At 41.4% G+C, this 226,070-nt stretch overlaps 1 protein-coding gene across 1 annotated transcript; it reads left to right on the top strand.

Annotated features, from left to right (window-relative positions):
• The first annotated feature begins 44,746 nt into the window (after positions 1–44,746).
• LOC136862864 (phenoloxidase-activating factor 3) lies at positions 44,747–189,002 on the top strand. The gene is made up of 6 exons (XM_067139129.2): positions 44,747–44,889; positions 105,415–105,768; positions 129,034–129,139; positions 137,098–137,300; positions 162,761–162,856; positions 188,340–189,002. The coding sequence occupies exons 1-6, from the start codon at positions 44,844–44,846 to the stop codon at positions 188,645–188,647; spliced, it is 1,113 nt and encodes a 370-aa protein (XP_066995230.2). The 5' UTR covers positions 44,747–44,843; the 3' UTR covers positions 188,648–189,002.
• Positions 189,003–226,070: the final 37,068 nt, after the last annotated feature.

Genomic DNA, 226,070 nt, shown 5'->3' with positions numbered 1-226,070 from the left:
CCATAAAGATTTTTTCGGTGGGCGGGGGGCGAACTGCTCCCCCCACATGGAGATCGCTACAATCTACATCGCCTCCGACAATCTGTTACTTCTTATTCTGTGCCTTGTCCTGCGGAGGACACATTGGTGTCTGCATCGTGAAGAAGGCGCTAGCAGGCTGGGCCTGAGAAGCACCCTCTGAGCCCCAGGAGGGGTCATTCTCCACTACCGTGCTGCCGTCTGCAATCCGGGACGCCTTCCTCGATTGCGCCCGGTTTATAGGCCCTTCCTGGTTAGCCCGTGCTTCTTTTGAAGTATCCTGGGTGGCGGCCTTGGTCTCCGTCCATTTGGTTGTACTAGCGCGCAGGACCTGAATCTGCGTTCACTTGGTGGAACAGGGCCGCTCAACCTGGGTTGCGCCGTCGCGATCCCAGGGAGCGTCCATATCCAACGCGGTGTTCGCGTCCTTCACCTCCAAGGGAACTAGGAAACACAAGTCTGTACTGACTGACTTGTTCCTCAGCCCCTTGTCTCTCTTGGTGGTCTGCGTGGTGGCGTTGGTGGCTTCTGTCCGGCGCCGGGTAGTCGTACAACCTGAAACAATCTATAGAGAGACTGGCATCGATCACATTAAGGCGCTCGGCTTACTTGTGCCTAATAATTAAGACTCCCGCAGAAAGTTCTCTAAGTACGTAGTCGGGGACTCTACTCCAGCCCTTCGGTGAGTAGCATAGGGTGTAGGTTTCTCCCCAACTCGCTCGGAAGCTCCGTCCTTTAGTACACAAGGAGAGGCGGCATCTGTAGGCCTACTGTTTGCTCTCTGAATATGAACTCATTGGGGCGCTTACATCCTTCCCTGTAGAATTAGCTCCCAACGTCGCTGGTCATATATCCACCTGAAATAAAACCTGGAAAAGAGGTATCACTAATAATATTAATAATAATAATAATAATAATAATAATAATAATAATAATAACAATAATAATAATTTCGTGTGGCTATTGCTAGCCGAGTGCAGTCCTTGTAAGGCAGACCCTCCGACGAGGGTGGGCGGCTTCTGCCATGTGTAGGTAACTGCGTGTTAATGTCGTGGAGGATAGTGTTATGTGTGGTGTGTGAGTTGCAGGAATGTTGGAGACAGCACAAACACCCAGCCCCCGGGCCATTGGAATTAACCAATGAAGATTAAAATCCCGACCCGGCCGGGAATCGAACCCGGGACCCTCTGAACCGAAGGCCAGTACGCTGACCATTCAGCCAGCGAGTCGGACAGAGGTATCACTGATATGCGCTGACAGAAAATGCTCTTAGTGCGTACTTAAAAATACACTACTAGTGACAAAGCTCTGTTGGAAAAGTGCTGCCCTGGCTGTATTTTGAAGTTCGGGAAGCCCTGATGAGGAGAGTGACTAAGCGGAGAGCCGTACGTCCTTCCGTAAATACGGCCAACTTGCTCCTCTTCCATGAGGTGTTCTTCTCCTTATTCCGGTCAATTTGTTAGGCTCTGCGCACAAACATATAGATTTAAATTGGCAATGAGCAGCAGGATTCTGAAGCCGGAAGCGTGCGGCCGACGCCATCTTACGTCACTACACTATCCGGAAGTATTAATGTAAAATAGTAGCCGAAACGGAAATATTGAACAGGAGATAATTAAAATAATTAAAAACACATCGAAATAAAAACAATAATGCTGACTAATTAAACCCATTAGGCCATTTATTTTACTGTTAAAAAAGAAACGTTGTTATATCAACTTACAAATTCTTAAGAATAACCAACCTCTTAAGACCGATCTACTGAGGTCGATAGCTGCAGTCACTTTTGTGCGGCCAGTATCCAGTATTCGGGAGATAGTGGGTTCGAACCCTACTGTCGGCAGCCCTGAAGATGGTTTCCCAATTTCACACCAGGAAAATACTTTAATTAAGGCCACGGCCGCTTCCTTCCCACTCCTAGCCTCTCCCTGCCCCACTGTCGCTATAAGACCTATCTATGTCGGTGCGTCATAAAACAACTTGTAAAAAAAAAGACCCCTTATCAAGTTGTAACAGGAAAAGTGTGCGTCAGGAGTCTTTGGAGAGATAAAATAGCGAGTTCATTGTTTTTTACCTAGCATGCACATATCAGCAAGACTGCACAGGCCAGTTGGAAGTATTTGCTTACACAGGGAATACAAGGTTCATTGTTTGTACAAGTTTGCAACTTGGGTGTATACATACAGGATCTTATCTCCATACTGAATACCTAATGTAGTGCCGGAATTTAGCCATGCAGGATTTTCGTGTATTGTCTACCTGCACTTCAAGTTCGATACCCCTGCAGGCCTAACGTTGCGCTGACCACGCATTAACCTCCTAGGACTTGCTCTGCAGGATTTCGCGCATTATCATAATTCCCAGAATACAGAATAAAATCCCTACGTACACTTTACGTTCGATACGCCTGCCGGCCTAACGTTGTGCTGACCACACATCAACCTCCCAGGACTTGGCATGGTACTAGGGAGATGGTGTGAGGCGTAAAGGGGTACAAGATGGCGGCTATACACAGGCTTATATGGAAAAAGATAGCTTAGAGGCTACTACGCAAGATGGCTGCTGCTCTTATGAGACGGCTTAAGAGCGCTTGCGCAAGATGGCGGCTATACATAGGCTCTTATGAGACGGCTTAAGGGCGCTTGCGCAAGATGGTGGCTATACATGGCATCATGTGGAAAATGATGACGGCTATGGACGCTTGAGCAAGATGGCGGCTATACGTAGGCTCTTATGAGAAGCCCAAGGGGCGCTTGTGCAAGATGGCGGCTATACACAGGCTCTTATGAGGCTAAATCCTAGAACGTAGTCAGAGCAAGTTCGCGGTTATACATAGGCTCTTATGGAGAAACCTGGCACAGGAGTGACATAGGAATTAAGGTGACGGCCTAAGGCTGATTCCGCAAGATGGCGGCCGCGTACAACTTCCTAGTGCTAGGGACCCCGAAGCAATATAGTCGCTATACATTGGTTATATGAGACTAAATTTAAGGAGATGGACTAGGAGCTAATGGCGATACATTGTTTTATAGACCTAACTCTCCAGAGCTGCCTCAGGGGCTCACAACTTGTAACTTATGACCTATTAGTTTGATCAGCTTAACTTCGAGAAGTGAGACAAGGGCTAGTACGCAAGCTGACTGCTATACTGTATTCGTATAGGCCTTAACTAGAGGGCTGCCTCAGGGACTCACAACTTGTAATTTATAACTTATTAGTTTGATCATGATTATCGAAAAAGTTACAAAAACTGCAAACGCGAGGATAGGTGTAAGTTTAAGGGAGAAGTGTACGAAACACACAAGTGGCTCTGTGGGTGTAGCTCTAGGAATGCGATTTTTTGTCTGCATTGTTAATTGTTCAACAAAGAAAAAAGTGGATGGAATTCAGCTGGATGCACAGACCTTGCTCATTTGAGTGCAAAAATAAATTAACATGAAAATTTTCATGCACACAAAAACGCGAGTATTGAATTCTCTATGCTAGTGTTGTCTATAATTTCCAAGACGAGAATAATTAACATGTGATACAGTAGAACCTTGATTAACCGAGATAATGTGGAGACTATTGGGGTCAATTTGGAAACAATTGTTTTTAAAAAATCGACCGGTAAATGCGGTACACATTATTTCTATGCTTCTCCGTGTACTCCGTGCTATTTAAAAACCAAGAATAGTGCTCGTATCCTTCAATGTTCGCAGTGCAGTAAAGTTATTATGAATTTTACTTTTGTTCTACACTAACACAGCCGGGCCCGTGGTGTGGGAGTAGCGCGCCTGCCTCTTACCCGGATGCCCCTGGTTCGATTCCCAGCCAGGTCAAGGACTTTTACCTGGATTTGAAGGCTGGCTCGAGGTCCACTCAGCCTAGGTGATTACAATTGAGGAGCTATCTGAAGGTGAGATAGCGGCCTCGGACTAGAAAGCCAAGAATAACGGCCGAGAGGATTCGTCGTGCTGAGCACACGACACCTCATAATCTGCAGGCCACCGGGCTGACCAGCGGTCACTTGGTAGGCCATGGGGTTTGGTTTTGTTCTACACTAACACCCAGGTGAACTTCGTGCCATTTAAAAACCAAGAATAGTACTCGCATCCTTCAATATTCGCAGTGTAGTAAAGTTATTATGAATTTTACTTTTGTTCTACACCAGCAGATTAGTCTAGTATAAAACTTATCGTCGGTTACAGGGGTTCTTACTCATAATTTGTGAAAAAGGAACCGTACAAGGAACTTTTGGTGAAGTGATTTATGTACTTATGTTACTTTTTGCTGATTTGAGACATCAACAAAAATGTTGTTGTGAACCCCCTAAACATTTTGTCACGAGCCGTCACTGCCTTTGTTCTTTTTCCCCAGCGCGCGTGGCAATATTTTAGTATTTATTTCATGAAATATTACTTAATTCGTAAATAATTTAGTCCTTAATCTAAATAATTGATGCTCGGATATCAGTAACAAGATACTGTGTCAACATATTTTTCATGAACTGACGAACAAATGTTCCTAATTTGGAGATGATTAACAATTATGCCACGAGTCAATACATTTCAGAATAATTATCGTATATCTCTACTACAGACCCACAGATCTACTATCGTGTTTCAACCTTTGTACCGATTCTGGAAGACCTTATCTCGGATCTCATAATTTCATCCTTGCAATTCATCATCCCTCGCTTCCTTGATATTCCCTTTGAAATTTTCAGATGCTGTGTGGGGAAGTGGTAGTGCTGCGCAGAACTCCCAGTAACACCCATGGATGGATTAGCAGCCTGTTTTCATCACAGTTCCCCAATATTTTTAATTTGCTCCGTATGCCAAATGCTTGTGAACACACCAAGAGTGGAGGGGAACTTCTCTACGTTGAGACTCCTCAGAACATACTTGATGAACTCCACTGGACAGGCTCAAGGGTCTTTCATCGACGTCTCTCAAGTGGACTACACAACTCGTCGCAGAAGACTCTCCTGCTACACTGACTGACAGAGCAAATGCAACACCAAGAAGGAGTGGTTCGAAAGGGATGAAAGTTGGGGAAAAAACAGAGACGGCACGGACGAATAATTGATGTTTATTTCAAACCGATATGCAGGTTACACAATGCGCACGGCATCGACTCAGTAGGATGTAGGACCACCGCGAGCGGCGATGCACGCAGAAACACGTCGAGGTACAGAGTCAATAAAAGTGCGGATGGTGTCCTGAGGGATGGTTCTCCATTCTCTGTCAACCATTTGCCACAGTTGGTCGTCCGTACGAGGCTGGGGCAGAGTTTGCAAACGGCGTCCAATGAGATCCCACACGTGTTCGATTGGTGAGAGATCCGGAGGGTACGCTGGCCACGGAAGCATCTGTACACCTCGTAGAGCCTGTTGGGAGATGCGAGCAGTGTGTGGGCGGGCATTATCCTGCTGAAACAGAGCATTGGGCAGCCCCTGAAGGTACGGGAGTGCCACCGGCCGCAGCACATGCTGCACGTAGCGGTGGGCATTTAACGTGCCTTGAATACGCACTAGAGGTGACGTGGAATCATACGCAATAGCGCCCCAAACCATGATGCCGCGTTGTCTAGCGGTAGGACGCTCCACAGTTACTGCCGGATTTGACCTTTCTCCACGCCGACGCCACACTCGTCTGCGGTGACTATCACTGACAGAACAGAAGCGTGACTCATCGGAGAACACGACGTTCCGCCATTCCCTCATCCAAGTCGCTCTAGCCCGGCACCATGCCAGGCGTGCACGTCTATGCTGTGGAGTCAATGGTAGTCTTCTGAGCGGTCGCCGGGAGTGCAGGCCTCCTTCAACCAATCGACGGGAAATTGTTCTGGTCGATATTGGAACAGCCAGGGTGTCTTGCACATGCTGAAGAATGGCGGTTGACGTGGCGTGCGGGGCTGCCACCGCTTGGCGGCGGATGCGCCGATCCTCGCGTGCTGACGTCACTCGGGCTGCGCCTGGACCCCTCGCACGTGCCACATGTCCCTGCGCTAACCATCTTCGCCACAGGCGCTGCACCGTGGACACATCCCTATGGGTATCGGCTGCGATTTGACGAAGCGACCAACCTGCCCTTCTCAGCCCGATCACCATACCCCTCGTAAAGTCGTCTGTCTGCTGGAAATGCCTCCGTTGACGGCGGCCTGGCATTCTTAGCTATACACGTGTCCTGTGACACACGACAACACGTTCTACAATGACTGTCGGCTGAGAAATCACGGTACGAAGTGGGCCATTCGCCAACGCCGTGTCCCATTTATCGTTCGCTACGTGCGCAGCACAGCGGCGCATTTCACATCATGAGCATACCTCAGTGCCGTCAGTCTACCCTGCAATTGGCATAAAGTTCTGACCACTCCTTCTTGGTGTTGCATTTGCTCTGTCAGTCAGTGTATTTTTGATCGGCCGGGTGGCTACACATCTTTACTATCCGCTCGCGCCGAGCCAACAAAGCATATAGGCCGACTCCTCGTTGGACGTTAGCCTGCCTAATACCTTCACACCATGCCTACAACCACAATCACCACCACCATAGCATTCTGTTATCACACCTACTCTTCCAATTCCCTCACCACTACTACATCGTCCCATCCATCGCTTGTTATGTCAACCTTCCTCCCCGACCCCCAGCGCATCTACCAACTGTCTACGCCAACTCCATCTTCAGTCGAACCAGCAGCAGCCAGTCAAACTTCGCTGCCGCCATCTACAGTGTCACCAGCAACAGCCCGTCAACCTCCGTTACCGCCATCAACAGTGTTACCGCCATCTTCAACCGCACCTAAAGCAGCCGCCAACCGTTCAACGCCATCGACATCAACTCCACCCGCACAGTTCAGTTGCGTCGTTCGCGGCGTCGACCCCCTCATCTCGTCAGCGGAAGTTCACCATCAACTCCGTCGTCAAGGCATACCCATCTGGAGGGCGTTTCGCATCTTTAACACCCACGGCCCCACCTATCTAATCCGTCTCCAGCTCACCAGCGCAGCAGCAGTTGACCACCTCATCTCACATGGTGTCAATCTCTACGGCCGTCGCCATAATGTTGAACCTGCTCGTTCCCTTCCCCACGCTCGAAATCCTCAATCCACATCTCGTCGTCACACCCGGCTCGATCATTCTCCTTTTCACCGTACACAACACGTCAGTCCACTTACCCCCTTTCTTCATATCTCACTCCCCCACCTACACTAGACCATCTAAGACAACTCACGACTGTCCTTTCCCACATAGCTTCTACACTACACCGCCTTATTTCCTATCGCAACTTCCATCTCGATACTCCTGTATAAATCCTCACTTCCTTTCATCTCCCCAGCCAAGCTAACTCCTACCATCTCCTCAACCAAGAGACCCTCATCACTTCTCCACCTAATATCGATTCGCATTACCCACCTTCTTCATTTCTCACACCTCCCAGATCTTCTCACTTGTCTCGGCCCGAGAGATCGCGTAACGATCTAAGGGGCCCGCCCCGCCCGACGGGCGGGGAATGAAAACTTCTCGACAGACAGACAGACAGGCTCAACGGACTCACACCCCTGTACATACGCCGGTATACTGTTCAGAAGAAACCAACTCCGTAATAATGACGTTTGTTGCAGAGTAACATGCCCGCACCTTGAGTTAAATTTATAGGTGAGTTGATTATTTTCTGTTAATTTTCACCATAATATTTCTATTTTGTGTTTCCATGAAGGACGACTATAGCGCTGATTGTCACATCCAATACCCTAACAGCATTTCGGGTGCCTCCAAACAAATATCGTGGGTACGGGCCTGGTATGGTGTTCTTTTCTTTCTTTCTTAATCTGCTTACCCTCCAGTGTTGGTATTTCCCTTAGATTCAGCGAGGGATCCCACCTCTACCACCTCAAGGGAAGTGTCCTGCAGCATGAGGCATTGGGTCGGGGGATACATCTGTGGAGAATGACCAGTACCACGCCCAGGCGGCGTCACCTACCATGCTGAACAGGGGCCTTGGCGGGGGGTGGGAAGATTGGAAAGGACAGGCAAGGAAGAGGGAAGGAAGCGGCCGTGCCTTAGGTACCATCCCGGCATTTGACTGGAGGAGAAGTGGGAAACTACGGAAAACCACTTCCAGGATGGCTGAGGTGGGAATCGAACCCACCTCTACTCAGCTCACCTCCCGAGGCTGATTGGACCCCGTTCCAGCCCTCATACCTCTTTTCAAATTTCGCGGCATAGCCGGGAATCGAACCCGGGCCTTCGGGGGTGGCAGCAAATCACACTAACCACTGCACCACACAGGCGGACGGTATGGTGTTAACGGGATGAAAATTCAAGTTGTAAGTTTCCTAAAGCCGGACCCGCGGTGTAGGGGTAACTTGCCTGCCTCTTACCCGGAGGCCATGAGTTCAATTCCCAACCAGGTCAGGGATTTATACCTGCATCTGAGGGCTGGTTCGCGGTCCGCTCAGCCTACTTGATTACAATTGAGGAGCTATCTAACGGTGTGATGGCGGCCCCGGTCTAGAAAGCCAACAGGATTCATCGTGCTCATTGGGTGAAAGTTCCTCACGAGGGCCACTGTTAGTACTTTAATAGAAGGAAAGATCTCTATTGGGGTAATCACATTAACGAGGTAGTAAATAAAGTTGACAAATATCATACGATTGTGGGATGAGCGAATATAGGAGTTGTAGTAATGATGTAGAAGAGAAAGCGTGTAAGTTTCTTATAAGGCACCAATTAGAGTTTGGTTCCACTGTCTGGGACCCACAACAGGATTACTTGGTACGAGAAATGGAAAAAGTCCACAGGAAAGCAGCATGATTTGTTCTGAGCTATATTTCCGACAAAAGATTTGTGTTACATGAAAATGGCTAACTTTGGGCTGGGAAGAGTTGGGAGTAAGGAGATGAACTGCATTACTAAGTGGTATATTCCGAGCTGTAAGTGGCCTGGAATGACATTAGGAGACGGATAAGGTTGAGTGGTACCTTAAAAGGTAAGGGAGATCATAAAAGGAAGGTAAAGTTGAAATTCAAGAGGGCAAATTGGGGCAAATATGAATTTGTCGGAAGCGGAATTAGGTAATGGAATACTTTATGAAGGAACCTCAGCTGCATATTCTTCTCATTTATATTGGGTATGTTGTACTTTTTCCTCCATTTAATGCTTAAATATCCCCCCCCCCCCGTAAACCTAGTTCAAAAAATTTCATGTAGTGACATTTTAACCCAATTTGTGACTTCATGATAGTGTGCAACACTAAATCTAGCAGCTGCCCAGGTTCAGTAAAGACCAACCAACATACACTTAAACTGAGCAAATAGGTCTATTCAATTTACAGAATTATTGGCTTTCTTGCATAAACAAATAAGAAAATAATACAAATATTAATATTTCTACTCTTTGTTAATGTGGAGAAAAAATTTCCATTCTACTGAACACAATTCATAGGCAAATCTAACAGAAAATTAGGGCATATAAGCTGGAATAAAAACGTTTATAACGCAGGTGTCATTTCATCAAATAAATAGGGCATTTATCATATTCCTTAAATCACGCCAAATAAAAATAAGATCTGTTTGAAAATATATGCAAGTACCGGGCTATATCACCGTTACATCTGAAAATATTGCTGACAATGTTGTGGAAGAAGTACTGATACGCGGCAGTTATATCATTAAGAACGATCATTCTTTGATAGAATTTCGCACAATATTGACGCTTAGATAAATGAACTTTACAGACCAGAGTTCTGGCCTGAAATATTTCACACGATTTTTTGGGCACCATACAGTGATTGTAAGAAATTTCATTTTCTTCTGGCAATTTCCCTATAGAGCAATTCAGTAAATTGATGGAAGTCTATGGAAAACATTTTGATACAGTACGACTTAAATCCGAATTGAGAACAATGATTACTTCTGAACACTTCAAAGATAAGATTGCGGCTTAAACCCGGAAGTTCCATTTGACCATAGTTCCACCGTGGTCTTCCTGAGCTTTATAAATTGTGCACATTGGCTACAGCTATTCCCGCTACATCATCTGTAGAACTCCCTTTCCCTGCCCTGAAGCGAATAAAATCCTTCGTCCACAATTCTCAAAATCAGAGTCATCTCTCTGCATTAGGAATGTGGTCTATAGAGAAGGATAATCTTGTTGACTTGAAAGCACGTGAGGAATTCTACAGTGACGTCAACAAGGAATTCTGAAAAAAAGAATCGCAGGGTCAACTTCTCGTACATGTAAATAGGGCGAGTAGAATTGTAATTTACTAAATAGTACATTGTGCTACTGCATGGTTACCAGTTGCATGCCTCCGTGAGGAATCCAGGATATGTCACTGGTTCAGATAGAGCAAATGGTATATACGTCCGTGATAAATATATATATTCATGAAAGTATTCTTAATTCCTTTCTAGGAGCCGATGACCTAGACGTTAGGCCACTTTAAACAACAAGCATCATCATCAATTCCTTTTTACAATGTTAGTCCGGCTCCCTGACAAAGTTTAACTTCTGTCTACGCTGAGCCGGTGGAGCTTAGGGAAGAAATATTCATCCAAATGCTTCTTCGGAGAATGAAAATAACCAAAGTGACTTTCCATTCAAATAATTCTATAAATACGAAAGGCAGATGGTGTAATATCTGGTCAGTACAGTGGAATTAAATGAACACATTGGGCCACCCTAAGTTCTTTTTCCCGTGGTTTCCCCATTTCAACTTGAAGAGTATTCTATAAAGATTACGGCCGGTATCTTTTGAACAATACCTCCAGTGAATTACTAACAAATGCACCAATACATACAGTTCATTGGCACAGTTAAAGATTCACGCTCACTAAGAACACCGGGCTGATGATCAACTTGCCTTAAGACGGTTATAATAACAATACTTACCGCCAGCAGTCAGAACTCTCAGGACTTCGTTCATAGACTATACTAAACTTAACTAAAGTTGGCGTTTGACAGGTAAGGTTGGAGGGAGGAGCATTGCACGTGCCATTTCACGATGTTGCCACATTCCAGCATTTCTTTCTACATTCTCTTACCCCTCGCTTCCGGCTCACTTGTTCCCTCCTTCATTCTGACCGCTGTGACACGAACTGGTCTTTCTTCACATTCCTGTTTTCCACTGTAATGGGAGTGATCGCAAATGGGACAAATTTTGCTATGACTGTGACTGACTTGGTCTCATGTTGCGTTATTTTTAACAGGGACCGGCCTGATAAGCTCAGTCAGTAGAGCGCTGGCCTTCTGATACCAACTTAACAGGTTCGATCCTGGCTCAGTCCGGTGGTATTTGAAAGTGCTACAGAACGTAAAATCAATAACATCATTATTCTTTGACAGGGGTGGTACCTATAGCCTGACAAATCCTTCAACATGCCCTTTGTCCTATACTTTGTCTCAGTACACCTTATTGGCATAAGTACAGCATGTAAAACAAATGTAAAAGTGAGGGGACAAACGTGCGCGGGACGGACGGGGAGTCATAAATCATGCGTACTCTTTTCCACACCACCCAGCGGTAGAGTACCTGGCGCGTTTCATCGCACTCGAAATATAAATTAAAATACAATGGTTGTACGTACGTAAATAGTATTTAAAATACAATTAGAAACTCACTATCGGCCACAAAACAGAAATAGAATACCACTCACACTGAACTGCTTGCGACAATATCTAACTCACAAGTGAAGTGAGAGGTTTGGCAACTCCCAGCAAGACGAGCTGCCCAGAAGTTTTATCTCCATGGCAACCGCAGTCGCTCCACCCTCGTTTCCATGGCAACCATACCGCCACTTCCTTTATTACGCCCCGGCAGGCAGTAAACGGACCTCCCTCTAAGAAATGCCAAACACCAACTTTCATTATTAGAGGTATAGTGTCATGAAACACATACTAATACAAGCTTCATGTATGAACAGTACAAACAGGAGGTAATGAAATGAAATTAAATGTCGTATGGCTTTTAGTGCCGGGATATCCCAGGAAGGGTTCGGCTCGCCAGGTGCAGGTCTTTCTATTTGACTCCCGCAGGCGACCTGCGCGTCGTGATGAGGATGAAATGATGATGAAGACAACACATACACCCAGCCCCCGTGCCATTGGAATCAACCAATTAAGGTTAAAATCCCCGACCCGGCCGGGAATCGAAATCAGTACGCTGACCGTTCAGCCAACGAGTCGGACTAAACAGGAGGTAATAATAATAATTAGAGTAACAATTTATTATTATTGTAATTATATCCGTACCACTAGCTAATTGTGTGTTCTTTGGAGAAGCCAAGGTGTCCCAATTTTATTTCGCAGTAGTTCTTCCACGTGCCTGTAAATTTACCGACAGGAGCACCTTCAAATTCCAAATGGCACAGACTTGAACAGGGACCCTACCCACCAACTTGTGCTCAGAAGGCCAGCGCTCTACTGGCTGAGGAACTCAGGATGGAGCACAACAAAACGATGGGACTAATTGCAAGAGACATCTGAGTGAAGAAAAAAAGGCTGTTAGAAATTAATTCGATGAATTAAGTCGTGCGTATGAGCCAGCTTCGGTGGAGGAGTCTGAGAGACGAATGTAGGAGTATATTGTGGATTGCAGTCCCTAGATGAAACACGAACTCGGTCATGGAAGATAAGAAATGCAGAGGGGACTTAAGGTACGATGAATAGACTCAGTTCTGTATGATTTCAAGACCAGACGTGCAGAATAGCATATATCACAAAAACAGTACCGTAGAGGCGCCTAGTTAATTGACAGAGGCTTGCAGACTGGAAACTCGATAGCTGTAGACGCTTAAGTGCGGCCAGTATCCAGTAATCGGGAGATAGTGGGTTCGAGCTCCACTGTCGGCAGCCCTGAAGATGGTTTTCCGTGGTTTCCCATTTTCACACCAGGCAAATTCCGGGGTTGTACCTTAACTAAGGCCACGGCCGATTCATTCCAATTCCTAGGCCTTTCCTATCCCATCATCGCCATAAGACATATCTGTGTCGGTGCGACGTAAAGCAAATAGTAGACTGGAAAAATGAGAGGAATGTCAGTTTCTAATGAATATACAGTATATACTGACAAATATGTTCAGATTGTAGTAAATAATGAAGTTATGATTTAGCTTAGTAAACAGACTCCTAAGGTGGAATTAAGAACAAGCAAGCTTGTAGTTGCATGTGATGTCGATATCGAGATCATAATCTAGGACCTCCACCTTTACTTAAAATCTGAACTAGTGGAACATTCTGGAATCCCCACGTCCATTGGCTGGTATTTGAACGACGACCACCGCGGTGACGAGCCTGTTTTGTTGACACACGGCTACCACGCCCCTGAAGAGGAGATAGTGAGGCTGAGTCATTATATACTTGTCAAAGACTCAATTTATATCCTCGTACATTTGTGCTGCCTGCTCTTCGACTCAACAGCACCAGGGAGTATTTCCAAAGGTGAACGGAAGGCAGAACTTTCCACCTAGCAAGCGGTACGCTTCCTCAAATTTACCTATTCTTGTTCTCGGACAGACCAGACAGCGGAAATGGTGAGAAGATGGGCTACAAGCGGGGACTTCCCCAACTAGTAGCTACGTTTCGTTTGTCCTGGGGCTATCAGAAGTTGGAAACAGGTTTAAGAACTGAATACGACCTCATATCTGGTTTCAGCTGTCATAATTTTCCCCGATAATATCACGGAAATCATTAGCAGTGTGTCATCGCTGGAAAATCTCCAAGTAATGTTCTCATGCTTCAGCAAATAGTTTATTCTGATTGACTGTATTTCCATACCAGGACTAAAATTCTGAAATCGAAAGACAGTTGTATAAACTGTGAGCTTGCATTCGGGAGATGGTGGGTTCGAACCTCACAATCGACAGCTCTGAAGATGGTTTTCCGAGGTTTCGTATTTTCACACCAGGCAAATGCTGGGACTGTACCGTAATTGTGGCCATTGTCGCTTCCTTCCCATTTCTATCCCACTCTTGCTGTGTCGGTGCGGCGTATAAACAATAAATAAAAATAAAATAAATAAAAACAGGGGTATAAATTATTTCTCCTTCATTTAATAACTAGAGAATATCCCACTCATCCGCCCAGTGCTTTTGTTGATGCGAGTTAAAACTCATAACTCATTTTATTGTAAGACGAGAAGAGGAGCTCATAGGGCAGAGCGCGGGCCGTCTAAGTTCAAGCTGGTGGGTTCGATCCCAGCTCAGTCCGGTTGTACTTGAAGGTGCTGAAATCTGGTCAGCCTCATGTCGGTAGATTTAGCGGCACATAAAATAACTCCTGCAGAACGCAACTGCGGCACCTAAGCGTCTCCTAAAACCTACAAACTATGCAAAATTAATAATATTATTTATTTATTTATTTATTTATTTATTTATTTATTTATTTATTTATTTATTTATTTATTTATTTATTTATTTCATTGTAGTATCGTCAGTTAAGAAAACTTAAAAGTATTCATGTCGGTTCCTTTCTGCCGTCGGTTCTACGTCACTCCACTCAGAGAGGTCTTATGTAGATAATGGTATAGCACAGTACTAGGATTGAGAAGAAAGTGGGCGTGGCCATAATTATGGTAAGTATTCGTTTGCTGTAAAAATCGGGAAACCACGGAAAATCATCTTCAGGCATATCGGCAGTGACGTTCACTACCATCATCTCGCGAATGCAAGCTTACAGCTACGTGACCTAAACGGTGAAGCCAACTCGATCGGTACATGTAGGTTTGTGATAGGGACAACTTCTGGTATGACAGTGGAAAAATTGTACCCAGGTGAGCTACTGCTCGTGCTGAAATTTGATGTTCATATTTTATTTTGTGGAGCTTAACTACGTGACAGAACGAAGTATGCTCTCCTGTGTTGCGGGAAGCAGGTAGAGGTGGGGATGTAATGTTTGTGCGAGAGAGTGACACATGAGCTGGCCGGCCGCTCCGCCTCTACCTGCTTCCTGCCGCTCACTCCCGTCTATGCGGTGTTTAAATGAGCAAACTTTGACGCCCCAAAACAGGTGCTAAGAGTGTACAATTGGGCATCTCATTTTAATATGGCTGAATAAAGCATTCTACTGAAGTCGTTCTACCAAATCTCAATCAGATCGGAGACTTACAGTTGGAAGGGTTTCCTTGTTAGATATCTGTACGTTGTGATGTGTATGTGATACGACGGGAATGTTTCGGGCTGTAATCTTTAGAAAGTTAACAGTGGTTTAGAGAAACAGAAACTATAAAAAACGACGGTGAAGATAGAACACGGGGTGACGTAATAGTTAATGTTATTTGCTTTACGTCCCACTAACTTCTTTTACGGTTTTCGGAGACGCCGAGGTACCACAACGTTGTCGCTCAGGAGTTACTTTACGTGCCAGTAAATCTACCGTCACGAGGCTGACGTATTTGAGCACCTTCAAATACCACCGGACAGAGCCAGGATCGAACTTGCCAAGTTGGTGATCGGGTGAGTTGGCCGTGTGGTGAGGGGCGCGCGGCTGTGAGCTTGCATACGGAAGATAGTGGGTTCGAATCCCACTGTCGGCAGCCCTGAAGATGGTTTTCCGTGGTTTCCGATTTTCACACCAGGCAAATGCTGGGGATGTACGTTATTCAAGGCCACGGCCGCTTCCTTCCAACTCCTAGGCCTTTCCTCTCCCATCGTTGCCATAAGAACTATCTGTACCAGTGCGACGTAAAAAAAATTCTTCACGGTAATGAAATGAAATGGCGTATGGCTTTCAGTGCCGGGAGTGTCCGAGGACAAGTTTGGCTCGCCAGATGCAGGTCTTATGATTTGACGCTCATAGGCGACCGACGCGTCGTGACGAGGAAGAAATGATGATGAAGACGACACATGCACTCAGCACCCGTGCCAGCGAAATTAAACAATTATGGTAAAAATTCCCAAGCCTGCTGGAAATCGAACCCGGGGCCCCTGTGACCAAAGGCCAGCACGCTAACCATTTAGCCATGGCGTCGGATTTCTTCTTCTTCTTCTTCTTCTTCTTCTTCTTCTTCTTCTTCTTCTTCTTCTTCACGGTGAAATTGCGCGAGGAACGTTAAAATTAAAAACATAATATATACGCATCCTTTTTCTTTTACTCATCGCTTCAGTTACGTGAACTACCATGGTTCCTGGACCAAGAATGATAAAAGATGGAAAAATGAACAAAAAACCCCCGATGTAAAGCCTCTTGACTGAACAAAATAACTATGAGCCAAGAATATCAGACTGGCAATGCGGAGAATGTCAATGCGAAAAGATAGAAATTGGCAGATAAGTAATTCAGCAGCCACGAGCGAGCAGTACAGGAAAAATGAAATGTCGTATGGCATTAAATGCTGGGATATCGCAGGACGGGTTCAGCTCGCCAGGTGCAGGTCTTTCTATTTGACACCTGTAGGCGACCTGCCAGCCCCGTGGTGTAGGGGTAGCGTGCCTGCCTCTTACCCGGAGGCCCCGGGTTCAATTCCCGGCCAGGTCACGGATTTTTACCTGGACCTGAGGGCTGGTTCGAGGTCCACTCAGCCTACGTGATTAGAATTGAGGAGCTATCTGACGGTGAGGTAGCGGCCGCGGTCTAGAAAGCCAAGAATAACGGCCGAGAGGATTCCTCGTGCTGACCACACGACACCTCGTAATCTACAGCCCTTCGGGCTGAGCAGCGGTCGCTTGGTAGGCCAAGGCCCTTCAAGGGCTGTAGTGCCATGGGGTTTGGTTTGGTTTGGTTTTGGTAGGCGACCTGCGCGTCGTGATGAGGATGAAATGATGATGAAGACAACACATACACCCAGCCCCCGTGCCATTGGAATTAACCAATTAAGGTTAAAATTCCCGACCCGGCCGGGAATCGAACCCGGGATCCTCTGACCCGAAGGCCAGTACGCTGACCGTTCAGCCAACTAGTAGGACAGTACAGGAAATCAAGTGTGACTTTCCGCAGTTCACAGTGAGGCGAGGTCGAGCTGACTGTGTTTCCTCTTGTTTCAAATATCAGTATCAGTTCGGAAATATCGTTTGTGTGGGTGTAATTTTGTGTACGTATCATGAACGACCCACCTGACACGGGTCAGGCAATTGGGTACTTTTGCCATACAAATATGCTACGGCAACACCCCGCCGAAGTCCGACTCGTTGGCTGAATAGTCAGCGCACTCGCCTTCGGTTCAGAGGATCCCGGGTTCGATTCCCGGCCAGGTCGGGGATTTTAACCTTCATTGGTTAAGTCCAATGGCCCGGGGGCTGGGTGTTTGTGCTGTCCCCAACATCCCTGCAACTCACACACCACACATAACACTATCCTCCACCACAATAACACGCAGTTACCTACACATGGCAGATGCCGCCCACCCTCGTCGGAGGGTCTGCCTTACAAGGGCTGCTATCGGCTAGAAATAGCCACGCGAAATTATTATATACCCCGCCGATGACTTCTGTCTTTCCTTTAAGTGTCAAAAGTGCTCATAATTAACAACTTATGTCCCCACAACAACATGTCAACATCCACTCCACAGAGATGCAGGGAATAACTGCCGCGATATTACAAAGAGGTCTCAAGTTTCAGCACAGACAGCCAACAAACCAGATAGTTCTGAGTCTGACATTTTCAGTGAATTCAACCCTAAGTGTTGAAGAATACTCCCCAGTGGAAATTAACCCCGTTCTACAGAGGAGTCCGACATGCTCGTTGATACCATAGAGAGATATCATCTAAGTGTCATGGCGGAAGTGTGTTCCCCGTAGTAGTTATTTTTGGATGGTTCTACGGCCGCCACCACCACCACCCGCCTCTGGGAGAAACCATCCACTTCAAGGAATGTGCTGACGTGATAAGTAGGCTGGGTGGCTAAGAGGGCTAACTTAACCTCACAGAATCTTACGCTGGCTACGTGTCTAGGCTTAACCTCACAGATCAGGGGTTCGAACTCCGATCTAAGTACGTTAACCGTACAGACCCCTGTTCGAAGTCTAAGACTAGAAGATTAACTTAAGAGACTCAACGTTCAACACCCAGGCTAACCGCATAAGAGTGTAAGCTTAGCCTAACAGACTTTAAGCTCTAAACCCGAGCTAATTGCAAAAACCTGCAGGTCTAACGTTACGCTGACTACGCATAAACATAACCTAATCTCCCAGACTAATCGAATACGAGTGTAAGCTTAACTCTTACGGACTTCAAGTTCGGTATCCGAGCTAACTGCAAGCCTAACGTTACGTTAACCACGCGTTAACCTAAAATAACCCAACCTCCCATATAAACCACATAACAATGTAAGCCTAACCTAACAGACTTCAAGTTCGATACCCGATATAACTGCAGGCCTAACGTTACGTTGACCACGCGTTAACCTACCCTAACTCCCCGACTAACCGCATAAGAATCTAAGCTTAACTTAACAGTATTTAACTTCGATACCAGGCTAACTGCATACAAGTGCTGGTCTAACGTTACGCTCACCATGCTTAACCAAACTCACACCCTGGCAAAAGTGCAGGTATAACCTTATGCTGACCAGGCGTTAACCTAACTGGTTGCACTTATCTACACCAGCTCGGACATAGCTCTACACCCTAGCTAAGTGTGCAGTCTTAACTTTACGTTGACCCGGTGTTAACCTAACAGGTTGCCCTTCCCTAGAGCTTGGAAAAAACTGCAGGCTTAACCTTACGCTGACCATTCGTTAACCTGACCGGTTGCAATTCCCTACACGAGCTTAGCGCCTACACGTTGTACTATTAGGACAGGGAAGTTGGTGTAAGGCTTAATACATATGATGTGTTTATAGGGGCGCAACTTTGGAAGGCAATCTCAGTGGCTTGGCGCTAAATTCGGGACAAGATGGTTGCTACACATTGGACTAGGGAGATGGTGAAAGGCTTTATTCATAGGGGCGTAACGTTGGATGCTGAACTCGGAACAAGATGGTGGCTACACATGGGACTAGAGCATGTGTTTTATTCATAGGGACTGTAACGCTGGAAGGTGAACACTGAACAAGATGGTGGCTACGCATGGGACTAGGGAGATGATTTGAGACTTCATATATGTGCTTTATTCATTGAGGCGTAACGCTGGAAGGCATCCTCAGGAGCTTGGAGCTGAACTAGGAACACGATGGCTGCTACACATTGCACTAGGGAAGTGGTGTAAGGCTTTATACATGTACTTTATTCATAGGGGGCGTAACATTTGGGAGGCAGCTTTGGGGCTTGAAGCTGAACCTAACCTCCCAGGTTAACCGTACAAGAGTGTAAGATTAACTTAACAGAATTTAAGTTCCTTACCCGGATAAACGCATAAAAGTGCAGGCTTAACCTTACGCTGACCAGGCGTTAACCTTTCCAACAGCCATTCCCCACACCCCGGCTAGAGATACGATCCTAGGCTTAACCTAACTAGAAAGATGAGACATGGTCCAGAGGCTTTTTTTTTTTTTTTTTGCTACATGTCGCACCAACACAGATAGGTTTTATGGCGACGATGGGATAGGAAAGGCCTATGAATGGGACGGAAATTGCCGTGGCCTTTATTAAGGTACACCCCAGCATTTTCCTGGTGTGAAAATGGGAAACCATACTCAGGGCTGCCAACAGTGGGGCTCGATCCCACTATCTCCCGGATGCAAGCTCACAGTTGCGCGCCCCTAACCGCATGGCCAGCTCTCCCGGTAGAGGCTTTTGGAGCTGAGCATGGAACAAGAAGGCGGTATGGGACTAGGGAGCTGGTGTTAGGCGTAATAAATATCGTTACGTGTCAGCACCGTGGTAGCTCCAGGAAGAGGCTGGTGACTCAGACGATCTGGAATCTCCCAGCCGGCCTTCCCGTGTATTGTTCTCGGCGGCCGGCTTACCTGTGAATTTCTTTGAGATTCAACGGGAATGTTCTGCCTTCAGTGACATCGTGAAATTTCTCGAACAAACTACGCGAGCTACAAAAAGGGAAACGAGCCCCGGAGAGTCAGTCAGAGTTGGACTCCATGTGGGAGTCAGTGTTAGAGTGAACGACAGTTGGGCTTCGAGGTGGAGCCAGTGTGACACTCAGTGAGCTGGGGTTCGGTGGCTGGGCTGAGGGCGACATAGTTATTGGCTTTCGTTTGTGTCCCACCGAGATCTGAACCAGGAGTCGTGGTTGTGGTGTCGGAGTGTCCAGGGAGTAGCTGCATAGTAGACGGCGTACGGGACAGAAGACTGTGTACTGCCTTAGAGTACTGTGTGTGTGTACTTCCGTGGAATGAGACCCGCCGTGAATCAGCGATTGAAGCAGTTATCGTAAATGTGAGGATAATTGGACGGGTGTTAATATTCGCTGCTGTGAGTATCGTTCTGCCGTTGGATACTGCTAAGCTGTTGCTGACTGTTGTTCACTTCATGTGACTGTGTGATGTACCGGACTATCATCAGAGTCGAACCGACGAACAGCAGTCGTGTGTTGTATAGCCAGGCGCTCTGTGCTCAAATCCAGCTCTCTACGCACAGCGGCTGTATGAGTTGATTGACTGGACTTGGGCAAGTGAAAGTGAGGCGTAGGTGTCCGCAGGTAGACTAGTGGGCTGGACCTCCTACGGTGTATAAAAAAAATAGATTTGTAAATAGACTGGTAATTAGTAGAGTGGCCATTCATAACTGGTTAGAATTGCTTGCGTTTAAATATATGTGTGCGCATTTATTAGGCCATCCTGAAATAAATTAGAGTAATGAACAGATGGGGTTTTATAATCGTAAAAATATGCTTCATTCAAAGAGGATGTAACATTGAGAAGCATCTTTAGGGCTCGAAGCTGAGTGACTGCAGCGTCATTCCTCCTCCTCCACCTCCTCATAAACTTATACTTCCCCCTCATCATCCTTCTCCTCATCGTGGACTTAGTATCGTATGATACCTCCTCCTGAGTGCAAGCTTAACCTAACAGGCACTGATTTGACTTTAAGCTTAACATCGAAATATTGGGAAGCATCTTTTTGGCTCGAAGCTGAGCGACTGCAGAGTTATTCCTCCTCCTCCTCCCTTTCCTCTGGAAGACAACCTCAAGGGTTTGGAGCTCAACTTCGAACAAAATGGCGGTTACACGCATTGTACTAATGGGACTAGGGAGCTGGTGTTAAGCGTAATCATATGGTTGATGCTGAGGTTGGTAGTAGCTGAATTTGAAACAAGAGAAGTGCCAAAATACTAAAGGGTGAACCAGCTAAAGGGAATAAGCTATGGTGTTTTGTTGAATTCCAAGGCCAGAGGAGTAGATGGAGGAACTTAAAGAATGGCCTCCACAAGGGAGTGTGCTAGCTCCTACACTCTTCAACATCTACACCAATGATCAGCCTCGCCCACAAGGGACATAGTGCTTTATTTATGCAGATGATGTCATTATGGCAGCCCAGGAGGAAACGTTTGAACTTGCTGAAGAGAAGGTCCCCACGCGCTACAAATTCTAAGTGGTTGTTACCAAGAGAACCGACTAAAGCCAAACCCATCAAAAACACAAGTCTGTGCCTTCCACCTGAAAAATCGACAGACAGCAAGAAAATTGCAAGTGATTTGCGAAGGTAAAATATTAGAACACAGCTTCACTCCCAAATATCTACGAGTAACTCTTGACTGAGCACTAACCTACAGAACACACAGTCTGAACACCAAAAGGAAAGTATTTGCAAGGAACAATATTATCCGGAAATTATCGGGTTCAACCTGGGGGGCGTCTTCCCTCCTTTTAAGAACTTCATCAAGAGCTATTTGCTATTCAGCAGCAGAATACGCCTGCCCTGTCTGGTGTAGATCTAGTCATGCTAATCAGGTGGATGTTACATTAAATGAAACCTGCAGACTCATTACAGGATGTTTGAGATCTACACCACTTGATAAAGTTTATTGTCTAGCAGGTATCCCAGATATTCGCCTTGAGCGTGCATCCAGACTGGAGAAATCTAAAGCACCGAACCTGATGACCTATACTTTATATGGTACCAACCAGCAACCCAACGGCTCGAGTCAAGGACAAGCTTTCTCCATACAACTGAAAGCCTAACTGAATCACCATCGAAATTCAGAGTGAATTCATGGCGTTCCAGGTCCCGCCACCTTGCAGAATGGATGACGCCTTCCGAAAGACTTCCTTCAGGCCACGAGCAGAGCTGGCCAACATGGAAGGCACTCAACAGGTTGCGTTCAGGAGTTGGAAGAACAAAGACCAACATGAGATACTGGGGTATTGTCTGTGACTCCACTCTATGTGAATGTGGTGAAGAACAGACAATGAGCCATCATCTTGTTTGTAACTTGTGTCCAACTACTTGCTCTCTGCAGAAAGTGATCGACGCTACCAAGGAAGCATTTGAATTAGCAATATATTGGTCACACCACATTTAATTAAATTCGTATTTATGTAGAGCTTAATCACATCGTTACCTGCCATCATCAGAAATAATTCATTGTTAAAGTACCAGATTTGTTATTGTCCTGATATTATTGTTAGATATAATGTGTTTCTGACACGGTTAAATAAATAAGTAAATAAATAAATAAATAAATAAATAAGGATCAGAGCTGAACTTAGAAGGGTAAAAGGGGTATAGAGCTAAAGGGCAAAAGGGCAAAAGTGCTAAATGGCAAAAGGTCGAAAATACTAAAGGGCAAAAGGGCTTTCTCTCAGAGTTGAACTTCAACAGCCAAAGGGCAAAAGGAAAAAAGGCCAGAGGACAAAAGGGCAAAAGAGCTAAATGGCTCAAGGGCAAAAGGATAAACGGCAATCGGGCTAAATGTCTAAGTGGCAACATGGCTGAAGGGAGAAGGGACAGAAGGGCAAAACAGCAAAAAGCCAAAAGGGCAAAATGGCAAAAGGGCTAAATGTTTAAAAGGCAAAAGGGCAAAATGGCTAAATGGCAAAAGGGCTAAAGGACTACATTCATAAAGGGAAGAAGAGCCAAAAGGGCAAAAGTACAAAAGGGCTAACTGGCTAAAGGACAAAAAGTAGAAAGTGTAACAGGGCCAAAGGGCTAAGTGGCAAAAGTGAAAAATGTCTAAAGGGCTAAAGGGCATTATGGCAAGAAACGAAAGGGCAAAAAGACAGAAAGACAAAAGGGCGAAATGCTAAAGGATAAAGGGGAAAAGAGCAAAAGGTAAATGGGCTATGATCTAGGGCTCAGAGCTGCACCTGGAACACGATGGCGGTACAGGACTAGAAAGATGGTGTAATGTTTAATACATGTGATTTATTCAAAGGGACATCTTTAGGAAGCTACTTCGAAATCTTGAAGCTGAGTGGCTGCAGGGTCAAAGATGCTAGCGTGTGAGCTATTGCGTAACGGCTATGTTTCGTGGTGTTTGGAACACTGATTTTTTATTGTAATATTTCGAGCTTATATATTTGAAATCTAGCGACTTTCAATTGCCTACTGTAATGTTCACATCACTTACAGATTCAAATTTTGTGTTCAGAACGGGAAAAGTTTGCGCTACACATGGCAGAGAATGGAACCCAAGGCTCTTCGCTTTGGACTGCTAAGTTAATGACTGCGGATTTAAAGCAAATAACGTTCAAGCTACAAGAAGTTTAAAAATCGCCGACCCGATTATGAATCGAATCCGTGATTCCTGTACTTGGGCAGTAAACAAGCATGACTACGTTAAAAGCTTGTGCGTTTGATTGAAACACCTGGCTTTAGCGCTACAAGAAATTAATAATCACGGACCGAAACGGAATTCCAACATGGAGCTCACTTGGACACAAAGCTGAAGTGCTATTGTTTAATTCAAAACACCTAATGTTTGAGCTGCGAGAAATGAAAAAACTCCCCGACTAGAATTCGAACCTGGAGCTCGTTTGGACTCAGAAATTAAGAACATAAGTGTATAAGAAGAAAAATCCTTAACCTGACCTTAAACCGACGGTGAGCTTTTCTTTCACGGGAAATAAACACCAGGTGTTTCAATTAAATGCACAAGCTTTTAACGTACAGTAATGGTTTATCTGCGCAAGTAGAGGAGCCACGGGTTCGAATCCTAGTCGGGACGCCGATTTTAAAATTTTGAAGCTCGAACGTTGTGGTTTTCAATTTAACGCACGCTTTAAATCCGCAGTCATTCCTTTAGCTGTCCAAAGGAAAGAGCCTTGGATTCCATTCCCTGTCATTTGTAGCATAATTTTTTTCGGTTCTGAACACAAAGTTTTAATCTCTAAGTGATGTTGAACCCATAATTCTACGATGAGAAAAATATTTTTTTATTTTTCTCAATATTTATTTCAAATCAACAAGCTACTTTTATTTTTGAGGGCAGCCACGTTGCGCTCCTAGAACATCGATGTCGCGTGGGAACGATCTCACCCGCGCCAAGCTCGTGAAACACCGTGACACCGCGGCGGACTTCGAGTGCCCGATAATTCTTTAAATTCACGTAATTCTGCGTGACGAGAGATTTTGGCAATACAGTAAATAAAGAAATAAATAATCTAAATTATTCTTAAACCCTACGTGAAGACAGAACCCCCAGGGTACAACATAAATGCAGTTAAACCTAAGTACAATTCAGCGTCAGATCAGTGGACTAGCTCCACGTGCCAAGGTCAATGGATGAAGAAAACCCGCGAAACGCCCGGGCAGAAATAATTTATTTCACCTGTTGCGAGTGTGATAAAATTATGAGATTAACATCTAAAATAATTACAAGTCTGTCCGGAATTCTGGGACAAGTCTCATAAAAAATCGGTCTATTGGACGCGAAATTAGCAGATTACGCAATCAAGCTTAGTAGTGTGTGTAGCGTCCCTCATAAGACTATAAAAGGAACCCCCCACTGCATATTTTTCAGTGTCGATCTGGTTTTTGAAGCGGCTGTAGCTTACGCCCGTCGTCAGCAGAAAATTGTACCAGATTGATCTACAAACAACTTAGTACATGTTCGTGGCTGAGGTCCACATATTCGTTAGAAAGGGAAGGTGACAGAAAATTTCTGAACTTTTGCCGGCAAAATGTGAAAGAATAGGCGTCTGTTAAAGTACACAGCAAATTTTATTGTATCACCTCATGTGCGTTTGAAAGTGGTAAGAGAGTTGGGAAGCTAGTCAGAGTAGTTCTGATTTCGTTATCTGTTGAACACCTGTTGTGTTGTGGGAGACAGAGAGAGACAACTCTGCGAAGAAAGCAGACAGTCGCAGTTGACTGCAGAACGAGGGAGGTTCGTGGTACAAATTATAACGAGGAAAGTGCGTGATTTGTGTTGTAATTTAATATCGTGTGAAAAAGGCAGTGTTTGTAAGATTGATATGTTGAAGAAGATGATGTTATTTGTACCAATGTACGGCTAAAGGCACGAGGTCATCTGGCGACGATGTAGCCAGAATACTGGGAATGACGCCATTTGCAGGTCTGTCTATATTTGTATCATGTAGTAGTTAGATTTAATTAACTCTCCCAACAAATTTTTCAAGATGATTGTCGGGTTGATATTTGCAATTATCAGGCGAAATGTGTTATAATTTTGGTCAGCGTGTGAAAATTTTAGTTTGTAAATTTCACGCAAAGAAACTGTAAAATGCGACGTTTAAATCTGGTGTTAATGTTCTATGAGGTATTGTCCAAAGTGAGGAAAATTAGGAAAGCTATAATGGTAAAATAGTCGTGGCGAATGCCTTAATTTCATACATCAGTTGAATTCAGAAATGTTTGTCGATAATAATAATAATAATAATAATAATAATAATAATAATAATAATGATAATAATAATAATAATGTCTACCGCGGGATAAATAAATTTTTCTATGTTAAAAGTGCATTTAACCAGGATATTTTACAAGGATCGCAGGCATTTAGAAAAGTCCAGTGAAATTCGATAGAGTTATTTATTTATTCATGGGAAGTAAAATTTTGTGACATTGTGTATATCGATAATACGGAAAATCGCGGTGTGTTCTTGTACTCTCGAGGTCCGAAACTAGTAGTAACAGTAAAATAAAGAGGTGCATTTTATAATGGTTGTTGTTTTCACAAGAGGATTGAAATATGAAAATGGTCTTGGAAATATAAGAAAAAGGGATTGAGAGCGAAGAATTTATACATGTGGAGATGAGAGGGATAGGAATATTGATGGAGAAAGGGAGCCTGGATTTTAAGTGATACCGCTGGGATAAGGCGAGGAGAATGATTTGTGAGACAGGCTGTAGAGTATTCCGCTACCAATCCGAAATTTGAGACCACTACTGTGTGAGGCACCGTAGATTTCTAGTAAGATCCCAAGTGAAAACGTCTAGTAAAAGGTTAAAAATCTTGGTAGTAAAATTCAAGTGACTAGTTACGTAAAGCCCGTATGAATATTAAGATAATGTGACCTCAAGGATAAAAGAGCATTTAGAATACATGGCTGGTGTTGTATTGAATTTCGTTTCACTGGATATGTCATTGATATAAATATTTGGAATTGACGGTAGGCGATTTGAGAGTTTGGAATGCGGTAGTGATGATTATCATTTTGAATACATCCACTAAATGGTAGACATGTGCTGGGAATTATCATTGCTTCCCTAAAAACTTCATTGCAAAGGCTGAGATTGTGTTTGAGTTGGAGAATTGTTCGTCACGTATATTTATTTTCGAGTTCACGTATTGTAACGAGATGGAGACTTACTGCATTCTCCGACTTGCATTCGTTTAATAGTAAGAGACGTGGTTCAATGTGTATTGAAATGAAGAGTTGGTTTGAAATTGTTAGTTTGCCTGATATGCTAGAGGATGCGTATTACGACCCATTTTACGCCCGACCATAAATTTAGGACGTCACATGTTATCCTTGGAGTTACTGATGATGAGACGTCCTAGTTCACGACCGACGATAGAATTTGGAAGGTATCGTGTATATAGAGATTAGTGTTAGGACGTACAGATTTTAAGTGAGCCCGACGATAGGTTTGGGACGTCAGCTGTACATACTCAAGTCTCAGATTAGATGTTTCTTTTGTTTTTGCGAAGGTACTACAGTAAAATATGAAATATGAAGAGGGTTAGATCGATAATAATGAGGCCAACTAGTGCGTAGCTCCAACAGCTGAAGGGTGTTCCTTAAGATAACGGGGCCGCTATCGGCGAATGAGGGTTGCCCAAATATTGGATATCGACCTGATGGAGATTAAATATTTTACTGTAATTCTCCATGCGTGTTGAGTTTTAATGATTTCGATATGTTATCTTATTTTACGGACTTAATTGTTTTGTCGTTCTGACGTCCGTTTCGTTTTGATAGTGTGCACATTGACACTCAGTGTATTAGTGTGAGAATGGAGTTGCGAATGCGGTTTCGATTCGTCAGCCAGTAATATTATTTTATTTTCAATCTTTGTCGTATTTTCATTTTATACGTAGTTGAATTCAATTAAGTGATCACTTTATAGGTAGTGTGTTGGGACAAACAATAAGTAGATGGATCTGTATGGTAGTCATTGTTTTTTTAAGGAAACAATACCTTTTGTTGTATTTTTCAATGTGGACTGGTAATTTTATTAAGCGCAACAAAACCATTCCTAACCTGAAAATCGGTTTGAGAATAATACTTTTCAAGTGATTTACCACTTTTTAATTAACTTCAGTGTTTGGCATTTCTCCTAAATGTGTGATGAATAAGTGTTTCCTGCATTTCGCAGTTTTGTTCCTTTAGAACGACGTAACGTAAGATCCTCGCGGATCATGTTGTTGTTGGTTCCTTCTGAACAGCTGTTTGGGTGATGCACATTTAGCATCGGGATTACCTTATCACTTAAGGGTGTCATGAATGACAAATACATGGTGGAATTTTATTTCAAATTGTGAATGATGCTGTTAACTCGTAGTGAACACCATGCTTTCCCATATTATTTCGCAACCTATCCAAAGCAATTGATAGTCAATTTGGTTCGATTAAGGGTCCATTCGGCGGGTGTTCCGTATCCGTAAAGGGTATTCGACTGGTGGATAACCTTAATTGAGAGGAAATCAGGCGTTCTACTGGTTGAAAGTCAGATTTTCCACGGATCGTGTGGATTAGTTCTCAGTTCTCGTTTGGAGTAATAGGTGCCCGGTTATCAGGTCTTTCCTTTTTCAGTTGTACAGTTTCGCTGTCCACTAATGTACTAATTTCTCCGAAGCAACTCTTCGATATTGTAAGAAATAAATCAACGCTATGCAATGTGACTGCGTTTGAAACATTCAATAATAAATAATTTTAATTTTTTATTTCAAGGATTTATATTAAAATAATAATGTTGCCGTGTCATTTCGATTTTAATAAAAGTTATTAAGCACATATTTGCTCCTCATTTCAAGTAGTTAGGCTCTCTTCTGAACCCCATCGTTTGGTTAAGATCGTGACCGAATTTATTCCCGCAACGACCCATGATTTAAGAGTTCTATATTGTTCTACTGTAGCAGCCTTGGACGACCAACGATGGAATGGTAAGTTCAAGCGTTCAATATCAACATTACAATAGGCAATTGGAAGTCTCTAGAGTTCAGATCTATAAGCTCGAAATGTTACAATAAAAATGCAGTATTCCAAGCACCAGCAACCAACATCCGTTACGCATCAGCACACACGCTAGTCTCTTTGACTCTGCAGCCACTCATCTTCAAGACCTTGAAGTAGCTTTCTAAAGTTATGTCCCTGTGAATGGAGCACGTGTATTAAGGCCTTACATCAACTACCTAGTCCCGTACCACCATCATGTTCCAAGTTCAGCTCTGAGAACTAGATCATAGCCCATTACATTTAGGTCTTTTGCCCATTTGCCCCTTTGCCCTTTGGCCATTTAGCCCTTTTATCATTCTGCCCTTTTGCTCTTTAGACATTTAACACTTTTCCCTTTTGCCCTTTTGCCATTTAGCCATTTAGCTCTTTCGGACTTTTGCCCTTTTGCCCTTCAGTCAGTTTGCAGTTTGCCTCTTTTGCATTTTGCCGTTTTTCCCTTCTTCCCTTTTGCCCTTTAGCTCTTTTCCACTTAGCCATTTAGCCTTTTTTCCTTTTTGCTCATTTTCCCTTTAGTCATTCAGCCCTTTCGCCATTTTACCATTTAGCCATTTGACCTTTAGCCATTAGGCCTTTAGTACCTCAGACCTTACGCCCTTTAGCCGGTCCAATAACACTCTGAGCAATAGCCATTTTGCCCTTTAGTCCTTTTAGCCTTAGGCCATTTAGCCCTTTTGTCCCTTTGTCCTTTAGCCATTTAGCCCTTTAATCCTTTGGCCCTACAGCGTTTTTGTCCTTCCAAGTTCTGCTCTGATATCTAGACCATAGCTTATTCCCCTTAGCCGTTTTGCCCTTTATTCCTTTTGCGCTTCTCTTGTTTCAAGTTCAGCTTCCTTCAAGCCCAGCATCGAAGCCCCTGAACCATGTCTCATCTTGCGTAGATAGATTAAACCTGGGGACGAATCTTAAACTTGAGCCTTTAACACCCTTGTAATGTTAAGCCTGACGTCAAAACTGTACGTGATAGGTTAAGCTTGGACTCAAATCTGTGCCTGTTAGGTTAAACTTGCGCTCAGGAGGAGGAAATGAGAGTCATGCGCTTCTAAGTATGAGGAAGAGGAGGAGTAATGACTCTGCAGTCGCTCACCATCGAGCCCCAAAAATGCCTCCCAATGCTATACGCCTCTGAATAAATAATACGTATTACGCCTAACACCAGCTCCTTAGTTCCGTTAGTACAATGCGTGTAGCCGCCATCTTGTGTCAACTTGAACTCCAAGCCACTGAGGTTGCCTTCCAGAGGAGAGGGAGGATGAGAAATAACTCTACAGTCGCCCAGCTTCGAGCCTCAAAGATGCTTCCCAGCGCTACGAGGTTCAGCTTGGAGTTGAATCCCTGCCTGTTAGGTTAAGCTTCCCTCAGCAGGAGGAGGTAGTCATACGCTACAAGTCTATGAAGAGGAGGGGGAGGATGAGAAGGAAGTCTATGTCTATGGGGAAGCGGAGGAGGAGGTATGACTCTGCAGCCACTCAGCTTCAAGCCCTATACTTCCCAGTGTTACACCCCTATAAATAAAGCATATATATTACTCCTAACACCAGCTCCCTAGTCCCGTGCCCCCATCATGTTCCAAGCTCAGTTCCAAAAGCCTCTGGACCATGTCTCATCTTGTCTGGTTAGGTTAAACCTGGGATCGAATCTCTAGTCGGAGTGTAAGGAATGACTGTCAGATAGGATAGCGCCTAGTCAGAGTAAGGTAAGGCCTGCACGTTTATGCGGTTAGTCCGGGTATCGAACTTAAATTATGTTAATGTACGGGCTGGTACACCTATACGCCGCGCATTTGAATTTTCCGCCTTTAAGTACTCCTCTACAGGAGAAACTCTGAACTTTAACAACTGTATCAACTTACAAGTTTTTTCAGATGACGTCACTACCGTAAATTTTGTGATTACGAAGTTGTCAGTACTGTGTGGAGTTCAACTTGTTTTGTTTTCTATTGATCACGAAGTGTGGACATTCTCTGATAGATGTCTCTACAAGAAAACCATGACCATGCACCCTGGTGCGAGGTGGAAGAATTTTATTTGAAGAAATTTTGTATTCATAAGTTTGTTCTTTACTAAATTTCGTTCTTTACTAAATTTCGTTCTTTCATTTGTGGGTTGGCAATATAAATCTTTTCTTGCCGCACGTTTTTCAACTTAGCCAATGCAGAATTTCTGTAATTAATTTTTGACCAATCGTGTCTTTATTCTTCAATTTTGACGTGTAACTTTTAGCCAGGCAATAAACGACTGTGGGTGTGTCTTAATTATTCATGAAAGGTCTCGAACCTTCCCCGAGCGTATAAAAACTGCTGATTGTCATGTCTCTCTGCCACTCGAACAACATCTAGCCTAGTGTATGGAAGTGTAGCAGGAGGCGGGAAGCGCCTCTTTCATCCGGCAGCAGCTCTTCAACAAGGTAATGGCCACTTAATATCTTTATTTCTCGCTAGCTCAGCAGTCTAAACCGCGGGGAAGGTCCGAAACCTTTACTATGTAACCTATCTTGAAGCATGTAATTTGCCGTCGCTTTTGTAAAACTTCACTTATCTTTAACTGTACAACGGGGATAGAGAGTGCTTTACCCTCTTGAGCCCCCCTTCTTGTTTGATTTGAGGTGACTACGTTTTGTAACTGTTTCTTCTCTTCTGTAATGTCTTAAAGATTTCTCATACAAGTCACCTCCATAGTTTGGGAATAGCCCCTGTCTCATCGGCCTAGTGCCCCTTAGGATTTTTAAGGTTTCATGTAGGAGTGCAAGCAACGCCTCTATTCATCTTGGTATTTTGGGCCATTTATTTAATCTGTTCTTTTCCACTGAGACCCAGTAGTTTGGGTACGAGATACCCCCGTTTCATTTGATGTAAGCGGTGCCTTGATGGCAATTTAGTGTAAAAGTATGGTATTGCCTTTAATAGGCTTGAAAAATTGAGAGCGGCCCTCAGCTCTTTCTTGTGTTTGAAAAGTGCCTCTGGGAGGCTTGAGGTTAAAAGTTGGGAGCAAGTGCTCTTGAATGAAGGGGTTTTCTGCCCTTTGAACAAATGTATGCCTGATTAAAGTTGGGCTAGTAGCTCAGGGATTGTAAATTGGGGCTCGAAGCTCAGAACTGGTTAAGATCCCTGAACTTGTGCTTTCGTTTGTAAAAAGTATATCTTGTACCTGATTTTTGTTATTTTTTTTTGCTAGTTGCTTTACGTCGCACCGACACAGATAGGTCTTATGGCGACGATGGGACAGGGAAGAGCTAGGAGTGGGAAGGAAGCGTCCGTGGCCTTAATTAAGGTACAGCCCCAGCATTTGCCTGGTGTGAAAATGGGAAACCACGGAAAACCATTTTCAGGGCTGCCGACAGTGGGATTCGAACCTACTATCTCCCGAATACTGGATACTGGCCGCACTTAAACGACTGCAGCTATCGAGCTCGGTTTTTGTTATTTCACCTAGTGAAAATTTGTTAAATCTTGTTGTCTATTGAAAATATGATCTTCGGTTAAATTTTAAGTTTTGGTTTCATATTGTGGATCGACCCTTTCCAGCCCGCACCTTCTTTCACCTCTGCATTCCACGGATAACCCCGTAACAGTTAAGTTGTATTACGTCTTTCACCACCTCCCTAGTCCTACTAGTACAGCGCGTAGCCACTAAGCTCATTTAAGGAAGGGCAACCGGTTAGGTTAACGTATGGTCGGCGTAAGGTCACGTCTGCCATTTTTCCAGGGTGTAGGGAAGGGCAACCGGTTAGGTTAACGCCTGGTCAGCGTAAAGTTAAGCATGTACGTTTAGCAAAGGCGTAGAGTTTTGTCCGAGCTGTTGTAGGAAAGGGTAACTGGTTAGTTTAACGCCTGGTCAACATAAGATTAATACATGCACTTTTTTCCAGGGTGTGAGTTAGGTTCGATTAAGCGTGGTGAGCGTAACGTTAGACCAGCACTTTTGTGCAGTTAGTCCGGGTATCGAACTTTCTGTTAAGTTAAGCTTACACTTTTATGCGGTTAGCCTAGGAGGTTAGGTTCAGCTTCGAGCCCCAAATATGCTTTCGAAATGTTACGGCCCCTATGAATAAAGTACATATATTGGGCCTTACACAATCTCCCTTTTCCCATGTGTAGCCGCCATCTTGTTGAGGATGCCATCTCCCTAGTCCCATGTATAGCCCCCATCTAGTTCCGAGTTCAGCTTCCAACGTTACGCCCCTATTAATAAAGCCTTACACAATCCCCTAGTTTCATGTGTAGCCGCCATATTTCAGGAAATTTAACACGTAATAAGTCAGTATCAGTACTTATAAAAATTTAACGTTCAATTCCTGTATATAGCTATATATTGTATATAGTGACATTCATTAAATTCACACTAGCATCCTCAGTTTCGATTACATCTTGGGTAGTAACATAAGTAACAATTATCAGTGTCTGGGGAACTGAATGCGAATATCTTGACAATACCTTCCCAGTTATGTAGAATGGTATCTGAATGTATTTAAGTTACTCTGACTTTTTGACTCATCAATTAACAGTCAACCCTTCAGTACGGATATAACTCTGGCAACATCGTCGAATATCCGCAGTGTGATCAATTTGCTGGAATTTGTACACCACACACAAAATAATCTTCTTACCAGACACTACAATTTCAACAAACATGAACTCAGGTTTTGCAGAGTAGGTGTTCTGCGTTCGGAAAACTATTTTAAACTTTAAATCGGTACTTATATACCTACATATCCCCCCCCCCCACGTTCTCCCTCTCTGTCACATCTTTCGAGTGGATCTAGAGGATGTTCTGGTGATTTAGCCCTCAGATATGAACATATTTTTATACCAGGAGACTTTAAGCACCTACATTCTAAAATGCACTAATGAGAACATGTATATGACCAACATTTTTAGATCTTGCAACAATACGACATTGCCATTTCGAGTGAGAATCCATTTAAATTTTTCTAAGGGCGTTATCCGAACAGACCCCTGTTTAGCACCCAGGCGAACCGCATAAAAGTGTAGGTTTAACCTTTCGCTGACCGAGCGTTAACCTATCCGACAGCCATTCCCTACACTCCGGCTAGAGATTCGATTCCAGGCTTAACCTAACCAGACACGATGACACATGGTGCAGAGGCTTTTGAAACTGAGCTTGGAACAAGATGGGGGCACGGGACTAGAGAGCTGGTGTTAGGAGTAATACATATGATTTATTCATAGTGGTGTAACTTTGGGAAGTATAGGGCTCGAAGCTGAGTGACTGCAGAGTCATACTTCGTCCTCCGCTTCCTCATAGATATAGACTTCCTCCTCATCATCATCCTCCTCCTCCTCATGGACTTAGTAGCGTATGACTACATAACAAACTTCAAGTTCGATACCCGAGCTAACTTCATAAATCAGCAGGCCAAACGTTACTCTGACCTCGCGTTAATCTAACCTCACCCCCAGACTAACCTGCTGAGTGCAAGCTTAACCTAACAGGCAGGGATTTGACTCCAAGCTGAACCTCGTAGCGCTGGGAAGCATCTTTGAGGCTCGAAGCTGAGCGACTGCAGAGTTATTCCCCACCCTCCCTCTCATCTGGAAAGCAACCTCAGGGGCTTGAAGTTCAACTTGAAACAAGATGGCGCCTACATTCCTTGTACTAGTGGAACTAGGGAGGTGGTGTTAGGCGTAATGCATATTATTTATTCAGAGGCGTGTAGTATTGGGAAGCATTCTTGGGGCTCGATGCTGAGCGACTGCAGACTCATTACTCCTCCTCTTCCTCATACTTGGTAGCGCATGACTCCCTTCTTCTCCTCCTGAGTGCAAGTTTAACCTAAAGGGCATGGTTCGACTCCAAGCTTAACTTAACAGGCACGGTTTTAACGTCAGACCTAACATTACAAGGGAGTTACAGACTCAAGTTTGAGATTAGTCCCCAGGCTTAACCTAACTACACAAAATGAGACATGGTTCAGGGGCTGTGATGCTGAGCTTGAAAGAAGCTGAACTTGAAACAAGAGAAGCGCAAAAGAACTAAAAGGCAAAACGGCTAGAAGGAATAAGCTACGGTCTAGGTCGCAGAGCTGAACGTGGAAATGCAAAAGGGCTAAAGAGCAAAAGGGTTAAAGGACTAAATGTGTAAAGGACAAAGGGACAAAAGGGCTAAATGGCTAAAAGCCAAAAGGACTAAAGGGCAAAAGGGCTGTGGTTCAGAGTGATCTTGGACGGGCTAAAGGGCATAGGGCCTAAGGGACAAAAGGTCCAAGTGGCTAAAGGGCAAAGGGCTAAATGGCCAAATGGCAAACGGGCTAAATGTCTAAACGGCAAACGAGCAAAAGGGAAAAAGGGCTAAATGGCTAAATGGCAAAAGGACTAAACGGAAAAAGGGCAGAAGGAAAAATGGAAAAAGGCAAAAGATCCAAAATGCATACAAAAGTTAATCCATCGCTAATTTATTTATTTATTTATTTATTTATTTATTTATTTATTTATTTATTTATTTATTTATTTATTTATTTATTTATTTATTTATTTATTTATTTATTTATTTATTTATTTATTTATTTATTTATTTATTTATTTATTTATTAATTATAGTATAACGTCACGCTAACAGATTTTTTCGGCGAAAATGGGTTGGAAAAGAATTAGAAATGCTGGACTCAGTGGCTCACACGGTTAAGGCGCTGGCCTTCTGGCCTCAACTTGGCAGGTGCGATCCTGCCAACCCACGCTCCCAAGTTGTGAGCCCTCTGGGCCTCATTCAGACGCCTCTTGCGACAAGCAGGGGATACCGTGGATATGTTCTTCGTCTGCATAACCCACCCACAGGGGCTCACAACCTCAAAACTCGAGTACATACAGTAATTTGGTTGACAGTAAATTACATGTTTTAAAATTACACTTTATCCAATCTTTGGACTGGCATAATGATTGTATTAAAATCATTTTGGCGTGTTTAAAATCATCTGTAACTAAGCTTCGTCAATTATTCTCGTCGGCTTTAGGTAAGCATCGTTATAATTTTGTTCCTTTGTACATACCTATTTACATTAGGAATACCTGAAGAAGCAAGAAGATTACGCTAGTTTTTCTGTATAAGAAATCTGATATCTCTGGTTTTTTCATATTTCTTTAAAGGTTCTTTCAATCCTGTCACCTTTCTTCACATATTTTGTCCTCCTCCTCTTACTTTCATGATTAAGCTCCTGTTTCAGGTACATGCAGTTTCTCACTTCTGCTTCCTTCTTTAAACAAACCACACAATCGTCGAATCGAGGAGTTGGATTTCCAACTAACTAGTTGAGCTTGTGATGCCATCCCTCTACAACATTTGTTGCTCGATGTCGCTTTTTGTAACAGCTCCACATAGTGATTGGTATCTTGCTGCTTTCAAGCCATACGTCTGCAAAATAGTCGAAAAGGCCAGTAAGTATTTCTGTAGAAGGAGCCTGAAAATGTATCACCAGCCATCCCTCACTGACGTCGTCTGACTTCAAAAATGCCAGAGCAGTGCACATTCGGATGTGGAGACGTATATCTTCGTTCTCCTTGTAGTCACTCGTCAGGCCAAGTTCCTTCATGTGAAGAAAAAACAGCCACTTAACTCTGCTGACGGAAATACTTTTCGTAGGACTGATATCGTAGCTGCTTCGAAGTCATTAGTGATTTTCTTAGGATTCCATTGGGGAACCGTTTCCAGGATAAGATGAAAGAAACGAATATAAGTTTCTTTTTGTTAGGCTTCCAAGGTCTGCGTGAATGGTGTATATCGGGGCGAATTGTTTGCTGCAACTCTTGAACGTGCCAGCCACAATTGCTAAGACTTTCTCTGCCTTTTTCGGCACTGAAATTTATAATTCTTTCTCCCATGCCGTCTTCAGCTAAAAGAAACGAGCTGCCATTATTCATCCTTAACGCCTCTTCATTAAGAATTATCTGAGCAATTGCTTTTTCTCTACTTGAAGTCCGCGTGCATGATTTCGTTGCAGACGCATTATTCTTTCTAAAGTTTCTTGAACTGGCATCTCAGTGACGAAGTCGTAGCCCCTGTTACGCATATCACCCAACTCCTGCACGTAAACCTGTGATAGTGGGGTCGCTTCTTTGCCTCTTGAACCTGCTTTTTCACTCTAAAGGCCGCTTCTTCATGTGGTCCACATTGGCTAAAGAGTGTATGAAGTATTTCTTCGCCTCTTGTCCTCAGCCGTTCTTTATACTTCTTCTGCTCCTTCAGACTCACGCAGGTGACTGGTACTAGGTTGACTTTTCCTATACTTTCTGTACATATAACCTTTGTAAAGCGCACAACGATTTCGCAGATTAGTAAATGTCAATTCCATAACAGCACACAATAGTAAATACAGTACTCACACCGGGAAGTTTCGGTATAGAACGGTATTTGTGGTTGAACGTATCAATCTCTAAATAATGCCCGCGAGAGAAGAATCTTGATCTGCAAGGTGCGAGCAGGTACTCAGGCAAGTTATCGGGGATACCCAGAGATTAAACTAATGAGGCCCACCCCCTGCTGCAATGACCGCAACTGTCCTGTGACAACTGGGGAATTTCTGTGAGTGGGTACAAATTTATCTCAGTGACCGCAAATGTCCGTGACCGCAATTTTCCGGCAACCGATTTTGAGCCCACGTTCACTACTGCAAATGGGTTATCCGCCAGAGTTCTGTAGTGGCAAACTTTATACAGTTTGTATTCTACACGGATGAGGCCTCATTTACCCGTGATGGTGTTTTCAGTAGCCGCAACAGTGATGTATGGAGTGAGGACAATCCCCACTCTACCCACACCGGTGGCCACCAGCAACGATTCTTTGTCAACGTATGGGCAGGCATTGCCCAAGATTACCTAATAGGGCCTTATTTGCTGCCTCCCCGTTTGACTCGTCGACATTACCTGGTGTTCCTTTGAGATTTGCTGCCACAGTTCCTGGAGACTGTATCACTTGTTGTCCGCGAAAAGAGGTGGTTATATCATGGCGGTACACCAGCCCACTTCGATGTTAATGTCCGTGAGCTCCTAAACAACACGTGCCCTCATCGTTGGGTTGGAAGGGGAGGTCCTGTCTCATGGCAAACGCGATCACCGGATCTCACACCTGTGGACGTTTTCCTCTGGGGATACGTCAAGTTGTTGGTGTATGAAACCCCTGTAGAAAGGGATGAAGACTTGCTTGCTAGGGTCCAAGCTGCCTGTCTCCTTTTACAACAGACACCAGGGATCTTTCAGAAAGTGCAGCAGAACTTCATGCGCTGTTGCCATGCATGCATTGAGACTGGTGGTCGTCACTTTGAACAATTACCCGAACTACGTTGTTGTTATGCGATGTACGCTGTGTATGTCTATAACACAGTAAATGTGCATTTCCGACCATTTGTTCCCGATCTCATTATAATCGGTTGTGGACCCACTATCACCTGTTTCATTTTGACCCAAAAGGTTGAGACACCCTGTATTTACTGAAAATCCGCAAATATAAACCGAAAGCTGTCACTTTCAGAAGTTTTAAAGACAATCAGATAGATGCCTTCATTAAGGATGCTCTTTCTACGCCGTGGGAAACTGCTCAGCATCTGAATGATGTTGATGATAAAGTTCATCACTTTAGTTACCTTTTTTTTTTTCACTGTAAGATAGACACGCCCCACTGGAAACAGTACGGCTCACCAGCCCAGCAGCTCTTTGGATAGACCAATACATTTGTGAACAGATGACTCAGACATAAGGCCTATAAAATCTACCGTAATGATAGTTCACCTGTAAGTTCTGAGTCTTATTAAAGACTAAGGAATGAAGTAACATAAATGAATCGTAACGCTAAAATTCGCTCCACTCTCAGCTAAATACCAACGACATAGTTAAGCTGTGGAGATCACTTAAGGCTCTAGTTTTATGTAAGGCTCCTGAAAGCAGCGCACTAATTAATAGCGTAACAACGACAATTAACACTGCCCCAACTCTACTCACACCAGCTGATCCACACACCGACTCCACATCGGTACATACACAGAGCTCAATACCCCAGGGCAGTACATACATAGAACTCAATACGCCGTATTCCTAGTCAGACACAGACGCTGGTTTAACACCCACTGCACCAACACTGACGACAGTTAGCACTAATGCCGTCCATATCCAACTACTCACTGACTGTTCGTGGCTAGCCTCATTTTTATATGCTAATGATGAAGTACTAGAAACTTTGGGGCTCGGCCGGAATGGGAACAGTCTCGATCCATGTATCAGACGGCGCGGCGCAGAGGAGAACCAGGCGAAAGCACAATAAAAGGAGATTCGGCGGCATGTCCTCGGGCCGGCTGGGAAGTCCCCCCCTAAATCACTAATCCCTTCCAAGAAATAACGACCGAGCAAGTGACTGTGCGGTTTGGGTCGCGCAGCTATCAACTTGCATTCGGGAGATAGTGGGTTCTAACCCCACTGTCGGCCGCTCTGAGGATGGTTTCCCATGGCTTCCCATTTTCACAGCAGGAAAATGCTGGGGCTGTACCTTAATTAAGACCACGGTCGCTTCCTTCCCACTTCTAGCACTTTCCTATCGCATCATCGCCATAAGACCTATCTGTGTCGGTGCGACGTAAAGCAAATTGTACACGAAAAAGGAAATACTGACCGGGGGGGGGGGGGGCTACGACAGGGCTGATGGTCGTTGAGCACGTAACAATGTAATAATATCATTCTTCGGATTATAGTAGGAAGTGTCTTGGCTTCAATCAAGTGGAAGTTTATTTTCAATAGGGTGACCAGCTTCTTGTCACTCATTCGTCTACCACGTGCCCAACGCAGGTGTCTCTCAGACCTATGGAGGTCCAGTTTTTAGATATAGAATCATTTTCTACTTTTTCTTTTTGCTAGTGGTTTTGTCACACTAACAAATCGAAGGTTTTCGTTGTCTTAAGGATGGGAAAGGGTTGGAATGTTGACGGACGTGGGTTAATTAAGGTAAGGCACCAGCGTTTGCTTGGTGTGAAAATGGAAAACCACGGAAATCCATCCTCAGGGCTGCCGACAATGGTATTTGAGTCCACCATCTCCCGAATGTTAGCTCGCAGCTACGTTACCCTAACCGCGTGGCCAACTCACTCGTTCTAATATTTGTAAACGAGTGTCCATTCATTATACCAGACTGTATTATTGATATTAAAAAAGGAATATGTAGCCGGGCTGAGTAGCTCGAACGGTAGCTCTGAGCTCAGGATGGCAGGTTCGATACTTGCTCAATCCGATGGTATGTGAAGGTGCTCAAATACACCAGTCCTGTGTCGGTAGATTTGCTGACACGTAAAAGTGAGTGGGACGTAACACCGATACCTATTATTATTATTATTATTATTATTATTATTATTATTATTATTATTATTATTATTATTATTATTATTATTATTATTATTATTATTATTATTATTGAAGAATATATAGGATTCATATATACCGAGCGGAGTGGCTGCACTTAACGCGCTACAGCTATGGAGCTCTGTATTCAGGAGGCGAGCGGATTCGAACCCTACCTTCGGCTGTCCTGAGAATTGTTTCTGTGTTTCCCCATTTGCACTTCCAGGCAAATGCCGGGACAGTGCCTATTCATAGGCCACAGCCGAATTTCATTCCGACGCACACGAACTGAGCGAATTCTACCTGCCTCAGTTAAACTCAAACATTCGAACTGAGTGAACTGTTATCATGTACCTTGAAAAAATATTACTACAGGTTGGTTTGTTACAAGCCTACAAGTTGAAAACAAGTTTGTATGAGACGCATTTAATAACATTCAATCTGTCAAGCTCAACATTTTCAAGTCGACGGATTTTGTTTATAATAAAGTCTTACTTATATTTGGCTTTCCTGTCTGCTCTTGAAGAAGCTCCATTTAAAATGCTGTTTAATTTTAAATAGGTGTCCGTTTGATTTCTGAGGTCCTTCAAAATGTTGAAATGCGAGGAATCATATAATGCATTGAATCATGCGTGAAAACTTTCACAAGCGTTGGTAGTTCTATACATACATACTGATTTTTCTGCCCAGATGGAAGGGAGAAATGGAGCTCCCAGACGATTGAATACTTATGAAGTCAGAAAAAGCTTCACCAATGTTTTCAGGGTCAAGATAGAATAGTCCAAAACAATGATGGAGCCACGTTCCTTCTTCTGAATTTTCTCCTTTGTACTTTGTTGACAAAAGCTTGTTGTTTAAAGCTTGTTGTTTAAAGGGGCCTAACATCGAAGGTAGCGTTACAAAAATGTTGCAAAGTTTGGGCTGGGAAGAATTGGGAGAAAGAAGACGAGCTGCTCGACTAAGTGGTATGTTCCGAGCTGTCAGCGGAGAGATGGCGTGGAATGATATTAGTAGATGAATAAGTTTGAGTGGCGTTTATAAAAGTAGGAAAGATCACAATATGAGGATAAAGTTGGAATTAAAGAGGACAAACTTGGGCAAATATTCATTTATAGGAAGGGGAGTTAGGGATTGGAAGAACCTACCAAGGGAAATGTTCAATAAATTTCCAATTTCTTTGAAATCATTTAGGAAAGGGCTAGGAAAACAACAGATGGGAATCTGCCACCTGGGCGACTGCCCTAAATGCAGATCAGTATTGATTGAATTGAAATTGAATTGACAGGCCTTACTGCTGTATTTTCCGCCACCTATAAAAATATAAAAGTATTTTTTTACAATATAGATAGCTAGAAAGTGAATCAAGCAAGGAGAGGTCGCCCCTGTGCTGCTTTATTTATTTATTTCATTAACAAAAATATAAAAGTATTTTTATAACTATATAGCTAGCTAGAAGGTGAATCAAGCAAGGAGTGTTTTCTCTTGTACTTTTAAAATATATTTATTTGACACAAAATATATTTACCAAGCCTGGGGAAGATGAAATCGGCAACTAATGAGTTTCACCCCCCTAATAATTATTGCTTAATGGATTGCTCGCTTGAAATCTACAACTGCTCTTGTTTCGAAACTCACTTCCCTCTTGTGACATTCTTATTTAACTACCTGAAGCATGTCAAAATACGATCGCTTCTTCTTGTCTCGCAGCAGGCAAAATACCATTGGAACATACGCTTCTATGCATTATCCATGGATCAATCAAGCACTACCGATCTGCATTAAGGGCAGTCGCCCAGGTGGCAGATTCTCTACCTGTTGTTTTCCTGCCCTTTTCTAAAGTAATTCGTAAATGTCGTAGGAAATGTTCGGATACGCACTCAAAAGTACCACCCACTCAAACGACAAGAATTTCATACTTGAATTGCAAGAAAATATCAATCACTGTACCCTTTTCTACATTCTTGATAGAAAATCTTCGCCCTTTTTATTTGTAGCCACAGTCACTGTATTAAGTGTTTCATAGACCTCTTGTGCTGATTTTGGAAGCTTAGCAAAACTTTGTAATCTTGCATGTGTTGTATTATTTCTAATAAACGCAACGTCCTCTTTTGGAAGAGAGTTAAGAACTTGAGGTTCTTATTCAATTTCCATGTGAATTACATGAATTACCTTTGATGGGCTTTCGTCTAGGTCTCCCTCGGCTTTTCCTGTTATAGCGTTCGAAATTGATTTTCGATAAAGAACCTCGTCAGTACATCTCTTCATGGATATGGACGAATTCAGCATTTCTTTTTACTATATATCCAACTCCGTTCTCCGGTAGTTTTCTGAACACGATAAGACATATTGAAATTTGTGTAAACGAGAATTTATTTACCTCTCTCACTGAACACAGTCTGGATAACACCACTTGCTTCCATCATAAGAAATGTTAAAAATACATTTCACAAGTTGTGTAATAATGTTATTTGCTTCACGTCCCACTAAATACTTTTACGGTTTTCGGAGACGCTGATGTGCCGGAATTTAGTACAGCACGAGTTATCTTACGTGCCAATAAATCTACTGACATAAGCACCTTCAAATACCACCGGACTGAGCCAGGATTGAACCTGCCATGTTGGGGTCAGAAGGCCAGCGCCTCAACCGTCCGAGCCACTCAGCCCGTCTCAAATATAAAATATAAAATCAATTAAACTGAAAGAGCTTATTTCGTAGTGTAACACCTAATGACAAGTGTGGCCTAACAGGTAAGGGAAGGGAGAGGGGAAAGTCCAGGCTAGTCAACGCAACAAGGCCAGTGCCGTGTTGTTTGTCTGGACAGCCAGTCGCTCAGTTCGAGTGTTTGGGCTTAGTTGATGCAGCTAGAATTCACTCGGTTCGTATGTGCCGTTAAAATATTTCGTTATTTATTTATTATTACAGTTTTTTTCACACCGACACAGATAGGTCTTATGGTGACGATGGGATGGGAAAGGCGTAGGAGTGGGAAGGAAAATATTTCGCTCAGTTCGAGTACCCCGATTCATTCACCATCATTCATTTCATATTCATTAGTTCCTTAACTGAGGTTAGCGTAAGGAAGGGCATCTGGCCCTAGAAAGATGACATAAAAATATTACTCACTTCATTCCCAACCCCATATCAGGAAACGAGAATAAGAGGGTAGATTTGCACATACAGGACTCAATATAACAAAAACTGCTTGAGAGTAGACACGATTTTGCTATTTAAATTAGGGTACTCTGGACTAATGCAGCTACATTTTGTTCTGGCCTATACCTAGAGACAGATGAAGGTATACTTTTCTCTTAAACAATTGAGCCTATACATATGGTGTTTGTTGTAGGTATCCACTGGATTTGTATATACATCGAAGGAAAATTATAATGTGATGGTAATTAAGTCTGACAGAATATTAAACGCAAGGAACACACAACACCATACGTTAATTCTTCCGTTTTTTCCTTTTACAGTAGAGTCTCGATTATCCGACGTAAACGGGACCTGGAGTACGTCGGATCACCGAAAATGTCGGATAATACAGAATAATTTTGAAAATGAACTGAAACAAACAGGAAGGCTTGCTTTACGGTGCTCTATTTTTACCAATTCAATTGTACAGTACATGCAGTATTAAATGAAAACAATCCAGATGTCTTACGAAAAAAAACTTTTCTCCACAGATATTAAGCTACCTAACACCGTACCGTTTTTGCCACCGATCGCGCCACCCAGCACTGGCAGAAAAATTAGGGTCCCCTTCATTAAACTCCTCCTGGAAATACACAGCCTTTTCCTGCAGAATGGTGCCAGATATTGGCAGGCCCTTTTCCCGGTGTTCAGATACCAAAGAAATAGTGCTTCACTTACTTTTTCGTACTGACATTTTTTCATTGTTTTTCTCTGCTCTTGTAGAGCACATCTTTTCAATTTCTTCCCTCTGTATTTTCCATTCTCCCACTGTAACACGTCCAACACCATAATCTGAAGCCACATTTTGAAGAATTTCCCTTTTGTCAAGTCTCTTTAATGCACTCAATTTGCATTCTATAGAAACCGTCACTTTCTTCCATTTACTCGCCATACAGAGGATATGAAAACTATAACATCCGCACTCAACCAATACTACAATGACTGAAGACTTACTGCACCTGTCCTTGAGAAAAACCCACTCCTACCGCCAGCGTTCAGGCCAGTGCTTGTCCCATGGTCGCATCCTCCACAGCGGGTGTGTCTGAATTTAGTCTCCACCAAAAGCTGAAATTAAGTCTAACAGTGTCGGATAACACGGAATGTCGGATAAGCGAAGGTCGGATGAGCGAGACTCTACTGTATTTTTGAGTGACCTTACATAGTGAAAGTGAAGTCTACGTGATTATCTATCTGTTAAGTCATTATTCCGGAAGCTGATTGGCTTCTTAAATAGCATCACCAAATGTTACATGGTTATAGGTAAACCGGCAAGCCCGATGACTGCACCAAAATGAGGACCCTAAGGTGTGTCCGGTGTCGCGGCGCAGCCTTCGTTTGTTGAAGATTCCTGGTTCGACTCACGATCGGGGCGGGAATTCTAGCCGCCTCTGACGCGGAGTTCGGGACTATGTGTTTGTCTCAATACATACGCTACTGACTACCACAGGGACATGTTGTAGTGAATACATTCCTCCGCATGGGTTTGGCGTCAGGAAGAGCATCCGGCCATGGAATAGGGACAATTCACAGCCATAGCCCCACCAGGGCGTGGGAAAAGAATCATCAGAGAAATAAAAGAAGAAGGGGAAGACCGGACTAAACTGGTTAAGACACGTGGCTGAAAGCCCAGCGCTCCACCCATTGTAGATTTCGAGGAAAGTATCCGGTATGCCACTTAAATTTTTGTCATTAACGAACTGAACATCCTGCATTTAGAACCTGCCTGTGATTAAAAGTTGCTCACAGCCAGCCAGCCAGCCAATGACAAGTGGAGTGACGCTATGCGAGGCTGCGAAACAGGCAAGGCTGTGTGGTCAGTCTCTCCTCGCTAGTCGGATGTCCTTGCGTACAGCATGTGGTCTCTTCTGCTCTGTATCGGCCTGCTAACCCTGCTGTCTGGTGAGTACCTTGATTTTCGCTGCACATACACGAACGGATCAACTGAGAAATCCTACTATTCTGTCCGTCTAATCAATCTGGGTTGATGCAAAAGATCTAAACTTGTGGCAACATTTTGATGAACTGTTGTACGCTGTGCTAGCTAATGTGATAGGACGTTTACAATTAGACTGTCGTAATTAAGATTAGCATATGGAGGAAGAGTGGAATAGACTATAAATGAAATAAACACATGCAATTAATTCATCCAGGTGAGGTTCCAAGGACTACCGAACGTTCTTGCTGTTTGAATAATGAGAGTTCGAACCCTGTTAACACTTCATGAGTCTGTGCAATGTTAAATAGGCCCATTGCGCGATATGATACTTACATTGAAGGAAGCTGGCAATTATCCATAAAGTGTTAATTCTCTACCAGCCTAGTGGACTTTCGTGGAGAATTATATGTCACTCTTTCATGACTTCCAATGCAGCATATCAGTTCATTGAGGGTACCCATTACCCCTCGACCGGCCTATACCCCATAGAGAATCTACCATAAAAGAATCCCACCGCTTCCCATTTGAAGAGCTGGCTGATTAACCGAGATACCTAGAAAGTAATGGGCGTTCCGTAATCTTTACTGGCCAACTTGGGCTCAGAAGGCTAGCGCTCTGCTGTCTGAGCCACTCAGTCGGCTGCTTACGAATATAGTGCCTTCGTCGTCCTACTAAGACAGGGCTCCTCGGCCTCTCCGAAAACCGTAGAAGTAGTTGGTTGGACGTAAAGCTAATAGCAGTAGAATTATTATTCTTGTTCCACTATTGTCTTCTTCTTCTTTATCTGTTTACCACCCAGGATCGGTTTTACCCTCGGACTCAGCGAGAGATCATACCTCTACCGCCTCAAGGGCAGTGTCTTGGAGCTTCAGACTCTGGGTCGGGGGATACAACTGGGGTGGATGACCAGTACCTCGCCCAGGCGGCCTCACCTGCTATGCTGAACAGGGGCTTTGCGAGGGGATGGGAAGATTGGAAGGGATAGACAAGGAAGAGGGAAGGAAGCGGCCGTGGCGTTAAGTTAGGTACCATCCTGGCATTTGCCTGGAGGAGAAGTGGGAAAGCACGGAAAATCACTTCCAGGATGGCTGAGGTTGGAAACGAACCCACCTCTACTCAGTTGACCTCTTGAGGCTGAGCGGACCCCGTTCCAGCCCTCGTACCACTTTCCAATTTCGTGGCAGAGCCGGGAGTCGAACCCGGGCCTCTGGGGGTGGCAGCTAATCACACTAACCACTACACCACAGGGGCGAGCTTCCACGGCTGTCACAGCTACAAATGACACTGGGACTTCAGTCGAAGCTACATTTTGTTCTGGCCTATACCTAGAGACAGATGAAGGTATACTTTTCTCTTAAACAATTGAACCTATACATATGGTGTTTGTTGTAGGTATCCACTGGGTTTGTATATACATCGAAGGAAAATTATAATGTGATGGTAATTAAGTCTGACAAAATATTAAACGCAAGGAACACACAACACCATACGTTCATTCTTCCGTTTTTTCCTTTTATTTTTGAGTGACCTTACATAGTGAAAGTGAAGTCTACGTGATTATCTATATGTTAAGTCATCATTCCGGAGGCTGATTGGCTTCTTAAATAGCATCACCAAATGTTACATGGTTATAGGTAAACCGGCAAAGCCGACGACTGCATCAACATGAGGTACACGAGGCATGATGAGGAGTGAGTGAGTTTGCCAATGCTTCCCTCACTGAGGCAGAAAGTTCTATTGCAGGAAGGCCAGCCCTATGAGCAACACATTCCATAACACTCAGACGCACTGGTCGTGCTCCGAATGTCATTACTCAGCATCAGCAGCTTCCATATTGTCACAGCCATGTATGAGACTGGAGATACATCTCTGACATGTGCCAAGAGAGGTGTAATAATACTGCTTCCATAAAGAAATAGCTACAGGCCTCTTGATAATCTACGTGGCTGTAATATCTGTACCAGTGTTTGTATTTGTACAAGTGGCAAACAAGCTCGCAATTTTGCGTTACTGTTGATATCGTATTCATAGCAACGAGCCCTTCAGTTTTAAATGGCAGCTGAATCACAGGGACGTGGGTTTCATTTCAAAAACCATTAATGTATTGGTCGGGATTTGAACCGCAGCGGCCTTGGTGAGAAGAGATTGATGATGTCACTCGACTTCCACGTTCAGTGTTGGTAATACAATAGTGGTGTGTGCCCCCCGAAGAGAAAATCTGCCCATCTGTGAGGATGGGATCCTGCCTTTGATGAATTCTAATGCTGAAGATGACACAAACACGCAGCCCCAAAGCCACCGGAATTAATCAGTGAAGATTAAAATCCCCGACTCGGTCGGCAATTGAACCCGGGACCCCATGGACCTAACGCCAGCGTGCTAACCGTTTAGTCATTGAGCAGAACTATTTGTAATGAACTGGTACAACGACTAAGAATGAAGTGGCCGTGGTCTATATTCTAGATAGAACTTGCCTCTTCCAAAATTTCAGGTGTACGTAAAGAAAAATATTTTTAAAGAAACTGCTGCATGTGTGTGTGTGTGTGTGTGTGTGTGTGTGTGTGTGTGTGTGTGTGTGTGTGTGTGTGTGTGTGTGTGTGTGTGTGTGTTTGGGGGGAAGGGGAGGTGAAAGGAATTTATTTGGCTTTTGGCCCATCGACCACACAGCCAGTAAAACATTAAAAATTTACAAGTCACGCAATGATATATATATATAAAGAAATGGCATAAATGGCAGACAGAAAATATCACCTGAAACAGCCTCTTTCACACCACAAACTCCCTGGATGTTCTGACATTCACAATTTATGATTTGCACTTTTTTAAAATATGACTACAATCAATACAAATGTCTGATTAAATAAGAGAATTAAAAAAGACGCAAATACTTAAAACACTTTTTTTGAGAAATTGGGATAAAATCGCATATACTCTCTGTATAACAGGAGAAAGAAGAACTGGCACGCTGGTTGGGGACAATTTCTGTGAAAAGAATTATATGAGCGAATGAGTGAATGACACTCTGGCACAATAAATGGAAGAGTGTTGAGCATCAGAATGAGTGAATGGAAGAATGGATGATTACCTGACTGTCGATATAACGAATAAGCAGTGAGACGTAATGCAGACTTTGCTCAGTATTTTTAAACCATTAATAACTTATATGTAGGAAAAGGGATTTTTTTTGCTTTACGTCGCACCGACACAGGTAGGTCTTATTGCGACGATGGGATAGGAAAGGCCTAGGAAGTGGAAGGAAGCGGCCGTGGCCTTAATTAAGATACAGCCCCGGCATTTGCCTGGTGTGAAAATGGGAAACCACGGAAAACCATCTTCAGGGCTGCCGACAGTGGGGCTCGAACCCTCCATCTCCCGATTACTGGATACTGGCCGCACTTAAGCAACTGCAGCTATCGAGCTCGATGAAAAGGAATTTTAGGCAATAATAGGTTCGATTGAAAACGTACTTAACCAAGGCGCAAGCAACGGTTCTGCAGTGAGATTTTCATAATTATTAGCGATCTTAACTAGCAGAACCCCTAACATTCATGCAGATATCTGTAGAGTGGATAGATGATGCTTGCGCTTTGGTGAAGTTCGTTTGCAATCTAACCTATTATTGCCTAAAATCCTTTCCAACTTAAAAGCTTCTGAGTCTGACGAAACACAAAATATAACACATAGAACAATATCACATACATTATGTGCAATAAAAAAAGAAAAGGAAAGAACAGTTATAAGTTGCAAAATGAAAATTCACAGCCTGTTTCTAGCCATTCGACTGGGTCAGGAATAGAATAAATGAAGCCCCCCATCTAGCAGCGAGGATGGGAATTGTGCCGGCTGCCGAAGCCTGTCGCACTTCTCTGGGGCAATGATTAATGAATGACAGATGGAATGACGTGATAATGGAGAGTGTTGCTGAAATGAAAGATGACAGAAGAAACCGGAGTACCCGGAGAAGAACCTGTCCCTCCTCCGCTTTGTCCAGCACAAATCTCACCTGGAGTGGCCGGGATTTGAAGCACGGAACCCAGCGGTGAGAGGCCGGTGCGCTGCCACCTGAGCTACGGAGGCTCCAAAAAGAAATTGAAAATCTCTTCTTCTTATCTTAATCTGTTTACCCTCCAGGGTTGGCTTGTCCCTCGGACTCGGCGAGGGATCCCACCTGTACCGCCTCAAGGGCAGTGTCCTGGAGTTTCAGACTTTTGGATCGGGGATGAAACTGGGGAGAATGACCAGTACCTCGCCCAGGCGGCCGCACCTGCTATGCTGAACAGGGGCCTTGTGGAGGGATGGGAAGATTGGAAGGGATAGACAAGGAAGAGGGAAGGAAGCGGCCGTGGCCTTAAGTGAGGTACCATCCCGACATTTGCCTGGAGGAGAAGTGGGAAACCACGGAAAACCACTTCCTGGATGGCTGAGGTGGGAATCGAACCCACCTCTACTCAGTTGACCTCCCGAGGCTGAGTGGACCCCGTTCCAGCCCTCGTGCCACTTTTCAAATTTCGTGGCAGAGCCGGGAATCGAACCCGGACCTCCGGGGGTGGCAGCTAATCACGCTAACCACTACACCACAGAGGCGGGAAATTGAAAATAAAAGGTGGAATTTCACTTATTTATAATTGCCCAGTTTTTTATAGGTAGTATAAGTTACAGTGTTCGAAGTGTTATATTTCGTGTTTCGAATGACTGAAAAGCTTCTAAGTTGTATTGATTGTGTCGAAACTGGAAAAAAAATCCTTCTTAACAAATCATAAATTATGTCTAATTTATGCATAGGTATAGGGAACATTTTATATGGCCATGAAGCTCGCTCGTTTTTCACTAGACCTTCCATACTTCTGTTCAGAATTGTGGTCACTAGAATATTTTTATTTTATTTTTTGCTGGTGGCTTAGCACATCAACACATCAAAGGTTTCCGGCGACACACGGATTGGAAAGGAAGCGGCCGTGACCTTAATTAAGGTACAGCCCCAGAATTTTCCTGGTGTGAAAATAAGAAACCATGGAATACCGTCTTCAGGGCTGCCGGCGATGGAATTCGAATCCGCCATCTCCCGAATCCAAGCTCACAGCTACGCGACTGTAACCATAAGGCCAATTCGCCCCGTAAATATAACAATACTAATACCATCCCAGTATTCGTCTGGAACTGAAGTCTGGAAACTCGGAAATACCCCTTCTCGGATGGCTGACAGTGAGTTATAAGCCTACTTCGTTATTTGCTTATGTCACCATAAAAACATGGTGCAACAGCTCCGAAGGGCCATAGCCTACCAAGCGACCGCTGCTCAGTACGAAGGCCTGCAGATTATGAGGTGTTGTGTGGTCAGCACGAAGAATCCCTTCGGCCGTTATTCTTGGCTTTCTAGACGGGGGCCGCCTTCTCACCGTCAGATAGCTCGTCAATATTGTAATCACGCAGGCTGAGTAGACCTCGAACCAACCCTCAGGTATACAGGTAAAAATCCCTGACCTGGCCGGTAATCGAACCCGCAGCCTTCGGGTAAGAGGAAGGGACGTTAACCCTACACCTCGGGGCCGGCCCGCTTACGTCAATAGCCTTATAATTTCGTGTCACAGATAAAAATCAAACCTAGACCACGCCGACAGGCAATTCTGGCATAATCCGGTATAAGGCTCCCCTGGCTCACGAGTCTAACAGTGACCATTAATGATGTCTGGAAGACAGTATAGATGACTCCAAGGATACATGTCTCCTTGAGCTGTAGTCAGAATATAAAGCCATTCTTGGCCATGACTCGTACATTGATTATGAATACTTCCCGCAATCCGGTTTGCCTGCCGTGAGCTGAGCGGTACATCACTAAGACCGCAGGCGAAACACATGATACGCCACTAAGGCCAACGCGAGTAAAAGCTTTTATCCTAGTTTAATGCTACTTAAACCGAGATAACAGTTAAGTTTGTATTCACCAACAACATTATCTCGGATAACGAGTATTATCCCGGTTTAAAATTTTACTGGAGATTGGTTGGCCGGTAAAATGGGAAATCTAAGATAATGGCCTCCCAAGATGACTGCTCGTAGATGGCTTGAATATCTAATTGCTAGAGAAAAGTACAGTGACATGTAATATGATCAAGAGTACGCAATTAACAAACGTCCTAGATGGATGAAATTACGTGCGACATATTTCGAGGACTACGACGACACTGATTTTCAGACACATTTTAGCTTCGACACTGTCAGAGTTATCCATCACCAAACATAACCTGGAATTCCCAACACATAAAGGGAGGCATTCTGCCCGAAAGCAGGTCCGAGGTTCCGCAGAGGTGTGCCTGAGCCGGAGTAGGGTGGCCAGTTCCTTTCCGCTCTTCCATTCCCTCACCCCCACCAACAGCCCGTGGCATCCCATCCAAATCTTGACCACGCCCAATGTTGCTTAACTGCGGAGATCTCACGGGATCCGGTGTTTCAACACGGCTACGGTCGTTGGCTCCCAACACATAGGTAGGCCTTAAATGAAGTATCGATTATATCTTGTACGGTACACGACTGGGTGACTTTTAAATAAAGAATGAAGGAATACTGCCTTATATTTTGAGTGAAATATACAATGCGTAGGCCATAATTTATTTTCTTATTCCCTTTGTTGTCCGCCTCTGTGGTGTAGTGGTTAGCGTAATTAGCTGCCACCCCCGGAGGCCCGGGTTCGATTCCCGGCTCTGCCACGAAATTTGAAAAAGGTACGAGGGCTGGAACGGGGTCCACTCAGCCGCGGGAGGTCAACTGAGTAGAGGTGGGTTCGATTCCCACCTCAGCCATCCTGGAGTGGTTTTCCGTGGTTTCCCCACTTCTCCTCCAGGCGAATGCCGGGATGGTACCTAACTTAAGGCCACGGCCGCTTCCTTCCCTCTTCCTTGCCTATCCCTTACAATCTTCCCATCCCTCCACAAGGCCCCTGTTCAGCATAGCAGGTGAGGCAGCCTGGGCGTGGTCCTGGTCATACTCCCCAGTTGTATCCCCCGACCACGAGTCTGAAGCTCCAGGACACTGCCCTTGAGGCGGTAGAGGTGGGATCCCTCGCTAAGTCCGAGGAAAAAACCGAACCTGGAGGGTAAACAGATGATGATGATGATGATGATGATTCTCTTTGTTAATGCTTTCTGCCACCAAATTTAATAACAATTCACTCTCTCGGAAAGTCATGTTAGGCTTCTTTCTTCGTTTCTGCTAAATAGCCGACATATTTTTTGCAAATTATTTTCAAACCCCGAATGGAATCAAAAACTTGTTTACATTTCGATAGCGGCGGCAGTACGTAGTCATTTGTTTTCCGTGCGTTAGTATGAAACATTTGTGGTTCAGACTCAGATTGAAACGAAAACTTATGTTTGGTAAACCGAGATAATAAATTCTATGGTTATACGGAAGCGAGCGTTAACCGAGATAATGACATTATCCGAGTTTTGGAAATCTAAGATAACAGCTAAAGTAACTGGAGTTGGTGAATGCGGTTAAGAGCCCACATACACTACGTGCGTGGAGATGAATTTGGGAAACATGTTTGCTCTTGTCAGAACAGTCTTGGGGTCTATCGTGGTACACTTCTGAGGAAGTGGAGCGAGGTCTTCGATCTGAACATAGGCAGAAAGCCCAGAGTACAGTATATCAAGTCTGTTTCCCCTCGACTTGTGTTTCCTCATAGGTGTGGCGGCGGACTGCAGAAGCTATTGGAAGTAAATGTCTGATTTACTGGCACGTTAGCCGAAATGAGTGGCTCGGAGTAAGAGCGCTCACATTTTGAGCCTAAGTTTGCGGGTTCGATCCCAGCTCAGTCTGTTGGTATTTCACGGTGCTCAAATACGCCCAACCCGTATCGATAGATTTACTGGCGCATTATGGAGCTCCTGTGGGACAATATTTCAGCGCTTCGGCGTCTCTTAAAACAATAGTAGTGAAAGGACGTTATTCTTATTACGCAAGCTTGGACTTGGAAGTTACTGTTAATATCGTGATCATAGCCACAGGATCTCCACCTTTTTGTGAAATTCGAACCCAGAGCGATGTGGCTTTTCTTTTCTTTAAGTCCACATTCAATGGCAAGGATCTGAACCACGGCCGCCAGTGATAATGCAACTTGGCTGTCACGCCCTCTACTGCAAGGATATTATTTCGGCACTCCGGGTAAATCAATAGACTCGTAAAACTACAATCTTAGGAGACCTTAAAAATGACCAATGCCTTGAAAATTGCAGTGTTACCAGGGATCTTAACCACAGGGATGTAACTTTTTATTTCTAAACTCGCATATTCACTGGCCGCGATTCGAACTGAGGCCAGTGGTGATGTCACTCAACTATCATGCCAATTAAAGGATACTCTCCCAGGAAATAATTACCAGCGGGCGAGTTGGCCGTGCGGTTAGGGCCGGTAGCTGTGAGCTTGCATCCGGGAGATAGTGGGTTCGACCCCCACTGTCGGCAGCCCTGAAGATGTTTTTTGTGGTTTCCCATTTTCACATCAGGCACATAATGGGTCTGTACCTTAATTAAGGCCACGGTCGCTTCATTCCCACTCCTAGCCCTTTCCTATCCCATTGTCGCCATAAGATATGTCAGTGTCGGTGCGACGTAAATCAAATTGTAATAAAAATTTAAAAAAAAATCCACCAACAGTCCCACGTGGTTCGTTAGTGAGAAGTCTGTCTAGTTCGGTATATTCTGATGTATAAATTTGTAATTTGGGAAAGGTGGTGGCCGTAACGCATGGAATTTGCTCGCCGCTGACGTGGTTTATCATCAGAGATTCAATTCAAGGGTGACAGTAAAATTCGAACTAATCGAGAGAGTTGGCCGTGCGGTTAGGGTCGCTCAGCTGTTAGCTTTCATTCGGGAGAGATTGGGTTCGAACGCACTGTCGGCATCCCTGAAGATGGTTTTCCGTTGTTTACCATTTTCACACCTGGCAAATGCTGAGACTGTACTTTAATTAAGGCCACGGCCGCTTCTTTCCCACTCCTTACCCTTTCTATCCTATCTGTGTTTGTGTGACGTAAAGACAATTGAAAAAAAAAATAATAATCAAACTCTTATTTAGTTCCAGCACATTTCCTAGGGCTGTAACGTGTCAGGGACGGCCAGTACAAATACAATGGTAACACGCTTTTTCAGCACCGACTGCGAAGTATAGTTGGATGAGGTCATCACTTTCATGGTTAAATCAAAAGAAATTAGGGGAAGTTAAACACATATTATTATTATTTTTCTTTTTGCTAGTTGCTTTACGTCGCACCGACACAGACAGGTCTTATGGCGACGATGGGACAGGGAAGGGCTAGGAGTGAGAAGGAAGCGGCCGTGGCCTTAATTAAGGTACAGCCCCAGCATTTGCCTGGTGTGAAAATTGGAAACCACATAAAACCATTTTCAGGGCTGCCGACGGTGGGATTCGAACCCACTATCTCCCGAATACTGGATACTGGCCGCACTTAAGTGACTGCAGCTATCGAGCTCGGTATTATTATTATTATTATTATTATTATTATTATTATTATTATTATTATTGTTGTTGTTGTTGTTGTCGTCGTCTGGAACCAACAAAATACATGCGTAACAACATATCATATGAACATATGAACTCCAAAGACGCTGTTCCAGAGTAAACTTCATATAGATTCCTGCCCACATCGGGGAACCACATAATGAATACATAGATGCCTTAGCGAAGAAAGCATGCGTTAGCGGACAGGTCATGAATACTACCAGCAACTTCATGGATTATACTGCTATTATATGCAAAAGAGCCAATACGCAGTGGACAAAGAAGTGGGAAGAAATAAGAGGCCATATTACTCAATGATCGAACAGAATCGCCTGCTATGTCCTTGTTTCGCAAAATGGAATTCTCAACGAGGATTCATCTCGACAATCACTCGAATGCGATTCAGTTTTAGAAGTCACCTTCATCGTGTCAATGTAGTGCATACACCGTACTTACATCATTTGGTTCTTAAATGTATTCATTACCACAAACAGCAAGATGTGTTGATTACATCTTTGATCCATACTAAGCAGCAGTTACCATCGTGCATCAGGAACCATGTAACAGAATCTCGCCTACAAATTTGAATGATTTTATATGGATATCTCTGTAATTATAGTGTGAAAATGTGCAATGTAGATGTATGATACAGATACAACGTCGACACAACAAAATGAACAAAGAAACCCAATTGCGGAACATTTCATTTATGATCTTCGCCTACCAAAACGACTGCTGCCCTGCTAGATGGCCTGCAGTTATCGGAATCCCACGTGGTTGACGTTACGACACCCTCAACCGTACTAATTGATTTTCGCAACAGGGTCTTTTGCCTTTCATATCAACAGTTCCTCAGCTGTACTCACGGAGCTGCGTGAACCCCATTCTAGCCTTCAGTGCGGAAGTAAAATCACTGTGTTGGTCGGGAATCGAACACAGATTATTATACATTTACGCCATGCTTTTCTAAAGAAATGACTATAAGAATAGTGTGCTGTACCTGTTCACTCTGGAAGCGGGAAACACAGAGAACCACTTCTAGTATTAAAGTATTCAAGTTCTTTAAGGTTTTTCATCGTCAAATTGTCCGGCTCCATAGCTAAATGGTTAGCGTGCTGGCCTTTGGTCACAGGGGTCCCGGGTTCGATTCCCGGCAGGGTCGGGAATTTTAACCTTAATTGGTTAATTTCGCCGGCACGGGGGCTGGGATGTGTCGTCTTCATCATCATTTCATCCTCATCATGACGCGCAGGTCGCCTACGGGTGTCAAATCAAAAGACCTGTACCTGGCGAGCCGAACTTGTCCTCGGACATTCCCGGCACTAAAAGCCATACGCCATTTCATTTTTTATCGTCAAATTGGCAGCGTTTCGCTCCAGTATGGCAGTGGGCTTTCCTTAATATTCACAATCGATTAAATTAAATTATAGCGAGCGAGTTGGCCGTGCGTTTAGGGGCACCACGCTGTGAGTTTGCATTCGGGAGACAATGGGTACGAATCCTGCTGTCGGCAGCCATGAAGATGGTTTTCCGTGGTTTCCCATTTTCACACCAGATAAATGCTCGGGCTGTACCGTAATTAGGCCACGGCCGCTTCCTTCCCGCTCCTAGCCCTTTCCTATCCCATCGTCGCCATAAGACCTACCTGGATATTGGCCGTACTTAAGCGACTGCAGCTATCGAGCCCGGTGAACTCTCTTACTCTCACCCCACTACAGCACAACACAAACTGTCAGCTTTAACAACTTCTACTAAAAGCATTTGAAAACGAACTAATGCATAGCGTTTCGTTAATTGTTGCGTTGACATAAACCAGATGCCTCTATATCTCGCTCCCGTGGCTCCCGCACTCGGGCTTGTTCGCTCTCCTACTACACTACATGCTACGATCATAGTGCAGAATCGCTGGATGAGGAATAATGCACTGAAATGCAGGATTGGTAAATGCTACTGTAAATAGATCATTTTAACCGTGGCAGAAGTAGGCCTAAGTTGTTTAATACATGGGAAGAAAAGAACGTCTCTTATGCTATTGAAACGGGACAGTACTTCCGACCTTCAAATACGGGAAATCCCGTATAAAATGGGACACCTGGCAAACCTAGTTGCATTCTCTTCCTTTCCTTCGACAGTCACTGGCGTATAACCTCTACTCTGTCTTTTCCTCTACCTGCCCTTCCTGACCTTTCAAGACTTCCAACTATCAATGACCTTGTTCATGAGAGGCCGAGATGTTTGTGGTATTCTCTTTTCTGGCCTTTTGCTTAGTATAGTCATTTGTATCCTCTTCACCAGGGGACAGTATCCAGAATGTTTCGCTTTTTAGAACAACGATAATCACCACCATCATCGATCTTCACTTCCTTTATCGGTTGTGCGTAAGTGTGTGACGTGCGTGTGATCAAGCAGTCGGTGACGCACGGATTGTGAGCCAGTTACTACAGATTCGCTACACGTTCCTTGGTCGGTACAATGAAGGATAATGAAATCAATGTTAAGTAAAATGGCAACCAGCTCAGAGATTACCACTACAATGTTCCTCCCGAGACTTCTAGTGATTTTCAGAAAACAATTCGAGTGTTTGAAACGACTTTGATGCATAGAACGAAATATTATTCATTTTTACTTCACGACTTAAAAACCTTACCCACACAGAACTTGACTGGTTTGGAGGCTAACGAGGCACCGAATTGTTATCTGACAACATGGGTATCATGACATAATTTTGCGTTCAAGAGATCAAAAGAAGAAATCGAATAGCACAAATTCGGATCATTATGATGGTTAAGGTAAAGTATTCCGATCAATAATATCGTGTAACCTACAGCGGATAATTGAATGCACGTGGCCTTCACGTTATCTTGTTGGGACAAAACATTCCCTTGTTGTCAGCTTTGGTTAATTTCTCCCGGTGATTTCAGTACTCATCCAAACTGATGGCCTTATTTCGAGAAAGCATATCATACTACAATACCCTTAAACACCCCTAGAATGTAAGCCATGAATATTCTAAAAACGCCTTCCAGACCAATGAATCACCAACGACGTTATCTTTACTTTCCAGTGTATAAACACGCCAGTGTAATATTCTTCCTCTTGTACAAGATTAATATCATGGACGGTACTGTAACTTCTTTTCCTTCAGATCCAAACTCAACAAAAGCGTACAACTTCTATTGATAAGCGAATTCTAATGAGCGTCGCAGTCAAACGGAACTTCGTACATATTTACATTACAGTATATAAAATAACCGAAAGACACATACAGTACTTGCAAAAATCCCATTTATTATCTCGTGATGTGAATCTGAAATTATTCCTGGACTTCAAAAAATGTATCTTCATTTAAGGCAGCTGATATAATAACTAATTGGGCTCTTCATTTGCTACGTCATAAGTGTAGGAAGGTGATGTGATCAATTTGCTTGTTGTTTAAAGGGGCCTAACATCTAGATCATGTGATCAATTTAAACAACGTAAGAAGCACACTCACTCCTAATATTTATGATCTCTATATAACTCATAAAGAAACGAAATGATGGGCATAAAAGCGAATGAAGTATGGCACAAAAATTGCAAGCGCCTAGAATAGGAGAACTACTGCATTCTATTCTTTTTTCGTTACACCGACACAGATAGGTCTTACGGTGACGATGGGATAGGAAAGGACTGAAGTGGGAAGGAAGTGGCCATGGCCTTACTCTTCTTCTGCCGCTTATCGCACTGTATTGCTCGTGCGAACCTGGCTCTGTCTTTTTACGGCTGGATTCCCTTGGTGTGCCTTGCATATATGAAGAAGCGTTTACTGGGATAAACGCTCATACCCAGAGCCAGAGTGGTTAACCAGACGCAGTTAAATCCCTAATCTAGCCGGGAATCGAACCCGGGACCCTCTGAAACGAAGGCCCCGTAATGACCATTAAGCCACGCAGTCGGACAAAACTCTGGAGAATATCAGATAATATTACTACCGGTCAAGTATCTGTCAGATTGCATTCGGGAAATAGTGGGTTTGAACCCCACTGTCCATGGCCCTGAATATTATTGTCCGTTGCTTCCCATTTTTCACAACAGGCTGTACCCTAATTAAGGCCACGGTCGCATCCTTCCCACTCCTAGTAGCCCTTTCCTATCCCATCGTTGCCGTAAAACCTGTCTGCGTCGGTGCAAAGCAAAACAAATAATATTAATATTAATAATATTAATAATAATAATAATAATTGTTCCGGGGTTTTCGTGGATCACAGAGGTGAAAGAAGGTGCGGGCTAGAATGGGTCTATCAAGGAAAGTCAAAGGTTCTCTTAAAACTTTAAAATAAAGGTTATATTTCCTTTCTGAAAATTAAATGTTAACAAACAATATTTCAGGTACGGGTAGTCAGATACAAAATACCAATTTAGATTCAAGAATAGAAAACCCAAGGATTGGTAATTTAAAAGTTTTGAGCTTCAAGCTCCAACTTGACAAGTTTACAACGTCGCTAATGTTGCGTTTAGTTAGATAAGGAGAGATATCTCCCAAATCAGAATTTCCAAGTGCACTTTGCTCCAACAGTTACAATTACGGCCTTCCAAAAGCACCACTCAATAGTACACAGAAATCTATTACAGAACCAGAAAAGAGCTTACAGGCTCTACAACTTCAAAAAGGAGACTGTGCTCCCAACCCTTACAGCATGATTCAGGCAACCTTTAAGTTACTTTAAAGATTAGAGTTTCTTTGTTCAATAAAATTACATTTCTAGGCCTCTCTAGGTAGAACCTATAAATTACAATGCCAGATTAATTACCTATTGTATTACACAGGGGTATCTAGTACCCATACTACCGGGCCTTCATGAAAAGGAACAGGTTATATTCCTGGCCCAAACACAAAATGTATGGAGGCGTACACTTGCGCTCCTCGAAATCAGAAATTAAAACCCTACTTGGCCTTGTGGCCCGACGATGCCGAGGCTAAGCCCACACTACTGAGGTGACTAGAAAGACACGTTAATTTATGATTTACAGGAGAAAAACAGTTACAAAATCATAGTCACCTCAAGATAAATTGCTGGGGAATTCGAGAGGGTAACGCACTCTCTATCCCCGATTTACAGGTCACGACTTTAGGAAATTTTACATGAGAAAGAAGAAAGTTTACATTTTAGAAAACAGACGGTTACATAGTTAAAGATTAGAACCTTCCCCTCGAGTTCAGCTTTCGGAGATAACTACAGAGATAGAAAACTGGTAGCCATTACCTGGGCTATGTTCTGCCTGCCGAAGAATGAGGATCCCCGTCCCCTCTCTTAACACACACACACACTCAGTAATTCGGCGATCAATAAGACAAGTTAGCTCGAAAAAGCTACAGCTTTTATACCCGAGGAGAAGCTTCGAGAAGGCTCTGGACTAAATACGGACACACCCTCTCATTTTTATTGGCAGATAAAATAGGTACAAAAAAGTTTGATTGACTGAAACACAAATTTATGACATTTCTGATTTGTCAAAACCCAAAGCTGGCGGGATGAGAAAGAAGTGTTGCAACCCTTGAAGTTTCAAAAATAATGAGTCAATTCAGTTGAGAAAACCAATAAATAAAAATTGTCTTCAAATCACTGATTACTCCACTTTGCACCAGAGTGCATGACCTCAGTTTTTTAGTAGAGCTCTCTATGGAGAAAATTGCGAACTTCGTGTGATACACCAAAACAAAACAAGGAAATCAGTCAGTTTAGGAAACTTAAAAATATCATATTCCTCTGTTATTTAGTAGTGACGTCTTCTGGTCAATGTCCCAGCTTCATGCACTAGCTGTTTCAAGTTTCGAATGCTAGATAGCGTTCCTTAAGGCTCTTCTTTTAAATGCACGGGGATGAAGTGTACCTCCCGGCACAATAATAATACTTCGTAGTCTTAAATTAAGGGAGTTGAAAGAAACCAAAGGTGTCCATTTTAAGTTTCATTTTTATCTGACCAGTGTTTCTATTTGCTTACATTTACCCAAACGTAATTTGGAAACTCCTCAAGTGTTGACATACTATTAATGTTATATCTTCAAATAGATAACATCTAAAATTACCGATTTTTAAATGTACAACTCTGGAACTATGTTTTATTTAAAACGATGTCCTGTAGGAAACAGATGTGTTAGCATTATATTCGTACAGGGAAACAAAACCAAACCAAACCAAATCAAACCGAAATCCATGGCGCAACAACTCCGAAGGTCCATGGTCTACCAAGGGACCGCTGCTCAGCCCGAAGGCCTGCAGATTACGGGGTGTCATGTGGTCGGCACGACGAATCCTCTCGACCGTTATTCTTGGATTTTAGACCAGGGCCACTACCTCACCGTCAAATAGCACATCAGTTGTAATCACACCGAGCGAGTTGGCCGTGCGATTAGAGCCACGCAGCTGTGATCTTGCATTCGGGAGATAGTGGGTTTAAATCCCTCCGTCGGCAGTTCTGACGATAGTTTTCCGTGGTTTCCCATTTTCACACCAGGTACCTACCTGCGTGTGTTCACGAGACGTTAAAACAAAGCACACCATGAAGGCCCTGGGTGGAGAGGAAGGTAAAGGTTTTCCATTAACCATAACCCCGTCACTATGCGGGATAATATTGTTAGCTCTACACCTAGTCGCCTTTGCTCTTATCAATTAACCATGTACTAATTTCTCTTAGAGGCTGAATGAACCTTAGCCCCTCCAGAAGTGCTAATCTCGTTCTAAATTTTTCGACTTCCTCGCAGAGGGTCGACCCAAAATTCTTCTGTTTGAACCGAGCATGCCTTTACACCTCAGTCAAGCAGCACCTAGTGCGAAAACCAATAACAAATTAAGTGTTCCAATCATTATTGTGGTCAACTAATTCTAAGTACTTCAGCAATAACGAGTTTTAATTACGAGTTCTCCTCGTTAGTGGTCAACACCATAGGTTATCCAGGAAGCACCCCGGACTATCAGATCGGTTATCTATCAATTGCGGGTTTCGTCGTTCCTGTCATTAAGGAAGAAGGACGTGGCTTTGGTTGTTTCATATCAAATGTTTGCACACTTGTTTCCTTTAGGCCCAAGGAAAGAGTAAAGTGAGAATATCAATACTACGGCACCATGTAGACTGGAAAGAATAGTTGACGAGGGAGTTATATAGAAGATTTACGATAAATCGTTCCTATATCAACGTGTCAAATATTATTATCTCGTAATTAAGTTGCGTTAAATGTTTTATACTTCGTGGCAGAAGTAAAATGAGATTTGTGAGTATGGAACAGAAACAGTATGAAAAATACAGAGAACCGAGCTCGATAGCTGCAGTCGCTTAAGTGCGGCCAGTATCCAGTATTCGGGAGATAGTAGGTTCGAACCCCACTATCGCCAGCCAGTACGCTGGCCCTTTCCTGTCCCATCGTTGCCACAAGACCTATCTGTGTCGGTGCGACGTAAAGCAACTAGCACAAAAAAAAAAAAAAAAATACAAAACTAGAATACTTGATCTCATATTCACTGCTATCCTCTATGTCTGAATGGTCAGCGTACTGGCCTTCGGGTCAGGGGGTCCCGGGTTCGATTCACGGCCGGGTCGGGGATTTTAACCTTAATTGGTTAATTCCAGTGGCTCGGGGGCTGGGTGTGTGTGGCGTACTCAACATTAGAAATCATCCTAGGTAGGGCCCTCATCTTCACAGACATGCAGGTCGCCTAATAGGCCGTCTACTAGAAAAAGACCTGCATCAGGCCCCTCCGGAGGCCATACGTCATTATTATGGCGTAACGACAAAATGTTCTGTTACTCATTGTCAGCTTATCGTTTCACATGCTTACTTCGCATCAACACAATGTGGATTTGCAAGATTTCTGTTCTCCACTAAGCAAATCTGTAGCATATTTTGATTTAGTTACTTTATTATTGCCGTCTCGTAAGACTGCAGAAGCAGGATGCAGTTTACTGAAGATAGGAAACACCCGTATATTTTACCAAAAATGGCCGCGCAGTCCTCTACGAGGAAAAAAATCAATATCCCCATTCTTCTGCTTCATTTTTGCATCCAATTTCAGAAGCCACTGCAGGAATATATTAACAGTCACTTGAACCTTCTTGTTTGCATTGTATTAAACAAAATTTTAAACACGAAATCACCAACATTCAAAAATTCCGAATGAAAATGACTACAGTAACTTTGCTGAAGTCTTACGTGGCCATTTTCTTAAGATTATTAAGCATCTAGAGCAGAGGTGCTCACGCTGGGCATTTCGTCCCGGGCGGGCAGGCAGTCGATGAGCGTATGCTATTCAACCACATGACGTTGCGGTTACGTCGCGAGGTTGGGAAAAGTTCTCCCAATCACTTTCGATCACTGCGGTGATACACGAGTTTGAAATGGAGGTAGTAAATAATGGAAGTAAGTTATGTATGTTAATTGCAGTTTACGTATTTTGACCACAATCTCAAATAGTTTTTATAATGTACGTAAAGAATTACAATTTTCACTATAAAATTTTAAGACGTGCTTTAGAAGCATTTCTAATATAATACAGAGTTAGGCTTCGGCCACAGTGCAGGCGGCGAGCGGAGCGTTGCGTTGTGTGGCGGCAAAGATAAGACTCAAACCTGCGTTAGCAAATGCATGTGGCCATAGTGCCAGCGGCGCGTCATTTTGGAGGGGAAGTTGGCTCAAGGACAACGCTGCCTGCCGCCAGCCGCTCAGTCCTGTTTGAGATTTCAGCTGCGCCGCTCGCAATGACTGTTCGTGAGTTAACAGGAGAGGAGATGAAAGTGTTAATTTCTGAAGTTCAAACCTGAACTTTCCTATGGAATGACAGAGAGAACAACTTCGAAAACCTAACAGCGACAAGGGAAGCCTGTAAAGAGATTGGAACGATCTTAAATGTACCAGATAAATTCAGTTAAAAATTAATCACGGTTATGGACATAAACAATATTGTCTTTAATGCATCATATTATTATTATTATTATTATTATTATTATTATTATTATTTTACGTCCTATTGTTATTGTTTAATTAATATTATTATCCATTGTAATATATTGCCGATATGAAAACTTGTGTTCGTCATTACATCTGACTTTTATGGGTCTCTGGAAGTTGGTGACTTGCTTCTGCAATCGCGCTTTACGTTTTACAAAGAAGTCAAAAGTTTGAATGGACATAGAAGTTATATATTTGAAAAATCTTAGCAGGAAATCAATTCAGTTCTCCATATAAATGATAAAATTCCCCATGCATTTCACGTTATTTATTTACCTACTGGATGATTACGAAATTCTCTCTTAGTCCTGCGTCGAATTCTTCAGTTTAGATAAAAAAAAATTCTAAAAGCAGAGACAAACGAGAAACCTTTGAAACTGCCATTATCTAATCACCTCGTGCAGGGGAGATACCGCGCCGCTTACTGACTCTCGCTAGATGTCCACACAGGCGCTCTCTCCTCCCCACTCTTCAACTTTTCGACAGCGGCAACGCTCCGCTCGCCCCCTGCACTGTGGCCGAAGCCTTAAGGTGGATAAGATGTGGCTTGTGCTTGCTGGGGTTTATCTTCTTCTTCTTAATCTGTTTACCCTCCAGGGTTGGTTTTTCCCTCGGACTCAGCGAGGGATCCCGCCTCAAGGGCAGTGTCCTGGATTGTGAGACATTGGGTCGGGGGATACAACTGGGGGAATGACCAGTACCTCGCCCAGGCGGCTTCACCTGCTATGCTGAACAGGGGCCTTGCAGTGGGATGGGAAGATTGGAAGGGATAGACAAGGAAGAGGAGAGAAAGTGGCCGTGGCATTAAGTTAGGTGCCATCCCGGCATTTGCCTGGAGGAGAAGTGGGAAACCACAGAAAATCACTACCGGGATGACAGAGGTGGGAATCGAACCCACCTCTACTCATTTAACCACCCGAGGCTCTAGCCCTCGTACTATATTTCAAATTTCGTGGCAGAGCCAGGAATCTAACCCGGGCCTCTGGGGGTGGCAGCTAATCACACTAACCACTACACCACAGAGGCGGACTGCTTGGGTTTATATGATCTGATAACCTCGCCAACAATCTTGCTTTACATCGCACCGACGATGGGATAGGAAAGGTCTAGGAGTGGGAAGAAATCGACCGTGGCATTAATTAAGGTACAGCCCCAGCATTTGCTTGGTGTGAAAATGGGAAACCACGAGAAACCCTATTCAGGGCTGCTGACAGTGGGGTTCGAACCCACTATCACTCGAATGCAAGCTGATAGCTACGCAGCCACTTGCTCGGCAATATGAAGTCATCAACACACACACACACACACACACACACACCCCAGCCATACAAGCAGATATTTCAGCACGAGTACAGCGGTTTAGTCGCTTTTTAAGATGTTCAGAACTCTTCTTCCTCGAACCGCTCTAACGTTGCAACATTAAAGTCTCAATAAGTCGCAGTTTTCATGGTGTTTGACTGTTGAATTTCACAATCTAAACGTTATTTAACAACGTTGCCATTGTTGATTGCAATCATTTGTGCTCTCTTGCTACGACATTTTGTTTCAATTCCACGTCTATGTCTTAAAGTATGTCCAGCTGTGCTCCAGATAAATGTATTTGCGAGAAAGTGAAACCATGCTGTAAATGAAAGAAGATCCTCTGGAAAATACACCTCCGACCACCTAACAAGGGTTGCCGGACAATTGCGGTCACGGACATTTGCGGTCGCCGGACATTTGCGGTCACTGAGATAAACTTGTGCCCACTCACAGAAATTCCCCAGTTGTCACAGGACATTTGCGGTCACTGCAGCAGGGGATGGCTCTCATTAGCTTAATCTCGGGGTATCCCCGCTAACCTGCCTGAACAGCTGCTCGCTCCTTGCAGCTCAACATTTTTAATTGAGTGCGAGTGAGAGTGTGTGTGTGTATTTCCTAAATTTCTCATTAAGCTTGAAAAGCGACTTAAGTATGATTATCTTGTACAAAGGAACTAAATTATAACGACGCTTACCTAAAAGCGACAAAAATAATTGACGAAGCTTTAGTTCAGCTGATTTTAAACACGCCAAAATTATTCAGTACAATAACTATGCCAGTCTAAAGCCTGGATAAAGTGTGATGGGAATCAGCATTTTAAAACATGTAATTTACTGTCGAACAAATTATTGTATGTACCGGTACTCGAATTTGGAGGTTGTTCCCCCCTGTGGGTCGGGGACGCAGACGAAGAATACATCCACGGTATACCCTGCCTATCGTAAGAGGCAACTAAATGGGGCCCAGGGCGCTCACAACTTGGGAGCGTGGGATGGCAGGATCGAACCTGCCAGTTGTGGCCAGAAGACCAGCGCCTCAACCGTGTGAGTCACTGAGTCTAATTCTTTCCCATCGCATTTTCTCCGAAAAATATGTTAGCGTGACGTTAGACTACCAGAAATAAATAAATACATAAATCAGTAAATAAATAAATGAAAATACACAACCTGATTCCAGTCATTTGACCAGGTCAGGGATGGAATGAATGAAGCTCCCATCTAGCGGCGAGGATAGTAATTGTGCCGGCTGCCGAAGCCTGTCGCACTCCTCTGGGTAATGATTAATGACTGACAGATGAAATGAAATTATATTGGAGAGTGTTGCTGGAATGAAACATGACAGGGAAATCCGGAGTGCCCGGAGAAAAACCTGTCCCGCCTCCACTTCGTCCAGCACAAATCTCACATGGAGTGACCGGGATTTGAACCACGGAAACCAACGGTGAGAGTCCGGTGCGCTGCCACCTAGCCACGGAGGCCAGCAAATAAATAAATAAATAAATAAATAAATAAATAAATAAATAAATAAATAAATAAATAAATAAATTTAATTAACGACGAATTAACTTTTGTTTTTCTAAAAATGAAGGACTGGTGCGGAATAAAACAGTGTTTTTTTACCTTGGCCTACCTTTAATTATTCCACGATAAATAAATAGGAAACTTATTTTTTGAATTAGCCTCTGATGTTTGTATATAAAAATTCACTTTGTAGAGTATTAGAGTTTAAATATCAAATATACAAGCTTGTGAAAAATTACAAAGCCTTGGAACAAAATCTTTAGGCCTACAAATAAAATTATTATTTTCTGTATGTACTTCAAATTTTTGACTCATATTTCGTTTTTATATTAGCTAAATGATTGGCGTCATGGTATTCAAATCAGAGGTTCTGATTCCAGGACGGGTCGGGGATTTTAATCGCATCTGGTTAACGCACTACACTAACAAATACCGCAGAAAATCGCCATAGTGAATGCATCCCTCCATACAGGGTTGAAATCAGGAAGGGTCTCCACACAGGGTTGAAATTAGGAAGGGTATCCGGGCAAAAAACAGGGCCAAGTCAACATGTGTACAACACCGTTCACACCGCCGGCGATAGGAAAACAACAGATAGGGAATCTGCCACCTGGGCGACTGCCCTAAATGCAGATCAGTAGTGATTGATTGATTGAATGATGATTTCGTTTTCGTGATGGTGGTGATTACTGTTTTTGTGAGAAATTAGAACGGTGCCACCATTCTCCTTTAAAAATAAACAGAAAAAATTCGAATAGGTCCGACTCCCTTTTAGGGAAAAAAGAAGGGAAAGGCCACGAAGGACGTGAAAATTTAAGACTCCCTGGGCTTGGCAAACATTGTGCCGTGGGGGTCGGAAGAGAACAAGAGTTGATCAAGAGAGGCCGGATATGAAATAGAATATATTTATTTATCATCTACAGAATTGTATGTTACCAAAAAGGATGACATGACTTGTTCTTCTCCTTCAGACACACCCAGGTGACGATTTCATGTTGACCTTCCCTATACTTTCTGTACATATAACCAGTTGCCTTATTAGTGAATGTCAAATCCTTTACAGCACACAGCAGTAAATACTTACACCAGGAAATTTCGATATAGAATTGTGTTTGTGTCTGAAGGTATCATTCTTTAAACAATGCCGGCGAGAGAAAAAATAATGTTAATCTGCAAGGAGGGAGCAGTACATAGCTCAGGCAGGTTAGAGGGGATTCCCGGAGATTAAGTTAATGAGGCCCATCCCCTGCTGCAGTGACCGCAAATGTCCTGTAACAACTGGGGAATTTCTGTGAGTTGGCACAAGTTTATCTCAGTGACCGCAAATGTCCGTGATTTTGTGATGACCGCAATTGTCCGTGACCGCAAATGTCCGGACACCCTAATAAGCAAATTGCTCACTATTTCCATGGCGTGACACTGTTTGTAATACACGAAGCAAGGAAACGGCTATTTCAGTTTCAAAACAGCAATTCTACTGTTGTTTCCATTCACATCCTTTCGCTCATCAGCCTGCATTTCCCTTTCATTAAATAGCTTCCCAAATTTCCGGGTGCGAAACAGGCATTTCTTACTGTTACTTTCTTTCTGTGAGTGCCCCTGAACTTTATTTTCCTCCATATGGTCCACTTTCACTTCCATATCTCCTCACAATTACTAGATTTATATCAAAAGACATGGCGCTTCATGCAGTTGCGGCGCGTGGATATAACATTTGGGGGGTTCACTGATTTGAAAAATAACGTGTTCGAAGTTTTTGTTACTTGATGTTTGCGTAGATGTAAAATAGTGACATTGCTTGATTAACAACGCGACTGCAGCTGCAAGAAGTTACGAAAACAATGAGAAATAAATTAGAGTGAATATGACTTGTTATTACCTTAAGCTGATCCAGTTTCGTCTGATGTTGAAGACGTTGCTGCCGTAGGAATAGCAGCGTGTTAGGCAGACAAGTGTTTATATTTCTTGACGTGTTTTGTTGCTTACTTTTCATAAAACACATATTACTAACATTAATTATATAAACATATGCAAATGCCATAAATATCGTAGCTACCAAAATATGCTGGTTCATTGCCGTTAATTACATCTTCTTCTTCTTCTGTTTACCTTCCAGGGTTGGTTTTCTCTCGGACTCAGTGTCCTGGAGCATGAAACTTTGGGTCGGGAGATACAATTAGGGAGTATGACCAGTACCTCGCACAGGCGGCCTCACCTGCTATGCTGAACAGGGGCCTTGGTGGTAGATGAAAAGATTTGAAGGGATAGACAAGGAAGAGGGAAGGAAGCAGCCGTGGCCTTAAGTTAGGTACAATCCCGGCATTTGCCTGGAGGAGAAGTGGGAAACCACGGAAAGCCACTTCCAGGATGGCTGAGGTGAAAAATCAAACCCACCTCTACTCAGCTGACCCCGTTCTAGCCCTCGTACCACCTTTCAAATTTCGTGGCAGAGCCGGAAATCGAACCTGGGTCTCCGGGGGTGGCAGCTAAACACACTAACCACTACACCACGGAGGTGGACACCATTATAACATACCTGTAAAAATACACACTATTAAACAAAGACATACTTCGTTCTACAAGAACATCCTCAGATTCTTACTAATCACTTAAAAACATGCTTATATATGCGCAATATTGTTTACATTGCTTAAACTAGTCGATGATTTTGAATTGGTAATGTTAGGAACAAATATGAAAATGAATGTGCACATTAGTCCTCTACTATCATTTTAGTAAATTATGAATTTTTTCAGTACTTATCTTAGCTGCTATCGTCCGTTACCTTCACCAACAGTGTTTGGATTAACGCCAGTTCTTCAGCTCCAGTTTTGGTCTTGGTAGCTAAGTACGGGAGTAGGCAAGAACTCTGTTTCGCGGAGAGGGGAGAGCAAGTATTAACTCTGTACATTGGAAATGAGAGAGAGATTGCTTCTTCATCTTATTATGTATTTTTATATATTACGGAGTAAATGATTTTCATGAAATAAAAGTAAGAATTTGAATTATAGTGTATGTTGAATGGCATTACTTTTATTGGTAAATAACAACCTCTCGATTGCGTAAATTCAGAAAATTATATTTTGAACTAGTGTGTTCGACAGACTGAAAACGTTGAAAAGTTTATTTCTACAGTATGTGTGTTGCTGGCGGTATGGTCGGTACAGACCGAATGCGAGACCTTGAATGAAACAAATAAAAATGATTTATTTATTTGTTTGTTTAGAGATTGATTGATTGATTGATTGATTGTTTGATTGATTGATTGATTGATTGATTGATTGATTGATTGATTGATTGATTGATTGATTGATTGCTTGATTGATTGATTGATTGATTGATTGATTGATTGATTGATTGATTGATTGATTGATTGATTGATTGATTGATTGATTGATTGATTGATTGATTGATTGATTGATCCTTCCTTAGTTTTACAATTTAAATGACCATGAGTGGACTCACAGTTACTTTACACACATTACTACGATACTGGCAAGAAGAGAGATGATCAAAATCAAACTTGTTTACGGAGCTGATGACCTAAGATATTTCAGTGGGTTGCCGGACAATTGCGGTCACTGAGATAAACTTGTGCCCACTCACAGAAATTCCCCAGTTGTCACAGGACATTTGCGGTCACTGCAGCAGGGGGTGGGCCTCATCAGCTTAATCTCGGGGTATCGCCGCTAACCTACCTGAGCACCTGCTCGCTCCTTGCAGATCAACATTTTTCTCGCGGGTATTATTTAGAGATTGATACCTTCAGCCAAAAACACCATTCTATAACCGAAACTTCCTGGTGTGAGTACTGTACTTACTATTGTGTGCTGTAATGGAGTTGAAAGTTACTAATCAGACAAATCGTTGTGTACTTTACAAACATTATATGTGTATAAAGTATAGGGAGAGTCAACCTTTTATCTTCACCTGGGTGTGTCTAAAGAAGAACAAGTGTAAAGGACGGCTGAGGACAAGAGGCGAAGAAATGTTTCATACCGCCGTTCATCAGCGTGGACCACCTGAAGAAGCGGCCTTCACAGTGAAACAGCAGGTTCAAGAGGGAAAGAAGAGAGCAAGAGAAGAAGCGACTCCAGTATCACAGATTTACGTGCAGGAGTTGGGTGATCTGCATAACAGGAGCTACGACTTTGTCACTGACATGCCACCTCAAGAAACTTGAAAAATAACAATGCGTTGGCAACGAAATCATGCACGCGGACTTCAAGTAGGGCCAAAAACAAGTGCTCAGATAATTCTTAATGAAGAGGCGTTAAGGATGAATAATGGCAGCCCGTTTCGTTTAGCTGACGACGGTATAGGAGAAAGAATTATAATTTTTAGTGCCGAAAAAGGTAGAGAAGTCTTAGGCATTATGTGTTGGTCTGACGAGCGACTACAAGGAGAACGAAGATATACGTCTCCACATCCGAATGTGCACTGTTCTGGCATTTTTGAAGCCAGATGACGTCAGTGAGGGATGGTTGGTGATGCATTCTCATGCTGCTCCTACAGAAAAAACTTACTGAGTTCTTCGACTATTTTGTACACGTATGGCTTGAAAACAGCGAGAAACCAATCACTATGTGGAGCTGTTACAAAAAGTGACATCGAACAACAGATGCTGTAGAGGGATGGCATCACAAGAGCAACTCTTTAGTTGGAAATCCACATCGTCGATTCGACGATTTGGTGGTTTGTTTAAAGAAGGAAGCAGAAGCGACGAACTGGATGTACCAGAAACTGGAGCTCAATCTTGAAGGTAAGAGGAGGAAGACGAAATATGTGAAGAAGGATGACAGGATTGAAAGAACCCTTAAGAAATATGAAGAAACTAGCGACATCAGGTCCTGCTTAAAAGCAATTTCTTACATAGAAAATCTTGCGTAATCTTCTTCCTGCTTCAGGTATTCCTAATGTAAATAGGTATGTACAAAGGAACAAAATTATAAAGACGCTTACCTAAAGCCGACAAAAATAATTGACGAAGCTTAATTACAGCTGATTTTAAACACGCCAAAATGATTTTAATACAATCATTATACCAGTCCAAAGCCTGGATAAAGTTGTCCTGTGACAACTGGGGAATTTCTGTGAGTGGGTACAAGTTTTCCTCATTGACCGCAAATGTCCATGACCGCAAATGTCCGGACACCTTTCAGTGTTCTGGCAGAAACAACAGCAACAGTGTTACGACCAGTTACAACTAAATATATCACAAAATTATTTCCACTCAGCGAGTTGGGCGTGCGGTTAGGGTCACGTACAGTAGCTGAGTTTGCATTCGGGAGATCCCCTCCCCGCCATGGCACTACAGACCTGAAGGGCCATGGCCTACCAAGCGACCGCTGCTCAGCGCTAAGGCCTACAGATTATGAGGTGTCGTGTGGTCAACACGACGAATTCTCTCTGCCGTTATTCCTGGCTTTCTAGACAGGGGCCGCCATCCCACCGTCAATTTTTATCACATAGGCTGAGTGGACCTCGAACCAGCCCTCACATCCAGGGGAAAATCCTTGTGCTGCCAGTATCCAGTACTCGGGAGATAGTGGGTTCGAACCACACTGTCGGCAGCCCTGAAGATGGTTTTCCGTGGTTTCCGATTTTCACACCAGGCAAAATGCTGGGGCTGTACCTTAATTAAGACCACGGGTGCTTCCTTCCCACTTCTAGCCCATTCCTATTCCATCGTCGCCATAAGACCTATCTGTGTCGGTGCGACGTAAAGCAACTTGCAAAAAAATGCCCGCGAGAGAAAAATGTTGATCTGCAAGGAGCAAACAGGAGACCGGGCAGGTTAGCGGGGATATTCCGAGATTAAACTAATGAGCTGCAGTGACCGCAAACGTCCTGTGACAACTGAGGAATTTCTGTGAGTGGGTACAAGTTTTCCTCATTGACCGCAAATGTCCATGACCGCAAATGTCCGGACACCTTTCAGTGTACTGGCAGAAACAACAGCAACAGTGTCACGACCAGTTACAACTAAATATATCACAAAATTATTTCCACTCAGCGAATTGGGCGTGCGGTTAGGGTCACGTACAGTAGCTGAGTTTGCATTCGGGAGATCCCCTCCCCGCCATGGCACTACAGACCTGAAGGGCCATGGCCTACCAAGCGACCGCTGCTCAGCGCTAAGGCCTATAGATTACAAGGTGTCGTGTGGTCAACACGACGAATTCTCTCTGCCGTTATTCTTGGCTTTCTAGACAGGGGCCGCCATCCCACCGTCAATTCTTATCACATAGGCTGAGTGGACCTCGAACCAGCCCTCACATCCAGGGAAAAATCCTTGACCTGGCCGGGAACCGAACCCGGGGCCTGCGGGTAAGAGGCAGGCACGCCACCACTACACCACGGTGCCGACTGCATTTTTTGCTAGTTGCTTTACGTCGCACCGACACAGACAGGTCTTATGGCGACGATAGGATAGGAAAGGGCTAGGAGTGGGAAGGAAGCGGCCGTGGCCTTATTTATGGTACAGCCCCAGCATTTGCCCGGTGTGAGAGTGGAAAACCACGCAAAACCATCTTCAGGGTTGCCGACAGTGGGGTTCGAACCCAGAATCTCCTGGATGCAAGCTCACTGCTGCGGGTTCCTAACCGCACGGCCAACTCGCCCGGTGCCGGCTGCATTCGGGAGATAGTGGATTCAAATCCCACCAGCGGCAGCCCTGAGGATGATTTACACCAGGAAAATGCTGGGAATGTACCTTAATTAAGGCCACGGTCACATCCTTCCCAATCCCAGCCCTTTTCCATCCTCTCATTGCCGAGACCCTTCGATGTGTTAGTGCGACGTTAAACAAATACGAAAAGAAGTCTTTCTTAAAATGTTGATGAAATGATCCAGTATTACACAAGAATATTGAAGCAAAACAGGTATAGAATTGAGAACTGAGACCACGTAGCCTCGAGCTGACCCTGTATAAATTCTTCTTCTCTTACCTAATCTTCTTGAAAGCTGACACGTAGTAAGTTATCCTGTCTCTCAGGGTGTTGCTATTTGTCGATAGAACTCCCTAAATCGTCAAGGAATCGGAACTCTTCCTCCTATTTCCTTAATTTAAGTACTATTTAATTATGTTACGTCAAAACGTCATTCACTATGCGGTAAAGTAGGTAATCCACTGAAATTTAAGACGAAACGTTATGGTGATTGTCTTAGAATGTATATGAACACGTACCACCTGAAGGGCATCTGATGTTTCAAGGCTTGTAGCAGTTAAGAAGTGTTTTAACTTTTGTCAGTTGTTATTTTCAATTGCCTGCACACTCGATTCTCTCATGGTCGTATTTATGTAAGATGCAGTCAGTCACGATGTACAGCCGTGTTCCCATCACATTTTTCCTCGTCACTGAGTGGTTGTCGTGACTAGACAAAGAATGTGCATTTGCGCCAGGCTTAGATTCACAGGACAGGACAGAATAGTGTCGCGTGAGGTACAATGTGTTAGAATGTTAACAGCACTCTGAGAGCTTTGCAAGTTACCTCGAATATAACTTAGATTACGTGCTGTTCTTATATCTTGTGCTATAGGTATCATTAAGTAAAGTATCGTATTCCGCATTATTATTATTATTCTTTCTTTCTTCGTTTGGCCTGCTGTGGACCACGTTATTTCAACCGTTTGCATCCTTGAGCTTTAATTCTTCCCCAGTACTCACGCATTCTCGTTCTGTGAGCCTCCTTTCTTTCATCAGTCCACTTCTTGCCTGTTTTCCACTTTGGCCTTTCTTGGAACCTCTTGTATCCCTGGAGTTTTTCTGGAGAGGAGCACGTTTCTGGATGTCTTCGAGTGTGATTCCTATTTCTTGAAGGTCTTTTTCAACTTTGATAAACCAGGGTCCCTTGGTTTTCTTCTTAAGAAAGTAGGAAAAGATCCTATTGGTCTGCCTCTGTGTGGTCATGCGTGCTATACGGCCATAAAAATTAATCCCCCTTTTCCGAATCGTGTCCGTTATCCTCTCTATATGCTGGTACAGATCGCTGTTGTGTCGTCTCCTGTACTCACCATTTTCTTTGATTGGTCCAAGAATCTTTCTCAGGATTTTTCTTTCTTTAGCTTCTAGCTTCTCCATCACACCTTTTCTGTTCATTGCAAGGCATTCTGCTGCGTACAGTGCTTCTGGGCGTAGAACCGAACAATAATGCCTAAGCTTGGCGTTGATGGACACTGATCTTTTGTTGTAGACATTCCTAGTCAGCTGATATGCCACCTCAATCTTGTTAATTCTGCACATGATTGCTTCTTTCTCAGAGCTGTTAGGTACTATCCACTCGCCTAAGTACTTAAACTTTTCCACCTGCTTGATTTTTCCCTGTTCCACAATGAGCTCTCTGGGAGCTGGCTTGATGTTGGTTATAAACTCTGTTTCTTGGAAAGAGATTTGGAGGCCAGCTTTTGCTGCTTGGATTCTCAGTTGGTTAATTTGTTTTTCAGCAGTATCTAGGGAATCAGAAAAGATCACTAGGTCATCTGCAAATGCTAGGCAGTCTATGATAAGATCATATTTCTTATATCCTATTCTAAGGCCATTCTCAACCTCTTCCTTGCACAGCTCCTTGCGCCATTCCCGAATGACTTTCTCCAGAACGCAGCTGAAGGGAAGCGGTGATAGTCCATCCCCTTGCCTAACACCAATCTTGATTTCGAAGACGTTCGAAATTTCTCCCCTGAATTTCACCCTGAACGTAGTGCTGGTTAAGGTCTGTTGAATGATAGCTCTCGTTTTGTTGTCTTATTATTATTATTATTATTATTATTATTATTATTATTATTATTATTATTATTATTATTATTATTATTTCTGGCCTTTTCCCCCACTTCAAGGGATCTGCACATCATTTAGATTTAGCCCAGTTTTACAGTCGGATAGCCTTCCTGACGTCAAACCTCTGTGAAAAGATGTATTCACTATTGCATGTTCTTGTGGTGATATGTAGCGTGATGAGTTGTATGTAAATGAAGACGTGCGTTTAAAATAACACAAGTACCCAATCCTCGAGCTAGAGGAATTAACCAGATGAAGTTAAAATCCACGACCCGGCCGGGTGTTGAACCCGGGTCTCTCTCAAGTGAAGGCTGACCATTCAGCCAAGGAGTCGGATATTTATTATTATTCTTATTATTTCATTATAAATCGATCGTAGCTATATAGGCTAATTACAGTTGCAGTGCTCCCGTTTACATACATACATACTGTAACATGCATCATGTTACATGCACGGTTTTCTAAGTTGCTGTATATTATTAATGCGTAATAGCCTATTATGTAAGGAAATATGGAGGTAATCATGTTATTATTATGCTAAAATTAATTGCTTATGTTTTAATGTACATATCTGTATTATCGTAATTAAGTTAGGCATTTCAAGTATCTATTTACCGAGCGGAGCGGCCATGCGTGTTAACGCGCTACGTCTATGGAGCGAAGCTCTGCATTGTAAGACGCGTGGGTTTGAGCCCCACCGTCGGCAGTCCTGAGAATGGTTTTCTGTGGTTTCCCATTTTCACCTCTAGGTAAATGCCGGGGCAGTTCCTATTCATAGGTCGCAGCCGACTTATTAAACCTCCTCACCTAGTTTCATTCACCATAATTCATTTCATCTTCATTATCTCCTCAAATGAGGTTGGCGTCAGGAAGGGCATCCGGATGTAAAACATGCCATGTAAATTCATCTCATCTCATCCCCTCCCCCGTATAAATAAATGGGACAAAGGGGTAGAATACATACATACAGTACATAATACATACATACATGCGCCTTATGCGTGCAATACATACATTTCAAGTATTTTATTTGTTAATATATATATTGTACCCATACTGGGTCATTTAGGGCAACTGTTACATCATTTGGTTTCACAAACAAATATATAGATGGAATAGTTGGATGAGAGCCTCCAGAAGTCACTTACCAGGTTTGAAGTCTCGTCCTCCCTACTTTCATTTCGTCACCGGCTGAACTCATAGCATACGGGCAATGGAATGTTCGAAAAAGAAAAATAGGCACTAGATAAAATATAATGAAAGTAGGATTCTATCACGTGAGAGGAATACACTAAAATTAATAAAATGAGAAGAGTCTTCGTTAAAATATTATTTGCTAAACATTTTATTTATACTGATAAATCACACGAGATGGTGCCATACCCGCAACCCTCCTAATAATGCATAATTAGAATTAGATGATCACCCCGAAATTATTACAGTATACACTCCTAAACTTGTGCATACTAAAAAAATCCCCAAGTTAAAAGTAAATAAAGTTGTTAAAAAAGGATAAATTATTCAAGTCATTAAAGCCAAAAATAATCTAAAAACAGGAGAAAAATAATATATTAAATAATTTGATGCTACAGGCTATGTTCCCTCTTTAGAAAATAACTTAATTGCATCAGAAAAAGGTTGTAGTAATCCAATAAACCCTACTTTATTAGGCCCTTTACGAATCTGAATATAACCTAAAAACTTTCGCTCCAATAAAGTAAGAAAAGCCACCCCAGTCAATACACAAATGATCAACATATGAACAAGAAAAAGTCAAGAATAATGCAACAATTATATATAGTATGCTTTCGTGTCCTTGTAGTTTATTCATAGTTGTAGTTAGTCCTCGGCGTACCTCAAATCATTCGATTATATTCTTGTCATGATTAAAAAAAATATATATAAGTACGTTTTATTTAAAACACGAGATTGCATCGCCGTATATCAAACACATGGTCCATTTGACCACAACAATTATATATTTACACTGAACACATACGTGTATCCTGGGTTTACCTAACAAATTAAATTCAAAGGAAAATCAGCCAACGCTGGAATCGAACCCATCACCATAGAACACTTTGGGAAATAATAAAACACATAAACACATTACATAAAACATATCAAACTTATATCACACAAAAAATCTCGAAGATTATGGCTTAACCAAGCCATGGTATCTGGTTAAATTCTTCGCTCCAACACGTGTCGAACACAGGTACTTCAGCTTCCAGGGTAAAAGAATTTTAAACTCCAATCACGAGTTAATTCAATGCATAACATGGGGAGGGATTTATCCTTCACAAAATCAGAAAATTATCCGCATTACTTAAAACGTATCATTAGAATGGAATTGAGACTGCTCTGGTGAATGAAAAGGTTCTCGCCAGTAAACATTAGCCTGCTGGAAAACGACAAGCATTCCTCCGACCCTAAGTCCACCCAAATAAACCTGTCAATCATGACAACAGCTGTGTGACCAGCTCTGTGGCTACGAACACTCTGAAATCGTAATTCTTTCTTTCTTTCTTTCTTTTTTCTTTATTTTATATATCATCTCGGTTTATTCTCAAGTACGTATTCATTTGAGAGCCATTACTTCTTATTATTCATTATTTGGCTATATATTCAGCCCAACTCAATAAATCACAACAGCCACAATTATTATTATCTTTTATCATTCCAACAACACAACATGTTACAGCTTCACCCTTCCATATCATACCACCACATCTCAAATCCGTTCTATTAATTCACAGAGAAGACTCCATTATTACAGGTTATTTAATTCTTCTCGCTTATCTCTATAATTCGCAAAATACCTCGGTCTGGGACATCTTCAGTGACCATCTATTATCATACGGGATTTATAATACCTGAATTACCTTGAAACAAACATATAGTTTATATTCAAACTACTATAAAAATCTCTTCCAGATAATAACATTACGAATAAATTATAAGTTTAGCTAAATCGCTATTCTTCCCAAATACGTGCTTCATATACACTACGAATTTAAGGGGATCTATATAATAATTCATGCAAATAAACTTGCTGAATATCAATGATTATTCTTGAATCATTTTAAAATCCTAACTGAAATAAATCTTTCCCAGTCACACACGTATGGTGTTCCCTACATTTTTAATGATTAATTATACATTTTTAATATGTACAAAATAAAAACTGCTACTGGCATGCATATCTCGTGGTTTATATATTCAAAATATGTACTTATCAAATGATGGGTATGGTTTGCCGTCATCTCGAGGTACATCTTGGGTTTTTACTCCTTCATGATGAGTAGTCTTTTCTCTGATAGTCCTTGGTTCCTTTCCATACTACCACGATCCAAGTCACGAAATGTGGTCTTCTTAATTGAGTCTCTGGACGTTCCCTGTAGAAATGACTGCAGACACTTAGGCGCGACTCTTGTATTCTCCAAATCTTGGGTTCGACAATCACTCACGAACATACAAGCAAAAATGGGAAATTAGTTATTAAACACTGTTTATGTACTTTCAGAAGGGATCTACTGCTAGCACGATACACCGATAATTTTAAATAGATCAATGCAAATAGTGGCAAGTTTGTAGAAATCACTGTTCATTTTCCCATTAATCATACAGTCTATCACCACGAGTGTCCATGGAGTATGCAAACGCTAAAATTTGTCAGGAACAGTTATTTAATTTTATTGAATGTCACTCACTCGTAAAATGCTTTGGATCGGTTATTACTGATGATTGCATATAATTAACTGTCTCACTACCTCTAAACAATCTGACGCGTTTGCCCTTTCATTGATGATTGTACCATGAGCTGCAACTGACTGTTGTTAACCATTAGAACGTTAAATATTAAAATAAGGCTTCTATTCACTAATACTGTATATTGTCTGGTACCACACGGCTTATTCCGCGATATCCTTCATCGCACTGTTGTGTTTTTCTTCTATGACACAACTCTTCATAAACTGATATCCAAGTTCACTCCTAACGTGTTAGTACCACAGCTATACAAATGACAATGAGATACTGTATCTAGGTCCTGGCTCTACTTATAGCCTCCGGACAAAATGATCAGGGGGAGGTGAATTATGCCCCTGCTGAATTTGAAGGTCCGGTAATCGGAATCTTTCAGCGACGTGAAAACACTCAAATTATAGCTTGTGACCTCTACTTTTTACTGGTCGCATATAAAACTAAAGCGATCAGTGGGTCATTCACAATCTCAAAAGCGTCCTTTTAGAAGATCACGCGTCATGGTACATCACGCAAGATCTCCCACTTTTTTTCCACACGTTGTCAGATTTCAGCAGTCGTCTTTACTCTGCGTACTGCTATATGACAAGCGTCATTACCGATCCACTATTCAAGTATTGCATTTATATGCTTCAACAATTAGCATTAAATACATCGGTTCGAATGAGACCTGACTCATAATTTTCCAAAAATTATTTCAGATGAAGGTGTTCTTATTCTTCCTCTTTTTAGTAAATTATAGTGAAGTGGCACCAGTGAATGCGGTGTTGAATTAGTAGAGGACATTTATTTCTCAGGGGTTAACACACCTTAAGTCAGCCCACTCTCCGACAACCTACATCTCCACGGGTAGCGTCATCTTCCCTTCTCGCTTCCTCGGAAAGGGAGCGCGATTTCAACGTTCAGCGATACTGCGCTATCCTTTTCTCGTTACAGCGCAGAAAACTGCTGCCTTCGGGCTGGGGTATTGCAAATCACATCCTGGTTCGGCATGTAGACTGCTAATTACTACATTATATGTCACAGAATGATGCGGAAAACGGCATATGTAATTGACTAGACCTCCTAACATGGTGATGAACGGTTACAATATATATATATTAGTGGTAAGAATCAGACAGCCTTTTCTGGGATATTTCAACTTAGTCTACGTGTGTAATCATAGGTAAAACCATCGACATAAATATCCAGGTAAACACAGGCACGTGTATATGGTTCATATAGAACGGAAAAGCTGGCAGGCTGGGCTGATCCAAGCACCTGATTATGAAAACGTGGAATGATGGAACGGAAAACTTTCCGTTTTGAGTGGAGTAGAAAAGGTATATAACAAGGATATAAATGCCTAGGAAGTATGAGTCTGGAGAGGATTGCTTATTGGTATTCAGAGGATGGAGGACTGATTGTTTGGATTCAGAAGACGCGTAACGTCACGCATATTGTCCTGTTGACACTTGTTCTGTGGTGAATATCAGTCTGTATTAATTGCTAGTGAACCGTGACTGTTGTCAGTAGATTATGCTGCCAGTCGGATATATATGAAGTTTGAGCTAGTGTATTTGTATGCCAGTGTTGAAAAGTGAGAGATGGACTGTGGACTGCCGCAATTCGGTCGCACACGTCAGTCTATCGGTCTATGTGGGAGTAGCTTCATGAATTTCACCAAGTGCATCCAGCCGGGTGGCACTTGATGTCAGTGGTGATTGCCGTCGTGGAAAAAAGTATAGACACCCGAGATTATACGTTACCGTAATAAAAAGTTTATCCTTTGTCCCACATAGAAACAAGCTACACCAAAATTTAGCTTATTTTATTCTACGTTTTGTGGAGTAGAAGTTTTTATCGCACGAAGTTAAAATTTTAACGCAGGTTGAACAAAAAAAGTGCCGGTATTTCCTTTTCCATTTCTAACGGAGCGCTCAATCTGAAAATTCATAACTTTAAAGAGTATTGATCTGATGGTTACCGAACTTAATACGCCTTAAAGCAAATTGTTTTCATCTCTTTACCAAGTTTTTATTTCACCTGATATTTGTAAAAGAAAGTTGTAAAAGTTTTGTGAAACAACATTTTCTCATTACTGGGTAATAATAATAATAATAGTAATAATAATAATAATAATAATAATAATAATAATAATAATAATAATAATAATGGAGTATGGACCTCCGGAGAGGCCTGGTGCAGGTCTTTTTCTAGTAGATGGCCTATTAGGCGACCTACATATCTGGGAAGATGAGAGCCCTACCTACGCCACACACACCCAGGCCCCGAGCCATTGGAATTAACCAGTTAAGGTTAAAATCTCCTACCCGGCCGGGAATCGAACCCGGGACCATCTGAACCGAAGGCCAGTACGCTGACCATTCAGCCAACAAGTCGGACATTACTGGGTGATCATAGCCGTAAAGAGTTTTTTTTGCTAGTTGCTTTAGGTCGCACCGACACAGATAGGTCTTATGGCGACGATGGGACAAGGAAGGGCTGGGAGTGGGAAGGAAGCGGCGTGGCCTTAATTAAAGTACAGCCCCAGCATTTGCCTGGTGTGAAAATGGGAAACCACGCAAAACTATCTTCAGGGCTGTCGACAGTGGTGATCGAACCTCCTATCTCCCGAATACTGGATACTGGCCGCACTTAAGCTACTGCAGCTATCGAGCTCGGTCGTAAATAGTTTGGCTTGTTGTGGAGCTCAGGAAAATGTCAGGCTAAAATTAAAACTGTTTTTTTTTTTTTTTTGCCTGCATGCAATTGTTGATTTTATATTAATTTATATTTAATTGGGTGGCTGTATGGGAATAAAGCAGCCTACCGGGCGGCGAGAAGAATGCACTTGGCCCTGGAATCCCTAGCGATATTGCCGGGTTAAACAGACTGAGCGTTCCCTGCTGTATAAGTGGATGTTTCCTGTTTCGTCGGTTTTTAAAACCTTTATTGGACTAGCGCTCGATATATCAACGATAAAATTACGTAGTATACCTTGTATTTCGCTGTAAGCTCCGGCTTATGAGGAGGACCTCTTCGATTCGTTAGTGATGCATCAGTGCACTTTCGAGAATAGGGATGTATAGAACTAGAACCGATAGAGCGCACTGCTGTTGTACTGGGTAAGCGCAATGCGCTCTTCATTTGTCTCCTGTGTACTCATGCCGCTAAATATCCACGAATTTAAGTTGTTTAAATTGTTATTTTCGTGACTATGCTGAGCTATTGCAGTATTCCTCTTTGCAAAAATCAGGGAAACCCATTTTCGTTTCACCAGTTTCCACAAAATAGAGAAATGGTTATTAGAAGGAAACATTTCGGTGAGAAGAATCTGACCGAAAATATTATAGTGTGTTCCCATTATTTTCAACCCGATGACTTCACGAAAATTTTGTTGGGTAAGTGCGACTTACGAAGGGAAATAATTCCTATGTTCTACCTGTAAACTGAGTAGGCATTTCGATAACAACCACCGAATTTATGCGTTTGTATTTAAAGGTGAGAGAGCAAGATTAAAACCGGACGCTGTTCCATCGCTTTTTCCGTGGACAATGAACACAACAAAAATAAGGAAGAGGCCATACACCAAAAAATTTCCGGATTACCACGATAAGCCTACAATATCGGAATCTGCAGAAATCACATTCTTTGAAGTACGGGAAGAAATAATTAATTATACCCGAAGAAGTGAATCTAACATTTGTGACTCCCATTTTCAAAGACATCAGCACTCAAACAAATACTACAGGTAATTTGGTTGTAGAGCAAACAATGCGTAATTCTAATGCCATATTGCTTTATACAGGGTTTGTAGACGTCTAAAATTGTAATTTGGTGTTTGCTGTTCTGGGAGAAAACATACAATTTACAGATATTCCCTCTTGAATCCAGACTGAGTTTCTTCTTGACAGTTATGAAGCTAATGACCGACAAATCTGGCAAGGAACTAGGCCTTAACTTCGGAATCCATAAAACTACTGTTGGGAGAATATTTAATGTTTGGTTTCATTTCATGTACTGCCAATTTAAAGAGTTGAAAATTTGGCCTGATAGAGAAAATGTCCTTGAAAACAGCCCCCTTGTTTTTAGACAAAAATACCCCTCGACTAGTGTTATAACTGGTGCAACTGAGATTATAATAGCAAAACTTGTTCCAAGGGCAAACATTCCACTTTCATAGGGCTAACTGGCCTCAACCGTTTGGTAGGGGGATGCTGAAAAGTTTATAAATTTTGGCTGCATGTTTCTGAACAATGAATAATAGTCTTGGAGAAATGCTCTAATGCATAGCTTACAGCTGCAATATGCTTACAACATGCCCTGGGGCCTGCTCCAGCAAAACATTCACATTCCCCTCCTATAATGTCACCAGGTACTCTTAAATAAGCTTCACATTATAGGTCTGATGTTTTCTGTACTCGGATTTCACAGCACTGCATTTTTGAATTTCACCCGATTGAAATTAACCTTTTATAAACAAAACAAACTTTTCACTGAAAAGTCTGTATCTAGCATAACACAATGATTTGTAGTTGGAAACAGCTTCTCCATCTATTTCCGATTTTCTAAATACGAAATAATCCATCAAATGCAAATTGTGATAATGATCTTCACCTTATGGCTGATGGTCAAATCTTCAAAGGAACCGGCACTGGGAAACTCAAGAAATTAACATGCCTTTGGTGGTGGACAAGGCTGTATTTGCAGTTTCATGAGAGCCTTCAACCTTATAAAATACATGAATCGAAGTCTATAAGCAAGGGGAGCAAGTGCGTATTTAAATCTCTATTTATGATTAAGTCTTGTGGAGGTATATTTATATATTTATCAATGTACAATACTGAAGTAATTGTAATCTTTAGGAAAAGACATGCTGACTCCTATTCATAATTTGGATAATAAAGCGTGTTGTAATTTTCTAATTTCCGCTGTACCGTAGTAATTCTTCCTTCCTCCCGCTAGTTTTAGCGTCTCTGGTCTGTAGCTCATTTTGCAGCTGTTAAACGCTTAAACGCTGAAAATCTTCCGTAATATGCTAGGGGATATACCTATACAACTAATTAATATAGTCTTGGAGTAAAAGTAGTGAAGAAGCAATCGGATTTAGCTCACATTCTATACATTACTCGCAGCTGACTGGGAGAAACATAAGACGATCGCCTTGCGCTTACCCAGTAGTACACGAGCGCTATCTGGCGCGAACTTTCTCTGCCTACATCCCTATTATATGGAAACGTAGTTTACTTAGAAGTAGGGAAGAAGTCATTGTTCCTCAAAATGTTTCATTCCTACGTGAACCTTAGTAAGAGGTTCCAGATTACGCTGTCGCAAACAACCTCGATCAGCTGATCGCGCGGAACACAGTAGCATTCGCTTCACAGCGATACCTCTTCGCGCCGTGAGTTCATTAGCGTAAAGCCATGTTTTCTCTAAATTTTCGGATACAACGGTGATGGGTTCGATGACTGGGCAGATCATTGAAATTTATCTTCACTCGGGGCTGGGTGATAAGGCTTATTCGAAGTGTATCCTCGCTTTAAGGCATCAGTAATAATGGTGGGATGCATTCAACTTTTGAAATATCTTGTATTTAAAGTTCCGGGTGATGGGGGAAATACCATTTTTCGTCATCTAGAATGTTATCCCCTTATTCCACTTTCTCACTCCCACAACACAAGCATTTTTGTCATCTATTTTTTTTGCTATGGGCTTTACGTCGCACCGACACAGATAGGTCTTATGGCGACGACGGGATAGGAAAGGCCTAGGAGTTGGAAGGAAGCGGCCGTGGCCTTAATTAAGGTACAGCCCCAGCATTTGCCTTGTGTGAAAATGGGAAACCACGGAAAACCATCTTCAGGGCTGCCGATAGTGGGATTCGAACCTACTATCTCCCGGATGCAAGCTCACAGCCGCGCGCCTCTACGCGCACGGTTTTGTCATCTAGTATGTTATGCCCTTATTCCACTTTCTCACCCCCGCAACACAAAACAACTTTTTGTCATTTAGTACGTTATCCCCTTATTCCACTTTCTCACCCCCCACAATACAACACAGTATTGCGATGTAGTTCTACATGACTCAAAGCTGGTACAGAGCAGTGACAAGTTCAGTTGGCGCGGCTAATACTGTAGGCCAGGGCCACTCAGGGTGCATGAGCTTGGTGCATGCACTGTGCACGGTGCAAAAGACGACTTCGCTTGGTTGACCAGAGTGCAGAACCCCCACTCCTCGATTTGGAGCAATAGCGCTTATTCTCTCTTTCCTCACGTCTGTCTTGCTCGCTCCCCCTGTCTCCCTCTTCCACACTTGCCCTGTAGCGCTCCAAATCCGAGCTGAGTTGCACCGAGTAGAGCCGAGCTTAGCCGAGTAGCCCAGAGACGAAGCGTTGGTCCGAGACAAGCCGAGCGCGACCGATGCACAGTGCACGGAGCTCTTGCGCATCGATTTGCACGCGTGAGATTTTGGGCGTTTGAGAGGCCCTGCTGTAGGCCAACTGGGCAACACCAGTCGGCCGATACACTGTTTTCTTCTCGTAAAACCACTGAATCAATATAAAATCAACAATTGCATGCAGGCAAAAAATCAGTCCTAATTTTACTCTGGCATTCTCATTGTCTTCATAACAAGCCGGATTATTTGCGGCTATGATCACCCAGTAATGAGAAAATGTCGTTTCACAAAATTTACAACTTTTTTCACAAATATCAGGTTAAAAATAACTTGGTATACAGATAAAAAATAATTGGCTATAGGAGGTATCAAAGTTTGGTAACGATCACATCAATACTTCTAAAGTTATAATTTTTAAAGTGAGCGCTCCGTTGGGAATGGAAAAAAATACCGGCACTTTTTTGTTCAATCTGCGTAAACTTTTTTTAACTGGGTACGATAAAGATTTCTACTACACATATTTAAACGTAGAATAAAATAAGCTAAATTTTGGTGTAGCTTTTTTATACGTGGGACAAAGGATACACTTTTTATTAACGTATAAACTCGGATGTCTATACTTTTTTCCACAATAGTAGACGTATCCTGCACGAGAGAGGATAATACGGTGCGAGTTTGGAGAAAATCTTCACAGGAAGGTCGAAATAAGAACGGGTCCGGAGTTCTTAAACACGAGGCTTCAAATCCAGGCACGGAAGCAGGAAGCTATGGGGGTGAATAACCATCTGTTCTAAAGGTGAAAAGCCGGCCCCGCGGTGTAGGGGTAGCGTGTCTTGCCCTTACCCAGAGGCCCCGGGTTCGATTCCCGGCCAGGTCAGGAACTTTTACCTGGATCTGAGGGCTGGTTTGAGGTCCTCTCAGCCTACGTGATTACAGTTGAGAAGCTATCTGACGCTCAGATGCGGCCCCAGTCAAGAAAGCCAAGAATAACGGCCGAGAGGATTCGTTGTGCTGACCATAAGACACCTCATAATCTGCGGGCCTCCGGGCTGAGCAGCGGTCGCTTAGTAGGCCAATGCCCTTCGGGGCTGTTGCGCCATGGGGTTTGGTTTGATTTGGTTTCTAACGATGAAAAGAAAGAGGAGGATTGTATGTGGGATTAGGGTTGGTCTGTTTGTTTTACAGAAAATTATAAAGATGAATTTGTAAAGTTTTACACGATCATTTCTTTTGTATACACTATATACGTAAATTAATGTAACAAAGTAAATACGTTTATTCATGATAGCTTTGTAAGCATGCTCGTACCATTTTCTAATGTTTGCAAGGAGTTTTAGGTAAGGCCCAATCAGCAGTTTTGCAGCTCTATGAACATAACCTGAGTAGAATCTTTTATGTTGTACCATTTATTATTGTAATTGTTATTAATATTGAAAATTGAGGGATCCTATGATGACCTCTGGCGCCCCTTTACCTCAATTTACGGCAAATTATAATTAATTATTATCATCTATTGATTCGTTCAGTTATTTTATTTATTTTAAATTGTATTCCATTGGAAGTCGCCAATTTAAAATAACACTCAATTGTGGTACGATAATTAATACTTTTTTATTGATAGAAATTGTTATGTTATAATTAACGCCCAAGTAATGGCACCGTATTAAAGTAGATTACAAAATTGTCATCCAACAGTGGTGCAATATTACAATTGGTCGTCCAACAGTAGGGCATATTTTATTTTTATTACACTACATACATACATACGTACATACATACATACATACATACATACATACATACATACATACATACATACATACATACATACATACATACATACATACATACGGATGAACAAATATTTTCATTAAACTATGTATGCCCTTCAGCGTATGGCTTTAAAGCCTCCGTAATTAAAATAAACGACTTCATATTCCTTTATTTTTAGCCAGCATTATAACCTGCTCCTTTTCCCTGCATCATATACTGAAAGCATCAAAATCTGAATTCATCACCGCCTTCTACAGTATGTCCATCTCTTACCTGCAGTGGACGAACTCAGTGTCCCCTTCAGTAATCTACTTCCTCCGTTCACCTCATATGACTGTAATATAACATTAATACTAATGATAATAATAATAATAATAATAATAATAATAATAATAATAATAATAATAATAATAATAATAATAATATCCCCTCAGCTGCCCACTTGTAGTCCTTCTAACGTGTTGGCATTTAGGCGGCTTGGGTACCATTTATAGACAATGAAAATAGAACACAAAGAACGATACATTGGATAGTATTGAACTTTTATTGAGGTGGGGGGTACAGATGAGTATTACGTATAACTACACTACCGCTCATTAATTTCAATGCACCCAATAATTGACAACTACTTCTCTATAAATAAGGTCTAACACCGTAGGTACAGTTGAGGAAGCAAAGGAATAGTACAATAGTTGTACACAGATCATGATTTTTGTTTGTGGTCATCGAGATACAATAGTATCCAACAAACAATGTTTTGTACATAAACGTTATGTACTTATCGGATATGTTTGTTTACCTATTTGGTGCACCTGTGTTGTTCCCTGTAGTGATGTGATATCTGCAGCGAACGGCAAGCATTGGCACGATACATAACATGTGGTTCCTGCATGTCGGTTCCTTCGTGACAGTTGAAGTGTGCACATCGCTAGTATGGCTACACGAGTGGAGATATCCATAGAAAAACGTGCTGCAATTGTAGCACTTAGCCAAGCAGGTTTATCTGTTCGCCAAATTGCGAAACAGTGTAGTGTGTCTTTAGGGGGAGTGCAATACACCCTTAACCGCCAGAAGACAACAGGCAGCAATAAGGACATTCCACGACCAGGACGACGTCGTAAAACAACTAAAAGCGATGATAAATGTATCAGAATTACCAGTAAGAGAAATCGGTTCAAAACAGCGCCCCAAATCCGTGCAGAATTGGTAGAAATGAACACGACAACAATATCTGTTGCAACAGTAAAAAGGAGACTGACAGAAGCCGGCTTGAAATGATGTGTCACAGCAACGAAACCTTTTCTAAGGCCCATGAATAAACAGAAGAGACTTGAATGGGCTAGAAAACATCGTAATTGGACATCGGAAGAGTGGACGAAGGTGTTATTCACCGATGAATCGAAGTTCGAGATTTTTTGGAACCAAAAGGAGAATATTTGTTCGCCGATTTGTAGGGGAAAGGGTAGCCTAGCAGTGTGTTCTACCTACAGTTAAACACGGTGGAGGTTCTATTATGGTTTGTGGATGTTTTGGCGAAGATAGAGTTGGCGACATTGTGAGAATAGAAGGATGTATGGATCAGAAGCAGTACCACCGCATACTCCAGTATCATGCAATACCAACTGGATTGCGCTTAATAGGGAAAGGGTACACGTTACAACAGGGTAATGAACCAAAACATCGGTCGGCATACTGTACAAACTACATTGCATCAAAGGAAAAACAGAAAGTACTGAAATATATGGTATGGCCGTCCCAACGCCCTGATTGTAATCCCATTGAAATTGTCTCGGATGAAGTGGACAGACGTATCAGGGAAGTTAATATATCCAGCAAGGAACATCTCTGGTATATTGTTAAGGATGTGTGGAATCATATAGATTCACGATACCTACAAAAAGTGATTGACAGCATGCCTCGAGTTTGTGTGGATACTTTGATGAAGGTAAAATATAATGTTTGTGATTGTATTATATATGTGTAAGTTAATATAATTTTCTTTTGTGAAAAATAACGTTTGGTTTGTGTTGTAAATCTTAAATACCAGGGTGTATTGAAATTAATGAGCGGTAGTGTATAAAGTCAAAGCAGCAGGACAATTTACACTCAGTTTACCTTGCACACCCTCGCACTGTGATATGCGTTACAACACAGTCTGGCATTGAGTCCAGCAGATGCCAAAATTATTGTTGGACGGTGTGTTGCAAATCCTGGATACTGGTGCACGGCGGCGGCTGGTGTATCAACTGGTCCCTATGTGTGCTCGAATGGTGACATGCGGGGAGAGGGTAGTCTATGATGGAGTGCGGACATAACGGAGGTAGTCCTGGGTAATCCATGCCGTGTAGAGTCGGGCATTACCTTGCTGGAGTAGCCCGCCTGAAATTCAACCAGAAATGGGAACAGATGGGGGCGTAGGATTTCATCCAAATGCCGCTAGGCTGTCAACGTTACACGTAGGCTACGGTTCTCCAGACCATAATGCCTGTCATGGAGAAAGTTTGCCGCTCGATAGCGAGGTTGGCATTGTGGCGTTCACCTAGGGCCCTAACATCCAGGCGCGTTGAATATCAGTCCCCGTAACGAAGCGGCTCTTATCACTTAACACCACACACCGCCAGTCTGTGGCGTTCCACGTTGCTCTGGCCTAGCACCACTGTAAACGGGGCCGCCGCTGTTGCAAATTTAATGGCAGCAAACGTAATGGGCGTTGGGATCGCAGATTTGCTTCCACATGGCGTATGGAAATGGTTCATAGGCGGACCGGGTCACGCTAGGTTCCCTCAACACCTGGCTCACGATCCGTCGATCCTCTCGAATAGAGGTCTTACTCGTCCATCCTGAGCCGGTCCTCCGTGGTTAGACGCCTCATATACCCATAGCTCCCAACAGCATAGTCCGAACAATACATATACTGAGCTATACGGTGATACGACCACCCCACAGTTTTCAGCCCCATTATGTGTCCTCTCTCAAGTCCGTAATTTTGTAAAACGACGTCTTTGGCGTCTTCCCAGCTTTCTTCTCACTCCGTAAGTTTGTTCGGTATCGTCTAGCGCTTCTCGCGTTCATGCGTCTTCAGTTTAATATCAGTTTTTAAGACTGCTGGTCGGTGCCTGCAGTGCCACTGCCGGGAGTGCTTTCAAATTCAAACGTACCAAAATTGCATCACGTGTATACCTGCCAGTAGTCACATGATTTGTACGCGACTTTGAAATATACTCGGAAACATACCCATGATCGTGAGATCATGAGTAGGTCAAGCCATGCCTGATCCACTATGCACTATTTATATTTATTTATTTATTTATTTATTTATTTATTTATTTATTTATTTATTTATTTATTTATTATTCTACCGCCTCTACGCACAGAGGGTTCTACGTGATGCACAGAGGTTGGCTAGACATTAAGAAGAATGCAATTTAAGAAAGTGAGGATAGAAAGATACAGATATGAAGAAAAAAGAGCACAGACACCTCTCAGGGTCACCTTGTCAGTTTGGCCCTACTTTCCGGTCACAATTATACGATCTGACTCGTATGAGCTCTTACTGAATTGTTGTGTGATACATTTATTTTTTCTTTATTAAACGTCATAGAAATATCTCTTTTCCTGTTCAGAACGCAATGTTTTATCTTTGCAATGCAATTTATTCTAGTAATGCCAATTGGAATCGTGCTCAGAAATGGAGGGATAGCCTGATATTTGGCGGTGCTATTTGAACTGCTACTACTCTGCCAATTTAGTACTCGAAAAGATCGCGTATGCCTTTACTTATCTCGAAGGCAACGGCAGTACTAATGACGCACTTTAGACAGATGTGCGTAATAGGAACCTTCGGTCGGGAGCGCTTATCTTGACAGAGATAGAGGAGTCCATACCTCCTATTACTTCGCGCGTTGAAATCCAAGAGAAATCTCGTAAGATTACCAGAGAATCAGCGATGCGATTTGCACGAAAGGAGATCAGTGAAAAGAGGAAGTCAAGGTCAACAAAATAAATATTTATACGTCCCTGAGGGATCATTATTAGAGGAGTGATCTGTGCTCTGTGAACGGAGCTTATCCTCTCCATCGTCGGCGACCCGCATTTTCTATAAAAGGATAACAGGACAGTCCTTAGTTACTCATTCGTTACCTCATTCGTCCAGTATCAAGTGTGTCAAACAGGGTTACTCGTTCGTTCCTTGCTAACCAATGCTACTCATTGCTATCCATTGTTAATCAGTGTTGCTCGATATTGTATTAGACGGAAGTCTACTCTTCGTTAGGCCGATACACGTTCCTAACACAATCGTAATTTTCTGGTGTGAATAATAATTGTGGTGTGTGGATATATGCAAATTCTAATCCCAATATATATTAAGGGAATGGAGACACGAAATATCAGTGATGGCTCACATGGACATGTTTCAAGGAACGGGTAATTTTCCAGTAATCGTCACGACGTAGTGAGTTATTGACTACAGAGTACAAATAATTAATTTACTGGATTAAGCCATGTGCAGTGTGGGAGACGATAATCCTAACAAGTAAAGGTTGTTAGACTAGCCAGAAAGTGCTCCATAAATGAACATGTGACGCTCACGTAGGAACAGATAAAGCCAAAAACTGTGTCGCTTTATAACGGAAGGAAATCGAGTAGTCATCTTCAGGGACTGCAACCGCTACTCGGGTAGTCCATTCGAGTCTATGAGTGGGTCTATCAATATCATGTTATTTGAAGACATATAGACAGTGCTTCAATAACCAATTCCTCCTTTGTTCACATGTGTGTAAGCGCTCTTAAACCCAGGATTATACTCTACCAGAACGCGACGGTGTGCCTGCATTATTTCAGTCGAGGACCAGACAGAATTTCCAACAGTAGGATGCTTCTTGCTGCTTGTTGTTTTAAGGGGCCTAACATCGAAGGTCATCGGCCCAACAGTAGGAAATTGCAGATCAAGGCACCATTGATTCAACCTCGAAGAATATGAACCTAGGACTACCTGCTAACGGGGCGTCAGTGATGGAGGTCTAAATCCATTTGGGTATCCTTCGATGACAGCATGGTTACACACAGCAAATAATAAGTACATTCCATTATATTCCTAAGATCGAAAATCAGAAGTATCACACTAATATGTAAAACTTCACTTTGTAAATATAATTTTCAGTATGCATTTTGACATTTGTGATAACGTGTAGGTGACGAAATATGCGTGTTTCAATGGGGTAATTTTTTATTAGTCTGGTTTCTTTTTGTCTTCTGTGATTATGGGTTATTCACAAATTTATTCCGTGGATTTTTGCATGAATTAGTGTCTAAGGCCCCGTAGGGTATTGTGTTTGAGTGAAACATTCGTAAGGGTGGAGTTGATAATTCAGAGGACTTCATAATCCGTTCCAAGTCAACTAGCTGAGATGAGTTTTCTCCAATTTTTCAACTATATATTATTCAAATGCTTCACGACTTTAATGCACGTGTACAGCCACCTCCCTTTTAATCTTAAGGATGCTGACAACTAGAAGCAGGAGAGACGATTTTGAGGTGGGAACAATGACCTAGGTAGTTACGCGAGTGGGCGTTATGTTAAGTGAAATACCCGTCGATTTAGGTTCGTCTCAGTGTTTAAATGACGTGGATTGGAGATACCTGTGTGTGAAATGGATGGCGAAATTATATATGTGAAAAATGACAGACTGAGAATATGATAATAAATTATAACAATACTAAAAGTGAAGTGAACCAATACCGAATATGGTTGAAGCAGTAAGATAAAACGATATTGAAGGTATCCATAAATGATTATTTGCCTGGGAAGTATGAGATAATTGAACTGAGAATTACGTATCTATGTCTGGGGGCGAGTGAAAGTATTCTCCCAGCTGAAAAATACAAGCTGTTTCTTAGAGAGCGATTTATGGCCTTCGGAATATAGGACAGGGGTAAAGCGCCCGACCTTTGAGGCAAACCCGTTATGTCTGTGAAAATGCTCGCAAGAATCACATAGGAATATTTCCCTCATTTTCGCACGGTACTGAATATTCACATGCCAATAACATGTTACCATCAACGTTGTATGTTTCATGGTCCGATAGGTGAGGTAATCCTCCAAATTTTATATTCAAATGATATCGAAGTAGGGATTTCAGGCAGCGCCTCGAAATCAAATTCAAACTAACGTGGTTTGATACCCGATTGGTATCGACGTCCTTGGAACGACACCAGGAGACCTGAAAGGGGTCACAGTTTGAGAAGCATTGAAGTGCGTATATTATATCTTGTGTTGATGTATTTTCAGATGATTGCTTCATTCTTACAGGTGTTTATAATGTGTTATATCAGTGTATGGTGATTTATGGTGATTTACAGGATACCAACATCGTGTGTCCGCCCTTTAAAATATTAAAATAAGGTATTGCCCCGGAGAAATACGTGTACGCAATAGTGTGACATATAAAGAATGTGAAAGAGTAGATTTATTAACGATAAGCGACGACATGATTTTCATGTTTGGGTAAATATACGGAACTGTGTTTCATAACATGTCTTAACACTACGACATTGTGAAATAAAATCGTTTTTCTCACGAGACTGCCATCCTTTTCCTATTAACTTATGTGTTGTTAGGTAATATTATAGCGGATACCTGCCGGTACCGAAAGTTTGAATAAGGGACAGATCCCTATTGATTAAGAAGTGTAATATAGATATGTGCCGTGTTATTAAGATGATTTGGGAATGCCAGAATGAGATTCAAAAGTGATAATGACTAACAAGAGACATTTACGGCATTTCCCGTATAATTGAATTTTTTATGTAAAATTGCCACGTAGGCAACAATATAACATTTCTCGTGAGTACAGTTATTTTCATGTGACTCTATCAGTTATTAAAGTTATGCTTTGAATTGGGAACAAACCATTCTATTATTTATAAATATAGCATATTCCTCTCACTATAGCAATATACTTTCAATATATTTAGATTAAGTGCTAACTTTACTTACGAACAGCGCCATTGACCCGTATGGTCTTGAGCTTAGCCGTTGTGCCAGTTGAAAGTAGGGAGGATGGGACTTCGATGTCCGGGTTTGATTTCCGAAGTTCCTCATCCAGAAGATTTCCATCCAAATATTTATTTGTGAAATAAAATTTTATATCCAGCACTCTGCCGACCCCGGGACAGGTGCAATACCTAGGTTATACAGCAAAATTGGAACTCATTCGACCACCACGTTCTGTTGCTAATTGTAATATGACCTAAACATGCACCACTGTTGCGCAACAATTGTAACTTACTGACATTCTCGAGACAAACTATATGAATGATTAAATTTATAGGGCGCTGAGAAAGGGATATCCCCCTTTTAATTAACTTATACAGACTCTCATGAATATAAATAATTTTGAAAATAACTATGGACACCACTGTAATGAAATTACAGAAAATAACAACGAATTAAATTGAGCTTGAGACATCTTATTTTTGCTCCCAGCGTGTGTTTTCTTTGCTAGTGACTTTACGTCGCACCGACACAGACAGGTCTTATGGCGACGATAGGATAGGAAAGGGCTAGGAGTGGAAAGGAAGTGGTCGTGGCCTTAATTAAGGTACAGCCCTAGCGTTTTCCTGGTATGAATATGGGAAAACACGGAAAACCATCTTCAGGGCTGCCTGTAGTGGGATTCGAACCCACTATCTCCCGGATGCAAGCTCACAGCTGCGCGCCCCTAACTGCACGGCCAACTCGGCCGGTCCCAGGACGTGTGATCATGAGGTGACGAGTCTCCACTTATGCTGGTATAACCTTACCTCACACTCATTCTTCCCTGAAAATCATAGAGTAATAAGCCAGGCATGACTCCACTAATGAAATAAGCTGTTAACTGTTAATTCATTGGTTTTGCTCGACTAAACGGATCATAATCAGTTTTGACGGCTCATAATTATACCACAAAATCACATACAATATACGCATCAAGCAATCAAATAGGGAGATATTCCCACAACCCTGCATGAACACTCATAAACATTTACATTTCGCTATTCACAAACTATTAATTTAGGGAGACACACCCACAACACTGTTCTCAACACTTGAAAAACATACATCTCTAAGAACTGGGCACCGATACCTTCCTTACTTTTGGATACACTTATTTACCAAGTATATGCCTAACTATATTTAAACAACACTAGGTAGAATGAACGAATGAATTATCTACAGAATAAAAACAAGGTCATGCCTCATATTCCATCACTCGCTCGATATAGTGATTCACAACACTGAGTCGATAAACAGGAACATAATCACGAGAGGTTAGGAAACAACAATTATGTACAACATTGTATGTCTAAAGCAATATTATCGTGCCGTAGATTAAAAAACACTGTGTATAAATCACTTGAACATCCCAGTACAAACCATCACACTCGCCGTGTGAGGCAGATGAATATTTCTGCGTAAATTAATGAAGTAATACGCGTTACCAGTCACAATTTTCAAGAGCCGTAAGCAAAGCAAGTTCCTTGCACATCACACTACTGTACAGATCACATCCTCGCCGTACGAATAAGTCAAAGTTTCAAGGTCAAAGTTCCTCTTCGAAGTTCGTCACGCAGTTCGTAGTCAATGTTCCTCGCATTCCAACGATGCGAGCCCTTATAAGCAAGTCTACCACGTGTACAGACGTCTGGTGGAAAGCTTCTACAACTTTCATAATTACAAGCATCTTACAATCTATGATGTGGAGTTTGCAATTGAATTTTCCTAGCACTTTGATTCGCTACTGGGATGTCGACACACAATACGCTAGGTGCAACTCGTATGTTTAACATTGATGAACACATACCTATAGCCTTAGCATCGGGACATATTCATGTGTTGCATTGGAAGATGACTCACTCTACATGAAAAATCCAACTGAACCACCGGCCGTTCCAAATATAACTTAAATGAAACTTTCCAAGTTTGAACATCTTGGGCAGTATACTTTATACATTCAGACTTCTAATAACATTAAATATTCTACAATATATACACAATTAAGTGATATTCTTATAAAATCCCTTATTAGGCCTACTCTAAAAATTTGACACGCTTAAGACGTCGTCGTAGTATATGATAACTTGACTTAATAAAATGATATCCATTTATACATTAAATAATGAATTAGAGGAGTATGTTTGTCAACTTTTGGTGTTCTTACTCTCGTACGGCTACAGTACCTACAGTAAATTAGCCCTAGTATCTGTAATATTGATCCCAGTAACCCATGACTGACAGTAATCTTCCTGCTTTCATGTAATTTCCTTTCTTTCTTATGTCACAATGATTGGTTTACTCATTTTACGAATAATATTGTTTTATGTCCCACTAACTACCTTGACGGGTTTCAGGGATCATATTTTAAACAAAATAGGGAAGTTCACTACATGATAAATGGACACAACGCACACATGTGTGTTTGCGTACACTCGCGGATTCCATAGTTCAGAAACAGTATCACAGATCAAAGGGGTCACATAAGACCGCTGAAATATCTGTTTGTAAATCTGTCGAACACATGCGGAGGAGGAAGACCAAATCGAGTTAAGGTAAAAGAGAAAATGCGGATGAATGCTAGATATTGTGCCACCCCACGCCTTTGCACATGTACAAGAACATACTTAATTTCCGAGGATTACGTGTAGCGGAATTATATTTTTGCTGGCTTTTCACCAAGACGGTGCGGTTCAAATCATGATCAGTGCACGTGGATTGCTTGAAATTAAGTCATATCACTGTGGTTCGAATTCTACGTGAAACTGGAGGTCCCGTGGACATGATCACTATATTAACAGTTTCGTGAAACTACAGTCTCGCTTGCATTTTCTTCGACTAATATTGTGTAGTCTTTCTCATAAACATGTTTTTCATTCTAGATTCTTTGGCGTCAAGAAGTCATTTACACTGTTTCTCCTTCCCAGAAGAAGATAAGGTCTCGGGAAGGGAATTTGGCAGCCACTGCCCAGCTCGTCATGGCTCAGAGAAAGTTTCATTTGGTCTGAGAGGACAAGCTGATAGTGTTTAATAGTAGATTGGAGAATCCATATTCTGAGTTCTTCATTCAAAGCTTCCATGTTTGAATTCTTCTTTTTATTGATCTATGTTCATGTAAATCGCATCGCTGAATCTCTGGTGATGTTACATGCTTTCTCTTGGAGATTTGGGCGCAAGTCATTAAAAGCTCCCCCCTCATTTCCGTCAGGATACGCGCGCCCAACATCTGGTTCTCATTATGTACCTCTGTCTAATGTGCGTCATTACCAATATGTTCATTAAGTAGTACATCTTCTGAAATCATTAAATAGTGTAAATTATACTGATTCCAATAAGTCCGTACTCGTAAATTTCTAAAGCTGTACCAAAAATTTTATTATTATTCTTGACGCGGGAAAATTGTGAGTTGAGATCCATGAATACACAGGGAAATCGCTGAGAATCTCCTGTTTTCAAGTTAAACAGGGTTAAACACGGCAACTGCTGTGGGAGGCCGGGTGGCCCCCCACGCAGTTGGCGCACACCGGCGCCTCTTTTACGCGTAGTGGTGATCAACCCCACAACGGTTGCACCTCACTTAGAGCCCACACTTCTTCTGCCGGTGGCCCCAATTCAGACAGCAGAAACACTGCAAGAGCTGTTGAGGGGGACGTTTCAATCTCACCTGACTGCTGCTTCCCGCAGAGGTCCTCTCTTGATTGGCTCCTCGGCAGACTGCTGTCCTGGGAGCAGTCCTGCGTTGCGGCTGGGCGGCCCTCTCCTGGTCGGACGGCGTCGTGTTCTGCCTCCTGGTCCGGGGGGGCGTCTTCTTCCCGGGGGTGGGTCTCTTCTCGGCAGGGGAGAATGCCTCGTCCTGGTGGCCCTCCTCCGGCCTGGTGACCCTGGGGTCGCTGGTGGGGTCGCTGGTGGTCCCGCTGTGGAGACGGCGTCTGCCTTCTCCTGGCTGGCGGGGGTGACATCGGTCTGTGCTGACACCCGACTGCGTTCCCTGCCTGTGGGGGCGCACATCGATGTCTGCATCTCGACCGACACGATGGAAGGCTGAGCCTGGACAGCAGCCTCCGAACGCCGGGGGCGTCCTTCTCCACTGCTGTGCTGCCGTCTGCCGTCCTGGTAGGGCTTGGTCTGCGTCCATTTCGAGAAGGTGGTCCATGGAAGAGCGGTGTGCATCCACTTCGCAATACCCAGCCGCTCGGCCTGGGTCGCACAGTCGCGGCGCCATTGGGCGGCATGCTTCACCTCCGTGGTGGCGTCGCTATTCTCCGGCTGGGTGGCTTGGACTAGGTCGGTGTTAACAACCCCTATGGCTTAGCCTCCTCGGCGTCTGGATGATGGCCTCCCTGGTCTCCGTCTCGGCCCTCCTCCTGAGGGCGCCGGCGTTCATCCCTGGCACGCCGTCCCTCCCTGGTAGACGGATGACCTGGAACAGAGTAGAGAGCTCTTCTCTGCGTCTCGCATACGCTGCTGGTCGTGATGCCCGATGATGAGGCCTCTTGGTAGGAAGCTCTCCACGAACAATGTCGTCGAGATGATCCTTCCTGCGTGGCGAAGGCACCGCATTCTGTCCAGGGCTAGGCCCTGTTCAGAAGATACAGGGCGCCCCGGCCTGTAGTAGAGAAGTAGCGCCTCGTACTCTGGGTTCGTGTAGACCTCGGAGAAGAAAAAGCCGTTAGGAGTTCGCATCCGTCCCTGTACGGCTCCGTCTCCATCTGGATCTCCGGCGTCTCCTGCTGCAGCTCCGGCTCGGGTGCCGGCGTCTCAGGCTCCGTGTTGATCTCCGGTGCCGGTAGCACTCGGCTGAAGAGGTTTCGGACCACGCGTCCGAACTCCATCGCACATTCTTCGGGCGTCATTTTCTACATCTGGCTGGCCTGGCCTTTGTCCGCCGTCGTCATCCTGAAATAAAACTCCTGAAAGGGAAAGCGAGCACTGAGAAGTGCTTCAGCTCAGACAAATGCTCTTTCGGAAGTGTACCAACCAGTACAGCTGCCTGACTAGTACTTAGAAAGTACAGATCGCCTGGCGAGCAGAGAGAGAGAGGGAGAGAGAGAGAGAGAGCGAGTGAGAGGACCACGTCCTTCCACTACGACAGTCAAGCTCGTCCCCTTCCTCGATGATTTTTTTACGGGGGACCTCCGTAGCCCGCTCCCACGTCGTGGCAATCGACTCAATATACATTGCCTCCGACATGCTACATTGTCTCCGACATGCCATTAGTTTCTAAGTAGAAAGAGATAGCTGGGAAGAGTGAGAAATTATACGAGGAGTATCTGCCTGTTTCCAGGCGAGGTTGTGTTGGTAGGATGGTGTTAAGGTATGGTATTGAAGGATCAGGGAAAAACCACATAGGCAGAAAAGAGAAAGAGCCTATATGTAAAACCTGACATCTTTTGATAGCACATGCAAGGATGTGGGCTGGAAAAGTCCAGAGGTTGTGTTAGTTAGGTGTATGTGTCCTGCAATCATAACCATTTTCCTAGCTTTTGTCAATTATTAATGGGGAATCAGTCCTTCTTGTCACTGCCTGGTGCGGCTCGGGTCCGCTGGCATCTGGGCTTTGGGCCACAGGTTTGTCCCTTGGTCCAGCAGACAGCGGTCCCTGGTGGCAAGTCTCCTTTAAGGAGAAGGGGAGTAGAGCCAAGCCTTACTTAGGGTAAGGGGCTTCTTCTTTCTCGCCTGATGCCGTCCCTACTTTACGGTGTTGCTGGCACACACTTGTCTCTGCAACTATATACATACATCTTTATCATATATACATTTATACTTTTTCTTGGTAGAGTGCGGGCCGCTCTTCCGCTCTCATGTCCTGTGAAACAAGTAAACAAATAAATAGTTACATGATAGCTGCAGGGGTGGGTTTTCTGTCCACTCCCTTGTTACTGGCGGGAGGCGGGGGTGGATTGGGTCGTCTCTTACTGTGGCTGTGTTGCCTTCGTCATGGTGTGGTTCTTCTCTCAATCCCCCCTCGCTTGATTCCTTGTAATGGCTAGATCTGCAACATAACATAATCTAGGACAAGGGTATAGGTAAATAGACACGTACCTATATGCAGGTGTTTGCAGTGCGGTGTGTGTGCGTATTATTAAGTGAAGCGGTTTAGTGAATTGTTGTCAGCATAGGAGGGGGCGTTTATGGACCCCCGGCCTCCTGACGCTGTGGCTGAACAGAATGTGCTTCAGCGTGGGGTATTTGGTGTATAGATCGACGTCATAGCGTCCTATTCCACTGACTAGTGGGTTGATATTATTGCCCCATGACTTCGTGTACATTCGGAGTGTTTGTTTTCGTAAGTGTTGCCTTATCGAGCTGACTTTCGCAATTCTGCGTAGATGGCGTATTGGTGTGTCATACGGGAGTCTTGCCGCTGCTCGAATGCTTTTGTTTTGTGTTAATTCCAGCTTATCCAGGTTTGTCATAGCAGTGTAGCCCAAGGCAGGGGCTGCGTACTTTATTATTGGCCTAATTAGGGCCTTGTACATGTTGATTGCTACTCTCTTGTTAATACTGGATCTTTTATTCAGTATAGGATAGAGCTGTGAGAGTCGTGCGTGTGTTTTCCGCTGATGTCTTTAATGTGATGTAGCATGGTTAGATATTTGACCTTGTCGTGCCGTGTTATATCTTGATTAAATAGTTTGAGCGGTTTAATTTTGGCTGGCCTATGTATGCGTCCGTTCTTCCTGGTGAGCAACACAGCTTGACATTTGTCAACGTTGACCTTGATACGCCATTTGGTTAGCAGGGCTCGCAGTGCTACTTGTAGTCTCTTTCGGATGATGCTAGCTGAGGGTGTTGTACTGTGATAGCAGTGACATCCGCGTAGAGGTGCGTGGTAGCGAGTTCCGCTGTTGGAATGTCATTCGTAAATAGGATGATCAGGATAGGGCCTATCAGTGACCCCTGGGCTACGCCCGCCCTAATCGGTTGCGTGCTTGACAGTGTGTTGTGAACATCTACTTGTAACTCTCGGCCTTCCAGGTATGATTTAATTAATCTTATATACCCTGGGTGGAATTCGAGGTCTAATAATTTCGCTAATAGGCCTTCGTGCCAGACTTTATCGAATGACTTCTGGATATCAAGGAATACCGTGCCTGTGTACCTCCGCTAGTTTAGTCCGATGGTCGCTTGCTCTATGACCCGGGTTAGCGGTTGCGGGGCGGAGTGGCCGTTCCTAAAATCGAATTGTTCATTTCGAATGATATGTGCTATTAGCCTTTTCAGCAGTATTTTCTCGAATACTTTGCTGAGGGCGTCCAGGAGGCTGATGGGCCTGTAATTATTAGGGTTTACCAAATACGAGGATTCTCGCCTTTCTCCATTGTTCCGGGTAATACTGCATTTGAAACATTGCATCGTATATTTTAGTGAGTAGTGTGAGGGCTTTCGGAGTTAGCTTCTTGAGTATTATGTTTTGAATCTCATCTGGGCCGGGTGCCTTCTTCGGGTTGAGGTGATCTATTATCCACTTAATTTCGTGGATATTAGTCTTCTTAACCTCGGGCTTAGGTGCGTTCGCTAGGAATTCCGCTACCTTGGTCTCTGTTTGTCTAGTGAAGGCGGGATCTGACGGTTCGTCATTGAGCGTAAAGGCCGCTTCCAGTGAGTCAGCTATCACCTCGGCTTTATCTTGGTTTTCGTATACTGGTCCGTTAGGTCCCTTAATTGTTGGGATCACGTGTGGTTCTCGCGTGAAGTATCTCGCTAAGTTCCACACCGGTCTGGTATTTGTGTCAAACGTACTCAGTTTGTCATTCCAGGTCCGCGCCCTGTATTCCATCACTTCGGCATCCATTTCTGTTCTGAGTTCATTTTTACGTATCCGGTCTTCATTATGGTGGTATCGGGCCCAGTTGCGCTTGTGTTGGTTGCGCTTGCGTGTTAGATCTTTAATGTGGGCCGGTATTTCGATGTTAGTGTGTTGTTTAGGTTTTGTGTGCCGTGATGCTCGCTGTTGTGGCTGCCTGGATCGCATTTATGAGTGGTTTTAAAGATTCTTCCGTTTGGGCTGGGTTTCCTATTTGTATGTCCTCAGTCCCCTGTAGGAGTGAATCGCGTTTTCTTTCGAATTTACCCCATTTGGGTGCTTTATAGTTGAGTCGGCGCTTGGGGTTATTTTCATATTCCTCTGGGTTCGCATCCAGTGTAAATATCACTGGTTGGTGCCTCGATCCGAGGTTGTTTATGACTTTTATGCTGTGTCTTTGAGGAATATGTAGCAGTAGGGCTATGTCTAGTATATCGTAGATCTGATCGTTTGGCGCTAGGAACGTGGGTTCGCAGGGGGCTGTTACCACATAGTCCTGGGATAGCATGTGGTTGTACAGCCTTGTGCCTTCTGAGTTAGGTCTCAAGCAGCCCCAGCTGGCGTGTTTCGAATTTAGGTCTCCTCCTAGGATCATGTTTCGATTTAGTCTTAGTACCGTTTCGATGTCTTGTGTGTTAAGGCTTTTCGGTCTGGCGTATGCTGATATGACATTGATGAGTGTCCCTCGCACTGGCATGGCAATTTCGCATGCCTCCAGCTCCTAGGATCATGTTTCGATTTAGTCTTAGTACCGTTTCGATGTCTTGTGTGTTAAGGCTTTTCGGTCTGGCGTATGCTGATATGACATTGATGAGTGTCCCTCGCACTGGCATGGCAATTTCGCATGCCTCCAGCTCGACTAGCTCTGGTAAGTCTAGTCCCATATGTTTAATGTCCTTCCTTACCAGAACTGCCACCCCTCCGACTCTATTAGCCTTGTCGCTTCTGTGTAATTTGTAGCCTCTTATGGTGAACTTCTTCCCCGGTAGGAGGAAGTTTTCTGTTAGGTGAGCTACCTGTATGGTATTCGCGGCTAAGAAGGCTTCGAGTTCGAATTTTCTGGACCTGACGCCCTGATAGTTCCATATTAGTACTCGAAGCCCCTGCGTGTTATTATTATTATTATTATTATTATTATTATTATTATTATTATTATTATTATTATCATTATTATTATTATTATTATTATTATTATTATTATTATTATTATTATTATTATTATTATTATTATTGTCGTCGTTGTGTTGCGCAGACATCTTGGGTCAGGAGGTCATAGATCGTATTAGCCAGGTCCCTTAGCCAGGGGAATGGGAGCATGTTGGCCATCAAAATTCCAGTGGTTATGATTTCCGTGAGGTTCAAGTTCGGAAAGATGGTTTTCAGGATTTCTTCTATCTTTTCCTTGAACGCCTTTACTGCCATGTTCCTCTCTGGCTGATGTACCTGTTTCTGTGTAGGTGGTGGGGTTGGTTTGGTGCTGTTGGCGGGCGTTGGGGGCGGTGGAGCGGATGCCTGTTTACTAGTGGCAGGTTCTCTGCGGCGTTGGAGCTAGCCTGTGGCGGGCCCTATGGCACCTCGGGGGTAGCTTGCGTGGACTTAACCTGCCTGTTGTTCCTTGCATAGGGTTGGGCCTTCTTTCCGTTGTTGCTGGAGGTCTTGGTTTGGACGGTGGTGGGGGCTGGTTGGGCTGAGAGCCCAGGGTTGTGTTCACCCTCAGTCCGTGTGGGTTTAAAATTTAAGATGCCTCCACCTTAAGGGCGCTGCGTGCCGGAAGGGCCTTGTTTTTGGCCCTTTGTGCCTGAAGGGCCTGCGGGACCTGAGGGGTCCTTTTTGCCTGAGGGGCGTGATTTCTTCTTGCGTGAGGCGCCTGTGCCTGAAGGGCCTGCTTGTGCTTTAGGGTCGCCACGCCCTTCACCCTTTGGCCCTTTGCCTTGACAGGCGGCTTCGAAGTTCCTGCGGCTGGGACAGTCCTTAAAATTAGCCGCGTGTTTCCCCCCGCAGTTAGCGCACTTAGATTACGCGGGGTCGCTGCCGTGGGGGCAGTCGCGGGACAAGTGGGAGGCGGCGCATCTGGGGCATCTGGGCTCCAGTCGGCAGGCCGCCCCTGGATGCCTCTGACACACTCTAGATTGGGGGCCAGTGGCTGGAGGGCGGTACGGCTCGACCGACAGCAGCATGTTCACGAGCATCCGCATTTTCCGCAGATTGTCCGCTCCTGGGGTGCCCGTCACGGCAACTAGGAATAGGTTGCCTTTGGCTGGCCTGCTCCCTGTTCTCATCCGCACTATGGAGAATGCGGGCATATCCTGCGCTTTCATAGCTAGCTCGATTTCGTCCGCATTGCTTCCGTTTATGGGGGTACTTACTACGAACCGCTTCATAGTGCTGTTGGGCAATACTTTTACAAAATTAATATTCAGCCCTTTTAGCACTTCGATAGCAATTTCGTAGCTCTCAAAGCTCGTCATGTGCAGCCGGATCGCTTCATGCGCGTCAACTCTCGGCCAAGAGAAGTAATAATTTCTCTGCTCATGCGGTAGCGTCTTGAGGAGCTCCATTTCGAGTATCTTCGTATTCTTGGTGTAGACTGCAAGGGGTGGGGGGTTGACACCTTACGGGTGATTGGTTTTGTTTGTTGTGGTGGCTGAGGTGGGCTCAGCTGAGTCTGCCTCTTGTGTGTCGGTGCGATGTAAAGCAAATTGTAACAACAACAATAAAAGAGAAAACTGCTCAAAAGCACGGCGTCCTGTTGAATGGCCTGCTCTTTCTTCCGACTTCACCCCACTTGAACTTTTTATGTCGGGTCATTTGAAGAGCCTGGTGTATCAGTCGCCAATTGAATTGAAAGAGGAGTTCGTCGTTTAGGCGTTTGTAACTGTTTTGCTCTCAAAAGCATCTCGATCTCACAATGGCATGGTCACTTAGTCGTTGCACTGTCTCCAAGGTAGTGGATTCGATCTTGACTGAAGTCGACGACACTAGAGTATTTAAATGCCATCATTCTATCTCTTTGGCTTCTGGCGTGTTAAAGAACTTCTGAGGGGGTAAATTCCAACACTCTGGCGTACCTTAATGTCTGTAACAATTGAGTGTTTCGCTTTCAGGGTCAGGTGGTGTATTACTTTCACTTGACTTAGGAGAGTGTTATGTAATAGCACACACTGACTCGCCTAGGAAAGCATCGGGAAACTACTGTACTTCAGTATTTCTCTAGCATAACTCTCCAGTAATGTCTCAACTTTATATGATAAATGATATTAGAACTGTTGGGGATCAGAGCAGCCTTTGGCCCGAGGTCTAGGTCATCCTTCCAATCAGCCAGTCAGCGTTCAGCCTGTGGACACAACATACATACAAATGTTAATAGGGGAAGATTTGTTTCTTCCCATAATATAACAATCATCGTCGAGTGGATCATCGTAGACCAAGTCTTTAACAAAATGAGTTTTTAATGTTATTGTAACGTTATCTGACCGCACAGAAGTAGATGTGAGTTTCACATATATCTACTTTGATTTCGTTTCGCTACTAGAACGGAAGCAGAAATAGTATCTCAAAATATTTTACTTAACCTCCTCTACAAACACTGGAAGTTCCTACTTCCTACGTCTTTAAATAACAACTGTTTGTTCCACAGGAACTATCAATGGACAGTATTATGGCGACGTCTACTTCCCCAAGTACGACTCGGATGATTACGAAGAAGGATATGTAGGTGGTTGGCGCCCACGACCGCCATGGCCAAGAGAACAACCACGACCAATAGAACGTCCACTGCCACGCCCATGGTCACGACGACCAGATACTCAGCCAACAGATTTTACGAGGAATTCAGACAGATCTCCAATTAGACCATCCACATCAGGATCATCGAACCACCGCTCACTGCCTCTGGAGGACTGTGGTACAATAACCCTAAGACGAATCCTGGGGGGTGAAATCGCAAGTCCAGGTCAATACCCATGGTCAGCTCTCCTGCAGTACCGCAGTGGTAAGTGAATTCTAATAATATATGTGTTTAAAAACTATAATGAAATTTCATATAAGCAAGCAAATGCAGAAATTGCAGCCACTGAAGGTACTTTTTTTCAGACTACTCCTATCTGTGCCAATATGGGAGATCTGTAAGATGATAATTTCATGACGAGTAAGTTTCTGCTCCATAGCATAAGTTCTGTACGCTAAGTAACTGCTGAATAATGACAACCTACTAATACCCTACAGGCCCTTCGTTTATCTTCTTTTATGTCCGGGTTGGAAAAGTCAGTCTCTACCATGGAGAATGAGGTAAACTAAGTCCCAATCGTAAAGACAGATAATACGTAAACTCAGTCTCGGCTAAATTTCGTTACAACAAATCCTTTCTTCCCACTTTCTCCCGACTTGTAACTAGCTACCAAGTAGTACGACTATTAATTGGTTAGTGTGGTTAAAAGTTTTGTTACCGGGCGAGTTAGCCTTGCGGTTAGGGGCACGCAGCTGTGAGCTAGTGGGTTCGAACCCCACTGACGGCAGACCTGAAGATGGTTTTCGGTGGTTTCCCATTTTCTCACCAGGCAAATGCTGGGGCTATATTTTAATTAAGGCCACGGCTGCTTCTTTCCCATTCCTAAGCCTTTCCTATCCCATCGTCGCCATAAGACCTATCTGTGTCGGTGCGACGTAAAGCAAACGGTAAAAATAGAAATATATGTTATATTTTATGTTTTAAAACACTTTGTAACTGTTCCCTCCTCAGCAAAACACTTGAGGAGATGAAAGTTATTATCTTGGGACACATGAATATTAAATAAACTGTTTGTGGCTTGCCCACAAATTGCCACGCAAATAGAAACAATAAACATTCTATGGTTCCCCATTTCTCTATGTAATGTTTGGGCGCTATGGTTACAGTTTTAAATAAAACTGTAAACCAAAATTTATATTTACTAGCATAGAGACTTATACTTAAAACACAGGGGTAGGATTTTAAATAATTAACCATTAAGTATCGCTTAAGAAAGAAAATTAACGCAATATAAAATACAAATGAATTTATTATACAAAAAAAAATGAGATGAATCGGAAAAGTTTCCTTAAAGCGTGGAGGAATTTAAAATTTAATTTACTGAATTTATTTATTGCTTGCTTTATCAAATTGAAGCTCACCAATTGCAGCTTCCGTTGAAGTCATCTGGTTTCCGTGGTTACTCGTTCTCTCCTTCTCGATGTAGACTTTGCTCCATGGACATCCTTCCTTCCTTCTCTGATATGGTACGGGCTATCTGGACTAGCACTCCCTACTTGCCTAGTCTTTAAATTAGACATTGGCCCTATACTTGTAAAAACTGATCAGCGTTGATCGTATGAGTAGAAAATTCAGAGATATGAATTTTTCCATATTAGTAGAAATCTCAATCCAACTGAGCTATACTATTTATACGGTACCGACTTGTACCAAATTCCGTAGACTTGAACTTAAACATAGTTCTTCGTCCACAATATTTACTGAATATAACACAAGCCGTAAGCTTGTTTCGTTTCACGCAGATCCGATAACATTACCGCAACTAAGTACTGTATCGAAGCGATAACACATTGTACAAAAATAAACTATGTCGCGGAGCGACCACACACTGTTTCAAAAATCAAATCACATCGTACAAAGTAGATGTTCACAGTAGAAGTAGTAGTGATGGAGTACACGTAGTTAGGTTGTAAGGTTGGAAGGTCGTAAGGTCGTAAGGTCCCGTTCTCGTGTTGAGAATCAGTATATATCCGGGCTCACCCCCACTCTTGGTAACAGTTCAATCTCAAAACTCATGTAAAACGAAGTATCTGATTCGATAGATCGAAGCATCAACTCCCCTGCTCTTCCTCCTCGACAAGTCCAGAAGGCGTGGCGATGATATAGCTGACCAGCTTGCAAGCCTCGCGCACGGGTCGCTGTTTACTAGCCTTGGTCATAAAATAAACCCATGACTCACGCAAAATCCCAAGCTTCAAGAATAACCCTCCGTATACACAAACATGAGATGAAATGAAAACAACTATGTCTCAACATATTGACCGTATTTACAACATAATGAATTCTTATCCTACATAATGTAATAATTTAAATAATAAAACGATGTTATCATATATACAATATGATTCCAAAAAGCCTTGATTACAAATGGTTGACGTTGAATCAATATGTTATTCCAAATAATTGCCGATGGCGAATAAACTTGATATCAAATGATATCGCGTAAAATAATATTATATTAAATTAGTAGGGCTGGAGAAGCCTGGACGGTTACAACTTCGTTAATTATGTCATTTTTCCCATTAAATATCCCACCTTTTTTCGATTCTGACTTTCTTTTTATCTTTGCTTCTTAACTAAACTTCCACACTACACATTCTCTCTCCATTGCGTATAACGTGAGGTGCTCTGACTGAGACATTGCATTGGAAACAAAGGGCGTGTTCAGGAAAAAATGTTGAAACATTTATATTATTGCCAAACTTCAAAACTACAATTGTCTGTAGAAAAACGTCATACTTTAGATTTCCAACATGATATGGCGTATTATGAACAAGTATTAACTTTGAAATGTTTTACAAAACTATAGCAGCATAATCAATAAAATAGAAAACGTTCTTCTTCTTGTCTCAGTTATTTCTGAGATCACTGGAGCCTACCAGGCTCACTTTGGTTTTGGCCGGGGATTTGAGAACGGATGTCATTCCTGACGCCACGTGATCTTTGAGGCGAAAATCTCAACGCAGGATCGACCGGGATTCTAACCTCGGCCATCTGGATGGGAAGCTAGCAGCTAAGCTACTGAGCTAATCACGCCCCCACAATACATACAATATAATACACAAAATATACCTCCACGCACTTTTGTCAGGTATACTACTTTACTCACACGAGATTAAGCAAACAAATACTCAGGACTGACCTTACCTAGCCCCGTCTTGCACTTACAAGAATTGACATCAATTGAACAAGATTTCTCTTGTAGCTGGGATGTGTGGACGATTCCAGTTGACAGTTGAGATTTACATTATGTGGAAACTAACCGCATTTAGCTCTTTATCTGCCGAAACTGACAATTTATCCGAAATAGTTTGCTATTTGAAAATCAAATATCCAACCCTTAATAGTACACATTGAGAATTGTATATGTAAACTATCCCTACTTAAGAACGAAACGGTAAGCATTCCTACAGAAAAGCTCTTAAATTGTTATATCAGGTTTAATTAGAAAAATACGTCTCCGAAAACCGTAAAAGTAGTTAGTACGAAGTAAAACGAATAGTACTACCACTATAAGAACAACCAATCTCAAGGTCAGAAAAATTACCGAAGATCATCTATCTGTTTTATAATATGACCAGCAGTTACCCGCGGCTTCGCTCGCGAGGATATCGTAATTTGTTAAAAGTAATCGTTCTTCGGTACTGTACTAAGACATTATCCGAAAATTCCTAAAATATAAAAACCCGCCGAAAGATACAGTTTCATTTTCCCCAGAAACTCTTTGTAAACCACGTATGTGCTATTGTCGTTTGGGGCTGAGTTAACCATATGACATAGAACTGTACATTTCAGACTCAAGTCGAAAAAACATTACTTTTAAAGGAGATTCCAAATACCTATTTCCACGTCTGTAACATTTTCAGTTTTTGAGATGTAATTATACCCCTAAAAATAATTAAACCCCTCTATCAATCCTACCCCCACATAAGTGGATTTTCCAAAACCAAAAGATACATATTTCCTTATTTTCAAAGGAGATTCCAAATACCAATTTTCACGTATGTAACATATTCAGTTTTTTGGATATAAGTATCCTCATAAGAAATTATTCAGGCTTTTTAAAATTTATTTTCGGTTCCGTAAAGTGCCTTTTGCCAAAACAAAAAAAATACATATTCCTGTACCTTTAAAGGACTTTCCAAATACCAAGTTTCACGTCTGTAACATATTAAGTTTTTGAAGTATACTGTATATACAGTATACCGCTAGGCCTATTCATTTTAAAACTTCACCAAATTTTTCAATTTTTTACCAAACTTAAGTGGAATTTCTGAAAACTAAAAATACATGTTTTAAAAGGAGAACCCCAATACAAATTTTCATGTCTGTAACATCTTCAGTTTTTGACCTAAGTATCCTCATAAAAGGAATTCAAGTCGTTATTTCACCTCCCACCCGCAGATAATTCTATTTCCCTCCCAAAAGTGCATATTTCTTTATATTTAAGGATATTCCAAATACCAATTTTCACGTCTGTAACGTCTTCAGTTTCTGAGATATAAGTATCCTCATAAACAGAATTAAACTCCTTTACTTATTTTCACCAGTACCAGTAACTGACACGCACTAATTGACGCGTGTAATTGAGCACGAGGGTTTCGCAGGGCGTGTGCGGTCTAATGTTAGGAGATTGTACAGAGAGGGAGCAAAAGACTGCATATGCTGGCCACATAAACTTTATTAAAATCAGTCAAAATAAACGAATAGCCTATCATTTCCTTGAATATTTGTCAAACTGAATTCTCATCCACACTTAATACTCAACAAACTGATAATACAGAAGATTGTGTCAATCCTATTAGCGACAAATATTTAGAATGAAGTTCACCAATGAAATTAATAAATACCCTTTTTGATATAATTAATTCGCTTGGATAAAGAAAGTAGGGTAGCATCCTTCCTCATGAATTTACCAAGCTCAGAACATTTTAAGCAAGCTTCGGACCTATGGGAGAAACGGAGTCCCACTCACATTTGACAGGCGAGGAACTCCTTGGAAACAACTTGGTAAACGAAATGGAATTCGATGGGGAGCTATCAATAACAATGGGGCTTATGGAAGAAATAAAGTAGAACTGGTTGAGACAGCTAAGAGGATGCATCTGGATGTGCTAAGAGTAAGTGATATTCGGGTAAGGGGAGATAACGAGGAAAAGATAGGAGATTATAAAGTGTACTTGACGGGTGTTAGGAAAGGAAGGCCAGGGCATGGGGTTAGGCTGATTATCAGGAATACCATTGCACGCAACATAGTTTCTGTTAGGCTCGTAAATGAGCGAATAATGTGCGTAGATTTGTCAGTTGGAAGAATTAGGACGAGAACTGTCTCAGTGTATTCACCATGTGAGGGTGCAGATAAGGATGAAGTTGACAAGTTTTATGAAGCATTAAGTGACATCGTGGTCAGGGTCAACAGCAAGGATAGGATAGTGCTAATGGGTGATTTCAATGCGAGAGTTGGAAATAGAACTGAAGGATACGAAAGGGTGATTGGTAGATGTGGGGAGGATATGGAAGCTACTGGGAATGGGAAACGTTTGCTGGACTTCTGTGCTAGTATGGGTTTAGCTGTTACGAATACATTCTTCAAACATAAGGCCATTCACCGCTACACGTGGGAGGCTAGGGGTACCAGATCCATAATAGACTATATCTTAACCGACTTCGAATTCAGGAAATCTGTTAGGAATGCATGAGTTATCCGGGGATTTTTCGACGATACAGACCACTATCTGATCTGTATTGAACTAAGTATCTCTAGGCCTAGGGTAGAGAAAGTGAAATCTTTCTGCAAACGAATAAGGGTAGAAAATCTCCAGGATGAGGAAATTAGACAGAAGTACATGGATATGGTTAGTGAGAAGTTTCGAACAGTAGACAGTAAGCAGGTTCAGTATATAGAAAGAGAATGGGTGGCATACGGGGATGCTGTAGAAGAAACAGCAAGGGAATGCCTAGGAACAACTGTGTGTAAAGATGGGAAAAGGCGAACATCTTGGTGGAATGATGAAGTGAGAGCAGCTTGTAAACATAAAAAGAAGGCTTATCAGAAATGGCTCCAAACAAGGGCCGAGGTAGACAGGGGTTTGTACGTAAATGAAAGAAACAGAGCGAAACAAATAGTTATTGAATCCAAAAAGAAGTCGTGGGAAGACTTTGGTAATAATCTGGAAAGGGTAGGCCAGGCAGCAGAGAAACCTTTCTGGACAGTAGTAAAAAATCTTAGGAAGGGAGGAAAAAAGGAAATGAACAATGTTTTGAGTAATTCAGGTGAACTCATAAATGATCACAGGGAATCACTGGAGAGGTGGAGGGAATATTTTGAACATCTTCTCAGCGTGAAAGGAAATCATCCTGGTGGTGTAGCGAACACCCAAGCTCATGGGGAGGAGGAATATGATGGTGGTGAAATTACGCTTGAGGAAGTGGAAAGGATGGTAAATAAAATCCATTGTCATAAAGCTTCAGGAATAGATGAAATTAGACCTGAAATGGTGAAGTATAGTGGGAAGGGAGGGATGAAATGGCTTCATAGAGTAGTAAGATTAGCATGGAGTGTTGGTAAGGTACCTTCAGATTGGACAAAAGCAGTAACTGCACCTATCTATAACCAAAGGAACCAGAAGGATTGCAACAACTATCGAGGTATCTCACTGATTAGTATACCAGGCAAAGTATTCACTGGCATCTTGGAATGGAGTGTGCGATCAGTGCTTGAGAGGAAGTTGGATGAAAATCAGTGTGGTTTCGGACCACAGAGAGACTGTCAGGATCAGATTTTCAGTATGCGCCAGGTAATTGAAAAATGCTACGAGAGGAATAGGCAGTTGTGTTTATGTTTCGTAGATCTTGAGAAAGCATATGACAGGGTACCGAGAGAAAAGATGTTCGCCATACTGGGGGACTATGGAATTAAAAAAAGATTATTAAGATCAATCAAAGGCATTTATGTTGACAATTGGGCTTCAGTGAGAATTGATGGTAGAATGATTTCTTGGTTCAGGGTACATACAGGGGTTAGACATGGTTGTAATCTTTCACCTTTGCTGTTCGTAGTTTACATGGATCATCTGCTGAAAGGTATAAAATGGCAGGGAGGTATTCAATTAGGTGGAAATGTAGTAAGCAGTCTGGCCTATGCTGACGACTTGGTCTTAATGGCAGATTGTGCCGAAAGCCTGCAGTCTAATATCTTGGAACTTGAAAACAGGTGCAATGGGTATGGTATGAAAAGGAGCCTTTGCAAGACTAAATTGATGTCGGTAGGTAAGAAATCCAAGAGAACTGAGTGTCAGATTGGGGATATAAATCTGGAACAGGTAGACAGTTTCAAGCATTTAGGTTGTATGTTCTCCCAGGATGGTAATATAGTAAGTGAGATTGAATCAAGGTGTAGTAAAGCTAATGCAGTGAGCTCGCATTTGCGATCAACAGTATTCTGTAAGAAGGAAGTCAGCTCCCAAACGAAACTATCTTTACATCGGTCTGTTTTCAGACCAACTTTGCTTTACGGGAGCGAAATCTGGGTGGACTCAGGATATCTTATTCATAAGTTAGAAGTAACTGACATGAAAATAGCGAGAATGATTGCTGGTAGAAGTAGGTGGGAACAATGGTAGGAGGATACTCGGAATATGGAGATAAAGGCTAATTTATGAATGAACTCGACGGATGAAGTTGTACGCATAAACAGGCTTCGGTGGTGGGGTAATGTGACGCGAATGGGGGAGGATAATTTACCTAGGAGTAAATGGACTCTGTTATTGAGGGTAAGAGGTGTAGAGGTAGACCAAGACGACAATGGTTAGACTCAGTTTCTAACGATGTAAAGATAAGAGGTATAGAACTAAATGAGGCCACAACACTAGTTGCAAATAGAGTATTGTGGCGATGTTTTGTAAATTCACTGAGGCTTGCAGACTGAACGCTGTAAGGCATAACAGTCTATAATGATGATGGATGGATGTATGGTGTATGTATGTAAGGACATTCTCGAAGTTTATAAATGACAACATTAATTAAGATCACCTTGAAGTAATTAGTTATTTTAAGCGAATAATGTCCATTTTTGAAGTTCATAAATAACGACATTAATTAAGTTCACATTTGAAAAGTAAAGATCACTAATGAAAAGGGAACTAACAAAATTAGAGTTCCTTCCTGAAATGATTAATTGGTGCGAGGAAATAAAGTTCAATCTTGATAAGTTATGCCTGCCAAATTTCGAGCTAAAGTTCATTCTTCAGTTATCTACCTAACGTAATATGGAGATAAACAAAGTTCTAATTCGTAGAAATGTTAACGAAGTGGCTATGTTTCAAAGTTCCCACTCATTAGCAAGTTTCTCGGTACGACTTAACATTACACTGGCTTTAAGGAATAGCGAGTCATTTGTAAAATTGGAGTGCATGAGTTCGAAATCGTATTGAATGAGAATTAAATTTGCTGGAAAGTTTTAAAGTGACTGGCTGAATTGAAAGTGACTTGATACGACACAGTTCACACTATTTTTTAATGACAACGATCCATACCACCTTGTTGAAGAAGTGGCTCCGTTTGGCTGTGTCCTCACAGAGAGTAGTACCATGTCTACCATGGATCAGGAACACTTATCACCGGAACACCATCATCACGTATCCCTCCGAGTTACCACGTCCACCATAGATCAGGAACACAATCACAACGAGCCTCGAAGTTACCACGTCCACCATGGATCAGGTACACCATCATCACGTATCCCTCCGAGTTACCACATCTCCATCGACGGGAGTTCACATGATAATACGGGTGATCGGAGTATGTACGGGGCGTTGGTGTACACACACCACTTCGAGTGATACTGCACTGATCATTCCAAGTAGCACGTCTAATATGCGCAGTAATTTGCACCAAGTCTACTAATAATTTGATTGACTTGTCATGAGACACTGAATTTACTAAGTTCCACTTGCCAGTTTAATGCAATTCAATAAGTTGTAAACAAAGTCTATGCTAAGATAATTGAAACTTCATGGTACCCTGACTTCACTGAGTTCTCACTGTCCGGTTAATGCAGTTCAAGGAAATTGAAATAAAGTCTATTCATTCAACTTCACACGTGATCTTAGTGTAGGATTCAGTCTATGTTCCCGATGCGTTGAGAAACAACCTACTATCACTCTATCACCACGAAATATTAAAGAGTTAATGGCACTGTCTTTACTTCTAACCATAAAGTATTAGGCATGGAGTTTCCACAAACGAAGTCCTAACTGGCTAATTTACTCGTAGAAGTTAACACGTAGGCTCTTCGTATTAATTTATAAGATAATCCACAATTATATCATACACGGCATTAACACGTCCGATGTCTAACACTTGTATATTATAAGTCACGCGAAATGTTTAAGTGTTTGGAAATACTTAGAATGCAGGATTCATACCGCCGTCGGAGTTAGAGTTCTCGGCAGTACCTCGCGGGTACTTAGTTCGACGTTCGTACTCGACACTCGCGCACAAAGTTGAAATTTACTGCCGGCACAACCTCGGACAGCAGGTCTCTACTATGCTGTGCTGTACTGTACTGTCCCTATACCGACCTCTCGTTGGATAAATTGGCTCGTCTTATATACCCGGCAAACCGCCGTAGCCGTTTTGAAACACCGGATCCCGTGAGATCTCCGAAGTTAAGCAACATTGGGCGTGGTCAGGATTTGGATGGGTTGCCACGCGCTGTTGGTGGGGATAAGGGAATGGAGGAGCGGAAAGGAACTGGCCACCCTACCGCACGTAAACTCCGGCTCAGGAACACCTCTGCGGAGGTTCGGACCTGCCTTCGGGCAGAACAACCCTTACCTATATACCCGGCACCGGGCGAGTTGCCCGTGCGGTCAGGAGCACGCGACTGTGAGCTTGCATCCGGGAGATAGTGGGTTCGAATCCCACTGTCGGCAGCCCTGAAGATCGTTTTCCGTGGTTTCCCATTTTCACACCACGCAAATGCTGGGGTTATACCTTAATTAAGGCCACGGCCACCTCCTTCCAACTCCTAGGCCTTTCCTATCCCATCGTCGCCATAAGACCTACCTGTGTCGGTGCGACGTAAAGCAACTAGCAAAACAAAATTATAAACCCGGCCTTGACCCTGCGCATTAACGTCATTGATATTACTTGATATCCTGACGTTGCGATATCTCGTTAAAGAACATAGTGATTAACATGAAATTTGGATGTGATCTATCTGTTATTGTAAGCTACACGGTCCCGTTATCCGTTACTCGATATCTCATCTGGAAGCGGAAATATTAAAAAGTTTCCAGATGGTTCTCTCTGACGTGTGGACTACGCGTTTCGTGACGTCGTAGGCGTGTCTTAGCAGGCTGCCGCGAGCTCGCTTGCCGGAAGCGTTGCATCATAGCCCACAACGCGCACAATTTGAAATTATGACAGAGACCGCGTGGTCACCAGTTCGATCACGGCCGGTTCCTGTTTCAGTATCCTCATAAACAAAATTTAACTCCTTTACTTATTTTCACCCCCACCCCCACCAAGTCGATTTCCCGCAAACAAAAAATACTTATTTCCTTATTTTTAAAGGATATCCCAAATACCAATTTTCACGTCTGTAACATGTTTAGTTTTTTATATGAAACTATCCTCATACAAATAATTAAATTAATTTTTCAGTTCTTTCATCCACCTTAAAGCGATTTTCCGAAAACAAAAAAGTACGTCTTTCTTTATTTTTAAGGACACTACAAATACTAATGTTCACGTCTGTAACATCTTTAGTTTTTGAGATATAAGTACCCCCATACCAATAATTCAACTAATTTTTCAATTCATTCATTCCCACTTAAGTGGATTTTTCGAAAACAAAAAAATAATACGCGTTTCTATACTTTGAAAGAATCCAAATACAAATTTCTATGTCTGTAACATCTTCAGTTTTTGAGATATAAGTATCCTTATAAAATGAATTCAACTCCTTTTTCACCCCCGCCCCCCGTTAAATTGATTCCGCCCCCCGCCCTGCACCCCTAAATATCTCTCTTTACTTTTATAGTAAATTCCAAATACTAGTTTTCACATCTGTAACCTTCAATTTTTGAGATATAAGTATCCCCATTAAAATAATTAAATTTCGTTCACTTCCTTTCACCATCCCACCTTAAGTGAAATTTCCGAAAACAAAAAATACGCCTTTCTTTATTTATAAAGGAGATTCCAAATATCAATTTTCACGACTGTAACATCTTCAGTTTTTGAGATATATATCGTCATAAAAGAATTTAACTCCTTTCTCACCCCCACCCATAAAGTTGATCCCGCCCCGCCCAAAATGCGTGCTCCTTTATTTTGAAAGGAAATTCCAAATACCAATTTTCACGTCTGTAACCTTCAGTTTTTTACATACACTGTAAGTGTCCCCATAAAAGGGATTACATTTTTTTTACTTTTTTCACCCTCTTCAGTTTTTTAGATATATGTATCCTCATAAAAAGGAATTCAACTCCCTCTTCACCCTCACGTTGATTTCCCCCCCAAAATGCGTGTTCCATTATATTTAATGGAGATTCCAAACACCAGTTTTCACATCTGTAACAACTTTCGTTTTTTAGATATAAGTATCCTCATATAAATAAACAACTAATTTTTCAATTCTTTCATCCTCTTCAGTCGATTTTCCGAAAACAAAAGAATACATGAACTTTATTTTTAAAGAAGATTCCAAATACTAATTTGCATGTCTGCAACGTCTTTAGTTTTTGTGATATAAGTATCCTCGCGAAAATAATTAAGCTGATTTTCCAATTCTTTCACCCCACCCCCGTTAGTGTATTTTCCGAAAACAAACAAATACGTATTTCTTTATTTTTAAAGGAGACTCCAAATATACCAATCTTTGCCTCGGTAACATCCTCGGTTTTTGAGGTATTACTATTCTAATAAAAATAATTTAACCCCTTTTCAGTCGTTTCAAACCTGCTCTCCCCTTAAGGGTTTTTCTGCAAACAAAAAATAATCTGTAGATATTCTCATTTTAAAAATTCACACCTTTTCAGTTCCTCTTAAGTGGATTTTCCGAAAATAAATTATCTGTGTTTCTTTACTTTTACAGGAGATTCCAAGTACCAATCTTCAGGTCTGTAACGATTTACGTTTCTGAGACATACTGTAAACAAAGTCTTTTTAAAATTTACCCCCTTTGTCACTCCTGTTCACCCTGCATTCATTGGATTTTCCAAAAACAAAAAATATGTATTCCTTTATATTTAAGGGAGATTTCAAATTTCATGCCTGAAACACCTTCAGTTTTGGAGATATAAGTATCCTCATAAAGAGTATTCGATCCCCTTTTCACCATTTTTCTCCCCCGTTGTGGGGATTTTCCAAAAACCAACAAATACGAGTTTATTTATTTTTAAAGGAGATTCTACATACCAATTTTTACGCCTGGAAACTTTTAAGTTTTTTTAGATATACATATGCTCATATAAATAATTCACCCCCGTTTTCACCCCGTTAGCGACGGAATATTTAAAAATCATCCCTTATTGAGCACCTACACTCTAATATAAATGTATTCCCAAAATTTGTTTGCTTTATATGCAGTAGTTTTGGCTCGGCGATGATGAATTAGTCAGTTAGTCAGTCAGGACATGTTATTTTATATATACAGACTAGCAAGATACCCGTGCTTCGCTACGGTTTTACACTGAAAGTTATTACTATTTTATGTTTTACAATTTGGGGAGTCCACTGTCAGCTGAACCTGTGAGATACGCCCTCAGTTCGTACGTCGAACCGTTTTGGGGGAATGCTTATTTATTTTCTGATTTAACACTCATTTGAACCCCATACGGAAGAATTTGAATGTTTTAAACCCTATCTTATTTAACATCTAGGATGTAAAAGCGACCAACCTCTGAAATTTTGATTTTGCACGTCGAAGAGTAATGGAGGAATGAATACTTATTTTAAAGGGTGAATGTTTTTAAATATTTATTGACATCTAGGATATAGAAAACCACTCTTCATAAAAAAGTTCGTGTCTGAAACGGGTTCGAAAGAATGGATATTGTGTTTTTGAGAGTCAACCATCATCTAAACCCCTTAGGGGAGACATATTTTGAAGTATACGATATTTTATACTTAGGACATAGAAGAACCCTCTCGTAAAAATTACAACTTTGTACGTCTAACGGTTTTGGATGGACGAATAATTTCGTTTACGGAGCTAACCTCATTTAACACTTTAGAGGTGGAACGTTAAAACATATTTCCTATTTCACACATAGGATTTAAAGTATACAACTCTATTTAGAATTTTAACCCCCATTTAACTACATGAGGGGTTAAATTCGTTTCAAACCTTCTGTTATTTAACACCTAGGATATAATTTGGAATTTTAACACCATAATTGAAACGGTTTTATATAAATGCATATTTTTGTCACCATTCCTCACCACCCCCCTGTCAAAAACCCTTAAGGGTGTATTGTTTTAAGTTCACTCTTTATTTTTAGGCCTACTGATAAAATACCGAATGATGGTAAAGAATCATGAAAATTTTGTATCGCAGAAACATCATGTACAGAATGATAATATGATGGCTGAATGACTAGAAGTAGTATTGACATAACAGCGGTAACTGACAACTCGAGGTAAAAATTTAGAGGAGGACACTTGTGCTCGTTAGTCAGAGGTACGAGTCCGATATAGGACGAATATTTTTATTCGTTATTAATGTTCGTGTGAGCCGCGTTCAATCAATCAATCAATCAATCAATCAATCAATCAATCAATCAATCAATCAATCAATCAATCAATCAATCAATCAATCAATCAATCAATCAATCAGTCACTACTGATCTGCATTTAGGGTAGTCGCCCAAGTGGCAGATTCCCTATATATTTCGTTTTCCTACTGTTTTCTTAAATGATTGCAAAGAAACTGGAAATTTATTGAACATCTCCCTTGGTAAGTTATTCCAATCCCTAAGTCCCCTTCCTATAAACTATTATTTGTCTCAATTTGTGCTCTTGAATTCCAGTTTTATCTTCATATTGTGATCTTTTCCTACTTTTAAAGGCACTACTCAAATTTATTCGTCTGCTGATGTTACTCCACGCAATTTCTCCACTGACAGCTCGGAACATACCACTTAGTCGAGCAGCTCGTCTCTTTCTCCAAAGTCTTCTCAGCCTAAACTTTGCAAAATATTTGTATAGTTACTCTTTTGTCGCAAATGACCCACAACATATCGAGCTGCTTTTCTTTGGAGCTCTTCCAGTTCTTGAATCAATAAATCCTGACGAGGGTCCCATACACTGGAACCATACTCTAGTTGCGGTCTTACCAGAGACTTATATGCCCTATCCTTTACATCTTTACTACAACCCCTAAATACCCTCATAACCATGTTCAGAGATCTGTACCTTTTATTTACAATCATATTTGTGTGATATCCCCAATAAGATCTTCCCTTATGTTAACACATAGGTACATACGATGTTCCCCATCAGGAACTTTCACCCCTTCAGCGCAGTAATTAAAAGTGAGAGGACTTTTCCTATTTCTGAAACTCACAACCTGACTGCTAACCACGTTTATCATCATACCATTGCCTACTGTCCATCTCACAACATTATCGAGGTTATTTTATTGTTGCTCACAGTCTGGTAACTTATTCATTACTCTATACAGAATAACATCATCTGCAAAAACCCTTATCTCTGATCCCAGTTCTTTACTCATATCATTTATATTGTTACGAATGAAACTCCATCTGTTTCATTACTCTAATTTATTTCAGTAGGACCTAATAAATGCGCGCACACACACACAGATATACACACAATTCTAACCAGCTGTGAATGGCCACACTTACTAATTACTGTATATTTACAAATCTCTCTTCTGTACACACACCAGGGAGTCCCGGCCGGTTGGAATTATATACCTGGGAACGGCTATAACCCTTAGTTTCACTTTCCCCAAGTCCAGTCACCTCCTACAGCCACTCTGCGTAGACCGCTGGGTTTGAACACGGTGCAACTGGCTACACGACACACGATGACAGTTAGTTGGTTAGTTACCATAGACAGTCCAGTAATTCACACAGTCACATGCAGTGAACAACTAAACGGCTCAACAGTATTCAACAGCAGGACGATACTCACAACGGCGAACATTAACACAGGTCCACTTACCTTCACACTCGCGATAGCGGCTTCCCTCCCTCTGCCTCGGTCCACAGATATACACGAACACACAGTACAGTCTTCCGTCCTGACGTCTGCAGTCCACACACATTCTGGTCTCTCCGATACCACAACAACAGCTCGCTCGATCAGACCTCGGTGGGACACTAGCGACAGCCAATACCCCTCTCGCCCTCAGCCCAGCCACTGAAACCCCAACACACTGACTCCACCTCGGAACCCAACTCTCACTCCGTGTACAGTTCTGATCCCGAGTCCAACACTGACTGTTTATCCGTGGCTAGGCTCCATTTTTACAGCTCGCGTAATTTGAGCCAGAAATTTCACGATGTGACTAGAGGGAGAACATTCCCGTTGAATCTCCAAGAAATACACAGGTAAGCTGGCCGACAAGAATAATACACGGGAAGGCCGTCCCCACCCTCCAAACCGGCTGGGAGATCCCAGGTCATGTGAGTCACCAGGCCCTCCGTGGCAGTACCGAAAGGAGCTACCACGGGGCTGGCACGTAACATAGCGCACCTTCAAGAGTTGATCGTCCCGATCAGTAACCTTCTCGGCTGTTCTTCGGTCTGACACCCGTCGGTCTAGATGTACCACCTTCATCTTGCACCTTGGCCTCCGTCGTACTCGATAGCTGACGTCATTTATACCTCTCAGAACGTGGCGAAAGCGTTTCCACTTCCTCTGGAGCTTGAAAGACAAGAATTTCTTCCTTACGGTATTATATAGCCATCCTACGTCACCCCTTGTGATTTGCTGTGATGTCCGCTCGTTGGTCGTGCCGCACCTTTACCCGGTCGCTCTCTATGCTCGAACTCCCCTTGGTAGCGGCGCCCACATCCTCCGGTCTGCTTATCAGGTACAGGTAGTACCTATCGATTGGGCCAGGATGGCCAACCCTAGATCCGTCGGAAGGCGCTGCTATCTTTCACACAGCGTCCTCGGTGGAGTAGATCTCATGGCCTCGTGCACTGCGGACTGGTAAGCCAGCGGGACCAGGGGCAGGTGACGATCCCCTTACCTCTGCATTTTCATCCAGGCGTCACGGCTCCAGTTTCCTTCGAATCGCACGGTGACCACTCGGCAGGAAAGTTCGTGCTCGACCTCCATCCTTGAACAGAACTCGCAGTCTTCTGGACATGGTCTACGGGACAGAGCGTCGACCTGCGGAACATGCTTCATCTCGCGTGGCCCTCGACCACATTTCTCTGGCCATGTTTCATCTTTTCCTGGCCGCCTTCCATTATACTCTGGTCGTCTTCAGTCTTTATTCGACTGTCTTCATTATCATATCGAAGAGCACTTTTGACTGTGCCTCCATATTCGTGTGACCTCTGGTCTCAAGAATCAATCACTACCTGATCTGCATTTAGGGCAATCGCCCAGGTGGCAGATTCCCTGTCTGTTGTTTTCCTAGCCTTTTCTTAAATGATTGCAAAGAAATTGGAAATTTATTGAACATCTCCCTTGGTAAGTTATTCCAATCCCTAACTCCCCTTCCCATAAGCGAATATTTGCCACAATTTGTCCTCTTGAATTCGAAATTTATCTTCATATTGTGATCTTTCCTATTTTTAAAGACACCACTCAAACTTATCCTTCTACTGATATCCTCCCACACCACCTCTAAACTGACAGCTCGAAACATTCCACTTAGTCTAGCAGCTCGTCTCCTTTCACCCAGTTCTTCCCAGCCCAAAATTTGCAACATTTTTGTAATCCTACTCTTTTGTCAGAAATCGCCCAGAACAAATCGAGCTGCTTTTCTATGGATTTTTCCAATTCTTGAATTAAATAATCCTGGTGAGGGTCCCATACACTGGAACCATAATCTACTTGGGTTTTTATCAGAGACTCATATGCCCTCACCTTTACATCCTCACTACAACACCTAAATACCCTCATAACCACGTGCAGAGATATGTACCCTTGATTTACAATCATATTTATGTGATTACCCGAGTGAACATCTGTCCTTATATTAATATCTAGGTATTCACAATGATCCCCAAATGAAACATTCACCCCATCAACGCAGTAATTAAAACTGAGAGGACTTTTCCTATTTGTGAAACTCACAACCTGACTTTTAACCCCGTTTATCATCATACCCCATTGCCTACTGTCCATCTCACAACATTATCGAGGTCATTTTGCAGTTGGTCACAATCTTGTAACTTATTTATTACTCTGTACAGAATAACATCATCTATTCTAGAAAAAGAGCCACCCATTCAGTCACTCTTTTGTCAAGTCCAATTGCACTCATTTTTGCCTGTAGTCTCCCATGATCTACCCTATCAAATGCCTTAGACAGGTCAATCGCAATACAATCCAATTGAATCCAGGTTATCTGCTTATCTTGCTGGAATCCTATAAGTTGAGCTTCAGGGGAATAACCTTTCCAAAACCCTAACTGCCTCTATCAAACCAGTTATTAATTTCGCAAACATGTCTAATATAATCAGAAAAATTCTTTCCCAAAGCTTACATGCAATGCATGTCAAACTGATTGGCCTGTAATTTTCAGCTTAATGTCTATCACCCTTTCCGTTATATACAGGGGCTACTATAGCAACTCTCCATTCATTTGGTATAGTTCCTTCATGCTAACAATAATCAAATAAGTACTTCAGATATGGTACTATATCCCAACCCATTGTCTTTAGTATATTCCCCGAAAACTTATCAATTCCGTCAGCTTTTCTAGTTTTCAACTTTTGTATCTTACTGTAAATGTCATTGCTGTCATAGGTAAATTTTAATATTCTTTAGTATTAGTCACCTCTACCTGGACATTATAATTGTAACCAACAATCTTTACATACTGCCGACTGAATACTTCTGCCTATTGAACATCCTCGCATGCACACTCCCCTAGTTCATTAATGATTCCTGGAATATCCTTCTTGGAACCTATTTTTGCCTTAAAGTACCCATAAATACTCTTCCGTTTTTCACTAAAATGTGTACGGCCGCCAATTATGCTTGCCATCATGTTATCCTTAGCTGACGTCTTTGCTGTATTCAATTTCCTAGTAAGTTCCTTCAATTTCTCCTTACTTCCACAGGCATTTCTAACTCTATTTCTTTCCAACCTGCACCTCCTTCTTAGTCTCTTTAGTTCTCTGTTATAATATAGTGGATATTTACCATTCCTTACCACCTTTAAGGATACAAACTTATTTTCCCATTCCTCAACAATTGCTTTAAACCCATCCCAGGGTCTGTTTACATTTTTATTTACCGTTTCCCACCGATCATAGTTACTTATTAAAAATTCCCTCATGCCTGTTTTATCAGCCATATGCCTAATTGTCCTGTTTTGAATATCTTCCTTTCTTTCGCATTTATTTTTTACTACCACAAAACCAGCTTCGTGATCACTAATAGCATCCATTACGTAAGTTTTTCTATAGGGCTCGTCTGCTTTTACCGACACCACATCCAGAATATTCTTTCCTCTAGTTGGTTCCCTCACTTTCTGAATCAGATGCCCTCCCAATATTAACTTATCTGCCTTTTGTTAGTAATGCTTCCTGTCGTTCGTATTACCTTCCCAATTGACATTTGGTAAATTGAGATCACACGCTAAAATCACGTTCCTTCCCTTATCGTTTCCCACATAGCTGATTATCTTATCAAATAATTCTGAACCAGCGTCTGTGCTACCTTTTCCTGGTCTGTACACTCAATGTTATCAAGTTGCCTATCATCTTTAGAGATGAGCCTTACCCATAGAATTTCGTGCTTGTCAGCTTTAACTTTTCGGTAGCTTCCAAATATTTCTTTCACCAGAATGAATACTCCCCTCCTACCATTCCTATCCTCTCTACGATACACCCTCCAGTTCCGTGAGTAAAATTCTGCATTCGTTATATCACTCCTAACCCACGATTCAACTCCAATTACAATATCTTGTAAGTTTATATCTATTAAATTACTTAATTCTACTCCTTTCTTTACAATACTTCTACAGTTGAGCACTAACAGTTTTATGTCATCCATACTTGATTTCCAGTTCCCTGTTCCCTTAACACCGCTCCCTAGGCCACCCCGTTCCCCTGAGTAAAACTGCCTATAATCCTTATAAACAAATTTCCTACCTTTTATACCTCCTACCCACCCATTAGGATCGACAAATCTCAATCTCAGTTTCCTACATACCCACTGCATAGTCTCATTTAAATTCACAATCAGATTCCAGTCAGTATCCCTCCTACACAGTATTGCACTGATAAATTTCTACGCTTCCATTTACTTCACCCATGCTGTTTTTACCAGATCCCACACGTCCCCGACTATGTTAGTACTTATATCTGTTTGCCTTACGTTGTTCGTTGCAACGTGAAACACTACCAACATCTCCTCTCCCTCCTCTTCTACTTTCCTCAACTTCTGCCTTACCCTAATTCCTGGATAACACTCCACCCCGGTTCCCTTTCTTCAACATACTTTCCCCACATATATAACATATCTCAACATTACCCGCCTCATTTGATCCCCTCCCCTCCTGGTCAGCCCTATCTTTCCTGATGGCTACAGAAGCTACTTCCTCCTCTCTTTTCTCCATCCTATGACCCTGTTCCACCTGTCTTTTCGTATCCTCTACTCTGTATTTCCCTTTCCTACCTTTTCCATTCCTCCTACTTCCACACTTCTCTTCTTAGCAATAGTTCCCTGTTCCTCATCTTCCCTCTGTTGTTCTACCAGCAGTGACTCGTACCGATTTCTCACAGATACCTGTTCTGTATTCTGATCTAGAATAGACCCCTTAGTCTGCAATATCCTTCCCCTTAAACCATTAGACCTGCTATACGTTATTTGAGGAAGGCCTACTTTCCTTCCTGTCCTCTGAGGGAGATAATTAGGATTCTGTCCTCTGGGAGAATTCTAATTATCTCCCTCAAACACTCCAATTCCTGCCTCATACTGCTTAATGCCTGGTCACACCCACAGCTCCTACACTTGCACTCCTTAACCATTCTTTACTGAATGATGAAAAGGAAAGGAAAAATAAAATAACTTATTCTGTGCAAAATGAACATGAAAGGGCGGAAATATTGCCTAGGAAAGTACAGAAAGATCACACGACAATAAGGTAATTAATATAGGCTACTACTAAACTGCAATACTTCTTAGTTGTACTAAATTTTTATCCTAAAACACCCTAACAAGATGAAAATTGCCGTTAATTACTGAATACCGGAAGAACTACAAAAAAATTACACAATTATAAACTGCAGTTAAGCCTAACCTAACTACTACAACAGAATTCTAGTAAGAGAGTTACTACAAATTTTTCTACTATACTACAAAAAACTTTTCACAGTAATAGAATAAGCACACTAATTTCTAATAAGATAATACAATCCACTACAATAATTTTAAATACGTTCATTCGTATCCTAATTACAATAGGCTATTTCTAAGCACAAACAGAAATAGAAATTACAGTTAAAGTTAGAAAAAGTTAGAAATTCGCAAGAACTACTCAAAGATTACCAACAAGTCTAAAAACGTAGACAGATTATTGTTAGTACTTAGTTATTTCATCCTACTATGCTCTAGTGGAAATTTATTTTGCTAGTTGCTTTACTTGGCACCGACACTGTTAGGTCTTATGGGGGTGATGGGATAGCAAAGGACTAGGAGTGGGAAGGAAGCGGCTGAGGTCTTAATTAAGGTACAGCCCCAGCATTTTCCTTTTGTGAAAATGGGAAACCACGGAAAACCACCCTCAGGGCTGCCGACAGTGGGGTTCGAACCCCCTATCTCCCGGATGCAAGTACACAGCTGCGCGCCCCTAACCGCACGGTCAACTCGCCCGGTAAATAATAGAAATGAAAACTGCCATTTGGTTAAATGTTGGAGCGAGAGGGTTACCGTACACAAAGATACACACGAATATATCAGGCAAGATACTATCTGATATACAATTACGACACTACAGTGCTTAACTGAAATGTGGTTATGTAATTTTTACAGCTGGTGGATTACTATTATTTTGCCTACTACGCGGAACGGAGAGTAAGATTGTCCTTAAATGCTGAAATGAGGTTGACTACAGTAATTTCTCTTTAAAAAGAAAACTTTTGTCGAATCTACGCCGGGGTCTTGAATTGCGATTATTGGGATATAGGAATTTGATTATTAACTTTTACTCGATCAATAATCGAAGGTGAAATCATGATCAGTTCTCAAATTGCAGGTACTCTGGTATGTTTTCAAGTAGCTCTTAAGAGAGCTACAGTTAGTGTAAAAAATATTCGGACAACCGCGGCTATCGCGAGGAGGAGCCCTAAGATGCGAGAAGATGGGGATATGCCGGTTTAAGAATTGCATTTTCTGTCCACTGACATCTGTGTTTATTCATACATAGCAAAAAACACAGGTATAGCAGTAACAATGCCTGGTAAATCACAATAAGAAAGAAAAAGTCTCTTTTTGCGGCGATAAAAAGTATTCGGACACTCCAGTATAACTATGATTTAATGCAGGTCAGGGTCCTCATATTATCCAAATATCACAACCTTAATACATTTTCGCGTGGCCCTTGGCCTTTATTACAGCCTCAAGACGGTTCGCCAATGATCTGACGAGGGATTTGGTTAACGGTGTTGTATTTTATCACATTCTTCTGCACTGCTGTTATGAAGCTTGTTTTACACTAAATGTCTCACTTCCGGATTGCCTTCTCGAGAAAACTCCACAGGTTCTCGAAGGAGTTTAAGTCTGCCGACTGAGGTTGCGTGCGTAGGCATTTGGACGTGTTACACTGATCAGCCACAACATTATGACCACCTACGGTAATAGCCGGTATGTCCACCTTTGGCACGGATAACAGCGGCGATGCGTCTTGGCATGAAAACAATGAGACCTTGGTAGGTCGCTGCAGGGAGTTGGCACCGCATCTGCACACACAAGTCACATAATTCCCGTAAATTCCGGGGATGGTGGAGATGAGCTCTGACGCCACGTTCAATCACATCCCAGATGTGTCCGATTGCGTCAAGATCTGGCGAGCTGGGGAGCCAGCACATCAATTGCAAATCGCCATTGTGTTCTTCGAACCACTCCATCACACTCCTGGCCCTGTGACATGGGTATTATCTTGTTAAAAATGCCACTGCCGTTGGGAAATATGATCGTCATGAAGGGGTGTACGTGGTCCGCAACCAGTGTACGATACCGTACTTCTCGGCCATCATGGTGCCTTTCACGAGCTCTACTGAACCCATGGATGCCAACGTGAATGTTCCCCAGAGCATAACTGAGCCGCCGCCAGCTTGTCTCCGTCCCGCAGTACAGGTGTCAAGGAGCTGTTCTCCTGGAAGACGACGGATTCGCACCCTCCCTTCGGCATGATGAAGAAGTTATCGGGATTTTACAGACCATGCAACGCTCTGCTACAGCGCCAACGTCCAATGGCGATGGTCATGTGCCCATTTCAGTCGTAGTTGCCGATGTCGTGGTGTTAACATTGGCACATGCATGGGTCGCCGGCTGCGGAGGTTCAAGTAGTGTTCGGTGCAATGTGTGTTCAGACACACTGGTACTCTGCCCAGCATTAAAGTATGATGTTAGTTCCGCCACAGTTCGCCGCCTGTCCTGTTTTACCAGTCTGCACAGCCTACGACGTCCGACATCTGTAATGAGGTTTAGTTTTACGTGGTTTTCCACTTCTCCTCAAGACAAACGCCACGATGGTACCTAACTTAAGGCCATGGCCGCTTCCTTCCCTCTTCCTTGTATATCCCTTCCAATCTTCCTATCCCTCTACTACGCCCCTGTTCAGCAGAGCAAGCGAGGCCGCCTGGGTGAGGTACTTTTTCTCCTCCCAAGTTGTATCCCCCGAGCCAAAGTCTCATGCTTCAGGACACTGCCCTTGAGGCGGTAGAGGTAGAATCCCTCTCTGAGTCCGAGGGAAAGACGAACCCTGGAGGGTATGTGGACTAAGAAAAAGAAAGAAAAAATGACTTCGCTATGCATAAAATGGTACACTCTTTTTGAGATGGGCCTCACTTACTGCCTGTTGTACCGTTTTTGCATTCTGCGGGGAAGTCTTTATATAAAATTGCTGTTTGATGTTACGTAAGATAGGACTAAGGGGCATTTAATTCCTAGCTGGTTGCATGTATTCGGGAAAAAATAGGAGCAACTGTACCGCCCGGTATACGGTATAGAATTAATAAGAATTGATACCTTGTCACTATATTTACTAACCTGTAATGAAATAATTCATGTAATTTTCAGGAAGAGGGAGACTTTCCTTCGAATGTGGCGGAGCTCTTATAAATAAACGATATGTCATTACTGCTGCCCACTGTCTTCACAAGAGGATCATACGAGACTACACACTGTAAGATCCATTTATTTATTTATTTAATTATTTTTTATTTACTTATTTATACATTTTAATTTGTTTATTTGTTTTTTATAATAAAGGTGTACGGTAAAGTGCTCTTTAGCGTGATCTAACCTTGTCACGATATTTCATTACTGTTAGATCCAGCACTATAATCATCCGTCGTGAATGAAGGCTGTTAGGATTCAAACGGAGATGATTAAACTTTTCTGATAGATTTTGTATTTGGGTGTGAAAACTATTTCAATTCTGCACGATTCGTCTAAGATTGCTGGTGCACTTGTAACTGAGCCTGACGTAGCACTAGGGAGTTGCAGGACAGTAATTCTAAAACAGGTTACGTTCATGGTAACCTCAAAGTATCTGCAACATCTAGAGTCAGAAATACACTGAAGAGTAGCATATTTGTTGATTATATTACGCTGTTGTGGTCAAGAAATAAATCAAACAGTATTTATAATAGATATCATAAAATGCGCGAGTAGGCCTAGTAAGTAATCTGAAATTATATTATTGAACAAGCAAATCGTAATAAGTACAGATGGGTGTGTCTACTACTCTCCGCACATTTCAGCGTATCTTGGAATTAAAGTCAGTTGCTCTTAGTTGCTGCGGTCTTTGGCCTGTTCTAGAGGGGTCTTAATATTTCACGCGGGCAAAGAGGGGCATAATGTATGTTTGCGTCAGAGTGGCTACGCTAATTTCGGAAGGCGTCGTGTTGGAGTGTAGTCAGGCGTACGATGTTTGCTTTGAACACTAAGGCGATGTTTTCGGTTTGGTCAGTAGCCTACACGCTGTCACCGCACTGGCACCGTAGCATTCGGCAAGCTCGTCACCAGCTGTTTCCGTTTCTGCGTGGCCAAAGATCCCAGCAAATATCAGTACACAAGAACCTCGTTTATCAGGCCCTCATTAATCCGGATTCCCGGTTTATCGGATCGAAAATTATAAAAATTTATTTTTACTTGTAAGCTCACAGCATTTCTTTTACGGCTTCAACTCTTCTTGAGTGTTTTTTCCGCCAAGGAAAATAAAGGACAGGAATTGGGAGTAATTCGGCCACGGTTTATCAAAGGTACCGTCCCGGGGTTCACTTGGAATTGAGAAGGGGAAACCGTTGAAAACCATTACCAGGACGGCCGAGGTGGGATTCGAACCTACGCTCATCTGAATGCAACGCACTATTAATTCACTGATGGTGAATAGGCAACTTGATAACTTTGGAGTGTACAGACCAGCAAAGGGTAGCGCAGATGCTGATTCAGAATTATTTGATAATATAATCAGCTATGTGGGAAACGATAAGGATAGGAACGTGATTGTAGCGGGTGATCTCAATTTACCAAATGTCAATTGGGAAGGTAATGAGAACGACAGGAAGCATGGCCAACAAATGGCAAATAAGTTGATACGGGACGGGCATCTGATTCAGAAAGTGAGGGAACAAACTAGAGGAAAGAGTATTCTGGATGTGGTGTTGATAAAACCAGATGCGCTCTATAGAGAAACCGAAGTGATAGATGGTATTAGTGATCATGAAGATGTTTTTGCGGTAGTTAAAAATAAATGTGAAAGAAAGGAAGATATTAAAATCAGGACTATAAGGCAGTACCATATGGCTGATAAAACAGGCATGAGGGAGTTTTTAATAAGTAACTATGATCGGTGGAAAACGGTAAATAAAAATGTAAACAGACTCTGGGATGGGTTTCAAGCAATTGTTGAGGAATGTGAAAATAGATTTGTACCTTTAAAGGTGGTAAGGAAAGGAAAAGATCCACTATATTATAACAGAGAAGTAAGCAGACTATAAGAAGGAGGCGCAGGTTGGAAAGAAATAGAATTAGAAATGGCTGTGGAAGTAAGGAGAAATTGAAGGAATTTACTAGGAAATTGAATCTAGCAAAGAAGTCAGCTAAGGATAACATGAAGGAAAGCATAACTGGTGACCACACAAATTTTAGTGAAAAATGGAAATTATGTATAGGTACTTTAAGGCAGAAACAGGTTCCAAGAAGGACATTCCAGGAATCATTGATGAACAACGGGAGTGTGTATGCGTGGATCTTCAAAAGGCAGAAGTATTCAGTCAGCAGTATGTAAAGATTGTTGGTTACAAGGATAATGCCCATATAGAGGAGGTGACTAATACTAAAGAAGTATTAAAATTTACCTATGACAGCAATGACATTTTCAGTAAGATACAAAAGTCAAAAACTAGAAATGCAGCTGGAATTGATAAGGTTTCGGGGGATATACCTAAAGACAATGGGTTGGGATATAGTACCATATCTGAAGTACTTGTTTGATTATTGTTTGCATGAGGGAACTGTACCAAATGAATGGAGAGTTGCTATAGTAGCCCCTGTATATAAAGGAAAGGGTGATAGACAGAAAGCTGAAAATTACAGGCCAGTCAGTTTGACATGCATTGTATGTAAGCTTTTGGAAAGCATTCTTTCTAATTATATAAGACATGTTTGCGAAATCGATAATTAGTTTGATAGAAGGCAGTTTGGTTTTAGGAGAGGTTATTCCACTGAAGCCCAACTTGTAGGATTCCAGCAAGATATAGCAGATATCCTGGATTCGGGAGGTCAATTGGTCTGTATCGCGATTGACCTGTCTAAGGCATTTGATAGGGTGGATCATGGGAGACTACTGGCAAAAATGAGTGCAATTGGACTTGATAAAAGAGTGACTGAATGGGTGACTAAGTTTCTAGAAAATAGAACTCAGAGAATTAGAGTAGGCAAAGCTTTATCTGTCCCTGTAATAATTAAGAGGGGAATTCCTCAAGGCAGTGTTATTGGACCTTTATGTTTTCTTATATATACATCAATGATATGTGTAAAGAAATGGAATCAGAGATAAGGATTTTCACTGATGATGCTATTCTGTGCAGAGTAATAAATAAGCTACAAGATTGTGAGCAATTGCAAAATGACCTCGATGATGTTGTGAGATGGGCAGCAGGCAATGGTATGATGATAAACGGCGATAAAAGTCGGTTGTGAGTGTCACAAATAGGAAAAGTCCTCTCAGTTTTAATTACTGCGTTGATGGGGTGAAAGTTCCCTTTGGAGATCATTGTAAATACCTAGGTATTAATATAAGAAAAGATCTTTATTTGGGTAATGACATAAATATGATTCTAAATAAAGGGTACAGATCCTCTGCACATGGTTATGAGGGTATTTAGGGGTTGTAGTAAGAATGTAAAGGAGAGAGCATATTTGTCTCTGGTGAGACCCCAACTAGAGTATGGTTCCAGTGTATGGGACTCTCACCAGGATTACTTGATTCTGGAACTGGAAAAAATCCACAAAAGAAAGCAGCTCGATTTGTTCTGGGCGATTTCCGGCAAAAGAGTAGCGTTACAAAAATGTTGCATAGTTTGGGCTGGGAAGACTTGGTAGAAAGGAGACGAGCTGCTCGACTAAGTGGTATGTTCCGAGCTGTCAGTGGAGGGATGGCGTGGGAGGACATCAGTAGACGAATAAGTTTAAGTGGTGTCATTAAATGTAGGAAAGATCACAATATGAAGATAAAGTTGGAATTCAGGAGGACAAATTGGGGCAAATATTCGTTTATAGGAAGGGGAGTTAGGTATTGGAATAACTTACCAAGGGAGATGCTCGATACCTTTCCAATTTCTTTGCCATCATTTAAGAAAATGCTAGGAATACAACAGATAGGGAATCTGCCACCTGTGCGACTGACCTAAATGCAGATCAGTAGTGATTGATTGATTGATTGATTGATTGATTGATTGATTGATTGATTGATTGATTGATTGATTGATTGATTGATTGATTGATTGATTGATTGATTGATTGATTGATTGATTGATTGAATCTTCATTACAACCAGGGAAAAGAAGGGATGCAGAGGAAAGATGACGACCTTGTGTTCAGAAAAAAGAAAAAAAAAAGGAGACGAAGCGATTCAGTGCAGATTGAAGGCTTATAAAAGTAATGCCAGAAGTTTAAAGAAGTTACACGAATTCACCCTACGACGGAATATTTCGAATGTTTTTGGTGTAATTACTGAGGGTAATGTTTTCATGGAAAGTCAAGCAATCAACACTAAGACTACTGAATTTCATAAAACTCTATTTACTACTGGGTAATGTAAATTACAGTACTGTACCGGTAAGAAAAGTGATTAAAAACAAACAAAACCCCATGGCACTACAGCCCTTGAAGGGCCTTGGCCTACCAAGCGACCGCTGCTCAGCCCGAAGGCCTGCAGATTACGAGGTGTCTCAGCACGACGAATCCTCTCGCCCGTTATTCTTGGCTTTCGAGACCGGGGAAAGTGATCAGTTTAACGTATTCTGTTCATTTTTGACGTGTTTTCAAGTATACGCTAAAATGTTCATCCTTTAATGAATACTGATGTAAGAAAGAGCTAAGCATGGGATTACTCATCATATAACGTAGGTGCTCCGGTTTAGGTTTACCAGTGAATAATCACCACTCAATTTCCTTTTCTCCCGGGTCACCTATACCTCGCCCGATTTTACTTCGCATCAGTGTTACCTATAACCATGATCACTGACAACATGACTCAACCTTCCAATGTCGAAGACTGCAGCCAAAAAATTTGGACTTTGATGTGCTCCTTTTGTGTGTACTTTCCACCCGTGCATACAGGCTAACTCAGTGTTCTCCGGTTTCCTTCGCATATTTATTTCATATTTTATCTTCTTTTAGGTACAGGATGCTTGTGACCTGCCTCAGTGACCTAGTCCAGTAATAGCTACTGTTTTTGAATCTAATATAGTACCGTACCTATATCTGTATTTGAAATTTAAACTTCTAAAACAGAAGAGTGAGAGCCATCATCAACCCTTCTCTGAGTACCTCAGTTCTTCATTTTTTTAGTTTTTACAGTGATAGATGACATTGTTGATTTATATCTTAATTACTGACAAAATTGTGACAGTAATAGCCTCTTGCGTAGAACAAACTAATTAATAGCATAATTATATTCTTAATTGTGTGAAGGAAAACGGATAATAATAATAATAATAATAATAATAATAATAATAATAATAATAATAATAATAATAATAATAATAATATAACAATAATAATGATAATAATCGTCTCTGTGGTGTAGTAGTTAGTGTGATTAGCTGCCACCCTGGGAAGCCCGGGTTCAATTCCCGGCTCTGCCACGAGATTTGAAAAGTGGTACGTGGGCTGGAACGGGGTCTTCTCAGCCTCGGGAGGTCAACTGAGCAGAGGGGGGTGTCTATTCCCCCCTCCGTCATTCTGGAAGTGGTTTCCAACTTCTCTTCCGGGTAAATGCTGGGATGGTACCAAAATTAAGGCCACGGCTGCTTCCTTCTCTCGTCCTTGTCTGTCCCTTTCGATATTCCCAGCCCTCACAAAGCCCCTGCTCAGCATAGCAGGTGAGTCAACCTGTGCTGGGTACTGGTCCTCCTCCCCAGTTGTATCCTACGACCCAAACTCTCATGCTCCACGACACTGCCCATGAGGCGGTTAAGATGGGATCCCTCCCTGAGTCCGAGGGAAAAGGATAAACCGATTAAGAAATTAAGAAATAATAATAATAATAATAATAATAATAATAATAATAATAATAATAATAATTGGAAATATCTCAGATTGAGTGACTTCACACTCGATAGTTGTGCTGGTAGTACTGTCACTTCTCATATCAATGGCAGAAAACAGAAATGCCAGGGCCACTACAGCTCAATTGGTAAATTATCAGTCGCAAAGGCTTAGGGTTCGGATCCTATTTATGCCCAGCTGGCGACTTTTACTCTATACTTAACATCTCTTCTCCGTGAAGAATATACATACTGTATTTGTTTTTGGCTTTACGTCGAACCGACAGATAGGTATTATGGCGACGATGGGTTAGGAATGGGTTAAGAGTCGGAAGGAAGTGGCCGTGGCCTTAATTAAGGTGCAGCCAGGTGTGAAACCGAACCATCTCCACGACTACTGACAGTGGGGTTACTGTTTGTACTCAACATGACATAATAGAAGGAAACTCATTTGTAGATAATATCTGTCGCTAGTGTTCATGATTAGATCCGGCCCCACGGTCTAGTGGGTAGCGAGCCTGAGTGTTACCTCGGCCAGGTGAGGAATTTCGAATTGGATCTGAGGGCTGGTTTGAGGTCCACAACTGAAGAACTACGTGACTGTGCTAACCAAGTACCTAACAGCCAGGAGGATCTTTGTCCTCCATGAACTTTCTTACGTTCAAAGAAATCTGAAGATCGAGAATAGCACATTTGAGCACCTTTAACCTCGCATCGGCGTGTGGCGAGGGAATCCCTCATTCCTTGAATTCGTTGTTCCACTGCGTAATGGTTTTGCGCACGTGTCTATCCTTCTGGGCATTCTAAGTTCATTATATTCCGCACCATGCTGCAACTGTTGCTTGTTGGTGAAGATCCGTTGTTTTCGTTTGCGGTGCATTGTTGTAATAATTCCAGTTGTGTGAGATTTTGCCTCACCTTGCGCCTTGATACGTTTGTATGTGGCATTGTTGAATACTGTATATATAAGGCGTCTAGTTCCAAAACTGGACATGTTCATCTTTCCAGCTTTTGAGAAAACGTGAAAAAATATTTTAAAGGCAAATGGCATATAATATTTTATAACACTAATGTGTGATCTTTTAGTTAAATTAGATGATCATTTATTGGAAAATAGTTTGAACTTGTCCGATTTCGAAACCGGACCTGTCCACTTTGAAACTCTTGCGTTGGAGTTCAGCCGTTTTGGAACTAGATGCCTCATATATTGACTATATGTGAATATATTGAACTATGGGTGACACTGCACGGAAATTGTTACATTGGATAGATGAAGTGGGAAAGGAGATGAACATTAAGGAAGAAGTTGGTGGAGATTCAGATACTTGATACTTAATTGATACGTGCTGGATAATGTTGAACGAATGGAACAAAATAGCGAAAGTGAGTGTTCGGAAATTGAAACGAAACCTGTTGTTTAAATTTCTGAGCAAGTGGTATGAAACAGACTCATATACACAGGGAAAGATGTAGTTGCCATATGGGATCTACACTGCAAAAACACTACATATAAAAATGGGCAATGGAATCTCGTGAGATATCTACCGGTTGCCAGAGGACAAGCACGAAATGTAAATTTGGCAATGGAAGCATTACATTTATATTTTCCCTAAACACACTATTACACAAATTGTGCATTATATCTATCTTAAAGTGGCAGAAATGTGTAAAAGAATCAAACATCAAAGAGATCTCCGTAATACTGATTAAACAAGGTAGAATACTCTACATTTGTAAATAAAGATTGTAAAGCTAGGTACAATGAGTCTTATGAAAATAAATACAGAAAACTTAAATGAACCAATTATATCAAAAAGATGATTTTCTTCATTTACTTCATGGGTGAGGGAAAATCTTACCATGAACCCGCTTCCGTTCCTTGTAACCTCTCGCGCTGTACCAGGTTACATACCACGGGGCTGAGCCTGGATTGAACCTGCAGACTTGAGCTCAGGCTGTAGGCCTACTGTCGAAGCTACTCGGCCTGGCTACCAGAGGATAGAGTACCGTTCAGGAGACCACAGACTTTGTAAAGTCACTGATTGTTGGATGTAGACCTAGGCAGTATTAAAATTAGAACGACACATATTTGCCAACAAAGTCAAATACCAGACCACATTTCAAAAAAATATTTTTATAAATGTTTTTCTTTTAACATGGAATGTGTATCGGTAGTTATACCACGTATAAGTTTGTTTCTCCAACTCACAAGTAGAAGTCATCAGCGTTTTCAGTTAAAAAGAGATGTTTTGAAATTGATATATTGTCATTTTCTATACACATTTTAAATGTTAATATTTCAATGTCCAATTATAAAAAGAATATGGTAAAATCTATATGTGACATAAAGTCGGATTTCTTTCAGAGTAAATGTAAGGCTCGGGGAATTAGACACAAGCAAAGATGAAGACTGTGTGGAAAATGCAGACTCAGGAGATAGTAAATGTGCAGATCCTCCTCAAGATTTTGGAATTGAAAGGCAAATAATGCATCCTCAATACCGTGGAGATCCTGAGGGCAAAAATGACATCGGTCTCATACGCCTCAATCGTGATGCTCCTACAACAGGTAGGTACAATGTTAGAACTTTGCTGTTTTATATTTAATACTGTACATCTAATCTAGTGAATAATAAGGAGAATTTCACCACATCATGTTATTTCCTATTTACTTAAATATCTATAAAAGAAAGGATATAAAACATATTTCTCTTGCATTTCAGTTTAAAGTTATCAGTATCTGATAGTTATTTATTCCATATTCATCAGGAAATCAATGTATTTAATCTGTGCACTTTATAATGAAAAAAATAATTGAAAACATTCAGTTCAACTGGTTATTACTGAAAGCAAGTAAGCTTAAATCGACTACAATAGTGGGAAGCTAGCTATGCTATCAAGATACAGTTAGAATGCCACTGGAAATGTAAAAGAACATTGAAGTTTTATGTAAGAGTTGATTCAGAAGAAGAAGAATTTATTACAAAGTGTGGAAGAGGATATATAATTACATGAAGTCTTTCTAATGTTAGTGGATTTACTTAGCGCAAAAAAGCTCTTATTTGGAACTGAACCTCTCAAGCAATTGATTAATTACAATTATACTAATATCATCTGCCCTGCAACAACACAAACCTATCCCATTTTTAGCATAAAACAAGTCTATGTTGGTATTGTACCCGGATGAAATGGCCCATAGGTATCTTAATTTGATAAATTAAGGCATATGAGAGTATTGAAATATACACATTGTCAGTCTGATGTAGACCGAAATATTTCAACATTGTCAGACGTGCTCGAGACAATCTGTCGCCAAGAGTTAAGCCTGTCATAATGGGTGATATATTTCCTTGTCAAAAGCTAAGAGGATTAAATCGAGAATTTAGAACAACAGTCCTGATTGCCACGAGGAAATGAGGGAGCATTTCTTCTTGAACAAGGGCGCAGTCCGTGCGTCACGAATACGGAAAAATGTCGCAATAGATTTTCCCATGCATCCAGTAATATTGTTGTTAAGTTGTCAGAGGGAGATATTTAAACGAACCGCTGCAGTGTTAGCCAATGACAAAATTTGTAAAGGACTCGCAGATGCGCCAACATGACAAAAGTCAATATGAACTCCAGTTATCTCCAGTTATAATAATAATAATTAAAATATTCCAACCACCGAATTGAACAGTTGGGACTTCTTAGATATCATCCCCAGGTAGATTAATTGTAAGTTTGATGAATTAAAATATAGAATTCTAGGAAAAGACCCACGCTGTATTGCTATTGGTCAGGAAGATCACACCAGCATAGACGCCGAGTTAGCGCGCGAAAAAGCGGAAGACAGAACTCAAGTAATATCTTCGTGATCGCCGAACGATATGAGATCAGAATACGACACCTGAATGTGTATCGCCAGTTTATTAAGTGGGATAAATTCAGAGATCCAAATCCACATGCAAGTGCCGATTTAGGATAACCAACACCCCTCCCTCTGGTATGACCTCGGATGACCCAGGCGGGAAGCAATATCGTCCGTAAATAACAAGGAGTTGAACCTCAAATGATGAGTCGTATGAAATAGTTTGTTACTCTGACACGTTGACTCTGTAAGTCAATACCTCGGGACGCATTAGTAAGTCAGTTAGAGTTGAAAATACGTGAGTCGCTATGAGAGTAAAGACGAACAGTGAGATTATTCATAATACCGAGTGAAAATAATCAGTAAAACTGTATGCTGAAGTTAATACATTTATAAAAGTTTCATGTGATTGAAATTTAACGATTAGCGGAACGCTGATAGTACTTTTTGAAGGCAGAGTGTGAAGCCTAAAGTAATAATTTCAAGATAGACGGTGAAACAATTATCTGTAGCAGGGAACTGTAGGAGCAAGGCGATCACTCGACGGCCTAGAAATACGTCAGGAAGTGCCGGTTGACTAACGCGATACGCGCCGGGTCGAATAAAACGACACATCGTCGTAAAGTGTCGCGACTTGTGGTTCGGGCTTAAGTGAAGAATATAACTGTGAAAGTGTAATATGTTGTTAGGCATCTATAAGTGTTTTCTGTTGTATCAATCGTTGTAAATTCATTAGTAAGGTGTTAATAATGGGTAATTGTCCAAGAGTGTTTCTTTATATCTATATGTATAAAATAAGAGTTTTATCTGTACATTGCTAGGAATTTAAAAAGAATGGTATTTGTGTATCGGTCATGTTCACAGTAACAAGGAAATGCACTTTTTACTTCCGTAAATTCTGTCTGTCTGTCTGTCTGTATGTATGTATGTATGTATGTATGTATGTATGTATGTATGTATGTATGTATGTATGTATGTATGTATGTGTGCAGTGGTTTAGTTGGACCGGAAGGGGCCGGAACGCCGTTCCGGAAAACTTTTTCCCGCTTTGGAATGACGTAACATTTTTATATTCAGAAAGAAAATCTTATAATCTATAAATAGCGCTGAAACGTATGGGTATACTCTAGTGGACTAATATCGAACCTTACGGTTTTATGTTCATAAGATAGGTCGCATTTACACTCCTGGGCGGTTTTCTGGTTCTCTAAGGTTGTCTACACTGTTATTGGATTCGGAGAGCGGGAAGTGAGCACATTAAATTTCTTCCACTCGTTATGTTTGTGCGAATCCAAGTTTTATTTTATGTTTTGCTCAATGTGTTGCCGTGAAGCAGATATTATGGAATCTCTCTGCAGTTAATGAACATCAGTAGTCCCGTAGTACCTTCCAAGTTTTCCAGTGGCTGTGGAAGTGGGTTGTGAGTGTGACCATGTGTTTACTGAAGTGGCTGCGTTCAAAAAACGTGCTGGGGAGGAAGATGAAGACTCAAAGAATACTAAAAAGGTGTGTGATGGCTCAAGTAAAAACGAAACGGAATGGAGTTCCGAAAATATTAGTTTCATTAACGACGTGAGTATAAAGACAGAGCCTCGGTTAAATGTTGCTGAAGCATGTGATGCAGATTCAAGGGAGAACCTAGGTTATGGTTCTACACCTTCTACCGTCGACTTTGAAATTCAAGGACTCAGCTACCGAAAACAAGATATTCCAGACTGTTGGAACGAGTCTCAGTACCGTTATTTTTTGTCAGAGAACAAGTGGTTATTTGCAGAAAATAAAAAAATAGCCTGCAATATATGTAAAGAGGAAAGTAAATTAGTATTAGGAATATCTAAAGGGGCAGGACTTAAGCTAATGAAAGTATGGGTAGAATGCAAGGTTCATCCCAACGGAAATAATATTAATCAACAACAAACAAGCCTTCGGAAAAAAATATTTGAGCACAAAAATTCAGAATCTCACAAGAAAACTATGTTACAAAAATCAGAATCTAAAAAAAAGATATTTGAAAGTTGCTTGGACATTATGAATGTCAAACACCTAGAAACCACCGTTCGAGTATTTCGAACAGCATACTCAATTGCGAAACGAAATAGACCCTTCGTAGACCTACAGGCTTATGTTGAACTTCAACAAATAAATGGTTTAGATATGGGACGAGTTCTTCATAAAATTTTAGTTGTACTAATCTTATTGAACACATTTCACAGGAAATGAGAAATAAAATAGCAAAATATATAACAGAAAATCAGAGGAGATTCAGTATTATGATTGACGAATCAATAACAGTTAGTGCAAAATCTGTTTTAGTATTATGTTTGAGATGTGCTCTTTCAGATAATTCTGAAGTTGTTTCCTCTTTCTGGGACTTGATAGGACTTGAATCAGCTACAGCAGATGTTATTACTGGACAGATATTGAAGAATCTTTCTTCATATGGGATGAATGAAAACTTTCTGGCAGAACATTTAGTTGGTCTAGCATGTGATGTGACCTCCGTAATGTTAGGTAGAAAAAATGGAGTTGGAGCACAATTTTTAAAGTTATTTCCAGATATAGTAATTTAGTAACCTGGCACTGTTTAAACCATCGCTTGGAATTGGCCGTTTCTGATACAAGAAATGAAGCTACAGGTGTTAACCATTTCCATTCTTTCTTTGACAAAGTGTATTCTTTATACAGCATATCTCCCAAAAATCAAAGGGAACTCAACATTTGTGCTGCTTCACTGGAACAAAGAGTTAATAAGATTGGGAAAATATTTACAATAATATGGGTAGCATCAAGCCAGAGAACTGTAAAAGCTGTCTGGGAAAACTATAGTGCACTGGTAAAACATTTTAGTGAGGTCAAAAATGACCACCGGAGAGACTCCAAATAAAGGGCAAAATTCCAAGGTCTAGAAAATATGTTAACATGCGTATAATTTCTGGAAAATATTGCGATTATATGTATGTATGATGCTCTTATTGAGTAAGCTGATTTGTCATTAGAGTTGCAGAAAAGAGAGACAAGTCTGACATAGGCTCAAAGTGCAATCAAGCGCACTATAAAAGTGTTTGAATCTATGTGTAACTCAGCTTCTGGAGAATACTACAGGACCGTTCTTAAAGCGACAGAAAAGAAAAAGTTTAGAAACATAGGATTACATGATTCTAAAAAAGTCGTAAAAATTGACAGAAAGCAGTTCTTCAGAAGTCTTGTGAACAATTTAAATAACAGGCTTATGGAAAATGTGTCCTCATCATCTCATCTTGGTAACAGCTCTAGTCAGCAGAGACTGACAAAAGTTACCAGTGATTCAAAGGTTTCTCGTTTTGACTGTCCATGGAAGTAATTCCGGGCATGTGAGATATGGGCCCACAGTGCCTATAGGGCAGTGAGGTGGCTGGCCTCTTTTGGCCTCTGCCCCTGAAATGCTGCGACTTCAGGACTGATGGTGTTCTCATTCCCTACTCCTCGAGACAAAAGATTTTCTTCCTTCAGGACCTACAGCTGAAGGTCTGTCATTTAGTCTGGCCCCTCACCCTCGACCTTACCGGCAAGGGTGGCTCTGCCAGGAGCCGAAGCTCCCGCCGGCATCGCTCTTAGGATCACTGTGGCACGCAAGCCTCCCCACCACGTCAAGGTACATTAATGCTTTTAGAAATTATGTCGATACCAAGGAAATTCCAGTGGAGCTGATGCCTTTAATCAAGATTGTACAGACCATTCACATCTCTTCAGCAGAAGCTGAAAGAGTTTTCAGTACCATGAATGAGATCTACACCGAAAAGAGAAATAGGCTGCTGGTTGCAAGATCAAGCGGACTTATTTTCATAAGCAGCGTTGGACCTCCTGTGCATATATTTCACCCACAAACATATGTCATGTCATGGCTACGAAAGGGGAGACGTTCAGCTGATGAAACAAGTTGTCGGAAACATGAGACCGCTGATTTTGACACCCAATACGAGTCCATTTGGAAATTGCTGAATTAAGAAGGTGAGTTCCTGTAAATATTTTGTTCCAACTAAATCACTGTATGTGTGTACATGGATCACGAGATAACGGCTGAAGAGAACTGAATGAAAATCGGAATGTAAAGTCGGGTGATGAACCACTACAATCTAGGCTACAAATTATTTCATTCACGCTGAGTGAAATGGTAGTTTAGGGGAAGGCCTGAAATTTAATTCTCAAATATTTGTTATTAGTGGTCGTATCTTAATGAAAATCGGTATGCAAAGTCAGGACAATAAGTCGATATAATCTAGGCCATAAATAATTGTATTCACGCTGAGCAAAATGGTAGTTTAAAGGAAGGCCTAAGTTTTAATTCTCAAATATTCATTATATTAGTGGCCGTAACTTCACGAAAATAGGTATGCAAATTCGGCGAATAAGTCGCTATAATCTAGGCCATCAATACTTTTATTCATACTGAGTAAAATGGTAGTTTAGAGGAAGGCCTGAAATGTAATATATATATAAAATAACCGTCTTACTAATAAAAAGTCCTTATACAGTTGTTTAACTCTTGTTTAGTTAAACAGTGAATAAACCCTGTATAAGCGTTTTACATTTTTCTTACTAATTAACGAGGTATACGCATTGTATTACTATACAGCACGTATACACTCGTTCCAAGGCGTAGGAATCTCTTCCTGCAGATCACTGACGTATTTCGCACGTTCACCGCCTTTACGATCGCTTCTTTTGGTTATCTACAAGCAAAACTTTCCGGAAAGTCGCACAGTAGCACGGCATATCGAAAAGGCAGTGGCAACACTAAGTGAGACGGCTGGAAATTGGCTTATACTGGCATCAACATTTCTTCAGCTTGCTTGTGTAATGAACGCCAAAAAACAAAAAAAAACAAAAAACAAAAAGAAATGGAAAGGCTTAAGAAAAGATCAATAGCTCCTAACTGGCATAGTACGGAAAACGCATGCAATTGTAATTGAATCGGCGAGTTGAAAAGGGTAGGCCTACACATTCCAAAATCCTTCCTTTTCAGGAGAAAGGAAAGCCTGTTTTGTAGCTAAACGAAAGGTTTGATCAAAAAAGTTTCTATTAGGCATTTATACATCATATTTCTGCGTATTCAACTACAAAGTATGGAAATCATATTACGTATGGTTTTCAAGTTATGCCATTTTTTATCTCGAGGAATATGTCCCATTTTATAGGTACTCAAATTTGAGAAAGATCTTTGTAGGGGCAGATAATGTATAATAAACTCGCAATATCAAAAGTCTATTAAGCAGCAGCACATTATTACACAAAATTACGCTCAACCATAATTTATTTTTAGTTATTCATTGCCATTCCGTCTCTTTAAAGTGTTTTACTTTACGAAGATGTCTAGCGTCCATAACCTCTGAATGATGTATGTCTTCTATGTATAAGATATCGTGAAGATCATCAACGTTATCGTCCATTCTTTCAATGTTAAATGGATAAGTCGAATATTTCACCTAGATTATATTAGGCCTACTGTAGACAATAAATACCACGAAAATAAACTGCTCACTCGTTTCTTTGTTCGCTACTCGCTGCTATACAACGCTTATACAGGGGTCCTGGTCTGTATAAGCAATTCAATGAATAACTATAACAGATGTATACACAGGAGGCTTATACACGGTTTATTAGTAACGAATTTCACATAAACGGTGTATAAACCTTGTATAAAAGTTATACACCGTTTATTAGTAAGACGGTAAGAGTTTTGTCTGTACATTGCTCAGAATTTGAAAAGAGTGGTATTCCTGTTTCTGTCATGTCCACAGTAACAAGGAAATGCATTGTTTTACTTTTCCGTAATTTCTGTCTCGCTGTCTGTATGTACACGCATCCCGAGAAAACGGCTGAAGAGAATTTAATGAAAATCGGTATGTAAAGTCGGGTGATGAACCATTACAATCTAGGCTATAAATTGTTTTATTCACGCTGAGTGTGATGGTAGTTTAGGGGAAGGCCTGAAATGTAATCCTCAAATAAGTTATTTATGTTATTAGTGGTCGTATCGATAAATACTACATAACCAACATAACATTAGTTATGTCGTAAGTTAGTAGTAGTTATGTAAGAAGTTATTTAATTTCCGATCACTTATGTCTTATACATTGTTACCGTACCGCATATAATCACAGATATATTCATAAAGTTGGATTTTTGTTACTAAGTCCATATCAGCGCCGAGTCACGAGAAAATGGGTAAACAGAATTTAGTGAAAATAGGCATGTACCGGTACAGTCTGAGAATAAGGAACTACAGTCTACGATATAAATAATTTTATAAGACACCCTAATATCACAGAGTCGAAAGAAAACTAATGTGAACGCCTGCAATATAGAAAGCTCATAAACTACATCAACACTAACATTACATTGACCATTGTTTGTTGTGATGTGATTTTGCCTTCTGTTTCCACTCATCCCCGATAGATAGGATTACTGCAGCGTACCGATGTTTTATAAAATTTTCTTTACGTCGCACCGACACAGGTAGCTCATATGGCGACGATGGGATAGGAAAGGAATAGGGGTGTGAAGGAAGCGGCCTAGGCTGTAATTAAGGTGCAGTCTGGTGTGACTTGTGTGAAAATGGGAAACCACGGAATACCATCATCAGGGATGCCGGCAGTATGGTTCGAATCCACTATCTCTCGGATGCAAGCTCACAGCTATGCGCCTCTAACCACAAGGCCAACTCGCCTGGTCGTACCGAGTGTAACAGCCTGCCGATATATTGGCGGGAAGTAGCTGGGGAGCATGCCATTCCTCTGGTTCATATATTTTCTGATATTACTGGTACGTAACACACTGGTTCATCATAGCATTCGAGCTATTCAATCCTTACTCCGAGGCACTGATTGGAATGAATAGTGTGCATATTTAACGGAATAATGACATAGGAGTGTTCGCGGCATTCTGCGACCAGGTTATTCCACTACTGTTCGTTGAAAGTGAGAAAGTGTGCGGTTTTTAATTTGATATGATAACATTGCTTTCAATCGCTACATTCCTACTGAAGTTTTTTAATGACCTATGTTGAATTCAGTTAGGAAAACCACCAAGTCACTCTTTCAGAGAATCCCGTAGCGAAGCACGGGTACATCAGCTAGTTAATATTATAAAGTGCGACATGATGCACGAGTAAACCAACATGGGACCATGAGGCTTCTCATTCGCCACGAGACAATGGAATTCTACACAAGAATGAGTACACAAATTTGATATATTTGGGGATGTTAACGCGATAAAACGGAACTCAGTGTAAATTAATCATGGTTATTTAACTTAAAACATGGATCGCTTCCCGAATCCATGATTTATTAAAGATAGACGGACGAACTAATTTACATTAACGTAATTATGGGTTAGACTAATGAACTGAGTATTTATTTGTTGTTTATAATGTAAATATGGGATATACCTTTCAATTAATGCATGCTATTTGTGAATAATTTGATTGAATTTCGTTTCCTTTATCAGATTTTTCTTTTATGCTAACCCAGTTTAATTTGATTTCTCAATCACTGCAGTGATTTTTGTACCTTAGTTAGGCATATTTGTTACCAGACAGCCGTCCGACTCGTTGGCTGAACGGTCAGCGTACTGGCCTTCGATTCAGAGTGTCCCGGGTTCGATTCCCGGCCGGGTCGGGGATTTTAACCTTCATTGGTTAATTCCATTGGCCCGGGGGCTGGGTGTTTGTGCTGTCCCCAACATCCCTGCAACTCACACATCACACATAACACTATCCTCCACCACAATAACACGCAGTTACCTACACATGGCAGATGCCGCCCACCCTCACCGGAGGGTTTGCCTTACAAGGGCTGCACCCGGCTAGAAAAAGCCACACGAAATTATTATTACCAGACAGCCAGATTATGAAAGTGCCGGGGTGTGTAAAATTTGTGTTTACGTACGGAAGGTCATGGGAAATAATAATAATAATAATAATAATAATAATAATAATAATAATAATAATAATAATAATAATAATCATGCTTTCTGAGTGAGCAAGTTAAAGTGAATAATAATAATAATAATAATAATAATAATAATAATAATAATAATAATAATAATAATAATGCTGTGAGACTTCGCTGGTGAAAGTAATAATCAATATAGAGATAACATGTTGCGTGAAAGACGTTAATTCGCGCAATAAATTTTATTTTACGTAAATTGTTGATTTAATATTTTTGGACATTCTAATGATCATATAATTTTGTTTAAAGCGATAGAGGCACGTGCAGAGGATGGTCACGATATGTTGAAAGCCCAGAGTGGTTTGAGCCCATTATTTGTAGGAAGTCGTGTGGGAATTGAGCCGTACTCTTTTGATGATGTAATAGATAAATCTCGAGGCCTAAGACGATATAATATGCCGATTTCTGTGTTATGAGTGGCAGAATCCACGCACCGAGTATTAATTATTGAATTAAATGTTTGAAGATTTCCAGTGGAAAAAATGGTTTTCGAATGAAAAGGAAGGAATAATTTAGCAATCGCAGGCATTGGATGTAATTGTCCAGACGCCTTGTGCCATGAGATTTGAGATGTGTCTTGGGAGGACATGGGGTCCCCCTAAAATTGACGGCAGTACGAAAATGAAGCTTGCGGTTCCGAATACCGTGGTGTCCCTACAGATGTAAGTCGGATTTTGGTGGTTCATAATGGGACTCAACATATGTGACTAAATTCTAAAGACTGGAAATGAAAATATAAAACTTTCAGTTTAATACTAATAATAATCCAAGTAAGCCTTGTCTTAATTGATTGCTTAGTGCCCAAGTATACCGAAATTGTAAAAGCTTATGCATTAACCATAAAGCCCTTTTAACGGTAGTGTAACATGTGAAATTAAGTTACCATAATAATAATAATAATAATTCGAAGAGGAATAGTAGTTAGAAATTGTTAGAATATTTTGAGAATAATTATGGTGAAATAGTTTTAAAATATTAACTCAATGATGAATAAGTGATACGATAATGATAATCTCCTCTGATGAAAATAATGATACGTGATAATAATAATAATAATAACAACAACAACAATAATAATAATAATCAAAAGTTGAAGATGCAGAAGAAGAAGAAGAACTTGCAATATTATTTTGAGAATAATAATAATGTTGAAAAGAAATTAAAATATTTAATGGACGATGATTCAGTGTTACGAATATAATAATAATAATAATAATAATAATAATAATAATAATAATAATAATAATAATAATAATTTTTTGTGAAACTGATCATTAATTCGTGCGGATTTATTACGAGGAAACAAGACACTTCGTTTGAAACGTCGGCAAAGGTTAGCATATAATCATCCCGAATCATAAATGATAATAATCAAATATAGGATGATAATTGAAATAAATTATAATAATAAAATAATTAATGGTAATCACAAGATATGATAATATCAGATTAATAATGGTAATGATAATTATTTCATAATCATAGGAAGATATGATAGGGACAGTCGTCATGTGTCGAAGTGGTCGGAACCAGATGTTAGTTTTCCACATGGGTGATAGTTGGCGGTATGTGTGAAAGAACCCACGGACGGCACATGTCTTAATTATGCAAGTATAAATAGGAACCTTTCCGTACGTCTTGTCCTATTGACAAATGCAAATATTGAGATAAGATTTGAGTTGACGAGCTACCTCTGGCATGTTCGTAATTCTGGTTATATTAGGCTAGATTTTGTCCGTACAATTAGATTCCGTTTTAGATACGATAACATTTCCTCAGTGGGAATCCGGCCTACTAGAATGTACATACCGGTAGTGACTCATATCCAAAGGAACGTGGAGATGACAATAAATAGTTACTCTCATGCCCACGTCTCCGAAAGAAGATCTCCAGCGGTGAAACGCCCACTCATACGGACGTGGATTCGATTCCCAGTGACCAATGGGGCTAATTCACCAAATATTTCACACTACCAGAGTAGTGAGGTGAATCCAAATTTATGTATCTTTTTCGGGTTGGAAATTTCTAAGTGTAATAATCGTCATCACTTGCAGTGCGAATTAAGTTAATAAATTGCTCCTTATTGCAATTCAATAGGAAACAGTTTTCATATCTTTTTTATTGTAGTTAGTCCAGGATGCCCATGGAATTTAAGTTGTCACTTCCCAGTTCTATTGTGGAGTATATAATTGGCATGTATGAATGAGCCGTCCCCTATACCTTAATTTGCATGCCCCGTTCATCCCTGTGTTAATTTGGTGTGCCTATATATATTTTTTATTGTTATTGATTAAAAAATTTTAACATCTTTTACGAACTGATCACCCCTGAGATTAAGGCTAGTCTGGGACTCAGGAGGCGAGCGGGTGCATCATGGCGCCCAACGTAAAGGGGCCGATTGCATCCTGCTTGACCAACCTGTGACTTTATTTTAGACGCATCATAAAAAAGACGGAAAAAGGGACTTTATTGTATTAGCGACGTCATCATGATTGCCCAACTCAGTGCCCGATTGCATCATAGATAGGCCAAGTTGTTCTTAAATGTAAACCGAATAGGGATATTCAATTAATTTTTGAACGCATCACGGTTAAGCTAAATAGTGGACTTATATTACACTAGATGTGTCAAGTTGTAATTCATGTTAGAGTAAGGTTAGTTTCGAACAGGGCTAGACTTGATAATCATACAATAGTAGTTCATTGCTATAAAGGCTCATTAATTTAATAATTCCCTCTTTCTATGAAATTAAAATTTTATTATGATTTAATGAGACTCCATATAAATGTAACAATCCATGGGCAGGAATTTTATATAGGCAAAATTTATTAGGAATACTGGATTTGGTAAAAATGTGACTGAGCACCAGATTCAAGTATTAATAAAAATATAATGGAACTGTGAAAGTTAAATTTAATTTATTTCAAGACAAGAGGCTTCAAGTTTCTCATCGTTGTATTATCGATTGTTGCTGTTGTTGTCATAGTCTGGAGTGACTGATGATGTGAATTTCAGGCATAATAACCATGTGAGGGCAATTAATATGCAAAATTGAAATACTTTATCTAAGTAATTCGCTATGTGAAAGCGAAAATAGTCTTTTGGTTTTGAGTTTGGAAATTTTAAATTTTAGAAAATATTATCGAGGATATAACCGTATGATAGGGCCTAGACCCACTATTGTCGTAATCGTGTGCGATAGGATGAGAGGCTGATCGGCCCTCTTTTCTCATTTGATATAATGTCAGACGAAAGTGGGGAGCATCTCCAAGATGAACAGTTAGAAGGACAGGAAGAGGTGAAAGCTCTCACGTTGGAAGACTTAATGCGAGTTTTGGTTCTTAATAAACATGAACTTACCGAACAAATATCAACAGTTCGTGCCGCTAGTGTTTCGCTAGAGAATATGGTGAACAAGGTTCAGGCCGCTAGTGTTTCGCTAGAGCGTAAAATTGAGACTAATAGACAGGAACTGACGGAACAAATACATGCCGCTAGTGTTGCGCTAGAAAATAAAGTGAAAGTTCAGGCCGCTATTGTATCGCTAGAAAATAAAGTCGATATGGTACAGGCCGCGTGTGAAATTAATAAAATAAAACTCACGGAACAAATAGCCGAGGTTCCTGCCGCCAGTATATCACTGGGACAGGAATTAAGGGACCAAATGACCCAAGTCCAGGAGGCGTGTCATTTCGCTAAGGACGAATTGAAAGGGCATATCAACTCAAGTATCATTAGTGTCAATGAAAAGGTTGATCGGTTCAGGGATGAGGCGTTATGGAACGTAACGAAATTAAGGAGAAACTAACGGCCAGTATACAGGAGCTTACATCTCAGAGGTCGGTCGACCGCGAGGACTTGAAGGCACACATCGAAGAGGTGAGGGGCGAATGTCGTAAGGAAAACGACATCGTTCGAAGCCCCATGGAAAGTAAAGGCGCCCAGACTGCAAGTAACCTGGATAGGCACGAGAAGGGGATTGACGAGTTACGGGGTGAAACTGTGCGTACCCTAGTACTGGTAGCCGGTTTAACGAACGAAATTGAGGACATAAAGACGAATTCGGAAGACCGTAGCCGGAGAATCACACAGTGTGAGAAGGCAAACATAGCATTGTTCAGGAAAACTGAAAGGTTGACAGAACAAAGCCAGGTGATCGCTGATACAGAAGTCAGGATACGGGAACAATTTAAGGCTCATACGGGGCAGAATTCGGTGACCAAGCCGATGTCAGACAGTCACACCGATGATCTAGAGGAAATTCGAAAAGATCTAGAACAGGTCAAGGCCAGGTTAGAACAGCCAGTGTCAGTTCAGGACTTCCATCTCCAGTACCGATAATTCGAGACCCTAGACAATCAGGGAATTCATAAAAAGGAAGGCATGTCACAAGCTGATAGACCAGACTTAAGTTTGAGGTAGAAGACGGATCTTCATCCTTATCAAGTGCCCTCCCGATATCTGTGGTCCACATCATTAAAATGTCAGACGGCAAACCACCTAGGTTCGACGCCCTAGGACACACAACTCCGAAAGGCTTCATCCGCGAGATCACTAACTATATTAGTGAGAATAAGATTCCGGCGGAGCGGCAATTATGAACTGTAGATAAGTTTTTGGACGGAGCACCTACAATGTGGTTTAGGGCCTTCTTATACACATTCGAGGATTTCATGGGATTCCGACAGGCGTTTATGCAGAAATTTTGGAGTATCAAGGAACAGCAAGATCTAAGGTTGGAGTTGTACTCCAGACGTTATTCAACATCGCCCCCAACTAAATATTCAGAGTATTTCGTGGCACAATTTCACAAGATGCGCGAACTAGACAATCCGGTCAGTGAAACAGAATTTATTAGCGCTATTGGGAAGCAGCTGCCATTTGAGTCCAGCGGATGATGATTGCATCGAATATTCGTACGGCAGTATAAGCGGAAGCTCTGTTGCGTTAGTTAGATCAGACCAGGTATCACTCTAACCAAAGGCAACCCAGGCATAGAGAGCAACAAATCAATAACGTCGAAAGGGAGACGGAAACCAGGACCATAAGTACCAGAAGTCAGGGAACGAGTACCGATCCAGAGCCCAAGAGGTTGTATGACCAAGGATGGAGATCTCGACAACGGAATAGCCGAGGAGGATGTGCGGAAAACAACCGGCAAACGAATCATGATAAATTCCGAGGCGAAAGGGAATACCGTGGATATCGAAGAGGAAGGAGCGAGACTCAGCCATACCACGGAAGAAATCAGAATAACCGGAGGCCTTACATGGAGGAATCCCGGAGAGATATGGAGGATCGGCACCAAGAAACCCAACAGTACCTCGCTGAATTAAACAAGAGAAGATGGAAGGATGCCATCCAGAATCGAAGCCGTGAAGAGGAAGTTGCCGGCGCAGAAAGCTTGCCATTGCAACAGGCAAGGAATGATGGTGGGAATTTGAACCCGAATGCACCGACGTTCAATTCAGAACGAGTGCTTGGGGCGAAGAAAAACGTCAATTTTTAAACGATAATTGGACCATCGCGGAAGTCGATACATGGATCGTGACTTTCGATGAATTGATCAATGACCCTGAACACCGGAGTTATAAAGAAGTGAAGCGCTTACCGGTGATTTACACTAGGATTAGCCACTTAAGAGTATGCTCACTCATTGACGCCGGAGCGAGCGTATCAGTAGTTTCGCAAACCCTGATAAACGAATTACAATCAAATGTAAATATTCCTATCATTCCGGTTTCTAACCTCAAAATTCGTGGGATTATCCCGGATAAATCCGTGGTGTGCAAAAATCAGGCCTTGTTGGATATAGAAATCGGCCAATCTACTTTCGCACATTCCTTCATTATCATGAATAAAATAAAGTATAACCTGATCATAGGGGCTAACTTTATGACTAAATACCACGCTGTAATCGACATGGGAGATAACTCCGTTAGATTTAGGCACGAGGAAGGTGTTGAGGATACCAGTATGAATCCAGAGGTAGAAAGGGAAGAAGGTGGAGAAGTCTGCAACACCAAGGTTATTAAAGAAATTACGGGAGGGAAACCCTTGAGCCCCTTAAGGGAAATGGAAGTTGAGGTGATGCCTGATGATCATAAATTATTTGCCGCAGCTTTGCAAGAACAATTTGGAAGTTGTGAAAGGGCCATCGCAGCTAAGGTTAACGAAGCAATTACTGATCCAAATGAGAAGAAAATCTTAAGCGAGGTCTTAGAGAAACATCGGGATACTTGCGGCACAAAACCGGGAAATATTCAAAATTTTACCTATGAATTAAATGTAAATGACTGGTCTCCTTACAAGAGAAAAATTATCCAATTGCTGAAAAATTCTATCCGCAAGTTAGATAAGCCATTAGAGATATGGAAGAGAGCGGGTTAATTACAAAATCATCGACGCCATTTTTAAACCGACAGGTAGTGGTCAAGAAACCTGACGGTTCCGTGCCCATTTGTTTATACGCACGGATCATCAATGAGAGATAGGTCTCGGAGTATGAACAAGCTCCGGAAATCTAAGAAATCTTGAAGAAATTCAGAAGGATGCAATATTTTTCAACTTTCGATCTGACAGCATCCTTTCACCATATATTGTTGGAGGAAAAATCCAAACTGTTGACCGGGTTCTTATTTGACCAGCAAACTTACGTTTTTAATAGACTCGCGTTCGGGATTAAAAATGCGGGATCAGTACTTATCCGAGCTCTCGACAGGAATCTTAGTCCGAAAGTCAAAGGAGCAACTATAACATATGTGGACGACATCTTTGTAGCCACGGAGACGCTTTCAGAACACCTGGAAAACATCAGTGAGGTTCTCACGGATTTAGGAAAGCATAACTTTAAGGTCAAGTTACCGAAATCGCATTTCTGTCAGAAAGAGGTCTTGTTTTGGGGTCACCTCGTAGATGGAGATGGTGTGCGGCCAAACCCGTTGAAAATTGAGGCGACTAGGATGTTTCCAAAGTCTACGAAGATCAAACATGTTCGGCAATTTCTCGGGATGTGTCAGTTCTTTGCCGACCATTTTCCGGAATATACTACAGTCGTCGCACCGTTACAAGGTCTCCTTAGAAAGAATAATCGCTGGAAGTGGGACCAGTCAAGTGAAGGAGCCTTTGCGAAAATAAAACAGCGCTTATTATATAATGTAAACTAGGATATCCCGATTTCAACATCAAGATCATTATTCAGACGGACGCCTCCACCATAGGCATAGGAGCCGTGCTACTCCAGGAAGATCACAGTGACTCAAGTAGGAAAACGTATATCGCGTCCATGAGCCGGAAATTGCGGAAACATGAAGTGAAGTACACCATCACTGAATTAGAGACGTTGTCTATCGTCCGCGCTTTGCATTATTGGAAGAAAATTGTGTACGGTTTTCAGATTATAATCCACACCGGTCACAAAGCGCTGACATTTATAATGAAAATTAACATGGCAAGGAAAAATGTCAGCCGTTGGTCTTTATTCGTTCAACAGTTCGATTTGACAGTTGAACACTGCCCCGGGAAGCTAAATATTTTGGCAGACACATAGAGCCGAAATCCGAACCCGGAGGAGATCCTGATCCACCGGATCGAGTTGATAGAGGAAGACCAGGAAGTTTTAAGAAATATCAGGGAAATAGGGCAAATGCAAAAGAGAGATGGGTTCTAAACATGGTGATCGATTTCTTCACCAAGAAATTGCCACCAGACAGTCCATTCTCGTCAGTTTATACGTATTTTCAAAATTTGTAGCATTGTATCCACTGCAGAAAGCTAATTCCAAAACCGTTTTGAGAGGAATAACGTCACACATAATTCCGCGAATGGGGAAGCCCAAATTCATCCTCACTGATCATGGCAGTCTCTCACATCTGCTGTGTTTGCAAATCAGTTGCAACAGCTGGACGTTAAATACGTGCTTAGTTCGATTCGCCATCCCGAATCAAACCCTTCAGAGAGGATTATGAGAGAGATCGCTAAGATCTGCCAAATGTATTGCTCAGAATCACACTGGCGATGGATTGATGTGGTGCCTATCATAGCTGAGTGCATTAACACCACGATCCACGAGGCAACGGGTCAGATTCCTCAAGTGGTACATTTCAATAGATATCCAACCAGGCCATGGCATGACACGGTTGCATGGCCTACAGACCCCCGGGATTCGAACGAAATCTGTGTCAGGTAGACGCGAGAACACCTGGAAGCACAAGCCGAGCGCAGATTAAGGAGACTCAGGAATAAGCGATTCCACCGTTCGTAGAGAGTTGGCGAGCTGGTTCTAGTTAAGAAACCTGCCGTTTCTTATCCGGAACGCAAGGTGTACCACAAGATTTGCCTGTTATTTGTGGGGCTTATAGGATCATACATACTTATGAGAATAATTCATATCAGGTCCAGAGCTTGGATGGTACTAGAGAAAACGTGCATAACGCCGCAAAATTGAAGCTGTACCATACACCGGCAGATCAGAGAGAGGCTGAGGATGCACGGAACGAGGCTGAGGACGACCAAGAAGAAGATGAGGACGAAGGAGAGGATGATGAAGAAGAAAACGGAAGAGAAGAAGTCCAATTGATCCAAAGGCAAATAGAAACAAAACTATGCCCAGAATATGGAGAACCTCACATCGATGTCCAAGATTTTGTTAACATGGTCCACCAGATTCAACGAGAGATTGAAGAATTGAGACTCAATAACCAGAATCTGCCTGACGAAATGAGTCACCGTCGGAAAGGAATGGAAGTCGAAATCAAATCATAAAGAAAGTATGATGGGGATATAGCAAAAAATCTCATGATTAGCACAAGGTTTTTTACTGCGTAACAGGAAAATGTACCCGGATGAGATGGCCCATAGGTATCATGATTTTATATTGTAAAATAAATTAAAGCATATGAGAGTATTGAAATATACACATTGTCAGTCTGGTGTAGACCGCAAGATTTCAACATTGTCAGACGTGCTTGAGACAATCTGTCGCCAAGAGTTAAGCCTGTCATAATGGGTGATATATTTCCTTGTCTAGAGCCAAGAGGATTAAATCGAGAATTCAGAACAACAGTCCTGATTGCTACGAGGAAATGAGGGAGCATTTATTCTTGAACAAGGGCGCAGTCCGTGCGTCACATATACGGATAAGCTGTCGCAAAAAAATTCCCTTGCCTCCAGGCATATTTTTGTTAAGCTGTCAGAGGGAGATATTTAAACGAACCGCTGCAGTGTTAGCCAATGACAAAATTTGTAAAGGACTCGCAGATGCGCCAACATGACAAAAGTCAATATGAACTCCAGTTATCTCCAGTTATAATAATAATAATTAAAATATTCCAACCACCGAATTGAACAGTTGGGACTTCTTAGATATCATCCCCAGGTAGATTAATTGTAAGTTTGATGAATTAAAATATAGAATTCTAGGAAAAGACCCACGCTGTATTGCTATTGGTCAGGAAGATCACACCAGCATAGACGCCGAGTTAGCACGCGAAAAAGCGGAAGACAGAACTCAAGTAATATCTTCGTGATCGCCGAACGATATGAGATCAGAATACGACACCTGAATGTGTATCGCCAGTTTATTAAGTGGGATAAATTCAGAGATCCAAATCCACATGCAAGTGCCGATTTAGGATAACCAACACCCCTCCCTCTGGTATGACCTCGGATGACCCAGACGGGAAGCAATATCGTCCATAAATAACAAGGAGTTGAACCTCAAATGATCAGTCGTATGAAATAGTTTGATACTCTGACACGTTGACTCTGTAAGTCAATACCTCGGGACTCATTAGTAAGTCAGAGTTGAAAATACGTGAGTCGCTATGAGAGTAAAGACGAACAGTGAGATTATTCATAGTACCGAGTGAAAATAATCAGTATAACTGTATGTTGAAGTCGATACATTTATAAAGCTTTCGTGTGATTGAAATTTAATGTTCAACGGAACGCCGATAGTGCTTTTTGAAGGCAGAGTGCGGAGCCTAAAGTAATAATTTCAAGACAGATGGTGAAACAATTATCTGTAGCAGGGAACTGTAGGAGCGAGGAGATCACTAGACGCCCTAGAAATACGTCAGGAAGTGCCGGTTGACTAACGCGATACGCGCCGGGTCGAATAAATTTGATATATTTGGGGATGTTATCGCGATAAAACGGGACTCAGTGTAAATTAATCATGGTTACTTAACGTAAAACATGGATCGCTTCCCGTATCCATGATTGATTTGAGATAGACGGACGAACTAATTTTCATTAACGTAATTATGGGTTAGACTAATTAATTGAGTGTTTGTTTGTTGTATATAATGTAAATATGGGATATATCTTTCAATTAATCCATGCTGTTTGCGAATACTTTGATTGAAGTTCATTTCAAGTGTCAGATTTTTCTTTTATGCTAACGCAGTTTATTTTGATTTCTCAATCACTGCGGTGAATTTTTGTACTTTAGTTAGGCATATTTGTTACCAGATAGCCAGATTATGAAAGTGCGCGCATGGAGGGTCATGAGAAATAATAATAATAATAATAATAATAATAATAATAATAATAATAATAATAATAATAATAATAATAATAATAATAATAATAATGCTTTCTGTGTGAGCAAGTTAAGGTGAATAATAATAATAATAATGCTGTGAGAGTTCGCTGGTGAAAGTAATAATCAATGTAGAGATAAAATGTGGCGTGAAAGACTTTAATTCGAGCAGTAAATTTTATTTTCCGTAAATAGTTGATTCAATGCTTTGGACTTTGTAAGGACCATAAAACTTTGTTTAGAAGCTATAGAGGCACGTGTATAGGATGGTCACGATATCTTGAAAGCCCCGAAAAGTTTGAGCCCATTTTTTGTTGGAAGTCGTGTGGGACAAAAACCCGGCATGAGGTGAAAATTGAGCCGTACTCTTTTTGATGATGCAATAGATAAATTTCGAGGCCTATGACGATATAATATGCCGATTCCGGTGTTATGAGTGGCAGAATCCACGCACCGAGAATTAATTTTTGAATTAAATATTTGAAGAGTTCCAGTGGAATAAATGGACTTCAAGTGAATAGGAAGGAATAATTTAGCAATTGCAGGCATTGGATGTATTTTCCCAGACGCGATGTGCCATGGGATTTGGGATGTGTCTTGGGAGGATATAGGGTTCCCATAAAATTGACGGCAGTACGAAAATGAAGCTTGCGGTTCCGAATACCGTGGTGTTCCGACCGATGTAAGTCGGATCTTGGTGGTTCAGAATGGGACTCAACATATGTGACTAAATTCTGAAGACTGGAAATTAAATTATAAAACTTGCAATTTAATACTAATAATAATCCAAGTAAATCTTGTCTTAATTGATTGCTTAGTGCCCAAGTAAACCGAAATTATAAAGGCTTATGCATTAACCATAAATGTCGTTAGTGGTAGTGTAACATGTGGAATTAAGTTATCATAATGATAATAGTTCGAAGAGGAATAATAGGTAGAATTAGTTACATTATTTTGAGAATAATAATTACGGTGAAATAGATTTAAAATATTGTCACGTGTTGTGGGGTAAATAAGTATATAATTGAGTACAGAACCTGGTAGCAACCTATTTCTAAGATTTATTAGCTAGGCACTAAAACTACACAAGACTACACACAACGTTTGCTCATAACACACACGTACGCAGTTCGCGCTCTCTTTCTTAGTTTCTCATGTTCCATCTACAATGACACATAAACACAGAGTCATCGACTATGTACACTACATTCACTCAGCCACTCAGTCACACTCGCTAGCGCTGTCACGGTCCACAGCCTACACGTCTGTCTCGCAGGTCAAGATAGTATCCGTTGTTCACTCAATCCGTCGAACCCCGTTCGCAGTCTACACACGTCGTCACTCAGTGTACCCTTTTTCGCCGCTCCAGAACACCCAAGCTTCCTCTCTAGCAGCCGGCCACAAGGGACTCACTCATACACACGACGTCAGGGGAACAGGAACGAATCCTCGGCTCCAACAGGCAGACACTCCATCAGGCTGCACTCTCCCAGGCCATCACTGACTGCACTCCAGCGAACTCAATCTCGCTCTCACTCACTCTTACTCACTAACTCCGTCTCTCACTGACTGACTGACTAACACCAAGTTACTCCTCTCCTTAAATACCTGTTCTGGGCCTTCCAGAACATTACGGATGCTAGATGTATCCAGGAACCTCGCGAGATAGAAGACTCCAGATTAATCTTCCAGTCGTACTCTGCTGCGGGACCGCGGGTGGAGGCAAGAGTGGCTGGCCAAGCACTAAAATGCTGCACGTGATTGGCGCGACTGAAGTAAGGGGGTGGGCCAAATACGGTGAAGAGGCGGGCCCGTAGCAAGTTGGCATGGCGGACACTATAACCATTACATTGCCCCCTCCTTAAGGCTGCTCGTCCCGAGCTGCTCCACGATACGCTGCAATACAGTTTGTTCGGTTGGCCACCATCTTCCCATGGGTGATCCGCTGGGTCCGGTCGACGGTGTCCTCGTTCCCGTTGATAACGATGAGCGAGTCCTCGCGTGGCAGCCGGATCTTCGGTGGTTTTCCTTTCCTCCACACCCACGTCCACTTTCAGGGTTTGAGCGCCTTCGTAGTCCTCTGGTGTGAAGCCCTGGACTGGTTTGCTCGTCCCAGATTTAGCCCTGCTGAATTTCCTTTTCTTCCGGGGTGCGGCATTTGATGTTCATACCGGCACGCAGCTTCGTGGCGGAACAAGTGTCCTGGTCAGGTGGCATCCTCTTTCATTGGTCATCGGTTCGTCTTCCATTGGTGCTCCGTCTGCTAGTAGGGGGCCCTTCAGCCGTGCCGTTGCAATCGGTGCCACTGTCTCATGGGCCATCGTCAGAGCCTCTTCGTAGTTCTGTTTCCTGCCGGTCGTCCTCCCTGAACGGGTCTCAGCGCCACGTGGTTTATCACAGCTGTCAGCCGCCTCGAGCTTGATGTCATCTCGGGATAACTCTTCCACAATCACGTCTCCTGGTCGCTCGATCTCGGCGTCGAATTCCCGCGGCATTATATCGGTGCGCTGAGTACTCTCCTGCAGTTGGACTCGGTAGATGGCTCTCGGTTGCTGGACACCGCAGCGCACGTCGAGCACTCCCACAACCTCCTCGTAGGTCGAACGTGGCTGGGGGATGCGTTGTACTGTCATCTTCTGTACACGTAGTCCGGCGATCGGATATTAGGCACTCTTCTTGGACGTCGATCCGGTCTCGAACTGGGTCCGGCATGTTCTCTTGGAAGTAATCCCGTCGTCCCATAGGGTTTCCAACTTCACGATGGTGAAGCCGCCGTCGCTGCTAGCAGGATGCATTCGCGTCTCCACAGCCAACGTTTCCGCACGCAGGGCACACACTTCCACGTCTGGGCCTCGAACTCCGGACTCCACAACAGCGGGCATCTCTTCGAACCGCTTCTCGTCGAGTTAGTTGTCGTCCCGCACATCGTCATTGTCAACCTCGGTTTCGAGAGAGCGCACTTCGTTTTCTGACTTTAGCTGCTCGCTCTTCCGTTCACTTGAGTCTGTTTTCAATTGGTCCGGGTTTGAACTCCGCTCACATCTCAGTTAAATAATGAGTTCGCCATAACCATATAAAATTTTATTTTCAAGTTCATTAAACTTACTTAGAAAAATCTGGAGCTGTTCGGAATTCATTTCACTAGTAGAAATTTCTGTCGACTACAAAATACGCTACCAGGTATTCGATTCTGACACCAGTTTTTACGTAAGAGTTTATCCACTAGTTTATCACACTTGTCCATCCCACTTCTGACGCCAGTTGTCACGTGTTGGCGGGGTAAATAAGTAAATAAATGAGTACAGAACCTGGTAGCAACCTATTTCTAAGATTTATTACCTAGGCACTAAAACTACACAAGACTACACACAACTTTTGCTCATAACACACACGTACGCAGTTTGCGCTCTCTCTCTTAGTTTCTCATGTTCCATCTACAATGATACACACACACAGAGTCATTGACTATGTACACTACACTCACTCAGCCACTCAGTCACACTCGCTAGCGCTGTCACGGTCCAGAGCCTATACGTCAGTCTCGCAGGTCGGGATAATATCCGCTGTTCACTCAATCCGTCGAACCCCGTTCGCAGTCTACACACGTCGTCACTCAGTGTACCCTTCTTCGCCGCTCCAGAACACCCAAGGTTCTACTCTAGCAGCCAGCCACAAGGGACTCACTCACACACACGACGTCAGGGGAACAGGAACGAATCCTCGGCTCCAACAGGCAGACACTCCATCAGGCTGCACTCTCCCAGGCCATCACTGACTGCGCTCCAGCGAACTCAATCTCGCTCTCACTCACTCTTACTCACTAACTCCGTCTCTCACTGACTGACTAACACCAAGTTACTCCTCTCCTTATATACCTGCTCTGGGCCTTCCAGAACAGTCCGGATGCTAGATGTATCCAGGAACCTCGCGAGATAGAAGACCCCAGATTAATCTTCCAGTCGTTTCCGTAGTCCTCTGCTGCGGGACGCAGGCGGAGGCGAGAGTGGCTGGCCTAGCACTAAAGTGCTGCACGTGATTGGCGCGGCTGAAGTAAGGGGGTGGGCCGAATACGGTGACGAGGCGGGCCCATAGCAAGTTGGCATGGCGGACACTATGACCATTACAATATTAACTGCATGATGGATAAGTGATACGATAATGATAATCTCCTCTGATGAAAATAATAATAATAATAATAATAATAATAATAATATAATAATAATAATAATAATAATAATAATAATAATAATAATAATAATAATAATCAAAAGTTGAAGATGCGGAAGAAGAAGTAATTGCAATATTATTTTTGAGAATAATAATGATGAAAGGAAATTAAATATTTAATGGACGATTATTCAGTGTTACGAATATAATAATAATAATAATAATAATAATAATAATAATAATAATAATAATAATAATAATAATAATAATAATAATTTGTTGTGAAACTGATCATTAATTTGTGCGGATTTATTACGAGGAAACAAGACCCTTCGTTTGAAACGTCGGCAAAGGTTAGCATATAATCATCCCGAATGATAAATGATAATTATCAAATATAGAATGATAATTGAAATAAAAGATAATAATAAAATAATTAATTGTAATCACAAGATAAGATAATGATCAGATTAATAATGATAATGATAATTATTTAATAATCATAGGAAGATGTAATAGGGACAGTCGTCATGTGTCGAAGTGGTCGGAACCAGATGTTGGTTTTCCACATAGGTGATAGTTGGCGGTATGTGCGAAAGAACCCACGGACGGCACATGTCTTAATTATGCAAGTATAAATAGGAACCTTTCCGTACGTCTTGTCGTATTGACAAATGTAAATATTGAGATAAGATTTAAGTTGACGAGCTACCTCTGGCATGTTCGTAATTCTGGTTATATTAGACTAGAGTTTGTCCGTACAATTAGATTCCGTTTTAGATACGATAACATTTCCACAGTTGGAATCCGGCCTACTAGAATGTACATACCGGTAGTGACTCATATCCAACGGAACGTGGAGATGACAGTAAATAGTTACTCTCATGCCCACGTCTCCGAAAGAAGATCTCCAGCGGTGAAGCGTCCACTCATACGGACATGGATTCGATCCCCAGTGACCAATGGGGCGAATTCACCAAATATATCACACTACCAGAGTAAAGAGGTGAATCCAAATTTATGTATCTTTTCCAGGATGGAAACTTCTAAGTGTAATAATTTTCATCACTTGCAGTGCAAATTAAGTTAATAAATTGCTCCTTATTGCAATTCAATAGGAAACAGCTTTCAAATCCTTTTATTGTAGTTAGCCCAATATGCCCATGGAATTTGAGTTGTCACTTCCCAGTCCTATTGTGGAGTCTATAATTAGCATATATGAATGAGCCGTCCCCCATACCTTAATTTGCATGCCCTGCTCATCACTGTGTTCATTTGGTGCGCCTATATATATTTTTTTATTGATTAAAAAATGTTAACATCTTTTACGAACTGATCACCCTTGAGATTAAGGCTAGTCTGGGACTCAGGAGGTGAGCGGGTGCAGTATGACATAAATAGCAAATTCTAAAGAGCTTAATTCATTCATAGAGGCATGTAAATTTAATGCTAAAAGGCATTCTTCTTCTCTGTTTCAGATTACATCAGACCTATCTGTTTACCTATTGAAGAAAGTTCTTCTCGCACCAGTGGGACAAACATGATAGTGTCAGGTTGGGGAATTACAGAGTCAGGTAGGTAAACTTATTTGTAGAGTATTTGTTAAGGTGGGGACATGATAAACAAGTGACATTGTCACTGGCATTGCTGGGAAAAGTACAAAATTTAGTAACTGGGCTGAATTACAGTTACCTAAGAAATACATTTTACTCAATTATAAATGACCTTTTTTAACATAAAATTACAATTACAGTTACTTCACAGAATGACAGTGTTAAAGAAAGCATTAATATTATTTTTGCATGGGGCTGGAATGATACTAAAGTTTGCAAGGGAAAATATATTTCTTTATGTTAGGTTTGTTGACATAGTGTCATTAATTGGCTTTCATTACTGTGTAGGACTAAACATGATAACTTGGAACTTACAAAATTCTTTTTTTTTTTATTGAACATCTATGGACTGCATGTTAACAACCAATCTCAGTTTCAGTGTCTGTGTCTTGTTCGTCTGTCAGCTTTGACATCCTGCCAGTATCTCTTGAGCCCATCGATCAGCACTTTCTTCCGCTCCTCTGTTAAACGGCCTTTCTGCCTTCTGGGTTTTGCCTCTACCAAAAATCCTGATAGCTTTTCACCATGCTTCTGAAACTAACCCTGTCATTGGTTTTTATCCTCCATTACGCCCACCTCTCTCAGATCTTTCTCACACTCCTGGAACCATCTCAACTTAGATGCCTTTGGTTTTAGAAAATTCAAGATTTTCTTTGGGAGCTGGTCATTATTCATATGGAAGATGAGCCCATAAAGCAGCAATCCTCTTTTTCTACTCATAATTGTTGTTGGATTTCAGTCGAACCTGCCCACCAATCAATCTGTTGCCCAAGATCTTCCGTAATAGCCTGTGTTCTCTTTTAAGTAGTTGATTGACTTGTCCTTTAGGATTCATGCACAGGGTCGCCAAACCGTATATAAGCCTTCTGTTCTGACAACAATACTGCAATGTTTTAATTAACATTTTTCCCCCCATTTTTTTAAGTTAGTGACCTTTAGCTTTCCAGTAATGAAGGCCATAACATATGCACTTTCTTAGTTTCTATATAGTTCTCTAGGAATTATGCTTTTCATGTCAAAGCATGCTTCAGAGAAACTGCTGGCCATGCACTGTTCTGCTGGGTTCTTGCCCGGGTGGGTGGACCACTATTATAAAGACTTAAAATGACATTTTAATGTTGGGTGGGAACATAAGTTGGTGACATCGGCAACTATCAGTATGATCTACTAATTTATTAATATTTTCATTTTGGGTTAGTATTCTCCTGTTCATAATGTTTACATAATGGATCCATGTGTAATAGAGGTTTGAAGGTTTTATTAATCATTTTGATATTTGTTTCTGATATTTTCTGGAGTATCGATATTTTTGTGACTTGGTTATTGATACCAAAACATTGTATTGAACGTGGTATCACAACATCCCTACGTACCCTTGGCTTTATAGTTTAGTTGGTACCCTTGGCGGGATGCCTTGTGAGTGCTGGGGCTCCAATCTTGCCAAACTATCACTGCGGTATGCATACAGCAGATGATATTAGAATGTAACTATGACATTTCAAGAAGTAAGTTACAAGTAAAAATTTGCTTTTCATAAAAAGTAATAATTATGAGTAGAAATTACCAAAATAATAAAGTAATATGATTACTTTTACTCAATTACCTCCCAGATCTGGTCATTGGCTTCTCGCCCAGGTGGCTGTGTTTTGAATCTTGCTCAATCTCATATAGGATGTTTGAAATGAATGGTTATGCCCATGATACTTGAATTCCACGTAAAACAAGGGATTCAGTGGCTTTGAACATGATGTCAAGATTCACATAAAACTAACAGAAGAAAATAAGTGATTTGTTGAGGATTTATCAGTTAATGATTAATGAATGAATGAATGAATGAATGAATGAGTGAATGAATGAATCAATCAATCAATCAATCAATCAATCAATCAATCAATCAATGATATGCACTTAGGGCTGTCACCCAGGTGGCAGATAACCTGTCAATTGCTTTACCTAGCCTTTTCTTAAATATTTTCAAAGAAATTGGAAATTTATGAAACATTTCCCTTCATAAATAATTCCAATCCCATAGGCTACTCCTCGTCCTATAAATGAATATTTGCCAGAATTTGTCTGCTGGAATTCCAATTTTATTTTCATATCATGACTTTTCTCATTTTAAAAGCTCTGTTCAAGCTGATTCATCAACAAGTGACAATCCATGCCATATCTCCACTGACAGCTCAGAACATACCAGTTATTAAGCAGCTCGTTTCCTTTCTCCAAAGTTTTCCCAGTCCAAACTTTGCAACATTTTTGTAATACTACACTTCTGACACGAACTGCATGTAAGCTTTGGGAAGGCATTCCTTCTGATTATATTAGACATGTTTGCGAAATTAATAACTGATTCAATAGAAGGCATTTCAAGTTTAGGAAAGGTTATTCCACTGAAACTAAACCTGTAGGATTCCAGCAAGGTATAGCAGATATCCTGGATTCAAGAGGTCAAACGGACTGTATCACGATTGACCTATCTAAAGTATTTGATAGGGTAGATCATGGGTGACTACTGTCAAAAAGCAGTGCAATTGGACTAGACAAAAGAGTGACTGAATGGGTGGCTGTATTTCTAGAATATAGAAGTCAGATAATTAGAATAGGTAAAGCTTTATCCCTCCCTGTAATAATTAAGAAGGGAATTCCTCAAGGCAGTATAATTGCACCTTTATGTTTTCTTATATATATCAATGCTATGTGTAAAGAAGTGGAATCAGAGACAGTTTTGCAGATATGTTATTCTGTACAGAGTAATAAATAAGTAAACAAGATTGTGAGCCACTGTAAAATGGTCTTGATAATGTTGTGAGATGTACAGTAGGCAATGCTATGATAATAAACAGGGTTAAAAGTCAGGTTGTGAGCCTCAAAAGTAGGTAAAGCCCTCTCAGTCTTAATTACTACATTGATGGGGTGAAAGTTTCTTTTGGAGATTATTGTAAGTACCTAGGTGTTAATATATGGAAAGATCTTCATTGGGATATTCACAAAAATGGGATTGTAAATAAATGGTACAGATCATTGCACATGGTTATGAGAGTATTAAAGATGTAAAGGAGAGGGCATATATGTCCCTTGTAAGACCCCAACCAGAGTATGGTTCCAGTGTATGGGACCCTCACCAGGATTACTTGATTATAGAACTGGAAAGAACCCAAAGAAAAGCAGCTGCATATTTTCTGGGTGATTTCCAACAATAGAATAGTGCTATTAAAATGTTGCAAAGTTTGGGCAGGGAAGACTTAGGAGACAGGAGACAAGCTGCTTGACTAAGTGTTATGTGATTTAGATGCTGATTCCCATAGGGAACCTGAAATATTTGTCCTGAATGAGTAAATTTATAATACCAATATAAATGGTTTATTATTGGACATTATAAATTCAAGCTCACTATCTCCTGACTGCCAGTGTTTTGCACTAGCCATACATTTTGGTGGGTGTGCTATTGGCCATCTGATGAGCCCAGCTTCATGCACTGGGGCAAAACGGTGGTTGCCAGGAGTGAGTTAGATGGTAAATTTTTAATGTCCAATAATGGACCATTTATATTGGTATTAAAAATTTACTCGTTTGGGACAGATATTTCATGTCCCCAATGGGAATCAGCATCTATATCATCTGATGGCCAGGCAGGCATCAAGTTTTGGTAATGAGATGGAGTCTCACATGGTGCATTGATGCTGCCGGTGTCTCCGTGTAGCCTACGCAGTGGTCTCCACGGTATGTACTAGGCATGATATAGATGTTGATTCCCATAGGGAACTTAAAATATTTGTCCTGAATGAGTAAATTTATAATACCAATATAATGGTCCGTTACTCCACATTATAAATTTTCCAGCTAACTCATTCTTGGTTGCCTGTGTTTTGCCCTCGTGTGCTAAGTTAGGCTCGTCAGTTGGGACTTAGCACACCTCCCAGGATGCAAGGCTAGTGCATACCATGGAGGCCACCGCATAGGCTACTCATGTGCTAAGTTGGGCGAAACACAGGCAACCAAGAATGAGTTAGCTGTAAAATTTATAATATCCAATAACACACCATTATATTGGTATTATAAATTTACTCATTCAGGACAAATATTTTATGTTCCCTATGGGAATTAACATCTGTATCATCTGATGGCCAGGCAGGCATCAATTTTTGGAAATAAGACATAGCTCTCATAGTGCATTGGCTCTGCTGGTGGCTTCAAGTAGCCTATGCGGTGGCCTCCACGGTATGCACTAGCCTTGCGTCTTGGGAGGTGTGCTAAGTCCCAACTGACGAGCCCAAATTAGCACATGAGGGCGAAATGCAGGCAACCAAGAATGAGTTAACTGGAAAATTTATAATGTCCAATGAAGGACCATTATATTGATATTATGTACTAGGCATGTGTCTTGGTGCGTGTGCTATTCGCCAACTGATGAGGCCAGCTTGCCACACTGGGGCGAAACGCTGGCAGCCAGGAGTGAGTTCGCTGGAAAATTTATGTCCAATATCGGACCATTTATATTGGTATTATAAATTTACACCTTCTGGACAAATATTTCAGGTTCCCTATGGGAATCAACATCTATATCATCTGATGGCCAGCTTACCAGAGACTTATATGCCCTCTTCTTTACATCCTTACTACAACCCCTAAACAGCGTCATAGCAATGTTCAGAGATATGTACCCTTCATTTACAATCATATTTATGTGATTACCCTAATGAAGATCTTTCCTTATATTAATACCTAGGTACTTACAATAATCCCCAAAAGGAACTTTCACCCCATCAATGTAGTAATGAAAACAGAGAGGGTTTAGCTATTTGTGAAACACACAACCTGACTTTTAACCCGTATATCGTCATACAATTCCTTACTGTCCATCTCACAAACTTATCAAGGTCATTTTACAGTTATTCACAATCTTGTAACTTACCGGTATTTATTACTCTGTACAGAATAACATCATCTGCAAAAAGCCTTATCTCTGATTCCACTTCTTTAAACATGAAAGTGAAAATGAAAACCTACAACCTGTTTTCCAGTATTTGACCGGGTCAGGGATGTAATGAATGAACCATATATAGGCTATTAGTATGATGGGGTCGCCACTCCCAAAGTGATATATTAATAAGTGACAGATGCCATGAAATGAGAATGGAGAGTGTTGCTGGAATGAAAGATGACAGGGAAAACCAGAGTACCCGGAGAAAAGCCTGTCCCGTCTCCGCTTTGTCCAGCACAAATGTCACATGGAATGACCGGGATTTGAACCATGGTATCCAGTGGTGAGAGGCCAATGTGCTGCCGTCTGAGCCACGGAGGCTCTTCTTTACACATATCATTGATATATATATAAGAAAACGTGAAGATCCACTAATACTGCCTAGAGGAATTCCTTTCTTAATTATTACAGGGACAGATAAAGCTTTGCCTACTCTAATTCTCTGACTTCTATTTCCCAGAAATACAGCCACCCATCAGTCTCACTTTTGTCTAGTCCAATTGCACTCATTTTTGCGAGTAGTCTCACATGACCTACCGTACCAAATGCCTTATATCAAATGTGATACAGTCCATTTGATCTTTTGAATCCAGGATATCTGCTATACCTTGCTGGAATCCTACAAGTTTAGCTTCAGTGGAATAACCTTTCCTAAACCTAAATTGTCTTCTATCAAACCAGTTATTAATTTTGCAAACATGTCTAATATAATCAGAAAGAATGCTTTCCCAAAGCTTACATGGAATGTATGTCAAACTGACTGGCCTCTAATTTTCAGCTTTATGTCTTATCAACATTTCCTTTTTACACATGGGCTAACATAGCAATTCTCATTTCACGCAAACAGTAATCAAGTAAGTACTTCAGATATGGTACTATATCCCAATGTATTGTCTTTAGTATACCCCCAGAAATCTTACAAATTCCAGCCGCTTTTCTAGTTATCAACTTTTGCATCTTGCTGTAAATATCACTGTCAACATAGGTAAATTATAATACTTCTTTAGCATTAGTCACCTCCTCTATCTGGGCATTATATTTGTAACCAACAATTTTTACATACTGGTGACTGAATACTTCTGCTTTCTGAAGATCATCGCATACACACTCCCCTTGTTCATTAATGATTCCTGGAATATCCTTCTTGGAACCTGTGTCTACGTTAAAGTACCTATATATATTCTTCCATTCTTCACTAAAATTTGTATGACCACCTATTTTGCTTGCCATCATATTATCCTTAGCTGACTTGTTTGCTAGATTTAATTTCCAAATAAATTACTGTAATATCTCCTTATTTCCACAGCCATTTCTAACTCTATTTCTTTCCAACCTGCACCTCTGTCTTAGTCTCTTTACTTCTCTGTTATATTAGAGTGGAACTTTACCATACCTTACCACCTTTAAAGGTACAAACCTATTTTCACATTCCTCAACAATTGCTTTAAACCCATCTCAGAGTCTGTTTACATTTTTATTTACTGTTTTCCAAAGATCATATTTACTTTTTAAAAACAAACTGATGCCCGTTTTATGAGCAATATGGTACTGCCTAATAGTCCTAATTTTAATACCTTCCTTTCATTCACATTTATTTTTAACTACAACAGAAACATCTTTGTGATCACTAATACCATCTATTACTTCGGTTTCTCTATCGAGCTCGTTTGGTTTTACCAACACTACATCCAGAATATTTTTCCCTCTAGTTTGTTCCATCACTTTCTGAATCAGCTGCCCTTCTCCAAAGACATCAAGTTGCCTATTATCTTTAGAGATGAGCCTTAAACCGAGAATTTCATGTTTGTCATCTTTAACATTTTCGTAGCTTACAAATTCTTCTTTCATCAGAATGAATACTCCCCATCGTACCACTCTTATCCTATCTCTATGATACACACTCCAGTTTTATGAGAATATTTCTGCATCCATTATATCATTTCTCAGCCATGATTCAACTCCTATTACAATATTTGGTAAGTATATATCTATTGAAAATGAAAATCCACAGCCTGTTTCCAGTCATTAGACCGGGACAGGAATGGATTGAATGAAGCCCCTATCTAGTGGGGAGGATAGGAAATGTGCCGGCTGCTGAAGCCTGTCGCACTCCTCTGGGACAATGATAAATAAATGATAGATTAAATGTTAATGAAGAGTGTTGCTGGAATCGAAATATGATAGGGAAAACTGGATTACCCTGAGAAAAACCTGTCCTGCCTCTGCTTTATCCAGCACAAATCTCACATAGAGTGACTGGGATTTTGAATCACGGTATCCAGCAGTGAGAGGCTGGTCCTCTGACGCCTGGGCCACGGAGACTTATATATCTATTAAATTACTTATTACTATTCCTTTCTTTAGGGTACTTCTGCAGTTGTGCACAAACATTTTTATGTCATCCCAACTTGACTTCCTATTCCCTGTACCCGTATCACCGCTCCCTGGGCCACCCTGTTTCAAAGAATGTACCTCCCTATAACCCTTGTAAACAAGTTTCCTAACTTATATGTACCACTGCGGTTTAAGTGAAGGCCATCTGAGTGCAGACCCCTACCTCCTATACACCCATAAGTATCTAGAATTCTCACTCCCAGTTTTCCATATAGCCACTCCATTATCTTATTTAAACCCCCAATCATGTTCCAGTCAGTATCACTCCTAGACAGTATTCTACTGATAACAACATCTGCTTCCTGAAACGTAAACCGTGCTGCATTTACCAGCTCTCACACATCCCCAAATATGTTGTTACTTATACCTGTTTGTTTTATGTTGTTAGTACCAATATCAAACACTACCACCTTCTCCTTTTCCTCCTCCTTCTCTTCTACTTTCTTCAACATCTGCCTCAACCTAATTCCTGGATAACAGTCTACCCTGGTTCTCTTTCCTCCACACACTTTCCCTACATGTATAACAATGACTCCATGACCAGAGCCTCAAACTTACCCACCTCTTTTAATCCCCTTCCCTCGTCAGCCCTATCTTTCCTGACTGCTACAGAAGCTATTTCCTCCTCCCATTCTCCCTCCCATTACCCCATTCCATCTGTCTTTTCCTATCCACTACTCCATGTGTCCCTTTCCTACCTTTTTCCTCCCACTTACTTCCACAGTTCTCAGAAACAGTTCCCTGTTCCTCAACTTTCCTTGGTTGTTCTACCTGCAGTGACTCATACCAATTTTTTACAGACACCTGTCCTGAATTCTTATCCAGAATACAGCCCTTAGCCTGCAGTCTCCTTTCCCTTAAAATATTAGACCATCTGTCTTCTATAATTTCCCCCTTTCCTTCCCATCCCTCTTTTACACCTACTGTATCTTGTTAATTTTTTGAGGGAGGCCTACTTTCCTTCCTGTCCTCTGAGAGAATCCTAATTATCTCTCTTAAACTCTTCAACTCCTCCCTCTTACTCCTTAATGCCTGACCACACCCTCAGTTTCTACACTTGCATTCCTTAGCCATTCTTTATGAAATAATGAAAAAAAAAAAAAGGAAAAATGAAATAACGTACCAGTATTCTCTGCAAAATGAAAATGAAAGGAAAGAGATATTAGGATACTTCACAAAGATCACAAGACAATAAGGTAATTAATATAGGCTATTACTATACTACAATACTACTTAGTTGTATGAATTTTTTTCTTATAATACCCTAACAGAATGAAAATTGCAGTTAATTATTGAAAACCAAAAATAATACACAAGAATTACACAATTCTAAACTGCAGTTAAGTCTACCCTAATTACTACAACAGAATTCTAGCAAGTGAGTTACTATAGACTTGCAGCATGCTCTCAATGATCCTGCACTGTGTCAATTTTATATTTACAGAGATATAGTTTCAGAACAGTGTAAGATACAACAATGTCAAATGTGCACAAAATATAATAAAGGATTCAATGAACAAACATTGAAATGCATGTCACCATCAATCATTCTGTAGCCTATATCAGAATTTTTTTGTAGTACGTCACTGAAAATATCACTTCACATTGAGCCAGCATTTAAGGACGCAAAACAAATGAGGCACTTTCACGCAAATTACTGTAGTATAGCTTCTTGATAACACCGTTGGTCAACAATTGAAAGTGTCATTGTTATTTATAAAGAACGTCAGATGCATTTGTCGTTACCATACTAGACCTCATTTACACCACATAACCATTCGGGCAAAGAAATGGCAGATATATCTGGGATGGAATAGTATCCACCTGAATGAGAATACTGCACTTAACATGAGGTTTATGGCTTCAATTACAACCTCAGTGTCACCTACATTGTGATCCATCTTCAACTGAGCTTTTCCCGGTGTATCTCCTTGCTCACTTCAGGAACATGCATGTATGGAAAGTTGTCTGATCTTTTCCTCACACATTTAAATTAATGAATATTAGCATTTTGTATATAAGAGTTATAATGAAAATATAAAAGCAGAAACCCTAGATTGATAGAAATATATTTTTAAAAAGTGAAGAATTGACCGAAGATACAATACAGTCATACTTGGGCACATCAATACTGCACCTGAACTATATATTTTTAAATATTAAAAAAAATTATCCCACTCTGACTGGAAGGTGATTGGGGATTTAAATGAGACTATGGAGTGGGTATGTGGGAAACTGAGAGTGAGATTTCTAGATACAAATGGGTGGGTATGAGATAGGGATCTGTGCTCAGATAGCCTTCACTTAAACCGCAGTGATACACATAAGTTAGGTAATTTGTTTAGAAGGGTTATAGGGAGGTACATTCAGGGACATGGGTTGGCCTAGGGAGTGGTGTTAAGGGAACAATGAACTGGAAATAAAGTAGGGATGACATAAAAATGTTATTGCTCAACTGTAGAAGTATTGTAAAGAAAGGAATAGAATTAATTTAATAGATATATACTTACCAGATATTGTAATAGGAGTTGTATCATGGCTGAGAAATGATATAATGGATGCAGAAATTTTCTCACAGAACTGGAGGGTGTATCGTATAGATAGGATAGGGATGGTAGAAGGGGTAGGAGGGGGAGTATTCATTCTCGTGAAAGAAGAATTTGTAAGCTACGAAAAAGTTAAATATGACAAGCACGAAATTCAAGGGGTAAGGCTCATCTCTAAAGATAATAGGCAACTTGATAACTTTGGAGTGTAGAGACCAGGAAAGGGTAGATCAGACGCTGATTCAGAATTATTTGATAAGATAATCAGCTATGTGGGAAACGATAAGGAAAGGAACGTGATTGTTGTGGGTGATCTCAATTTACCAAATGTCAATTGGGAAGGTAATATGAATGACAGGAAGCATGGCCAACAAATGGCAAATAAGTTGATACGGGACTGGCATCTGATTCAGAAAGTGAGGGAACCAACTAGGGGAAAGAATATTCTGGATGTGGTGTTGATAAAACCAGATGCGCTCTATAGAGAAACTGAAGTGATAGATGGTATTAGTGATCATGAATATGTTTTTGCGGTAGTTAAAAATAAATGTAAAAGAAAGGAAGATATTAAAATCAGGACTATAAGGCAGTACCATATGGCTGATAAAACAGGCATGAGGGAGTTTTTAACAAGTAACTATGATCGGTGGAAAACGGTAAATAGAAATGTAAACAGACTCTGGGATGAGTTTAAAGCAATTATTGAGGAATGTGAAAATAGGTTTGTACCTTTAAAGGTGGCAAGGAATGGAAAAGATCCACTATACTATAACAGAGAAGTAAGAAGACTATAAGAAGGAGGTGCAGGTTGGAAAGAAATAGAGTTAGAAATGGCTGTGGAAGTAAGGAGAAATTGAAGTAACTTACTAGGAAATTGAATCCAGCAAAGAAGTCAGCTAAGGATAGCATGATGGCAAGCGTAATTGGTGACCATACAAATTTTAGTAAAAAAAATGGAAGAGTATGTATAGGTACTTTAAGGCAGAAACAGGTTAAAAGAAGGATGTTCCAGGAATCATTAATGAACAAGAGGAGTGTGTGTGCAAAGATCTTCAAAAGACAGAAGTATTCAGTCAGCAGTATATAAAGATTGTTGGTTACAAGGATAATGTTCAGATAGAGGAGGTGACTAATACTAAAGAAGTATAAAAATTTACCTATGACAGCATTGACATTTACAGTAAGATACAAAGGTTGAAAACTAGAAAAGCAGCTGGAATTGATAAGGTTTCGGGGGATATACTAAAGATCATGGGTAGGGATATAGGACCATATCTGAAGTACTTATTTGATTATTGTTTGCATGAAGGAACTTTACCAAATGAATGGAGAGTTGCTATAGTAGTCCCTGTGTATAAAGGAAAGGGTGATAGACATAATGTTAAAAATTAGAGGCCAGTCAGTTTGACATGCATTGCATGTAAGCTTTGGGAAAGCATTCTTTCTGATTATATAAGACTTGTTTGCAAAATTAATAACTGGTTTGATAGAAGGCAGTTTGGGTTTAGGAAAGGTTATTCCACTGAAGCTCAACTTGCAGGATTCCAGCAAGATATAGCAGATATCCTGGATTCAGGAGGTCAATTGGACTGTATTGTGATTGACCTTTCTAAGGCATTTGCTAGGGTAGATCATGGGAGACTACTGGCAAAAATGAGTGCAATTGGACTTGACAAAAGAGTTACTAAGTGGGTGGCTCTGTTTCTAGAAAATAGAACTCAGAAAATTAGGGTAGGTGTGGGTTACTGTAGTCACGTCCTAGTCCGTGAAACATGGGCAATGGCTGAGTGGCCTAGTAAGTGGTCCTGAGAGTTGGGATACCAGTTGCTATGGAATGGGAGTGGGAATCTCGGACATATTCTGAGTCCTGGCCCTCCTTGTGCTCAATATACAATCCACTGGTGGTCCATAACCCATTAGAGGAGAGATCCTCACTTGGACTATGTGCAAGTAGGGTAGCGTCCTGCTTCATAAATTTACCGAGCTCAGAACATTTTAAGCAAGCCTCGGACCTATGGGAGTAATGGAGTCCCACTCCTATTTGACAGGCGAGGGACTCCTTGGAAACAACTTGGCGAACGAAATGGAATTCGATGGGGAGCTATCAATATTAATGGGGCTTATGGAAGAAAGAAGGTAGAACTGGCTGAGTCAGCAAAGAGGATGCATCTGGATGTGCTAGGAGTAAGTGATATTCGGGTAAGGGGAGTTAACGAGGAAGAGATAGGAGATTATGAACTGTACTTGACGGGTGTTAGAAAGGGAAGGTCAGAGTCTGGGGTAGGGCTTTTTATCAGGAATACCATTGCGCGCAACATAGTTTCTGTTAGGCACGTAAATGAGCGAATGATGTGGGTAGATTTTTCAGTTGGAGGAATTAGGACAAGAATTGTGTCCATGTATTCACCATGTGAGGGTGCAGATGAGGATGAAGTTGACAAGTTTTATGAAGCATTGAGTGACATCATGGTCAGGGTCAACAGCAAGGATAGAATAGTGCTAATGGGCGATTTCAATTCGAGAGTTGGAATAGAACTGAAGGATACGAAAGTGTGATTGGTAAATGTGGGGAAGATATGGAAGCTAATGGGAATGGGAAGCATCTGCTGGACTTCTGTGCTAGTATGGGTTTAGCTGTTACGAATACATTTTTCAAGCATAAGGCTATTCACCGCTACACATGGGAGGCTAGGGGTACCAGATCCATAATAGACTATATCTTAACAGACTTTGAATTCAGGAAATCTGTTAGGAATATACAAGTTTTTTGCAGATTTTTCGATGATACAGACCACTATGTGATCTGTAGTGAAGTAAGTATCTCTAGGCCTAGGGTAGAGAAAGTGAAATCTGTCTGCAAATGAATAAGGGTTGAAAGTCTCCAGGACGAGTAAATTAGACAGAAGTACATGGATATGATTAGTGAGAAGTTTCGAACAGTAGACAGTAAGCAGGTTCAGGATATAGAAAGTGAATGGGTGGCATACAGGGATGCTGTAGTAGAAACAGCAAGAGAATGCCTAGGAACAACTGTGTGCAAAGATGGGAAAAGGCGAACATCTTGGTGGAATGATGAAGTGAGAGCAGCCTGTAAACGTAAAAAGAAGGCTTATCAGAAATGGCTCCAAACAAGGACTGAGGCAGACAAGGATTTGTACGTAGATAAAGAAACAGAGTGAAACAAATAGTTGTTGAATCCAAAAGAAGTAATGGGAAGATTTTGGTAATAACCTGGAAAGGCTAGGTCAAGCAGCAGGGAAATCTTTCTGGACAGTAATAAAGAATCTTAGGAAGGGAGGGAAAAAGGAAATAAACAGTGTTTTGAGTAATTCAGGTGAACTCATAATAGATCCCAGGGAATCACTGGAGAGGTGGAGGGAATATTTTGAACATCTTCTCAATGTAAAAGCAAATAATCCTGGTGGTGTTGCAAACAGCCAAGCTCATGGGGAAGAGGAAAATTATGTTAGTGAAATTATGCTTGAGGAAGTGGAAAGGATAGTAAATAAACTCCATTGTCATAAGGCAGCAGGAATAGATGAAATTAGACCTGAAATAGTGAAGTATAATGGGAAGGCAGGGATGAAATGCCTTCATAGAGTATAAAAATTAGCATGGAATATTGGTAAGGTACCTTCATATTGGACAACAGCAGTAACTGCACCTATCTATAAGCAAGGGAACAGGAAGGATTGCAACAGCTATCGAGTATCTTATTGATTAGTATACCAGGGAAAATATTCACTGGCATCTTGGAATGGAGGGTGCGATCAGTTGTTGAGAGGAAGTTGGATGAAAACCAGTGTGGTTTCAGACCACAGAGAGGCTGTCAGGATCAGATTTTCAGTATGCACCAGGTAATTGAAAAATGCTACGAGAGGAATAGTCAGTTGTGTTTATGTTTCGTAGATCTAGAGAAAGCATATGACAGGGTACCGAGGGAAAAGATGTTCACTGTACTGAGGGACTATGGAATTATAGGTAGATTATTAACATCAATCAAAGGTAGAATGGTAGAATGAGTTCTTGGTTCAGGTTACTTACAGGGGTTAGACAAGGCTGTAATCTTTCACCTTTGCTGTTCGTAGTTTACATGGATCATCTGCTGAAAGGTATAAAATGGCAGGGAGGGATTCAGTTAGGTGGAAATGTAGTAAGCAGTTTGGCCTATGCTGACGACTTGGTCTTAATGGCAGACTGTGCCGAAAGCCTGCAGTCTAATATCATGGAACTTGAAAATAGGTGCAATGAGTATGGTATGAAAATTAGCCTCTCAAAGACTAAATTGATGTCAGATTGGTGATACAAAGCTAGAACAGGTTGATAATTCCAAGTATTTAGGTTGTGTGTTCTCCCAGGATGGTAATATAGTAAGTGAGATTGAATCAAGTTGTAGTAAAGCTAATGCAGTGAGTTCGCAGTTGCGATCAGCAGTATTCTGTAAGAAGGAAGTCAGCTCCCAGACGAAACTATCTTTACATCGGTCTGTTTTCAGACCAACTTTGCCCTACGGGAGCGAAAGCTGGGTGGACTCAGGATATCTTATTCATAAGTTAGAAGTAACAGACATGAAATTAGCGAGAATGATTGCTGGTAAAAACAGGTGGGAATAATGGCAGGAGGGTACTCAGAATGAGGAGATAAAGGCTAATTTAGGAATGAACTTGATGGATGAAGCTGTACACATAAACCCTCTTCGGTGGTGGGGTCATGTGAGGCGAATGAAGGAGGATAGCTTGTCTAGGAGAATAATGGACTCTGTTATGGAGGGTAAGAGAAGTAGAGGGAGACCAAGACGATGATGCTTAGACTCAGTTTCTAATGATTTAAAGATAAGAGGTATAAAACTAAATTAGGTCTCAACACTAGTTGCAAATCGAGGATTGTGGCGACGTTTAGTAAATTCACAGAGGCTTGCAGACTGAACGCCGAAAGGCATAACAGTCTATAATGATCATGTATGTATGTATGTATGTATGTATGTATGTATGTATGTATGTATGTATGTATGTATGTATGTAAGGTTTATATGTCCCTGCAATAATTAAGAGGGGAATTCCTCAAGGCAATATTATTGGACCTTTCTGTTTTCTTATATATATCAAAGATATGTGTAAATAAGTGGAATCAGGGATAAGGCTTTTTGCAGATGATGTTATTCTGTACAGAGTAATAAATAAGTTACAAGATTGTGAGCAACTGCAAAATGACCTTTGTAATGTTGTGGGTTGGAAGTAGGCAATGGCATGAGGATAAACGGTGTTAAAAGTCAGGTTGTGTGTTTCACAAATAGGAAAAGTCCTCTCAGTTTTAATTACAGTGTTGATGGGGTGAAATTTCCTTTTGGGGATCATTGTAAATACCCAGGTATTAATATAAGGAAAGATCGAAACCGACCTTCAACTTATTTGGTCGTGTTACATATATTTATTACGTGTTAAGGAGATGTTAAGTACAGAACAAAAATGGCCAACCGGACACCAGTGGGATCCGAACCCACAACCCACATAAATATGATTGTAAATAAAGGGTTCAGATCTCTGCTCATGGTTGTAAGGATATTTAGGTGTTGTAGTAAGGATGTAAAGGAGAGGGCATATAAGTCTCTGGTAAGACCCCAACTTCTTCTTTTTTGGCTATTTGCTTCATGTCACACCAACACAGATAGGTCTTCTAGCGACGATGGGATAGGGAAGGCCTAGGAGTGGGAAGGAAGCGGCTGTGGCCTTAATTAAGGTACAGCCCCAGCATTTGCCTGGTGTGAAAATGGGAAACCATGGAAAACCATTTTCAGGGCTGCCGACAGTGGGATTTGATTCCACTATCTACTGGATGCATGTTCACAGCTCCGCGACTCTAACCAAACCGCACGGCCAACTCACTCTGTAAGACCCCAACTAGAGTATGGTTCTAGTGTAATGGACCCTCACCAGGATTACTTGATTCAAGAACTGGAAAAAATACATGGAAAAGCAGCTCGGTTTGTTCTGGGCGATTTCTGACAAAAGAGTAGGGTTACAAAAATGTTGCAAAATTTGTGCTGGGAAGAACTGGGTGAAAGGAGACGAGTTGCTAGACTAAGTGGAATGTTTTGAGCTGTCAGTTGAGAGATGGTGTGGGAGGACATCAGTAGAAGAATAACTTTGAGTGGTGTCTTTAAAAATAAGAAAGATCACTATATGAAGATAAAGTTGGAATTCAAGAGGACAAACTGGGGCAAATATTCATTTACAGGAACGGATGTTAGGGACTGGAATAACTTACCAAGGGAGATGTTGAATAAATATCTAATTTCTTTGCAATATTTAAGAAAATGCTAGGAAACCAACACATAGGGAATCTGCCAACTGGGTGACTGCCCTAAATGCAGATCAGTAGTGATTGATTCATTGACAATGGGGTAGGATGGAGCCAGAACTGGGCAGGAAGCAACCATAGCCTTAATTAATATACTGCCATTTGCATGGTGTGAAAATTTGAATCCACAGAAAACCATCTTCAGGGCTGCCACATGTATTTCATCATCATCATCATTTCTTTGCTCCAGCAAGCCAGGTGCTGTTGGGTACGAGCCTCCTCCAGTATGTTCTATCCATCCACAGATGCTGCTCATATACACGACACCAGTTCACATCTTTCAAGGTCCTTCATTATCTGTTTTTCCCAAACATCACGAGGTCTTCCTCTTGGTCTCTTCCCGGGAACATTGTGGTGAAAGTATGTTCGAGGGGTCCTATGAGGGTTCATTCTTTTCATGTGACTATACCACTGCAGTCTCTTCACTTCCAGAGTCTCCGGCAAGCTTCTTTTCAATCCAAGCTGTTGTCAGATATCCACATTCCTTATTTTATCCATTTTTGTTTCTTGTAGACAAGAATGGAGGAACTTCATTTCTGTTGCCTGAAGATGACTCTTTATTGGTCCAGTAAGTGTTGCTGCTTCCAGGCCATACGTCAATATAGGTACTAGATATATTTTGTACAAGCAGATCTTGGAAACTAACGGAAATGTTTCATTCCAATGTATTTGACGTACAGCGTGATAGAATATGGAAGCTTTCTGTGTTCTGTTACTATCTCTCGATATATGGTATTGTCTGATGGCACAACACTACCTAAATACTGGAAAATGTCTACAATATCCATCTCCTCATCTCCAATTCTTAGATGATAGTAAGGATAGTAAGGAATTTCAAGTTACCCAATTGCAACAGTCAAGTTTTAGGGAGGAAGGTGGTCTGAGATTGCTCTTGGTAAACTGTCAAAGTGTAGTAAATAAACAATTAAAATTTGGTACATTGATGGAATCTTATGAGACTGATGTGGTGATAGGAGTGGAATCGTGGTTAAAAGAAGGGGTGGGTAATAGAGAAGTATTTCCAGAAGGGTACACAGTCTATCGTAGAGACCGAGGAGATAAAAAGGGAGGGGGGGGGTGTTTATTCTGGTGAAGGAAACTTACTGTTCACATGAATGTTTTACCGATGAAAGGGATGAAATATTAGGGATAAAATTAGTTTGTGATAATATGAAGGAGGTGGGAATTATAGGAACATACAGGCCTGGAAGAGAGGAAAGAGATATGGAAATCTTTGAGAAAATAATAGATTATACTCATAAAAACAATAATAATGATATGGTAATAATTGGGGGAGATCTAAATTTGCCTGAAGTTGAATGGAATGGAGCTGCAAGTGAAGCCCATGAACAGAAACTGGCAAATAAGTTAATTTGGGAGGGAGGATTTACACAAGCAGTACAAGAACCGACTCGTCTCAATAATTTACTAGATGTATTCTTGGTTAAACCATGGGAAAATGTTGATAAAACTGAGGTAATTGAAGGAATAGGAGACCATAAGGCTGTAATAATGGATGTAGGACTTGTACCAAAAAGGCTTAATAAGAGGGTTACACAAGACAAGAAATTGTACAGAAAAACTAAAGTTGATGAATTTGCGACTTACCTTAAATCACAATTCAGTTGTTGGATAAGTGAAGGGAGTAACATGGATACACTTTGGGCTAAATTTAAAGGAATCATTTGGGAAGGAGAGAAGAGATTTGTACCTGTTAAGAAGGGTAAAAGGACCTCAGACCCTGTTTATTATAAAAGGGAAATAAGAAAATTAAAAAGAAAATGTAGAATAGTAAACAGGAAAATCAAAGAGGGTAGGGAGAGTAGAGAAACTAGAAAACAGTTAATGAGGGAACTGAATAGAGTGAAAAAGGAAGCAAAAGAGAATTATATGAATGGCATACTTCAAGAGGGTAATGACCACAAAGGGAAATGGAAAAAGCTGTATTCATATATCAGGAATCAAAAAGAAAAGGGAATCCAAATTCCTACAATGGTGGGAGAAGGGGGTGAACACTATTTAACAGATACTGAGAAAGCAAACCTATTTAGTAGGGAATTTAGAGATTCAGTAGATGATTGTCTAGAGTTGGAAACCAAAACAGAAGATAGAGAGGGAGAGACACAGAGGGAAACAAGAAGCTTCTCATTCACAAATGAAGATATTTTTAGAGAAATCCAACTGCTTCAGCAAGGAAAAGCAGCAGGAAATGATCAAATTACTGAGGAGGTATTAAAGACAATGGGGTGGTACATAGTGCCTTATTTAAAATTTCTCTTTGACTATGTCATAAATAATAGTGTAATACCAAAGTAATGGAAGGAATCTATAATAATACCAATTTATAAAGGAAAGGGTGATAAAAGGAAACCAGAGAACTACAGACCAATCAGCCTGACCAGTATAGTTTGTAAAATACTGGAGAGTTTAATATCAAAGTACATCAGAGGGATATGTGATGATAAAAATTGGTTCATGAGGAGCCAGTATGGATTTAGAAAGAAATTTTCTTGTGAGGCACAACTGGTGGGATTTCAGCAGGACATATCAGATCAATTGGATTCACGAGGTAAGTTAGATTGCATAGCCATAGATCTTTCCAACGCCTTTGATAGAGTGGAACATGGAACAATATTAAAGAAATTGGAGGGAATTGGTTTGGACGTAAGGGTTACCCATTGGATAAAATCATTTCTAAATTCAAGGGTTCAGAAAGTCAAAGTAGGAAATAATGTATCTCAGGAAGAGAAAGTTTGGAAGGGAATTGCACAGGGTAGTATAGTTACTTTTCTTAATATACGCAAATGATTTAGGGAACAATATAACATCAAAAATAAAATTGTATGCAGATGACATAATTGTTTATAGGGAAATAAGTAACATTGAGGATTGTTCAGAATTACAAAGGGGCCTTGAAAGTATCCAACAATGGGTTGAAGAAAATAATATGAAGGTTAATGGAGGCAAATCAACTGTTACAACTTTTACAAACAGGAGCTTTAAAACTGAATTTGAATATACTTTGGATGAGGTAGTTATCCCAAGAGATGGCAAGTGCAAATACTTGGGTGTGATATTTGAAAGTAATTTGCACTGGAAGGGTCATGTTGATGACATTGTTGGGAAAGCATACAGATCGTTACTTGTCATAATGAGGCTACTTAAAGGATGCAACAAAGAATTAAAAGAAAAAATTTACTTAAGTATGGTTCGTCCATTATTGGAATATGCAAACAGTGTTTGGGATCCTCACCAAGAATAACTAATAAAAGAACTAGATGGTGTGCAGAGGAAAGCAGCAAGGTTTGTAACAGGGGATTTCAGGAGAAAGAGTAGTGTATCAGAAATGTTAAAGGAACTTGGTTGGGAACCTTTAAGTAAGAGAAGGGAGAAAACTAGACTTATAGGATTATATAGAGCCTATACAGGAGAAGAAGCATGGAGAGATATCCGTGAGAGGCTTCTGTTGGAAAATAATTATATTGGTAGAACTGACCACAAGTACAAAATTAGAAGGAATTTTAGCAGAAGCGATTGGGGTAAATGGAACAGTTTACCAGGGGTAGTGTTTGATCCTTTTCCAAAATCTGTACAGATATTCAAGAAGAGAATAAACAACAACAGAGAAAATAAATGAAATGTTAGAGGGCATTTGACCAGTGCAGGATATTGTAAATAAAAAATGTGTGTGATTAAATTAATTCCATCCCCTGGTCTATGAAGTTTGGACAGCCCAAGTAGGGGATTGCCTGTAGGGGTGAAGTACAGTGGGGACTTTGAGGGCCCTGGGACCACTACGGTAGCTGTGAAGGCCCTTCAGGAACTCTGAAAGTGGTGGCAAAAGGGGCTCTGGTTAAGACGCAGCAGGTCGTTATGCTTCTTAGGTTCCAGAACGGGTAAAAAAAAAAAAGTAAATAAGTAAATAAATGCAATGTAAATATTAATCTTATACCAGTTGTATAGTATCATTTGAAGTAATTCCACATACTGTATATCAGTTGACTATATTTGTAAGTAGTACAGGAGATATTATAAGTAGAATTTTGTAAACAATATAAATTTATTAACGATGAGCTGTGTGTTTAATAGAAAACGTTGTTAGCGTAAGTTGTGTAATATTGTATTATAGGAAAATTTTCTTCTCTTGTTAATTTAATATTTAGTGCTTGACAATAATGTATTTTAGTGTACCATTTGCCATTGAGGTAGACACCTCATTTGCAAATAAAGAGATTTTGATTCGATTTGAATAATTGGAGAGTTTCTACTCATCACCAAGCCAACTGTCTTCGTTTTGCTGATTTTGAGACTTAAGGTTGTAAAAGCTTCATGCCAGAGATCTAGTCTAGTTTGTACTTCTGCTTCTGTCTCACCCCATACCATTACATCATCAGCAAAAAGCAGGGTGTTAGTTGTTGGATCCTTTCTCTTAACTGCTTATAAAACTTCATCCATTATGATTATGAAGAGAAGTGGTGAAAGACAACTTCCTTGCTGGACTCCACTCTTCATCACAAGCCAACCTGACCTTCCATCCTGGATCTGAACACAACACTTGGTTTCCTCATATAATTGTTGTACTCGTGCTACGTTGTCATCGGGCACTTTCTTATGTCTCAAACATTCCCATATATGCCTGCATAGTACATGGTCATACGCTTTCTCAATGCCCAGAAAAACGGTTATAAGTTTTTTTACCTTTCTCCCAATACTTCTCATAGAACATTCTGGTGGCAAAACTGAGGTCTATAGTTGATCTATGAGGTCTAAATCCATGTTGTTCCCCCTCATGTATAGGTTCAACATATTTTCTAATCCTGCTCTCAAGGATGGATTCGTAGATTGTGTATTTCATAACAACAAATTTAGAGAGAGAATTATCAACACTACAAGGGGTGGATTCTTCTGTCCTTGTTATTGTGCTGTTTTACATCCTCATGAAATGATTTCCTCTGAGTTCCACACTAAAGGAACTCAAACAATCATAATCAGTTTTTAGGAGTTATTAAATGCCATGTATATAAATCATATTATTCCTTCAGTGGCACAAAATGCAACCATAATCCCGTTCAGTAAAGAACCTGACAGAATCGCTCAAGTGGTCTGAACGCATAAAAATATACATGTAGACAGATGTACATAACACTACACCCACTGAAACAACATAGGAATATTTTGCTAAAAGATGTAGAGATAAAACGTTTCCTAACTGATACTACCAATACTTGACCTTTGAGACGTTGTCTTCATTGATGCAACTTGTGAACAAACTACAAACTCCGGTCTTCCATGTGCTCTTAACTTGAGTTACAATGCTCACAGTACCCCTCGCTATATATAGTCGTGGAATGTGTTGTGCTGTTAGTGGTTCAGAATTTGTCTGTTCTGGAATTCTATCCACCTCCTCAGACAAACTTGGAATTGCTTGGCTGTTAGATGTGAAGGAAGGAAAACCCTTTTTTTCTTTTTTTCTTTTGCTATTTGCTTTACGTTGCACTGACACTGATAAGTCTTATGGCGACGATAATCCCATTCCTTGAAATGTATCTTCATTCATAGTCTGTTCCTGTTACATAAAATCAATAGTCCTTGGTATCTGTAATACTCAGTAAGTAATAAGCCTAATTGCAGTAAAATATTAATTTCTGTAAGAAATTGTACCTTGGTATAATCCTTGTGGTGGCCCGTGGCTCAAGGTCCCATATTTCTAAAGAATAGATTATATAAACTAAAATTTACTGTTTCTGTGAAAAGTGGTATATGATATTTTCAACATCAATGTCATCACAAGAAATGATATAGGATATCTTCCTGTTAATAAATAACAATTACTATCAAAATTAAAGTAAAATACTTTTCTTTGTCGGAAAAGTTAACAAAATAGTTGCCAGACACAGGCTTTCTGTAATTCTTCCATGAAACTAATAGGACTTCCTTCTTATAAGATGATAATTTGTACAGTATAAGAAAACAAAATTCCCAGCTTCAGAGTCAAGGATAATTGAAAGGCCTAAGGTACATGCAAGGTTGAGGTACAAGCCTCTCCCCTACACACATGGTTTGAAAACCTGTCTAATGATGAAAGATTGCACTCAATCACTAGATCTTAGTTTCAGCCAAACAACAGCTCACAAAAGCAACAGAGGTGGAAGAAACTTGTGTATCTATCTACTGACCCCTTCCCCTCATTTCACTTTTCAGAATGTATTCTCCAGCACCAAGACATGTTGTTTTGTTATTTGTTATATAAAAATGACATCTGGGAGATAGATGATGGGAAAACAATGTTTATTATTAGTAATAAACATTATTTCAATCCGACTGATATTAAGAAAGAAGTAGGCTACCTATCTTCCTTTCTTTCCTCTTGGTGTTCAGGATTACCTCGCACCCTATTCTCTTCAATATCAATCACAAAATTACTAAGATTCTGATCACCCTTACCCTGAACTCTTATAGGACTAATTCATGATAAATCGTTAGTGTCCATCCCTATGAGAAAGACCAACAGATGAAACATCATCAATGGCTGCATTAGCTTAAGAGACCAGCTGGCAATTTTTTGTTAACAAAACAAAACAAAATAAAACATGTTTTTAAATAATCCCTTTATTCACATCACTTTTATATTTCATTTCCTTTGAAGAATGGTTAGTTTTCTGAGAATTCTGGAAGATAATCACATTGATATACTAGGTAGTGGGTAACTAAGTGACAGGATAATTTCAAAATATACCTGCCATTTTAACCACACCACCTGGTAAAAACTGGGGTCTTTTCAGCTGAACTCTTCTTAAACACTAGAATTACAAAATGCAGTTGAAAAATGGAAAAATGTTATTTTCCAATCCTACCAGCAAGTAGTATGGGTGAAATTTTTTTTCCTTCTTGTACAATTTGTTTTATATTGCACTGACACAAATAGGTCTTACGCTGACAATGGGATAGAAATGGACTGGTGTAAGAAGGAAGCACACCCACTATCTCCTGAATGCAAGATGACAGCTATGTCACCCAAGCCACGCAGCCACTCACTTGGTGGGGGGATCAAATTACATTTACAAAAATGAATCAAATGATGCAACAAAGTGCCTAAAGAATCTTCTACCAAGTCTGAGAGGAGCATATGTTATTCTAATGGATATTCCTCACAGGAATGACTTAATGGAGGAGTTGTGTGGAAATCATGTGGTTAAAAAAGAGAATAAAATAAATAAAAATTTAGGGGTCTCTGGCAGGGCAACATTCTAATTGTACTTACACTGATATCAACCTAAGTAGGAACTATCACATAACATACTGTCTTCACATGAATAAGAAAGGTAAATGAGAAGTGAGTACAATTTTGAATGAGGTTGTAAAGCAATCCAGAACAGACATTGCAAGTATTGCAATCCCTCTAACATTTTCCGAGCACAGTGTACTTGAAAATTCTCAGCCTTCAGCAAATCCAGGGTGGTCAACAAATCTTGATAATGATGTAATATCATCAGATATCAGAATCTCCAGCATTGTTGAGTCATGCTCTTGTTAAAGGAGCAAAAGTAATGATGACTTGTTTAGTGAAAGTAATGGAGCTTGTAGTTCAGGTAATCTTGTCCATACCACAGTGAAATGAAATGAAATGAATATGGCTTTTAGTGCCGGGAGTGTCCGAGGACAAGTTCGGCTCGCCAGATGCAGGTCTTTTGATTTGACTCCCATAGGCGACCTGCGTGTCATGGTGAGGATGAAATGATGATGAAGACGACACATATACCCAGCCCCCGTGCCAACAAAATTAACCAATTATGGTTAAAATTCCCGGCCCTGCCGGTAATCGAACCCGGGACCCCTGTGACCAAAGGCCAGCACACTAACCATTTAGCCATGGAGCTGGACCTTACCACAGGAAATGATCATTATAATGTAAAAAGGACTTAAAGACAGGCAAATGAGTTTCAGTGACATTTCAAATACTCCCCCAGATAATGATAGAATATCATTAGGGAGTAGAAAATGAACATTTTGTTCTGAAGAATTCTTATCAAGCAAGTAAGCACCTCTGATCTGCATTTAAGGCAGTTGTCCATGTGGCAGATTCCCTATTGTTTACCTAGTCTTTTCTTAAATAACTGCAAAGAATTTAGAAATTAATTGAACATTTCCCTTGGTAAATTATTTCAATCCCTAAGTCCTCTTCCTAGAAATAAATATTTGCCCCCAATTTGCCCTCTTGAATTGCAGCTTTATCTTCATATTTTGATCTTTCCTACGTTTAAAAACACCACTCAAATTTATTTGTCTACTAATGTCATTCCACACCATCTCTCCACTGACAGCTTGGAACATATCACTTAGTCATGCAGCTCATAGTTTAATACCTAACCATGCTCTTTTGAGCTTACGATGAGCTTCCTTATTTCTCAGGTGAAAGGCTCACACCTGAGTCTTTGCAGAGTTAGGTCTTAGGTTGTCTCCTCTGTAATAGCTTGACAGGCATTCAAGGGAAGTAGACAGATTTCTGTTTTAAACTCTGCACTCTGTGTGACCAGGGCAAGGTCATCAGCATGTAAGAAGCTTCTGGTACTAAGAAATACTGCCTGGTCATTATTATAGATGTCCAAAAGAATTCCATCCAAAACACTTCCTTGGGGTAGACTATTTCTCTGCTCTCTCCATCGGCTACACCGTCCTTCTAAGTCAATAGAGAAACATTTGGTTCTGGAGAAGAGCAGCAGTGAGCTTGGTTAACCCACTGTCCTTTGCCAAACCATACAACTTCTCTAGACAACGTTAATATTTGATATTTGCTGCTGACAGATCCACAGATGCCACAGCTCTGACGTTGCGAATTTCAAATCCATATATAAACTGTGTTTGGTTCTGCATTTGTCCAGTGCAGCTCTTCCCAGGACAAAACACAGCTTGCTCTAGGATAATTAATGGGTTAATCACAGGTAGCATGTAGTTCAGAATCAGTCCTTCCAGCAGTTTGTAGAGGTGGCACAGAAGAGCTATTGCATAGTAACTATGATATTTCTTTTATAAGTAGCTTACTGTTTTGGCTGATGGAATATTTATATAGATTTCCTTTTAATTTAAAAATGTAGTTAATTCTGCTTCATCAGAACCAGTACACAAGGGCTCAAAATGCAAATAAATTGATCCATTTTATTACTTTCAGGTCAGAAGAGTACACAGTTACGATATGTTGCAGTTCCAAATGTAGACATCGAAGAATGTTCATCACAGCTAAATAAAAATCTTGATAGTACCCAGCTGTGTGCTGGAGGACAAAGAGGCAAGGATTCCTGCAAAGGAGACAGTGGAGGACCACTTATCGAAGCTGGGTCAATAAATAATGATAATAGGTTTGTTATTAAAGGGCTAGTGTCATTTGGTCCAAGAGTATGTGGCTCAGAAAATAAACCAGGTGTTTACACTCGAGTTTCAGCCTTTACAGACTGGATTCTTAGTACAATCAACAGTTAAAAATTGTGAATTAATGGACATTTGATTGAATTATTAATTGAAGAACAAGTGCAAAAAAACATACCTCTGCTTCAGTATTTAAAGACTGTAAGTGTATTGAAAGTCCAGTGGTTCCATTGATTCAATAAGAACTTGGACATTTTCAAAGCTTCAACTTATGTATCTCAGTAACTGAACTTATTGCATTAATTGTAAATACCACAATGGGCAGAAGTTCCTCTGAATATTAACTGATATACAGCATTAAGCAACTGAGTTGTATTGTAACATGTTAGATCATAAACATGTTGATATTAAACTATTTAAAGTACTTATTTTATGAAGAATGTTTATGGTACAAATTGAAGTGGAATTTATAAAAATAGGCTCATCCTCTAAATTTTACATATTTCACTAATTATATGATTGTCCTACTGATCTGAAGAAGAGAACTGCAGAATCTTCTCCATCATCAGAACTATGTAAGGGTTTTGAAATATGATTTTTCTAATTCTGGATTAACTTACATTTCAAGTTTGCCAGATTTGAGCAGTAGGTACCAATAATATATCCAACTTAAGGGAAACTCTTACAATTTGTTATTGTTTCGTGTACGGGGCTTTATGTATTGAGGTGACAACAGTCCTGTTTTCCTAATTTATTAAAGTCCATCAGATAGTGGTAACCTATGTGTATAGGTGGTTGGTACAGCTGTACCTATTCACTCAGTTTTAGGGAAACATACAGATTATAGCCTAATCTAAAAATATTGACCTTGGCTATGCATAATAATGTCTGTTCTTATTATGCTTTCAATAATGCATTTATTCTTGTAAACCACATCAGCATTAATCATAAAATATCGAATGATGGTGCAGATGGCAATTAAAAAGGTGAAGATGGGAATAGATGAAGTAGCCATAGAAATGATAAAGGCTGCAGGGCCAGTGGGACTCCAGTGGGTTTATAGAATATTCAAGTGTGTATGGAGAGAGAAAAAGTGCCAAAGGTTTGACAACAGGTGGTTATAATACCTATATTCAACAAAGGAGATAAGAAGATTTGCAGGAATCACCATCCTCTCCCATGTTACCAAGATAAAGGAAAGGATACTGAAAAGAAGAATTAGAGAAAAGGTGGAAAGTCAGTTACAAGAGGAACAATTTGGATTCAGAAGTGGAAGGTCAACAGTATAACACATTTTCATTCTGAGACAGATCATAGAAAAGTGCTGGGAATATGGGAAGGATGTATTAGGAAATGACTTTTATAGACTTAGAAGGGGCATTATGACAGCATCACAGCATCCCCAGATCAAATGTTTTGGAAAGTCTGACACATAGAGTCATTGACAAGGAACTAATAACAATGATAATAGCAATAAATGTTAACTGTTACAGCTGTGTGTGAAGACAAAGGTGGATAGAACATAATGGTTTGGAATTGACAATGGACTAAACAAGAAAGTGTTTTGTCAACTTTATTATTCATAATGATGATGGGTGACATGGTAAAGGCAGCAAGGGAAGATTATAGAGGGGAAGGAATGAATGTAATGATGTTTGTGGACAATGTTGCGATCTGGGGAGAAGATAAGGAGTACAAAAACAGCAGAAAGTACTGAAAAGAAGGATTGAACAATGGAGTTTGAGGATCGCTGTGGAGAAAAGATTGGTGGTCAGTAGAGGAAGTAAAGAAGGAAAAGAAGCTATCAAATCTGGAGACAAGGAACTGGAAATAGTAGAACACTTCAAATACTTGTGAAGTGAACTGACAGAAAATGGAAGGCTGGATATGGAAATTAGTATAAGGATACGACTTGGACAATGACTCAGAGAGATGAGAGTAGAGTACAGGCAGCTGAAGTGAAATTCTTGAGGAGTATGGTACAGAAGACAAGGAGGGATAGAATGAGAAATTAAGACATATGAAAAGACATATGCAAAAATTTAAATGTCAAACTGGAGCAGAACAGATTGAGGTGTTCTGGACATGTCAAGCAGATGAAAGAAGAAAGGCTGCCAAGACAAGCACTGGAAAGACAGATGACAGGGAAGAGAGGGTGAGGGAGACCAAGATTACGTTGGATGGACTCTGTGAAGAACAGCATAGGACAACGTAACCTGGACTGGAACACAATGTTGGATGAAGAATGGTGGAGAGTCAGGATGAAGTGGAGAGGAATCATATTTGCTCCCACCTGATGTCAGCTGGAAAAGGGGAAATGATGATGATGGTGAAGATGAGGATGACGAAGATGATGGTACAGAGTAAGGAAAATCCTACTTCATGAAAACAGTCTGTACAGAGATAATGATAGCTGAATATAGTACTGTTGATATAACAGCATTCTGTGATAACTCATCATAGCCAAATGTGCTAAACGCTAGAGGAAGAAACAGGTGCCCCTTAGTCAAACGTTAAATTTGATGAAGGAAGAACAGTTTTATTTTGTTGCCAATGTTTGTGTGAGTTGCACTGATGAAGACAAATATACAAATATAAAACATGATCAATTATCATATTGCTGGTACTCTGTAATATTTGTTTTTAAGTACCTCTTAACAGAGATTTTTTTTTTTTTTTTTTGTAAAGAAAGCTATTACTGATAGAGGTGCAATGGATTTGTGTATGGTCATTCAATTAATGAAGAAAATGTTCAAAATGACCACCTCATTCATCAGTTGTTCAAACCTGAGCACAGTGGAGGAGAGAAGATACTATTGCACATGACGAAATCTGCCTTCGGACATCAGTGATGAGCCGCCGTAAATGATTAGGGCTTTCCGGCTCTTGTGCATAGACTCCTTCATTTAAATAACCCCAGAGGAAAAAATCTAGTAGAGTAAGGTCAGGCGATCTAGCAAACTGTGTGACAGGACTACATCATCCAATCTATTGTCCCAGATATATCCTGTGCAACTAGTTTAATACTGCCAATGTCCAGTGTAAAGGAACTCCATCCTGCTGGAACCATATCCGGTAGCATGGTCCCATGAGATTTCCTTCAAAGAAGTATGGTCCAGTTAACCTATTATCCCGCACCACACATTGACGCCCCATCGTACCTGAAATCAAGCTCCCCTTATTCAGCGAGGAGTTTCAATGTTCCAGTACCAGTAATGAAAGTTGTGATGATTAACAGTTCCATTGGTGTGAAATCTGGATTCATTGCTAATGCAAATGCCCGTTAAGAAATTAGCATCAGCTTCAACTCATTACAATATCCATAGCAAAAATTATATCCATTTTTTGAAGCCATCTACTTGAAATTCCTAGTTGGTGGTAGGGGTGGAGCTTAGCAGTGCATGTAGTACATATGACTGGTGTTCAGTTAAATCCCAAAGGCCTGTGAGCTTGTATGCAAGTTGTATACAATTCCATTATGACCAGCATCTTCATTATTTCTAGATGTCACTGGATCATCTCGAATATTTAAATGTGTATGCCCCGGTTAACCATGTTCACTATGAAGAATGCAATAACCAGTATTATTTACCTTTGTTATCAATGTAAGATATTTTATTATACAGTAGACTTACTGTAGAATTGACCCCATTGCACTCAACCGTCTTTTAACCCTGAAAAACGTATCCGCAGTTAGGAGCGTTCATCCAGGAAATTGTTCTTGATACAAGCATCTGGCTTTCCATGAATTCTGCCTTGCTACCCCATACAGTAGCACCATATTCACATAATCATCCCATGAATACATAATATTTGCTTTTGGGATAACCATGACTAATACTGTACCTATGGTAGGTGCTCACATTTTGCTGCAAAGATTATGATGTACAGATTTATGTGCCCCATGTCTGAAGTCCAGACAGCTGTTAGACGTTCTTCAAGTTGAGTGTACTCTGTTACTTGATTGAATGTGTGTGTCATAATATTGACACTAAGTTTGTCATAGCCATTTGCTCTATAAAAAAAAAGAATGTTGTTCTTCCTTTCTTACATATGGTTTCTTTGTAAAGGAAAAATATAACATTTGAAACTTAATGAATTCCTACACTAGTATAATATAAAAATTAAATTCAAAAGTTTTAAACTAGATTTGAACTGTGAAGCCCGAGAAAGCCACATGTTGGCTGTGCTTAGTACCATGTAGCCACTTGAATTGACAAGGAACAGTTCATGTAATTCTTTATGTATGGAATGATCTCAGCTATCACTTTGAAACTTATCTTGTATATTACAAGTTCTAAACTCGAATATCTAGACAAATTTGCATTGCTGCAGGCATCACAGTGTGCTGAAGAAACATGTCTGTCTTAAGCCCAGATATTTTAAATCATTCTCTGTTTGTGAAGTTTGTACCTATTATTTGGTTGAATGAGTCTAGCATATGTTGAGAATAGTATTCACAATGCATTTGTCCCTAGTCGGGGCTTATGCGGGGATATTTACTGTATTTACTTTATTTATTATGACTTCCTTAAAAGGATATTTGAGAGACTTGGAGAGAAGTCAAGTATTCGTAAAGGATGCCTACCCAAGTATGAAATGAAAATTGAAATCTGCCTAATTCCACACAGCTACTTCAAGCATGCAAGTATAAGCATTTAACTCTTTATTCAAGAGCAGAGCTAAAGTCGTCACTTCAAAAAATTACAGACTTATAGCCCAGTTTTAAGCCTTTATTGAATATTCTAATGGTATTAATTACATGGCATAATCAAATCTGCTGTACAGCATTTACAGGCCACACATTATAAAACAATGTAAAAAACATGTTGGTATCAAATTCGATGTGATGAGTAAGTGTAAAATGGCAGTGAATTGACATGTCTGTGTTGGTCCTAACCTATCACATCTTCTGTGATACTGCAACCACCCTTTGTCCCTTTGTCAAAAGGAAATGGCCTCTTGGACCAATCAGGTACACAGTTTTCTAGTGATAGCTATAGGGGTGGGTATGGTTTTTACAGAACAATAATATTTTGTAAAATAAATTAGAGAATTGAAGAGCCCATCGCAAGAACCAGACAGCTACAATATATAAAAACTTTCAGGAGACACAAAAAATGTAATAAAATAATGATATCTTGAAAAAGTAAGGGTTATCTACGTACACTAGCTAGAAAAAGTAGTGACATACATATCGAAGTCAAAATCAATCAAATCAAAATCTCAAAATCAAAATCTCTTTACATTATTATGGAAATGATGCGAGTTGTGTTACTGGACTCCTCTTAGTTTATTCACACAACTGCTGGATCTGTCTTGTTTCATGGCCCAGCAAACTATGTTTACTATGAAGAATGCAATAACCAGAACTATTTACCTGATTTATCAATGTAAGATATTTTATTATACAGTAGACTTACTGTGAAAGTAAATATCGTGTCATTGTAACAAGATTTACATACATCAAGGAAATGAGGTTCACAAGAAGTTTTGAAGAAGGTTTTTGAAGTGAGTTGTGTAGTCCAAAAACATAGTTCGTGTTACATCATGAACAATGAACTTGCGACTCACTCGCATTCCGTACCAGGGCACGATAATCTTGTGGCAAATATATTCTTTCTCGCTTTCATTTTTTCTTCTCGATTACACCAAAGGTCTGGTCACAGGTGAGAAAGCTGTGTCTGGGCTCTGGATACCGGTGTATTATTTTCTCAAATCTCCCAAGTCCTTTGACAACTGTGTATAGAAAATGAAATATACTGAAGTTCTTATTCTGTGGCAAGAACAGATACAAGACTGTGATGTTATCACTTATCTTGCTTTGTAAGAAATTTTTAAGCATCTTTGTCACCTCATTTTGACCCTTTCTACCATTAGTTTCATCATACAATCATACATATAACAGAATTAATTGCCTGTCTTTCCAGAGTGTATACAAAAGTTATACAATCACAACTGCCTTTTATAAAAATGAAATGGCGTTTGGCTTTTAGTGGTGGGAGTGTCCGAGGACATGTTCGGCTTGCCAGGGGCAGGTCTTCTGATTTTACACCCATAGACGACCTGCGCATCATGATGAGGATGAAATGATGATGGAGACAACACATACACACAGCCCTGTGCCAGCAAAATTAACCAATGATGGTTAAAATTCCCGACCCTGCCAGGAATCGAACCCGGGGCCTCTGTGACCAAAGGCCAGCACGTTAACAATTTAGCCATGGAGCCGGGCTGCCTTTCATAAAATATGTCTCTACTTGAACATTGAACTATAGCCGCTGCAAGAAACAGACAGCTCCAAGAGCTGTCTGGGTTCATGCGCCAGCTAAAACAGTTAAAAAACCCCCGACAGCTCTTTTACACTTCTACTACACACCAAATCAGTAGAGCAGTACAGTTCTTGCATCAGCAGATAGAGCTTTTTTATGATAGCTTACAGCAAAAAATAAAAGAAATTGACCAAAAAGTAAAGTGGAGCTGTCTGGTTCTTGCACCGGGCTCTTCAGTTGGACTCCATTTTGCATAAAAGGATACAGTGTTTTGGAGACTGGGCTCACTTACTGCCTCTTGTAAGGTTTTTGCATTCTACAGGGAAGCCTATATCGGGCTATGTGTACTTAAAATTGCTGTAAGATGTTGCATAAGATACGCCTTACAGACATTTAATTCTTATCAGGTTGCATATGATCCAGAAAAAAAATAGGGGCAGCTGTAGCATGCAGAGGTAGAGAGTGCGTGTGTGTCCTGTATATATGAGTTTTGGAAAATAATTTCTAGAAGATTAATGGGCATATTACATCCAGAAATGTAAGAGAAGTTCCATCATCCAGTTTTCTTAAACCATTTGGTTAATTGCCAGTGGTGACTGCTTCATATATATGTACACTGCTGTGCAAAACTTAAGGACGAAAGTAACATTCGCATGTAGTGTCACTGTCATGTATGAAACTTGAACCATACATAGGAAAATCTACTACAGTATGGTACGGTAGGCAACTGATAGGAATATGTGATGAGATGAACAGAAATCACACTTTTATACAGAGTCAATAAATTACACGTAAGTCACCGCGACTCATTATGGTCCCCTGGACACCACAAAAGAAGGGACCTGGTTCTTGAAAGGGTGTGTGATCACAACGGACAGCAATGCATGCTCTGCAATGTGTTCCCATGCTGTCTACAGGATTGGTAAGGAGTTCTTCTGGTAGGGCATTCCATTCTTCAACCACCTGCAGAAAGCAAAATAGCGCCCCCTTAGAGAAATTGTATAATAACCAGTGTTGTCAGATGGGAAATACAATGACCAGACATCAATACAGAATTTCCAAAGCCAGATATGTTTGATGTAACAAAGTAGGTCACATTCAGATTGTTTAGCAGAGCAAACAGCCCAATGTTGATAAGCCCTGGTATTAATAATAATAATTATATTAATATTACTTTGTTAAAGGTAATACCATTTTACACAACAATCAAGAAAAATAAACAAAGCAAAACACACTAAAAAGAAATTTCAGTCAAGTATAAATAGAAAAAGATGTACAGGTAAGTCATCTTAGTACTCCCATAACAGACATCAACAATTAATCATTGACTAATTTATCGACGTACCACAAACTTGGTACTCATCCCTGTTCACAAGCAGATGTTAGCCTCATTACATTCAACAAACAGAAGATCAATATCAATGGAAAATTCGCAGACCAGGTGAGCTACAAAGATATGCAGCAGAAAGTCAAATTGCTCGTCACAAATAATTCTACTACTTCTAACATTTTAGTGATAGACTTATTCAACCCTTTGGATTTCAATTACATGATGGAGTCAATGTAGACTCAGAATTAATACCAGGTAGTGTCAATACACCGTTAACTACTAAATACGCTGATGTATTTCAGACCGTTTTAGGTACTGCAGAGGGATGTCAAGCCCATTTTCAGTAAAATTCAGGAGCTACCCCATGATTTTTTTAAGGCTCATCCCAAAATTCTGGTACTTAAGGAACAGGTCAGAGAGGAATTACTCAGATGGCAAGAAGAAAGTAATATCAAACCCGTTAATTCAAGAAGATGGGCTACTCCTCTTGTCATAGTCAAGAAGCAGGATGGAGGTATTTATTTATGTGATGATTTCTGCTTGACTATCAACAGCCAGCAAGAAGTGAACATTTTCCCCATCCCACACCCGGGAGAACTCCTTTACAAGTGCCGGGCCGAATGGCTCAGACAGTTGAGGTGCTGGCTTTCTGACACCAACAGGGCAGGTTCAATCCTGGCAACGCCCAGTGGTGTTTGAAGTTACTCAAATACATCAGGCTCATGTCAGTAGATTTACTCGCAAGTAAAAGAACTAGGGGTAAAATTCGGGCACCTTGGCATCTCCAAGAACCGTCAAAAGTAGTTAGTGGGATGTAAAAATAATTACATTATTATTAATTCTATCACAAGTTCACAAAATCGATATTAAAGACATGTATCTGCAGTTACCACTAGATGAAGAATCAAAGCAGTATGTGACATTAAATACACTCTTAGCACTTTTTAAGTTTCAGCATTTACCCTTGGGTGTAGCCTCATCTGCAACCATTTTTTAGAGATATTTAGGTGAAATCACAGCGCAAATCCCAGGTTGTGCGAACTATCTTCATGATTTGTAATATCTGAAGCCATCTCTTTTCAGTTTCAACTCAGTTAATTTATAACTGTTAGGTACTTCAGTCTGACAAAACAAATATTGAGTAATGATTTTATAAACTAATGAAAATTAATTAAAATAGATTTAAGTTGGTTTTTTACTAGTATAATTCTGTTGCCATAAGTTTTCTTTTTTCAGCTCGTTTATGAATTTATTACTTAAAATTATTTTCGGCAGACTGAAGAACCTAACAGTTATAAACTATCTTGATGACATAATTACAGCAAAGGACAACAAGAAACACATGCACAATTTAGAGCTCTTACTCACCAAATTATGCAAAAATATTTTTTGAGCTAAACTGTCCAAGTGTCAGTTTCTTCAACCCATGATACAGTACCTAGGACACATAGTTCATAAACATGGCATCAAACCTACTGATGAAATGAAAATGTCACTGCAATCACATGCCTGTCCCTCAAAATTTTAAGAAGCTACAATTGTTTATAGGAAAAGCAAACTACTATAGCAAGTTTATTCCTCAGTTTGCTTCTGTAGCCACTCTACTTAATGCAATGCATAAAAATGGTGTCAAGTTTATACACTCTCAACATTGCCAGTAGGCCTGGGAAAATATTAAACAGGCATTAATCAAAGCTACCAATTTATTATATTTCCAACCTGGAAAGCTCATTATATTAGCTTCAATGCATCTGACTATGGGCTTGGAGCCGTACAATCATAGAAAGACGAATATGGAATAGAGGGACCTATCGCATTTGCTTCCTAAACGTTGAATGCACATCAATAGAATTACTCTCAAATTGAAGAGGAAGCATTAGCTCTTATTTATGGGATATGCCGTCCCACTCCATGGCTAAATGGTTAGCGTGCTGGCCTTTCGTCACAGGAGTCCTGGGTTCGATTCCAAGCAGGATTGGGAATTTTAACCGTAATTGGCTAATTTCGCTGACACGGGGGCTGGGTGTATGTGTCGTCTTCATCATCATTTCATCCTCATCATGACGGGCAGGTCCCCTACGGGTGTCAAATCGAAAGATCTGCATCTGGCGAGCCGAACTTGTCCTCGGACACTACCGGCACTAAAAGCCATCTGCCATTTCTTTTCATTATGGGGTACGCCGTTTTAACGACTACCTGTATGGTAAAAGATTCTTGATTATAACCGATCACAAACCTCTCATGCAGCTTTTTCATTCAGGGAAGAAGGTTTCCAAAAGTACTCTGCATAAACTACAGCAGTGGTCAATTTCCGTGTCTGAATATAATTATCAGATAAAGTATCACAGGACAACTCAACATACCAACAAGGACACTCTATCCAGGATGTCATCAGGACTAGAGAACACATTGGACTCTCTGGACAAGGAATGTCTCCAACTGGATGTGGAGATGGAAGACACAGTCTGCAGTTTCCCCACTGATGCACATCATATGGCCAAAGCTACAGATAAAGATCCTACTCTCTATTATTTCCCCATGTGTATCAAAACACATCTACCAATGAATTGCTCTCAGAATCTTCATACATGCCAAAATACAAAATTAAAATAATAGTTTTATTACAATTGGTTGTAATTAGCAATACAATTTGATTTACATAGCACCAACACAGATAGGTCTTAGGGCAACTATGGGATAGGAAAGGCCTAGGAGTGGGAAGGAGGCGGCTGTGGCCTTAAGTAATATACAGCCCCAGCATTTGCCTGGTGTGAAAACGGGAAACAACAGAAAACCATCTTCAGGGCTGCCGATAGTGGGGTTTGAACCCAGTATCTTCCAGATGCAAGCTCACAGCTGCACAACCCTAACTGCATGGCCAACTTGCCCAGTTTTATAATTAGCAAGAATATGTGCAAATGGCTACACTGTTTTTTCTTTAAGCCTGTGGTGTATGGTGCTGAACACTTTGAGTGTTAGCTATTACAACTAACGTGTTCCCAAGTTAGCTGCTTCACCGCCGTAATACGCTGTGAATCTCGAGTGAGCCCAACAGCTATCATCCCACGACCCCAAGAAAAGGAGACTTAAAAAGCATATGTCAAGCAAGCAACTTGAATTTCACTGCGGTAGCTCTCTTTCGTGCCAGCAAAGGAACCCAGCTCGCTGGAGAGACCTGGAATAGTTTCGCACCAGCAAAGAAACCCAGCTCGCTGGAGAGACCTGGACTGTTGTAGAGTGAACGTGTTGTCGAGACAGCTGTATTTGCTTTGACTTACCTGTTTGCAGTAGTTTTCATTTGATAATAAATCGTTCTAAGGAATAATAAGAAAATGTAAATACAAAATTCTTTGCCCCAGCAGCGCTGGGGTTCAGTGCACGCCACTGATATTAGTCATCATACTGTAATATAAGTTACCAAGTAGTATTGATATTCTGTCTCTTGGCTCAATTTAAAATCAGTGAAATCTTTTCCTTCTTTATCTCACTGGGTATGGAAATGCGAAGAGTCTACAAATATGTAATCTAATTTAGAAATTTACTTTTTCCATCAATATTTTCAATACTTTTTTCATGCATCAATATTTTGTAAATTATTCATAATATAAAACAATATTTTTTTCAGTAGGCTATACTGTTTATTGCCAGCCCCGTGGTGTAGGGCATATATGCCTCTTGCCCACAGGCCCCGGGTTCGATTCCCAGTCCGGTCAGGGATTTTGACCTGGATCTGAGGGCTGGTTCGAGGTCCACTCAGCCTACATGCTAAGAATTGAGAAGCTGCAGGCTGAGCAGTGGTCGCTTGGTAGGCCAAGTCTCTTGGAGGGCTGTAGTGCCATGGGGTTAGATTAGTTATACTGTTTATTTTATACCAGGATTGCCCAGTATGTCTTTTGTAACACTATTCATTGTCATCATCACCCACAGCATTTGTTGATGGACAAGTTAAAATGATTTTTTTTTTTTTGCTAGTTGTTTTACGTCGCAGATACAGATAGGTCTTACGGCGACGATTGGACAGGAAAGAGCTAGGAGTGGGAAGGAAGCGGCCGTGGCCTTAATTAAGGTACAGCCCCAGCATTTGCCTGGTTTGAAAATGGGAAACCACGGAAAACCATCTTCAGGGCTGCCGACAGTGGGGTTTGAACCTACTATCTCCTGAATACTGGATACTGGCCGCACTTAAGGGACTGCAGCTATCGAGCTCGGTTTAAAATGTTCTCATAAATCTGTTTGTGCTAATCAGGTATATAGTGCATAACTTTCACTACTTATTTCCTTAATAGGAACTTTTCTGCCATATGTATTTTGCACAGCAAGGTTCAGATTCCCTCCTTTAAACAGTATAAAAGCTTTCATTAAACAGGCCGTCGATGGACTCCTTAGCTGCAACGTACCCTCGTTCCTCTATTTTGAAAATCAAATGTTTGTACTTATCTATTTTGAATGATTCTTTTGAGCCTTGAGTAAATTCTTAGATGTCTCCTTAAAATGAGCAGGCCACCTTTCTTTGTAGTCCATAATTCTTTCATATAGTATTGTATGAACACAAACTAAAGGGGCTATTTATTTTTGCCTCTATGATAATTTTGTCATATTCTCCTAGTGTTACAAAAGCAAATTGGTTACAACATTCCAGGAGTGTTCTCCTTCTTAAACTCACTCTGAATTTCAACCTACAGTAAAGCCATAGAAATTCGTTGATTCTTTTCTTTCTTTCCACTTTCTAATGTGACTGTGTTTAACGGCAGTGCCCAAACACTGCATAGTTCACAGTGTGTACAGTTACCACACACTGACTTTGCATGCGTGAAAAAGCTGTATAGTACAAAAAATTATTTTATTTTGACACAACACTTAATAGGAAGTTTGTCTAATAAAGAATCAGTGATGCTTGTTGTGGTGTCATTCTTAGGTGTGAGAATAGCTCTTTCCTTCAGCCAATTTGTCCAGCAACTCATTGCCATAGGTTAAGTACGATAGAGAATAGAATAAACATGTCTTGTCTCTTTTGTGGAATACAACATGGGGAAGTACAATTATGCCACCATCAGCAATAAGCTCCATGCCTGAGAAATCCTATTATGGAAAAGAAAAGGAAAATACAGTCAACTGTGAGCAGCAGGAACTACAGAATAGATGAGCTATTGGTTAACAGAAAGGAAAACCTGAAAGAACAACTATAGCATTGCGATCAAAATGAATCTGAAAATGTGGAAATTTTTTAGACTAAAAGAAAAGAAAAGAAAAGAAAAGAAAAGGAGAAGGTAAGAAGATGCACATGACAAATAAAATGTACTTCAATGAGCTGTATGAAGCAGTATATAGCTGTTTGACAGAATGCAGAAGCAAATCTGATTGTATCACTGCAAATGAGACATCTTCATGCTGAAGCTTGTCTGTACCTTCCAAGGTTTGGAAGATAGATATAGAAAGGAAAGTTGAAGCAGCTATGAGTAAACAGAACTACAGTATACAGGAGCTTTAGGAAAGCCTGGTAGAACAACTATAGCATTGTGATCGAGCAAGTGCGTGCATGGTTTGGGCCATGTGGCTATCAGCTTCCATGCAGGAGGTAGTGAGTTTGAACCCCGAAGTCGGCAACCCTGAAGATGGGTTTCTGTGAAATTGACAGTAGCATGCAGAAGCACATCTGATCATACTTCTGTAAATGAGATAAGTGACAGTGAACACCATAAAATTATCTTACAGAATAATATCATCTGTCACCACCTGCTCTCCAGGACTGTAACCTCAGTGCATTGCCAATATCTTGAAAATGGTTGCTGGCAGTGTGGTACCAAGATCTCGAACAGTTGCTTTTAGGGCCTTTAGTTGTGGTTTATATGTCTTAAAGGGACTTACCGAGTTTTGTTCCTTGAGTCGGAAGACTTAAAATGAGCTTTGTCTTGCCCTTCTACAACAAATTTTATTTTCAAAAAAATAAAATTCAGGAAACTCAATCGTCAAACCAGTGTTTCACCCAGAGTGCAGCTTGGGCTCATCAGTTGGATACCGCACTGTTTCCAAGACACTGGCCGGCTAGCACGCCGGTAGCGACACCACTGTATATGTATTCTATTAAATGTTTTCGTTCCCCACCTAGAGGGTAACGCCCTCTCTCTGGTCAAGAGATGCGGACGGAAGAAGGAGGTGGGTAAAGGATGTGAATATATAGGAGATGGGAGAGGAATTGTGCCTATTATTAAGTATTGAATTTGATAGAGTGAGTTTATTAGCATAGATGGTTACAAAGTAGTACAAAAGATATCACACATATTTAGAAGTATGTAGTAGGATGATATAATGGCTGTTGGACGAAGGAGGGGTTAGTGCTAGAGGTAAGGGAAAGGGCTAAGATGTGAAAGATACAGGAGAAGTTATGCAGGGAAGTGAGTAAGTTGTGGAGGGGGTTTGTTGGGGGTGGTATTGGAGGAGAAAAACTGGGTGGAGGAGGGTAAAAACGGATTTGTGGACTTCGTGGAAGGAAAGGGGGAGCCGGCCGGGGACGGCGACGGGGTGTATGAGATCGGTTAGCAGGTTGGGGAGGAGAGTGAGATGGTTCAGTGTGGTGATGGCGGCCTTGAAGATGGTTGCCGTTGTTGATGAAATGTTGGGCGATGTCCGGAGTCGGCAGATGAAGGCGAATGAGGTGGGTAGGCCCTGTAGCATTGAAAATCTGAGTTGCTCGTCGAACTGGTGTTCCTGTATGGCGGAGGTCTTGAAGTATGGTGTCGTTGGATAAGAATGGGTCCACTGCTCTGATGACGCAGGTGCAATAGGTCGATGGTGGTGGCATTGTGTCGGTGGTAGTGTCAGTTGCAGGGGCTGGTTCTTGACTTGATGAGGTAGGGGTGGGAGGCGTGGTGATAGTAGTGGTCATGATAGGGATAGGGTGTGTTGTTACCGTAGTCGTGAGCGAAGTTGTGAGGGAGGTGTGAACTGGGGAGGTTGTGAGGGTTATAGTAGTGGTGGTGGTTGTAGTGGTGTAAGGAAAGGACAAGGGTTGTGGCGGGGGTGTCTAAGGAGGTGGATCAGGAGAATAGTCCGGGAGTTACTCTAAAATATTGCTGGGAGTGTCTTCCAATTGATGGAGGCGTTCGCATATTTGTGCACCAGTGGCGAGAAGATGGTCACGTTCGGTGGATGTGTTGAAGAAAAGCAGGACGTCGTTTGATGGTGCGGAACCTTCATACAGCCTTGTTGCACTGTATACTCCAGATTTGCGGAGTTTGGATAGGATGGTTTCTTCAGTGATGGATTGTTGGACATCCAGGACAACACAGGTGTACATGTTGGGAGGCCGACTTCCAATGTGGTGTCATCCCATCGTCCACTTATGTCCACATCTTTCTTAGTGCCACAAACTTTCCCTCAGATCAGTGTACCACCTCCTCAATGTCTGCGCCACCGTTCACCACCTGTCTCTTCGTCTGCACAGCCACCATCTACGACACCGTCAACTCCAGCTCCATCAGCATTGGCCGCCCGTCAACCAGCATCACCGCCATCAAAATCAGATACCAACACAGTCTTCAGTTGCGTTGTTTGCGGCGTCGACCCACTCATCTCCGTATCAGAAGTCCAACGCCAGCTACGCCTTCACGCCATACCAGTCCGGAGGGCGTTTCGGATCTTCAACTCCACAGGCCCAACATACTTAGTGCGCCTACAGCTACCCACTGCAACAGCCGTCGACCATCTCATCGCCACCAGTGCTCCCATCTACAGTCGTCTCCATAACGTCGAACCCTCTCGTTCCCCTCCACAATCTAGACATCCCCTCAACACACCAAGTTGCCGCACCCGGTCTGATCATCCTCCGTTTTAATCACCCCACAACGTCCGTCCACCATCTCCCCGAATTAATATCTCCTTCTCACAGCAGCCAATACTCGAAGGTCTCCGACAACTCACAACTATACTGTATCATATTGCCTCCACACTTCACCACCTCACCCTTCCCTGCAATTCCATTTAAGCACTCCCGTGTAAACGTCCATTTCTTCCCATCTCCATAACCAAGAGACCCCATCTTCTCTTCTCAATCAATATTCACATCGCTTTACCCATCTTCTTCATTCATCCACATCGCACTGCTCACTTCACATCTCCCAGCCCGAGAGAGAGTGTCACTCTCTAGGGGGCCTGCCACCTCCTTTGGGCGGGGAACGAAAACATTTTCGTCGTCGTCAGTAGTGTCACTACCGGCGTGCTAGCCGGCCAGTGTCTTGGAAACGGTGCGGTATCCAACTGATGAGCACATGCCGCACTCTGGGCGAAACACTGGAAATTTTTGACGATTGAGTTTCCCGAATTTTACTTTCAGCTATCTCAGTCGGAAGCCATATTTTGGTCAAATTTGATTTTCACTTATATTAGCCTATTCTGTTGTGGCAAAGGGCATAACTATAGGGCAGAAGCCAAAGTTTGAAAGACAATCAATCAGTCATCAATGATCTGCATTTAGGGCTGTGGCCCAGGTGGTAGATTATTCATCAACTGTTTACCTAACCTCCTCTTAAATGTTTTAAAAATTTGGAAATTTATCGAACATTTCCCTTGATGAACCATAATCCTTTATTTCTCATCCTATAAATGAATATTTACCCGGATTTGCAGTCTTCAACTCCAATTTTACCTTCATATTATGATCTTCCTACTTTTGAAAACTCCTTCAAACTTATTCGTCTGTGAATGTCATTACATGCCATCTCAGAACATACCACTTAGTCGAGCAGCTTGTCTCCTTACTTGCAAGTCTTCCCAGCCCAAAGTTTGTAATAGTTTTGTAACACTATTCTTTTGTCTGAAATCACCAAGATCAAGTTGTGCTGCTTTCCTTTGGATCTTTTCCAGTTCTCGTACCAAGTAGTCCTGGTGGGTAGGAGATAGGTATCTGCGCTCAGATGGTCTTCACTTAAACAGCAGTGGTACATATAAGTTAGGAAGTTTGTTTAGAGAGGTTAGAGGGAGGTACATTCAGGGAAATGGGGTGCCCTGGGGAGCAGTGATAAGGGGACAGAGAACTCGACATCAAGTAGGGATGACATAAAAATGTTAGTGCTCAACTGTAGAAGTATTGTAAAGAAACGAATAGAATGTAATTTAATAGATACAGTTGAACCTGCCCTAACGGACACCTTTATTCAGCGGACACCTCCCTATACGGACAATTTTCCTCGGAACCGATTTTATTTTACATAAGCCAAGTGTTAAATTGGCCTAATTTTAGCGGACACCTCGAACTCCGGATAGCGGACAGCGTACAGCGTAATTTATCCTGTCCACTTGACTTAAGCGGACACTTCACACGTTGCCGGACAATTTATTACGCCGGACCACATGTCATCCTTTCTTTTAAAACCATTCTTCAGACATAAGGAAATATTTTTTGAATGTTTGTACTGTTTCGCAAGCAAGGGGAGAGGAGATACATCGGAATGCAGTTCTACCTAGTGGTGTACAGACCTATTCCGAGAATTCTAATTGCCCAGAAATGCTGCCAGAGACTGTTGACTCACAACTTACCTGGGGATTTTCTTCCCTTTTTGCATCATTCTATTCATAACTCGGATTGTCGCTGATGAGGTCGAGCTCAGGTAGCCAACTTGAGAAGGAAAAGACAGTACAGGCGCTAATTAGTGAGGCAGAAATACCGTAGCATTTCAGTTGTCTGTTTAACATGATTAACAATGGATTACTTCACGAAGCTGTAATATTTGTAAATGATGTATGTCACTTACAATAACTCTCTATAAAATAATAACACAGAAATAACTTAGAATAATAAAAATACAGATATGTATGCTTATATTTAAGCTGGATGTTCTTTGCCATTAAAATGTCCGATTTTTACAAACGTGTTTTAGCGGACACCTCTCGTAACGGACATTTTTCCTCGGAACCGACGGTGTCCGCAGAAGAGAGGTTTGACTGTATATACTTAGCAGATATTGTAATAGGAGTTGAATCATGGCTGAGAAATGATACGTAGAAAGCAGAAATATTATCCAAGAACTGGAGTGTGTATTGTACAGATGGGATAGCAATGATAGGAGGGGGAGTATTAGTTCTGGTGAAAGACGAATTTGTAAGCTACGAAAATGGAACCAACTAGAGAGAAGGAAATTCTGAATATGGTGCTGGTAAAACCAGATGAGCTCTATAGAGAAACCGAAGTAATAGATCACATTAGTGATCACGAAGCTGTTCCTATCATAGTTAAAAATATTTCTTAAAGAAAGGAAAGAATTAAAATTAGGACTATTAGGTAGTATCATATGGCTGATAAACCAGGCATGAGGGAGTTTAAAAAAAGTGACTATGATTGATGAAAAACGTTAAATGAAAATGTAAACAGACTCTGGAATGGGTTTGAAACAATAATTGTTAAGGAATGTGAAGTTAGAATTGTACCTTTAAACGTGGTAATGAATGGTAAGGATCCACTACATTACAACAGAAAAGTAAAGAGACTAAGAAGGAGGTGCAGGTTGGAAAGAAATAGAGTTAGAAATGGCTGTGGAAGCAAGGAGAAATTGAAGGAACTTACTAGGAAATTGAATCTAGCAAAGAAGTCAGCCAAGGATAACATGATGCCAAGCACAATGGGCGGTCATACAAATTTTAGTGAAAAATGGAAGAGTATGTATAGGTACTTTAAGGCAGAAACAGGTTAATCAATACCGCCTCCAATTCGACTACGTACTTTCACCTTAATTTTAAATATTAGACTTCAGCTTCATCAAATACTGTATCTTTAAATTGTACTATTCTTACCCTTTGAAGCCTTGGTTTTGATAATGTGTTCCCCAGGCGTGAAATATATTGTTAAAGCTTTTTATCAAAAAGATCTATTTCAGTGTCAATCATGGATTATTTTCTAAAATACAATGTGACACAATTACTTTTAGACGAACGTTTTATTTTTTCAAAGTGATTTTGGTATAGCCTATGTACTTATCTTATTCAATATTTTCTGTGCTGTAATCATTATGCAACCACAGTATCAACACCATTAAGTGTTCATCAATACGTTTTATGTAATTTGTTAAGATTCCTCAGACCAGTATGTGTTTTAAGATTGAACGAGGCTGATGATGCCCAATAAATAGTGGGCGAAACATATACCTTTAAATTTCTGGTAATTTCTATGTGTATTTGACCACACAATAGTGGAATAAATTGTATTGATTAGGTGGTATTAAAATTACTCCTTGTGTAAACTTTGTGATTAGCAATTTTCAATATGGAATAATGACGAGAATAATGGTTTGTAAGTGGTATGTTCCGAGCTATCAGCGGAGAGATTTCGTGGAATGACATTAATAGAAGAATAAGTTTGAGTGGCGTCTTTAAAAGTAGGAAAGATCATAATATGAAGATAAAGTTGGAATTCAAGAGGACAAATTGGGGCAAATATTCATTTATAGGAAGGGGAGTTAGGGATTGGAATAACTTACCAAGGTAGATGTTCAATAAATTTCCAATTTCTTTGAAATCATTTAAGAAAAGGCTAGGAAAACAAGAGATAGGGAATCTGCCACCTGGGCGACTGCCCTGAATGCAGATTAGTAGTGATTGTTGTTGGTAAAAATGAGAGGGCATATGGCTTTTCACGCGAGGAATGTGTGAGGGAAATTTTGGCTCGCCAGATGCAAGTCTTTCGATTTGACGCTTATACTGGACCCGCACGTAGTGATAGGGATGAAATGATGGTGAAGACTATACATACACCCAGCCCCCATGCCAGAGGAATTAACCAATTATGGTTAAAATTTCTGACCCTGCTGGGAATCGAACCTGGGACCTCTGTGACCAAAGAGCTCATACACTGGAACTGTACTCTGTGTTGGGTCATATTAGAAGCCTATATGCCCACTTCTCTACATTCTTACTATAAACCCTAAATATCCTTATAATTATGTGAGGGGACCTGTACCCTTTGTTTACAACCTCATTAATGTGATTACTGCAATGAAGATCATTCCTTATATTCCTTATATTAACACCTAGGTACTTACAGTGATCCCCACGAGGTACTGTCACCCCATCAGCACAGAAATGAAGACTGTTAGAACTTTTGTTGTGTCTCTACAGTAATTTTGTTATTTTGTTAGTTTTTAAATTTTCCTCTACTTTTATCATTAGATGTTATTTTCTCATTGTTCTTCCACTCAATTTTTTTTATGTTTGCCTTGTGCTACTCCACTGAAAATATATATTTCTTTTGCGGAACTCTTTAATTTGGCTTCTCGCTGTTTTGGTTTCCCAAATAAATAAATCTTACCATTGTCTGTTGCCATCCATCTTACAACATTGTCTTTTGTAGTCGTCTAATCACTCACAATTCTGTAATTAGTTTACTACTTTATGTAGTGTAACATCATCATAAAACACCTTATCTGTGATTCCAGTTCTTTAATCATATCATTGATATATACATATCAGAAGATATAATACTGAACTGTGGGACCACCCTCTTAATCGTTACTGATCAGAAAATGCCTCACCTACTATAATTCTCTATTTTCTAGAAACTTTACTACTATTTCAATCACTCTAATGTCTAGTCCAATAACCCTCTTTTTCATAAGCAGCCTCCCATGATCTTCCCTATCAAAAGGCTTGGATAGGTCAGTAGGGGAGCTGTGACAGTTCTAAATCACTGGCATCAGCATTTTCTTGCTGAGTCAGCACCCGAGGTCATTGACCCCTAATAGTATACCTAGACGGGTCCTGACCCCGAGGTCACTGACCCCTAGTATAGTAGTAGGGCTAGGCCGATTTGTGGATTTTGCATAAGAGAGCGAGCCTAACCTCACAGTCGGATGTAACCCCACTTTAACGACTAGTTTCCCTTCCTGACGCCTAAGAGAGCAAGCCTAACTTCACAACCGCCATCTTGAAGTGAGTTTTATGGCTAGTTGCCCTTCCCGACGCCAATTGCATAAGATGGTGGCTCTTATGGCTCTTATGTGGCTCTTATGTGACACCCTAGGGGCGCTTGCGCAAGATGGTGGCTATCTAATTGCACAAGATGGCGGCTATACACAGCTCCTTATGGGACGGCCTAGAGGCGATTGCGCAAGATGACTGCTATAAATAGGCTCTTATGCGACTCCCTAGGGACGCTTGCGCAAGATGGCGGCTATACATGAGCTCTTATGAGACTCCCTAGGGGCGATTGCACTAAATGGCTGCTATTCATAGCTTATTACGAGACCGCTTAGGGGCGCTTGTGCAAGGTGGCTGCTATACATAGGCTCTTATGAGATGCCCTACGGACGCTTGTGCATGAGGTGGCTATACACGGCTTTCTATGGAAAAAGATGACGGGTATGGGTGGTTGCGCAAGATGCCCGCTATACATACGCTCAGGGCATCGTGCTGTCATCTCTACAACACTAAACCTCACGGCTATCATCTTTGGCATGTGGTGGCGGGCAATTTGAAATTCCACGTGCTCTTTTTTGTAAACAAAGCCACGTGCATTTTGACAGCTGACAAGCTGCCATCTTTAATCAACAGGGGTACCCTGCTGCCATCTTTACGACACACTAAACCTCACGGCTACTACCTTAGGCACGTGGTGGCGGACAATTTGAAATTCCACGTGCTTTTGTTTGTAAACAAAGCCACGAGCTTTTTGACAAGCTGACAGCAGCAATCTTTGATCAACAGAGCACCGTGCTGCCATCTTTACGTCACTAAACCCCACGGCTACTACCTTAGGCACGTGGTGGCGGGCAATTTGAAATTCTACGTGCTTTTCTGACAGCGGCCATGTTTAAACAACAGACGATCGCAAACTTCAGTGCTGGCAGGGACTAAATCTCCATGCCTGCAACCTTAGGCATGCAGTGGCGGGCAATTTGAAAAATTCCACGTGCTTTATGACAGCTATCAGCCACTATCTTCAACTACATGCAAGCAAGCTTAGAGGCTACTGTACATGATGGCGGTTATACATAGGCTGTTATGACCTCCTCCTCCTCTGCCAAGGCATAGATTTATGTCTCTATCAAACAAGTTTAAACATGCATTCTACTGCACTAGATGGCAGCTGTACACAGGCTCATATGAAGAAAGCTAGCTTACGGACTAATGCACAAGATGGCGGCTATAGATAGGCTGTCAAGGCCTTCTCCTCCTTGTCTGCCAGGGCATAGTCATATGTCTCTATCGAAAAGTTCAAACATGCATTCTACTGCGCAAGATGCCAGCTATACACAGCCTCTTATGAAGAAAGCTAGCTTAGAGGCTACTGCACAAGATGGCGGCGGCTGTTAAGGCCTCATCCTCCTCCTCCTTCTCCTTATCCGTATAGCAAAGGGGCACGGGATACAGCTGCCCTCCTACTCCTCATCCGTATAGCATAAGGGCAAAGGGGCTCCTCCTCTTGGCTATATATAGGCTGTTATAGCCACCTCCTTTCTCCTGGCAAAGGGCACCTCTTCCTAGCAAAAGGGCATAAGGGCTCCTCCTTGATGTGTTCAGAACATCCGTTGTTTACCTAGTATTTTCTTAGATAATTGCAAAGTATTTGAAAATTCGTTGAACATCTCTCTTGGTAAATTATTCCAATCCCCAACTTCTTTTCCTATAAACAAATATTTACCCCAAGTACTACTGTAACAGGTGAGCGCTACCGATACATTGGCACGAGATGTTACGTAACATTCTTGCCAGACTGATTTTATGTTAAAGAGCGACTGAACTACGATAACAGCTGAAGGCTGCTACTTGGGTAGGGCCTATGCCACGCTACGTAAAATTTTCGCCAGACTAGTTGTTCCCATCTTAGGGACTTCATATACCCCAGGTCGTCGGTTTCGGGGCCTGGAGATGTATTGAAATGTCGGCGTTAATGCTGGTTCGTTTCCTGTTACGTCCTTTAGGGGATTGGGATATCTGTGGCCATCAGCTACATGGTCTAGTGAATATAGAAGTGAGCTGAAAACCTTTGTCGGTGCGGGATCCGTACGAGCGTGTGATAATTATTCGAGCGTAAGGTAGGGATAGGCGCGCCGGGACGTGAAATACGGAACGATCCCCGTTGTGCATTGCATAACGGTAGAAGAAAGAAGGCAAGATCGTGTTTGCCTGTATGTAAACAAAGTTCTTTGCGTCAAGGAAAGAATGCATGGGATAAGATGTTCAAATGAATAGTATCGGAACTGAATTATCGAAGCACATCGAACGTTTTGTTTCAAACGAATAATGAACTTGTTATACAATTAAATAAATTAAACGTGCCTACATCTCGTGCTTCCTGCCGAGCTGAGTGGCTCAGAGAGTTAAGATGTTGGCCTTTTCACTCCAACCTCGCAGGTTCGAACCTGGCCCAGTCTGGTGGTATTTGAAGGTGGTCAAATACGTCAGCCTTGTGTCGGTAGATTTACTGGCACGTCAAAGAACTCCTGCGCGACAAAATTCCGGCACCTCGGCGTCACTAAAAACGTCAAAGTAGTTACTGGGACGTAAAAATTAAAATTATTATTTCGTGCTCCCAAACGAAACGCATATGCGTAATGGTAAAATTACGTACTATAACTTAATGCTGCTTTTGGATTGCTTATTAAACGCATCAAAATAAAAGTTGCCAGTCTGAGTTGTTCAGACGGTTAAAGCACTGGTTTCTGGTCCCAGCTTAGCAGGCTTGATCCTGGCTCAGCCTCAAGTACGTCAGCCTCGTGTCGGTAGATTTAATGGCTCGTAAAAAGAACTTCTCCGGGACTAATTTCCGGTACCACGGCGTCTCCGAAAACCGTAGAAGTAATTAGTGGGACGTAAAGCAAATAATATGATTATTATTACCGGGCCATTAAGAGCTGAAAGACATGAAGGAAAATAGTAAAATATGCGTGGTTTAGGAGAAAACAAGATGAAATGTACGTCACACGTGGCAACATCGGTCGCAGTAGTTAACTACAGAATGCTACGCGTAAGAGCAGAACCAGGTGAAGCTCGTGGGGCCGAGTCAGCTGTAACCTCGCATTGTGGTTAGCACCACAAGACGAAGTGTGACAAACAGATTTTGTGTATAAACATCAAACATGCACATCGACAAATCTGATAAACTAAAACGAGGTTACACGTGACAGACATCCAGCTAATAACTTGATGCCAGGTGGACGGTTGTTTTCATGAGTACCAGATGAGTTATCAAATTATATGCAATTCACAGATGTCGAGCGTATCTGAGAGGATTCCGCCACAACTACATCCTACATTTTACTATGATGGTACTAATAACAAATCGCAGCAGATTACGCTACTGTAAGAAGATGCCGGTAGAATACACTTGATAAGACATAAGGCTCCAGTAGTAGTAGTAATAGCAGTAGTAGTAGCAGAACATAAACGGGAGCCACATAATCAAGCAGGACATATCCGAACAAGACTCACTTTAGTAACAGGCATAAGAATGGCATGGTCGTACGAACTACAGTTCTAATAGTAAGACACTGTAGCAGAAAATAATGAAGTAACATACAGTAAGGGCTCCGTAATTCCAGGTGGACGGTAACGAGACGACCTGGAATAGAAAAACACAGATTTACGAAAGTACACGAAAATGCCTTTGTGTACACGAAATATTTTCTTATGTTAAACATTACAGCACAATAGTTCAGAAAACAAAAAATATACAAGAAATTTCAAATTGTCTTTTGAAAATTAAAAAAAGACGCTCTGGGAAACCTGCTTTAGTTAAACGTTATAGTTTCTGTTTCATAGTGATGAATACAAAAACACGCATGTTATTAGTTTGTTAAATGTGGTAATGATGATTGTGGTAATGATTATGATGATTGTTGTTTTACGGTCATCGGCTGTTAAGAACGTAAAGTATTTTTTGTTTTAACTCGTAGTGAATAAAAACAAAATATAAACTGCTTGAACACACGTAATGAACCGTGCAGGGTAGAACTGAGGAACTGGCGAACAGCCCTCCAGGTCAATGTCTAGCGTTTTAACAAGCACGTCTTCCATGTGTTGTGCTCAGCTTTCACTACGTACTAGGCACTCGCGCACTGTAACCCTCGTTTTATAATTTTTGTTACCGGTACTTCAATTTTTTTTGCTCGGGTTTTTGGGAATATCAAACCATCGAGACTCAAAATACTACATCGATTCTGTACTGTACTCCTAAATCAATACGCTGCAGAAATGGCGTAACATCTGACATATCAAAGTGAAACTTGTAGCAATTGTTAAAAGTGGTTATTTCAATTCGATATACCTTCTTTTTATATCTCTCCAGAAATAAATATCCATTGAATTATGGTCTGGAGATCTGGCGGGCCAATTGATGGGTCTTCCTATCCACCATTGACGAAATGTCTGATCCAAATGATCACGCAGTAAGCAGCTAACATCAAGTGGTGCACCATCGTGTAAAAACCACATGATTCTGCGTAGTCGAAGCGGTGCGTCCTCTGAAATCTCCAGTAACGTACCTATGAAGAATTCCAGGTACGTTACATCGATCAGCTGTACATGTAAGGTGATTGGTGTCACGCTGCGTAAGGTGCTGGCCTTCTGACCGCGACTGGGGAGGCTCGATCTAGGCTCAGTCCGGTGGTATTTGAAGTTGCGCAAATACGTCAGTCTCGTGTCAGTAAATTTACTGGCACGTAAAAGTACTCCTGCGGGACTACATTCTGGCACCTCTGCGTCTCCGAAAATCGTGAAAATAATAGTGGGACGTAAAGCCAAATAACATTAAAAGAGATGATTTGTCCAACCTATCGACCTCTTACTACACCCACCCAGGTATTAACTGGGAACCTGTGCCGGAAGTTGCCTTAACGTACTGCGTGGGGATGTTCCACAGCCCATGAGTGAGTGTTGTGAATATTGAACATTCCTTGTTGTGTGAAAATTGACTCATCTGTCACGAATACCGCACCCATGGAATTAAGCCTCATTTCATCATGAGGCAATTTTAATGGATATCATAGGTGGAATATTTCCACACAGCAGAATTTTGTTATTCTCACGGTACTGCATTTACAAAGACCTCCAAGTAGAAGCTTTAAACTACACAAGTCTTCATAACGCACGCTCTGTTTTGGGCAATAAAACAATTATCTCGAACACAATACTTCGCCAGGACGCCAAGCCGACGTAGAATTGAGATCAATGCTGAGTATTTTTCCACTATTTGTAAGAGTGAAAACCACGAGAGGAACGCAGATAGAAAGCCGAAATATCTACCTGACATCCCTCTAAAATGCAATGGAATCATCCCAACTATCATGTCTGAAAACTTCTCAGCCAATCACAAGCTTTTACTCTGATTATTTCAAAAGTAGCGCCCTCTAATATCCAGTCTTTCTACGGTACTCAACAGAAGTTAATGATGTTTCAATTGTAGTCATACTTCAATTTATATATTGTCAATAATGGATGATGAAAATTTATTAGGCGTGTGGGCGATAATTAATTAAGAGAGGATGCGTCAGTAGACAAGCGAGAGGTAATATTCCCGCCATTTCTTAAGTTCGCCCAAAAATACGACAGGCAAAATATTCCTACCGAAGCCATCGCAATTACTCAAAAGTCTGTGATTAATTTCGCAATCGCAATACATTACCTGAATTGCTGACAATTTATGTGCGATTAGAGATATAAATGAAGTAACTGGTGGTGATGCATGAATTAGAAGACGCTCTCAGAGTCATGAAATTCTTCGAATGAGTCAGAAAATATTACTCCGCACCGATACCGAGAGCTGTAAACAGACGCCAAGTCGACAACACACTCGTTCTTTGCAAGTCGTGAGAGGAAGATGTGCAGTGCAAACGCTCGTGTTCAAGTGTCATATTAAGGGAACATTGTAAGATACATGCTCAGTATGCAAAGCTTTCAATGAGTTTATGTACTTATTTAGTGACATTGTCATGCACATGAGGCATATATACACGTCGAGGATTTTTAGGTATTTTTGATATGATAAGAGTGACATTAATAGTATTTTCATCGTACACCACTTCGTTATATTTAACTACAGTATTTGTAAGAGAGGGTATTTTGTTAAAGGAGATCAGACAGTGAACTAGTTGGTGAGGAGATACTTTTACTTTCCGTAACTGGGAGCAGACAATTAGTGAACCAGATAGTAAATAAACAGTTGTACTACAAGCAGCCCACCACGAGAGGGGCGAGAAATATTCTGTAACAGGAATAACGGTACTTCGACGAGAGCAGGTAACCAGGGAAATACTTTCTCCACAGAAGCAGCAGTTCAGCGTTCTACACGCAGGATATTTCAATTCGTGTGCTACCCATACAATCTGTTGCTACACATACAATCTGTGATAGGAGAATGAAGGAGTATATATAATTTTGATTTAAAGTGTTTAATTAGGTTATAAAGTGTGTTATCAATAAGGCATCAAGAATTTGTGAGCGTGTGCGGAGTGTAATCATCATCATGGATGGATACGCCGATATTATGCTAATATGTAATTACATTGTCAACATGTTCTAATTCACCAGCAACGGATGCCCGTGGCAAGGGCGGAAACTTCTTTGCATTGATGTGAGTAGACAAACTAATATGAAAAATCTATGACGTAGTTTACTGTTTATTTAGATTAGTTGCGCGAGTTATCAATTAGATGTTTAGTTATTGCAATTTAATTTAGGGTATAGCACGGAGGATATTTTAGATAGGATGATTTATTCACGCATGATGGTATCAGTGTTATACATTTCATTATTATTATTATTATTATTATTATTATTATTATTATTATTAATATTCGTCTTATTATTATCAATTCTACTAATTTGGATAAATGTTTAGGCCTACATTTAATCTAATTTAGAGGCCGTTACAATGCTTTTTGCGAGATTGCACGTTAGGAAATTACCATTTGCAGTTTTAGCAGTAATGAGATTTTAATTAATATCTAATTTTTTATGACAGGATTTTATGTCAAATTTTCGATATTGTTTCGTCAATCTGAATATATTTCACCTGAATACTAGCATATGGACAGGTGAAGATAAATTACATTGTCAACAGGCGATATTTAATGTTTAGCAATCGTCTGATATTTATTTTTGGATAAATCAGTGGAGTTATTATAATATTGAAAGATAATGATGTGAAACGTTCAATTGGGAAATGTTAACTGAAATATTTAAGTAGCTTGGAAATTGAGTCGAAGAAAAAGATGTTGTGTTATAAGGCTTTAGTTGGAGAGAGAATGATGCATGTGGTAACTTGATAAGCACTGTTGATAACTTTGTCAATGATAATGAGATGTAAATTATACATGCCAGCCGTGGAGCTGAAAGGATGTAATTTAATAACATTCAAGCCGTTAGAGCTGATGTAATTTAATAATATTCAAGCCGTTAGAGCTGTGATGATAAATGCCGGCATTAGGTAGCCGAGGATGTAATGAAAGTGAGCGGGAGGACAAGTCTCCTAGTATAATTGAGGTGCATAAATATATGAGATTATCACAATGGAAAAAGTAAGGCCACATGACACACCATCTTTAAGTGATGTAATTATATGCAAGCCGTAGTAAATGATTATGATAAAGATTTATTGATGTAGTCCAAAATCCCAATTGACGTGCGAAGATCGCGTTGCAGTAAATTTTCTAGTGATTTTCATTTAATTTAAGTCAGTAGTACCACACGTTTCTTTTATTTTATTGCAAGTTGATTTTTGTTGATTTATTCTTGATTATTTTATAATTATATATGACTGCAAAAGATCAATGAAGCCATGAAAGACAGTTATAGTCATGGCAGAAAAACGTCTGCACTCAGAGATTTGCAATTACTGGACTCTGAGCCGGATAACTCGTTTTTTATAAGCAACGGTGCAATCTGAGGCCTAGTATATTTTATTTATAAACTATATAATGCGTGTGTGTATAAAATTTGTGTAAATAACGTGAATATAGCTAGAATTTAGGACGTTATTTGTATTTCAACCATGATGGTTATTTTATTTGGGTTTATGAGTAGAATGAGGTGATATTCCTCTGTGACTATAATGTAACATAGTTGTTTTCATTGATTTTTCTTTAATTTCGTGAGATAATCACCATACTCATTTATATTTGATAGTGAAATGATAGCTCGCGTAACAATAGGTAAACAACGTGAAAGATTTATTGATTCTTCTCACATAACAAGGCACAACAGAATTATAGGAGTTACTGAACTAATAATTTGGTCAATAAATTATATTTTGTTAATAATTATATGTGATATTGATGATTAAAGAATATTTAAAATTTGTAAAGTAATGTTTGAGAATATTCAAATGGAAGTTTAGAGATTCCACAGTGTTGTGAAAACAATAGAAATTATATTAAAAATAAAAGTTCTGTTATGTCCAGGTTTTTTAACAATAATAATTTCAGAAACCTATATTTAAATGATGTCATATTACACAGTGATTTAATTTAAATTTTTTATTTTATCTTCATTAATTAAAATGAAAGTTTACCATGTTTAAATAGGAGGTAAAAATTAAGGAGAAATACTCCTAAAAATTTAATTGGAATGTTCTAAAGTGTTAAAAAGTTGGTAACACTTGGTGTAATGTTATAATTCTTGAATATACAACAATTGTTGACTTTCAGATTCAATCACATGAGTTAACTGGAGTTCATTAAGCCAGGGTAATGAACTGCAGATCAATAGTGATCAAAATATTTACTACAGCTTACTCCAGTATTGGATGAATTAATATGGTGACAATAAATGTATTAATTTAATATTAAAGTTCATCCTAATTAATATAATTAATTAATTATTTTTTATCAGTCAACAATGTTTATAAAAGCTTGTAAGTTTACATTATATTTTGGTACGTTTACAACTCAATAATTTATATTTACATTGCATTTTTCTTATCAGTCATTTACGATGATTTTATTTACTTTGATTTATAAAGATTTATTATATTTCAAAATCAGTTTGAGTCATGAGATTTATTTAGTTAGCATTTATTAGGTAACCTCTAGTTAGGCAATCCCGTGACATCAACCTGTGGGCGACAAAGGACTGATCACCAATGGGACAGAATCTCGAATTGCGGTAAGTATATTTTTTACAGCAGCCGTGGCAAGAATCAAGAGAATTTACCGCAGTTCTACCGACAAAAGTGTGCAATACACTCGACAGAAAATCTGGACTGCGTGCTAGATCAATTAACCAGCGGCAGATATCTACTCTTGATTAGTAATCATCACTGAGCTTGGTATCTGCGGTCGCTTAAGTGCGGCCAGTATCCAGTATTGGGGAGATAGTGGGTTCGAACTCCCACTGTCGGCAGCCCAGAAGATAGTTCTCCGTGGTTTTCAATTTCCACACCAGCCAAATGCTGAGGCTGTACGTTAATTAAAGTCACGATCGCTTCCTTCCCGATCTTAAAAATGTAAAAAATGTAATCAGCTGGTGAGACACACTTCACCCGTTGAATATGGCAAGGACGTATTCGCTTTTATGCAGCGTCCTACGCACTTTCCAAGTTGATACACCAACGGCACGTGTGAAACTACACGTAGGGATCATCATCTACCATTGTCAGGATGTTTCTTCCGCATTTAGGAATACACGTGGCCGTTCGGGCCCTCGCTTTTCATAGTGTGATGTAACAAAACCAGTATATCGAACACGCTGCACTACTGCAGGTATCGTTGCTGGATTCGGCACCCATCTGTTGGGAAACCTTTCCCGATAGATTCACGGAGCGCTATCGAGCTATTCTTGGTTTCCATACACTGGCATTATTCAAAAACTACTACTACTACTACTACGTAACTCTCGTACGACTAGTTCGGACGATAATTCACCTCTCTGACAGCTGTTATTCAGGAGAACATCGACCTCTCTAAGCAGGACTGCTGATTACTCCGTGCAAATCCTGGAATTCTTTTCTCGGCCGGGTGGCTTACCAACTTTAACTCTGGTTCCTTGACGACTTCAATGAAGTAAGCGGCTGACACCGAGTTGGAAGTCAGCCTCCCCGCCACCATGTTTACCTGCATCATTAGCGGTGTTGATCCCGCCCCATCTGAAGATGACATCTACAGCCAACTCTGCTCGGCCGGCGTCCCAGTGCACCATGCCTACCGACTGGTAGAAGGCTCGGACTTATCACCATCATCGCAGGTTCTTCTTTATCTACCCAAGTTAGCCGACATGGAGCGCCTCGTCGCCAGCGGAGTGACTATTCACCAATGATACTACTCAGTGGAGACAACTCCTCAGTCTCTAATAGCCCAGCACACCCCAGACATAACTTCCCTGCCCGTCGCAAACCCGCCACAACTCAGGATATCGCAACAGCAGTCATCGTCCTCCTTATTCACTCACCCCACAACTAATACCACCTCCACGACCACTACATCTGCACATTCCCCTTCCTATATTCCCGTCACTACTGTTACGACATGTCATCCTTCGCCCATAATGACATCATCCCTCCCTCTTTCCTCGACACCCACAGAATTTCGTCCCCAGCAACTCCCTGACAACCCATTGGACTCGACCGCAGCAGCACCGCCATCGCCACCACAATCTTCACAAGACGACTCCGCAGCAGCCGCCGTAACATCATCATAGCCACCACAGCCCCCACCGTCTTTCCATGCTATGTCTAGCTGTGTCATCCGCGGCATAGAACTTACCATCCCCGAACGGACCATCCTCCGGGAACTCTGAGCAGCAGGCGTCCCCGCCCGTCGCGCGTTCAGGATCAGAACGCCAACGGCCCTACGTATATGGTGCGACTACATCTTCCAACTGCAGATGACGTACAACACCTTATTAGCACCGCCGCCAGTATCTACCGACATCGCTACAAAGTGGAGCCTTCTCTTTCCCTACCCTAACCTCTTCGCCATCCTTCCAATACCTATCGTCGTCCCCGGCCAGCCCCTCTTTCTTTTCAACCTAGTTCACCTTAGTTCACCTGTCAATCTGCCGTTTCCCCCAACTAGTTTCTTCCCTTAACCCCTTCCAACACTAGATCTCTTTCGACTACTCATCACTTATCTTTGTAATATCACAGCCACTCTCCCCATCCTAACATTTTACCTCCACCCTGGTTCGCTCCTCTGACCTCTACACCTCGCTCACATCCCCTTTATAATCCCGTCTCCGTTGCCAAGAGGCCCCTTCAGTCTTCTTCCCTTACTTCTTCACCTCGCCTTACCCACCTTCCTCATCTCCATACACCCCACAATTTTTCCCCACAGCTCCGGTCCGGAAAAAGGCGTTCCCGTTTAGGGGCCCGCCCCGCCCTCCGTGCGGGGAATGAAACACCTGTTCGTCGTCGTCGTCATCAGGTGAAGGTAAGGCAGGCTGCTCATAACTCTAGTCCGGTTTCATGGAGGGGCGGGAACACGTCTAACCACATCCCTAGGAACAGCAGAGCACGGAATTGCCACGTGCTGTCACCGAACTGAATGTTCTCCCACAGTGTGATTTCAATATCATGGATTTTTGGGATAAGTACTCGCCAAGATATATTTTCTCTTCGACAAGTCGTACAATTTTTTCTTCCCGCCGAACCTCCGCAGGATCACGATGCGGCCCACGACCCTCGATCTGAGGAAGAAGCGAGCCAATGTCGCGGAACCTTTGGTGCACAGCGACGAACGTTCGGCTATTAGGAATAGGCAGTTTGGAAATCGTTGTCTATACAGCTCCCGCATTGCATGTCCAGATCCTCCAGCTGCTCCGTAAACGAGGTGCATATCAACTATCTCGACACAAGTAAATGTTTTTGATATGTAATCAGCTGGTTACATTGATGTTAGCTCTACAACTGTCCTACGACTCTGCGCCAGTGGAGCCTAAATCCACTACGTATACCAATCAGATGGGAAAACGTACTGACGCAGCTGTTACATTACTACTACTAAAATGTTCTCAGGCCAGGAAATTTGTTACGGTGAAGGAGATGCTCGGAGAAGGTGAGAGGGTTGGTGGCGGTGGCCTATACTAGGAACTGACCCGGCATTCGCCTTAGTGCAGAACAGTGGAAAACCACGGAAACCATTCTCAGGACAGCCGACGATTGGGGCCAGCCGTGAGGTCCAGCCCTGTCCCGTCTCCCGAATGAAGAGGCGTAGAGCAACGGTAGAGCCGTGACCACCCCTCCTCTGCTCGGTTGGCCGGTCGGAGTGCACAGCTGTTAGACCACGGACCAGCCATGGCCACTTACGGGCCGAGACCCACTCTGCATCTACCGACGAGCTGTTACACCGACAATCCAAGTGACGTTACACTCAGAGTGAACCAATGAATGCAGCACTAGATTTAGGCTCCACATGAATACATTTTGGAATAATCAGTCGAACGAAGTCATATGTAATAATAATAATAATAATAATAATAATAATAATAATAATAATAATAATAATGGAAATGAAATTAAAATCTACAGCTGGTTTCCAGTCATTTGTGCCCTACAGGACCCTATGGTTCCGGCCAGGCGAAAGCCGGTCTCGAACCCAGAGTACAGTAGTGAAAGAACTCTCACAAACGTGAGCTTGTGCACATAGTCTTACCTGAACACATATCCCTGCTCGGCTGCACAATAGCACACTTCTCAGGGATAACACGGGTGAACAATGGGCAATATTAAGATAAAACACTAGGATATGTGACTAATCAGGTAAGAATCAGCTAAAATAAAAAAATCTAACAGAAAACATCGCTGCATTCAAAGTTTTACAATCAGGGATTTATTACATAAACAAAAACTATTTACAAATATAAGAGAGTAGTATAATTGGATGGTTCGGGCGCCACCACCCCCACCGGCTCCCAGAGGCCTCCTCCACCACCACCACAGCCAGAGGCCTCCCAGATGCCTCCTCCACCACCACCACCACAGCCAGAGGCCTCCCAGTGACCTCCTCCACCACCACCACAGCCAGAGGCCTCCCAGAGGTCTCCTCCACCACCCGCGGGAAATTTGAATTTGTAAACAAAGCCACGTGCTTTTTGACAGCTATCATCGACAACAACGCATCGCTAACCTCCGTACTGCCATCTTGACGGGCCTAAACCTCAGTAGTACCAACTTAACCTAACTAGCGCGAGGTAAACTAATCCACGTGTTTTTTGACAGCCACGTGTTTTTTGTCAGACAACAACGCATCGCTAACCTCAGTACTGCCATCTTGACAGGCCTAAACCTCAGTAGTACTAACTTAACCTAACTAGCGTGAGATAAACAAATCCACGTGCTTTTTTGACAGCTGTCATCCGCCATCTTTAAACTACAGAGCACCGTGCTGCCCTCTTTATCGCAGTAGCTGCAAATTCGTCACCTGTCATCGGCAGTGCTGCCATCTTGGCGGGCCTAAACCTTAGTGCTACCAACTTAACCTCACTAGCGTGAGATAAACAAATCCACGTGCTTTTTTGACAGCTGTCATCCGCCATCTTTAATCTATAGAGCACCGTGCTGCCCTCTTTAGCTACTTACCTTTGAAATGTGGTACGTCACAGCTGTCATCCGCCATCTTGCATCGCAAACCTCAGTGCTGCACTTTTTAGCTAGATACCTTTGAAATGTAGTGGCGACAGTTTGAAAAATTCTTTATGCTCCTGTTTGGAAACAAACCTATGGGCTTTTTAGTCAGCTATCATCCGCCATCTTTAATCCAGAGAGCACCGTGCTGCCCTCTATGTGGTGGTGGTAAATTCTACACGCTCTTGTTTGGAAACAAACCCATGTGCTTTTCTGACAGCTGTCAACCGCCATCTTTAATCAAGGGAGCACCGTGCCGCACTCTTTAGTTGAAATGTGGTGGCGGCAATTTGAAAAATTCCACGTGCTCTTGTTTGGAAACAATGCTACATGCTTATTTGACAGCTACCGCCCGCCATCTTTAATCCATAGAGCACAGCGCTGCCCTCTTTAGCTATTTACCTTTGAAATGTGGTGGCGGATAATTTGAAAAATGCTTTTTGACAGCAGCCATCTTTGAGCACCGTGCTGCCCTCTTTAGCTAGATACCTTTGAAATGTGGTGGCAGGCAATTCCACATGACAGCAGCCATCTTAAATCAAGAGAGCACCGTGCTGCCCTCTATGTGGTGGCGGCAATTTGAAAACTTCTACATGCTCTTATTTGGAAACAAATTCACGCGCTTTTTTGACAGCCGTCATCCGCCATCTTTAATCAACAGAGCACAGTGCTGCCCTCTTTAGCTAGATACCTTTGAAATGTGGTGGCGGCAAATTCTACTTGCACTTGTTTGGAAACAAAGCCATGTGCTTTTTGACAGCTGTCATCCACCATCTTTAATCAATAGAGCACTGTGCTGCTATCATGCGGGCAATTTCGTCAGTTGTTATCCGCCATCTTTAATCCACAGAGCACCGTGTTGCCCTCTATGTGGTGGCGGTAATTTGAAAAGTTCTGTTAACTGTCATCCGCCATCTTTAATCAAGAGAGTACCGTGCTGCCATCTTTAGCTAGATACCTTTGAAATGTGGTGGTGGCAATTTGAAAAATTCTATGTGCTCTTGTTTGGAAACAAAGCCACGTGCTTTTTTCTGACAGCTGTCATCCATCATCTTTAATCAATAGAGCACTGTGCTGCAATCATGCGGGCAATTTCATCAGCTGTCATCCGCCATCTTTAATCTACAGAGCACGGTGCTGCCCTCTGTAGTAGCGGGCAATTTGAAAAGTTCTGTTAGCTGTCATCCGCCATCTTTAATCAAGAGAGCACCGTGCTGCCATCTTTAGCTAGATACCTTTGAAATGTGGTGGCGGCAAATTGAAATATTCCACGTGCTCTTGTTTAGTGAACAAACTCACGCGCTTTTTTTGTCAGCTGTCATCCGCCATCTTACATCGCAAACCTCAGTGCTACACTCTTTAGTTGAAATATGGTGGCGGATAATTTAAAAAGAAAAATTCTACAGCAGCCATCTCTCGACGCTAATTGCACAAGATGGTGGCTATACATGACTCCTTAAAGGTGCTCATGCAAGATGGCTACTATACATAGGTTCTTATGAGACGCCCTTGGGATGCTTGCGCAAGATAGCGGTTATACAAGGCTCCTTATGAGACGCCCTAGAGATGCTTGCGCAATATGGCGGTTGCTCTTATGAGGCGGCTTAAGGGTCCTTGCACAAGATGGCTAGAGACTCCCTAAGGATGCTTGCGCAAGATGGCGGACGCAAGATGGCGGCTATACACGACTCCTTATGAGACGCCTTAAGGGTACTTGCGCAAGATGGCTGCTGCTCTTATGAAGAAAGCTAGCTTAGAGGCTTACGTGTCGTGCTAGTTCGATTCATTAAATTTGGGGCTTAAATGCAAAATGTTACATATCTCGAAAACGGTGCATCGTAGAGCAAAACGGACAAAATTTTTCTACCCAATACCTCGGTTCGCAGTATGGGGAACAAGTAAAACATAGTCTGTTGATGAGATCAACGGTTCGGTTCCTACTTAGACCCTTTGGCATTCGCTCTGTTTTAGCTTGTATTGAAGCAAGTCTTCGCAACATGATCAAGTCTAGCTATGGTAGATAGTATAACGTGCCGTGCAGGTTCGATTCATTAAATTTGGGGCTTAAATGCAAAATGTTAAATATCTCGAAAACGGACAAAATTTTTCTCCCTAATACCTAGGTTTTGTAGTATCAGGAACATGATAGCATAAGAAAAACATAGTCTAATGATGAGATCGACGGTTCGATTCCTACTTAGGCCCTTTGGCATTGCCAGCCATCTAATTCTACAAGATGACGGCTATACATAGCTTCTTATGAGACAGCTTAAGAGCGCTTGCACAAGATGGCTGCTGCTCTTATGAGACGCCCTAGGGGTGCTTGCGGGAGGTAGCAGCAAGTCTTCGCAACATGATCAAGTCTAGCTATGGTAGATAGTATAACGTGCCGTGCAGGTTCGATTCATTAAATTTGGGGCTTAAATGCAAAATGTTAAATATCTCGAAAACGGACAACATTTTTCTACCTAATACCTAGGTTTTGCAGTATCAGGAACATGATAGCATAAGAAAAACATAGTCTAATGATGAGATCGACGGTTCGATTCCTACTTAGGCCCTTTGGCATTGCCAGCTATCTAATTCTACAAGATGACGGCTATACATAGCTTCTTATGAGACAGCTTAAGAGCGCTTGCACAAGATGGCTGCTGCTCTTATGAGACGCCCTAGGGGTGCTTGCAGGAGGTAGCAGCGACAAGACGGTGACTATACACAGCTCCTTATGATACGGCCTAGAGGTGCTCACACAAGATAGTGGCTGCTCTGATGAAGAAAGCTAGCTTTGCATCGTGCAGGTATCTTTACAGCACTAAACCTCATACCTTTGAAATGTGGTGGCGGGTAATTTGAAAATTTCTATGTGCTTTTCTCTTAACAGCAGCTATCTTTAAACAATAGCGGCTATACATAAGCTGTTAAGGCCTCCTCTTATGTCAAGGCATAGCTCTATCGAACAAGTTTAAACCTGCATCGGGATAGCTAGAGTAAGCACGTGCTGCAGTGATGACGTCATTATGCATGTTTAGACTTGCAAATCACTAAAGAAACATAACAAGACTAGAATCGAATACTGCACTCTATACCGTGATCATGTGGTCGGAACATTGATTGAAGTGTTTAGAACACTAAATAAGTGATCAAGACTATAATAGAACAATGTACTCGATACAACTTATGTTTAGAACATGTCAGGGGATACCTTTGTTCTAAGAAGATTAGATTACCGCACATTCCTTGTAGGGCTAATAGGCTAAAGGGCTAATGGGCTAAAGGGCTAATGGGCTAAAGGGCTAAAGGGCTAATGGGCTAAAGGGCTAAAGGGCTAAAGGGCTAAAGGAGCAACAACCTCATCGATCGCTATCAGCAAGAACGCTTGTACTTTGTTAAGTGTAGAAA

Source organism: Anabrus simplex, chromosome 2 (assembly GCF_040414725.1).
Source record: "Anabrus simplex isolate iqAnaSimp1 chromosome 2, ASM4041472v1, whole genome shotgun sequence".
NCBI classification, from domain to species: Eukaryota; Metazoa; Arthropoda; class Insecta; order Orthoptera; family Tettigoniidae; genus Anabrus; species Anabrus simplex.
Note: the sequence above shows the minus strand (reverse complement) of the source record. Positions and strands in the feature narration are given on the sequence as shown.

Excerpts from the sequence above, each read along its gene's own strand:
- LOC136862864 (XM_067139129.2), top strand. The coding sequence starts at position 44,844 with ATGTGGTCTCTTCTGCTCTGTATCGGCCTGCTAACCCTGCTGTCTG. Across the intron at positions 44,890-105,414 it reads CCTGCTAACCCTGCTGTCTG|GAACTATCAATGGACAGTAT; the intron begins GTGAGTACCTTG and ends TTTGTTCCACAG. Across the intron at positions 105,769-129,033 it reads TCTCCTGCAGTACCGCAGTG|GAAGAGGGAGACTTTCCTTC; the intron begins GTAAGTGAATTC and ends TGTAATTTTCAG.